Genomic DNA, 243,793 nt, shown 5'->3' with positions numbered 1-243,793 from the left:
ATATTTAAAACTTTGCCAATAAATCTTAGTTAAAATTTCCTAATGGTAAGCTTAAATTTTCATGTTTAGGAAGAAATGAGATATAATTTTATTTTCTTGCACATAAAACCCCCAGTGGCATGGTAGACAGCTTATCCTTCTCTTTCAAACTCTCAATGTTTATGGCCAGATCTCAGTTAGTTTTTGCTTAGCCAAGCCATACATATTAACTTCTATTAAACTTGACAGAGACTTTAGTTTCTTTTAACCCTTTAAAGTCATTCATTTCCTTTTATTAAAATCTTCAAAATGCAACACAATTTTCCTGCACTGTCCTACTGGAAGGAATAGAAGTACATAATTATATTCCTCTCAGTTATATGCTAGCTTTCATATGATTATTGCCTTGCCAGGTAGGAACATTTTAACCAATTTTTAATTTCCCTATTATTTATTTCTACCTATTGCTTAGTCATCTTCATAAATGTACTGCACAGTCTTTGACCTTTTAACACAATTTAACTGCAATACTTCCCAGCACTCTATTCATCCTTTCAGAATCTTCATCTCTGGTAAAGAGGTGACCTTCAATTGTGCTGTCTAATCCTCATGGCATTCTGAGTCACTGACTTAGTTTGCCCCTTAACTGATCTATAACTGATCCTCTTTGTAAAACTTTCTGTGAAACATTTTATGAAAACCAAATCCAAACTGTATGTTACTAAGGAAAAACAAAGCCACAAAGGCAAATCAACAAGGTTAAAAAAGAACAACCCAACTACTAAGGGAATTTGGAATCATACTGAAAGTCAAATTCAAGTTTCAGGACAAGCATATTTTGCTTCGGCATGAATTGTATGAACTGACTGTTTATTTGATTCTGAATTCTAAGTATAATTGTAGCATGCTCTGCTCTCTACCCCCAAAACTACTCTCGAGTTCATACACTGAGTTTGATAATAGCAATGTGAGTTTTACAAAAAATTGTGTTTAACATGTGTTTTAAATTATGTACATAATTTTCTTTTACTTTCTGGTACTCTTATTCTCTTTCCTGCCCAATTTATCCTTCTCAGTAAATAAGTCAGGAAATGCATCCATCAGTTCCTCTCATGCAGACAAGGATTTTATTACTCAACCATACCTGAAAGACTGTATCCACCAAGATTTCCAGTAATAGGCTCTACTTGTCTGCATGAAAATAACCTAGAGTATAGAGAACACTACAGTGTGGAGAACATTAGCAGAGTTCATGATTGGTAATCTCTCCTAGTTATGATACACGTTGGTGAGAAGACATACTGCTGGGGTGAGGGTAGAGTTCAATAATTCACTTATTAAGTAAGAAATAATTGATATTTAATTTGGCAAAATTTCAAGTCTGAGGGGCAGTTAATTATAAGGTATCTGGTTCACATGTTTCATGGGAAAATCTCATGGGAATAATGTTAAAATCAATGAAAGTAAAATGTTGGGAAAAACTTGCCACATTATAAACCCATTGCTATAACCATAAAATTTCAGATGTTTCTCACATTTTCTTTCTTAGGCTCAAAAAGGAGCCTAACATTTGAAATAGGGGTTTAGAAGGTTTTCTTTCCTCCTCTCTGTAAAAGTGAGAAGATACAGGAGGTCGGCAGAAACGGGACTGTTTGGCCTTCCTTCCCTCTATGATGCCACCTCCAACACAAAAAATCTAAATGGTGGCTCATCTAATAATGTCTGAATGAAAAGAATCAAAACAAGTCTGCCAGTTTAGACATTTTAATTACATTTTTTATTTCTTGCATATTTTTTCCTTTGTTTAGGGACCTGCAGTGGGAAAGGAAGTTGTGCCCCTGAGAAACAATTCTCAGAATGCACCACGATGTGTGTTGCATTTGAGGCCTCTGCTCTCATTAAGGACACCTACGAGGTTCTTCTTTGTTTTTTAAGAGCAGAATTCAGTAATAACTCAAACACTCAGGCCTCTCCCAGACATCATTTTTCTAACAGTCCAAGGGGAGCTGATTCAAGGTCAGAGGTCAGAGGCTGTGCTCCATTTGCCAGCTGGCAGTAAGCTCCAAGGACAGAGGGTGCAAGAAGCGTGACGATTCCTCAAGATGCTCATTCAAAGAGCACTGAGAGTATCCCCACAAATACCTCAGAAATACTTTTATCTGTTTGGTGGGCTGGAGAAAAGGGGATCAATTTCCTAGGGTAGCATTGCAGAGCTTCACGTGCTATGATCCCATCTCACTGAGGCCAACTTTATTTCACACTAACACAGTAAAGCTCCAGAGAGGCTAAAAAGTTTCCATTATAGATAAGCATCTGCCCTGTGACTCAGAACGGAGCAGCACTAACTAAAAGGCAAGTATCTGAAACTGCAGCTGGGGGAGAAATAGTGGCTAGTGTGAACACTCCACCCAGAATAATAAGAAAATTTCCAAACAGAGAGTGAGTTCTTTCTTCTCCCAAACTTCTTCCTCAGTTTTTGTGTGCTGGTCCCATACCACATCCAGAATTTGACCATTTTTCTTTCCCTAAATGGCTAAACTGAGATGCCGAGTGTAAGAAATGGAAAGTGACAAGATATGACCGAAGCATTGGAAATCAATCCAAACTAAATGTGCTTCTTAACTATAAGTGAACAGTTGAAAACAATCCTCTTTTATAGCCATGGAGATAAATACTCTGTTTTTATTAGGAAAAAATTGCTTTGGACTGAATAAAGTCATTTGATTAACAAGTCAAAGCAGATGGTTTATTGATGTTTCAGAAAGGAGTTTACAAGGTCTAGTGAAAAAAGAGACCCAGCTCTGAATTAACAAATTACCCTGGTATATAGGACATTGACAGTTCACTGCTAATAGATTTATGGGCTACTGCTGGGTGTTTCATCCCTATTTGGTTTATTATGATAAAATATTGGGGCATGAGTAACCTATTGCCTTATTGCAATATACTATATTGACCTTTGACCTTTATGGCCTGACAGCAAAACTATGTATTAGGCTTTTAATTTGTCTTAATCTAACAGGATCAACATCAGTGCTGTGTGGTTTATTTTGAAGAGGCTATTCAGTGTAACTAACACATGGCATGCTGGCTTGGGATTTGCTAGAACTCAGTAAGTTAGCTTTCAGAGGTTATAAAAGTCACATGTTATGACCCAGAAGTCACTTGCAAAATGGCATGTGGTTTGAATAAAGAAATCTCATTGTTCAGTACAGAAGGAAATATTGTCTTGGGAAATTTCAGAATCTTTGTATTTGAGAATGGATCTTTTAATTTCAATACATTTAAATTTTTATTTCTATAAGTAATTTTTACAAAAATCTACCTGGATATTTGATACTGTCAGTTCTCATGTTTTCCATTTCTTCCTTTATGTCTTTAAATATTTAGAACAGTTATTTTATAGTTTATAGTTTCTATCTGTTATTGAAAATTCTTGGGCATCTAATAGCACTATGTTGTGTCTATTCTACTAGGGTGGGTGGTTTTCTTTCCATAGTATCTAATTTTGGTTTATGAGCTAATTTTTTTAGCAAGGCTCTATTTGTGGGAATTCCTGGATAAGGGTATGTCCCTCCAAAATCTCTGCTTTTGTCTCTTATGGGTGCTGCAAGAATCTTTATAGCCTAGGTTGACTTTTTATATCAATTTCTCAATTTGCGAATTCCTAAAACATGCAAGCAAGGTAAATTTGATCCAACCAGAATGAGGATCCATTTGTGGCAATGGACAACTAGAGGATACTGGGTATTTCATTTTTCTCTCTCTGATCCTCTCTCATCTCTGTATCTCTCTCTTTATTCCCATCCCCTTAATCCAGAGCCCAGGGCTAGTTAAATTTTCTTGAGCTCTTACTGTCCTAATTGGAAGATTTTGTTCTCACTTTTACCCTTTACCTGGGGTGAGTTTTTAGAGGATTTCAGTTTTACATATGGGAATCTTAACTATAATTCTGTGCCTTTCACAGCTCCAAGTCCTGCATGGCAGTTAAAATCATAGACCTTTGGGTACTGAGATTGGCAAATTCCTCCAGGCAGCTATAGTGTTAATTCATATTTACTTGACTTCTTTATCATCTTAGTTTTAGGCTCCTAGGAAATAATTTTCTTTACTTTCTAATTACCTCAGTTATGTATTTAAAAATATATATTTTTAAAGTTTACCCAGAAATATTTGACAGCAGTTAACAAATCCACCAAATTGTCAGGAGTGTAGTCAGAATCTTGTTTTAGAAATGTCCCTTTTCATGTAAATAAATCAGGTAGAAGCAGGCAGGAAAATTAAGGCTCAAAAAATTTGTCCTACCAACTTTACTCACTTTATAATACATTTAATGAATGATCTGATTTACTTCATTAGCCTACATATTTTATAACTGCATGTTTTTTCTATTTAGCTTTTTTTATATATTAAAAAAAATGTATACATACTTTAACAGCTGATAATTCACTTAATTTTCACTCCTTTTCAGGTTTAACAGATGTGAAATAATGGGTGAAGCTAGACTAAGCTTTGAACAAAGAAAATTTATCCTAAAGTGTCACTAGACTTTTTTTTACAGAAATACATAAAAGATAAAGTGTACGGTACAAAACGGGCAAGTGGATGAATTGAGGGCATACAAATACCGAATGAAATTATTCTTGATGTTTGTGATTCCACTGCTTCATGTTATCAGCAATGCATGGACCAGAATGGTCATCAGTTTGAAAACAAGCATTGATAAAAAAAAATTATTCATTTCTGTAAATTCCTTTAAATTCTGAAAATGAACTGTATGCTAATAAACAATGACTTTATAATCATTCAAAGTGCATAAACATTTTTTGGGACACCCTGTATAGTCTGTTAAGGTGACACTGAAGTCCTACTATTTTGTTTTGATCACACATTGCCTGATCACACATTGCCTAATTGCAGTTGCAATGATTCAGTGCAAAAATATAAATTTAAAGCTCATCACACTATATGTTAGAATTTTTTTTAAATCCTCACCTGAGGATATGTTTTTATTGATCTTAGAGAGGAAGGGAGAGAGAGAGAAAAACATCAATGTGAGAGAGAAAAACCTTTTGGTGTATGGGATGCTCCAACTGAGCCACCTGGCAAAGGATCAGTTGCATTTTTATACACCAATAATGAACTATCAGAAAGGGAAACCAAGAAAACAATCCGAGCCCTGGCCAGCTGACTCAGTTGGCTGAAGCACTGTACTTGCACGAAAAGGTAGTTCAATTCCCCGTCTGGGCACATAACTAGGTTGTGGGTTCAGTTCCTGGTCAGGGAGTATATGGGAGGCAACTGATCGACGTTTCTCTCTCACATCAATGTTTCCCTCTCTCTCTCTCTTCCTTTATCTCTCTCTAAAATCAATAGAAACATATCCTTGGGTAAGGATTAAAAAAAGAAAAAAAATCCCATTTACAATTGCATCCAAAGGAAAAATAAAATAATATGCTTAGGAATAAATTTACAAGAATGTAAAAGATCTATACTTAGAAAATTGTAAGACACTGAAGAAAAAACCTGAAGAAGATACAAATAAGTGGAGCATATACTGTGTTCATGGATACGAAGAATTAACATCATTAAAACGTCCATACTACCCAAAGCAATCTATAGATTCAACACAACTCCTGTCATGATACCAGTGGTATATTTCACAGAACTAGAATAAATATTCCAAAAATTTATATGGAACCAAAAAAGACCTCGTCTAGCCACAGCAATCTTGAGAAAGAACAACAAAGTTTGAGGAATCACGCTACCTGATATCAAACTATACTACAAGGCCCAATAATCAAAACAGCCTGGTACTGGCTTAAAAATAGACAAATATATCAATGGAATACAATAGAGAGCCCAGAAATAAACCCACACCTTTGTGGTCAATTAATAGTTAACAAAGGAGGCAAGAACATATAATGGGGTAAAGACAGTCTATTCAATAAATGATTTGGGGAATATTGGACAGATACATGCAAAAAAATGAAACTAGACCATCTGCTTACACCATATACAAGAATAAACTCACAATGAATTAAAGACTTAAAATGTTAGACTGGAAACCATAAAAATCCTGGGGAAAAACACAGACAGTAAATCTCAGGCATTTCTTGTAGCCATGCTTTTTTCTGATGTATCTCCTTGGGCAAGGAAAACAAAAGGAAAAATAAACAAATGAGACTACATCAAACTAAAAGGCTTTTACACAGCAAAAGAAATCATTAACAAAGTAAAAAGACAACCCACTAAATGGGAGAATAAATTTGACAATGACATATGTGATAAGGGGTTAATACCCAAAATTTATAAAGAACATATAAAACTAAATACCACAAAAAACAAACAATCTGCCCTAGCTGGTGTGGCTCAGTTGGTTGAGCGTTGTCCCATGCACAAAAAGGTCACCATATTTCCGGATTCTTTTTTCTTCTTGCTCTTCTGATTGGGTGTTTTTTTGTTTCCTCATATCCCAAACTGCTGATTTGATTCTCAGTGTCCTCTACTCTACTGTTGATTCCCTGTAAATTATTCTTCATTTCAGTTCGTGTAGCCTTCATTTCAAATTGGTACTTTATTAAGTCATCGATGGTCTCACTTGTTTTCTTAAGAGTCTAATATCCTTGAGCATCCTTATAAACAAAATTCTGAACTCTGTATCTAGTAGCTTGCTTGGTTCTATTTTATTTAGTTCCTTTTCTTGAAATTTCTTCTGTTCTTTCCTTTGTGACATGTTTCTTTGCCTCTGCATTTTGGCTGCCTCCAGGTGTTTGTTTCTATGTATTAGGTAGAGCTGCTCTGTCTCCTGGAATTTGTAGAGTGGCTTTGTGTAGTAGGTGTCCTGTAGTGTCCAGTCGCTCAGCCTCCCCATTCACCTGAGCTGGGTCTTCTAGGTGCTCCTGTGTGGACTGTGTACACTGTCCTAATGTAGTTGAGTCTTGGTTGCTGTTGGCATCACTGGGAGGAATTGATCCCCTGGCCAATCAGCTGTGAGGGCTAGGTGCAACTACAGCCAAAGAGCTGCTGTGCTGGAGACACCCCTATGGAGCAGGATTTACTTCAGTGGAGCTTTGGTGTCCACCAAGTGCACCCCTTCAGTGTGTCACTCGTGGATGTGGTAGGGTTGCAATCCATCGTGGTTGAGTCTGGCCACCAGGTGCACTGTCTCTGGGGCCACCTGGGAGGTGAAAAGTCAGCCTCTGCCAGTGCTTTGCCTAGGGCCACCCAGCATGAGCTACACAGCAAATACAGTTGGCTGATACTTGTGCTCAGCTTGGAGGTGTCCAGGAGAGGCCAAGCTATGAACCAATGCAGGCTGCCACTAGTGCCAGGCCTGGGGCCACTTAACAAGCTGTATGGGGCACACTGCTACTTGAGAGATTTTAGGAAAGTCCTAAGCATGAAGCTCGAGAGGCCACTTGCATAGAAAAGCCACTGGAAATGGCCTGGATGAGCTTGCAGGTAGGGAGGGTCAGGGTCTCCGGGAACCACCAGAGCAGGGCCAAAGGTGTGAGTCAGGTGCTGGGGATTCAAATATAGTGCCTGCCTGCTGGCTCTGTGGGGAAGAGGGCTCGCCAAAGGAGCAATGGCCTCTGCCAGCTCTTCTGTCTGGGAGAAAGCTGCCCCTCCAGCTCTTGCCCCGATTTCAGGCAAGTTAGTTCCTCCCCAAATGTCCCAGGTTCCTTTCAAGCTGCTGCCCAGCGCTGGAGCTCAGAGGGAGCACATCTGAGTGAGTCCATGTGTGGGTCCTTTAAGAGGAAAGTCTGGGACTCCTGCAGACTCCACGTTCCTCAGAGACAGTCCCCGCTGGTTTTTACAGCCCAAAGATGTGGGGACTTCTCTTCCCAGCCCTGGAGCCCTGGGTGGGGGCCTGCTATGGGGCTGGGGCACCTCACTCCTCCAGGAAACCTCCACCACCATGATATCCCTCCTGGGTTTAAACCACAGCACCGGGTGTGGGCCGGTGGCCACGTCTCCGTGATCCAGCCCCGATCCACCCACGTCTCCACCCCTCCTACTGGTCTCGACGCTTCTTCAGTTCCCTGATTGTAGGGCTTCTGTTCAGCTACATTTCAGGACACTCTGAGTGATGGCTGTTCTGTATTTTGGCTGTAATTTTGATGTGGTTGTGGGAGGCAGCAGTACAGCTATTACCTACGCCATCATCTTGTTTCTCCTCCTCATCACAAAGTTTTTCAAAAAATTAATGACAAATGTGCTTATGTCTAGCCTTTTAACCTCTCTATCCTTCTGGTGTTCAGAGTTCTCCGTTTTATGAGAATTAAGGCTAGGCTGTCTAGTAATGAATAATGCAATAACCAAGCACACCACCAAGGCAACTAAAGTCTGAATTGAGGGAGAAGTATTTGTACTCTATACAACTTGCTTTTATTATAAGAAATTTGCTATACTCTATACTGAAAAGCTTTATCTCTCTACAGTGGGAAGGTTTACTGCAAGAAATAGGTGAATAATATTCTATTTAGTTCATAAAGATTTTAAGACAGCAAAATTGTGTTTGTATTGCACAGGCATTCAAGTAGCCAAGTGATAAACACAAAGTACCCTCAAAGCATGGGAAGTAATCCATAGAAATTATTTGGCCCAGTCCTCCATCCATTGTAGAATTCTCCTGTTTCTCAAAAACAAAAGATCATTTTATTGTTTAACACACTTGCCCCAACCATGTGGGAGTGTTCCTTCCTTCATCTCATGCCCTCCAAGATCTTATGCATGAAAGGAGGAGGTTGAGACAGATCTCAAATATTCCTTCTAACTTGATTCTTATGTATTTGTTGACAGTTGGAACTTATTTAGCATTAACATTATATGTGCCATTGGATTATAAATTTTTTTCAGTGCAGAAGAAATAAGCATTCTTAAACTATTAAAAAAAAGGAGGATTCATACAGATTTTTCATCCTGAGGAAAAAAATCTGAATCATCTATTATATAATACTTAATAAGTATATGTAGTCATCCATAAAAGAGGTCTCTTCATTTATTAGTTTGAGTGGCTCCTTGCCAATGGATGATAAAAATCTTGGGGTTACCTGATTTATGCTGTGACCACTGGAATACTATATTACCACAGGAATTCTGATCTGTGGATTTTGTTTGGTTTTGTGCGGGGGTTTTTTAGTTGTCATTTGCTTAGGTCTCAATTGCAACACAGTTCTCAGATGTTAACTCTCATACACGCTCTTCATTCCAAACTGCTCATGGAGGCATATTCAAGTATTTGTAAAAAAAAAAGGCTTGTAGCACTGGGATGTAGATATAACATTGGCTTAAGTCAGTTTTACCAAGTAAATAAGGGAGCCTATATGTAATTTAATATAAATGAAAATAAGAACATAGAAAAAATCAATTTGGACATTTAATTTGGGAGAACAGAGGAGGTTAAAAACAGGTAGGTAAACCCTGCTCGGAGGCTTCGTATAAGTAAGATGTCTGAGGAAGGAAGGCTCATCTACATGGGACGTGAAGTAGAATCAGCAGTTATGAATGAAAAGACTGGTAAAGATAAATACACTTGTCCTCAGCGTTCTAAAGCTTAATCATCTTTATTACTACTTCTATTTTGTCGACAGTAGGTAGGTAAGAACTTGATAGAAAATGAGTTCTTATTTCCAGATGTCATTTTTCTAGAGGTATGAAGAACAGACTATTCTATTCTTTTTCTGTGGCTTGCAACATATGTAGCCATAATCTTCAAAATCACTGTATCATAAATTCATATCTACTTTGTTATTCACTTTCACCCTTAGGCCTTTCTGACCATTTGATGACTTTCAGATCTTACTCCCTTTGAATACCTATTTGGTTTTATTGTTTTTCTCCTAATGCAGTAGTAAATTTCTATTTTGGAGGGACAGAATATCATTTTGCTATTTCCACTCCATATTTCTAAGTTCTTCGTGTACTTTATATTGTTTTGCTGGCCTACCGCTATTTGCACCACCTCCCAATTTAATATCATCTCTGAATTTCGTTAACATGTTTTTTACTCCCTCTTCTTCATCTTTAATGCAGAAACTATGTATGGAAGAACACAACACTGATCCTTGTAGTACCTAGACACATTCCCCAACTCGATATATTTCCATTTATGCTTTATCCAATACTTTTTATGGTTCTGCAGCCAGTTTTGAATCCATGTAATTCTGCTTATTTCTAGTACAATTGGAATTAATTGTGCATAGATGTCATAAGACTGCATAAAAGACTTCACTAAACTTGAAAAATTTAGTGGTATATTTTCATTTACTGATATTATATCTAAAAAAACTCACATTTTCAGAGCTTAATGTTTATAATTCTAGTGATCGATATAGACTTACTTCCTTTTAAATATTTGGACCATTATTTTCATGTTGTGAATACAAATGGCACAGTAATATTTACTTTTGAACACCCTTTTTTTAACTTTTAATTTTGGAATAATTTTAGATTTAGAGAAAACTTAGAAAGATAGCACAGTGAATTCCCTTACACACTTCCTCCCAGCTTTCCCTGATATTATCTTACAAAATCATGGTACATTTGTCAAAACTAAGAAGTTAACATTACTACAATACTACTAACTACAAACTGTCTTTCCACTACTGCTCGTTCTCTCTTCCAGGATCTAGGATACCACATTGCATTTAGTGGTCATGTCTCCTTAATCTCCAATGATTTGTGACAGTTTCTTAGTCTATCCTTGTTTTTTATTACCTTGACACTTTTGAAGAGTGCTGGTCAGATATTTTGAATAACGTTTCTCAGTTTGGGTCTGTCTGATGTTTTCTCATAAGACTGAGGTTGAGATTTTTTGGATAGACTACCATAGAAGCAAAATATCCTTATCATTGTGTCATACTGAGGGTATATAGCATCAACTTGACTTATCACACTGGTAATGTTAACTTTATTTGGTTAAGGTTTCTCCACAGTAAATTAGAAATAATCCTTTTCCACACTCTATTCCATGCACTCAGTGAGGGTTCTTGGGAGCAGGGGGCAAAAAAACTTACTCTTATTATGTATAAACCATGGATATACATACAGTATGTAAATGGATATACAGTATATATGTGGTATTAAAATTTCATCAGAAGTGGGGGCATTAGAAAAAAATGTTTATAAAGGCTTCTGCATATGCCTATGAATGGGGGGGCTGAAAAAAAGGGGAGCTGACAGTTACTGCTTTCTTCATTGGAAGCAAGTCACTAAACCTAGCCCAAGTTCAAGGGGAGGGGAATTAAGCTTTACCTCCTGGAGGAAAGAGTATCTACATATACTATTTGGAACTTTTCTGTAAGAACATTCTTTTTTTTCTTTAAGTCATCATTTTAGTCCATTTTATATCAATAGTTTGGGTATGTATTTCTGTGTTTAGATCTCCCAAGAAGTAGATGTCAAGATTAGATTAATAAAGGATTTATTAAGGGATTTACCTATGAAAGATAAAGAGAAGGGAACAATGGGAAGGCAAGAGAGCCTTCAGATTGTGATGCAGGTCTAACACCTGTAATAAAAAAAGGGAAGAAAGGAGGACTGAGTAGGAAGAATCTCAAGACTGCAACACAGTTCTAATAAAGTTTCGGTCCAGCCAATGGGGGAGAGTCCTTTGGCAAAGTATCCCATTAAAGGAGTCCTGTATCTCATTGGAAAAGACCTGAGTTACAACCCCCACCATATGTAGTCATTGCTTGGAAGGATCACATGGGAATCATGGCCTTAGCATGAACTTGGAAGTGGGTTCTAAAGGGAAGCAGCTGGGGTCATCAGTCAATTATGTTCCCTGCAGCGAGATCTAAGCAGTACATTTTCATGCTCAGTCCATACTTTTACACAGTCTTATTAAAACATCATAAATTTTTTTTGAGGGAGAGAAAAGGGGAGGGAGAGAAACATTGATGTGAGAGAGAAACATCAACCAGTTGCCTCCCATACACGCCCCAACCAGGGACCAAACCTGAAACCTAGGTACGTGCCCTGACTCGAAATCGAACCTTCAACCTTTCAGTTTACAGGATAACACTCCAGACAAGTGAGCCACGCCGGCCAGGGCCCATAAATTATTTTTGAAAGAATATTACCTAACTCTTTCCCCATTCTAGAAAGTATCTTTTTACTTTTCTAAACATAGTTTCATATAATACAATAACCAACAATTTCTTAGAAACCATAACTTTGTTTTTCCATTTACAAATACTGCTTTAACGACTTCTGACCCTAATAAATAGTGGAGTATGTTAAAATTAATAACCCTCCTGATAACGACAATTAAAAACTCGATGACTAAAATATAAATAATATTTGAAGGCATTGTAGAGCAATCAACAGCAGGTAGCAACTAAAGGGTATATGACCCTTGAAAGAAGAGATGCCAATAGATAACTACATTTTCTTACTTTTCCAGTAGATTATTTTCCAGTCTGCATAGTGCATAGGGAATAGAACTTAAGCAGAAAGTATTGGTTTTGAGGGAATAAGGGACCAGAGCTTAGAGTTTGAGGCTAACTGGAGCAGAAGGAAATTGAAAGAGAAAGTCTCCAAAAAGGAGAAGCCACTGAGGGTTGGGACGGGGTGGGGGGTGCCTCCAAAATCTGCATAATACCTCCCCTCAAATCCTTGGCTGACTCCTGAACTGTGCATGTGGATAGTGAGATCCAAGAAACCTAGAGGAAAGCAACAGTTAAGCAGAAATTTCAGCAGCTTTCCAGTGATGATGAGTGAGAGTTTGGAGGGTGAATCCCTTAGAGGTCCTGGTAAACACCTCAAACTTTCTAGAAAACCCAGAAGGGTCATACGTTAAGAGTAAGGTCCTTGCCTAAGATTAAGGGGAAAACTGAAACAGATAAATTTGAACCAAGCCTAAAACCAAACCTCTACAGAATCAAAGTAATTTAACCACCTGCCAGAGCAAAATTCAAAATACTCTTCAGAGGAATTTCTTAATCAAGAATTTCTTAAACACATTATCTACACATTATCTACAATGGTAATATGCCACTAAAAAATTACAAGATAACCTGTCAGACTGGCTACCATCAATAAATCAACAAACAACAAGTGCTGGTGAGGATGTGGGGAAAAGGGAACCCTAGTATACTGCTGGTGGAATGCAGACTGGTGCAGCCACTATGTAAAATAGTATGGAGTTTCCTCAAAAAATTAAAAAGGGAACTGCTGCTTGACCCAGTCAACCTAATTCTGGGAATACAGCTTAAGAATCCCAAAACACCAATCAGAAACAATATATGCACTCTTATGTTCATAGCAATGTTATTTACAACAGCTAAGATCTAGAAACAGCCCAAGTGCCCATCAGCAGATGAGTGGATAAAAAAAAGTTATGGCACATTTACACAATGGAATACTATGCAGTTGTGAAAAAGAAGGATTTCTTACCCTTTGCGACAGCATGGGTGGACCTGAAGAGTACTATGTTGAATGAAATAACCCAGTCAGGAAAAGACAAGTACCACATGATCTCACTCATATGTAGAATGTAATAAACAAAATAAACTGATGAACAAAATAGATCCGGAGACATAGAAGCATGGGACAGACTGAGGGATCTCAGAGCGAAGCTGGGGGTGGGGGAGTGGGTGGGGAGAGAGTAATCAAAGAAGTTATATGTTTAGCCCGGCTGGGCGTGGCTCAGTGGTTGAGCGTCGACCTAAGATCCAGGTGATTGGGGTTCGATTCCTGGTCAGGGAACATGTACAGGTTGCAGGCTCGGTCCCCAGGCGGGGGTATGCAGGAGGCGGCTGATCAATGACTCTTTCATCATTGATGTTTCTATCTCTCTCTCCCTCTCCCTTCCTCTCTCTGAAATCAATAAAGATATATTAAAAAGAAAAAGAAAAAGAAGTTATATGTTTATAAGCATAACTCATGGACACAGACATTGGTGTGGGGAAGGCCTGAGGGTGGAGTGGATGTGGGGTGGAGGGGATCAATGGGGGAAAGGGGGGGATATCTGTAATACTTTCAATAAAGATAATTTTTTTTAAGTGACACAATGAAAAACTCAGGGATAAATCTTGATTTGTCTAAGCCCATCTCTAGGTAATTCATAATCCCTTTCTCCTCGCCAGTGATCACTGAGGAGATGAAGATGTGACCCAGTTAATGAGTCATGAAGGAAAGTGTGCAGGAAGGAAGGCTTCTGAGAAAGATTTCCTTATTCTTAGAAAGAACATATATTGAGGAGATGGTGTTTTCTTTTGCTAGATGCTGTTTTGACTGGATTTGAAGACTGGAACTGTAGTGGTCATCTTTTGACCATGAGGAAACCTAGTCTAAAGACAAGGACCAATATAGTACTTTGAGGTTAGCAGAATGGAACAATGAAGATGATTTGGATCCTGATGATGACACTCAGCTGCTAAAAGAACCACCCTGGGAGCTGTCCTGTCTTGAAACTTCTTACTTGAAAATACATTTTCCAAATCTTTAAGTGATGTTGAGGTTTAATTTTTTTTAATTTTTAAATTTAAATTTAAATTACTCTCATTGTGTACTTACTAGGTATCTGGTATTGTGCTCAGTGCTGTACCTGAATTGTCTCATTTAATACATGAAATCTATGAGATAGCTACTATAATGCCCATTAACAGAAGAGGATATTTCGTCTTTCAAAGTTACACTACATTACCCACAGTCACATAGCTAATAAATGGCACAATTGAGAATTCAAACATTTTTACTTCAAAGTTAGGCTCTTAGCTACAACACCTCTTGAGATACTGTATTTTATCATTGTTATTATCAATTTTTATATCATTGTTCCACACACGCAAAAAGACTGACAACATATTATGGGTATGTACTGGGCTAATTTCCTGAAAACTGTACTCAGATAAAAAGTTTTTTAGAGGAAACAGTATCTGAGATTGTACATGAGAACAAATGCTAAGCCAAATCTACAAATAGGCTTGGTAATAGGGTTTTTTATTTGGTACATAATATCCTCACTAAATAAGTAACATACTTCACTTATTTCAGTAGCTTTAGTTTCAGAGTGGCTTAGAAAGCAGAGCAGATTGCAAAGACCTGTGTTGTGGGTTGGTGAGGTATGAATCACTTTTGTCAGGTCTACATCTGTTGGGATATTCTGGAAGGTCACCTTTAGCTAATGGGAATTCTGAAGAGCATAGCATATTCAGATTGACTGTTAATTCTAATTGCAATTAAAATATGCTTAAGGGCCTTCTTAAAAATCGCCAATTACTAAAAGTAAACAAATGTTTACTGAGTGTTTACTAAAGTACATATTACTCTGCTGGATGTAGGAGACACAAAGGAAATATGAGCTATGAAATATTAGCTATCCTCAAGCAGTATACACATTTTTTTGGGAGATGAGATTAACGCAAAATAACAAGAGCAAAATGCAAAGAAGCATATCCAAAACTTAATTATATGACAGTGAAAATAAATTCAGAAAAGAGAAAATATCTGTAATCACTTGTGAAATGTCTATCACCTTACAAGTTTCAGTAAGTTTTCATGCTATCTCATCTGAAATTCACTAAACTGCACAAAAATAGGAAAAGCAAGTAATATTTAATCAATACTTAATGACAACTACCATTAATGATAACTTCCAACCTCCAATGTATCCAACACTGTATAAAGCACGTTTCATTTTCTCTTTCACATTTTCTCCTCACAGGTATGCCATGTGGTAGGGTAGGGCCTATTGTCTCCATTTCTGAAAGCTGAAACGGAGTTGAATAAACTGCCTGAGAGTACACAACTAGTTATTCACACAGTTGGTGCTTAACACTAGCATCAAAGTTGATAATGAATTTTGCCAATACTCTGAAATACTAAATCTCCAAAACCTATATATATCTGAAGTTTAAGAAGAAAGCTCTTCCTTATTTTGTCTGAAAAAGACTGAAGCAAAACTTCATTAAATCTAACCTTACTTGAAACATCACTGAAGAAAAATTTTAAATATAGGTCAATATGAAAGAGCCAATGCTCTGTCCTCATCACACCAAATCTACCTTCACCTCAAGGGTAGTTAGGCTGGGGTTAAATGCAAGGGAAACTTTCTAGCCTCTCCTGTAGTTAGTTGTGATGAGGTGTTACAAGATAAAGGGATTTATTGCTGCACCACAACCTACCCTATCCTACTAAAAAAAAATTATGTTTTTAGAGTTATTATTTCAATAGATAATGTTAAACAGGTCATTTAAATCACCATGCTAATGTAACACAAGTCAGGTACCCTGTTTCCACTGGGCTTTTAAGTTTGCTATTACATAAATACTCTATGTTCTGGACTTTCTGCCTCACGCCGGCTCAGTCAAACCTAATAGAACTCTCCCAAAACAAGGCCAGTGCCCCAAAATTCTTCTGAGAAGGCTTTGTGTTTGAAAGATGTATCATTAATTTACAAATTCTCAGAATGCTAGAATATTCCTAATGCATAGTCTTTATGTTTTATTCTCAAAGGAAAAATTTTTTTAGAAAACCCAAATGAAATTAAAAGATAATCAGAACAAAGACAATCAAAGGGTTAATGAGAAATGTTAACTTTAGGTTAGAACAGTGATTGTCAAAACAGTAACCACATTGAATTTATTTTTATAAATAATTTTTGTTGTGGGAAAATATACATAAAACTTAAGTATATGTTTAAGTGTATGATACAGTAGCATTAAGTTATTCACAATGTTGTGCAACCATCACAACTACTTCCAGAACTTTTATATCGCCACAAACAGGAATTATGTACCCACAGTGCAACAGCTTCCCACTCACCCACACCTCCTGCCACTGTCACTAGTAACCTCCATTCAACTTACTGTCTTCATGAATCATACCACTTTTGAAATCATAAAATATTGGACTTTTGTATGTGGTTTATTTCAGTAGCATAATATTTTCAAAGTCGATCTATCTTGTAGAATATATCAAACTTTATTCCTTTTTATGGCTGAATAATATTCCCTGTATAGATACACCAGACTTTATCCATTCATACGATGGACATTTGGGTTGTTTCCACCTTTTAGAAATGGTGAATAATGCTTTCATGAACACTGGTATACAATAATCTGCGTAAGTACTTGTAAGTACATACTAAGGAGTGGAATTGTTATGTTAAACACTTTGAAGAACTGCCAAACAGTTTTTCAAAGTAGCTGTACCATTTTACAATTCCATCAGCACTGTAAGGGGGTGCTGATTTCTCTACATATTTGCCAGCACTTGTTTTTTTGTGTTTTTTTAAATAAAATAATAGCTACTTTATTTTGTATTATTTAAGAAGTTACATTACCTATGGAAAAAAAACTAATGTGGAGTTTATTTGAATTTTAAGTTTCTAAAGAGATCACTTTATTATGTATTTATAAAATAAAGTAAGTGAAATGTTTGTTATCTTTAGTATTTAGTGGGAGGTTTTCTTTCTTTTTTCTATTGAATTTATTGAGGTGACATTGGTTAATAAAATTATATAGGTTTCAGATGTACAATTCTGTAATACATCATCTGTATACTGTACTGTGTGATAACCACCCCAAGTCAAGTTTCCTTCTATCACCATTGACAACACTCCAATACTTGTTATTTCCTTTCCTTTTTTTTCTTTACTCCAGACTCTTGTTTTTTTGGTTTTTCCAAGTTTTCCTCCCACCTTCTGTTTCATGTGCTACCTCCTTCCTTTCAAGATCTCAATTTTCACCATAACTCTCTCCCTTTTCTTTGATCCCCTCCTTACGAATCTTTATTATCACAAAGTTTTTCCAATTTCTTCTTCGCCCTCTACCTTTTTCCAGGCTCTTCTCCTTACTTGCTGAATAGCTTATTCCCTCTAAACCAAATTCTCAGTGTCTATTAATGGTTTATCATCATCCCTGTCATGCAAGATTTAATCTTGAGGAATATTTTTCAATCCTCCCTCTTTCCCACTCACAATGGTCAAAGGATCTTAAATTGAGGTCTTAAACTGAAATAGATAAATAACCTAAATCAGAATCATGGGGAAAGGTTATTAAAAATGCAGATTCATGTGCTTCATCCTGGATTAACTAACTAAACAGGATTTCACAGAGTCTAGCAACCTGCTTTTTAAATAAACATCCTGTATAAGTCTTAGGCACACTATGTTTTGGGAACAAGTGCATTTTATCAAGTTTCACCTAATTCTGTAGATTTTACCTTTTCAATGTTTCTCATCCATTTCTCTCCTTTCCTATATAGCCTCTACCCTAGTTTAGGGCTGCCTGATCTCTTAGCTGGACGTAATAGGATTTCCTTGCCTCTAGGATATCTTCCACTCTAATTCATCTTATACACTGGGGTCTTATTAATCTTACTAAATCACAGCTCTGCTCATTTAATGTGACAAGAATTTATTGAGAGCATACTATATATTAGGTGCTCTAGGGCAGAAGGTTCCAAATGGGGCTGATAATCAGAATCATTAAGTGGAAGAAAACCTTTTCAAAATAGAGATTCTCTACCACTCTCCAGGCTTACTAAATTGGAATCTCCAGAGCTAGGGTGAAGAAAAGTTTTTTTGTTTTTTCCCCTCTCCCTCCCTGCCACTTGAAAAGTTTATTTTTAAAAAGTTCCTAAGGGGAGGCTGAAACTTTTGGCCAACACTAGACTGGAGCACATAAAGACTAACACATTCTTGTTTCTTTCAGAATGTATTGGGGAAGATACAAACATATGCAAATAACTACCATGTAACACATTGATTAATGCTATATTAGAAGTACCAAGTGTCATGGGAAAGATTAATTCTAACTGCATTAAACACACTTAGTAACGCACCCAGCAGGAAGAAATATTCTCTTCCTCTAATTTCCCACAATGTATTATAATTCTCTCATGGTCTCACTTCTATTTTGGATTATACTTATTTTTGTATATGTCTCATTTCCTCTATACTTTTACCAGAGAACAGTTCTTGGCCTTATCAGGGCACATAATCTGATAAGGAATTATTTTCTAAGTTCTAATTTATTTACAGGATAAAGCTGTACTTAAAAATACTAAATTATGCATAGTAATGCATTTAATAAATTATCTCAAAAGTAGAATGTCCTTGTAACTCCTGGATATATGTGGCCAAATTTATGGATTTTGATCTCAGTGTGACACTGAGTACAGTTCCTTCAACACAGTGGGTACTCAACAAAAAAGTTATGTATGAACCTAGGAGTCTGTGGAAAATGTCTTTGGATCTGCAAAAGCATACTTAATATGTCCAGTACCCACCATAAGTGGTTATAGATTCCAGATTAGACAATATGCTGGTAGTTTTTGCAAACCAATGCTCTATGAGCCAAAACCAGTCAGCCTGTTTTGTTTTGTTTGAATAGCGAATTATTGTTTTGGAGTGTGTTTCGTTTTGTTTACAGATTTCAATTTGAAAGTCTTTTGTCTGGGTAAATATTCTGATTTACCACAGACTCTACTACTCCCTATTAATCTGATTTACACATGTATGTTATCTATAGGTCTAAAGATGAAAGTTCTAATGATGACTCCCAATCATAATACTACTCCCAATCATAATACTGCTCCCAGTCATTCCTGCTTTTGAGTGTTGGCTATTGCTATAAACTGAATTGTATTCCCCCCTAAAATTCATATCCTCAACTCCTAATCCCCCAATACCTCAGAATGCAACTATATTTGGTCTTTAAAGAGGTAATTAAGTTAAAAGGAGGTCTTAAGATGCCCTGATCCAGTAGAACTGGTGTCCTTATAAGACAACATTTGAACACAGGTGTGTATGTGTACGTAGAAAAAAGACCATGTGTAGACAAAGGCAGAACATGGCCATCTACAGCCAAGGAAAGAGGTCTCAGAATGAAATCAACCCTGCCAACATCTTGATCTTGGACCTTCCAGCCTCTAGAGTCATGAGAAAATAAATTTCTTTTGCTTAAGCCACCCAGTCTGTGGTATTTTGTCATGGCAGTCCTAGCAAACTACTACAGCAACGAACTATATTTAACATTAATCTTAACTTAGGAATTTTACATCGAAATTATGTTTACCATGTTCAAGACATTCTGCCAGGTGCAGTAGGGAATACAATTCTAAGCAGCTTAGAACCCAGTATATGAGGCAAACTATATGTAAGGTACATTCGTCAACATGAATGATCTGAAACATTACAAGGCCTAAAGCTGAAATACCAAATAAAGAATATAATTCCATAGGTGCTCTGGAGGGAGAGAGGAGACTATGGGCTACATCTCAAACACTTCCCAATTTGACCTGGGTCTTAAAAGATAAGTAAGATTCAACTAAGTAGAGGAGAGGACATCTAGGTGAGAGGAATAAAGTGTACAAATTCAAATGTACGTCTGCTACGACATAGAGGGAACTTCCCCCCCTCCCAAGTACATCTAACTTAGGTGCAAGTTTTCTTTCTCAGCTCTAAAACTACTAAATATAAATGAATGACTAAATCCTTATAAAATTTAGGCACTTTTTATTCCTGCCAGATAAATAACAGTGCAACTGACTTGTTCAGTACAATAGTGACATCTAAAGGACGCTCTGGTTCATCTCTAAGGCCTGGAGGGCTTCTGCTGAGAGTTTTATTTTCAAATGGTCTAGGAAGGCAGCAAGCAGCACCTGGAACATTCTCTTTTGAAATCCTGGCCATTTTTTGATCTCTTGCCTATCTATCAAATCTCATCCCGTTACATAGCTCCACAATGCAGGCGGCCTGTGTTTTCTTAAGTGCCTCCTCTTCTGAAGAATGTATTACTCATTTCATTAATGTTTCATGCCTAAGTATTCTAATGTATTTAATTTTTTATTTAATGAAATTTCTAACCTTCAGGCTGAGGTAGTTATCAGAACGTTTCATCCAAGCTGCTGGAAAAGTGCTCATTAGCAGGGAGTTTTGAAGATGGAATTTTAAGGAAGGGCTTGACAGGGACCTAAACACATATAGATCTAAGCTTTCATAAACGCTTCCCAGCCCTAACTCTAGAGGGACAAATTCTTCTTCACAAGCAAGCAAGTTTGGCTTAAGTTTTCTTTTAGATTTCCGTGACAAGCATTTAAACAATGGCCTTTGTGGTTAAAAGATGTGTTTTAACGCGGTAAGATTTTTTAAAAGGCAACTATCTGCAGAAAGCCCTATCATTTAAACATTTTTCTTTCATAAATGCGATAGACTTAGGTGAGACCGTCATCATCATCCAACACCACACACGTGGAACCAGAGTAGCCATGATGTGCATCACCTGGTTTCAGTCATTTTGGATTAAACTGTCTTGAAGAGACAAGATACTCAGCTGAATTAGTTTCATTCTTGGCATGGTTTGGCGTCAAAGCCCCATCTTAACCGTTTACCTTCACACTTATAGGAGATTAAGAACTTAAGTCCGAGAAACTCCGAGACTATACAGAAAACTTTAACATTCAGGCCTCTGTCTGTCTATTTACCCGGTTCAGATGGAATTGGAGAGTCAGAAAAAAACAAAAACCCGACTTTTAAATTTAATCGTAACTCAAATTGCATCCAATGTTTAAAGACTAAAAAGTGTGCGCAGTGCAATGAAAAGTTCACACGGTAAAAAGTTACTTAATGTTTAAAGGTCCACATTTTCGTTTTTTGTTTTTTTTTGGAACGCGCTCCTTCTGTGACAAAGTGGACCGGAGTTACTGTTACCCTCTACGTAACGAAGGGCTGGTGTTAACACACGCTTACCTTAGGGAAACAACTTGAACTTTATAACTGGACAGGAAAATCGTTTGTTGAAGAGAAAAACAAAGAACACGGAGGCCGGCGTCTGAGCCAAACTCATGCCCGCGGTTACTCTTGAGGAAACCGCCTCAGCCCCCAAACGCTTCGTCCACCTGGCAAAGCAGCTTTTCCCGCGGAGTCTCGCCTTCCGGTCACCGCGGCCCGCCCACCCGGAAGCCGTCGTCTTGGCAACGTGTACCTCCCACCCCCCCCTTCACCACGCCCACTGCTTTGTACGTCAGGGGCTAACTGGGCTCCCATTGGTCTTTCTGTCCTTCATTGTGGCAGACGTTCGGGACCGCCAAGCTCTGGAACTCATATTTGAATCTATGGCGCGCAGGGTTCGCGAGGTGCGCAACGGAGTTGGGAGTGTTGCGGCAGCCAGGAATCTCGGTGGTGAGCGACCCTGAGGGGAGAATGACGAAAAGGGCGGCTGAAGGTGGAGGGGCGCTCAGCCAAGCCGGCCGCCTCGAGATGGGGGACTTCAGCCGGGCTGCCGCTTTGCGCCTGAGGCGGGCCCTCCTCCGTTCGTCTGCTCGCGCAGCCTCTGGGTTCTTCCCTCACGTCCATTCCCTCGCTTCTGAGGCAGCACTCCCGTCTTCCTTGTCGCCCCTGAAGGAAGGCTCCTCCTGCCGCTGTCTTCCTCCTCCTTTCACACACTGCCTCCTCGGCGTCCTTCCCGCCTCAGAAACAGCGCTCCAGCTCCGACGTGCTTACACCTCATCTAAGTACATTTTACGCCCCACGAATCCATTTCATGATTAAGTTCTGACTCCATCGCCAGCGCTCTCAGAAACGTTCTACCTGCGCTTGGCAGTGGGCAGGAATGCCTCGACCTGTGAGACGCAGCCCGGGGAGCGTCTCGCTCCGCGCCAACTGAATCCAGAACGTTCTTTATCTAGAAATCGGAAGCCGCCGTCCTGCTCTTCCCACCTGGGGCCAAGTGAAGGTCACGTGCAAAGTAGCAAATGAAAGCGCTTTAAAGCGCTAGAGAAGTGTAAGTTACTTTTGTTACAGTTGCTAACTCTGAATGATGATGATTCATATGAAAAACGAGATTATGTTGTTCTTGGTCGGACCGTATTGATACATACGTTTTATATTGGGGTTATGAGTACTGTCCAGGCCGTAAAACAGAGTCAAGCCAGTAGGTGTGTTGGAGTACAAACTCTGAGGCGTGATCTGAAACAAAAGCAGCCACTGATTGAAAAACCACCTCTTCACCTTTAGCTTCTCTGTTATGATATGACTTCCCTCCACCCCACAATGTATTTAGTATCACATTAAGAATCAGGACCATTTTCAGGAGTTTTATGGTATAAATAGACAGCTTGACTCACATCCCTTGTCTATGACTATGAAAACCCCCTATTTTCTTTACAATTGGACAATTCAACCTGATTTTTTTGTATGTCCAGCCTCTGGAACGGAGGTTCTTAACTTTTTGGAGGGTCATAATCCCCTTTAAGAAACAAGAAAAATCTTGGAGTTTTTGTGTAGAATATGACACGTAACACAAAAATTTTATGTAAATTTCAGAGAGTTTTAGAGTCCACTCTGAAGTATGGATATATGTAGGACCCCGATCCAATTCTAGAAGTTTATTTTTATTGCACTGTCTAGATCTCCAGTCTGATGTTTAAAAGAAGTGAGAGGGTACATCTTTGCCTTATTCCTGGTCTTGAGGAGAAAATATTTAGTCTCTCTCCATGAAGTATGATGAAAGTTGTAGATTTTTCATTGTTGGCCTTTATCTGGTTGAGGGAATTCCCTTTCATTCCCTATTTTGCTGAGAGTTTTTATCACTAACATGTTGAATTTTGCCAAATGGATTTTCTGCATCAGTTGAGATGATATATTTTTCTCCTTTATTCTAGTGATATGGAGAATTATATTGATTTTTAACTGTGAAATCTATTTTTTTTAATCCTCACCTGAGGATATATTTTTAAAATATATCTTTATTGATTTCAGTGAGAAGAAGGGAGAGGGAGAGAGAGAGACAGAAACATCAATGATGAGAGAGTCATTGATCGGCTGCCTCCTGCGCACCCTCTACTGGGGATCGAGCCTGCAACCTGGGCATGTGCCCTGACCGGGAATCAAACCAAGACCTCCTGGTTCCTAGGTTGATGATGCTCAACCACTGAGCCAGGCTGACTGGGCCCGAGGATATTTTTTCCATTGCTTTTCTGAGAGAGTGGGAGAGAGAGTGAGGAAAAAAACACATCAATATGAGAGAGATACATGGATTGGTTGCCTCCCGCTCGTGCTCCGAAGGCCTAGCCTGCAACCTAGGTATGTGCCCTTAGCCAGAATCAAACCCAGGACCCTTTAGTCTGCAGGCTGATGCTCTAAACACTGAGCCAAACCAGCCAGGTATGTGAAATCTATTTTTAATTGCTTGAATAAACTCTAGTTCATTATGATTTATCATTATTATATAGATGGATTGAATAAGAGTATACTTAGTTTTGTAAAAAACTGCCCAACTATCTTCCAAAGCAGCTGTACCGTTTTCCATTTCTATCAGCAATGAATGAATTCCTGTTGCTCCACATACTTGCCAGCATTTCATATTATCAGTGTTTTGAATTTTTGGCATTCTAATAGATGTGTAGTAGTATCTCATTGGTTTAACTCGCAGTTCCCTGATGCATTATGATGTTGAGCACATTCTCGAATATTTTTTTGTCATCTGTACATATTCTTTGGTGAGGTATCTGCAGATTTTTTGCCTGTTTTTTAATTGGGTTTTCTTATTTTTGTGTTTTAAGAGTTATGTTCAATAATTGTCTCTGGTTTGTTTTCACAGTTCTCTTGGGGGAAAATGCTTTTGTACTTGTGAGCCCTGAGTAAGTTCACATAATAATAACAGCCTTACATGTGGAGTCTGTCATGTCAAATAATGACCTTTCTTTGGGAATTTTGCCTAGAAAGAATTCCAGCTTATTGGACTGCCAGACTTGATTGTGGCTGTTGTTTTTCAAGACTCCTGTGGAGCAGGGGATGGTTAGATGGGCATAGGACAAATTAAAATGCCTCAGTGCTCATTGTTCTTATGGAGATCTGGTTGTTTTTCTTGAATAATCATTCCCTGGATTGCTGTAAGCTTTTGTTTAATTCTAGCTTTGTAAAAAAGTTGATTCTGAGAGTTTTTGCTAGTGTTCTCATTATTATGGAGGAGAGAATTTTCAGAGCTCTTTACTGTGAGATTTTTCAGGGATGTCCAACTGTCCTTTTAATGAACAATGACACAATTTAAAAGTAGTGCTGTGAGAGCTGGAAGATATTCCACTGCTGTAGAAGAAGACAAGAGTTCAACAAATTGATCAGGAAAAGTACTATGCTATAAACATATCATGTCAGTTTATAATTTTATAGATGCTGGATCTAAATGAGCCAAACTTTGCTCTGTAAATAACAAGTGGTTTAATCTTATCAGCATGTAAAACATAATGGTTTATATTTTTTAATTATATAAAGAATTACTACTTAAATAATAATTTAATATTCTCCTCCACGTGAAACTTTTTGCTATCTGGAATGTCTCTCGATAGAATAGGTATGTTTCTTTGTTTTCCCTCAATGTTTTATAAACAGTATAATATTTAAGACTAGTGTCAGCTTTTTTTTTTAATTTCCTGAATGTGTATAGGGACTTTTGTTTCTTTATTACTAGATTTTTTTCCCTTCTAGTTGTTGCTGTGTATAGAGTGTTATCAGGAGAAAAGAGGATTTATTTGTGAATGATAGGTTGAGTTGGCTTAATAAGCCTTGTGTAGGTCAAATTGTTTGAGGATGACCTGATAACACTGTGGAAAGATTTCATTTATATGTTTTTATTTTACTGAGTTTAATTATACATGCAGGGCAAATGGAAGGTGTGATGCAGTTGGCTTTGTGGTGTTTCATTCAATGTGATGGGCATTTTATATAAGTACCTACACTGAAAATACTGGGGAGAGGGTTTTTAAATCTGTCTGCCTTTATGAATTTTACATGAAACTACAATGTAGTTAATCATTTAAAATTCTCTATTCATTTTGCCCTACTGTATTTGATTGAGTTATATTTGAGACCTAAAGGTTAGAATGCCAGTTTGCTTTTACTAGAGCATATATTGTGAGGTCCAAAATGTTACATAGTTGTAGTTAAATCTCCTAGTTTTATATGATCTGAATTGGGGGAATGGGTGGTTGATTGGTATTTGAATAATTTTCTAACATCTGGTGTCACTCTTGTTATACTAGTAACTATGTTAGTAAGTGGAACTTAATAAAATGTAGCCCACCAACTTTTCCAAAGGTTAGACTTTTATATTGGAATTAGGTTTTTTTAACCATCTCTATTTGATGCAGATCATGTGCATAGTAAATTTGTAGCTCCAGGACAAGTAGCAGGAAAACAATTTCAAGAGTATGTGTGTCTGTTGCTGGCGGCTCCATTTAGAAGGCATTAGAAGAAAGAACTCAGAAAAGAACTGTCTTTTTTTTTAAACACCAACATGAAAGGGAATTAAAAGGGACAATAATGTTAGGAAGTGCAACTGTATTTTAATCCTAACTTCTAAAAAATAAATTTGATAAAGGCTTTGAGTGACAAAGGCCAACTAAAACTCAAACTTTCAGCAAGGATCAAATCAAGGACATGACCTTCACACCAGTTAATAAAACTTCAAAATTTATCAAGATGCCTTAGAGTTCAACTATTAATTAGTATGGTATCTATTACGATTCTTTCAATTACACAGAATATCTTGTGGAATAGTCTCTGCCTCTGATTCTTGGAAGGCCTAAGATACTCATAATTAGGAAGAGAAATGGGAGTGAAAGGGTCAGAATAAAAAGAGATACAGCAATTTTAAGAATGTTTAGAGAACTGCAGATGTAGCTGTTGGACTGAGGACATGACTGAAATAAAACAGACAAGAAGCCAAGCAACTTTTTGAGAAGAATGGTATATTTTAGCTTAGCTGATACGTCACAGTTTTTCAAAACAGTTGTACCAATTTGAACTTCCATAAATAGTGTATTAGTCAATCGGCTTGACTAATCAATCAGATAGTGTATTAGCCAGCCTTGTGCAGTTGTAGTAGTTTAATTGGCATTTCCTTGATATCTAATGAGGCTGAACATATTATGTTTTCCTTCGGATTCTTTTTTTGATAAAGTGTCTGTTCATGACTTTTGGTAGTGGTTTTGGTTGTTTGACTTGCAGTAAAGTATGTCAGGTACCCCAACCCTAACCCTAACCCAAACCCTAACACATCTCTCATTCAGCCTTAATCCCCATGGGTTTTTTACAGCCAGAACTTATGGGGACTTCTCTTTCTAGCACTGGAACCCTGGGCTGGGACCCCTCCCTCCTCAGGGGGAACCTCCACAGCCGAAATATCCCAATTTTTATCTGCCACATGTGTGTCTGAGCCCATTCCATCTCTCTCTCACACCTTCCAGTCTCCTTGTGGATTCAATTCCCTAGTTGTAGGACTTCCATTTCGCTCAATTTCAGGCAGTTCTAAATGATGGTGGTTCTATAGTTTAATTGTAATTTTGATGTGGTTGTGGGAGGAGGCAAGTACCATGTTTACCTATGTCACCATCTTGCCCAAAATCCTGTTCTGAATTATGGAAGGTTTGATTTGAGGGTTTTAAAAAAAATCTGTAAATACTTGTTTAACAATATATAATTCAGATTAAGATATTTCTCCACGTTATGGTTTTTTTCTTTCTTTTTGGGAGAGGGCTGTTCATCAGCTCAAGAGTTTTGGTTTTCATTTTCTGTGTGCTTTTATAATAACTTCATACAGTTGTTGCCTGCTGTTTTCTGATCGGTTTTGAAGGTTTTACTTTTCTTAACCAATAATAATAGTTTATATAGAAAGTGGTGAGGGAGTTAGTTATAAGGTTTCCTAGTTCAAAAGCACCCTATTCTGTTGCTGTAATGAAGTGCAGTATCTTGAATCTATGGTGCATTTGTTTTGTCGGAGAGTGACAGGCTTTGATGTCTTTCTAACTTTGTGCTTCTTTTTTATTTCTGTAGGACCATTACTTTTTCTCGTTTTCTTCTTTCTCTTTACCACCATGCATCCCAGGTGTACTACTTTTAAGTCACTCGCTGTACATTCCCCTAGAAATAGTGTTTCCACAAGACTGTCACTTCTGTTTCTTGCAATTGCAAGCCTCTTCCTTTTGAATCCACAGTAACCAGTGCTCAGATCTAACACGTCTTAGACCTATTTTTAGGATATCCCCACTTTCTGGTGCTTATATTATCTGTATTTTGTCACCCCTAAGGCCCTGCTTTCCCTCTCCTCTTTTCTGCATAGTCTGTCTCTCTCTCTCTCTCTCTCCAGCATGGGCTTCAGACATGGTTGCTGGATTTTAGTATTCATTTATCTATTTACATATATTTGAATTTTAGTTATGCTGTAGATGAGGATTATGATGGTTTTTTAATCACTTCATTTTCATTTTAAAAATTTTTTAACATTTTTTATTGAATTTTAGAGAGAGAGGATGGGAGAGAGAGAAAAAAACACTGATATGAAAGCAAAACATCGATCGACCATTTCCCTCCTGCATGCCCCCTACCAGGGATCAAGCCTGCAACCTGGGCATGTGCCCTGAATGTTAATCAACTGGCAACTTTTCAGTGCATGGGATGATGCCCAGCCAAATGAGCCACACCGGCCAGGGCTCCATTTTTATTTGTAATGTTTTGTTGAAGCTAGTGGAAACATTAGAATTTAGGTAGTTGCCCTTTTATGGGAAACTGGGATGCTCTTCTTTTTTTTTTTTTTTAACATACTTTGAACATATTAATTAAAGATATTTTAAAGTCTAGCTTTGATAACTCTAATACCTGTTTTCTTCTACTGGTCTGTTTCTTTTATTTTAAATCTGATGTAGTTTTTGTCTCCTGGTATGAAAAGGGAATGTCAGGCATTAGATATGATATTTTGAGGGTCTGGATGATATCACCTTTTCCCAAAGTGGGTTTATTTTTGCTTCTGGAAGGTAGATGGAGTAGAGATAGTTAAATTTAATCCAATCTGGGATTGAGCTGATACATTATGCCTATGTTTCATTCTTCTGACACATTTCTGGTTACCACTAGCAGTGTCCAAACTTCAGTCCCCACCCCCCACTAGTCTGTGATACTGCTAATTGCTCTGCTTAGCTTCTCAGCCTCCAAATTGAGGATTGATCGATGATTTAAGAAAACCCATGCTATAAGTGGAACATACCTCTCTGTACTTCTCTTTTGTACTTCTTGACTGCTTTGGGTATCTCTCCTACACCTTCACATAGTTGTTTTCCATATTTTACCTTGCTTATCTAGTTATTTTTATTGGGTTAGTCTCTTCTGAGATAATCTTTCATAGCCTCTCCACTGGCTTTTTAAATTTCAATTATCGTATATTTAATTTGTATAAGTATACAAATTATATAAACACTTAATTTACATGTTAAATATTTATATATTAAATCATATATATTACTAAAATATATAAATATTTCAAACATTCTAAGTAACTTATTTTTAATTTTCTGTTCTGCTAAGATATTTTTACACTTTAAAGATTATTTTAAACATATTATAGTAAACACTCGATTTTGCAGACCTTGATTTAACAGACTTCAGATTTAACGGACAAAATTTCCTGTCCATGTCATATGAGAAAATTAACCCCCTATTAATTTTTAAATGCTTTTAACCAAGGTTTGCTTATAATTAAATTAACTGGTTAATTTTTTTTTGTTATTCATTCATTGTTATTTTTAACAAATTTTATTGAATAGGCCATGTTGGAAAAAATACTATTAATTTCGCCAACATAAATAAATATTACATATCTACAACTTTAGCCTACATGTTTACTGCTTGTAAACAATGTTCATCAAATGATTAGCATGTGGTAACACCAGGAGGGTAATTGGTACTGTTGCCATGTGGCGTGACTTTCTGCAGTATTTTTAACGTGTGCCTTGGATATTCCCACGTGCACTAAGCCACGCCCCGGCTGTGTTCATTTGTTTACTGAAGGTAGCTGGTGAACGCACCTTTACCAGACCTATTCATTATAAATTTAAAATTACAGTAATACATATAGAAAACTTTTCTGTGAGATTAAACTTTTCATATGTACTTAATTTTAATTACAAAAACCTGTCTACACAAGTATAAACAGGTAAACTAATTTGTTAATTTTATAACATACGTATTCAGAAAACCTACTTTATTATATAAGAGACTTTCAGCTCTAATGGACAACCCCTCACCGAAATTCATCTGTTATACTGAGGTTTTACTGTAAACACTGTTATTATATAATCTGTGTTTGATAATTCCAAAAAGTGAAACCCTTGTAGGTTTTTGCCAGTTCTTTTTCACCATGCCTTGTTTATTTGTGTATTTAGTAGTTTGTTTCACCGGATAACATTTGTGCTTGTTGCAACCTGGCTTCTGTGGGCACTCAGTTGTATACCACTTTATGTTTATTTTTTTTAGACCCATTTAGGTGATGTGAATTTGGCACGTATAATTTCTTGAGTGCTAGGTTGTGGAAACAACTTCTTGTAGTTTAATGTTTTCCCCTGCTTTGCTCATTGACAAGACAACTTTCCTTGCAGTGTTTTAGTCCTGGACTCCTAGGTCACCTTTACTTTGAGGGTGTAGCTCTTCATGAAAGGAGAGTGTCCTGTTAGACTCTTAGGTGGTTTTGCGTTTTTTTTCTATCCTTCATTCCAAACAAGATCTGTTAGTTTAATCTCTGATTAGAATGTTTGACCAAATATCCTTAGGGCAAAAGCAGATTTAGCACTCTGTTTACCATCTCTTGAGTTGTTTCTTTAGGATTGATAATTTCTTACTATATTTATCAACTGGGATGCTTTTAAGAAGATATTTTTGTCTGTTACCTTGTATTTTTATTTGTTTTCAGTGATGGAGTTGGTGCAGATATTCTGGTTCTCTGTATTGCCTGAAACAGAACTTTCTGTTTGAATATAAAATTTGGAAAGCCATTCATAGGAACTTTCTTTTTCTCTTACCATTTTCTTTCCTCACACACACCTTTAAAATAAGACAGATTCTTCTACTTTTTAAACTTTGCTTTTAGAGAAGAGGTTTTAAAATGCATCTGGTGTTGTCTGTAAAGTTGTGTTTTACTTTTTGGTACAGGATTGTAATTTAGTATTTGTAACATTCTTTAGACTCTATGAAACTTAAATGATTTTCAGAAAGTAGAAATATAGGCTACAATCAATATATTTGGGATATTTATATAATTCTAGGAATTCTACTTAAGTCATATTTCCTTTAATAGTGGAAAATAAGTAAAAGTTTAGCATGAAAAGCAAGAATAGTCCCCCTTTTTGTTTTGTCCCACCCCTAACCTCTTCATTTCCTGAGTGGTTAGAAATTTGGTAAATTGATGGAAGTTTTTTAAGGGTTTATGTACTCATGTGATTAAGTTTTCTAAATAGTTTGAGAATTATTTTATCTTTCTTAAAGCATGAATAACCCAAAGATAAGGACTTGTTTTAAGATGATTTTTAAATAGTTGCCTTTTATGAAAGATTACCTAATCAATATTAGTTAATAAAGAGAGAGATTTTATGGTAGAGTAATACATAACTTTAATGTTCCTTTAGTGTTTGGCTTTGTAAATAAATATGAAAAGTGATCATCTCATAACATTTTTAAAAATTCACTTTCTTCTTTCCCCAGAAAGTAGCAAAGTAAATAAAACCTTTATTCTTTTCTAAATCTTCATGAATAATTTCTCACTGACCCTAGGTGAGAGGCTGTTTTCAAGGCTATCCTATGGTATCTACAAAGATGCAGTTTAGGCCTCTCTGAAAGCACTTCTAAATTACAGAAGTGAAGAGAGCTTATATTTAATCTTTGGATAATTTCAGTTGTAGACTTCAGAATGAAGCAGCTAGGGGGTAAAGTTTCCTTATTAGAAGCATAAAACCTACTGACTGTATCTTGGCCAGTGTTCCCTTTTTTCCAGTAAGTTGTCTGCTATACAGAGGTGTATAACCCTAATGGCTTGTTGTATGCCATTAAAAGGTATTGTACACTCATAAAAGAATGACATTTTGATCAATGCTGTTAAAGGAATTACTGTCTTGACACAGAAAAGCTTTCCTGCTGCAAGTTTAAAAATATGCCTTTAAAAGCTTTTTATTGAATACCTTTGCATCCCTCAGAAATGTGCCATTTTGGCATGAGGTTACTCTGAAGTATTCCACATTGTAACTGAAATGCAAAACCTCCTATTTACCTTTAGAAGTAGCAGAGCAAAACAGATATTTCCCTACCAAATAGAGCTTAAAGACATGGTAACATCTTAAACCACTGTATCTGATCTAAAAATAGAATTTTTGTAAAGAGAAAGCTGAAAACTAAATTATTCCTTTTTACTTTGTGAGATATTGATTTTTTTCATGCTGTTTTGTTTAAACTTTGTGGTTTTAATTTCCCTTTGGATTTAGGAAGTATGCTTTTCCACCCAGTTCAGAGATAGATCTTTTCTAATCACCTGGGAATTGGTTCTCTTAAATGGTGATATGTTAGATTTGGTTTTCAACTCTTTCTTGTCTTTTATTATATTTTTGATTAGGAGTTTATGAAAACCATGTCATAATAGTCTTCCAAAGCTGACAGTTGGTCTTTTACAGATTTTCTGATGTATCATTGCTATAATTTTAGCTTTATTTCATACTTTGTAAGTCTTTTGCTATCACCTAACTTCTGACTTTATACCATCTTTTTTTTCAGACTTGTGAACTGAGCATTTTAAAGTTCAATACCCTGAAAACCACAATTTCTTTAAATATGTCACTACAAATGATTATTTACTTGGTAGGTTTTAGCTTTTATACTTTTGAATTTGACATTTAATTCCAATCTAATGAACTTTTCACACATTTCAGGGTATGGGCATATTTTAGGATAGATAGCATTGATTTTTATATAGCATGTTGGCTTTATCAGTCTTGTTTTATTTATAAAAGCAGGTGTTTGGTGGTGGTGGTGGTGGCGGTGTTTATTATTCACTACCAACTAAGTACCAGGTGATTTATATATATTATTGATAAAACTAAAACGTGTCACAGTATGTGCCATATTCTATGTTAAAGTACTTTCCATGGTTCAAAAAGGTTATATAGCCCGATCGGGTGTGGCTCAGCAGTTGAACATCTACCTAGGATCCAAGAGATGGCGGTTCAGTTCCCGGTCAGGGCACATGCCTGGGTCGCGGGCTCCATCCCCCGTCAGCGGTGTGCAGGAGGCAGCCGATCAGTGACTCTCTCATCATTGATGTTTCTATCTCTCTCTCTCCCTATTCCTTCCTCTCTCTGAAATCAATAAAGATGTATAAAAAAAAAAAAAAGTTATATAACTTGGTCAAACAACAAGTTGTGGAATTGGGATTCAAACCGAGGTAGTATAACTCCCAACTATTGTGCTATTCTAACCCTTTTTATCGTATTTATTTGTTCTAGGTGGTATCATCCCCATTTTACAACAAGAAACCTGAAGCTCAGCTAGAGTAAGTACTTAAAGTAGCCCATTGACACAGAGTGAAGGAGTGACAGAGCTGGTATTTGAAACCGACTCTGACTTCAAAGTGTATTTTTTACTATATCAAACTAGTTATTTTTCCTTCATCCTTCTTATCACACCTCCTCTTAATTATCTGTGTGTATGCAAAGATGGTTTTTATTAGAAATTTTGGGATAGGGGTTTATTTCATGATATTCTCTTATGATTTGGAGAGAAGCATATTGAAAAGATTATTGGAGAACATACCAGGAAACCTGAATTCCTGTACTATCTCTGATTCTTTTGGACATAAGACATTGGGCAAATCACCTTTTGTGGGGGATTAGTTATAAAATGAGGGCATTGGAGTAGATGCTTTTAAAGGTCTCAAATTCTAGAATCTAATTTAACTCTATTTTGATTTAATGTTTACACTTGTTCTTTTTAGCACAGGTAAACTTTATCACCTGTATTTTAGCCCATTCAATATTATATTTGAGCCCTGGCTGGTCTTGCTCAGTGGTTGGAGCATTGGCCCATGGACTTAAGGGCCTCAGGTTCGATTCCAGTACCTCAGTTGCAGGCTCGATCCCCACCCTGGTTGGGGTATGTGGGGGAGGCAACCAATCGATGTGTCTCTCTCACGTCAGTGTTTCTCTCTCTCCTTTCCACACTCTGAAAAGCACTGGAAAAATGTCCTCAGGTGAGGATTAAAAAAAGAAGAAAAAAAATTTAGTGATTAAAGTTAGGGGGCAAGGAGCTCTGATTTTTATTCTTTACTTACATTATTACATCTGATGTTGAAATTCAATAATGGTACTTCCAGTAATGGGAAGAAATCCCATAGAAAGAAAAAATTAATTTTATTATAAAGACATTCTTTCTTTTAAACTATTTGGGATTTTCTTAGTTTTTATAATCAGAAAGAATAATCCTGGAAATCTGAATATTATAAAAGGAAATAAATTATTTTTAATAGAAAATGTTTTCAACAAAGAAGACAGGAATAGGTTTCTGCCACCTTCAAAGTACTTGCAAGTTCTTACCTTTATAATAATACCATTAGCAATTATAATAAAAAGTAGCATTTATTGAGAATTAAGTTTATGCTACTATGTTGTACTAAGCATTTTTATACATTACATCATTTAATACTCATGAAAACCCTATGAAGTAGGTACTGTTATTATCCCCATTTTACATACTAGGAAATAGAGAATTATGAGGTTAAGCAATTTCTCCTAAGGTTACACTGTTTATAAATGGTAAAGCTGAGATTCAAACCCTTAGAGTGCCACAGAGGTTTTCCTCATATTTATAAAATGATGCTTATGAATATGGATATGATTTAAACATGAAACCTTTTAAGAAAGAGGCCTGGGGTGAATGGCAGTTTCCAAGTTCTCAGATTTGATCACTGCCAGTTATATATTTCATTAATGTAGTTTTAAAACAAGTGAAAGCTATTGGATAATTTCATAACACCACCTATTTTCTGAAGAGTTAATAAATTTATTATAAGTTTTAGGAAAACCTTCTTTGGAGTTTGGAATGTGGATGGGTGAGTGTGTGTGTGTGTGTGTGTGTGTACACACATGCACATGCATGGATTGGTAGCTATAGAACAGGATAACTAACCATCCCAGTTTGCCTAGGCTTGGGTTTTTAGTTCATGGAACTTTCAGTGCTAAAACTAGGAATTTTGCTGTAACAGGTAAGTCAGGGCAAGTATGTATGTGTATATATACTTGTGTGTGTGTCTAAAGTAATGGTAGTGGTTGGGCTACAGGGAATTCAGATCTCGCAGAGCGTAAAACAGCCCAGAATTCAGTGCCTAGACTGATATTTGTCTGTTTTATTAGTAGAAAGCTCAGTCTCCTGTGTTTTCCCTGTTTCAGATAACCTTTTCTTGTCATCTAAGAAATTAATTTCTTTGTTGGAATCATTGCAAGTAAACTTGATAGCAAGAGTGCTGTTATTGAGGCAACTTACACAGTGATTTGCTAAGTACTGCCTCTTCATAAAAGGTGAAGCAGAAGTCGATTTATCGATCACTACCAGGATTTCAGTAACCTGTTGAACTACCTGATTTTTTCCTTCTCATAAGGCCCAGTATTTTTATGTCTCTTTATACATTAGCATTTAGTTTTCTTTAGAAACATTTTTTACATGTATTTTCACATTATATAAGCATATTTTGTATGTCTATTTGCTTTTTCCTAGAGTACAGTTGGAACTGTCTAAAAATCTATTACTAGGTTAAGCCCCATGAAATTGCCAGGATTTGACTGTTTTTGACCTACATTAATGGACATTTCATATGAGTCAACTAATAGTTAATTCAACTTTTGGTTATTTGGGAATAATTTAAATGTTAGTAGAATATTTCATTGAAACCCTGGTTAATGTAAGGGAGGAACTGACATGAACTTTGGGCTGATTACTCTATGCTGCCTTTTGCTAAAAATACATTTTAAAAGGTATAACTCATGTGGAAAAACTGAGCTATTAAAATTAGATGGGCATTTAAAAATTTATTTTAACCAAAGGTTAAGACTAAATTTAATCATTTTTCTTTCTCAGAATTTTGAACCATTATATTAATTTTAATCTATAGTGAGTTACATAAATGTTCCTTTTATAAGGAAAATGCTCTTTGCCCTGGCTGGTGTCGCTCAGTGGTTAGAGCATCGTCTGGTGCAACCAAGGATCAAACCAAGGGTTTGATTCCTAGTCAGGGCCTGTACCCAGATTACAGGTTTAGTCTTTGGTTGGGGTGGGTGTGTGAGGCAACTAATCGATGTTTCTCTCTCACATCAATGTTTCTCTCTCCCTTTCTCTTTCCCCCTCTCTCCCTCTCCCTTCTTCTCTGGAATCAATGAAAAACGTATCCTCGGGTGACGATTAAAAAAAATGTTGCTTTCATGGAATTAGATTTATATTGTTTCTGTATTATTTTTTTTAAATATGTTTTTGTTGATTTTAGAGAGAGAGGAAGGGAAAGGGAGAGAGAGAGAGAAACATCAGTGAGAGAGTAACATGGAGCCCGCAACCCAGGCATGTGCCCTGACCGGGAATTGAACCTGGGACCTCTTGGTTTATGGGTTGATGCTCAACCACTGAGCCACTGGCCAGGCAGTTGCTGTATTATTAACAGAAATAAATACTGACCAATAAGATTATTTTCTGTGCCTCTTGAACAGTTAGTCTGAAATGGGGTTTGCCTTCGTGGATAATATATGTTCCTAAAACATAGGGTGTAACTATGACTTTTTTTTAAGAAATGTAGCTAATTACTACTACCTGCCCCAGCCTCATATACTATCGTAATCTTGAGATTCTTGTGATGTATTTACGTAATTGCACATGTGAATTTTTGTCTCTTGTCTCTTTAATCCTACATTTGTATAACACTTGTCTCATAAAAAGGAAAGGTATCCCTTTATAGTTCCTAATTATGGATACAGTATATTAAACTGATGCCGAGCGGTGATTTCACATTATAAAAAAAATATGCTAATATAGAATTTTAAGTAACTAACTATAGCTTTAAGACTTTGACATCTCTTACAATGACCTGGGAGATAGATACATCTTTTCAACAGTGTTTTGAAAAATTGGAATTCATATCTGGGTCTCATTCTTTTTTCCATCTTCATCTCTTTTAAATACTTTTGGCAGTGTCTTAGTACATCTCTTCATCTGCCTCTGTCATCAATATAAAATATTTTGAGCACTTTCTATTATTGAAGTATTGTACTCAGTCTAATGTATTTTTTCACAAACTACTTTGTGACTATTAAAGAGTAATATGCATGAGTTGTGATTTTGTAGGTCTTTCAGGAATAAAGCATCATGATTATCAGGACTATTTAAAAAATACTTTCCTAAGTCTTTAGAATAGAAATAATTCTCATTTTTATAAACTATGAGATTAAAGACTTAAATATAATGTAACATGTTCCATTGCTCTAAGATGTATAATTTGAGTCTGTCCTTAAACAGTTTAGCTTGAAAAAGTAAAAAAAAAAAAAAAAAAGTAAGTGTGAAGCTGGGGTGATGATGATCAGATGGGAATTTGATACATGTAGCTTTTCTTGGAAACTAAATTCATGGGGCAGTTGACTAGAGGACATGATGTTTCTTTGATCACAAAGCTGCTTTGATCCCAGAGATTGACATATTGTAAGTGCACAACTCAATAAATTTTTTTAATCTGATGATACTATGTAGTTACTACCTTGATCAAGAAATAGAACATAACTTCTGTCATCCTGGAATCCCTCTTAGTGCTGTTTAAACTGAACATTAGGTTCTATGTACCCAGCAAAATTTCAGTTGTGTATTAAGTAGTAATCTAGATTTTAAAACAGTCTGAAGAGCAAGGCTACTTAATATTTGCACAAATTATCCAGATAGCTCTATTTTTATCTTTGGCATACCAGCTGTAACATATTAATGTTCAACTTAATTCTATAGCATTTTAAGTGTCTAGAGCTTCCTTAGTTGTCTTTGTGATTGCTGAATAAGGAGTTAGACAGTTTCTAAGTTTGATCCTGATTTTTCTGATTAACTGCATTGCCTGGACAGTGACTGACATTAAAAGCTGATTTGATTGGCCCCTTAAGTTTCTCTGTTTTGAGGAGCTGAGATTACAAAATTCATTCATATGTAGAGACTTTACCATTTAGACTGACAGTTCTGTCAAGTCAGATGGTGTGGTTATTGTGCATGCTGCAAGTGTATTGTTATTACTAGTTTTTGTTTGTTTATTTTCCTGGAAATCTAGGTGGAAGCTGTGGTCTCTAAAGGTGAAAAGTTAGAACATCAGTCTGCCATCTCCACTTGGCTTTAGTTTCTCTATGGAGCTTCCATCCATGTGTGCTGAGCTGTTCCAGTCACAACTCCAAATTCAGTGTTTTTCACTAATGTTTTGTCAAAGAAAGATCTGTCCTCTTTGGTGAGATTGAAATGACTAATAGTCTTTCAACACTATTGGCAAGTGGCTTTCATGGTCCATGGCAGATCTAATGAGCTACAGCTGCCTGCTTGGAAAATTCAGCTTTTGATTGTCTGAAAGGATCCCTGGAATATGGACCTGAGATTCTGTACACATTAAAACAACACAATCTTGACAAACTTATAAATGTGTTATAAATTGCTTTGTAAGCCATTTTGTGACAATATTCAACGGTCTCCAGTTTTAACAACAATGCTTACTTTTTGAAGAAACCTGAAAACAGAATAATATAAACTATTTGACAAAGGTAGCCTTGCATCAGGAACTGAATTTATGCTATGTTTGTTCTTCTACATGGTCAGTTACTCATTCATATTTAAGAGCAAGAAAATTATATAATAGTGCATTCCGTAGTGTGATAGTATAAATTGATTTCCTCTTCTTGGGCCATCACATTCTTTCTGCATATACAACTAGATATACCATGATATGGAAATAAATTGCATGGAAACATTTGATGGTATGATAGGCGTGTGGTTCAGTGGATGAATGCAGTATATGAACACAGTTACACCGAAGGATTTGGATTGGAACCTCAGTTATTTCTGTTATTCTGAGAATGGAGAGTGATCTCCTATAACTCTCATGGAGAAAAAGCCATTTTGTCTAAGCTCACGTGAGGGGAGCATGTTCCATCTCAAGACTGAAGGAACCCCTGTTGATGGGCTTGGATAATGATATTTTATGAATTTAACTGAATTGCTTTAATGTATCAGCTTTGGGAAGATGTTTTTTTGAAATTTGATCACTTATTCAGGAGGATGTTGGAGGCTATTTGTTGATTATTTTCATATCAACTACAAGAAAGCTTCAAGCAAAACCTTGCCTGACCTCCTGATTGCTAAGCATGACTACCTAGTGACCTCTGACAGCCAGTTTTTACTCTGCTATGGTGTTTGGATAAAGAGAATAGTATTGCTCCTGAGAATGAGCGTGCAGGTAAAAGGAAGTGCAGAGAGGTCATTTAATAACACTATACAGATCCGTGGAGTCACTGTTGGGCACCATAACAGTAATAACTATAAAACAGCAAATGAAGGTTGTCTACAAAAATGCGAACTTTCCACTTCTACAAGTAGAGACCAAAAATTCTTTGAATTTAATATGATAATCTTGATACAAGGCATGAGTCTCGCACAGGCTGCTGTGGCACAGGGAATGAGTCAGGGCCTGCAGGGAATCCACACACAGCACGGGATGAGGGCAGCAAAGTCTGCGCATCGCAAATGGGGTCAAGGTGGGGCGGTCCCTTGTCCATACTTGTTCTTTAGTAAAGAGCACTGGAGGTTAACATCAGAATCACATTCATTACTCACTCTTTGTAATAAGTGTGTTGTATATGTTGTATGTATGTATTAATTGATTAGTAAACTAAAACAAAAAAGTAAAGGTAAAGGGTGGGAAGTTGTCACTTTTCCAAGAATAGAATCTATGAAAAGCTAGAACAAGAGAAGAGCAAGGACAAAAGTAGTAGATATTAAAGAAGGATCTTCATTAAGTATTTAAGTCAGATCCTCCTATCATTGTTATCTGTTTGTGAACCAAGTTTTTTAAACAAGTTCATTGAGATAGAATTCAATACTGTCCAATTCACCCATTTAAAATGTACAATGCAATGATTTTTTGTTATTCACAGAGTTGTGCAACCATCACCATAATCCATTTTAAAACATTTTTATTGTCCCAAACGGGAACCCCACACTCATTAGCAGTCACTCCCTATTCTCCCCCATTACCCAAGCCCTAGGCAACAACTGATTTATGTGATCCAAGTTTTAAAAGTTGTTGATTTGAAATTCCCTGCTGCCTTCTAAGGACGTTTACTTCAAACCATTTGATTGATTACACAAGTACAATCAGAAAACCGTGACTATTCTCTTTGTTGAGACAAGTCTTGTAAGTCAGAGTGACATGTAACTGCATTTTTAGATATATATAATTATATATAGCTTCTTAAACATTATTTTCAAAAGATTTTTTTATCATAGATATAGATCTGTTAAATATACCTACCCCCCTCACCCCTGACTCTGATCCTTAACTTAAAGATTCAGGTAATTGATCTTGTCTGAGTCCGAGAGTTTCTGGACTAAGAGATTCTAACTCATTCTGACAGCAATCACAAGACACCAATGTATAACTCAGAAAACAAATTATTCAGTATAATATAAAACGTATTTGCCCAGGGAATTGGACACTGTATCCTCTGAACAGCACATTCTTTTCCTATAATTAACCTATAGGCAAGCCAAAATATTATTAGTAAGTTGCCTTGTACATATGGAACCAAAACAAGTAGGCTAGTTCCATAGTTCAAACATTGAGTGGCACCACTCTCTTATAATCAGGCTGCAGTAGGCAGATTAATGCTCCCCCCCCCCCCCAGTAAAAATGTCTGTGTTCTAATTACCACAACCAGTTACCTTATATAAGAAAGGGGACTTTGCAGATGTGATTAAGTTAAAGTCCTTGAGATGGGGAGATTATGGTCGATTATCTAGCTATATCTAAACTAATCACAGGTTTCCTTCTAATTGGAGAACCTTTTAGTGGTGAAAGGGAGATAGGATTATGAAAGAACGGGAAAGACAGCCGTATAAGAAGGACCCAACCCACCATTGCTGGCTTTGAAGATGATGGCAAGGGCCCCTGAACCAAGGAATGCTGGTGACCTCTAACAGCTGAAAAAGGCAAGGAAGTAGATTCTCCCCTAGAGCCTTCAGGAATGTAGCCCTGCTAACACCTTGATCTTAGACCAGTGAGACTCATGTCATATTTCTAACCTGTAAAACTATATGATAATAAACATGTGTCGTTTTAAGTCATTGATTTCATGATAATTGGTTATGGCAGCAGTAGAAAACTAATACACAAATCTAGATTTCTTACTATATGAATCTAGTCAGTGAGCCTTGGGCAAACATACCCTCTCATAGAACAGAACATGGGTTTTGCTGTGTTTGCCTCAGTGGTTCTTCTTTCTCTGTATCACAGATGCCTTTCTAAAAGCCCTTTCTGAAATGACTGATCTATTAAAACACATTTAATAAGAGCATAGGCTTGAGAGGTAGATGGGCCCGGGTTGAATTCTGGCTTTTCCGTTTTGCTGCTGGGTACTCTTGGACAGGTGACTGAGTATTCTAAGCCTTTGCTTTCATGAACAGAGTGGGAATAACAATGCCTACCCTTCAGGGATACAGGAAGGGTAAAATGAGATAATGTATGTGAAATGGCGATGCTTGATATACAGTGGCCCTAACAAATGAGAGCTCTCGTTACCATCTCGTAAAAGCTAAAAGGAGTTTGCCAATAGCATGCATTCTAGCACTTGCTCAGGTAGAAGGATGTTAAGAACTATTGGTACAAGTATTGTGTTAAGTAATTATTCTGCAGAATTCTCTTCATAGCCCTCTGGCTCCTGATATTGAGCCTTTTAACCAAAAGGCTTACTTTTGGAAACTTTAATGGGTAAGTTAAAACTACCTTTGGTTTATAGTGTAATATGTAACACCTTTTAATATTTCCTTTCTTCTAAGAGCTAATGTGAAATAGAATGCATTAAGGAAAACCTGGAATTCTGTTTCTACAATAAAAGAATTCCTAATGACTGGAATTATTTCTTCAATTTTTAAAATCCCAAATGTCTGGCAAATGGCTGACACATAATAGGCAGCAATAAATGTTTATTGAACTGAACTAAATTGAGTCTAAGCAGTTATTCTTTCACAACCTGTTTTGAATTCATCTCTTTTGTTACTACCCTAACTTAGGCTCTTATTTTTTGTGCCTTGCCCATTACAGTATTTTTTGAACTGCTCTTTTTGCTACCTTTTCCTCTTTAATTGATCTTCCACAGTACCACCAAACTAGGCAACGGCTAATGTACGTTATATCTTCTCCTATTTAGGCTTCTTTACCTTTTGTCCTAGTGCATATTGCCTAACAGCCATATTTTTAACCCATTGTTTCCCAATGTTCTATGGCATGGTACATTTAGAAAATGGTATTTGTGTAGCACTAGGGTAGCAGGCAAGCCATCTTATGGCTGGATGTTTTGGACTCCAAGGTCTGAGAGTATCACCATCCCAGTACACTTGTCACCCAATTTGGGCACACCAGTACACACTGGCACACTGATTGGGAAGCTCTGCTTAATATATCTAGCATTTGAGACTAGTTGCAATTGGAATCCATGCTATCATTTCCAGTAGATGTTTACTGAGCACTTTCTGTGTGAATGCTGAGCTCTGAGGGAAAGGAATCGAGAGCACCAGAGTTACTATTCTTCTATAAGAACCCTCAGTTCCAGGCAGACAATCTGTTTACTGGCCTCCAGATGGGCCTTTTGTATTCCTGTTATACCTGTGCTCATACCTTTGCCTTTGTTAAATAACCTGTATTTCCTTCATCATCTGTCTGAATCTTCCTACTGTCTTCTCCATGGTGCTGTCCTTAATACAGTTACAATATGGCAGTTTTATATGTTGCATTCTTTTCCATTTCATTCCATCACTAACTCATTCAGTTTGGTGCCCTCTGTAAAGCCTGGATTTTTTTCCTTATATTATCTCTTATTCACTTATTTTTTTATCTTTATTTGTCATTTTTTTTCATTTATACAGCTTCCCATTGTTCTATGATACTTATCCTACTCCCTCTCCCTACACCTTTGTATCATAAAAATTCTGAGAAATATTTGATACTATTATAATAAATATAAAATAACTGTTTTACTTTTATACTTATTGGGTAATAGCAAATGTTTTTTGAGCTCATAGTTGGACCAGACATTATTCTCATAGCTTTATGTATGTTTAATGTATTAATTTTCACAGCAGCTCTGTAAATATAAAATATTTTTATATCTCCATTTTACAAATGAGGATATTGAGGCACAGATAAGTAATTTGCCAAATGTTGTACAGCTATTAAGTATTAATGTCAAGATTGAAATATAATTAGTTAATGCAGGCAGTTTTGACACAAGAGCCCATACCAATACCCATACCGATAACTATTACATAATACTATGCTGCAAAAAATACACACACACACAAACACACACGGGGGTGGCAAAAGTAGGTTTACCGTTGTGAGTACGTGAAACACAGAATTTATTCTTGTATTATTATTTATTATTTTATTATTTATTTGTATTACAACCATAAATCTACTTTTGCCCACCTGTGTGTGTTTGTGTGTGTGTGTGTGTGTGTGTGTGTGTGTGTGTGTGTGTGTGTGTGGGCACAGACCAATAGGTACTTATATCTAATACTAAGCATTCCCACTAAGGTGAGTTAGGCTATGTTACTGGTAAAAAGAGAAGTTGTAGTCATAACGAATATGGAATTTGGAGAGTATGATGACACACAATCAGCAAGTTGTCATTGTCATAAAAATCAAAAGTTAATATTACTTATGGAACAGTACTATCCCAAGAAATGAACTGGGTACTTTACATGTATTATTCTGGAATAAAACCAGTAAAAGCAGTATCTGTTGTTGCTGAACCATTACCTTGTGGTCCTGGCTAAGCTTCTTTCCCTTTTTGTGCTTCAGCTCTATCTTCTACAACATAGATGTGTTTAATAGACATCTGTTTATACCTAAAGATGTTTTATGATGTTAGCAGTAGTATTCAGACTCTGGAAGTAACTACTACATACATACTGTTTTTTAGCTCTTAGTCTGAACATTAACCTTTAACACCACCATGTTTTCCTGTATAGCATCACACTTGTACATTGCTATGTCTTTTTTTTTTTTTCCTTTTGACACTGACAAAGAGGTTTGTTCATAGAGAACCGACTCTGAAGATGACAACTCTTCATTGTATCTCAATGGCTTAGGCTCCACATACAGTTTCTTCTCTGTCTTTAATTAAACTTGTTTTTTTCAGTGTTGTAGCTGGGAGCACTGTGTTGACACAACTCACTCGTGTACAGAACAGATTAAAATGTCAGTGTTCTAATGTTCTCATCTGTGGGAAAAAGAAAATATTTGGGATATTTTATTTATAACTTTTAAAAGACTCCTCTGTGGAGAAAGATTACGTGTAGGATGGAAAACCATTTGACAGTTAAAGGAACAGAGCTCTATTTAATATGAGTCTAACAAAAAAGGGGCAAAATATGAAAGCTTACGAAAGCTCTTTTCTAGGGATTTAGACCACATCTTTCTCTCTATTTCCTTCTTAATTTTCACTTAATTGTATCTTTTAATTCCCTAGTGTTCTGCTTAATCCTTCCAGATGCATGCAGAATATTGACAGTTTCCGCAAAAGGCAGTCAGTCATTACAGTAAATACATGTATTATATGAAAGAGGACTACTAGTCAAGGGAAATGGAGTTGGTGTATTGAGCCTTTAACCTTCAAATCATAAGTTTGAATATCTATTTCTGTAGTGGAGTCATTAATATTTGCTAGCTATTTATTGGTGAATAGGCCAGCAAATTCATCATGCCAAAGCTTGAGACCCCTTTCTGCCTATCAGACATTCACAAGGAATAAGCTATGTCAATTAACGCTAGGTACCATGCAAATTTTAGAAGTCATAGTAGAAAGATAGACTTGCTACAAATTGGTACCAGGCTTAAGAGGAGGGAAGACTTATGCAACACTTACAATGTATCTAATATTTGTGTCTATGTGTATTGATGTATTGACTGTCTAATCCTCACAGCTCTATGAGCAGGTAATATTGTCTTCATTTTACAGATGGGAAAATGAATCCTATAAATGTATAGTAACTTGCCCAAGGTAACACAGAGAATAAAGAAGCTGGATTTGGATCTGGTTCTCTAACCTATTCTATTAGAGAGTTTCTGAAAGTTTATTAACTTTTGATATAGTACAGTTTGGGAGCTTTTACTCTGCTGATATTGTTAAACCGACATGTAATAGTGAGTAAATGAAGACGATAAATATTAAAATGATGAGAAATCCCTTCTTATGTTCATGGGGTAGGTGATGGACAGGCAAAATTTCAAGATTTCTTTGGGTGTATTTTAATTGGCAAAGGAATTTTGAATTGTTCTGGTTTGCCCATATAAAGGCAAAAGGTAGCTTTCCAGAAAGGCAGACATTAGCTTTCCAAGTGCCTACCCTATACTCCTGGTTTGGGAAGTTAGCTGCCCGCTAGCAGAGCATCTGCCTTTCAGACCTTATTTAGAGATTTGCTTGATTTAAGTTGTCCCCTGGGTTAACAGCTGTGGAATCTGTATTTCTCTGGTAATTCTCCCTTCTATGTAAATTACAGATGTTCTTTAATGCCCTTTTGGGCTGCTTTTGGAAAAAGAGGAAAGATAAAGTTTTTTTCTTTTTTTCTTTTTTTTTTTTTTAAGGGATCTGTCCTAGGTTCTTAGTAGGAGGAAATAAATTTACTAAGTTTTTTCCCTTTTACTTTTCCCTTCAATTCTGAAACTACTCCCTGCAGCCCTGCTGCTGTGGGATCAATTTGTCAGCAAGGGTTATTCAAACATGAGCAGAATTTGTGTCCTCTTTGGATTAAAGTGCTAATGCCAACAATAACAATTTTTGTGTGGGAACTGGTGCTCTATACCCACCTCAGACTATAGTTGGTGGTCTGAAATTTACTCCAGATTAAAAACATGCATTTGAGGGGAAAGAGAGCCTTTTCCCAGGTTTTTTTTTTGTTTGTTTTCATTTTTAGTCTTTTCATTTTTTTTAATGTGTTGTTTTTAAATAGATATTTTAGAGGCTCATTTTTGCCTCTTGATTTGGGAGTCGGAAGGTAGAGCACTTGAAATGAGACATATAATAGAATTTTCTAAATTAACCTTTATATTGAGGTGCAACTTAAAAACAGTTAAGTAAACAAATCTGAAATGTACAGCTTAATGAATTTTTTGCATATATATAACTCACTTCTTTCTTTTCCTCTTCCATTTTATTTAACTTTTACTTTTTTATTCCCTATGGCTGGAGGGAAAAAATCACATAATCTTGAAGATTGCTCTATTTAGTTTAGATTTTAGATTTCTGGGTTTTAACTTCATTTGGACCTCTATTATTGTGTGGCAGTTCTGTGTTTCTAATTCAGCTTTCCTCTTCTATTCTCTCAGCAGTTATTTAAAACCTTTGTCACAATCATCAAGGCTTCTTTCTTACTATTTCCATATTACCTTTTAGCATGTCACCTTACCTCTTACTTCACCAAGAAAGTGGAAGCAATCAAGAGGTAATGCCCTCATCTCCTACTGACCCCCTTATTGCTCCCCTGTATTTAGAAACCTACCCTTATCTGTCCTTACTGTTTAAAGCTGTAAACATCCCCCTTCTATCTTTTTAGTGATTGACTTTATCAGTTTATTCCCTTCTTCTCCTTTAGCTTCTCTATTGACTTCTCAGTATATACAGGGTGGGGCAAAAGTAGGTTTACAGATGTTAACATGGAAAATAATACAATAATTAATAAATAATAATAGAAGAATATACTCTGTGCTTTGCATACTCACAATTAAACCTACTTTTGCCCCACCCTGTGTGTATGATTGAGACATCTCAGTTAAAACAAAAACAAAAAGCAAAAGATGATACAAAGTTTACCCTTTATCTGGAATCACCCTCTAGTTACTACCTATCCTTTTTTTAAAAGATTTACCTTTATTGTTGAAAGCGTTACAGATGTGCCCCCTTTATCACCCCATTTACCCCTCCTCCTGTACCTCAGGGTCAAATCTCTCGGTTTTCACTTCCTGACCTCTCATTTGCTCTTTCTCAACTGTAGGATAGATTTTCATCTCTCTCTGTCCACTGAAACTGCTTCTCTCCAACTCACCAGTGACTTTTGCCAAATCCAGTAAATGCCTATTAGCCCTTTTTGAAATTTTATGTCATTTTCTCTGATTTTTCTTTTTTTTCTAATCCCTCCTTAGACCCCTTTTGTGAACTGCAGTTACTCTGCCCATTCCTTAAATGTTGGAGTTTTCCAAGACTCTATTTTTATCTGACTTTACCTCTATTTTATGCGTTTTTGCATACAATGTGTTCCGCATGTGCAGGGTTTTAGTTATTGCCTGTATCTCCTATATCCTGATACTTACTAACTCTATTCCAAACGTTTCTCTTAATCTTTAGCTTTCTACATTTCTGGGATATATCTCACTTGGCCATTGTGTGTAATCTTTCTATGTGCTTCTGGATTCATCTTGCTAGTATTTGCCAAGGTTTTTTACATCTATATTAATAAGAGACATCAGTCTATATAGTTTTCTTTTCTGTGATGCCTTTGTTTAGTTTTATTATCAGGCTAATATTGGCCTCATAGAATGAGTTAGTAAGTATTCCCTGCTCTTGAATTTTGGTAGAATTCGTGAAGGCATACAATTATTTCTTTTTCAAATGTATAGTAGAATTCTTTGGTGAAATCATCTGAGCCTGGGCTTATGGGAAGTTTTTAAATTACTAATTCAATCCCCATTTGTTATAAAGGGCTACTCAGATTTTCTATTTCTTCTTGAGCCAGTTTACAAGAAGTAGTTTATGTCTTTCTAGGAATTTTTCCATTTCATCCAACTTATCTAATTTGTTTAGTATACAAATATTCATAATATTTCCTTTTTTTTTTTTTTTTTTCAATCTTATGGTCAATAGTGATGTCTCTCTTTCATTCCTGATTTTAGTAATTTAATTCTTCTCTTTTCTTTTTTTGATCAATTAGCTAACAGTTTGACAATATTGTTAATCTTTCCAAAGAACCAACTTTTTCTCTCTGCCTTTTTTCTATTTTAATTTTCACTCTAATATTTATTTTTACTGCTTGCATTAGGTCTGTTTGCCTCTTCTTTTTTCTAGTGTCTTAATGTGGGAGGTTGTTCTAGTGAGTTGAGATCTTATTAATATAGGCATTATAGCTGTAAATTTCTGTATAGCACCGCTTTAACTGTATCCCATAATTTTGCTATATTTTTTTATTTTTATTCATTTAAAAGTATTTTCTAATTTTGATTGGAAGATCATCTTTGATTAATAGGCTATTTAACTCAGTTTTTACTTTTCACATATAGTATTCCCCCCCTTATCATGGGGGATATGTTTCAAGACATCCAGTGGATGCCTGAAACTGAGGATAGTACTGAACCCTATATATATTTTGTTTTTCTCCTACATACTTTTGTTTTTTTCATACATACCTTTTCACTTAAAGGAAGTACTTTACAGCTCCTCTTTGTCATTTTTTAATCACTAGCATCACTACACTTGCACTTTGGGGCCATTATTAAGTGAAACAAGGGTTAAAGGATGCTTCACATCTTGGGAACAATGGAGTGAGATGGCGCAAGATTTCATCATGTTACTCAGAAAAATGCACAATTTAAAACTTATGAATTGTTTATTTCTGGAATTTTCCATGTAATATTTTCAGCTTATGATTGTGCATAAGTGAAAGAAGTCACAGAAAACAAAACTAGAGACAAGAGAGGACTACTGTATTTATGGATTTCCCAAATTTCCTTTTTACTGGTTTCTAATTTTAATCTACTCTGTAAATTTCAGCCATTTTAAATTAATTGAGACGTATTTTGTGGCCTAATGTATGGCCTACTCTGGGCATGCTGCATGTGCCCTTGAGAAGAATGTGTAAGCTGCTGCTGTTGGGCAGAGTGTTGCCTAGATATCTGTTAGGTCCTGGTTTTTTATAGTGTTCAGGCATTCCATTTCCTTATTGATATTCTTTGTAGTTGTTCTGAAGTGAGGTAGTGAAGGCTCCAAACACTTTTTTAAAAAAATTCAGTTTCTTCCTTCAGTTCTGTCAGTTTCTTCCAAATGTACTTTGTGGCTTTGTTGTTAGGAGCACATACGTTTATAATAGTTAAATCTTCCTGATGGGTTGACAATTTTACCATTATAAAATGTTCCTATTCATTTCTAGTAATATTTTTGTTTTGAAGCCTTTGTCTAGTATTAATATATAGCCACTCAGTTTTTTTATGGTTTCTCTCTGAAGGATGTATCTTTTTCTACCCTTTTATTTTCAACCTATTTAAAGTGTGTCTCCTGTAGAGAACATATAACTGGATCTTTTTAAAATCCAGTTTGACAGTCTCTGCATTGTCATGATTTATAATAGTACTGTTTTGTTGTTGTAAATTGTTGGTTGTGCTTCATTGCCTAAGTAAACTTCCCAAGTACAGCAATGCTCATAGACGCTTCATACTGAGTATTTTCTGAATTCCTCTTTCTTGTCCCTCTTCCAGCATTTTGAATGCTGCCGTTGCTAAAGCCATTGTGCCTCATATCCTGTAGGTTGTCTGATTAGCTAAAAAGGTAAGCTACCTAATTAGCTTTGAAACAGGAGTATTTGGCATTAGTGGTTTTTGGATCATATCCCTTTAAGTCAGTAAGTGTAGCATATGTATAAGAATTAAGCTGCCCTTTTTCCCTTTGCAGAAATCTCTCTTCTAACCTTAACAATGTTAAAGTTGGAGTTTTGGCTTTGGCATAGCCAAGAATAACTTTACATGGGTAATTAACCAGATTGAGTAACAGAGCAAAAGAACATAATTTATTTCCACACTGGTAATAATAAAACTGTTACTAATTTTGGAACTCCACATTATTTCCATAGTTGGATACGTCTTAATAAGGGGGTAGCTTCCTCTCACTAACTTCAAATCACACCAAGAAACTTGCTGTTTTGTTTTCCATAAGAAGAAACTTGGGCTACATTGTGAGAAATGATTTATCTATTAATTCAATAAATATTTTAATACATGCTAAGTGGCAGGAATTATTTTAGGGTGGCCACATGGATACATAGTAAGATGGTATGCCTGCTTTTATGGAGTTACAATATTTATATAATTTATTCCATGCAGTACTACATTGTACTAATTTCCTTTTTGTTTCTCTGGGAAGTCATTATAGAAAAAGCACTGAAATGTTTATCTAATGGGTGAGGTTAATATTGACCATCTCCCTGTCACCCAATGTGTTTCCTCAAAATTAGGAGGTCTGGTTAGCTCCAGATCTCTACACTTAGCCCCCTTCACGAACTGCTCTGTAATGTTAATATATGCCAGTTTGGATTTCTGATCATCTGTATACCCTGTTATATTTATTGCTATATATTGTTATCCTCTAGACATCCTGTGTTGTCTTATAACCTAAATTATATTGGCTCTGTAGGTAGTATGGGTTATGTGAAAAGGTAGTTCTTGGAATCAGAAGAACCCTGGGTTAGATTTTCAGCGAGGGAATAGGGCCTGTAACGCCTGTTTACAGTAATGGGAATCCCACGACTACCTCACCACACTCCGTGCTGAAGATGCTCTTATTCCTGAGGGGGTCACTAACCCTTGCATCCACTGTAGAGGTTTGAGAGGAGCAGAGAGGGAGAAGTGCCTTAAGTAGTAATAGGTTAGCCACAGAGACAAAAGAATAATCAGAGCACCTAGGAGCTAGAGGAAGCTTATGAAAGAATGGGGGAGTGAGCTTCTTGTAACAGGGACCCCTGCTGTTTTCTATTTTCAGTGTGGCAAAGCAAAGCAGGCCCCTGTGGACTCTAATACTAAAGAATGAATTATGGGCCTGAATAGTGATGTGATAGTGCTAATGATTTCATCAGTGACCATGGCCCTTCCCATTCCTCTGTGTGTGTGTGTGTGTGTGTGTGTGTGTGTGTGTGTGTGTGTGTGTGTGTGTTTGGGGCAATAACTTTTTAAAATAACTTATTTAGCTTAAAAATGTAGTTTTTCAAAAATAGTTTACTCATCATGAATTTGGCAGTGTGAAAAATGTACTATATGTATATATATATTTGTGCAATCATACTGTCATACTGAGTAAACAAATAGGTTACATTATTAATTTTTGTGTTTAGTCCCATGTACATATTGTTTTTAGCCTAGTCTTTTTCTGTCAGTCTTTTAGGCCTTTCTCAAAATAATTATATCAAAAACTGAATATTTTACTTTACTTTTCAAAATTTTTTCCTATATTTTCACCATCCTTTAATTTATTCTCTTACATTAGTTTTTATAACCTTCTAGAGTCAATCAAATTTCCTTTTCTTCACTTTACATTTTTTCCAGAAATCTAAATTTTAATCTTTTTTTTTTTTAGTTTTATTAAGTGCCTTTTATGGCAGTTACGATTTATAATCGACTCCCAGTTGTCAATGGGAGGTGTTATACCACTATTAAGGCTAAAAAACCATAATAATCAAGTGCATATTTTTTTCTAGGAATGCATTTGTTTTTCCTCCAGATCAATATCTAAGATTTAATCCGAAGTTCAGTTTTGTTTTAGAAGTGACGTTTTCATCTTCTCATACTTCCTCATCTAAAATATTCCTGAAGAGTTGATATGCTTTTCATGCTATCTCTCTACCAACTGTACTTTTATGTCATTAATGTCATTCAAGTTTAGAGTTTCACTATGGTTTTCTCAAACCTTATTTTGATTTTATATTACTAGCTTTAACATTCTCTAAGATTCTCTCATGGGATCCTTGAAGGAGACAGAATTGTAGTTTTTAAGGCAATCAAGAATCATTATTCAATCTGTTCCTGAGTGTGTGACATGAATCAGCATTTCATTGAAGACGAATGAAATATTTTAGTTTTAAGGTAAAAATCACCTCATTCTCTTGATACTCCACTAAATAACAAGCTACAAACAACCAGAGACCATGCAGGGGTGGAGTTACAATGCTGTGCTGTGCTCCACACTTACACTACACTATGCTAGGTAAAAAGTACACGGTAGGCTACTGTCCTCTATTTATGTAAACAGTTGCGTGAGAGAAATGTACCTGGAGAAGGTGAATATCCTCTAAAGAATATCTCTTCTACATATGAGTAGCCTTTGCCACTGACAGTAAATATCCACTCTGTATGCAGCCCAAAATGAAGTGAAGAATTATTAATTATCTGTAAATCTGGACTGTGATCTGGATCATTTGGGACATCAATTTATTTTTTATTCTTCTACCACTAGAATTTGGTCCTTGTACAAGTGACAGAATTTGCATTTCTGTTCATCTTGAGACTTCTAAGAAATTCCCTTTCTTTTCTATAAAGGGACAATTTAAGATCTCTCACTGAGACATCTCACATTGTTTTTTTAGTGTGTTTTTTTTAATTGAATTTATTGGGGTGACATTGGTTAATAAAAGTATATAGGTTTCAGGTGTACAATTCTATAACACATCATCTGTTATATCGTATTGTGCATTCACCACCCCAAGCCAAGTCTCCTTCCATCACCATTTATCCCCTTTGCCTTTTTTTCTTAAGGTGCATATATGCCTTTCAAATATTTGGTTGGAAACAGGAGACTGTTCCTGTCTTGCTCATCTGGGTAAAACTAATTTACTGTTTTTCCTTTTAAACTGTTAGCTCAAGTGACCTTACACACGAGTCCCAGCTGTGCATTAGCATTGCTTGGGGATGTGCTTGTATCTTTTGTCTAAAAATACCCAGCCGGTAGGATTTGTGATCCATGAAAGCTAATTGAAACAATTTCTCTTCAAGTTTTGGCAAGCGAAGCATGCATTATAAGCATTAATATCTATAAATTGAATTGTTAATGAATCTAGACACTAATAATGAATGCAATTTTGCAGGCTTAACTAGAAACACTAAAATTATCAGGATCTGGAGCAGAATTTTCAATCATTTTTGCTTATTAAATAGCAAAGCTATGCTTTTAATAAGCTAATCATTTTTATTTGACCCCATAGGAGTAGCTCAGTTGATTAGAAACAGGTTTCTAAGTGCAAAACAATGTTGTTTTTCTCTTACTGTTTTAACCACTAAGGCACTGAAATTTTAAGATGGATATTTGATATCACGGTCTGTCATCTAATCACATTTGAACATACATTTAATGCTATATGAAATATTTACTTATTCCATTTCTCCTACATTATACTGTATGTCGTGTGTGTGTGTGTCGTGTGTGTGTGTCTTGTGTGTATATTCAGTTTTTTAAATAGTCATTGTCACAATCAGTTTAAACAAATGGTCTCATTTCACATGCAAACACTTAAGAAGATTACATTATCAAGGTAATACAATTTTGAGCTTCATAGTTGCCTGATAGCGTTATTATTTTCTGAGACTTAGTAACTACTTGATATATAATTCCATTTGAGTATCATCTCCTAAAACTTTTGCTAGCCTCAGTTTTTTGTGTTTTTTTTTAAAGGCAGAATCTAGTAGATAATGTTAAACAACAATGGAATATTTTCTCCCTAGTGTTTGAGTGACTTGAGATAATCATGCACTTAGGGGCACACTTAGTGCCCTTTACCAAATAGTTCCCAATAGGCCCGAAAGAGTTAATGCACCTTTCTGTGCTGTTTAACTCAGTACCCAGGAATGACTTAAGCACTAGAAAGAGTAGAATCCTACTATTTAGGAATATGTGACATCTCTATATATATTTTCATGGAGGTGACTTAAATTAGAACTCAAAGTATCTTTTCTAATTGCTGCTTTCTCTACAAATCTTAAGGGTATTGATAGTTGTTTGGGCTTAAACTATGGAAAATTAATAAGCTGAAGTGTAGAAATTGAATCTGATAGTAAATATGGATTTTTGCTTTTAGATGTTATGGGTTAGAACTTTCGTGGGAAGGTAGAGGGAAAGGGTTGTTAGGATTTTGGGTATTTTTTTTCTCTCTTCAACATCATTGCATATTTCTGTTGAGTATGAGGTCTGAGAATCTATAATACATTTAGGAGAATGAAATGTATGACCAATGTATATCATACAGAATTTCTCAGGAATACAGTGCATATTGCATTACCATTTAAGAAATTATTTTCAGGATTTCTCAACTAGCATAGATGTGATAATTATTTAGGCATACATTTTTTTCTATAACTATCCACTTTATTTAACTAACGGTTATACCTCAATTATCTTATAAATGGCTTCATCAAAGTGGCAATCAAATAGTCTTAGAGCATTTTATATTGCTTCTCCCAAATGCTGATGATCACCACAAAGCTAAGGGGAAAAACAAACAGCAAAACAAAAATCTTCCCCAAAGAACTGTTCGGAGAACACTCATTTCTTAGTTAATAAACTTTTACTACTTTCTGGGATTTTGATCAAAATCTTAAAGTGTTTTTTATTGAATTTAGTTTTTCTTTACCTGTCGAAGACAAATTTGGGGTTGACTATGTTTTTCATATCAGTAAATCTTGATTAAATGACTCCCTGGATTACAGTTCTGCCTGGATTTGACTACCTATTTTTATTTACTTCCAAGAACGTGTAATTTAGAAACTATGTATTTATCAGTCGAAGTTCTGTTATCAAAATCTCCAGAATTGCCTAAGTAAATTGACAACCACTTGACATGGCTACTTGTAGCACAGAAATAATATGTGCTCCTGAAAATAAGAGTTTAAAACTTTTTGCCACTATCTGGTCAATTTGATGGAAATTAATTCCATAGACAAGTCTTAATAGTTAAGATCAATTTATTTTAAGTAATTATACTTAGAGCAAAGAAGGAATTCTTCTACTTTCCTTTCTCACCCAAATATTTGAAAAAATTTTCTACATCAGTTCAGGTTTTTTCAAGTTTTTACAATATCCTGGCCATGTGATAGTTACTTTACAAAATTTACTGAAAATTTCTTTGATAGTAATTTTTATTAAATTTATTGGGGTGACATTGGTTCATAGGGTCATATAGCTTTCAGGTGTACATTTCTATGATACATGACCTGTATATTGCATTGTGTGCCCTCCACCCAAAGTTTTTAAAATAAAATTTATTTTTATTTTTAATAAGAAGGAAATGTGCTGCCATTATTACAGCAATATTTGATTTTACACTAGCTCTATTTCTCAAAAATGTTTCTTTTTATATCTGTAGTATTATAAATAGAAAGACCAAAACTAAATGACATACCTCATTCCAGGGCAGAGGGATTGAAAAGATATCTCTTCTTATAAGTGCTTTAGGAAGATAGCATCCTATGAAAGAAATTAAAAGCAATAAATCAAACTTGAATATAGAATAATTCTTATTACAAACTTAATTTAAAATATTATCATCTTATCTTAAAATATATGATCATCATCTTAAAATATTCCATTCAATTAAAATAGTAGGACCTGAAGCTTTGTCATTTAAAAATGCTATTTTGTAACTCTTATTTTAAAATTACAATGTTAACAATGATTTTATACCAAATACTGAGCTATACCTAAAGGTTATGTAACCCATCTGTAGTGAATGTGTATCCCTACATTATAGAATACATTATTTATTATTTCATTCTGTTTCCACCCTCTTTTGTTTCACATATATGTTTTGGTGTTATATAATGTATTTTTTTTTCAAGCTGTCGTATTCTTTCTCTAACAAGGTAGGATATAAATCAATAGATTCAGAAGTTATAGCATTGCTTATGGAAGTTTAAGTTAATAGAACTGCCAAACAAAACAAGGTCAGTTCTGTCTTCCATATAGTCACTGTTTTTAGTTCAATAGGGGGAAAAAGGGGCATAGTGACATTAATAAGTTTTACTATATGAACTTAGGGCAGAGAATTTGACTTTTTAAGGTAAGGAACATCTATGGGTTAGTGTATCCAGAATATCTTTTCTGGAACTTTCTCTCCCCATTCATATGTTTAACACACCTCTTTATCCCAGATGTGTACTTCAGGGATAGCTAGCTATTGGCTCGAGATAGACATAGTTACCCACCCACCTAGGCAGAGTTAATATATCCAGAGATAGACACGTGGCTCATTAGTTAGGCCAATGAGAAACTTCCCTAAGAATTTTGGATTTGGGACTGAAAGACTGTGACTGAAGCTCTGAAATGTACTACTTCCTAACTCTAGACAGCCATGTTTTTCTTTATGTGGGAAAAGACTTACTGCAATGAAAGGGGATTAAGTTGGCCTGTAGAAATAGATGGAATATGAGGAAGAAAGAAAAACAACCTGTACAAGTTTCAACTATATCTTTTTGTTCTTCATTTTTTAGAATTCTTTCTTGTACTCAATAAGATACCCCAGTATTATTTTAGTAAATTCCTCATTTTGCTAAGCCAACTCAAGATAGTTTTGGGCATTCCTAACTGATATAGTTAGTTATAGGCAAGGTGAGTAGTAGGAAGTAATGTGGGTATAGAATCCATATTCTTACTCTGAACTACCTGAACCTGAGAGTCTGCCCAAATGTAGAAAGCCTTATTCCTAGAATTAAATTATGAATATATGAAAGTTGAGTAGTTAAGAGTATATAACAATTTTTATTAAAGCAGTTATTTTCCAAGCTCAGACTTTCAGATTTTTTGTTTGTTATATATTCTTACTTCAGAACCTGATGCCTATTCTTCCATAAGATATAATGAAATCAGAGATAATGATAATATTAGGCTATATTTGGTCACTTGGATTAAAAAGCCCTTGGAATAGAATGAAGTTTTTATAATATACATTGTATCATGTGACTGAATGTTAGCCAAGTCCCCAAGGACAAAGCTTTTATCACCGGCAGAGTGTAGCAGCAAGAGCTTTCGTCTTCTCTTGCAATCAGCACTTTGTGTTTAATGTTTTAAAATATTTGGCAAACACACAGAAAAAAAGATTGTAGATGTTACCTTTAATTGGACTTTAAAAATTAATATGGTCAAACAGCGTTCTGATTTTTGCCCTTTGCCATTGACCAGATGAAGAGAACCCAGAGTGCTTTTCTCAGCTCTATTTTGTTCTTAAAGAAGGTAATGGTATTAAGAAGAAATTATTTGCTCTAAATGGTACTGAGACCAGTTGCATTTTGAGGAAGTTTTGTGTTTATAATCTATGTGCAATAATATATAATGGTTTTATATATGAGAGGGATTATTCGAATAAACATTTGGAACTCATTGCTACCAACAATCTCAATTTTTTTTCCAAACAAAAATGCCAGATGCAGGAAAACTGATTCATTTGGTTTTAAGCTGCTCTCCTAAGCCCTTGCCAACTTCTAATGGTTGTGCAAATAAAACAGAAAAACAGAGACTGCAAACTAGTCTTGATAACCCACAAAGTGAAATTTTACTTTTTTTTCTTTTTTTCAGTAAATTTAAGTCAAAGCTCATATTTCTTCTAGCTTCAGAATTGGGTTGATGCCACCACAAAGTGAATAAGGGTCTTTTTGGGCAATAATGAACTTTTACTTCTCTCTGGGATTAATATTCTAAGCCACCAATTTATGCCATAGCCATTGAGAAAGTTTTTCCACCCTTTAGGGGCTCTTATGATTTCTACCAAGACAAAAGACTCTAGGAAATGAACTACTTACTTTTTTGTTTTCCTGTATATCTGAACTAGGATCCTTTGGCGGCACCAACGCAGTTTGTACAAAGATGCTCATCTGCTTGTCAAGCCCTCCACACTTAACCGAGGACTCAACTTAAACAATTCCTACCAGATTTGCATTTGGAACCTTGAACATCTGGTGGGCACAATGATAAAAATACAGAGTATGGATTCAGGCAGAACTGAGTAAAAAATCATTACTCTTTCCTTTAATAGCTATGCAACCTTGAGTAAATTACTTAACTTCTCAGTCTTTTCTCATCTATCACAAAAGGTTGTAATGAGATATTATATATGAAGGTATCTTTTTAATTTTTATTATAATAAATCAAATGATTTTTCTTTACAAAAGCTTAATTTTCATTATTAGCATGAATTCAATAGTCAATAAGCTGATACTAAAGTATTTTGAAAAATGTTAACTATAGTACCAGGCATTTTTAGTTTCCCTAACATTCCTTATTGCACCATATTTCTGTCTTCCTTGGTCATAAGCCCAGATACTAGCCCCTATTGTCCTTCCTTTTATCTTAAATTCTCATCCAAGTAATGCTCTGTGCTTGGCCTCATGATCTTTCAATGGTATTGCTTCTCAACTTTTCCACTGTGCCCTGTGGAACTTGTCCTATGAAAAAAAGTTACCTTAGGTCCTCAGCCTTTTTATAGAATTATTCTTGCACTGCCTTTACATTTGGAGCTCCCACAAGAATTTGACTACCTCGGGGTCTCTCTTGAGTGGAAACTCCTTTGTCTTCTTCATTGTACATCCACATGTCTGGAACATTGGTTGCTCAGTAGTGTTCAGGTTCCTTTTTGCTGCTTATAATCTATCACTTCACTGTCCTCTGCTAAAAATAACCTGTGACACAATTATCTTTCAGCAATATAACTGTTTTGCTTTCTTGTAGTCATCTACCAATCTTCAAGTTACTTTTCCATATTAATTGAAGGCTTGTACCAGGTTGGGAGTCTTTTTGCCTAATCTCATTTTACTTGCTGTTCTAGATGCCATCACTGGACTCAATGGAGATGCCCTGTCACATAGTTTCTTAACATCATTAGCTCCAGTTATCTTCTGTGTCTTAGTGGCTATTCCTGAAATCTCATCTGATATTGTCCAATATCTGGAGATATTGTACAGGCCAATGAATAATTTTCTACATCTGTTCCATCTCAATTCCTCCAGAGGAAGGTCTTAGCAGTTGCACTCCCACAGCATCCCAGCACCACTGACCACTTATCTTTATTGACAGCCAGCAAATCAGCGAGTAAATCAGCTCTGGAATCTCACCCTTAGAGTGTGTTTTTAGGACCACTCTGCCACCAATTCTCTTAGGTTGGGTCCCCTAGAAGCAAAGCTCAAGAAAGAGATTCTTGTTCAATGATTTGTTAAGAGAGTACTCTTCAAAAGAAAGTGAGGAAAATAAGAAAGGGCAGAGGAAGAAGTGAGGCAAAGATGTGGTTGATTTCGAAAGAAGCCTCACCTTCAGCTTGATCCCATAGGGCGCTCTGGAGAGTAAATGGTACCACAGAATTATCCCTCTTATGGCCCCCTTTGTGGGGCCAAGATGTGATGACTTGATTTTTGTAACCCTGAATTTGTTAACCAGCTGCTGTGGGTTGCCCCTATGGGGTTGACCCTTATAACCCAGATATTACTGGACAAAGAGACTCTAACTGACAGGGTAAAAGTTTATAGTTACCAATTTCAATTAGGTTCCTAGTATTCCATTGTAAGATTGCACTTACATTTTATTTAGCTAAATCCCTAATTATTATACATTTTTATTATTTCCATTTTTTTAATTGTAAACCAAAACAGAAATGAATATCTTCTCTAAATAATTGTCACATGTAATTTTTTTTTAAAGTAGCAACAAGATAATTGGCAAAATAGGAAAAAACCCTAGACTCATCAGCTTTCTACTGTGTCATACCTATACAATTTAAGGATGAAATTTGAGTTAAGTTTGGTTTAAAAGATGGAAATATGTTAAAGTTGCTGCATGGATATAGAGATAAGAAATGGAAATTAAAATAGAACAAAAACTATGCAAGGAAAATTTGAAAACTAAAAAAAGAGTACACGTTTATTCTTGTTAGGGAATAAATATAGTTTTTATATTTAGATGAATTTTCTAATCCCTTAACAAATATAAGACTTGAGTGAAAAGCAGGTGGAAGGATCCTCTTATTGATGTAAGTTTGTGAAATCAGACCTGTATGCCATACTTATGCCATAATAAGTAATTTAAGAATTTGTATACATCCATAAGTGAGAAAGAGGCAGCAGAAGATACTGTCCAAAACTTCGTAAGTTGGGGAGGGGTGGATTTAAAAAGAAGAACCACAAGAAAAGAAAGCTGTATGTAAAGCTAACCCTAGGGATTTAGGTAAAGGAAAAACCTAAGGAAAAAATGTATGCTTTCTTCCAAAATTATTGAAACCATATCACAAGATATTTATATAGGGAAAAAAACTTAGGAAAAAAAAGAACGAATTAGTATAAGGTGGAAATTGATAACTAAATTCTTCAGACATTCAGTTTTTGAAAAGTTATACATTCAGTTTTTGAAAAGTTACAGTTAATACATCTAAACTATAAGTATATATATATATATATATATATATATATATATATATATATATATATATATAGTTGTATAAACAAAAATGATACACTAGTTTCATAAAATTCACCTAAGGGAGAGAATGGGTATGCAATTGGAAAGATGTATACTGGTAACTGCTGAGGTTACTGGTAATGGCTTTTTTAAAACCTGGGTGGTGGGTACACACATGTTGTTTCTAATATTATGTTTTCAAAACACACCTTTAGAAGTCTGATATATTTCCTCATAAAAACAAAATTAAAATAGGTTTAATATAGGGAAAGAATTTTAAATAACCAATATATTAAAAAGAAATTACAGTTATAAATGTAAAGGAAGAACAAAATAGTTTTGCTCAGTTCATATGAAACATATTGAGCTTGGTTCAATTACCAATTCCAAGATACTTAAAAAAGCATTCTAAATTAATTTTTACTCATCTAATATAACAGAATATTGTCTTGGTTAATTTGTATCTAAAATTTAAACACCTCATTCCACAACAGAATTTGAAATAAGAGATCTGATAATTTTACAGCATGGACATGAGAACATCATAGTGAGGCGTTCATGATGTTCGACCACATTTATGAAAAATGGAGCATCTGTAGAAGGATAATAAATTGTCAGTAAAAACATTGCTGTTCTTCAGAGGAAGAATCATAAAGGTAATTTAGCACAAATATTTGAAAAAGGAAAACAGTGACACTGAGCATGGTTCTGTTAGTCCACCATCAGCCACCCCTAAAATAAGGAAACAAATATTAAGTGACAAGAAAGTGGTATGTTCTTAAGAATATAGCAAGACTATAAACATTAAGCAGCATTAGAGTTTAAAAAATAAACAAACTATGGAAAAACCTCATTAATGATTTATAAGAGAGGATATACATCATGTTAATTAAATTTACAGATGATACTAAATTGGATAGTGTTGACAAAACCAGTGAGGGCAGATAAAAGGGACCTAAAGTGGTTAGAAATATGGGCAGGAAATGAAATGTGATTCAACCTGGAAAAATGTAGCTAATACATCTGGGGGAAAATAATCAGAAACACAGCCATTCAATTGGCAGGATATACAGTACTTGGAAAGCAATAATACCAAGAGACTTTCAGATGATAGTGGGTAGCAAATAATATATGATCTTGTAATACAATATGAGAGTAAAGTCAGTCAATGAGATTTTAGTCTGTATATGCAAAAGCTTCACATCATATGGCTGGAAGATAAAAGTTATTTAAATGGTACTGTTGAGATCACAATGAGAATAGCAGTTAAGGGCATAACTGCCTCAAATAAGTAAATTGAGTAGCTTTCAAACTGGAAAATAAATGTATAATGGAATTCAGACTTTAACTTGTAGGAAGAGTTTAAAATAACAAAACATATAATATTTGTCCATCTCTGACTGAGTCTAGTTATGATCACATTTCACAAATATTTGAAAGATGCAAACATCATGGAAGCCAAGTCATTTTTAAAGGTAAAATAAGGGATTTATATAGTCAAGTAATGGGATAAAATTAAGCAACGGAAATTTAAGACTGAATCCGGGAAATGATTCCTGACAGTGAAATCTATTAGTCTCTGGAATGGATTCCCTAGAGAGGTGAGGGGAAGTTCCATTGCTCTAGTCATTGGACTAGATCAAGGTTTGGATGACACATTTTTTTAAAAAAAAATAGTAAAAACTAATTTGACCATTTTGCATTGGGAGAGATGTGCACAATAACGTCGTTGGGTCTCTGGGTCTCATCTAGTTGTGTTAGATGGTTTCAGACTTCTCTGACATGTTATGTCCTATCATTAAGGAACTGCAGGCTATTTTTTTAATTAATGATTTTTAAAAGACCAAATTCATATTTTCCAGCTCATGGACTTCAGTTTCCTGGATTATTATGTGTGTGTTTTTCCAAATCATAGGAATGCTAGCTAAGAAAACACCCTTCCTTTCCCTGTTGATGAGATATGGCCTTAAATATTTCAAGCCTTTTGGATCAAATCAGATGAGGTAGCTGTACTCTGAAGCCTCTCTTACACCAGTGCATTGAAAACATATTTTTGCTGCAGTTTTGCAACCACAACTATGCAATATATAAAAATTCATTCACTTCCTTTTCTAGGTTAATCCACAGAGAGATTTTTACCAGATGGTGTCCTGGAGATACTATTTACTTTTAGCAAAGCAATATAACTGAGTTTGAAAAATAGAAACTAAAGTATGCACTTCATCCCAACATTAAAACATTCTGTCAATTGTACTTTTAAATTATTTTATGCTAAAATTTGTCTATAACTTTGTTCTGTGACCCAGCTGAGCAGATTGAATGTGGAAGAAGAATTCTTTTAAATGGCAATCAGTTTTAACACAAAATGTGGTTATTCTAAGCAAAAATAAAAACAAATTAAAACTAAATTATGCACCAGACTTTAAGAGGTAAATTTTATATACATATATTTATGTTTTAAGGTACATATATACATACTGTATTTCAAATTATTAGTCATTGTTATTATCTCTGTATAAAGAAGTAAAGAAAATAGAAGCTTTTGTCCTTGAAGTACTTAACAGCTTATCTGGATAGAAATATGTAAGAAGCAAATATAGGAGATGTAGATACATATCAGTTATTTATAAAAGCATTTAGATGGAATTATGTAAATTATGTAGAATCTGACAAATAGGTTTGATTGAGTTGAGTAGAGAATCTGTTGAGGTCTAATAAGAAATGAACTGGTGGAATGAGACTACAGAGTTGGAATAGAGAGAGTATATTAAAGTTCTCCAGAGAAATAGAACCAATAGGATGGAGGATTGGGGTTGGGGGGGTACCAATCTGATCTAGTCTATATGTCATGATTATGGAGGCTGTCATATCCAAAATCTACAGAGCTGATGTTTCAGTTCAAAAGCCATCGGGAAGGAAAAGCTAATACGACAGTTTGAAGGCTGGCAGCCAGGAGAATTTTATCTTACTCGGGGGAGAGTCAGCTTTTTATTTTATTCAGATCTTCAACTGATTGGATGAAGCTCACCCACATTATGGAGGGAAATCTGCTTTACTCAGTCTACTGATTTAAATGTTAATCTCATCCAAAAATAACTCATAGAAATGCCCAGAATAATGTTTAACCAAATATCCTATGGCCCCAGTCAAGTTGACACATAAAATTAACGGTCACGCAGAGACAGAAGAATTTGAATTATTGAGAATAATTGTAAGTTTTTGTATAGGGAAATAACATAATAAAAATAGCACTTGAGGACTATACTAATAGCAGTAAATAGAAAAGGTGAGAGAAGCAGACATGATTCAAGAGAAATTGGTAGCTGTGAAACAAGAAAGAAAGAAGATCCAAAAGACATTTCTAAGGGGGGAGAGATCATGTCTTGGATGATCTGTAAGTGTAAAGAAAGGCTATTAATTTAATTTTAAAGATAGATACCAGTCTGGCTATTTAGAATTGTTAAGTAGCAGTGAGGAAATTGAGAAGATTATTTTGCTTTATTTGGTGTCCAGGGTGGTTTCTTTTGTCCACCCATGAAAACACAGTCTTGAAAAATCACAATTTTTATCTACTTTGCCCTTAAATATATTAAAAATGTTGAGGGATATATATGATCAGTTCTGATTTTGGTATAATTAGAACTTAGTATATTATAATATATCATAAATAATATACTAGTAGAAGATAATAGAAGATAAGCCATCCAAGTAGAAGTGAATTATATAAGTTACGTAAGTACAAGTGAGTTGAAAACTTCCCCTTTTTTCTTATTGACTAAGTGGTATTGCACCAAGAAAACAACTCTTCTAATGTCACAGAACTAGAGAAACTGTTTTTTAGTTTTGGGACGTTTACATATTTGTTGTTGTTATAAATAAAATTCAAAAAAGTCCCTAATCCAAGTAGGTAAGAAAAACAAACAAACATAAATTAGAGGTAAATCGTGACTTTAGAACAATTCACACTTTTAAACAACATGCCTTAAGTCTAATCACAGAGGCAGAACTCAAACTTCCATAAAAAGAATTTATATGTTTGTATAGTACTAATTCTTAGCTATTATGTCATGGTAGCCTGCTGGATAGCAGACAGTTCAACTTGCAGGCTTTTTACTTCTTTGCATTTATTCAATTATATGTGTTCTTTTTTGCTGTAACTTACAACTTCTTTTTCCCCAAACCCTGTACAGGTTCCTTAGATTCCAATATTGAAGACAGGGCAGGAGCATGAGTGTGATGGGTCTGAATTTCCACTCTGCTTCGGACAGGGCAACCTCAGATTATTTTTGCTTTATTGGGTTTCTAAAAAAAGATTTCTTTTGTCCACTCCTGAAAAAATAATTTTGAAAACCACAATTTTATTTCACTTTACTATTAAATATATTAGAGCTATTTTTGTCAAAGTTACACCTAAAAGGAAAGGCAATTAATACTATTTAATAGTATATAAAAATATAAATATATATATGTAATATTATATATTTAATAATAGGTATTTAAAGATCTATATTTAACTCTGAGGAATAGAACCCTTTTATAAACATAAAACTATGATTTCACTTTTTAAAACAGAATTATTGGGATATAATTCACATACTATGCAATTCACCCATTTAAAGTGTATAATTTAATGGTTTTGATTATTTTCACAGAGTTATGCAACCATTAACACAACCAATCTTGGGATATTTTCATCACCCCAGGAAAAATCCCCATACACATTAGCTGTCACTCCCCATTTCCCCCTAATCCTCCCAGCCCTAGGCAACCTTTAATCTATTTCTTTGTCTCTATGGATTTTTCTATTATGAACATTGCATATAAAGGAATCATATAATATATGGTCTTTTGTGACTGGCTTCTTTCACTTAACATAGTGTTTTTAAGGTTCATTCATGTTGTAGCATGAATCAGTACTTTATTCCTTTTTATTCCTGAATAATATTCATTGTGTAGATATTACCACATTTTATTTTTATGATTCTATTTTTGCACATTCAGCTTACTCTCAAATTTTTATAAACATGTCCTGTACAAAGGTTGAAGACCACTTCAAATTATGTAAAATTTTTTAGTTGATTCGGGTATAAGATGATGTGATAAAACACCATACGAGGGACTGGAAGAAGGTAAAAATAACTCTCTTAAAAATACTGTTTGATGATTACTAAAAATCTTTCTCACATTTCTGATATTCTCACTACAGCGTTCTGTGGATAAGCATCATTGTTGTTGATCACAAAGAATTAGGACTTTATGCAAGTTACCTAACCTTTCTGAGACTCAGTTTATTTACCTGAGAAACAACATGGTAATAATAGAAAAGTATAAATGAAATAATATCTGTGAAGTATCTAAACAGGACCTGAAACATAGTTATTTCACAATAAATATTCTATGATCAGAAAACTAATATATTGCCTTCCTGGATCACACTAATATGTGGCCACTAACCAACCTCATTTTAGATGCTTAGTAGCCACATGTGGCTAGTGGCTATTGTATTGGACAACACAAATATAAAGCATTCCCATCATCGTAGAAAGGCCTATTTAACAGCACTGCAGTAGGATCTTAAAATGCAGTGTTATGGATAGGACATACACATGACTACCAAATAAGGAAGAAGATTCTCAGGGAGTGTTTTAGACGGTATTGCATATGCTCAGAGTAGGTTGGGATCTCTTCCTTCTGTAATGGTCAAAACCCTGGACGAAGATGCTACTTGAAATATAGGTATACACCAAAGAAGGGGATCATATAGTAACATTCTGCATATACATACCAAAAGCACAAGGCACTTAAGTGAAATAAAGGCTTTCTAGGGGAGAGAGTAATGAAAATAACAGTAGGGAATTAGAGAAGAATAATATTATAGAAGGTTTTTCCATGTTTAAAGTGTTGTGCTTTTTTCCTGTCAACGTTGAAAGGAATCAGACTTTGAGAATAGAAATGATGTGTTAGGATGTTTGGAATGACAAAATGGTTAGAACAAAGAGGATGGATCACAGACTGGGACACTAATTCAGAAGGTGTTGCTACAGGTCAGGTTTGGACCATCAGTAGTCTGAATTATAATAATGACAGAGGAACAGAAAGGAAAACTGGAAAGAACATGAAAGAAGAACCAGAGTGAATACTTGGATTGGAGAGATTTTGATGAATGAATGAGGCTGGAGAATGAGGACAAGAGAGAAAATAAAAAGGACTGAGGTGTGGAACTGTAACAACACAGCAGCGTGGCCAGTTTAGAGTAAAATGTGATGTTCCATTTTAGAAAAAGTCTTAGAGTTGGGAATAACTGTCCCAACTACTGTCCCAAAGATGAAATTAACTCATTCTCAAAGGTAACCATCTAGTTTTAAGAGAACTAATATTATTTGAATGTCTGTTATGTAGCAGGTATGATATGGAGTGATAACATGGTTTAGCCCTTTTAATACTCATAAATAACTGTTTAATGTGGGTATATAGTAATTACCCATATTTTACAGATGAGAAATTCAAGAGAGAGGTTAGTGAGAAGGAACCTACTACATTTAGAATCTGCCTATTGTTTCATTATTGGTACAATTCTAATTGTTAAGAAAGCCTTTTTGAAGTTTGTTCCTCTGTAACTTTACCATCAATTCTGTTTCTCTTCTATGAAACTACTGAACAATGCCACGTCCGCTTCCCTCCTCCCAGCCTCTTCCCCTCAGGCCAGAAAGCTCTTCACATATTTGAGGAACTTTATGTCTTGTCTTAATCTTATCTTTTGATGACTAAGCATTCTAAGTTACTTAAACATTTCCTCATATAATCTGGGTCTTGTACCATTCATCTTCCTATTTTCCTTTTTTGGATTCACTCTAATTCATCACTGCCTCTCCTGAAAATGTGGTGCCCAGAATAAATCTCAGTGTTCCCAGAATGGTTCAACCAATCTAGGATTCAGGGCAACTGTTTTCTCTATATATACAGGCATTTTATATGTTGATGTATTAATGAATAAGGGGCATTCCAACCGAAAATTTTAGCAGGAATTTGAAAATTTAGCATTGGTGCTCATTCATTCTTGTGTTCAATTAAGTATTTATTTCATACCTACATGTATACCAGGTACTTTTTAGGTACTCAGACTAGAAACACATAGTATACCAATGGCAGAAATTTGGACACAGAATATTTTTGAATCATTTTGTCTGATAAAGGGGAGATAGGGAAAAGTGATGAGAACGAAACGCTAAGTACCTATATGAAGCAGACACAGAAGCAACACTTGGTGCACCAAATAGACCGTAATGTTTTACTTATTCATATTATTTGCTCTACCAGGAACACTGATTCTCAGGAGCCCTACTGTATCACTCCAGGTCTTATTTACTTGACTACCTTTTATTCATTCTTCAAGATAGCTTGCAAAAACCACCTCTATTAGAAAGTATTTTTTAACTACCTATATCACCTATTCGTGGGCTTTCTCTCCATCATCATTATGGCTAGAGAAGTGACCAAACTTTTTGTTCCCATAGCACCTTGTACTTACTGTTTTCATTCTTCAAAGCATATTGAGTAACAAATTTTTAGGTAATAGGAGACTACATCACATTAATTTATTTTTTTATTTTTCCAGCTTTATTGCAATATAATTGACACATAACACATTATTTTAAGTGGAAAAAAATATAACCTACAGAACAATCTACTAAGGATATATGCAAAACATAAAGCCTTTAAGAAGTAACTACTTTTTTAAAAATATGTTTTCATTGATTTTAGAGGAAGGGAGAAGGATAGAGAGAAACATCGATGAGAAACATCAATTGGCTGCTTCCTACACCACCACCCCACACACACACGCACATGGGATTGAGCCAGCAACCTGGGCTTGTACCCTGACAAGGAATTGATCTGGTTACCTCTTATTTCATGGGTTGACACTCAACAGCTGAGCCACACCAGCTGGGCAAAAAGTACTTTTTAAATGCATAATGAACTCAGCATATTTGTATGTAGTATGAAATAAAGTGCACATTAATATACTTGAATTTCATTAACATTCTATATTATAAATAACATGTATTAAAATATAAACAAACATGAAATAATACATTTAAGATGAATAATATAAAGCACTTTTGGAATGGCAGAGTAGGACCTCCAGAAATCTGCTTCTACATTAAATCAGCAAAAACTCTGGCAAAAATTGTCAAACTCAACTTTTTGAGACCTTTGGAATTTAACCAAAGACTTTCAGCAATCTGAGGAGCACTTAAGAGAAATGGCTGAATTTTGATATGAACAAATTCTGTGGTATTTTAATCTTCTTTCTTACTATAATTCTCTCCCAAGCTTCACAGTAGCCTTGAAAACCAACACCCTCAGAACCACAGTAACTGTGTAAACCAGCAGCCTTAACAGCCACTGGAAGAGGCGGATGGGTTTGGAGCTCTCCAAGAACCCTTATCCCCAGAGAATTGTCACTGTTTGACCTGTCTGACAGCTCCCTGAATAAGCTCTGTTCACACAGCTTGTCTTTATTTGACCTGATTCAGAATTTAGTCAGTAAAGAAAGCTCTGTTGCTGGGGTAATTGTTGAAAACAGGAGCAATTTTTAAATATCACAGCTGCCCAAAGAGATGATATAAGTTGGGACCAACCTAAGGGTGACTGAAGTACATAAATTGGAAATCTGAGGAATGACATGTCTATAGAAGGCCTTGAAAATCTTGAGCATACTCCTGGAAATCTAGAAGGCCACATATACATGTAGGCCCCAGAAATATCTGAGCAGACCTTAAGAGCTCATCTCTCTGTAGACTTGATACCCTGTATAAGCAGGAAGTAAAAAAGATAGTAATAGAAGAATAAAAGAACAAAAGAGTTACAAGACCTATAGAAAGCAAATAGATAAATGGGGAATGTAAATCCTATGTTACCAGTAGTAAGTACATTAAATATAAGTAGATTAAACATTCTCATCAACAGAGATTTGCGAACTAGATTAAAGAATCATCCCATCATATGATATCCACAGAAGACACACTTTAGATTCAAAGACACAAATAGGTTCCAAGTAAAGAATAGAAAAATATAGACCATAGCAAAACAGTAACCAAAATAGAGTTGAAGTGGCTATACTAACAACTGAAAAAATAGACTTTAAGACAAAAATTGTTGTAGAGCCAAATAATGACAATTTATAATAAAGTGTCAATCCATTCAGAAGATACAAAGATTATAACCATATATGCACTAATAACTGACCCCAAAATACAAAAATCAAACCTGTCAGAATTGAAGCAAGAAATAGACAATTTAAAAATAATAGCCCTGTCCGGTGTGGCTCAGTTGGTTAGAGTGTCGTCCTGCACACTGAAAGGTGGAGGCTTCAGTTCCCTGTCAGGGCTCATACCCAGGCTGCAGGTTCGATCCCTCTTTGGGGCATGTACAGGAAGCCACCGGTCGATGTTTCTCTCTCACATCAATGTTTCTTGCTCTCTCTCCAAAGTAAAATAAAGTAATAGAGACTTTATACCCCACTCTCAGTAATATACAGAACAACTAGAAACAAGATCAACAAGGAAGTGGAAGTCCTAATGATGCTACCAACTAACAAGAACTAACAGACATCTATAAAACACTCCATCGGGCCTGGCCGGGCTCAGTTGATTGGAGCCTCACCCTGTACACCAAAAGATTGCTGGTTTGATTACCAGCCAGGACACATTCCCAGGTTGCTGAGATTCCAGGCAAGTACAGGAGGCAGGCAACCGGTCGATGTTCCTCCCTCCCTCCCTCCCTCTGTCTCTCTCTCTCTCTCTGTCCCTCCCCCCCCTAAAAAATCAATAAAAATGTATCCTTGGATGAGGATTTTAAAAAAGAAAACACTCCATCCAACAACAGGTGAATACACATTCTTCTTAAGTGTACATGGAATATTCTACAGAGTAGATCATATATTAGGCCATAAAACAAGTCTCGATAAACTTAAATGACTGAAATTAAACAAAATATGTTTTCCAACTCATTGGAATGAAAATTGAAACAAGTGAAGGAAATTTGAGAAATCCAGAAATATATGTAAAATAAACAGTACACTTTTAAGTAACCAGTGAACTCAAAGGAAATTAGAAAATACTTTGAGATGAATGAAAATAAAAACAAAATAGAAAAATTTATATGAGATGCGGCTAAAGCAGTGCTTACATGGAAATTTATAGGTCTAATGCCTATATTAAAGAAGAAAATAGCTGAAATCATTCTTAAGAAGCAACAAAAAAAAGAACAAACTAAGTACAATGAAGCAGGAGAAAATAAATAATGAAGACTAGAGCAGAAATAAAAACAATAGAGAAAATCAACAAAACCAAAATTTGGTTCTTCAAAATGAGCAACAAAATTAACAAAAGTTTAGCTGGAATAAAAAAGAGAAGATAAAAAAAAAAGAGCCTAGCCAGGCATGGCTCAGCAGTTGAGCATCGACCTAGGATCCAGGCGATCGGGGTTCGAGTCCTGGTTAGGACACATGCCCAGGTTGCGGGCTGCAGCCGATCAATGACTCTCTCATCATTGATGTTTCTGTCTCTCTCTCTCCCTCTCCTTTCCTCTATCTGAAATAAATAAAGATATATTTTTTTAAAAATTATAAAAAAAAAAAAAAAATGTACAGGAAGGTAGAAGTAGTAAATAACATAAGCTTAAGCGGACATTAGGAAAGTAACCTAAAAGTCTACCAACTGATGTGTGGGAAAATAAACTGTAATATATCCATGCAGTGAAACAGTATTTGGCCATAAAAAGTAATGAGGTAGTGATACATGCTGTAACATGGATGAATCTTGAAAGCGTCATGTTAAGTAAAAAAAGCCAGTCACAAAAGGCCATATATTGTATGATTCCCTTCATATGTAGCAATGTTTTTGTTAAAGCATTCAGCTCTTTTTGATGAAAGGTGACTAGTGTTAAATATTATACTGCATTTGTATCTTTGGTAAGTGGAATAATGGCACACAGAATTACTTCTTTTGAATAGCAATGAAAGGTGGAAAGTAAAGCATTTCTATTTATTTAGCTGTCACATGCATTGCTGATATAAAGGAAAACTGAAAGAAATTCTTTTAGTGCACTGGAGTGTGAAAGTTCATAAGGTTAGAAATAATTTTCTTCCTGACTTAAACTCATAGGTAATTTTAAAAAAAGATTTAATTACAGTTGTCATTTCTGTGATTTCTATTGAGAAAACAGTAGGGAGAATACCCCAATGAATGTTCTCTCTCATTCCTGAATAATTAATATATACTTGAAACAATGACCTTGTCAGGTGACACTTAGTGGGAAGGCCAGAGAGCATCCGATTTTCAAAGTGTTTGAATTCATGCATAATAATTTCACCTTTTAAAAAATTTTAACATTTTGACTAAGTGAATCCTTTGACTTTTAGTAGTACTCTAATGCTGGCTCAAGTAAGTAATATTTGCCCTTGATGTAGTGATTGAAAAATAGAAAATGCCATTTGAGGAGCTTTACTGCTTAGGGAATCTTTAAATCTATTGGATTATGCCATTTTGTGTGTGTGTGTTAAAGTATATTTTACACATACTTTAAAAAGACTAATATAAGCAATACCCACATGCCTATTATACCAGTTAATAAATTTTTATCTTCTTGTCATGCTTGTTGCAGAATTTTTAAATAATAACAACGATTCATTATAGATGCAATTCACGTCTTCCCAAATCACATTACCTTCCTTCTTGAAGAAGTACTTTGTACCTGAAATTAGTGGATTTTATTCCTAAGAATTTTTTACATTATTATTATATACTTTTGTGTCCAAAAGTGGTATGTGATGTTATGTGGCATGGAGCTATAAATGCTGTCACCACTATGTTTGTCATTCTGCAGTTTGTTTTTACCTCAACATCCTATTTTTGAGATTTATTTTCATTCATACATTTTATATGATATTCCATTTTAAGAATATGCCCCCAATTTATCCATTCATCTCTTCATAAACATTTGGATATTTTCTTTTTGTTCATCTATTAAAAGCAATGCTACAATGAAGATTCTTGAGCATGTCTCCTTGTGCCTAGTTATATACTTAAGAATAGAATTGCTGGGTGTATGTGTATATTGAACTTTATTAGATGTTGCCAAATTGTTCTTGAAGGTGTTTGTACCAATTTACATGTCAGCCCCATTCTCAGCCATTTTATAAACACTTTATTGAAACATAATTCACATACCATAGGGCTCACCTGTATAAAGTGTATAATTCAGTGGATATTAGTATATTTACAGAATTCTACAATCACCACCAAAATATGATTTTAGATATTTTTATTTTATCACTCCCAAAGGAAACGTTGTACCTATTGGTGGTTACTCTTCATTATTCATCCTTCCATTTGCTAATGCCCCAGCCCTGTGTAACCACAAATTTACTTTCTCTTTCTATAGATTTGTCTTTTCTGAACATTTGTATATATGGCATCATACAATATGTGGTCTTTTATAACTGCCTTTTTTCACTTACCATAATATTTTTGAGATTTATCCATATTGCAGTACGTATCAATATTTCATTCCTTTTTTTTTCTGCTGCTGAATAATGTTCCACATTTTATTTACCCATGCATCATTTGATGGACATTTGTTTTTTTCCCACTTTGTGGCCATTGTGAATAATGCTGCTATGAACAGTTATGCACAAGTTTTTGTGTGAATATGTATTTTATTTATTTGGGGTATATTTTGGAATTTGGGGATATGGGTCATATGTTAACTCTGTTTAACGTTTTGAGGAACTGCCCAAAAAGGCTGCAATATTGCACAATCCCACCTTGCTAATACTGGTTATTTTCTCTCTTTTTATTATAATTATTCTAGTGGGTATGAAATGACATCTCATTGTGGTTTTGGTTTGCATTTCCTTAATGACTAATGGGCATCTTTTCACGTTTATTGATATTTCTTTATCTTTGGAGGAATTTCTATTTAAGTATTTTACCCATTTTTTAAATTGAGTTTTTGGGGTTTTTTATTATTGAATTTTATGTGTCCTTTATACATTTTGAATACATAAATCATATATGTGATTTACGAATACTTTCTCTCTTTTGTAGGTTTTCTTTTTGCCTCCTTGATGGTATCTTTTGGTATAGGGTTAATTCTTATAATTTTACATTCTATGAGAAGTACCAAGAAATAAGAGATGAACCTAATTATAGAAGGACAAAAGAAAGGCAGAGAGTTGGCATTAATGAATTCAGTCGTGTCTTTGGAAGTTTTTGGCAAGATTTCTCTAGTAGAAATTTGTAGATGAAGGATTAAACCTAAATCTTATGTCCTACCAGCATTTATTAACTCAAATATGCAGGTACTCCCAGTTAGAAAAAGAGAAGCTACAAAAGTTCTCACCCAATATTGCATAATTAAACTTAAGGATAAAGAATAATAATGACTGGGCAATATTAGTATAATAAAGGATTTTAATGTGAAAGAAATCAAGAGTTAATATAGCAGGTGTAAATATGCACCCCTACATTCATAGCAGGATTATTTACAATAGCTAATATCGGAAAACAGCCCAAGTGTCCATCAGTAGATGAATGGATAAAAAAAGCTGTGGTACATTTACACAATGGAATACTATGCAGCTGTAAAAAAGAAGGAAATCTTACCCTTTAACACAGCATGGATAAACCTGGAGAGTGTTATGCTAGTGAAGTAAGCCAGTTAGAGAAAGACAAATAGCACATGATCTCACTTATAAGTGGAATCTAAAGAACAAAATAAACTGATGAACAAAATAGGGCCAGAGGCACGGATGCATGGAACAGAATAACAGACCTCAGTGTGGTGGGGGGAAGGGAGAATTGGGGGGAGGGGACAGGAAGAGATTAACCAAAGAACATATATACATATAGGCATAACCCATGGACACACAATCGCATGGGGAAGACCTGGGGTGGGGTGGGGCTTGGGTGGAAGGGAGTTAAAAGGGAGAAAATGGGAGACATCTGTAATACAGCCAACAATTTTTAAAAAAAGATAGCAGGTGTAAGAATCAAGTGACTAAGGATGTGTGTATGCTGATGCTCTACTAGGCTGATTTTGGAGTGGAACATTGGAGGAACATGCTTTTAGTTAATTTTTAGTGATGAAATTAAGGAAGAAGGAATAGAATAAGTCTTAATGGGTTGAAACTATCTGCTGAAATGAATCTGCTCCATGCCTTTCTTCTAATTGTAGGAGATGGTTTATTGGAAATCTCAAGTTTGGACTACTCAGACTCTGTATCCCTTCCCTCTAGGGCCAGCTCAGCCCTTCATCCTGTCAAAGCAGATAAAACAGAACAGCCTGCAATTTGCTATAAAGGGGTCCTTGGGATGAAGCATTTTAATGTCCATAAAGAGTAGACAAGACCTTCATTTTTAAAGACTCCCATGGAACATTTGAAGCAGCATGGATTTGTTTTGGTGCCCTTTGCCAAAATTAATAGATTTGGGCTGCAGAGTTGGAAGAAGACTGAGTATTCATGTTTACTTACTATCCAGTAATATTTTGCTATATTTATTTTAGCCAATGTTCCCTAAAATTGACAACACATTAAGTAAATACTACTTAAATAAGAAAGAATACTAATTTTTAGACCTATATCCATTAAACATTGGTGGAATACAGTCACACCGATATTATTTTATAAATTAAAAATCAAGTGCAATCGTCTAGAGAACAGATCAGATTGATCTAACTTAACCATTGTTGTTGTGTTTGTTGTTTTAATTTTTTTCCTCTATTTATCAGTCTGGAGTTGAACTGCTTTTCTGGTTCCAAATAGCTATTACAAACAAGAGCCTTCTGATGAGGAGATGGCACCGAGGGACTGGAGTCTAGTAAAATACCAAGTGTATTATTTTTAATTCTTCTCATGCTCTGAGAACGGGCATAGCTTAAGCTTTGATAGAATGGTGCAATTTTATATTTTCCATTTGACTACTTTAAAGGGTTCATTATCTTTTAATTAAACTACAGGGGGAAGAGCAGAGATTAAAAGATGTAGTACTATAAAGGGGATGGCTTTTAGCTACTTGTACATAAGTGAAGACACCACAATAAAGCAAGGTGGAGTGTAGCAACAAGTTTTGTGCCTTGAGCCTCCTCTTGTCTGACTGGCAGTAATTTGGAGTTAATTTGTGCAGCTTCTCAATAAAGGACTTTGTGTTTTATATTCTTTGATTCTTCCTAGCACCTTTCCCCAGCTGTTCTTTTATCTTCCCTTCCATGAGGTCCAGTGCAGCTTATACAGCTAGAAGTGATAATGAAGTAAGCCAGTTTCATGAGAAGCTTGGACCAGGCTCAGTACATGGATATTTCCTATTCACCACCTGCTTGTCACTTTCCACAAAATATCTACCTCAAGTAGCACCTTCCTTGAACCTCCCACTTCCTTCTCTTACTGACAAGTGGAGGTTCACTTTCTCCTGTAGTAATTTGTAGTTTTAGCACAGGGTAAATGTATGGGTTTCTACATTTGGGAATATTACCGCCTGGTAATTGTCTTATTTTCCTTTGTCTGCATGAAGATTTTTTTCCTTTGTGTCTATTTTCCTCCCTTTGCTTTCTGCTCCCCCACATGTCCCCAAGTCCTTCAAGCCAATGAGGCTGTGGTGACACCTTCTGGGCAGTGCTGGGAGTGAATCACAGCCATAAGCTCCATGGTGGTGGAAGCATACCAAAGATCTGGTGTATACTACTAAATTTAGTTTGCTTTGTCAAAAGAACCCATGCAGCATTCTCCTTCTGCTCAGAGTTTCTAAAACTTGTTAAATATTGATGTCACTCCTTATTAATGAGCAAGGACTTTTCCTTAGCTTAATAAAAAGCCAATGGGCCTGCCTGCTTTAATCAATGTAAGGATATGGTATTTGGTTGGGCCTGAAAATGAATGTTAACAGAGGAAAAATTAATGATTGCATGTTATTAGAATATTAACACTGTACACTACTGTTTTTTACATGCTCTGATACAACAGTATTAGGTTACATGCCAGTGCTTCATAGCAGTAGGAAAATGTCCTATAAACAATCTTAATGGAACAGTGTCATCTATCATGACTGTTGGTGTAGTGTGAAGGTTTCTCCAGAGCCATTTTTGTACACCCATACCTCTCCTAAGTTTTAAAAGAACATGTAGCCCAGCCTGGCGTGGCTCAGCAGTTGAGCGTTGACCTAGGATCCAGGCGATCGAGGTTTGATTCCCAGTCAGGGCACATGCCCGGGTTGCGGGCTCGATCCCCAATGACTCATCATTGATGTTTCTGTCTGTCTGTCTGTGTCTCTCTCTCTCCTTTCCTCTCTCTGAAATCAATAAAGATATATTTAAAAAAAAACAAAACAAAAAACATGTAAAGAGTCTTCTGTGTAGCCTCTGTTGGAACCTTGCTTTTTCTGATCAGAATTCATTTCTTTCACCTCTGCTTCAAAGCTAGTTTAACTCCTGTATTAAAAGAATTTAAATTATAGCCTTTTCATATACAAACAGCACGGATATAATAAGAATTTACTGTTAACAATTTATTTTTTGCTGATCTTTGTACAGACACTGAACAGCCAAAAGCTGTAGTTTCTAAGAAAATCACTAGATAGTTCTAGCAAACCTTTTGAAGTTTGTTATTGAATAATTTCAGAGACCTCAAAAATATTTCCTCTATCTTCAACAACTGAATAGCAAAGGTAGAAGTATCGGCAACAAGGGTGACTATCTGTCAAAGTGGTTATAAAACTACCCATCTTTATAACATTACCCTTGGGGCAGTGTCAAATGGGAAAGCGATACTAAACTTAGGGGCAGGACAACTGGTACAGTTGGATATGCAGCTGTTAAAATGGAACTACGTGCCTTATCTTAGCTCTTTGCATCATTCTTTGGTCAAATATCACATGCACGATATATAATGTGTACATTTCTATTTGGTATAGAGCCCAATATTTCTATTACTACTACATGATAAAATCAGGGCAAGGACACATAGCCTTCTAAATTTAATTTGCAAATTGATGGTATAGCTGGAAAATAGGCTGAAATTACAAAAAAATGGGGAAAATGCTTTCGTGAAGTTAAAATAAAGCTAGTTTACAATACTAAGAGTATGAATGGGTAACAAAATAACATGTAGCCACTGTGGAGATGATGGTTTTATTTGAAGTGGGGGGAGGGAAGAGAAAACTAGAAGGAAGCAAAAACACAATTTGGCCTAAAATTGAATTTCTCTGATAAGACATTTCAGAAGCGGCTTGTCTTATTCACTCAGCAGCAAAATAATCATATGCGCTTTAATAATCTTTATTTTACAGGAGTGTGTTGCCAGGGTAACGGAATGTAAGCAGGGGAACAGCACCTTGCAGATCACAAAGGCAAATCTGTGAAAAGAAATTTCACTGAGTTTCTTTTTTCCTTACCAGTGTAATAACAACTCTTATTTTTCCTGCGCTATTTAATAATCTCGCATAAACATTCTTTTCTCTTTCCCTTTTCTGTATCTGTTTAAACATGGACAATAGCATAAATCTGGAATTGTCAAGCTCAGTGAGCTAAACGAAAAAACAAATGTTATATTTTTAGCATTTTTATATAATTACTTTTTATTGCTATTTTATCCCTATCTTCATCCCTCTCAACCTTATTGTTATTTCCTTCTCTCTGTAAACCAATCTGATGATGGTATTCTAAGTAAAGGGGGTTTGAGGTGAGAGTTGATATTTAACTAATAAATTTATCAAAATTTTTTAGCTAAGCTTGCCTGCATGAAGACTCTAAAGAGACAGAGATTGCAACTGAAACATCTGCCTCTTTGTAAGGCAGTACACTGAATTATAGCAAATAGAGTAACAAGCATTCAGACCAAAAGCTGCAAAAATAATGTTTTCTTTACACTCATGCACACGCAGACAAACATATATACACACATGTATACATACAAAAGGGGAAAGTGAAGAAGGAAAGGAAGCAATGTTATATTCCTTTATTTTTTCATTGGGCACTGGAACCTCAGTTCATTCTAGGAAATTGGCTGATTTGAAATTAACAAAATGAAAGTTTCCAATGCTTTTTCAAAAGAGATAGAAAAAGCAAGCAATGAGAATGTACCTACTGATCATTTGATTGGATCAAATTTATGACAAATCCATGACTTATAAATATTTGCCTGTCATTATCTATACTAAAGACCATAGGCTGTGAAAGTAAATGTAGAAACAAAGTAATACTAGGCTGTGGGACTGGCAAAAAAAATTTAAATTTAAAAAATTTTAAAGTTTAATTCATGAGATTATATATGAAAACCTATAGTCACATCATGATTAAAGATTTGACTTGTGCCAGGAATTTTAAGTTAATGTTGCCTCTTAGTTTTAACATGCCCACTGTGTACCCAAGTTGTATAGCTCACATGGTTCTTTCTCTAGGCTGTAGAACAATCAGCAACCAAAAACAGGTACTCAAAAGCCAGCTTCTGGATGGATGTCTGCCTAAATTATATTATTTCTGGATTTTAGTGAAATTTACTAAATGTAGTTTAAGTTATTATTATTATTTTCCTAGAAATTATTCTTTCATTTTAGATAAACCTGCACAAATATTTAAAATTCAAACTAATTAAAGCTTACCTTAAAAACAAATAATGGTAAAAGAGCAAGTAAAATATAAAAAGGCCAACCAAAGACTCATCAAAATGGCAAATTGTTCCATAGTGGGGAAAATGTTCCATAGTGGTACGGCTAGTGTATCTCAGATGTTCAGAAAAAAAGAAAAGGACCATGTTGAAATAGTAAGATTTCTGATGCTCCGGAAGAAATTTTAAACCCAGATGCCACAGAAGTCAAAGTTTGATTCTCATCAAGCACCCTTGAAAATTCTTGAGAGGCCATTTAAAATTTTCTCTATATTCTAAAATTGTTGATTTAAACTCAGCTCCTGGTTAATCATTCTACACAGAGTCAACTTATTGGGGCTTTCTTAGAGATAGTATCTTCTTTGATATAAAATCTCCATTTGACCTACTTAATGTTAATTATTTCTTAAGAGTTTATAAATTCCCTAAGACAATAGAGCCAAAAGGGAAGACATTTGTCTCTCCTTGGGCTGTTGTTTATATCCTAGATTCACTGTTCTGTGGAAATAATGTTAATAGTTTTGGCACAAACTAGCATGTCTATTTTCTTGAGCTGTAATTTGTCCTTGGTACATAGTGATCACCAGTAACTTCATTTTTATTTGTTATGAAGATGAGCATATGGTTGACAAATTAAAGCATGGTAGTAACTAAATATTGTTTATTTGGTGATCTTACTTTAGCTATAAAATTTTTCAAATCATCTGCTAGCGTTTGCTATTGCTTCTTTGTTTAAAAAAAAGAAACCACAATTCTTTCCCCTCACTTCCTAAATATGGTGCAGCTTTGGAACCGTGGGTAATAGGATCTTGAAACAGGACTCCCCCTCTGTTTACTTTAGCTGGAGCCCTAAAATAAAAGATTTCAAAGTAAGATATGAAAAAAAACCTCCAGTTTTTATATGAAGATGAGGGAGAAAACCAGTTATGTGATTCTAAGCTACTTAACCGTGTCAAGGATATAAAATAATTGGGAAGGTGAAAATTAAAGAAAGGATGACTTTTGGAGAGTTGGTGTGCTGAGTGTCCCATCATACCTCCAAGGGGAAGGCATAGGGATGGATGCTTCTTTCTTCATCTGAATCCAAGAGAAAGAGGCTTCAAGGATTTGACTTGGAAAGCTTAATAACTGACTCCTGCCATTTAAGAACTGCTATCTGACTTACGCCTGAAAAACCTAGAGCTTGAAATTCATTGGCCAACTGCTTTGAAGATGGAGTGATACAGAGATGGCTGTGTTGGGCAACCTACATTCTCAGTTTTTTGGGAGCAAATGCATTTGCTTAAGTGTATATCATGGGTCACAGGTAGGCCATCTGCACAACAGAGATGATACAAGGTTGTCTTAGACCCATAGACTGCCTGCAGGACCCTAGTGATCCCAACAGAGAAAAGAACTGCCATTTTCTCAGGAGCTTTAAGCAGGGAGCTTCACCCAAATCAAACCATATGCTAATGAGAGATACCCTCTTTCTCACTGCAAGCAGCCAGCCTACAGCAGGACTAAACTAGGTAATAAAAGTAGCCATAACTTTGAAATTTTTAAGTTTTTATTACTAGACTAGACTAGATGTGTTAATTGTTGAGTATTTTCAGTACCTATAAATGAACAGAAACACACACACACACATATGGCAAAACGGTGATCTTGAAAGAATAGAAGAATTGTGTGATGCTGGGAAATAATATTGAACATTTCTTTTGATCACTAGCTATCTTTTTAGACATTATTTCTACCCATTCCACTTGGCCTTATCCATACTTCAGGAAGATTTTTGACAGACTGTTTTATTCATGTGATTTTATCTCTTCTTCAAAAGCTCTTTTTTACAGCTTTTCTCAAAGTTCTTAGTAGTGACATCACAAGGAAGAAGTCTTATTTAGAAATCTGCTGAAATAATTATAAAGAGGTTTCCTGAAGATTCTCTTTAGACAGCCTGTATTTTGGCTTTTGGGTAACAGACCTTACTATCTCAGTAGTCAAATTCTTTAAAAAAGAAGAAGAAAAAGAAGAAGATGTGCTTTGCTTTTTTCTTATAGAAATGTTGCTAGCCAAAAATACTGACAGTCAAAAGTTCTGACGGTAAAAAACATTGTCAGTCAAAAATTCTTGAGAGGCCAAAGTGACTTCTCAAGAAGTCACCTGTAAGCATTGTCCAGCTCCCAATTTTAAGAATCATAAACTAAGAACTTTTGATGTGAACTTAGAAAGCAAGACAAGTACCTTCTGACATCTTATGCTTAGTTCATAAATAAAATTTTCTATAAGAAGCATTACATATTTTTATTCATATTTATAATGCTTCTCCCCTCTTTAGAGAGTAGTATAGGCTCATAAGACACTTCTTCCCCCTCACAAATTAACTTTCAGCCTGTATGTACAGGTCAGTGAGGAAGACCTGATCAATAACCCTCTTCAGATTTTAAAAACTTTTATCATTAATATTAATTAACATTTTTACAGTGTCTTCTCTGTGAATGATTTTGAAAGCATTTTCCAAAAGATAGGAGAAATACATTCCATGAACTTCAGGAATTTGCAACTTAGGAAATTATTTCTATGTTCCATTTAGATAAGAGAAACTCCCTTTGTTTAATGTCTTCAGCTTGAATTAATGTTTCTCTAGCTTTGATTTATTTTGTAGAAGGATATATCATAGACTTAGAAAAAAGGCAAAATTTTACCTTATTGCTAATATGATTGCATGAACCTTTATGATATGAACCATCTATGTATTTTATAGGTGGCTGAGATAATAAGATTGTATTTGGAAGTCTGGGTTGCAATTCAAATCTTTTGATTCTCAGTTTACTAGTTTACATACACTGGTAATGATTGTGGGTTTTTGTGACTGTTTGTTTGAAATGGTTGTTGACTTATGTAGGATCTCTTGTTGTAGTTTGAGGGTGGATTTTGGCATGACCTACTTCAATATAATTCCTATTAGTAACTCCATTGAAGTGTTAAATGATGAATCCTTTAAAATTTTTTCCTTGGATAATCCTAACTTAACCATATTATGAAAATAGAAATAGCTATCTAAGGAGGCAGGAGGGAGGGAGAGAGGGAGGGAGGGAGCGAGGGAAGGAGCGAGGGAGGGAGAGAGGGAGGGTTTGCATTAGTCTTTAGTCCTCCTGAAGAGCAGATACTTTGGGCTTTCTTTTGTCTCTAGGGATGTTATTTAAAACTGTAGTAGAAATTTTCCTGTTCAATGCAAGGATTTGTGAAGATGCTTTTTCATTTCAGGACATGTATATAAAATTCAAATATCACAACACTTAAAAGAAAAGATACAGTTTTACTCTAAAGCAGAGTGACAGCACATCTTTATTCCACCACAAAGTATCACGATGAGGGTGATTCACTACAATTGTGATAAGTCATGATAGAAATAGTATAGCTTGTCTCTAAACTTGAAGTGTATTTACACCTAAAATTTGAGACAGTGGGAATCGTCTGCAAATATTAAAAAGTGATCAGCTAATGAGTTCTCCATTGAAAGCAAAGATAACTATATATGTTAGCTAATTACAGACGGTCAAACCAAGGGATGTTTTGTAGATCATTATAGCTGAGAAGGAATATAAAAGAAGAACACACGGTATAGCACAAAGAAAATGGATTCTCGTTGTTATAATCAAGTGTTTGTTACTCTTCTTTTCTTTTCTTTTCTTCTCTACCTCCCATCTCCCTATACATCTTTCCATTTCAACAGCAGGAGTTAACACTTTTATGATTTTTTCCTCTAATCAAGCTCCGTTCTCTCTTAAGTGTACAATGAGGTGACAACCTAGTTGTACTAATGTGGTCTCACATGTGGACATTCTCTACCTGTCATGCCTATTGAGAGCCTGCTTCTTCCTTGTAAAGTCTTCTTTAGCTGGGGAAGAATTAACTCATAATCTACCTTAATTTTCACAAGCAAAGGTAAAAAGTTGGTGTGTTTTTTTTAATAAACCATCATATTTTCAACAGCTTAATTCAGGTGATTTATTTTTTTCCATCATGGTAACCCGGATTCTCCTGTCTTTTGAAATGGAAACTGTCCTAACCCCATAACCTCAACATCACTGTGAGTAAAACTCTTTCTAATTATATGCCTGTGTAGTGTGCCCATTAGCATTGCTAATCAGCCTACTGCAGTGGATTTGTATCTTCAATACTGATGTTCACAGAATGTCCACTGACATAATTGCACTTCTGCACCAGTGCTTAGATGCTAGTGATTTAAAACCACAAGTCTGAAATTCATAGTGCATACCACAGTGCATGGAAAATTTTTAAATTATGTATATAGTTTTATGTCACTAACTTGAGTTTCCATACAGGTTTATTTATCCAAAATGTTCATGGTGCCTCATGGTATGTTACACTGGATCTTTAGCTAATTTTTTTTTTAAGACTAGATCTCATTTGTTCTTTCTGTATATTTGTTTCTTCTCGGACTGAAAGGCAGTCATCTCATCTAGGGAGATTTTTCTTAATCTGTATTAAAGAGTAGCTGATGACTTTTCAAAATCACTTTCAAAAATTTTGTGTGAGATCATCATGATTGTCACAAATGAATATTTATTAAATGTCCATTGGATCTTGACATTATACTAGGTTTTATAGAGATTTTACTGAAGGTAGACAATAGTATATAATATTCAGAGAGGGGTTAAGGTATAAAAGGGAGATTTATGTGAATATAATTTTATACATATATAATAAATATGAAGAAAATTATTGCATAATTAGCTTGTGTGGATATTTTTAGCAAATATATGGTATACCCCTAATGTATGTGGATGTGGCAAAAATATAATGAAAGTGTATGTGGAGAAATTTCTATATTTACTTCTGGAAACTAAAACAAATCTTTATGTAAAATCTTCCTTAGGTCATTGAGTTATCAAGAATAAAGCAGAATGTAATACCATGAACATGGTATATTCTTCCACTTGTTTGTATCTCCCTCTCTTTTTTCAGTGTCCTGTAGTTTTCTGAGTATAGGTCTTTTACATCCTTTGTTAAGTTTATTCCTAGGTATCTTATTTTTCAGTTGCAGTGGTAAATGGGATTTTTTTTTAGTTTCACTTTCTGAGAGTTCATTATTGGAGTATAAAAATGCCATTGATTTTCAGGTATTAATTTTGTATCCTGCTACCTTGCCAAATTCATTTATTAAATCTAGTAGAACTTTGGTCAAGTCAAAGGGACAGATTATTACCCACATTTGAGGTTGGTCATCTGACTGTATGTTAAAGAAAAAGCAAATGATTCAATAAAAGTACCGAAAGCACTAGGGCATTTGTTAAGGTACTTGGGGTCTTAATATGAAGCTAACTTTGGAAACAAAGAATTTGGGAATTACTAGCATCATGGATATGGATATTAAAACTAGCAAGATAAAATTGACTGTACATAGACACTTTCTGGCTGTTGATTAAGGGCAAATAAAGCAGTAAAAGTACATTGGATGGGAATTGGATTATGATATTTAAAATAGCCTGAAAACATTAAATTTGACAAAACTAGATAGTGGCTATACAGATGTCTGATGCTGTTATTCTTTTGACAGTCTTTTAAAAAAAGGAAATAAAAATATTTTGCTAATGTACCCAGAAACCACATACAACGTATTTTAGGAATAGAAATCTTAAAGAGGGGTAGTAAAAATTATCAAGACTATTGTGAAAGAAAATAACACATTCAGTGTATGTAAAGTTAATCAGTTCATGCCTTTGTAGCTGGGTAATAAGTATGTAATTTAAACCTCTGTATGTGAGGTACAGGGTATATGGAGCCCACAGGCTGAGCCTCACATGACTACTATTTCTTCTCTTCTGCTGTTTATCTCTCTTTAGGTTCCAATATCTCTCCCTGTTCTCTTCCCTAGATGTGATGCTTTAGTCTAATGTTTTCTCCTTTCATCTGTTGATGAGAAGCAGGAAACATTCCTTTGTTTCCACTGATCTCTTTTCTAAGTCAAAGGGCACACAGGAGAGACTTAAACAAAGTCTCTTTGCCTATAAAAATCCTCAGAGGGTTTTTTCAAAAAGTGGGAGGTATCATTTTCAGGATTTTCCTATAGAATCCAGTTCTCTTTTCCCTTTTATCTCTAACCTTTCTACATAGAAAGCTCTCTTTGTTGAAGTTCACTACCAGGACAGGTATGTGTGTCAAATGTTTGTTACCTATTAAAAGAGCTACTAATTTGATAGTATATAAGCCATAAACATACACACAGAAATCCTTTGTTGATTCCTATAAGAAAGAATCAGACCCATTTAATGCAATATATTAAAAAGAATCTGATTTTACAAAGATTTTGCCTGATTCGTCTTAAAAACTGAAGGACTTTGCTAATGTATGTCATGGTTTTCCAAGCCAGCACAAGAAGGTAATAGGACAAATTTTCAATAAGCAATCATAGTTAGTTAAGCCCTATAGATTCTTTTATCACCAATAGACAGATCTGTGACATTTATGTTAGGTGGTGATAACTGCTGTAGAGAAAAATAAATCAAGGTAAAGGAGATAGAGAGTGCCAAGGGCTGGGAGTGATTGCTCTCTTATAATGGGCGATCAGGGGCGATATCCGAAATAAGAGAGGGAGGCTTGTGACTCTGGGGAAAGAATATTTCGGCTAGAGGGGGCCGTGGTTATAGGGCTTTGAAAGTAAGTATACCTGACACATTTAAGAAACCACAAGGAGACCAACGAAGGCTAGTGTGAAGGAGATGAAGAACTGTAGAAAATAAGGTCAGAGGGGTAGGGATGGGGGCGGTCAGATCAAGTAGGGTCTGGTAAGTCAAGGTAAGGACCTTGGCTTTGACTTTGAATGAGACAGGAAGCCACTAAAGGATTTTGATCAAAGGAGAGACCTGATATAACTTATGTTTTAAAAGGATCACTTTGGCTGTAGAGAAAAGAAGATGCTTATTAGTGACTCTTTATAATTTGGGGAATTTTAATGAAATAATAATGATAGTTAATATTTATGTGCTAATAAATATTAACTATACTATATTTTTCAAATGTTCATTTATTTAATCCTTACCACAACACTGTGAAAGAGGGTCATAATTATCTCCCATTTTACTAATGAGGAAAGTGAAACACAAAGAGGTTCAGTAAATCGCCCAAGGCCATACAGCCACTAAGTGACAGAGCTTGTATTCCAACCCAGGCAGTCTGACTTCATTGCCTCCACGCTTAATTAACAAAAAACGCCATACCGCCTCTTGTACTGCAGGGTGGTACTACAAGGAATGTGTGGGTGTGCATTTCTTTAAAATGTTAAAACCCACCAAGGTATATAAAACCAATGAAGTAATGAAAAGAATAGGATTGCAGTAGAAATAAATTCTGAAAGTAGTTTTAGAGGTAGAAGAGAGAACTTGTGGTAGATCATTGACTTGAGAGGGGAAAATGGCTTATAACAAATGTTAGTGCTTGGAAAGAACTTTATATTGAAGGAAGAAAATTTCTATAAATATTTAATTAAAAGGCTAACTTAAAGGATAGGAAAAGATTAAGATCTAAGTGGCAATATTTGGGCTGGGTGAAAATTGATTGCTGCCGAATAAAATTAAATTGTAATAAGATCGGCAAGTATCATAAAAAACTAAAGAACTCTAAGTTTTTTGTCACCCTATAGATGACTGATCCTCTGACACACCACAATATGTTCTGAAAGTACCTACTTCAGTAATTCTTTACCTATTTGTTTGATTGAACCAGATTTCAAGATCAGTTCCATTTGAAAAGAAAATGTTTCTAGTGGTAGTATAAGACACTTTTTTCCTGTTCAGTATTTAAACTGAGTCATCCAATTTGAGACTATTGTGTCACATTTTCCACCTTTCATTCTCCTCAAGAGGCAGGAGTCAGGAGAAACACAAGTGATGAACATTAGTGGCAGAATATGTGGTTATAAGAATCAATAAACCACAGGATGCTTCAGATTCTGAAACAGTAAAAAAAAAAAAAAAAAGTGAGGCCACTATGTGGAGTCTACAGAAAGAGTGATTGTCTAAAGCTGGTACTCAGAGTTCAAGGACCCAGCCCATAATTAAAGCTTCCCTATCCTATTATGACTCCTTTATATAGCCATCCTGAGAGAACCCATAACCTTGACTGTATCTGAATGTTTTACAGAATTAATGTTTTACAAAATAACAACGGAGTTTAGTAAAGAAATAAACACATGCTGTGTAATACTTAAATTGCAATTGCTACAGTGTTAAACAGTCTTGCATACAGATTAAAGAAAGCTTCCAGGTTCATTTTTTAAGACCGTAAACCAGTTCATTCTAATCTCTCATATCTTATGGTGACAGAAAGTATCATAACCTCCAACAAACTGTTTAGGATTTGTATTTTGAATTTTTATTTAAATTCTTTCTTGCCCAGAGTCTGATTTTTAAGTTCATTTTCATTTCTTCCGTATTTAATTGCATAACTCAGACTGATAAACCTTTATTGCCAGCCCTGTAATTGATCCTTTAATTGAACGGTACTTTGTGAACTCTAGATTAGCCAAACAGAAGATAAATCTAAGAAAACCCTAACAATCTACCGGTTTTAACATGTCTCTTGTCTTCATTTCTTCAATTCCAGCTTTTATTCACTTAAATCAAGTGGTGTTGGCTTAGATAGAGACTTCACAATAAGTAAGCTTTTAGAAATATAATTTTTAATTTTTATTGAATTTATTGGGGTGACATTGGTTAATAAAATTATATAGGTTTCAGGTGTACAATTCTATAATACATCACCTGTATCTATGGTGTGTTCACCCACCCCAAGTCAAGTCTCCTTTCATCACAATTTATCCCCCTTTACCCTCTTCTATATCCCCCAACCCGCTTTCCCTCTGGTAATATCCTTACTGTCTTCTGTGTCTGTGAGGGTTTTTTTCCTTTGCTTAATCCCTTCACCTTTTTCACCCATCCCCCAACCTGTCTCCCCTCTGACAGCTGTCAGTCCGTTCTCTTTGTCTATGAGTCTGTTTCTATTTTGTTCATTAGATTCCACATATAAGTGAAATCATATAGTACTTATCTTTATCTAACTGGCTTAAATCTAGCATAAATCTCTCCAGGTCCATCCATGCTGTCGCAAAAAGGTAAGACTTCCTTCTTTTTTATGGCTGAGTAGTATTTCATTGTGTAAATGTCCCACAGCTTTTTTACCCTCTCACCTACTGATGTGCACTTGGGCTGCTTCCAGATCTCGGCTATTGTAGATAATGCTGCAGTGAACATAGGGGTGCATAGATTCTTTTGAATTCGTGTTTTGGGATTCTTCAGATATATTCCCAGAAGTGGAATGACTGGGTCATAAGGCAGTTCCATTTTTAATATTTTTGAAGTAACTCCATGCTCCTTTCCACAGTGGCTACACCAATCTGCGTTCCCACTAACAGTGCACAAGGGATCCCTTTTCTCCACATCCTCACTAACACTTGTTTGTTGATTTATTTATTTATTTTAAAGATTTTATTGACATTTTTAGAGAGAGGAAGTGGGGGAGAGAGAGGTGGATTGGTTGCCTCTCGCACATGCGCCAACCAGGGATCAAACCCACCACCTATTGTGTATGGGATGGTGCTTCAACCAACTGAACTAGCCAGGGCTGTTTGTTGATTTATTGATGGGAGCCATTCTGACAGGTGTGAGGTGGTATCTCATTGTGGTTTTAATTTGCATTTCTCTGGTGATTAGTGACATTGAGCACCTTTTCAAATGTCTACTGGCCATCTGTACAACCTCTTTGGAGAAGTGCCTATTCAGGTCCTTTACCCATTTTTTTAATTGGATTGTTTGTTTTTTTGGTGTTGTGTGAGTTCTTTATAAATTTTGAATATTAACCCCTTATCAGATGCATCATTGGCAAATATGTTTTCCCATTCAATGGGTTGTCTTTTCAGTTTGTTGATGGTTTCCTTTGCTGTGCAGAAACTTTTTAGTTCGATATAATCCCATTTTCTTATTTTTTCTTTTGTTTCCCTTGCTTGAGGATAAAAAAATATTGCTACAACAAATGTCCACAATTTTACTGCCTGTGTTTTCTTCTAGGATTTTTGTGGTTTCAAGTCTAACACTTTTTAGTTTATTCTTGTATGTGGTATAAAAAAGTGGTCTAGTTTTGGGGGTTTTTTGCACGTATCTGCCCAATTTCCCCAACATCATCTATTGAAGAGACTGTCTTTACCCCATTGTATGTTTTTGCCTCCTTTGTCAAATATTAATTGACCATAAAGGTGTCGGTTTATTTCTGGGCTCTACTCTGTTTCATTGATCTATATGTCTGTTTTATGCCAGTACCATGGTATTTTGATTACTATGGCCTTGTTAGTATAGTTAGATATCAGGTAGCATGTTTCCTCCAACTTTGTTCTTTCTCAAGATTGCTGAGGCTGTTTGTGGTCTTTTGTTGTTGTTGTTGTTCCATATAAATTTTTGGAATATTTGTTCTAGTTCTGTCAAATATGCCATTGGTATATTGATAGGAATTACATTGAATCTGTAGATTGCTTTGGGTAGTATAGACATATTAATGATGTTAGTTTTTCCTATCCATCATCATATTATATATTCCCACTTAAAGCAGAGGATATTTTTGTGTTTCAGAAATGAGACAGAAAATATGACAGTAGATAGACAGTAAGAATGAAGGTGAACTAAGTAGTTTGAAAAGACACAGTCTTCGGTTTGAAGAGAGGAGGGATGTTGATGGGGCAAATTGAAGGAGGTCTTTCAAATATGAAAACAGTACATGTGGTTGCCCCTTGTCTCTGTTTAAGATGAGCAGCCCTTTAGTTTGCCTCTGCAAAGCTGATATTTACTGAGCACCTATTGTATGCCCAACAGTACTTTACATGTCTCAATTTATTTAATCCTCACAATTATATGAGGCCATTACCATTATTTCTTCCATTTTATAGATGAGTTACTGAATCACAGAGAATGTAAGTAGTTTGGCCAAAGTTATATACCTTGTGAGTGGTAGTACCAGGTTTCAAACTCAGACAGCCTAGCGTCAGAGCCTTAACCACTATGCTAAATCAACTCTAATATAGCAATTCTGTTATACAACAAATCTAATACTTTTTTCACACATCTTAATTTGTTGTGTATTGGAGATGAAGATAGTTACAGGTAGAGATATGCCAAGATACAGGACCTACCAGCATGTAATTTGAGCTTTCTGAGTTGGGAACTATGATACAGTGTCATATCTTTGAGAAAGAGAAGGGAATTTCATTTCACACATTCAAAAATTATCCCAATGTTAATACTGTTTTGTAATAATACAAAGTTTAGAGGCTATTTTCTAAATTTATCGTTTAAAAAAAATTTTTGGAGAACCCTACATAAAATGGAAAGGTATACACAGATGAAATTAATAGGAAATACCAACTGTGGAGGTGTCTTCTATAAATAAAATATGAGAATGAACACATTAAAGATGATCTAATTTACAACAAAATTTAAATGTTAGCAATAGTTGTGTTTGTTGGTGGGACTAGGAGTGATTTTGTACCTTCTTTCTACTTCTCTTTATTTCTATTTTTTGGTTTATTAACTTGTTTCCCCATTATAATGAAAGTTCTTTTTTAAAGCTTTGTGAATTTGAAAGAAGAAATTTAATTAAAAATGATGCCATACTACATTAAAAACCTCATTGAGGTCAGAGACTATATCTTCTACTTCTTATAACTTCCCACAATACCTATTCTTACAAATAGTAGCAGCCTAATGTATAATTATTGACCAAAAAAAACTTACTGTGGACTCTTGAATTCACTAGAGAGAGAAGTCAAATAAAATTTAGAAAATTTAGAAGAATATTCAAAAGCTTGTATATTAGAAGCAAGTATTAGTGAGTCATGAAACTTAGGGAACTTAGAGCAGAGTAAGAAAAATCCATAAGTATCAGAGCTCCCTATGCCATTATTATAAAAGTATAGCAGCTTTAATTTCCACTAAAATTTGCAGTTTGTAAAAAATATCTCTTGTGATTTCTCCAGAGACTTTAAAAATATAAAGAAGGTTACTACAAGAAAATTACAAACTGATCTTTCTCATGAACATAGATATAAAAGTTCTAAATAAAGACCAGCAAATTGAATCCAGCAACATATAGAAATTACTATAAATTATGACCAAGTGGAATTTATTCCAGGAGCACATAGGTGGTTTAACATTTCAAAATCAGTCAATGTAATTTATCATATTAACAGAAAAAAAGAGAATCACATGATCTTGGTAGTTTTTTTTAAAAAAAATCTTTCACAAACTTTCATACTTATTCATAATAAAAACTAGAAATAGAAAGGAACTTTTTTAACCTGATCAAGAGGATCTACAAAATTCACAACAAATTATTCAAAATAAGACGAAGATGCTGTTACCACTTCTGTTCAGCATTGTACTGGAGGCCCTAGCTAGTACAGTAAAGCAAGAAAATGAAATAAAAAACATGAAGTATTGGAAAACAAGAAATTAAAAATTGTCATTATTCATAAATGACATATTAATATACATGAAAAATCCAAATGAATTTACAATCTTCATGTCTTCAGGATAGGCCATATTTCTTAAATAAAACACAGAGTACTAACTACAAAGAAAAACAGACTCATTGGACTAAGTAAAAATTAAGAACTTCTGTTCATCAAAGGATGCCCTTAAAAAGATTTAAAAGGCATATCACAACCTAGAAGATATTTACAAAAACTAACCTGACAGCCCTGGCTAGTGTGACTCGGTGGTTAGAGCGTCAGCCTGGTCATCGAAGGGTTGTGGGTTTGATTCCCGGTCTAGGACACATACCTGGGTTGTAGGTTCAAGCCCTAGCCCTAGCCCTGGTCAGGGCATGATTGAGAGGCAACCAATCCATGTGTGTTTCTCACATTGAGGTCTCTCTCTCTCCCCTCTCCCTCTCTTCCTGCTTTCCTCCCACCTTCCCTCTCTTCTACTCTCTCTAAAAAATAAATTGAAAAATATATCCTCAGGTGAGGATTAAAAAAAAACAGAAAAGATAACCTGACAAATGACTTATATTCCTAATATACAAATAACTCCTACAAATCAGTAAGAAAAAGTCAGATAACCCAATAGATAGAAGACTTAAATAGATGCCTTCACAAAAGAAAATACATAAATGGCAATAAACATACAAGAAAGTGCTCTCAACCTTATTAGACATAAGGGAAATGTGTATTAAAACAAGAAGAAGCCCTGTCCAGTGTGGCTCAGTGGTTAGAGCATCAGCCTGCACACTGAATGGTCATGGGTTCGATTCCCAGTCAAGGGCACATATCTGGGTTGCAGGTTCGATCCCTGGCTCCATGCCCCATGTGGGTGGCAACCAATCAATGTGTCTCTCTCACACCTGTGTTTCTCTCTCTCTCCCCCCTTCCTCCCTTCCACTCTTTCTAAAAAGCAATGGAGAAAAGTACCCTCAGGTGAGGATTAACCAAGAAATAAAAGAAGAAGAAGAGCTAAAATGCCAAAAATTGGCAAGGAAAAAGCAATTGGAATTCTCATGCACTACTAGTTGGAGTGTAAATTGATAAAAACCATTATGCAAAACTGTTTGGCAACAACTACAAAAACAAACGTGTATATCCCACAGCACTTCTAAGTATGTACATGTTCACCAAAGACATGTTCTAGAATGTTTATTGCATGTCTTTATAATGTCCTAGTACCAGAAATAGCCCAAATGTCCTTCAATGGTAGAATGGAAGACTAAATTGTAGTGTATTCACACAGTGGAATACTTCATAGCACAGGTCTGTAAACATTTTTAATAAAGAGCCACATAGTAACTATCCTACACTTTGTATGCCCTATGAGTTTCTACCCCAGTGGCCTGTGTCATTGTAGCATGAAAGCAGCCATAGACAATACTTAAACAAATGTGCATAGCTGTATTTCCCCACACACAAAACACTTTATTTATGGACAGTAACATTTCAAATAATTTTCATATAATTTTCACATCATGAATATTATCTTTTGATTTTTTTAACCACTTAAAAATGTAAAAATTGTTTTTATCTCATAGATAATATAAAAACAGATTTGGCCCACTGGCCTTAGTTTGCTGACCTCTGCTCAGCAATAAGAATGAAAAAACACAACTACATACAGCAGTGTGAACTTTACATAATTCTGAGTGAAAAATTTAGACACAAAATAATACATGCTGGATGATTCCATTTATATAAAGTTCAGAAGTAGGCAGAATTAATCTATACTGTTTGAAGTCATGATAGAGGCTACCCGTGGGGTCGTTAGTAGTGACTGCCCAAGAATGGCTTCTGGAACACTAGGAAAACATTCTGCTGCTTACTCTGACTTCTGGTTACACAAGTGTGTGCAATTAGTGAAAATTCACAGATTACACTTTTGATTTGTGTATTTTTCAGTATATATATTCGAATAAAATACTGTATTAAAATGGGAGGCTATTATATGTTATAGAAGAAGGAAAAGAAAGAGGTATATACTACAGTATCTATGGGGGCAGGGCGGGAGATGACATAAAAGGCACAACAATCAATGGTCGATTTTTCAAAATAATCACTGAAAAAGTTTTAAATAATTATGTCAATGACAAAATTTCAAAACAAAAGAGGGCCTGTGAAGATGAAATGACGTATTATTATAAAATGGCTGAAGGTTTTAACTCCTCTTTAAACACTTTTAAAATGTTATTTCTGTTTACTTTTTTTTTTTAATATATCTTTATTGATTTCAGAGAGAGGAAAGGAGAGGGAGAGAGAGATGGAAACATCAATGATGAGAGAGTCATTGATCGAGCCCGCAACCCAGGCATGTTCCCTGACTGGGAATCGAACCCCGATCGCCTGGATCCTAGGTCGACGCTCAACTGCTGAGCCACACCCGGCCGGGCTCTGTTTACTTTTTTAATATTAAAAAGATTTGTTTTTCTTAAAGACCACAAAAGTTGGGAAGGATATCAACTAGCCTGTATCAAAATCTGGGCTGAGGACGGACAAAGATCTGCCTGAAGAAACTGGTAGCTGGAGCAAAATGCAGAGATCGAGATGACCGCTGGCTAATGGCACCAGTAGCCTGGGTCAGCTACACTCATGAGCACCAACAAGGTGCAGAGGGGACAGCAAAGCTGCTGGCCCCAATTAGGAAAATAGATGGGCTTTGTTGCTGAGGAAATTTCCAAAAGGAAAAAAATCAGGGTCATTCAACATTTCATGAAATCTCTAGCCTTTTCAGGCATCTCTGAATATAGACTGATAGTTTCCTTCTCATGTCTTTGGATCCTGCTGGTACTATAGTTATAACTATATCATAATAAGTTTCAACCATGCAGCCTTGAGAAAATAGGGCCTTTTCATTTTATGCTATAGACCTGAAAGTCAATTTTTATTTTTTATACCCAAAGAATTGAAAATTTTTTTATTCAAAAAGACATAGCATATATTTGAACTTACAGTTATTTCAGTCCCTGTGGGCCGATTCTATTGTTTCAGTGGTATTTGTAGTAGATGTAAAAACTTAATTGTGGGTTTGCTGCAGCAGACAACAGGCAGATTTAGCTGCTGGATTCCATGAAATTTTAAAATAATTTTTAAACTGAGAATGTAAAGATGGTAAAACAAGCTGTTACATAATTAGAAACCAATAAAAGAATTTTATTTTTTCATCTGTTTGTCACTGAGCTTTGGAATAAGATAAATGTGGTTTTTTAAAGCTAGAATACTATACTTGCTGAACACTCTCTTTACAGCTCCTTGGAGTATTTGCATAATGTAACATTAACTTATTTTCCATTGCTTTTGCAATTCACCTTCTTTGCAATGTTACTAAGAATTTTTTTTGCCAAATTTCTTTTGTTTAAAACCTGCTTTACGTCCTCTTGAATTGTCCCCTCATTCACAGACCAGCACATACAAACCACTCCAACCTGATTTGTGGAATTTTTTACAGTTTAAAAAAAAAAAAAAAAAAAAAAAAAGCATCGTGCTGCTATGGCTATGATACCTGGTATTATTTATGGGTTTTCATAAAAAAAAAAAAAAAGAGGGGGTGAGAAGAAAATATACAGTACTCTCTGGCCTATATCTACCTTCTCCTCCTTCTCTATTCCCCCTCTTCACAGAGGAGTTTAATTTTAAATGATAAATGTGGAAATTAGAGACCATCGAGAAAATCCAATTTGGTGAGGAGTTTTAAAAATCCCATAATAAACGCAGAGTGAAATGTATGATTTAATGCAGGGCGCCAATGGCTGCTATTATGGGCTATTAGCAAATCGGGGCTGAGAGTGAATCTTTATCACTTGGTGAGTGCGGGTTGGTCCTGCCTTTCCCTCTGCTATTGATTTGTAGCCGCTTGTCATAATGACACCGGGAAGCAATGAATGGAAGATGTGCTTTTGATAGGATTCAGGGGGGTCTTGCAGGGGGGAGAGAAAATTCAGCAAGTTTTCTATCTCTTCTGCCTGATTAGATTTTTTCTTCTTTTAAGAGCTTTCACATTCCAATAAAAATGCTAAATCAGCTCTGTACCAGAATTGTTAGGGTATAAATAGCTAGTCACATTTAAAGGAGGAAAAGATATAGAAATACCAACCAGACTATGCAACGTTAGATGAATTTGACTTTATAGAAATTGAGTTGTGTGTGTATGTGTATGTGTGCATCTGAACACATGAGGTGTTTAAAGGAGTATTAAGGCTTAATGCTGTAAGTACACTTACTATGTAAAGATACACCTGTTTTTGTAAGGATGAGATGGTTTACATCCATATATAATAGAAGGTGTTCTAGCTTTATATGAATGTCCATTTATGAAGGGTATACATTCTCTCTTTGTCTCTGTGTGTTTGTGTTTAATTTCATAAAGGACACATAGAAAGAGGTACACTTGTGCTGATGATTAAGAAAATTAAACGCCCTAAATCAAATTGGTCATAGCAGAGCTTTACTCAGAATTTTTAACAAAGGGAAATCATATGGTTTGAAAACAAAGGTACTTGTAGGGTGTTTCAAGAGGAAAAAAAAGATTTCTCTATAGAAAAATCTACATAGCATTTTCTTTAGAATGAGTTAGCCTTGGTTATGTGGAAATAGTTGGTTACAGCCTCAGTGTATTTCATTTTGCCCTTTTGAGAGGAAGCAATTGCTTTCCTTCCTGGTTCCTTTATTCCAAGATAATACAAAGCATTAGAGTTGCTGTCTTTGCATGCAGAAGTGCATGCAGGCTATGTGATATTAAAGCAGTGGATATAGCAAATGCAAGCATAGAGGGAGGAGTGCATTCAAAGGACACAACAGACCATTTTGTTAGTTATATCATGTGATAAAACCCACCTTCTCACCTGCTAAATTTATTTCTCAGACAAGTCTAGATGAGACTTTTAGTACAAAAAGCACAAGTATTTCTCCTACAGTAAGTAGAATACCACTGTTAGGTATTTGTTAAATGTTTGTAGTTATAATGCATCCCTTTATCTTTACTAGTTGAAGAATAATAAAAATCATTAAAATACACTGTTGCACTTAAGCAGGAAGCAGGTATGGAGAATAAATAACATCTGGATCCTTAAAAGCAAACTTAAATGCCACCAGGTTTTCTAGTTTATTGAAATATAACATGAAAAGATTATATAGGCCTGGTTTGTAGAATTTAAAGTCAGGGAACCTAAAAGCAGCCTTGAAAAAATCAGAACTATTAATGTAAATGTATCTCTCACATCTGTAAAATAAAAAGGACTGAGTCCTATTCTAGGTATTAACTTCACTAAAACTGTGGGGTGTGTGTGTGTGTGTGTGTGTGTGTGATTTAAAATCAAGAGTAAATAGTGAATTATATGGATGTTTATAGAGAAGTGGATCAAGAACAGATAGACTATTTATCTGCAGTTAGAACCTTGTGCAATATGAGGATTCACTTCCTGTTAGCTGTATCACCTACCTGAAAGGACCTTATGAGAGAGTGTGTACCTTTTTAAACTTTGAAAACAATGCCCTTTAACAAAGAAGTTTTCACAGGCTATGTAAACAGCTGTCAGAGTTCATACATACACACCCCATTCAAGGACTACGCCTAAACCGTGATAAATTAGAATGTTGCCATTTATTATGTATCATTTATTAAAAACTAATTAGGAACAGAAAGAGACATTTCTCCATTTTTCAGTGGGAGTTTTATTTTCTCGTATATAGTAAGTGATTATTGTTTGATCTCTATATGGCTGTTTCATTCTACAATGAATTACCTGTATTAAAGTAATAATACCATATAGCCTTTGTTCTGATGTAAAAGCATAATTAATCATTCTAAGAGCACAATGAGGTAGTAGTTTCCATATTTTATATTTATTAAGTGATTTCTAGTTATTCAGCCAAAAGTAATAGTTAAAATAGAGATGTGAAACATTTTTATTTTTCTTACCCTAAGGTTGTATAAAATATAAATGTAAGATATTGTATAAATTGGGATAAATATATATTTCATAACTTGGAAATTTTTTCTGAAATATCCATACTATTATTTGCTAGAAAATCTATGAAAAATTATAATATAGTTTATTGTTGGTTTACTATGTCCAGTAGTTAATTACTCTTTCAAAGTGACAGGGTGAACATTTTCCTCCTATTGAACATTTTGCCTGTTTGAGGCTTATAAGTAAGATATATAAACCACCAACAATTTTTCTGATTGAGATTAACTTGAATAAATACATGAAATGAGATTATAGTTTGTTTACAAAGTGCTTTCACATAACTAAGTGCTAGTATCATTGTTATGGTTGCTTTTATTATAGTTGAACAAGACAGAGATAAGTGGAAGAAGGAAAATAGCCAGGATTTATCCATATAAATAGAATAAGGAAAGGAACGGGAGAAACTTAAGACAAGAATAAATCATTGTTTTGTGTAAATAGAAGACTGAAAATATGGAAAATAAGATAGAAGGGGAATTAGAAATTCTTGGACATAAAAATATTAACAAATAACATAATAAAAATAGTACATTGAAGAAACCATCGTGATAAATGGAAATAAAGATGTTAAGCAGAATAAACCTGATGTTTTATACATCTGTTTTCTTCTTAAACTTTGTGGAGTAGCAAAAGAGCAGGATCTTTTCCAAAAGTGTTAATAGCACAGTAAAATTTCTATAAGCTCTGTATGTTGTCACACTAATAGCCTCTCATTATCAATACTCCTATGCATTTTCTGGCAAGAGTGACTGCATCTGTTTAATGGAGAAGCTGAATCACAGACGAGATCACTGATTTTGTCATGCTCATTGGTGTATCAGGAACAGAAATAGAACCCAGAGTTTTTAACTGCAAGTATCACATCCCTTTATACCCATTTCTGTCTACTGTTGTGGTTAGTTTGCTAGAGCCACTGTTCTATTTGGACGTTAGTCAAGGATTTAGATAACACAGTACTTGAAGGCCATGTCTAAGAATATTTCATCTCTAAATGTTGTCCTATTCTAGAAACATTAGTACGTTCACTTTTATTTGTGCCTCTTATATTTTTGGAATGGCATTGCTTAACATAATTTGTTTAATCACTTTTTCGTCCATTGTGCACATTTAACCTTATTTACTGTGCATAACGCAGAGTAACATACCCTTTCCCCCCAAAACACAAATTAAACAACAAAAAAAGGCAACAAAACTAATAGATGTGTGAGTTCTGACTCTTCCTTCAGTGTTCTTAATTTCCTCATTCACCAGAATATAATTTCAGAGAACTTATATTTACCCATGTTCTGGCCAAGTGTCTGATTGATCCTCACTCTAATTATTAAACGGAATAATAGCAATATATAAATATGCATACATATACAGACATACCACATACATATACATGAATTAATATGCTTATTAGTGCTTTTTAAGTATTTAGCTTTTCCTAATTTTCTCACACTCTGGTTTTAATTCATTGTGCATAGGCTCTTAAAAGTTTAGGAAAAAATTAGATCCAAGATAAAGTGGTAGTTTATGAAGTTACCTATCTCGTGGTTCAAATTTCTTGGTGAAAATACTGATTTCCTTTACTCCTTTAAATTCCTTTGTTCGAGTGTCAGAACTGTTTAAAAGGAATATATTACCATTATTTAATGCTGCCTTTTGGAATATCTTTTACAAGTCAGGTAATTTGTTTTTCTATATTCTTCCTTTTGGATTTTGATTAAAACTGAACAAAATTTTTACTGTGTCACCAGAAATAAAAAGTTCAACACAATTAAGTTTTTAAAAAAAAATTCTTAGGATACCACCAACCTGATAAGCTTTCGGAGATAGAGAGGTAGAGAGAATTTTCAGTGCTAACTTTTTTCTGAGAAAACAAACTCCTGTTTTCCTAGGTACTATGGAGCATACTAAAATTTGGAAAATTCTTTTTAAAAAACTAGACTTGAAACAAAAACAATGTTATTTTAATAATAGATGTACCTTCTTTCATAAAACTTTTTTTAAAAAACTCTTCTCGCTCTTTAATATATTGTAATAGTCTTAGCTGGCATTATGAGCCAGAAAATTGTTCTAAAACATCACTTATCTTTCTCTCTTGGCTAAGGTTCCAAAGAAAACCTGAGGCCCAACATAACCAGAACAATTTGGTGGGGGGGGATAAAAATTGATATGAGCACATTTTATTTGCAAGGCAGCACTAGAGGGCACTCTTCAGCAGGTTGCAAGATAAGGTCTTCCTTCCTGATTATCAGAATCTGACTTGGTAAGGAGGTTTGAGGAGATGGGGTGGGGGTCAGCATTTAGCCTTTTATAAGATCTGCTCTTCCCAAAGGGCTAGCAAAATCACAATCAGTTCCAGTAATACAGTACTCTATCTCTTAAAGCACATGCTTAGAATTTTCCATGAAGCGTGCATTTCTTAGAAATTAATCATCTCAGTTATGTCTCTCTTTCTATATGAATTAAAGGTGACATTTATTTTATTTTGTTTTAAAATTAAGTATTATAAGGTTGTTCCCCCATGTTTATGTTTATGTCAATATTATTTTCTACATTAGGTGAATAGAAAAAGAAAACCTATTGGTACTTCATTTCTGGAAAAAAGGAAGTACATTTTTTCTCCTCTTGATAGAATAACAGCAATAATAATCATCTGTGTGACAGTTATATTATTTTTGTTGTCATTTGTGTTAAATTCCTTAAATTATACTTTCTTCATTATACATCATCTATTATACTCATAATATTGAGTATAATACATATTCCAATCAATACATATGATGTATCTCTATATTTAGTTGGGTCTTCTTTAATTTTCCTCAGCAATCATAATTTTCAGTGTAAAAATCTTGCACTTTTTGTTAAATTTATCCTTCTTATTTCATGGATTTTGTTGCTACTGTAGATGGTAATTTTTAAGATTTCAATTTCCAAATTTTCATTTGCTACTATAGACAAATAGACTGTAACTGGTTTTGTATATTCACCTTGTATCATGTTGTCTGTGACTAAGATTGGTTTACATCTCACCTACTGCAGTTAGTTTCTCGTCCCTTCTCCTCTCCCCCCATATTATACTGTTTTCTGTTGGATTAATTGAATATTCATTTATGTCTCCATTTTATTTCCGCTACTGGCTTAATAATCATGCCACTTTTTTAGCATAGTGATTGCTATAGGGTTTATCAAACCTGTAACCTAGGTATGTGCCCTGACGGGGAATTGAAACTGCAGCCTCCTGGTGCACGGGATGAGGCTCCAAACAGTTGAGCCACCAGCCATGGCAAAATGGTATAGATTTTTTGGAAAATAACTCAGTAGTTATAAAGTTGAACACACATTTTAACAGATGACCTAGAAATCCCCATTTCTCAGTATTTATACAAAAGATGTGAAAACTTGGAAAAGGCAAAAATATAGGGACAGAAACATATCAACAGTCACCAGAAGCTGTAAGTGGGAGGAGGAGATTAATTGTATAAGGGCATGAGGAACTTTCAGGAGTGATGGAAATATGCTGTACCTTGATTGTGATGGTGGTTTCATGACTCAATACATTTGTCAAAAGTTATAGAACTGTACACTTAGGACGGCAACCTTTTACTAACTGAAGTAAGCTAGACACAGAAAGACAACTATCTCTTATATATGGAATTTTAAAAAAACATCAAGCTCATAGTAACAGAGAGTAGAGTGGTGGTTACCAGAGGCCAGGGGGTGGAGGAAAAGGGGAGATACTGATCAAAGGGTACAAACTTTGTCGTAGGATGAATAATCCTGGTGACTTAATGTACAGCATGATGACTATAGCTAATAATGTATAGAACCCGTAATATTATTACTTGAAATTTACATGTATACTGCTTGAAACTTGCTAAGAGTAGCATCCATTGATTAAACTGGTATTTTTTTAGTGGATGTCATATGCTAGGTACAGTGTAAAAACCAGGAAACACAGCAGTAAACAAAATAGACAAATTCCTGACTTTGTGTAGTTGATATCCTAGTTAGTAGAGAAGAGGGATAAATTCAATAAGTAAATCATATTTCTGTTAGCTAAGTATTCTGGAGAAAAAGAAAGCAACAAAGAATATGGAATGATACTGAGATCATGAGCATTGTCAATTTAAAATAGGGTATGAAGTGAAGGCTTCATTGAGAAGATGGCATTGAATGAGGGGAAGGGTAAACCACAATAATATCTAGTTGTATAGATAGCAGACGTGGCATATGCAAAGGCCATGAGGTAGGAGTGTGCCTGGCAAGTCTGAGGAGGCCAGCATGGGGGAGTGGCGTATAAAAGGGGGAGAGCAGTAGTACGTGAGATCATTGAGGTAAAGGAGGGCCTGATTGTACAGAGCCCTGTAAAATCTTTGTTTTTCACTGTGAATGAGGTGAGTGTAAATCTCACTGGAGGTTTTTAAGCAGAGGAATGACACAAACAGATTTCTATGACTGTTTTGCTAAAAACAATCAAATAAAAAGAAAAACTGTAGGAAGGCAAGAGTGGGAACAGGGAGACCAGTTAGAAGACGATTGCAGTAATCCAGGCAAACTCTAATAGTAGCAATGGAGATGATGAAAAGCAGCTTGTTTTCTTCCTGATAGAATAACAGGAATAATAACCATCTGTGTGACAGTTATATTGTTTCTGTTGTCATCTGTATTAAATTCCTTAAATTATACTTTCCTCAGTATACATCATCTATCAATAATTAAGACAGTTTTTAAAAGTTGTGTATGCCAGGTGTTAATTCTCTCTTAATATTTTACAAATTTTTGTGTATTTAAAATTAGTCACACACACGTTTCGTGACATCAACATTCACCAACTGTTAATCCTATACTGATGCTCACTTTACACATAGGCCATTTTGGCTGATACACTCACTCCATGGAACCTATTCACTGTTTGCAAACATTGCCTGAGGATCCATATATTTCTCTGAGGATTAACTCTATAAAACACAGCTTGTCCCTTCTTACCATGTGTACATGGGAATTATCTGCCTTAAAGCTACCGCTTTCTCTGAGACCCTATTGGGAATAAGACAGCTCCTTCTGTTTCAGTTTACAGAGAGAAACCTGATGTTAGTGGTCATTTTTCAGAAACTATAGTTTTATCCTGATACCTAATTTTTCCTAGGGACAAATAAGCAAGTACAACCTTGCCTTAAAAGATAAAATGAAGAAAACAAATGGGAAAAAAGAAAAGAAAATTGTATCTTTGGTCTTCAGTTGTCTATAGACATTTGGCTTATCTAGTTATTGACAGTTGGCTTTGAGAGCTCATGATAACCTCCAGAATTATAGTTTTAGTTCATGCTTTTTGTTTTCACAGAAGTGAATTTATATTTGTCAAATTAAGTTGAAAACCCTTAAGGCATAAGAAATTGGCTCTCAAACCTACTAATTCATTGTCTTCATTAACACATCTCCTATCATAATGAATCTTTATACCTTAGGTTCAAGATGGTAACATTACTGGTTTTTAGTCCTTTACTCATGTTGGGTTTATATATCATGACCACACAAATGAATGTTAGTCACCCTAGTGGATTGGAAATGTGGAAATACAGAAACCAAGTTCTAGTAAGTTCCTTCACAACAGTACCAAATTACAACAGCTTTTAGCTGTTATTTTCTTTAATCGATTTTATTTATAAGATGACTGGTAGAGAACTTAACATTGTGGTTTATTAATGTGTGAGTCATAAGGTAATACCACCCTAATCTTTGACCTTGATTTTTTTAAAAAGGTCCAATAGACTTTGCTTTGTTAAATTTTGCAGTGATTAAATGAACTTAACCATACTTGCTTTACCCCCATTGAAAATTAAGGAAAACTACAAGTAACATAACGTACAGTTACCATACTGAAAATACACTAGGATTCTGACTCCTTGTAATAGAAGGATTGAAGAGTGCACCATGGTGCTTTCTCTGTGTTATCAATCAAGAAAACATCCCAGTTTTCCTTTAATAACGTATTATACATCTAATACCATTTATGGGTTTAGATTGTCTAAAAATTTATGTTTTTGTTGAAGTAACAATTTCTGAAACTTTATTTTGTTATGTCAAGTAATCCTATTTTGTTTCATCTTGTGTTCTAAGTTTACTGCTTCCAAGCTCTGAAAGATTCCCCTAATCGTAGGATTTGCTAAATCAGTTTCATCCTGTTTAAAACCTTTATTATTCTCAGATTTTCAGACCATAGCATCCTAATTATTTTAAGTGTGTCTCTCATTTCTTAAAATTGTATTTTTTAAGATTCCAGATCTACATATAGAATATTGAACATTAGTGTCCCATAGTTTCATGTAAGAAGCCACTTTGTGGATTCATTCATACATAGTATGCCTTTTCAGTGGTGCCAATATTTTATTTTTAATTACAGTTTTGGCTGCTAGGACTCTTCAGGTAACACTTAGTAACCACTTAAGAAGAGTACTCATTAACATAATGGTCCATTTTTTGGCCACTAAATGTTGAATCACCTTCGTTAGTGGTGGTGGTTTTTTCACTTTTGTTTCTGACATTTTCTTTGTCTCCTCAACCTGTAGATGCAGTTCTAATAGAAGTTCTAATAGAAGTTAACGTTGAATTTTTACATTTTTACTTTAACCAATAGAGCTAATTTTCTATATGACATTTTAAATAGCATTGTAACTATATATACACTCATTTATACCTAATATACACAAAGCAAGTTGAATTTCCTTGATACCTTCCATCTTAAAAAAACTTTAGAAGGGAAAATTTCAGGGAACAGTAGCTTTTGCTGTTTCCTGGAGTGATGTGTTTTAACATATGGATATCTTTGTTTCTACTTGAAAGATAAAGTTATTCCCAACATTAACCAAGCACTTGTTTTGTTACATTCACTTACAATACCAGCTAAGTATTTGTTTTATGTTCTATATCATTTTGAGATACAAGTAGATGGAGTTTTTTTAAATTATTGTTGACTCTATTACAGGTGTCCCCCATTGCCCCCACCCCTTTGTCTCCCTCCACCTTGCCCCCCCCCCACCCTGGCCCAGGCCTTCACCACAACTAGTAGTTGTTTTTCTGTGTTGATGAGCAATGGGGAAAAGAGGGAATTTGAATACCAAAAATAGTTGTTATGCTTTCTCATGAAGAAGACTTGAAATTGTGCTCTATGAAGAAAGCATCTAATCTCTTCAAGTGGGTTTTCTCTGTGTGATAGAATTTCATAGAAATTTGGGTATTACTAATCTTAAAAACTGGTGGTGGGGTTATGATCAGGGGCATGAGTGGTTCAGTTTTTTAAAAAAAACTACATAGTGATTTAGCTTCCATACAGGCACAAAGGATTTGATCCATAATTTTATTTGACTCACAATATGTCTGCTATCCAATTTGCAGATAGCAAGTGGAACTTCAAATTCAATTATGTAAAAACCAAATGAGTGTTTAAATTTGAAGGCAGAGAATAGAAAGGAATAGAATTCCAAATTAGTATATCCAGAACACAGAGATGCTTATGACTCTCACATAGTCAAGAGAAGATGACTTCCTCTAGCATTTAAAATTATGAACACCTCTACCAGTCATTCTCATAAAGGCCAAAAAGGAATTCATCCTCCAGGGAGGAAGTTTATGAAGGGATGCCGTATCATCAGTTTATCTGCAGAAGAGCCAGTATTTCATTAATACTATCCTCTTCTCTCAAATTCTAGAATGACTTTGGATAGGCAGATTATATTCTCCATTTTTCTCAGAGAATAATTTTACTAAATTTTATCCACTTAAAGCCTTTTTCTCTCTTCACAAAACCATTTTCCAAACTGGATTGAGATAAAATTTTACGTGAGAAAATATTTGCAATTCCTAACTGGGGAGTGATTTTATGGACAGGAAGAGCTCAGATTTCTGATTTTAAAGAGAGAGAAGGCCCTCGCCGGTGTTGCTCAGTGGTTAGAGTGTCAACCTGTGCCCCAAGGGGTCATGGGTTTAATTCTCAATCAAGGGCACATACCTGGGTCACAGGTTCGATCCCCAGCCCCAGTTGGGGTGCATGCAGGAGGCAACCAATCAATGTGTCTCTCTTCCATCAATGTTTCTCTCTATCCCTCCCTCTCCTCCCCCCACCTCCCTTCCACTCTCTCTAAAAATCAATTGAAAAATATCCTTCCTTGGGTGAGGATTAACAAAACAACAAAAATTTAAGAGATAAGGAAAAGAAGATGATGCTATGGAAAGAATATTGGTCTAGGAGGTAGGAAACCCAAGTTTTAATCCTGATTCTGTTATTAACTAGCAGTGTGAACTTGGATGAATCACTTGACCACTTTAAGTCTCAGTTGCCTCCTCTCTAAACTAAGGGGATTAGATCAGGTGATCTGATCTTTAATGTGTATCATTCTGTGCAGAAGGGAGCAATATCTTTCTTTAAAAATCTATAGCCTTATTTACCTACTAAGAAAAGAAAAAGAAAATGAGGTGAGGTATATGGGTATCTACATCTAACATCTATTAATTTGGAACTGAACACCCATAAAGTCCTTGCCCAAGAGTTCTGTGTACTTTGCAAACCTTTTCCCTCTATTAGATAGTGGTAGAAGGATCAGAGTGGAACTATACATTTTGTTCACTGAAAGCCTTTAGCATATACAACAGCTTGAGTTGATGTGACATTGCTGGCTACCATGTCCTATTTTGCTAGTCTGGAAATTCATAGCTAACTTAGGGATTTTCTAAAGCATTTGCACACTCCATTCTTTATCAATCACTGACAGACTCATTGTTTTATAATGTACTTCTCAGCAAGCTGTTTGCAACTCATCGCCTGCCTTGCTTTATAGTCTATAAATATTTAATTCTTTAATAAACTGCTTATATTTAATGTAAAATGACTGATGGTATTCTCTCTTTCCTCTTTTAATAGTGCTACTATTTGCAAAACAATTCTTATTTTTTTTTCTAAATAGCAATATGTTTCATAAATGTTTGACTTTCCTTTTTCTAAGTAGCAATTTATTCTGGGAGGTTGGTAGAATGACAGGCAGGAAAACAGCCCCTTGCTCCTGGGAGTACAACATAACTCTTCCCTCACCCTCACCCCTACCAAGCTGCAAATTGATGAGGTAAAGAAGATGGACTTTGGAACTGTAGCAGAGAGCAATCACCTTTCTCTCTGCAGACCCAGTGTTCAAAACAGCCTTTAAATCTGTAGACTAAACAAATGCTTACAATAAGCAAATATGGTTCCCTCTTTGCTCAGACATCCTTTGTCTAGGGGAATCATAAAAGATAGGGGATAATATACCAACACTTTAATGTTCTCGTTTTCTTTATAACTGTGTTCTTTATTTTTGAATGTTGGCTGATTTGCTTTCTGTGTCGTGAAATGATTTTCAATATTTAATGTCTCATTTTTTAAATCATCAAGTCAGACATTTATGGAGTGCTTTTTGTGTGCCCTACACAGCTGTTAGGATGTTTTGAAGCAAGCTACTATTATTTTTCTATGATATTTTATTATGATTTATAACCCCTAAAAATTGTGAACTCCCTAAGGGGAGGGCAGAGAGGATGAATTGGGGAATGCCGGAACAAAAAATGTTTCTTCAGTGCCTACCACTAATCAACTGCATTATATCCCATGGCGCTAACTCAGTTCCAAATTTCTTTACCAAGCTGCCTTTTATTTAGCATACATTCTAAATTTTCTTCTAGAACCCAGTATATCTGGTCTGGAAAAAGCATTAGGAGAATGAAGATAGAACATTTGTTTACTAGTTTAAAAGTCTTGATTTATATTCTACTTCCACCATGTATTAGCAATTATTTTAGGCTTATCACCTAGCCTTTCTTATCTGTAACATTGGCCTAATAAAAATTACATAGTTTATATAAACACCTATAAAATAGGCCTTCAAATAATGTTAATTCTTTGTCTTAATGTTCCACTCTTACCTAAACTTCAAGAAAAAAATATAAATGAGTGAATGTTGTTCATACAAAGATGGTAGTTATTTTATATAAATAGGACCTATAATTTCAGTTGTTAATATAATAATCATGATGGATTACTTTAAGCAAGAAACACTACATTGAGGCTCCATGTTTAACTGACAGCACACATTTGTGAGGAGACTCATTAGGATCTTTTACTCTGGAGCGGAGAGATTTTTTATGCAAAACTGTGGCAGTCAAGCTTTTACCCTTGTTCTTATCCATATGATCAATCTAAGTGAGCTAATTTGCTTACACACATCACATTATTCCAGTCACGTGTTCCCTGCACACTGCTCCATTTTATATGATACTATTTCTTATTTTGTAGATATCTTTACCTTTTCTTTCATTTGGCGTTCACATCACAAATGTGCTTCCACTTTTCTCTTCCTAAAAGAAAATTGCCTGTGATGTTCTTAGTGTAACTTTTACCCTATTTAAACATCATAAATTCAAGCCTGCGTAGGTGTAATCTGAGATTCCCTAATGAGTTTCATTTTCCTTAGTTGTACTGTCTAATTTGCTTCTGAAACAGACTTTTACTTCTGCCTCTCTTCTGACTTGATCTATGATATTGGACCAGTCATTGTCTCACATCTAATTATTTCCTTTGCATGTAAATTGTATTGAAATGTTATGAAGGTCAATGAGAAAGGATAATTTTAATTATAGTAGTAACATTATTATTACTATTATCATAATTGATTGAGTTTCTAATATATACTATATATTGCTTTAGGATATGTAAATTATTTTTCCTTAATCTTACTCTATTAGATCAGAATTTCCAAGTCACAGATGAGGAAAATGAAGCATATACAGGTTAAGTAGCTTACACAAGGTCACATAGCTCATAAACTAGGATTCCAACTGAGGTCTTACTGACTCCAAAGCCTGTTCTTTCCTATATTGCCTTTTGAGAAGCTCAGCAATTTTTTTTAAGTGCTGCTTTTATAGTGTAAAATAATAGGCATAGTTTCATTTTCCATTTTAAAAGTGCCATTATTCATAGGAAAAAAGTTAGCATCAGTTCCTAGTCTTATGTTACCTTCCTTTTAAAAGATACAGTGTATGTGAAAGCGCTTTGTACATGGCAAAGTTCTAGACTAATATAAGGTATAGTTACAGTAGTAATGATCTTGAAGCACTTTCATTATAATTGAAATAATTGTCAATAATTATGGCATTTTTATCCCAAATATAGGTGTACCTTGCTCTGTGTAAGAAAAGTTTTTCTAAAAATTTGAAAGAAATTTTTTTCATTTTAAAAACATACTATTTAAAATGTATAAAAGAGCTTATTTCTGGGTGAAGCCTATAACAAGAATTAGTTGGTAAGTGACTAATTTCCTAAGTATCTGTTTTGTATCTTAAATTTTTTAGCATTGAAGTTTCTAAAGGAGGGAACTCTTAAACAATGTTGATTGACACCCATTATCTCTTGAAGTAATTGCTAAAAAGACACCAGGGGAAAGCTGCTAACTTATTTTTGAGGTCAGAAATCATCCTAATTAGAGGTACACATTACAGAATCCCTAGGTTTATGTTAATCCAAAACGTGAACTATATTATCCTTAGACTTCGAAGCCCACTAAAATATGGACAACCAGACATATTTTGTTAGAAAAATTTTAAGCCCCCATTATCTATAAATCAGTTAATATATTTCATGTATGCAGTAAGCACATATACATACATGAACAATACTCAGATTTGAAAAATATTATGAGAGGCCATATGATATTATTGTATTACTTCTCATTCACTTTCAGACAACCTAAAATCTAATTCTCTCTATTAAAATAGTATTTTTCTATTTTTTCTAAAAACTCAGTAGACATTTCTAGATCTTCTTTGGCACTTCATTCTTAATATAGGACATCCTGCACTTCATAATACTAAATTCCATGTGCTGCATTTGTTAATTGTATTAACCATTTATTTTAGCCTTTAGTAAATACTACATCTGATTTCATGAAATACATGTATTATGTATTTATCTGCCTTCACACATAAAGAAGCATGTATAAGCACTGTGATAATGAGTTAAAAGTCATGTTATTAATCCCTGAGTTGGCCATTTGGTTGCAGTCTTTTCCACGATCACAAACTACATTCCTTGCTCAAGACATAACATTCATTAATGACCATCATGTCAGTAGGGGGACGAATTTGAGTGGAAACATAATGAAAAGCATCTGAGTAAGCATAAAACTAGCGATTAGAAGTAATTGTTTAGGGTGAGTATTCTATAATTTGTGTGGCCAAATAAAGAATAGATATTTCACAATCCTGATTCAGATCCTAAAAAAAGTACAAACTCATGATATAATGATCATATGGAGTCAACTACTCAAATGCACATTTAAAGTCTTATTTTACTAAAAATAGAATTTCTGATAGATTCATGTTTTGCCTTGCTAATAATTTACATTCTCAGTAGATGGAAGAAATGATAGGGAAACTAATTATATGAACCTAATTTTGATCAAGTGAGAATTTCTCAGAGAGGTAGAAAAAATTATAACCCTGGAAGAAAGTAGTCATTTAATCTTAGAGCTTAAAATAGCCAGGAATGGTGAATATTTGACATAATCAGACATATGCCCTATGGCTACCTGTCCAGTAAGTTAGCCTCTTTAATTAAAATTAAATAAAATTAAAGATTCAGTTTTCAGTTATCCTAGCTAGTAGCTATGCTATTGGACATCACATTTCTATCGTTGCGAACAGTTCTTTTGGGTAATGTTATCCTAGACTTCAGAAAGGGAGATTATAAAATATTCAGATTATAGGTATTGTGGACATTATCTCTAAAAAAGTAGCTCAAGAAAAAAATAGGACGTCTTCCAAAATAACACTAAGATTGCACTTAACACATATCACAATTGTATTGTAATTGGTTTATTGCCTATATTACAAACCAGTCTTTAAGGCAAGAGTGTATCTATCTGTTTCACTATATCTGGTACATAGTAAATATATTGGTAGGAATTTAGTGAGTAATTGATGAATAAAATAAAGAAATTGTAGGGAAAAAAGGGAGAAGGAGAGCAATGTGATCTCATAGGGATCTGTTTGATTAGTTTTAGATAATAAATGATTGTGTATAAAAGATGTGAGGGGCATATAAGAGACAGAATTTGGAGGTTGTTTCTAGGGAAAAGGAAAACAGAGTTGAAGGATTTTAATGTTCTGTTAAGAAATTACTAAGGCGCTGGCAGGTGTGGCTCAGTTGGAGCATCGTTTCATACACCAAAAGGTTGCTGGTTCAGTTCCTGGTCAGGGCACATACCTAGGTTGTGGGTTTGATCCCCAGTCAGGGTGTGTACAAGAAGGCAACCGATTGATGTTTCTCTCTTCCTTCCCCTCTCTCTAAAATCTATAAGCATGACCCTGGCAGGAGTGCCTCAGTTGGTTGAGCATTGTCCCATGCACCCAGAGGTCACCAGTTCCCACTCAAGGCACAAGCCTGGGCTTTGGGCTCCATCTCCAGGAGAGGGTGTGTAGGAGGCAGCTGATTGATGATTTGTTCTCACATCAATCTTTCTCTCTCTCTTTCCCCCTTTCCCTCTAAAAATCAATTTAAAAATCTTAAGAAAAAAAAAATAAAGCAAAATCAATAAGCATGTCCTCGAGTGAGGATTTTTTAAAAAGAGGAAGAAGAAAAAGAAATTACTAAGGGAGAGTACGAGGGATGGGAAGGAGATAGAGAATGAGTTATTTTTCAAATTTGTTTTCTTTGTCTTCTCTGTCAATAAGAATGGCCTTCAGATAAGAAAGGGCAAGAATACCATTTGTTAGTGGAGATTGTAGCCCAAAATCAGGTAAAGAAATTAAAATAGAATAACTAATTGTTAGAATTCAAGTCCCCTATCCCAGATATATTACTTTCAAAGGTACAATGAGAATTTGCAGTTAAAGAACTAAATCTGCAGTTGAGCTTGAAGAAGTACAGATGTTTTTGAAAGACTATGAAGATTAGGACAGGTGCCAAAAGCCTGAATAAGAGGAAGAATCATTCTCAATTTTCAAATATTTGTTGGTTTTAAAATCAGTTAAAAGTGCCTGGCCGGGCGTGGCTCAGCGGTTGAGCGTCGACCTGGGATCCAGGCGATCAGGGTTCGATTCCCGGTCAGGGCACATGCCCAGGTTGTGGGCTCAATCAATGACTCTCTCATCATTGATGTTTCTATCTCTCTCTCTCCCTCTCCCTCTCCCTTCCTCTCTCTGAAATCAATAAAGCTATATTTAAATTAAAAAATTTTAAAAATCAGTTAAAAGTTATTTTTGTAGGCATTTGGAAGAGGGAAATTTGATCACTAGAAATAAAAACAGTTTCACAAAGAACAAGTGGCCTCACATCCTTTTTTGATGGCATTTTTTCATAGGGATTCTATAATCAGACTATATCTCAGACTTTCAGTTTTTCTTGCCTAGGATAAGAGGCTAAGAAACTGAACTGAAAGCTGCTGAAAGCCAAATGGAGCTTCAGCATTACAGTATTGGGAAGACAAAATCACAGTTCATTATCTGTCAAGAAAATGAGACCTAGAAGAAGAGGTGAATCAGATGTAACTCAAGCCTTACAAAGACTACAATGTAGCTTTAAATTTACTTACTCTCTTATTGAATTGAGGTGGTTGCCCTTTTTCTACCCTACCACTTCCCAGATGATAGGGTACTTTTTTTAGAGTAAGATATCACCATCCAGAGCCTCTAAAATTTTCATGCTCAATGTCTTACATTCCATACTATCCAGGAATATCAAGAAACAGGACCAGACAGATTTACTGATGTAGCTAGGTGTGCTTTTCTTTGTGTTTATCCTGTTGGGGATATCTGTGGCTTAAATGAGGATAATAAAGAAAAACATTATTTCAAAGAAGCAACAGTAAGACTGACAGCTGACTTCTCAACAGAAATAATGGGGGCCAAAAATCCAGTGGAATGACATCTTTAAAATGCTAAAAGAATAACTGCCAATCTAGAATTCTATACCCAGTGAAAATATACTTTGAAACTGAAGATGAAATAACTTTATAGACAAACAAAACAGAGAACTTAGTAGCAGTAGACCTGACTTAAAAGAAATACCAAAGGGAGTTATTTAAATAGAAAAGTGATCCCAGAAGGAAACATAGAAGTGGAGGAAGGAACAAAGAACAATGCACAAGGTATATATGGAGATAAGTCTGAATGAATCTTGACTGCCACACTAAATAAAAAAATGAAAAAATCTTGTGAGGTGTAAAATATATAAACAATAAAATTCATTTTAGCAATAACATAAAAAGTAGCAGTGGTAAACAAAATGAGAGTAATTTAAGGTTTTCTAGTATTGTCTGGGAAATGGTAAAAGTACTAATTTATAATAAATAGATTGTAGTAAGGGTTACATGGTTTAATATTTAGAGCAACGCTTAATAGTAAAATAATATATTACTAACAAGCTAATAGAAAAAATTAAATAAGAAAAATACTTAGTTAATGTTAAGGAATGCAAAAAAAGAGTAAGAACATAGAACAAATAGGAAACAAATAAGGGGATATGTATATAATTTTTTCATTTTAAATATAAATTAACTCTCCAGTTAAAAGACAGAATTGTCAGATTGGATAAAGAATAAAGTCTAAAAAAAAAAAAAATTGAAAATAACAAAATGAACTGTAATCCAATTATACCAAAATATAGCTAGAGCAACTGTATTAACATTAGACAAAGTACATTTTAAGGCAGACGATACAGGTGTATGTGCCATACTTATTAAAATGTCAGTCCAACAGAATATAATAATTCTTAATTTGTGTACATTTAATAATATAACCACAAAATATGTGAAGCTAAAACTGACAAAACTAAAAAAATATGTACACAAATTTGCATCATAGTGTAAGACTTTAACACACCTCTCTTATGGTAACCAATAAAATAAATACACAAGCAGACAAAACATTAATAAGAATGTAGGTGAATTAAACAACATAGTTATCCAATGTAACTTAGTTATATGTAGAACACTGGACCTAACAATAGCATGATTCATTCTTTTCAAGTGGACGTTTACCAGAATTGCCCAGAAAACAAATCTCAAAAATAGTCAGTAGATTTAAATCATTCAGAATAGACTATTACCATGGAGATCTGAAAAGCAATAACAAGAAACTAAAAGTAAATAACAAGATAACTAAAAGTTTTGGGAATCCCCAAAGATGTGGCATTTAAGCCGTATGCTAATAAATAACCTATAGGCCAAGAGGGAAGTACCATGTAAATTAGAAAATATTTTGAACCAAATGATAAAATATGACATGAAAACCCAGGGAGATTATATCTAAAGCTATGCTTAGAGGGAAATGTAGAGCCTTTAAGTGAATGTTTAAAAAGAAAAAGAGGCTAAAAATCAATGATATAAATATTCTTAAGAAATTAGAAATAAAATAGGAAAGGCAACAGAAAGGAAGTAGAAGGAAGAAAATGATAAGAATAGAAAATAACTAGATAGAAATCAACTGTTTAATACAGGAAATCAACAACTGCAGAGTACGCATTCTCATGCACATAAATTTCAAAATAACACTACTAGTTGGACCACAAAATAGATCCTGAGTTAAAATTATACAGAACATAGTAATAGAAATTCATAGTAATAAGATACCTAGAAATTCATAGTAATAAGAGACCTAGAAAATAACAGTATTTGGAAATTAAACAACATATTTCTAAATTCCTTGTGAATACAAATTCTCTTGTGAATACAAGAGAAATTTTTTAAATCTCAAATAAATAATAATGAATACACGTCCATAAAAGTATGTGGGATGCAACTAAAGCAGACTTTAGAGGAAAATGTATAGCTCTACACATCTATATTAGAAAAGTATAAAATTAATTACCTAAGATTTGTCGTTGTGAATCTAGATAAACGGAAGCAAATTAGACCCAAAGTAAGTGAACGAAAGGAAAATATGAAATTATAAAATTATGAGTAGAAATCAAAAGAAAATCATACAGATGTTGATTATTTGGTAAGATTAATAAAATTGATTTTTAAAAGGCTGATCAAGGCAAAAGACACCAAGTGAAAGAGGGGTTTTACTGAAATTTTAACAGACAAAAATAGGATAATAATAGGGAATTATGAACAACTTTGTTCCTATCAATTTGATAACTAAGATGAAATGGACAAATTCCTTGAAAAGCACAGCTTACCAAAATTAACCTAGGACATTGAAAATCTGAGTAGTTTTAGATCATTTTCTGAAAAATCAAATTTATAATTGAAAATTTTCCCATAGTTTCTAGGCCTGATAGCTTCACTGGTGTATTCTATCCAACATTTAAGGACAAAATAATAACAATTTTATACAAACTTTTACAGAGTATAGAGGGGAGGGACACTTATCCATTTTGTTCCATAAAGCTAGCAAGACCCTGATAATAATACCTAACAAAGTCATTTCAAGAAAAGAAAATTTATAGGCCCTGGCCGGGTAGCTCAGTCAGTTAGAATGTCATCCCAATATGCCTAGACTGTGGGTTCAATCCCAGGTCAGGGCACATACAGGAATCAACCAGTGAATAAGTGAATAAGCAGAACAACAAATCAGTGTTTCTTTTGCGCTCTCATTCTCGCTTTCAAAAATCAATGAAGAAAGAAAGAGAACATTATAGGTCAATATCTTTCATGAACATGGATTCAAAAATGTTTAACAGAATATTAGCAGGGCAATTATTGCAATATATAAACAAAATAAACACACCAATGACCAAGTGGGATTTGTCCCAAGATTGCAAGGTTGGTTTAACATATGAAAGTCAGTCATTGTAATTCACCATGCTTACAACTTTTGAGTTGTGATTGGTTTCAGAAAAAAGGGCATTTGACAAAATCTAACAACCATTCATGATTTTTATTTTAAGAGTCTCATGCTCTACCGACTGAGCTAGCCGGGCACCTCATGATTTCTATTTTAAATCATAGAAATGAGGAATAGAAGGAAACCTCATCCACTTGATAAAAGGCATCTTTTTTAGTGATGAAAGACTGAATTCTTTCTCCCCTATGTTCAGGAACAAGGTAATGATGTCTCCTAAGACTGAAAGCAAAGCAAAAGTATTTAGTCTCAGCACTCACTACTTCTGTTCAGCATTGTACTAGGTGTCCTCATCAATGCAATAAGGCAAGTCAAAGGTAAAAATGAATGGATATGATTACTGGAAATGAACGCATTAAGCTATCCCCAGATGAAATTATTGCACTTGCAGAAAATTCTAATAAAACATTTAAAAAACTAACACTTGTGTAAAAAAAAGAGGGAAAATAAATTAATATCTTACTAATATCTGGGTATAATATGCTAGTATCTGAAAAGGGATAAACAAGAAACCAGTAATGGTGATTGCCAGTTTGGGAGTGAAGTTAGAAACTCATGGCTAGAAAAGGGGAAGAAGGAAATTTTGCTTTCTATATTATTTAAATTATTACATTTGAAAATAGTTAATCCATTACCTATTCAAAACTATAATTTATTGTTTTAAAAAGCAACTGAAAGTTGGCATTACCCTGTAAATGTGGTAAATAATGAGCACCCCTCAGTTACCATAGCCCTCTACACAAATCATAGAACTCTTATCAGACTAGATATCGTGCAACGCAATCATTTCAGAATTACACATACATTTTTAAAGGAACCCTTTCATGTGTCTGTTATGAACTGCATTAATATGAGCTGTAGTTTGACTTTTGATTATTGATAATTCAGTCTATCCACCATGAATACCTATTTAATGTTTTCTTACTAGTCCTTTTAACTGCAACACTATTTAGTAGTAGCAGTAAAGATTGAATGTTATTTCCTTTTCCTTATTTCCCTAAAATACTAACCAAATCACTGAAATAATAATAATAATAATAATAATAATAATATAGCAACAATAAAATAGAACATTATTTAGTGCTTGTTATGCACAAATACTGTGCTAAATTCTTTATATGTATTGTTTCAACATTTAATAGCCATAATTCTGTCAACGGTGGAACAGATAAGAGGTTACAGGCCTGCCTGATTCAGATTCAGTCTAAATAGCCATTCTCCACATAATTATTAATTCATTGTACTCTCTAGTTTGGTATACTGTACCAGTTGAGAATCATGTAATAGTTGAAAAGTGTGAGTGTGTGTGTGTTATAAAGGAGACTCGTAAGTGGAAGTTTGGAGATTAATAGGCAAAGAGTAGCAGAATTTAAAACATGCTTATATGCTCATATATAAATAGAGACCAGTTCCTGGTCAATATTACACTATCAAGTAGTCATTTGTGCAGGTACACAGGTCAGAGCAAAACAATCTTTGTCTTTCAGTAATTTAAACAGAAATATAAAACAGTTTTAACCTTTGTTATTAAAGTAATTTGAACTATGTCCACCTGACCAAGAGAAGTAATAAAATCTCTTTATCTTTTTCTGACTGCTGTTCCTTGCTTTGGTTTTCTTTATTAATCCTTTGAGGCCCTTAGTAATATTCCAAGTATTTTTATCAGTTCTGAATTTACCCAATAGGCTCACTCACTATTTGTTCATCTCTGTTTATTGTAAACATGCAGTTATCCAAACTGGTAATTTCAACATTCTGAAAATGTTAGAAAACCACAGTATCTTTACCCCGAGAAGTAACTGGCATGAGCATTGTCAGGCCTGCTTAAACACCCGGACGATTCCATCTGCTCTTCAGCAATATATACTATGATAGCACCAAGAATTCCCTCTATCACAAATACCTGGACCTGGAGGTACTCTACTGCATCCCCAAATTAGGAGTAGCTGTGCTTTTGGCTTCCGAGCTGTTGACAGCTGGGGGGTGGGGGAGCAGGCACCAAGTTGCCGCCGCTTTCTTCAGCCTCAGACCTAAAAAGGCCTGTCTCGGTGCTCATCTTGGTAAACCCTGATAGCTCCCTGCAACAGGAAGCCCCCATCTGAGACTAATGAAGCACAGATGGTTTCTGAAAACCTCCTGTACTACAAGATATTATGCTGTAGCTTGGAATATACTCCTCTTCATATATTCTCTCTTTTCCCCTCTCTTCTATATCCGTGCCCTTGTTTAGTTTCGTTTCCATTAGAAATGCCATTTGGGCAGCAAATTTCACAAATTGGATCCATCTCGATGCTGCCATGCAAAGAAAACACATCTGTCTGACTCTTCATTTAAAATAAGGGAAAAAATGAAATAGCAAAATGCTGTAGTCGCTCTGAGCTATTTCCTAATGAACCAGTTTGTCCCACGAGCTGTAGTGAGGAGCTTCCTCTCCTCCGTGAGAACTCTTTATGCATATTAATATTATGCATGTTTTCCATGTGACTCCTTCTGACTTGCCCTCACCCCATCCTTTGAATTCATTTAAATAAAAATAATTTATGTGGACATTCCTTCAGTCAGGATTTTCTCTTCGCCTTTCTTAAAGACATCCTTAATATTTCGTTGATGCTTTCCATCCAAACTGAGTCGTTATGCTTTTGCATATCATTAGGGTTTTATAAAGAACAACAGCGACATCTGCATGTGCCGCAGCGCCAAGGAGATAGGAAAAATACCGAAAACAAACTCTGTCTGGCTCTCTGTCTCCCGAGCAGCCCCTGCCACCACCGTGGATAGGAGTAATTGTACAGTGTAATCACATCATGCCTCATCTGAATATTCATAGCCAAGACAAAGAGTTAGAGGATAAGGGAGGAGCAGGGATAATTTAAATATAAAACAGCACCTCATTTCCAAACCAGGTTGTGCCCGTTAGACTGTACACCAGGATTCGATATTAAAAGCAACACTGTTTTACAGTTTGGAAATTAGGAGAGAAGAAGATGGAGGAGAGAAAGAGATTCGGTAAAGAAAGGGTGACATTATATTCTCATTCTTGACTGAGGAAAAACAAAACAAGACAATAACAACAACAGCGACAGAATAAAAATACTTAAAATGGTATTTGAAGAGTCACTAACAGTGTCTAACCAGCTGCTGTTTTACCAGGAATGAAATAGCCTATTGAGGGAGCTTTAAAAGCTCTCAATTAATATGTTGTGCATGTATTAGACCTACAAAGAACTCACTGTATTCCTTCTCTCCCCACAAACCCCCCCAACACACACATATTCCCTAACCACCACCTTTCTCTCCTGTCAGGTACGGAAGAAAAAGATCAGAGCTACAAAATAATTGACTAATCGCTTTAAAAGTGACAACACCACTTCTCGAAAAGAAAGGACAGAAACAAACACATACAAAAAGGTGACTGTTCATTAATGAAGGGATAAATTACCGATGGCTTCTTCATTCTCTTTAGTTCACTACCCCCCAAAAGAAACCAATGTAATCCACATGTTAATATTTCTTGTCTTCGTTTTCTTTTAATAAGATGCTCTTTATTATTATTTTTTTGTGTGTGTTGGTATTTTAGAAGCCTCTGCCACTGCATTCCCCAAAGAGCCACTAGTTTCAACCCACTGGAGCTTATATTCCTTTAATTGTCTAGTGCAGGAACATTTCTGCTGTTTTTAAAAATATACCGCTCTGCAGGAATTAGAAGAGTCCAAGGTTGTATCCAACTTCAAAGGTTTCCAAGTCATAATGATTTTAGAAAAAGTAGAAGACAGATCATGGAACAAGTCCCTGTTTGAAGATAAGCATCATAGGGACCTTTTTTCTTCCCTCTCTCCCCAACTTTGTACTTCTCCTGGCTCTGAATGCCCCTCGCTAACACGGTTTAATGATATGCAAATGAAATATGCATAAAACCATTCTACTGTATGATTATTAAACACTGGAGACATTAACAGCAGAGGCTTCACTCTTTGTAATAATCCTTCCCGACCGTCCACTTTGATTTCGGAGTTATGGAAACCCATAGCAGTTGGCAGAGGGTGAGAGAGAGAAGGAAGGAAAGATGCAGGGACACATCACCCATCTCGATGCTTTTCCCACTCCAGGAGAGGTTCCCCCCCTTTGTACTGCGTTCCTATTGCTGTCTTTTGTAATCCATCCATGCAGTCGCACCAGAGCGATTAACGGAAAAAAAACCTCTTTTCTCTTAATGTTTCAAAGCTCATTAGCCAAACGATTATTCCTCATTAACAGCGAAAGCTCATTCATTAAAAGGAAGAATATGCCAAAAAGATGCCAGCGCGGCTAATCCTGAGTCCCGTACTGGGCTGTAAATCCCATACTACTTGTATATTCCATGCGAGAGGGACACGCGCCAATCCACATTTTAAAAAAAGAAAAGAAAAAGAAAACAGTTTGTGTGTTTTGTAAAATCCACAAGAGCAGCAATTAATATTCCCATTGAATGACTTTATTTTTTTGTGTGTCCCTTTTGTTTCCAGCGCCTGCCCCTGGCTCAGCGCCCGGTGCCAACAGAACACCTTTCAAGATCCACAGCAACGCAGACAACGTAAGTACCAGCCGTTTCCTGAAACCCTTTTTCAGATTTTTTTTTTTAACAACCAACTAAAACATAGACAGAGACCAGCTTCTTTTCCCTTCTTCTCCCTTGCGTTATGCCACCAGGGTTTCCTAAGTAGCACCTTCCAAATCCCTCTGCCTTCAAGTTTGTGCATGTCTGTGTGGCATGCCTCCTCCTTCACTCCCATAGTGGATCTTGTAAAAGGGCTTCAGATCGGCCCCATTCATCTCCCTGGTGATAGCAGTGAATGTAGATAAATCTCTGACTGCCTGCTTGCTGCTGGAGTATGATTTTTATTTTGTCTTCTGTGTATACCTGGGTCAAAAAGTGGGAGGTATGCACACACATACATGCACATACACACATTTCCTTTATCCCTCCTGTCTTCCTCTCTTTTTTCTCACGCATGCATACATCCCACATATGTGTGTATATGCTTAAGCATATACACCTACATGCATACCCATACCTATAACACAAAAATATATACTTATCTAAACGTTTAATTTTTCTGAAAATGTGTATTTATATACACATTCAGCCTTATGCAGGTGTCTATATGCAATCAATAAGCGCCTATCTTTTCATTTATACCCATCTATATCTCCATTTGAATATTCCCTCTCTTCTCCCAGCAGAAGCTGTGTGCACTTGCAATCCAGGATTATATGAGCGGTGTTCTTTCCTTATGATTTCTATTTGTAGACCTTTCTGCTCCCTTCTCTGCCTTCTGCCTTCTTCCGAGCTGTAGAATTGGCATCTTTCCCTGAGGTTTTCCGAACGGCAAGTGGCACTGGCCGTGGCATGCATTCAAGCCGCTTCCTATGGCATTTCTCTTCCGATGTCTGCTTTTTCTCTTTGTTTGTTGTTGACTAGGCTGAATGGTGTTTTCTTTTAAGTTAATTATAAACAAAGTCAAAAACAAGCCAACAGCTTGCCAAAAAAAAAAAAAAAAAAAATAGCCTCACACAAGCGCCTTCTGCTGCAACAGATGCCCAGATCACCCCTGGCATGGGCAAACGGGCACACGATTTTGGTGGTTGTTCATTTTTTCTGTTTGTTGCTGTATTTTTTGCTTGTTTTCCTTGTTTCTTTTTGATTTTTCAAGGAGTCCAGGATCCCGGCCTCTGCTTGGAACGGAACAGTGTCATGGCGGAGACGACGGCCTTTGTCTTGCTGGGTGTGAAAGCATCCACTGTGCTGGCTCCACTGCGGCAGAATCAAGTTTAAAGGAAAAAAGTGATTAAAGTCAGCTCTGTGCCTCTTTGGTGTGGAAGACCCCCAAACCCCAAGTAGCCGAGTCCCTGGGTCCGAGGAAGGGCTCATAGTTGGAGCAGCCTAGGCTGTAATCCTGGCACTTGCGCCTTCGGTTGCTGCTTGCTGTTCGCTCCTGGGGGTCTGGATAATCTCCCCTGGCTTTACCGCACTGCATGGCCCGCATTCAGGGCCCCCGTAACATATACCCGCTGCTGCTATCACACGAAACTGTGGCGTTGCCCCTGAATGGATGGCACTGTGCCAACTCTTCTGCCATCCGCCCTTGCAGCTTTTTTCTTTCCTCCCTCCCTCCCCTTCTTCTCCTCCTCCTCCTCCCGTCGACTTGACGTTAATTAACACACGGGTTAATTGATTTTAAAAGCCGAAGAATTACAGTTAACTTTTCCCACAGGGTACAGACGCCAGCCGCTTGGCACACTCTGCCTCCGCACTGGTGCAGGGGGGCAGGGAAAGCCCGCAGCAAAGCTAGCAACTGCTGAGGGAATGTTGCCTGTTCATTGGAGTAGAGCCGATAGAAGTCGACGTGGTACTGTCTCATCCTTACAGTGTATTTAGCCTTTCTATATTTTTTTAAAATAAAGCACAGCCCTTTCTTCTCCCTTCCTTTTTAAAAACAGGAAAACCCTTCAGAAGTTCTTATGGGGGGTTGGGGGGAGTCCCTGCCCCAGACCATTTATCTCATCCATAATATACTTTTTTCCAATAATAAGAAAATACCTGGTGGGATTTTTTTGTTTTGTTTTGTTTTGTTTTTAGTTACAAGGAGAGAAAGGCTGCCCCTTCCCTAAATATAGGCAAAGGATATTTTCTTAAAGAAAAAGTTCCAGTTTCTTTCTCTATATCTGTGTTTTGTTTTGTTTCTTTCCCTCTTGACTCAGATGGATTATTTATGGTGAAGGATTTCAACTAAAAAGTAGGTACATTGTAATTAAGAACAAAATTCATATGAAAGCTCTTTGTTTTTTTTGTTTGTATGTGTGTAGATTTTTACTTTCTGTCCCCTTCACCCCAGTCCTCTATAGGAAATGAAAGCAGTTGATACTGTAGTTGGGAAGGACATAGGCAAAGCTGGGAACTTGATGCTTTCACCTTTTTCTGCTTTCATTTTATTTCATTTTGTTTTTTAAAAGCAAGCAGCAACTGAAGCGACAAGAGGAATCCATTATGCAAATCGTGTCACTTTGCATAATGTCTCATGACTGGAATATGCAAATGAGCTGTATAATTTATGAGTACCAGTGTCTGTCTAAAAGTGTTTCACATAATTTACAAAGTGAGCCTGAGAGACATGGGGAAGGCAGCTCTTCCAACTCCATTGCCAGGAAATCTCTGTATTTTCCTACAAGTGCTCCCTAGTAATATTGTCAAGTGCTATTTAAAATAAATTAACTTTCCAAATGTTCATGAAAGATGAAGATTTTCTTCTCACTCTCTTCACCCAAATCCTTTGCCTAAAAGTTTATAAGAAACTATTAGACTCTAAAGGATTAATTTTTAGATTTAATTTGGAAAAGAAAACTTATTTGAGCCAAACTTGATATTTGTATATGGATTTCCCTTTCTAAAGCAAGGAATGTCTTAGAGAAATATAGACACCTTATCTATTTGCCTGGCTCTATGAAGGCAGAAAAATGAGATTTCTCATTTTGACTGGTTTTGTGTGTGCCCTTCTGTGTGAAACATTTTATAAATTATAGTCCCTTGGATTTACTATTAGATATGTAATATGAAAGACTGATGCATTCAATATTCTTCTGAGGGTATAATTCTGCTTTCAGAGAAATCTTCAGAAGAGGCTTCAGTTAAGTCACCAGTCGGGTTAGTTGGCCACTTCACATCTCATTTTGATAACTTATTTGAATAGATGACTCTGAACCTTTTGAGAAGTCTTAACATCTTTGCCTAAAAATTTGTAAGAAACTTTGATAATATGACCTAATCTGGCTTTATATTTTTTATTTTAGTCACAAAAAGTTCTGGGAAAGAGGTATGGTTGCCATGAAAATGTGCAATGGGAAGACCTGATCTTTGAAGGCATGTGAGAAAAGGCTTTCTGAAAAAAGTGAATGCAAGATTAATTCTGAACATTGAAGATGAATTAAACAAAAAGAGAAAGAGAGAGAGTATTTTCCATGTAGATTTTATGTTCAGTAAATCCTGAGGCAAGAAAAGATCATGGCTGCTTGGAAGGACTAAAATAAAACCAATGCGACTAAACGAGTATAGACTGGCAACAGATTGGGAGGTAAACATGAAAAAGGTAACTTATTCATTATCTGCATTTAATTGTGGGTGCTTGGTCTCTTATGTCTCTCTTAATTGTATGCACATGTACTTAATGACGTTCATACAGAAAACTATTCTTATAAAATAATTTTTGATCTTTCAGACTCACACATTGAACCATCAGATTTCTGAATCTAACCTTATGTGGCATATTCCTTCCTTTTGTGCAGTTTTATTTTCAAAAAATTAATAGCCATTTAAGAAAATAAAAATAAGAACACTCTACCCAACAAGAACAGAATACAAAATTTTTTAAAGTATACTTGGAATACCCACAAAGATAAACTACTTTCTGATTCATTCAAAAAAATCTCAACAAATCTATAAGTACTGAATTCAGACAAAATATATCCTCTAAACACAAATAAACTGAACTAGTAATCAATAACAGAAAGATAGCTGGAAAATTCCAAATTTTTGGAAATTAAACATTTCTAAATAACACATGAATTAAAGAGACAGTCGCAGGGAAATTAAAAAATATTTATTACTTTGGATCAACTCAACGGGTGCCTGTATGTCCAGTTTGCCTGAGGAAAGCATGATTTATGCCTGTTTACCTGGTATTCTATTTGGTTTAATATTTGCACAATTTAAAAATATTTTTTTAGCCCTAGCCCATTTTGCTCAGTCGTTAGAGCACCAGCCTGTGGAATGAAGAGTCTCTGGTTCAGTTCCAGTCAAGGGCATGTACCTCATTTGTAGGTTCGATCTCCACCACAGTCAGGGCATGTGTGGGAGGCAACCAATCAATGTGTGTCTCTCTCTTACATCAATGTTTCTCTCTCTCCCCCTTCCTTCCACTCTCTCGGGAAAGCAATGGAAAAAATATTCTTGTTTGAGGATTAAAAATAAAAATAAATTTTAATAAATAAAAAATATTTTTAATTGAATGAATAAAAACACAAAATTTGTACAATGCAGCTAAAAAAGTACTTATGGAGAAATAATCTTTAATGCCTTATTTTAGAAACCAAAAAAAGATTTTGAATCAATATTCTAATTGTCTTAAGATAACAAATTAAATAAGAAACAAGAAAATTAAGGAAATAATAAAGATAAGAGCATAAACCAATGAAATTGAAAACAGTGGGGAAAATCAGTATACTCAAAAGCTGGTTCTTTGCAAAAAATACAAAAACTTATAAACATCTTGCCAGACTAAATAAGAAAAAAAGTGAGAGGACACAAATTATCACAAGCAGGAGTGAAAGAGGGAACATTACTAAAGACCTGCCAGATATTAAATGGATAATAAAGGATAAGTAAATAACAACTATATCAATAAATTTGATAACCTAAATGAAATGAAAAAATTCCTTGAAAGACAAGCTACCAATATTTATTCAAGAGGAAATAACACATAGTTTTATGTCTGTTAAAGAAATTGAATTTTTAGTTAAAATAGCTTTCTATAAAGAAAACATGCAGCCCAGATGCCTTCACTGACTAGTTCTACAAACATTTAAGGAAGAAATCATGCCAATCCTAAACAGCCTCTTTTAGGAAATAGAAAAGGAAGGAACACTTTCCAACTCATTTTAGGAGGTCAGCATTACTCTGATGCCAAACCCAGACAAAGACAATGTAAGAGCAGTGACCTACTGACCAGTAACTCTCATAAACACAAAAATTCTTAACAAAATATTTGCAAATTGAGTTGAACAATATATAAAAAGAATGACCAAGTCAGGTTTATTCCAGGGATGAAAGGTTGGTTCAACATTCTAAAATCAATTTGATTCACTATATCACTAGATTTTTTAAATTGTCAGTTTAATAAATGTAGAAAAATATAAGCCACAGTCATCAAAACAGTGTGATAATGATATAAAGATAGACTTAAAGATGAGTGCAACAGAATAGATAGCCCAGATATAGACACACAACTTTTTGGCAAAGGGTCAAAGACAATCTATTGAAGAGAGTTTAGTCTTTTTCATGGTACTGGAGCCATATATTCAAAAAGCTAGAAGAAATCAGGAACATATTAAACAGATGTGGAAGATTTTTTAAAATACTCTAATTGAACTAGTAGATACTAAAACTACCCTGTCTGAGATGAAGAATGCCATGTCAGAAAAGTAGTGACAGATTAGATATTTGGAAGAAAAGATTATCAATTTATAGATACATTAATAGAAACTATCTAAAATAACATAGAAAGAAAAGTAATGAATAGAGAGCATCAGTGAGTTGTGAGACAACTTCATGTCACCTATTACATGTATAATTGAAGCCCTCGAAGGACAGATAGAAGGGAGACAAAAAGTATATTCAAAGAAATAGCTGAAATTGTTCCAAATTTTGTGAAAAGTATAAATTGACAAGTCCACCTATCTCAATGAATCCCAAGCATGAGAAACACAAAGGAAACTATACTAAGGTACATCATAATCAAATTGCTTTTACAAAATCAGTAAAAAGCAGTGTTTTAAAAGCAGTGAGAAAAGAAGACATATACAGAGGAACAAAGATGAAAATGACAGGTTTCTTATTGGAATCAATGCAAGCCCTAAGATAGTAGAGAAACATCGTTAAAAGTACTGAAAGAAAAAAAAAGTTAAACTGAAATCCTGTAAACAGCAAAAATAGCTTTCAGAAGTAAAAGTGAAATACATTTTCAACATGTACAAATGCTGAAAGAATTCATTAGCAGACCTACACTATAAAAAATGGTAAAGGAAACTTCAGACAAATGGAAAATGATGGAAAGCCTTGAAATGATAATTATGTTGGTAAATTTTTATAATTTATTAAATGTATTTAAAGGTAATTGACTAAAACAAAAATTATAAGTGTATTATTTTATAACATAAAAGTAAAATCCATGACAACAGTAGCACAAAGCTATTGAAGAAAATAGTGAAATGAGAGAATTTTCTCCTAGGGTTCTTACACCATATATTAAGTGGTATAATATCACCTGAAGGTAGACTATGATAAGTTAAAGTTGTATATTATAAACTTTGCAAAGAGCAAAAATGACACAACAGAGAGTTATAGTTAATAAGATAAATGAGAAAATGAAACTATCAAAAGTTCCCAATTAACCCAAAGCAGATAGCAAGATAATAGACTTAATGTCATCTTCAATAATCACATTAAATGTAAATGGCCTAAATACCCTAAATAAAAGGCATAGAATAGACAATTTTATAAATAACAAGGAAGTGAAGACAATCAAGTATGGAATCCAGCTGAGAACAGACCAGAGACTCCAGGAGCTCCTTCTTGCCTCTGAAAAGGCCCAATCAGTCCAACCTGGCCAGGCTCACCCCAAGCAGGAGTGCAGGACTGAAGGGAGGCAGGGCCCTCTGGCTACAGAGGTAGCCTTAATGACCGAATGATCCATCACTCTTGTTTCCTAGAGTCTTGGTTGGACGAATGAGAAGATAGTGGGAAGCTACAACCTATCTCCCTCAGGGCACCATGAACTTTGTCTTCACGGAAAGAATCACAGTTTATAGCTGTAAGTGTATGTGTTTTCTTGTTTCTCTCTTTTTAAACTCAAAACTCAATAATGATGCCTTAAAACACCTTTATTGACTGCCCATCTGTCTTGCCTCTAGTAATACCAAGTTCTCTGAGCCATCTCGGTAAATCCCTATGGGTCAGGCACCTACTGGTTACCATTTGAAACTTGCTTCCTATCATAATACTTATTTCCACCATTCTCTTGATAATTAAGTACTGCCACCTAATCTCTGCTATTCCTGGATTATATTATCTACATTTAAAGAAGGGATTCCATTTCTATCATACCATCACCTTTAAAGTTCCCACCTACAGAGAACAGTGACTATTAAGATATTCAATGATGCTGGTAAGTGAAGCATTTTCCAAGTCTTTCCAGGAAACATAGTGAGCTGGGTTTTGGTCTTATATAACATTTTCACTCCAGCATACCAACTTCTTTGAGGTTTTTATTACTTCCTGAATAGTTTATAACACCAGTTGTCCTATCTCTATTTAATGTAGGCCATTGCTCTTTTCACGTTTCCAAGAGCCATCCCATCTGTATTAAAAACTAACTACAAGGTCCCTTTCTCAGGGCATTAATTCTGAGTCATGGAAAAGTCCCCTTTATTAACTTTATATTCCATTTTCCTGGCCCAGCACCCTTAGGATCTACTCCCGAGTATATTCTGCCAGTGCCTATGGTACTTAGTAGGCAGGTACTATGACCCTGTCATTCTCTTCTATTAGCATTAAATCATTCTCCTCCCTTAGCAGGCCCAAAATTTCCCTAATGAGAAGATGCTGAGGTTTGACTAGTTACTTCTTTGGTGCCCAGGAGGTGAAGTGAAGTCAGGTTCTGAAAAAGGAAAGTATTATAAGGCACCTGCCTCATTTGAAACTTCTGTTCATAAAACAAGGTGGAATTCCCATCTTCTAAGAGGTGGTAGTGGGTCCCTTCCACAGGCCCAGAGGATTGAGGGTAATCTGGGTGTTTAAAACTCTCAGTTGCATCAGCCCTAACACCCTCATCCCAAGGCTCAGGGTCCCACTTCTCTTTTAGACTCCTATCTGGCATAGAAGACTTGAGTGGGTTGAGAATCAGCCTTCTCTTAGTGAATTTAACCTCATCATTATGATATATTTTTCTTTGTCTCTGGCAGTACTGCTTGTTTTGAAGCTTTCTTTTGTGATACTGTTAAGCATGTTTCCATAATATATCTTGTTTCACTAAAGTATAGTTTTCGGAAATGCATACTTAGGTGTTACATTTATTAGAAGTAGGTAACTAGATAATCTAAAAATTAAGGCATTGTTTTTCTCTGGGCTAAGGGTGGGGACAGTGAGCAGGGAAGACATACTAGAACATAGCACTTGAGATGTTTTTCTGTCACTATCAAGATTCTATTTTTTACCTGGATGGTAGTAACACAGGTATGTGCTTTATAATAAGCCACTAAACATATAATTATATGTGGTACACTATTACATGTTACATAGTTCACAATGAAAAAATTCGAAAGCAAAAAGAATATTCATTATGTCTGTATACAAAGAAAATTTACAAAAGATTAACCACATGCTTTGTCACAAAGGAAATCTCAATAGATGTCCAAAAAGTGATATTTGGATTATGTTTTCTCAGAACACATGACCATATTTGAAATCAACCATAAAAAGTAGTTTTTAAAACACCATGTGAATAGAATATATACTGCCAATAATGGATTATAACCCATAACATTAAATAAATATCCATGAAGCTACAATGATGTAAAAATATTAAATAAATTGTGGCAAAAGGACAGCTCTTATAGTAAAATTCCAGTAAATAAAGGTAGAAAGAATAATGGAAATAGAACATTACCATTTGGCTACTACAGAAATAATTATTGCTGGCAATAATCATTCATGGATGCTAAAATTTCTGAATGAAAGTATGACAAAAAGATCATTCTTCTTTTATCCCATCAAAGTATCTCCCCTGAAAGATATGAATTAATTACAAAGAGAAAAATAATTACTATAAAGAATCCTGGCAGATACCACCTTAACTATGTTTTCAGAGTTACCATCAACCAGCATGGGCACATCTTGACATCAGGTACTTCCTGATATGATGCTTTCTCACTGTGCCATCTTAGGTTTAGCATTACCTTGGCAAAAAGCATAATCTCAGTCTAGTACTGAGAAAATTTCAGGCATAGTCAAATTGACGGTGTTTTTTCTTCTACAAAATTACCAATCAGTATTCTTTAAAAGGGTCAAGATCATGGGAAAACAGGAAAGACTGAGAAATGGTCACAGATTGACAGAGGCTAAGGAGACTTGATGGCTAAAGGCAACCCCTTCCTCCTATACAGACTCTTCAATGAAGGATTTGTCCTTGCACGAAAACCATAATAACTACTTTTTATATCTGGTAGGAGATGCTCTGTAAATATACTAAGGGCTTCTCACATACATGAGTGCCTTTCAACACTGTGGCACAGACCCCTTTATCTGTTGCTGCCTATTCATGGATCATAAGTCTGTTTGCATGTCTTTTCCATTTAATCAGATGTGGTAATCAGCCAGCTAATGGAGGAAGGGAAAGTTTGTGCTGGAGAAACAGATGACACAGAGCTACAGCAGAGATACAGGAAATCCCTGGTGACCACGTATCACAATCAGCTTTGTTCTTCATTTATAAACAAGAACACATATCAGTAGAATATGAGGAAAATCAGCAAAATGAATATGAAAAAATAAAATGAGAAAAGTGAATTCTTGACCCCAGAGGAACAGTAGATGGTGCAAGAAATACAAAAATTTGAATAGTTTGAGCCCGGCCCACATGTCTCAGTGGTTGAGTGTTGACCTATGAACTAGGAGGTCACAGTTCAATTCCCAGTCAGGGCACATGCCCGGGTTTCAGGCTCAATCCCTAGTAGGAGGCATGCAGGAGGCAGCCAATCAGTGACTCTCTCTCATCATTGATGTTTATCTCTCCCTCTCCCTTTCTCTAAAATCAATTATATATATGTGTGTGTGTATATATTTATATACATATATACACACATATATGTATATATATACATGTGTGTGTGTATAAAACACTTTAGTTTGAATCCTTAGATTCAGAGAGAGAACACAGAAGAGGCCTCCATGCAAAGGAGAAATCAGAACAGAAAGAAATCTTAAAGGTTAAAAAGCATGATGGTCAAAACAGAAAATTCAGTAGAATTGGTAAAAATGACATGTCATGGACTGAATTAGTAATGTGAAAGGAAATCCCCATAACAGAGCAAAAAGACATAAACAGAGACAAATTGAAATGTAGATATCAATGTTGATCTCATTAGTTTCTTTTAGAGAATTCTTTTAGACTTTCTTAGTCATTTCATTTTGGAAAAGGCATCTCATACTATTTTACCACTATCACAGCAGAAGTCATAAGCTTATAAACATTAACAATATCCAAGGCGTTTAGACTGAGATATAAAGTAGCTTTTCTTAAACCACCAATTCTATGTGTTTATATTGTTCACCTTGCCTTTTTCCAAAGCTGGATGTTTGTTATTTACTTAGAAAGTAACAAAATATTTTTGTAAGACAATGAGCCCTATAGAAATGTGGGAAAATAAAGTATACCCATCCTCACTGCCTCTCTCCAGGGTAACCATTGCTGACAGCTTTCTGTATGGTCAAGACTTTCTCTGTATGTACAATGTCATATGCACAATGTTGAGAAAAAATGGGATCATATTTTTCAGCATCTTGCAGTTTTTATTCAATATTAAAGCACTGGAATATTTTCTGGTCTATGTCTACATATCTGCCTTATTGTTAACTACTGCATAGAATTCCACACTGGATACATTATAGTTCAAATAACCATTTTCCAGTTGATGAAACTGTTCACTATAACCAATAATTAAAATTATATCTTCAGCATTGGTTCACATCCATCACCCATCCTTTCTGTGTCACTTTAAATTGTTTTCTTCTTTTGATTTACTGTTTCATTTTTTAGAACACTCATTCTGATTTCTCTCCTGCCTTTCAAAGTTGTGTTTTTGGTGTATCTAGTTATTCTTCCTTCTCTAACTACTTAGTATCCTCATGTAGTTGTATTTCTTGTTATTACTTACTCTTTGAAATCTTACATTAAATTTTAAATTCAGCTAGAAATCCTTAAGTTCTAACTAACAACTAATATTTTTTAGCAGATGCTTTTCAGTAGAATTTAAGGGTGTTGGAGAATTCTATAATCTGAAGTGTCTGGCATTCTGAGACTGAGGAGAAACAGTCAAGATTAATATAGTAGCCCTGGCCATTGTGGGTCAGTGGTTAGAGTGCCAGCCCACTGACTGAAGAGTCTAGTATTCAGTTCCCAGTCAAGGACATGAACCTGGGTTGCAGGTTTGATCCCTGGTCCCTGTCAGGCACATTCAGGAGGCAACTAATTGATGTGTCTCACATGGATGTTTCTCTCTCTCTCCCCCTCTCTCTCTCCCACTCTCTCTAAAAAATCAATGGAAAAAATATCCTCCCATGAAGATTAACAAAAACAAACAAAAAAGATTAATAGAGTAGAACCCTCTTAACTGATACGTTTGGGGCCTGTAAATGGGCAGTTAACCAAAAATGTTGGTTATAGCTGGGACTAATAAAAGTGTTAGTACTTAAGCATTTTATTGCCTTTGAAACATAAAACAGTATTCATTCACCAATTCTTAGATGTAAAGTTGCTAAGGTCTTTTGACTATAGGTTACTGAGTGGTGTTCTCGATGCTCTTACCTTAATGCATGATGTATGATGTATGATTTCGTTTTGATTTCTTTGGAGATGGTAAAGACATTTTGAAACAATTTGAATACAGAATACTTATAGATGTTTACAATTATTCTTCTAAACTTTTCTAGTGTTTCATCCTCACCTAATTCATGTTAATTAGTGACTTCTATATTGCATCCTTTTAGAGCATTCAGCTTAGTTTGTTGTTGTTTATACAGGCTACAGTATTCTTTTTGCACTAATATTTTATCAGCTTGTGTATGGTTAACTAGAGTATGTAATAAAAGTAACAAGTACAATGGGCAGTAAACAGTATTGGAAACAAGCACAAATGATCTTTAGCAAGCTTCTGCTTAACTGGAGGAAGAAGTGCCTGTCCACACTACAGAATAGCTTATTAGCCATGAACCCTCAACAAGGTGTATATCAATTATGTTTCTATAGATAAAATGAAGAGTTCAGGGCAATATAGTGAGTCAGCTAAGTGGAGGTTGGTTAACATCATATCTATTGCTCATTAGCATTAAAGATCATTAGTTGAACTAGCATACTGACAGAACCAGGTGACAAGTAAGGGCAAGGGAAAGCTTATGGGCTTGGCTGTTGACACTCAAGTTATTTTCAGGGGTGTATTTCACATGTAACTATTTTTTAGCATTATTAAGGATGTTGGAGAGCAAACCCATTTTAATCTACCAGTGCCTATTGGAACATGGTTTGGGTTAAGACTGAACTGAGCCATCCAACATTGCTTATTTTGTGCTGAACTGTGAATACTAATGAAATGTCCGTTGCCTAAAACTAAGTAATATTTTATTCTCCCTTTATAAAATAGATAATGTCTGCCTGAGACAGATCTTCAATTTGCACTTCCAAAGAATTCTGAGAATTCCGCTTGGCAGAAAAATCTTAAACCAAGGAATACATTTACACTGCGCTTTCTTATTATAGTAAGTTGCTTTATACCTCTTTCTTCAGTGGTTGTGAGAAATTGCTATAAAATGCTGAGATTACCTCGGTGTGTTCCCCAAATACCCAGGTTCCTGGCTGCGCACACTGCCTAAGGGTTCAGTAAGTAGGTTAATTCTTCCTTCAGGGTTGGCCTGGGGAGTAGAGTTCCTGATGAGCTGAGTAGAACTTGCAGGAGGAAGAAAGTGGGAAGAGAAAGGCTATCTGAATGCTGAGGGAGAAAGTCACTTGTGTGCGGCGGGGGCCACAAGGCAATCTTTACTTTCTCTCTTGTATTTCATCTATTTCTGTTTTCTTGTTTATTCTTTGTTTTTCGCTTATTTTGTAATTCTATGATAGCCAAGCTCTTTCAACATCTGACAAATGACTCTGAAAACATCTTCCAGTATTTTTGTGCAGTTCTTTTAGTGGAAGTTTTACATCCTATTTCTTTTTACCTTTTCATTTATTCCATATATTCATTTATTTTACCTTTTTATGAGTAAGATAATAAAGGAAGGGAAAATCATAGAAAAGTGCAGTTTTGTTTGATTAAATAGTTTTCTGTGACATCTCTAATATTAATAATGGTGATGATCTCCATATATGCTGGTATGTTATGTACTAGCCATTTTTCTCATTTTCAGCAGCTTTACATTGTATTAAAGAAGAAACAACAGACTCCCTGAATTTAAGTACTTGACCAAAGTCATGCAGCGAGTGAGCAGAAGAGTAAGAGATAATAGCTAAGAAATAGATTCACACTCAGGCCTCTTTGACTCCTAAGCCAGAGCTTTTTCCTCTATCCCCATTTCTCAATCTGAGAATCCCAAAAGATTGGGGTGTCCCCAGATGTCATTTTTTGACAAATTTTTCATGTTTTCAACACATTTACTAAGTGCTTATATTATTAGTTGCATCCTGTTCTAGGCACTTATAGGGAATACATTATGGGGAGGGGGTGCTGCCTTAATGAGCTTACATTCTTGGGGGAGGGGAGTAGATAATAAACAGGTTAATTATGTATGTTAAAAGGTGATAATTTCCATATAAAAGAAAATTCCCTGACAATCTTAAATTGTGCTTTCAGAGGTGTGGGTGGGGTGGGTGGGCAGGAATGAATGAAAGAAGGTAAAGGGATCAGCCAAAGAACATATATGCATAACCCTCAGACACAGACAACAGTGTGGTGATGGCCAGAGGGAAGGGACGGTGGGGGCTGGGTGAAGGTGGGCAAAGGGGAAGGGGACATCTGTAATAGTGTCAACAATAAAAATAAAAAACATAAATAAATAAATAAATTGTGCTTTCATTTTATTGATTATAAATAATATCATTAATAATATTAATGCCGCCTGGCCGCCGTGTGGTTCAGTTGGTTGGAGCGTCGTCCCATGTGCTGGAAGGTTGCAGGTTCAATTCCAGTTAGGACACATACCTAGGTTTTGGTTCATTCCCCAGTCAGGGTGCATACAGGAGGCAATCGACTGATGGTTCTCCCTCATATCGATGTTTCTTCTTCATATCAGTGATTCTTTCTCTCCCTCTCTCAAATCAATTTTTTTAAAGTTAAAAATAAAATTCTATTGATGATAATTAAAGTAAAATTGGGCAAGTATTCTGATTTACGTAGGTTACATCTCTGGACATATTTATCTATATAGCTTTTTTAAAATAATATTAATGGGAGTGGCGCAGCTCAGGTAGTGACCAGGAGTCCCAGTCGGTGAGCAGTTCTACCACGCCAGGGTCTTCCAACATCACTGAGGAGAGTGGGGTTGGCAGTGGGGTCTCCCAGACCGGGAGTGCCCAGGAGGACAGCCTGCACCCCTCGCCATCCTCCTCAGGCTTCATCACTACCTCTGATGTGACCACATTGTGGGGAAATTAGGAGTTCCTGAGGCAGAAGAGTCCACTAGCAGACTGCATCTGTCACACTGAAACTTCAGCATTCCTTTTTTAAAATATAAAGTTTGCCCACATACCCAATAATAAAAATAAATCTGAAGAAAAAATAATATTAATAGCTTCCTATAGCAAAGTACTGACTTGTGATTTTGGAGCAATTATTTCTATTTGTTTTTTCTCCCATATTCTTGGCTAGTGAATGCAAAGAAATGTCATAGTGCAATCTAAAAATAAAGGTGTGAGCCTAGCAGGTGTTGCTCAGTGGTTGAGTGTCAACCCATGCACCAAGAGGTCACCGGTTCGATTCCTGGTCAGGGCACATACCTGGGTTGGGGGCTCAGTCCCAGGCTTGCAGGAGACAGTCAACCAATGTTGATATTTGTCTCTCACTGATGTTCTATCTCTCCCTCTCCCTTTCTCTCTGTAAAATCAATAAAAACATTTAAAAATGAAGGTGTGGTAGTGTTTCAAGGAGGATTCATAACATAGCATGGTAGTAAAGGCACCATGAACCCAAAAGAACATGTGTTGTAGGAGTTGGTTCCATATTGAATTTGAAACTGCCATTGTATTGCACAGAGATCCTCCTTGAAATAATTCTAGTGTTCAATACTCTTTTTAAATCCCATCAATCAGATTATTTAGTGTAGATTTAAGTAACAAGAATATTTAAATGTATCTTCAAGTAGATGTTAATGATGACACCTTATTAAAATAGGCGTTCAAAGATTGTTTATCAGCAGGGAAAGATTGGTTAAGTATAAATCTGGTCACACTTTACTATCAAACAAAACCTTTAAATTGTGAAAAAAATTAAGGTTTAACTTATATATAAAGTACAGAAATCTATAGTTTGCAGCTCAGTGAACATTAGGGCCATTTTATACAGCATACTTCTGTAAAGAGGCAGTGTCCACATTAGTAAATTTAAAAATACAGTAAATATAGAACCAGAACTAAAGAAAATCACCCTATATTAAACCCAATATTAGCAATTGAGTTTTAACAAAATTATCATTAAATTCTTTTTATTTAAATATTTTTGAATTTTTAACTTGTAGATTTGTTTTAGTTTTATAGTTATGGGAGCTTAAGAAAAATCCATTATGCCTAATTTTATGATTTTATATTTGTACATATTTAAGTAATACAACACTGAGATTCTGTGTGATTTCATTTGTAAAGGTTGGTATATTTCTTACATGTGAGAAACATTGCACTATGCAGCATTGTCTCCTTCTAAATAAAATGTATTTGAAAACATTGAGTTTACTTGAACACCTTTAATGCACCAGCCGTAACTCTTCTTGCAAAATACCAGTGGCATTTTTCACAGATGTACAAAAAAATATCCTCAAGTTTGTATGGAATCACAAGAGACCTCAAATGGTCAAAGAAATCTTGAAAAAGAAAAGGCTGGAGGCCTCAAACTTAATAATTTCTAATTATATTACAAAGCTATAGTAACTAAGAGTATGGCACTTGTGCCCAGCCAGGTGGCTCAGTTGGAGCGTCATCCTGTACACCGAAAGGTTGCGGGTTCAATTTCCGGTTGGGGCACTTAACTAAGTTGCAGGTTTGATCCCTGGTCAGGGCGAGCATGGGAGGCATCCATCAATGTTTCTTTCACATCAGTTTTTCTCTCTCCCTTCCTCCCTCTAAAATCAATGAAGACATGCTTGGTGAGGATTTAAAAAAAAAAAAAAGTATGGCATTGGCTTAAAAACAGAAACAGATCAATGGAACAGAATGTAGAACCCAGAAATAAGCCCACACAGAGGTCAACTAATCTCTGGCAGGGGTGCCTAGAACACATAAGGAGAAAGGATAGTCTTCAATAAATGGCATTGGGGAAACTAGATACCCATATGCAAAAGAATGAAATTGAACCCTTATCTTACTCCATAGACAAAAATTAGCTGGAAATAGATTAAATACTTAAACATAAGACCTGAAATCTTAAAACTCCTAGAGCAAAGAGGAAGGCCTTTTTTTTTTTTTTTTTTTAAATATATCCTTATTGATTTCAGAGAGAGGAAAGGAGAGGGAGAGAGAGAGATAGAAACATCAATGATGAGAGAGTCATTGATCAGCTGCAGCCTGCAACCTGGGCATGTGCCCTGACCGGGAATCGAACCCTGATGGCCTGGATCCTAGGTCGATGCTCAACCACTGAGCCACGCCCGGCCGGGCAGGAAGGCCTTCTTGATATTGGTGTTGGCAATGACTCTTTATGACACCAAAAGCACAGGCAACAAAAGCAAAAATAAATGAGACTACATCAAGTTGAATAGCTTCCTCACAGCAAAGAGAATAATTGTTTAACAATTAATAAATTAAAAGGCAGCCTACTAAATGGGAGACAATATTTGCATATACCTGATAAGGAGTTAATATCTAAAATACATAAGGAACAAAATTAAGACATTGTGTGTTGTACTTGCTTGTGTCCACCATTTGTACTATTTGCACACAGAGAGACTCTTGAAAGCTGCCACAGTTACTATTGGTTCTGCTAGTAAGTAGCCAAGTGGTCTCTTTTAGTTGGTGTCCAGTAGAAAATCTATTGTTTGAGTGGATTGATGTATATACAAAGTATGGTGTATATTTATATCATTCTCACTTTTAATATATGTTAGCATTATTTTAGGTTTTATGTGTTACTTGGTATGATTTGGTAGGTTATTTTGGGGGTCTGGAAACACTCAAAAGTTTTTTCTGTATAAATTAATGGTAATCACTTCACTTAATGCCATTTCAGTTTAGAAAAGTTTTCATAGGAATGTTCTACCTTCAGGCAGTGGGGAAAACCTTGTGTTTGGTTTTTCCAGCCCTTTTTGTAGAAATGGGCAAAGGATATTGAGATTAGGGACTTGGTCAAACAAACAGCAAGTCTCTACAAGTACCTATCACAGTGGGGACTGTACAAAGAAGAGAGAAGAAATTGATTGCCTGGTCCCTAACACTAGCTGGATATACAGTATATATAACAAAGCAAGGTCTTCCCTTAAAGCACTGTTACTTATCCTGGGGCAGAAAATGGGCATGGTCTTTGAAAAAAACGGGTGGCATTTCTTTTGCTCTTGGAGTAGATATTCAAAAACCAACAAAAGAGAATTGTATTAGTCACAGTAGTAGCTGAGTCTGGAAATCTTTTCAAATTTATTCTGGTACTACAGGCAGCCTTAGAAAATATTTGTGTCTGTATATGTGTGCTAGCCTCAAAGACCTGAGCCGAGTCTGTTAGTACATGAAGACTTGACTCTGAGCCAAAGTCACAAGCAAGGTGGGTAAGTGCTACTGAGCTCCTTCCATTGCAAGGTATTCAAAGGCTCATAGCTAGGTAGGCTTGCACTGGGCAGGTGGCCAGGTTCTCAGTAGAGAGCCATGTCCGATTTATTATGGCTCATTCAGTACTGAACAAGAAGTGTGGCCCTGGAATATTGCAATAGTTGCAACAAATATTGTGCTGAGGCTGCTGAGTTGTCTTTGTTTCAACAGGCGTATCTTGTGCCAGTGATATTAGTAACAGCTGAAAAGAATACATTTCCTTGGTTGGCTAAACAGAGGATGGTCACCACCAGACCTGTAAACCTAAATAAGCATCCCTAGAGGTTTTGGAGTTTAAGCAAAGTGAGCGTCCCTAGGAGAGAAGAACAAGGTAGAGGCATTTAATTTGAAAATTAAGAGGAACATAATGTTAATTTGTGTCCTAGACTGATGATAAGGAATGCAAATATGCACATATAACAAACTTGTACATACTGAAAAGTATGTACTGAACTCTGTCGGCTCCTGCATAACAAAAAATTCTAAATTAAGAGCAAGTATACTGAATAGAGGGAATATTTTATCCTGTGCTGTCAGTCTAGGAAAAATTCTAAAGTTAAAGTCTGAGCTGGATTTTGAAAAAGATGAAGACTATGAATCTTCAAAGATGAAAGAGTGGTGGTATAAAGTCAAATTCTAGGCTACCAAGGCCCCCCCCCAAAAAAAAAAAAAAGTCCGGTTCAATTTCCTTTTTGCTCTTTTTTTTTATTGCAGAGCAAATGATCATCTGTAGAAAATGTTCCCTCCCTTTTGATGATGTCCCACTCTCATCACAGTAATGAAGATGTTCTTTTAACAATATTATACCTGTGGCAGGCCAGAGAGGATGGAAGGAAAGGTAAGTCAAACTTGAAGATAACGCTCGAGTAGAGCAGTTGAAGTAGAATATCTTTTATGGAACTAAAGTTTTGGTTAACAAATTGTTGTCCAGTGATGAAGTACCTTGAGTGAAAGACTTAGGAATGGGCAGCCACTGTGGACACTTGAGCTGAAGGATAAATAGTACTGTACAAATCTTCTCAATGTTTGGTGTTGAAAAGGTCAAATGATGAAGAGAATTCCTAATAAACCATTGCAGTAATCCACACCTGGATTAGTTAAGGCCAGAGAGCTGGGGAGTGGAGACATTGGGACCTGGGAGTGGGGGTGTGGTAGGACGATGCTATTGATGGAAAAGTGAATCTCAAGGTTATTACAAAGAAACGATTAGCAGAATTTATAAATGGAGATCTAAAGAGAAGTAGGAATAAGGAAAATGATATCCAGATCGTGAGCCTGGAAACACTGAAGGTGTTGATAATTGTGGGGAAACTTCATACTACTCTGCCTGCTATTCTTAAGGAACTTCTGTTTTTCTATAAACTGCTGATTTAAACTAGATAGGGACTATTTATAGAAAATGCCAGTGAGAAAAGAAATTTATAAATATAACGTGGAAAATATAACTATCGTCAGAAGTACATGGTAACCTTTAACCCTGCCTCTTTTACCTAAATCTTCTTTAATATTGTCTTCAAGTCATTGTACCTCTTTCTCTGACTCCACAGTGCATCTCTCTTTCTCTGTCTCTCTGTCTCTGTCTCATTCAGTTAAACCTTCCCAGTGTGGATCTATTTTCTTAGCATGGTCTAGTCAATCATCAAGGAATAGGTAATCAGACAGTCTCCCCAATATGTGGCCACAAGCAGCCTTCAGTATGGGAAGATGGGATATGAGCTGGGAGAGGCTTATTTTCTAAGTTAAATACAGCTTTCTACAACTCTAATAATTAAAATCTTTTCCCTGTAATATGCACTGGTATACTTATATATGTGCATATCTATCCATTTCTTTTGTAGGATACTTAATCTAAACTTCAAAACGTATTTTTGGGCCCCTGGATAGTCATTCCATTCACTACTGACCTGCCCCCAAATTAGTTATAACCTTCATAAATTCTTAAAATCTATTTTTTTCTATATGTCCTGTATGTTTTCCATTAGTTAAATGATTCTTTTAAATTTCTCCTAAACATTGGAAATAGAAGATACTCCTATATATCCTTTATCCAGATTTGCCAGTTGTTTCATTTTCTTTACCCAAAAGGCTAGCTAGGTCCATGGGCGTGTGCATCAAGGTACTCCCTGGCATTGTAGTCAACTCACAGGGGCACCACAGATTATTTTAAATTTTTGAGAGAAACACAGTGACATCTGTTGGGCATGACCTGAACTACTACTCTTAAGTTGTCAGGACTTTCTTTTTAGCCTAGGAGAGCCTTGGAAGAAGTACTGCAACACTAAGGAAGGGCCCTATGAACTGAGAAAATTTGGGAATCTCTGCTCTGGGTATTAAAGTTATCAAATTAACATTACAATTATTTTTTGTACACAATTTATCAAAACAACTTAAATATAATACCCAAATTTTGATAAGTAATTATTAAGCAAAAAAGTAAATTTTTATCAAAAACACGTTTATTAATAAGATGCATGGGACTTTTATTTCCTCAATCCATGCATCTGTATATAAGTTCTACAGACTTGACTGAATCAATATTTACTTATGTTTTTGTTTTGCTGATGTAAGCCTTAATACAACCTGTTTACATAAGTAAATAGATGGAAATAGGAAGAGATTTATTATAGCAATGTCATTTTTCTTTGAACTCCTTTTGAGTTACTTGCCAAATATGTAAGGACAGAGTTGTCAAACTACCATACTTGTAGAAAGATTTATTGTGTAGACCTGTAATGACCAGTAGCCATTAGCCACATGTGGCTATTTAAATTTAAATTAATTAAAACTAAATAAAATTGAAAATTTAGTTTCTCAGTTTCACTAACCATATTTCAAATGCTCAAAGGCCATGTGTAGATAGCAATTACTATATTTGACAGTGTAGATATAGAATATTTCCATCATTGTAGAAAGTACTATTGAATAGTGCTGGTCTAGACATTGAAGTCATTCTCTTTCTCAACACTTACACCAGTATTTTAAGTAATTTCTGGTTTTGGTACCCAGAAGTTTTTCTACCCCAAGTAAATGCAACATAGTTTCTTATTTTAATATAATATTATCATACTGATGCATTTTTTTTAGTGGTTTGACTCTTATAGTCAACTTTGTTTTTGAGATTGTCGTTGATTTGTGTAGGTGGGTGTGTGTTTTTTCCATTTGTTTAGCTGTTGAATATTTCATTGTATGAATATACTTTGTCACACATGGATAGTTTTTTCCAGTTTGTCATTAAAACCAGTGCTGCTCTGAAATTATTGTTTGTGTCTCCCAGGGCCTATTTGCAAATTTCTCTAGGATATATACAGGAGTAGAATTCCTGGGTCATAGGATATTTCTATCTTCAACTTTACTGGATACTGCATCTTTTTTAAGTTTATAGGCCATTTGAATTTATAACTCTATGAAGCACTTAATTATGTGAACATATAATTCTATGTTCATTTTTTCAATTCTGTTTTATTTTCCTTCTTAAGTTTTAGGAATTTATTAAATATCCTAAAAATTCCATCTGTCTTTCAGCAGCTTTATATTTTAGGCATTTTCCTTGTAACCACCATGTGACAGAATTTTTAAAACTCTAGTCTGAAATCTTCGTCTTTTATTTGGTGAGCTTAGTCCATTAATTGTGATTACTAATATGTTCCTATTTCTTTCTACCATCTTACTTTGTGCTATTCTACTTTTTAAAGATTTCTTAACTTATGTTTAGAACTATCCAGATTATCTTGTACTTACCTATTCTAGTCTAAAATTAGCGTTTTCCCCATGGAGCCTAATTGCTTTCAGTGGGCAGTAGAATTTTGAAACCAAGATATGTACACTAAGTGTGTTCATGGATATTGGCATGTCACTGCATCTAGGCTCTCTCAACTGGTAGAGCTAGGAAATATGTTTTAATATTTCTGCAATACATATTTTATATGCACACATATATACACCTATTCTATATTGACTTTTCTATCAAAACTGTGCTTATCTTTATAACTCAAATCCCAGTTCAGCATCATAAGTTACATTCTAGTCTTCTCCCTTTTCATATTTGTAACTCCTTTCTTTAACAGTGAGAAATCTGGTTTTTGTTATCCTCAATATGTTTACTCATTTGTTCTAGCCTAGAATTCACAGACGTTAGTTTTAAATTGCTAACTCATATCATTCCAAAAAGTGAGCCCACTAACTGGAATTTAATATTTTATAGTTCTTTTTAGCTAATATTTGTATACAGTAAAACATACATGTCTTAAATACTATGCAATTTGATGAATGTTTCCCCTGATCATTTCAAGTTTCAGATTTATGTCTCTAAATATATATAACAGATATATATATATATATATATATATATATATATATATCTCCCAGAATTTATCATATTATCTGTAGAAAGGTTTGCCCAATATAATTGACTCCACTGTTGCCTTGTTGCCTGAACTAAAGACCTAATTTTGTTATTTTATGTAGCGGTGTTGGTTTAGATATACCCATATTTAATATATCCCTTTTTTTATTATTTGTTTTTGCTTGCCATTACTTATTGCCCCACATAACTTGTTTCTGGGATCATTTACCTTCTTCTTGAGGTATAGCCCTAAAGAATTCTTCAGTGAGGGTCAACTGTTCATAAACTCTCAGTTTTTGTCTGAAATGTCTCTATTTTAGCCTCTTCCTAAAAGATAATTTCCTCAGAATACAATTTTAGGTTGCAAATTATTTTCTCTCAGTAATTTAAATATATTCTATTTCTGGTTTCTATTTTCCATTGCTGCAGTTAAGAAGTCAGAAATGAGTGTTGTTTCTTTCATGGTAAATTGTCATTCACTTTGTTCTTAAAAATTCTACATGTTTGGTGTTTTGTAGATTCATTCTGATGAGATAAAATGTACGTGTAGATTTCTTTATGTTTATCCTGCTCAGGATAATTATACTTCCTGATTCTAAAGATTTATGTATTCCTGGAAAATTTAGTAATTATCTCCCTGAATATCTGTCTTATCTTTTTTATCACACTGAAAGCTATGAATAGATGATTATTAGATCTTATTTTTTTCACATATCATAATTTATTTCTCATATTTTCCATCTCTGTGTCTTTCTGTGCATTAATCTGGCTAATTTCTTTAGTTTTATCTTCTAGTTCACAAATTCTCTCTTCAGCTATGTCAAACCTGATGTTTTATCTGTCCATTGAATTTTAAATTTGAATTACTTCTTTTTCCATAAACAATCTAGTTGAATCGTTTGTAAAAACCTGTTTGGCCATATTTTGTATTCCCTTATAGCTGGCTTATATTTCCATTGCATCCTTTATTTCTTTACACATATTAAACATAATTTTAATATTGTGAATTATGTAATTCCAATATTTGAAATACAATTTTCTATGTCAGATTTTTCTCTTTGTAATCTCTGTTGGCTACTGATCATAGTATCTTTTTTCCTCTTGGATTTTTTGATTTTTATTTTTATTTTCTTTCATAAGATGATGTAAACTGGGAGTTTTTCTGAGTAAATTCTATGACACCAAGATTGAGTATGCATTTTTCTAGAATGGGTTTGAATTTTCTCCTGCTAAGTGCCTGGAAAGAACTATCAACCCAGGATTACTTTAATTTCTCAGCTTGGATATTTTTCAGCCCATATAGGTAGTGTAATTTCATTCCCAATACCTACATGACAGCTAACCTACAGTTATGGATTGGGTGCTCATATATCCTGGTTTGCCCAAAATAGTCCCTGTTAAAATGCCCTTTGTCTTGGTGTAATTATTAATAATTACCTTTTTCCACTCTCAAAAGATTTCCTGTTTGGATTATAAATTATGTTTCCCTATTAAGAACACTAAGATGACAGACTTTTTGTTCCTTCCAAGCATAGCCAAGGCTGAACAGAGGATTTAGTTTCTCCTATTGCTGGGCTGAATTTCTGGTTCACTCTTTCACTGAAGGTGTATCTCCCAGAATCCTGAATGTAAGGTGGAGTTTCCATTCCAGCTTCTCAAATAAGAAGCTCTACGTTTCTGGGGATTGGCAGATGCCCTTGGGGCAGCTGCCGGCTTTAGCATGTTTACCTCTCTGGATTCATGCTTCTGCTTAGTTCTTTGCCTCTAAGGGTTTTCTTTACTTTATTGTGAGCACAGTTATATATATATATATATATATATATACAAAAGGATGTTATAAATCTTTTATTCAAAATATTTAGTTGTTTGGTTGCAGGAAGGTTTTTTTTCTCCTAGAACAAAATCCCTGGGCTCCTCATAAATACTGACTTAGCTGGATGTGGTATTGGAAGAGCCGATATCTCTAGTGTTGAGGTAGTCCAGAAACGTCATAGAGCAGGTTTCCCACTTGAGAGCTGGCACGTGTTCCACTTTGTTGAAAATAGGAGGGCAATTTACTTGAAGAAAAAAATATGCCAAAAAATCCTCTTTTAATGTTTTATATTCTCCAGGTATGTACTGAGAGCACAAATTAAAGTCACTTTAGTTTTTCTAACAAAGGAAATAGACATATGCCAGTTGGAAGATAAAAGATCTATTACACCTGCATATGTACTTTATAGATGAAGAAAATGAGGCACCAAGAGGCTAAATAACTTACCCATGGCCCAATATTAGTGTGATGGAGCTGACAGTGGAAGCCACAGCCAGCCTGTCTATAATACTCATGCCCATAACCATTACCTCAGCTGCTCCTTGGCACAATTATATGCATTTTCCTATCTCATCGTCATAAAATCTATAGTCATGTGAGAAAGTACTGCTACCCCGATGCCTATGATAGCCTTCCTCGTATTTTGGATGTTGATAAATATCCAGAAGCCACTCATTAAAATATATAAAGGGTACAGAAAGATGGGGGGGAGGAAAGAATGTCACAGTTGTTATAGTTTATAAGTACTGTGGAGAAACACTGACCTTTTAATCCTATGTCATAAATGCTTCTGTTTCTCCACCCCTATTCTCATTCTGCTCCATCTGCCTGGAAGATTGTCTCCTTACCTGAAAAAGTTTTGCTTATTTTTTTAAATATATTTTTATTGGTATTAGAGAGAGAGGAGAGGGGGAGAGAGAGAGAAACACCGATCAGCTGCCTCCTGCACAGTCCCTACTGGGGATCAAGATTGCAGCCAGGCATGTGCCCTGACCTGGAATCAAAGCAGTGACCTAATTGGAATGATGCTCAACCAACTGAGCCATACTGGCCAGGGATCCTTTTACTGTAACTCAAATATTGTCTCCATTTTCTAAAAAAATCTCTTAAGAATTCCACCCTCCCCATAGGCTTTCTCAGACAGAGTTAATAACTCATCTGTATTCTCATAGCATTTTTACATATTTTTATTATGACATCTACCAATCGTATTATGTTCAACCATGTTAAATCATCATTTTTATAGATCAAAAATAATTAAACGTCAGCAACATCATATGGTTCAACCTAAATGTATTGTGTATATGTGTACCCCACTAGATTTAGGGGTACAGCCCATGTGTCATTTACTTTTTGGGTTTTTTTATTTAGTGCCTGGGCATATATGCTCAAAAATATGATTGTTGAGTTGAATGAATGCCCGTATCCCAGGGGCAGTATTTAAAAATATTAATCGCTGACATCTGCATGGACATCAGAACTGATACTTGTGTTAACTTCTAAAACTGTTTAACAGTGCCACCAAATATCACTTCAAGGAACTAAGAACTTTCTGTAGTAGCCAGTTCTATCTTTGAGCACCTCTCATCCCTAGAAAATTCTTTCTTCCATTAGACACTACAACCTGACTTCTGTCCACAGAGCCTAATTACATGCTTAAGGGCCTCAGCACAAGTCTTAGTCCTCTCCTAGGCGACAGCTTTCCAGATATTTGCATATGGCCATCATACCTGCTCCCAAGTCATTTCTCCTAAAAACAAATTATCCTTGGCTTCTTAAACTAGTTGTTATTTTACATAGTTCATATTCCCCCATAACTGTAGGATTCTTTCTCTAATTTTGTCTAGAATAACCTTGTATTCCAAGTGGGATATGACTGGAACAGAGGAGAGCAGGACTATCCCACCCTTCAACCCCATTTAGGACATGGTTTGATAGCATGTTGCACATGACAGTATGATACACCAAAGCATTTCCTGTGGTACAAAACGAAAGCATGAGCCCAGTCCTAGGGAGCCATGCTATAGGAAGGACAAGCTAGATAAATAAACTAGACCTGTGATTCTTAACCCTGCTGTGCATCAGAACTGCCTATGGAGTTTTTTAAAATATGATGCCTGATCCCCATGCCAGACCTCCTGAATATAACAGTCTAGATGTAGGACCTTTCAAACGGTTATGGGAAGCACTATAAAGTGATCAAGAATCTGTACTCTGAGGCAAGATTGCCTGAATTCAAATCTGGACTCGCCTAATTTTGTAAATTTACTCTCTGTACTTTCCCATCTCTAAAAAGTTATAACGACCTCAAAGGGCTGTTGTGAGGATTGAGTTACTCTAAGTAAAGAACCTATAATAGCTTCTCCCATTTAGTACATGCTAAGTGAATATTGTCTATTGTTATGGTCTAAGTATATTTGAATCTGTACGGCTGGTTTTCATGCACAAGCGAAGAAAGCACTGGTACAGGGCATGGTCTGACATGATGGTCACCTCTGTCAGAAGGAGCAGATTACAGATGAGTCTCCTACCTTTCTCAAGCAAGAATTACTAATTCCCTACTTTCTCATCAGTGTATCACCAGTTACCACACAGAGACTTCGTTCAGTTCTTAGGTGGTCATCAGATCATTGCTGCTGAGGCAGTGCCTCTCCCTTCCTTCCACTGCACTCACTGAATGCTCTGGGTCAGTGTTTCTCACACCTTTAGATCTTAAGAGTTATCTTATTTATTTATTTTTTATTTTTTAAATATATCTTTATTGATTTCAGAGAGAGGAAAGGAGAGGGAGAGAGAGAGAGAGATAGAAACATCAATGATGAGAAAGTCGTTGATCGAGCCCGCAACCTGGGCATGTGCCCTGACTGGGAATCGAACCCCGATTGCCTGGATCCTAGGTCGAGGCTCAACCGCTGAGCCACGCCTGGCCGGGGTAGATCTTAAGAGTTATTTTAGAAAATTGGAACATAGATTTGACAACCTTTCATATTACCAAGCAAGAACATCCAAAATTATCATCACATCTACAATCATTAGAAAACACGTTGAAACACTAAAAAAGTAGGAAGTAATCTCAGAATAAATAATAAGGCTACCATAATTTAGTTAAATTTATGGCCTCTCTCTTTGTCTCTGACTGTAGTTTATTGAATTGCATACATTTGTTAATTATAGGTGGGAAAAATTCATCATTAGTAAGCATCATCACTTTCCTTTCCTGAACACTCACTTGCAATTATAAGTATAGTATATGCATAGAGAGCCTTTAAATTTGGTAAATGCTGCTTACATCGGGGGGAAAAAGTGATTTACAGCTAAGTTTTGGCATATTTGTGTTTCTCTAGCTTTTATTTACTAAGTTGGGTTTGTTTTGATCGTTTATTGTAATAGAAAATTTATGTAGCTGTATTTTGGAATGAAAATAACATATATTTTCCTATACAAGTTTTCCTCATTTTTGCTAATGAAAATTATGCCAATTAGATACTTGGAAAGTATCTGCCAGTGGTTAATGCTAATAGAGACACCAGAGAATTCTCTCTGCTATTAATCTGTGGATAATGGAAGGTCCATTTCTTAAACACACACAGAAGAAAGAATAGAAAAAATACTGGCTATGACACCAAATGAATTGCCTTCCTCCCACACTACTGTGCCCTTATAACCTAGGGCATGTAGAGCAGGCTGGCAGGCATCGCATTACAGATTTAAAAGTGCTGGAATCTCTCAGTCCTGTAGCAGGTTGCCTGATGGATTGGTGAGTAATGTACTTGAAGAGTGCATTACTGAGCTCTAGACTAATGGCCACCTCTTGCCCATGGCCTTTATGGTAGATCACTCATTGTGCTGCCTCATCAGCTTCCTGCCAGTCTGCATCTGGCATGAGCACGGCTGTTCCAAAGCTGATTAATCCCCTACGAATGAGTCTCACTGCAGATCTCAGTGTGGATTACACAAAAGGGGGAATGTTCTGGTGCTATGGGGACAACACAACTTTTCTTTGAATTCAAGAACCCTCATTTTAGAAGATGAAATTACGTCACCAGTCAGTATATTGCTGTATATGGCAAGTCTTATTAAAATTTTAAGAAATTTCCAATAAAACAACACAATGATTGATAATTTCCAAGTTTTGAGTTCTATGAGAATAAAAAAGTCTTAGAGGGAATATCTGTAATGTAAACTTGTTAATATATCAGTCATCTAAGGAGACAGCACATCACAACATAACTGTACATTGCATTTTTATTTAGCTTTTCTCTTCCTCAGATATTTTGCTGATTCCAGAATTTTAAAAGGTAAATGGTCTATACTTTCCACCTATAAAGTAATATAGACTTTCCTTTGAAAGGCTCACAACATAATATTTACTGTAAAGATTCTTAAACATAATTTGATTGTAGAATTTTATTCAGCAGAAATGTATGACATAGCATTTGATTTAGTACAGATAATTATCTTGAATATTTAACAGAAAAAATTCTTAATTTATATATTCTCAAAGTAGAGGTCTGCACAAATTATAGATTTGCTACATTGTTATAATTAGCATATCATAGTAATCATAACATTAAGTATTTTAGGTCTGTTTGGTACTTAAATCAGCATAAGGATATCATATTTCTTCAAATTTAATTTTCTGAAATTGAGTGTGAAATAAGACAAAAGAAACAAAGTAAATAATAAAGGTCCACATGTCATTTTGGACCAAGTACAAACTATAACTGTAGGAGAATTTGGAGAACAGAGAAGTCAGTGATGACTGGAGAAATAAGAAGCATCATAGAAGAGGTGAAGGTTAAGTGGACATTTAAATACTAAAATTAGGGTCAACAATGGAGAGGGTGGGAATGAACATAAATAATAAATAAAAAGTAACAAATGACTGTCAGGATACTACTGAGCAGGTATTTTGGAAAGATAAATATACTTAATCTGTTTATGTAAGGTAAGTCAAAGTGTTTACAATATGTGAGAAAGCAGTAATTGCATTTTGAAAGATACTCATGTTATAGAGAACATTTTGAAAATAAAATATTTAAAAATACTTTCATGACATGATTTTATACAATCAATACAATCAATAAGTATAAATCAGAATGATGTTAGTATAGCACAGAAATTGTGTTAGTTTATAAGTAAGTGTTCCCACAATGTAGATATTTTGGGTTTCACCGAGTAAGAACATCTAAATGCAAAGTGTCTAACACAGTTAAAGACAACATGCTTCAGTGTTGAACATGATGTCCATTCACTTCGTGGTTTTTTTTCTTGTTTCAGTTTATACATAAGCCATTTAAACATAACTCATAACCTGAACTGGGTATGAAAACAAGAAAAATATATCTTATGAGACCCATATATATAATTACTTACAGTTCAATATATTAAGTACTGTAATGGAAATAAAGTTCTAAGTGATCATACACAAAAGAAAACCTGTCTGAAGAATCCAGAAAAGTTTCATACCAGAGTTATTGGTCTTAAATACTGAAAAGGAGTCCTCCAGAGTTTTGGAATGAGCAGGTCAGGCAGGATATTTTCACTGGCTGTAGATTCTACAGTGATAATTTTGATTGAAATCTATGATTTAGGAAAGTTCCCTCGCAGTTATAAGGCCCTGGATTGAAGTAGTAAGTGAGCACAGACAGTGAAACCCATTATTAGGTGATTGTTATAGTCTCAACTGAAGACATTAACCTGAACCTAATTTATTATGAAGGAATGTAGAAGAGTGAACCAATCTGAGAAATCTGAGTCCGTACCTATGACAATGTAGAAATGCTCTAGAATGAAAATTATTAGTAGAAAATAAGATTACAAGATTGTCTAGGACCATTTATGAAACTTAAAAATGTTTATTTTTAATTCAGTAGGTCCTGAGGATTTTTCAGAAGTTTAGAGATTAAAGTAGTGTTTTAAAAATTAGTCTTAAAGTGGCAAGGAGAACAGAATAAGGAGGAAAATAAATTTTAAAAGAAAGAGAAAGTCAGAAGGGAAAGATGTTGACATAACAGGACTTATTAAAGCTCTAGACTAGGGTGGTATAGTAGGAATGGAAAGAATAATAACGTAAGCAGTAATAGCTTTAGTAAGTTTATTCTTTTCCATTTTGTGAAGGACCGTATCATTGCCATTCAGAGGATTAATCTGAATCTGTGTCAGGTTTCATCATACTCAAAGTTACTCTGCCCTTCTAGCATTTGGTACTGTATTACCAAGTGATAACTCAATGTGCAATATGAAAATAAACCAATTTAAATGATTAAAAGCTTGATAGCATCTGGCTACAATTAGAATCCAAGCTAATAAATGAAGCCTCATAAATTCTGAAAAGCATTCCCTATTAAAAATACTTAAAATGAGAACAGAATTATGGTTTCAATAATGCAAAAAGAATAGTGTAATTAAATGCACAATTATAAAAGGCAAAAGGATCCTAATCATGATTTTCAACTACTATCGTAAGAATATTTTTCTAGATATAGTCAAACTTTCTGTAAATAAGAGCTTTCTCCAGTCTGAATATGAATCCTGGACTGTCCTAAAATAGAAAACAATAAGGCCTCTACATAAAGAGAGGCAACTTTTCCATAAAGAGCCAGATAATAAAAGCTGTGGGCTTTATGAACCATACAGTCTCTGTCACAACTACTCAACTCTGTGGTTGTAGCATGAATGTAGCTGTGGACAGTGTCACAGATTGAGCATGGCTGTACTGTGTTCCTTTATTTACAAAAAACAGGTGGTGGGCCACATTTGGCTTGTGAATCGTAGATTGCCAACCCCTGCTCCAGAGTCTGTCTGTATAGGAACATCCTGGAGACTTGACTCTTCCAGTGTGGTCTGCAGCAGTGCCCTCCAATGGAAATGTAAAGTGAGCCATGTTACAAATGAATGCGAAATTTCCTAATAGCTACATTAAAAAACAAAAACAAAAACAAAACAGGCAAAGTTAATTTTAACCATGTTTTATTTAACCCAACATATCCAGAATGTTATCCTTTCAACATATTATTAACATTAGAAATGTACTAATGAGATATTTTACATTCTCTTTTCCACACTAAGTCCTCAAAACCTGGTATGTGTCTTACACTTACAATATGTCTCTATTTGGAGCAGCCACATTTCAAGTGTGGCTATTAGCTACTATATTAGAGAGTGTGCAACTGAAGACTTTGTAGTTATCAGAGATCTAGCTGCTTCTCTTTCATCCTAGAAATTACTCCACTAGTAAGAACATTTCACACCCAGCAAGGTGTTCCCAGTACCTTCTTCTTTCCCTAGCCTCAACTTCATCAACCTCACCACTAAAAACCACCTCAAGTAATGCCTCTCGAGCTTCAATATACATAAGACTCACCTCTGCATCTCGTTAAGGTGCAGGCTCTGATTCAGTAGGTATGGGACAAAGCCTGAGATTTCTGCATTTCAAACAAGCTCCCAGGTCAATGCTAATGCTTCTGGTCCAGGGACCGTACTCTAAGGACAGAAAAGACCACCCCCAAGAGGATAGCCAAAAGTGGACCTGATGGCCTACCTTCCCCTAAGAAGCTATCAGATCTAATCTTAGCATGCCTAACATTCCTGTTCAGGTCATCCCCCGAAATGAAAGCTTCTAAGGCAGCACTGTCCAAGGAAGAAAATGCAAGTTAGATATGTATTTAAAATGATCTAGTAGCCACGTTGAAGTTTTCAAAAAGTGACATTAATTTTAATAACATTTTCTTTAACCCAATATATCTAAAATATTATTTCAACATTTAATCAATATAAAAATATTAATGAGATTTGTTCCATTCTTTTTTTCCTTAGTCTTGGTGGCCTGTTGTACAATTGATGACTCCCTCCTTTTTTAATGTCTCTTTGGTTGGTGGTGGTGGCAGTGCTGGTGGTTTCTGGTTACTCCCCTGTAACATTGGTTACTGCTTTTCAGACTCCTTTGATGCCTCCTTTTTCTCTCCCTACCTGTGTTTTAGAATGCCCCAAAGCCATCTTTGGGCCTTTTCTCTGTCTAAACTCACTCTTATGGTGATCTCATCCAATTACCTGGCTTAAAATCATATCTATATGTTTGTGATTACAAAATGTGTATCTTTTTTTTTTTTTAATATCTTCATTGATTTTAGAGAGAGGGAGAGAGGAACATCAATGATGAGAAAGTCATTGATCGGCTGCCTCCTGCACGCCCCCCATTGGGGATCGAGCCTGCAACCCAGGCATGTGCCCTGACCAGGAATCGGACCTTGATCTCCTGGATCCTAGGTCGATGCTCAACCGCTGAGCCACGCCGGCCGTCCACAAAATGTGCATCTTAATTCCAGACCTATCATCCTATGAGCCCTACCCTGTCTAGTCTTTGATATCTAACAGTCATCTCCAATTTAAGGTGGCAAAATGAAGCTTTTTATTTCATCTTCAATCTGTTCTCCCATCTTCTGCCTCTCAATTAAAGATATAACCATTCACTCTTTCATCCAGTTCCTCAACACATCCTGTAGCTCTATCTTCAAAATATCCTGAATCCCTCCACCTCACACCACCTTTACTGCTACCACCTTAAGTCCAAGACACCGTAATAATTTTTGTTTAGACTTCTCTGATAATTTACTATCTGGTTTCCTTGCTTTCATTCTGCTACCCTACCTTCACTCTTGAGTCTGTTATTTATAAAACAGCTGGTGTCATCTTAAAACATAAAAACGTAACCTTTGATTACTTCCACCATGGTTAGGATAAAATTCAGTCTTTACCGTGGAGTCTCCTTCTCCTGGCCGCTGCTTATTTCTGCCCCAACATTCTTCCCTGTTACTCCACTCCAGCCACATCGGCTCCATTAAAACTTTTAAAAATATGCCAAGCTTATTCTGGTCGCAAAGCCTTTACATTCTGTCTGGAAGACTCATTCCCGAGATCTTCAGAGGGCTTGCTCTTTTGCATCATTAAAGTCCTAGCTTGAATGTCAACTCCTAAGTAATAGATCACCCTTTGACATAAGTCTTAACACTCTCTATTCTTTTATCTGGGTTCCTTTTTCTTCACAGCACATAGAGCTATCTGAAGTCACATTTTTGTCTGTTTTCTACTTTCTTACTCCACTAGAAACTAAGTTGTGCTACTCATTAGTGTATGTCCTGCACCTCGGCCAGTGCCTGGCACACAGTGAATACCCTGTAAATGAATGTGAAAGATTTTGGGAGACAGTTTAGGCATCTGACCTAACCAGAACCAGTTGCTTAGGTTGTCTTCTAATGCTGACCTGGGCCATATCAAACCAAATTGATTTCTAAGAATACAAGGTGCTAGTACAGCCTGGCGGGCGTGGTTCAGCAGGTTAGCATTGGCCTAGAATCCAGGAGATCGTGGTTTGATTCCCGGTCAGGGCACGTGCCCGGGTTGCGGGCTTGATACCCAGCAGGGGACGTGCAAGGGGCATCCAGTCAATGACTCTCTCTTATCATTGATGTTTCTGTCTTTCTCTCTCCCTCTCCTTTCCTCTCTCTGAAATCAATGAAGATTTTTTTTTTTTTAAAAAAAAAGGTACTAGTAAAAACTAATTCCTGTCATCTTGTTCCAATGCTTGCTAGTCATTGGGATGTGTAGAAATTCTCAGCGATGCCTGCTAACCAGCTGATTTGCCTGTTTCTATCAGTAGTTACTAGCTATTAGTTTCTCCTGCCTGGTCTCCATCTAACTTGCCTTCCAAGAGCTCGCTTTTAAACCGGGAATTTTCTTTGTTTGCTTTGCCATCACCTTGCTTGGCTTTTCTTTCTTTAACAAGCACAACAGCGCGCCGCTGCATCTTCAAAGAGTAAATTAATTCCGTCCGCAAAAGGGTCAAGTGCTAGAAAGTGCATAGCCATGCAGTTTGCATGGCAGGATACAGAAGATATGATGCTAATAAGATTCTAAGATGAGAACAGCAGACTGTCTCTGGAGATTCAGATGAAGGGGTCTGTAAATTTTAAAAGAAATGGTCTCCGAAAACTAATGATGTCTGCTTTCCAATTCATTAATAATGTGGAGTGGGGAGATGGGAGTGAGATCCAGGCCATGCTTTGAAATATCAAAATGTAACGAGGAAGAAAACAGTAAGAGCGATCTCAATGGGGTCGTAAGGCTGGGAGAAGGAGGCACCGTGCAAGAAGATGCGGCGGTACTATAGGGAGGGAAGGGAATCAATCCACCCCATGTGTGTATATTTATGTGCATATAGTACTTTTATCTATACATGAGTAGATAAGAAGTTATTCTGTTAGGGAAAAAAAGCACTGCAACATTGATAAGGCTTTTGCAATTTTCATATTTAAGGTGACGCAAAGAATATCTGAAGTATTTGCAAACACACGTCCGAGCTGTCTGCCTTTCCATATTTACAAACCCTGCCCTTCACTTCTTTGCATTGCCTACAAGGGACTGAGTAACAAGAACCTCAGCCTTGTTTGTAGTTAATAGTGGGGAGAAAAAAAAACCCCTCAGGCAAAGCCTAATGAACCAAGAGCGATTCTGAGCTCTCCTCTGTAATATCTGCCCAGGCAGTGTCTTTCCAAGGGCTGCCTGGACATAGCGTGTGACCTTGCTGCTTTACATCATTAAAATTTCCCATTACTGGAATGGTGTTTGCATGGAGGAGCCCCTGTGCAGATATTATGGCTGAGTCTCTCCCGGCTGCACTTGGAGTTTGTGCTAATAGAAAATGCCTTTCTGCTTGAACAGTTCCCTCGAGCTGGGAGGTATGCAGCAGCAGGAGAGTTTAGCTTTGGCTTTTATTTTGACAAAGCTATTACATTTTGCAGATTGAGGTTATGGTCTTTTCTCCTATCTCTGTATTTTATCTGCATGATATTTTCCGATCTCCCTTTTAAACCCCCATTAGTTACGATTGAGGCTCTGAGGTGGCAGCCTGCCTTGGAGCTGTGGTATCGTCAGCTTTTCCTACAAGCCACTAAACAGATTGACGGATTCAGTAGTGTTCAGTCATATGGAACCTTTCCAGTGGTGCCAGCCTCAGGAAGGAGACACTTGTGTGCCCGATGGACACTTGCGTGTGTACTGTAGCCTCTAAGAGACCAACAACCTTAAAAGCAAAGGTGCAGCCTCATTTTTCCAGAGGTCATCGGCTCTGACCAGCTTTTTCTGGGCTTCCTTCTTCAGCAGTGGCCTGCTGCACCGTGATGTGGAGGTTGAGAGCACTGGTGGCATTTCCAAACCCCTGAGTCACCTTCAGCCTGTTTTAGGACCCTTTTGAGAAGGTGCTATTCTTTTCTTGTTTTTAATCCTCACCAGAGGATATTTTTTCCATTGCTTTTCAGAGAGAGTGAAAGGAAGAGAGGGGGAGAGAGAGAGAGAGGGAGGGAGGCATCGATTGGTTGCCTCCTGCACATGCCCCATCTGGGGCCGAGGATCGAACCTGGGACCCTTCGGTCCGTAGGGCGATGCTCTAACCATGGAGCCAAACTGGATAGGGCAAGAAGGCGCTCTCTTTGTTCTACTCTTCATAACTTTGTTTCACCCCCAATCATAGTTTACACATTTGTGCGACTCTTATGATTTTAGAGAGAAAATAAAATTACAATAATGAATGCTTTTGCCTAGAGAGATGGAAATATTTCAAAGTCCTGGTTATAGAGCAATAAACTGTTTAGAACCAACTGAAAGGGAGAGATTCCTTGGCCAGCCCTCCCAAGTTGTCTAAGCAAACCATACCCAATGGAGAGATTTCAAACCCAAAGCTAGAGCTTTCATTTCTAAAGCAAGGTGGTGTGATCGTTTCTGTCTCTGTGGCTTTTCTATTTTAAGTCAGCACAGTGAACTTTTCCCAATAAACTCTTCTGAAGCTGAGGTGGTAGCATAGCCACAAGCTTTGAGCCCTTGGTTTCACCCACCTTCCCTTGAACGTGTGGGATACGGCAGTCTGGAGTGGAGACTGTCCCAGAGAAGGGAGTGCAGAGATAAGGAATTTCTCTCCCCAGGAAATCTCATTAGCCATGCAGGGCCCCAGTCTCATTGAGGGTTTTGCTCCTCTGCTTTGTTTTCAGCTGAGTAACAGAGCCTGAAAGCTGTCTGGTGACTCACAAAAGGTCACATGGAGGGAGCGCCGGGGCCCTGGCCAGAGCCTGCTGCCTACCTGTGATTGATGTGTATTAACGCTGTCTTGAACCACTCATAACACAGCAAGAATCCTTGTTCCCTTTCCGTCAGAGCTCTTGACCGATACTTGATTTACTGTTTTGAAATCAGCTGCTCCTTCAGTCCTCTACAATAGCTTCTTTAATAGCCTGTCATGACCGTCAATGACGATTTGGGAAAGTTCACATATTTAATATAGTTTTTAAATTGACTTTGTACTATTCTCAGGTACCATGGCTTTATAAACAGTCTAATTGTTCCCTGAGTGTTTGCTGACCTAAAGAAAAGTGTTGATGAATCAGACCCTCCTCTGCTGTCTGTGAGGGGACTGAGATGTGTATTCGATATCATGGCAAATCACTGCCGAAAATTGGTCCTGTGTCCCTGAGGCTCCTTACCTCAAAAGGTGAAATAGCAGAAGTACCTGCTAGAGAAGACCAACCAGCCCTCGATGAGATTGCTTTAAAGTTAGTATTGCGAAGGGGCTGAAGTTGGATCCGGGTGTTCTAAGTGACAGTCCTCATTCCAGTAGAGAATCATCATCTATACCCACTGACTGTGTTTGTTGGTTTGGTACATGTGGCAATATGATAGTAGAGTTCAGACTGATGTCAGTAGGACTGAGAGGTTATAGTTGTATAAGTCTTAGGAAAAGTATGTGCACAGAATATATGACTTAACTGAGGCTCGGCAACAATTAAAAACAAATCTCATTTCTGATCAATTTAATTGTTTCCTTTTCATGGCATGAGCAAGACAAACTGCTCTCTGACTTTCCAACAGCCGCTTCCATAGTTTCCATATTTGTATTTAGGAATGGCTGCTGGGGTGATCTTCAGAATGCCTAACAGCTCATTTGATAGGTACAGCGACCGTTCAGAATGGGTTCACTAGCCACACAGTGAATGCTGGTGCCTCTGTACTATGCTCTTTATTCCTCTCCACCTGTACAACTTCTACCTGTCCTTCAAGGTGTGGCTTAAGTTATTTTTATATATATCTTTATTGATTTCAGAGAGAGGAAGGGAGAGGGAGAGAGAGAGAGACATCAATGATAAGAGAGAGTCATAGATCGGCTGCCTCCTACACGCCCCGACTGGGGATCTAGCCTGCAACCGGGCATGTGCCCTGACTGGGAATCGAACCGCGATCTCCTGGATCATAGGCCGATGCTCAAAATACCCAGAGATGATGTTTGAATGTGCTGTATTTGGTGTAGTGCTGATTTGAATTTTCTCTGTGGACCTAAGCTTGGTATCCAAGTAGCCTATTTTCTGTTACAGGAGCCACATGAAAAAAATGACATTTCAGCAAAGGACTGTAGCATCAAGACACTGTCACCAGTGCCTTTTCCACTGTAGGAGTTCTTTTCTCATACATTCTGCTCATTTTCCAGATGATGAGACACGTGGCTCCATTCTTATTAACCTGGAGAATTGTGGGTGAGATCTGCTGTAGCAATGTGAGAATTCTGGTTTTACCAGGACCTATGTAGAGTTGTGTATGATTCTGTGCATATTTAGTTACAGTTTCAGATTTGAGTGGCGTAGATCACTTCTCTTTAGAACAAAAAATAATAACATATTTAGATAAATTTATAGAAACTTCCCAAGTATTTGGCTTTTTGTTGAAAGTTTAATTTGATTATTTGGAACTAGGACCATATTTTTTTCCTCACAGAGATGATATCAAGAGAGTCAAGGTTTCCAGTTCACCCTACAATGACTTGTTATCACAGCCTCCAGCAAAGAAGGGGGCCTGGACTCTACTAAGAGGGTTTTAAGAAAGAAAGGTTGAGATGAATTCTCAGAGAAAGGCTGTGGGGGTGGCATCCCCAAGGCACTGGTGTTGTTCCAGGTGATAGCCAATATATTTCTTTTATAAAGCTAGGACTGCAAGGATAGTTTAACATTAGGAAACCTATTAATTTAATGTATTACAATATCAGATTAAAGTAGAAAGCCCATGTAATCATCTTAAAGGATGCCAAAAAAAACCTCCACCAATTTAACACTATTCCTGATGAAAAGCAGTCTAAACAATCCTTTTGTATAGGCTGAGAAAAAGAAATAAACACCTTATCCAATAAAGGCATATATCAGAAGTCCATAATAAACACTGAAATTAAAGGTGTTTGGTAAAGATGGCTTGCTGTACCCTACCACCAGTTCCCCTCTTCTTCCTTAGAAATACAAACCCTGATTTTTAACTAGGCTCATGGTCGCCTCTAATAAAAGCTACATTTCTCAGTTTCCCTAACCACTAGCTACAGCCATGCGACTAGATTGGCTAAGTCTGACCAATGGATATAAGCAAAAGTATTATGAGCAACTTCAAGGAACTGTCCTTGTCAACAAGGATGAATTTCAAAAGCCCACAATATCAAGTTACAAAAGGCTGCATATGTTATTATGCAAACGTTAAAAACATACAAGATAATAACAATAACCTAGAGACGCACATAAAAATATTTAAAATGTGCATCGGAGTAAAACACACCAACATCAGAATGAATGAATGGGAAGAAAAGGGGTTGATGCTTTCGCTGTATTTGTAATATTTTATTTCCTCAAAACTAATAAAAACAAAAGCAAAAGAGTTCTGAACCAAATTTGGCAGTTAACAGCTATTAAACCTGGGTTATATTAAATTAAGGTCATACTATTTTATGTGCATTTCTACGTTCATAAAATATTGCATAATTTTAAAATCTTTAGTCGTATGAAATAAAGACCTGAAACAAAAGAAAGTCAAAAGAAAACAGCAGCACTGAATGTTGAAAGAGGGACAAGTCTCAGGCACAGTGCTTTGTTCTCAGATTCCAGGATGATGGTACATATACGGGCCTCAGGGCTTGGCCTAATTGCCTTCTCCCCAAGTAAATAAGTGTCCCAACACAAAGGCTAAAGGTAGTCTCTTTGATTTGTCATATCCCAGAGATTGTTCTGATGAGGGAATCAATTCAGACGCTCTGTTACTAGCAATAGATTATTAAATGACCACAATCAGGGTAAGTTACATTTGTACCTTTATTTACGGTAGGGTTTGGTGGGGTTTGGTTTTATTGTTGTTGTTGTTTGTTTGCTGAGTTTATCTAATAGAATTAAATCAAGATAGTAGAAAATGAAAGCCTGTTCAAAACAGCATCACAAAGTAGAAAACTAAGAATAAACCTAAGAAGAAATATGCAAGACCTATCGGGAACAAAACTGTAAAAATTCACTAAAATTATTTTTAAAAATCTAAACATGGATATTCTTTCTATCTGTTCTCTAGATAAGAACACCTCGTGTTTTACCGATATTGATTCTTTCCAAATTAAACTATACCTTTAAATGAAATCCCAATAAAATGGACCTTAAGCTGATTCTCAGATTCATTTGAAATAGAATCTCTAGAATGTTTTTTTAAAAGACAATGAGAAAAAGTGATTCATATCAGATACCTAAATATATTATAAAGCTTTAATAATTGAAACAGGGTGGTATTGATTGGAAAATAAAATAATAGAACAGAATACAAGTTCAGAAACAGATTAATATATGTGAAATTTTAATACAATAAATTTTGTATTTTAAATCAGAAGTGTGAGGAAAAAATAATATACATACATATATTAGCTATATGATCATACCCTAATTGTCACATCCACAAATATAAATCCCAAGTGGATTAAAGAGCTAATATGAACAACAAATTTATAAAACTATCAGAAGAGAATATAGTAAAACATTTCTCTATTTTATGGTGAGGAAGTTCCCCTTATGCTAAAAACAGTACCCAGAAGTCAAATAAAATGTACAGGTTGGATTTCATAAAAATTGAAACAAATTGGGAGAAAATATTTGCAACATATATAATTAACAAAAAGATTAATAGTTAGACTATATAAAGAGGTCCTAAAAACCAGTAAGAAAAAATCCGATCAAACATGAGAACCAAATATGAGAAGACAAATGTAGAATAAGTAAGAAAAAGGCCAATATACATGTGAAAAGGTTCCCCATCTCATTAGTAATCAGGAAAAATGCAATTTGAAAAAAGAAAGTGAGATTTGCCACTGGTTTGTCCAACACTTGGTATTAGAAATAGCTTGAGGAGATGGATAGATACCCCCATATACCTACTACCCCTCTCTTTTACTTTTCCCCTTACTCACTCCAGTTCTTCCACACTGACCTCTTTGCTTTTCCTAGTGCACACCAGTTATCTGTCCACCTCAGTTACTTTCACTTGCTGTTCCTTCTATGAATCATCTTCCCTCAGATATCTGTGTGGCTGGCTCCAGTACTTCCTTCAGGTTTTTCTCAGAGAGTACCTTTTTAGCAAGGTACTTGTACCACCTACTTTAAATATGCAGCCAGCCCCTATGCCTCCTCTTACCTCTTGGTCCGCTTTATTTTCCTCCACGTGTTAGGTGCTGGGTAGGTAGGTGGGTACGTAAGCAGCCACTGCATAAACCTTTTATACATGAATGAAAAAATATGTCACTGGAGAGAGTGTAAATTAGTACAGATTTTCAGGACATTTTGCATTTAATTAAATACTAAAATAGATAAAATACTGGTACTCTCTGACCCCACAATTCTGCTTCATGGTATCTATTCTTAATAAATACATTTGTGCACAAAGACACAGGTACAAGGATGAGCAGGTATGCTGAGTGCAATGTTGTTTTTAGTAATAAAAAAGAAATATCTACCAACTGGGGAGAGATTAAATAATATATGGTATATTTATGCAACACAGTACTATGTAGCTGTTTTAAAAAACAAGATGGGTCGGTATGCACCCATATGGCAAGATACCCCAAGGTTATGATGTTAAATGGATAAAAGCAAGTAAAAAAAATATATATCTAAAATGTAATCTTATTGATGGAAAAATAATCCAGTATGTGTGGAGATAGAGATATATAGATAAACACATGTATGCATATAAATGTGTATAAATGCAAATTTTAAGATATAAAGGAAATACACCAAATTGTTAATACTTTATTAAATATTAAATTCTGTCTGTGCAGAGAAGCTTGGGTGTGAGAGAGCTGGTATAGGAATGTATTGTATATATTTTCATATTATTTTAGTCTTTTACAATGAGAACATATTCATGCATTACATTTTTAATTAAAAAATTGAATGTCTCCAAGGTTATTCTTTTCCAATGTCAGTCTCACTCATTTGTATCCTGAAATGCTCTCTTGGGTGGCAGTGAATGAGATGAAGTAATGGCCAGTGTGCTGGGAATTGCCTTTAGAAGAGCACTGTGCTAGGGAACATTAGTCAGCCACGTGAGCCCCCATAGAAAAAGGTTGAGAACTGTGTTCATGCTCCATTGTTTCATTTCCTCCAGCAGAATCTAGAAACAAAAGAAGCCTCATGTTGCTTTCACTGTGGTCACAATGTGTCAAAAATACAGGAGGGTTTTTGTTTGTTTATTTTGAGGGTTTTGTTTTGTTTTGTTTTTACAGTTTAGACACATTTCATACCTACAGAATAGCTCTTTCTGCTGTATTCTGAGTAATTTTAAATATGTCCCTGCTAACATCAAATACAATGAAATAAATTATAGGGCTCAGGGTACAGAAATGAGCATGCTGGCAGTCCCTTCTTTTAACTCTCATGTGAGGATCAGAAAATATAAGATAATATATAGATAGAACTCTGACTCACCTTTGCAGGATTTAAAAATATTTCCTTATATGCTTGCATCCTTAGTTGTGTTGGTTCTTTCTAACTTATACACAAGCATGTTTGTGCTAACACATGAGAATGAACACACACACACACACACACACACACACAGCCAAAACTGCCTGTCTCAATCCCAGGCTTTTTTCTGGATAAGCATTGCTTGACCTTGTGTCTCTTCTCCATCGACATCCTTTTAATGACTACCCAGGGTTACAACTCACTGACCCATAGGCCTGTGACAACCTTCTGGGACAGCTCTGTAAATCAGATCCCCCCCTTCCTCCCTTTCTGCTTGATTTGAAAGAACAGAATTGAGTTGATAGGGTCCGAGAAGGAAGCAAATTATTCCCATTCAGGTATATTAATAATGATAGAAATAACCAAAATAGTGTTACTGAGCACTAGTTTTATTGAGCATTTACTGTTTGCCAAACACTATTCTAGGCACTTTATGGGTCTCCTTTAATCTTCACAACAACTCTGTAATCCATATGCTACCATTAATATTACTATGTCCATTTCACAAAGGAGGAAAATAAACCGGAGATTAGATAACTTACTCAAAGGTCACAGAGCTTGTAAGTCATCTAAATCTGTGTCTCCACACATAGTGGGTAATTTCTCCATAAATTATGTTATGTTTTTAGATATTTTTCAGTGACTTGCTTTTTCCACTAACATCATAACATCGGGATATATTTCCATATGTGCACATGTAGACCCATCTTGTCCTTTGTAACAGCTGTATAGTATTGTGTTGAATAAATATACTATGATTTATTTAACCTCTGGCCACAACCCTCCTCTACCATCTCCCTGATGAAAACAGGCTTAACAGCCTGGGGTGTATCTCTCCATGCTTTTCTCCTTACCCATACCAACATAAAGGTATGCATACACTTACATGGGGGCGCCGTGTGTGTGTAATGTGGTGGTTACATTTACCAAAATTCCTTTCTTCAGAATTGCCTTCCCTGCATGGTTCTGAGCTAGGATTGGCCACAGTGAAATTTACATGAGATTTGGAAGGCAAAAATGAAACAGCAACGATCAGATTGGGAAGGTTGGTATAGGGTCAAGCACTGTAGCAGTTTATACACATTTTGTGGCTCCACTGGCTCACCTGTTGGCATTAGACAGTGGCGGGCCCACAGATTCACCACTTCCCACAAGATCTCCTCCTTCATCAACTCCTACTCTTGGGTCAGCTGCATGTACTTTCTTTTATATTAATTTTGGAGAATTACCATTTTATCATCTTTGGATTTCTACCCAAGAACATGAAATGTCCAGTTGTTAAGATCTTGTTTTGTGTCATTCATTAAGACTTTATAGTTTTCTTTATATAATTCTTTATAATTTTATTCCTAGTTATTTTATAGTTTCTGTCATGGTTGTGAACAAAATATTTTTCGTTTTTATTTCTAGTTCTATATTGCTAAAATACAGAAAACATTTATTTTTAACATTTATCTTTATCCTTAACGGATTATTTTGTTAATTCCATCAGTCAGAATTTAATCAAGCAGAACAACTAGCATCATGAAATGGGCCGTAATTATAGGAACAAGACTTTACATTACTGTGGGAAATATTAGGAAGTAAAAATCCACAAGGGAAGTTGAAGGATCACAAAAAAGTCACTGCCTAGCCTTCTTCAATGTGTGCTCGTGGAAATCTGGAAAGCTAGACACATGCAGGTACCAGAGGGGGAACATGAAGGGAAATCAGTGGAAACGTTTCTGGAGAGCTTGCACCTCTGCACAGCTCCCACTTCTGAGGTCTTCATCCCACTTCTGTGGTGGGCCTGGGGCTACTGTTGGTGTTGGATGTGGGGTAGGGGAAAACAATGACAAATGAGTTCACTAGGCGCCACTGCATTTGTCCCTCTTTATATCTGACTCAGATCTTCAGAGATAATGGCTACTGCTCCACTTCCACCTCCCCAGTCTCATGTGACTTTCAATTTGGCCAACTCTTACACAAAAGGGAAAGACTTCTGAAAACCATCATTCCCTTGTCATTTCTCCAACATTAGAGCAATCCAGCACACGGGTCTTAGTAGTTTCTTTTCCAATGCCTATGCATAGTTTTTACTTTTCCTGGCACCTTGCAGTCACTAGAATCTGCAAGACAGTGTTAAAATGATAATTGCTATCAGTAACCTTCCTAAATAGTTCCTGATTTTAATTAATATTGTTTTAGAATTTTGTTATTTAGAACAATGTTTTCTGTTGGTTGGAAAATCTCTTTCATCATAGTTAAATAGATTCCTCTAATTATTTATTGGGACTGACTTTTGAATTATATCAAATGTCTTTACAACATCTACTGACATAACTTTGTTTTTCCTTTTGGTTTTGGTGACATAATGAATTATGTTGATAGCTTGTTGCTAGATTTCCTGATTTTGAAGTACTCTTTTATTCCTGGACTAAACCCTTCTTGGTCATCCTGAATTATTGTGATACGTTGCTGGATTCCATTTGTTACTTTCTTATAACTTTTGCTTATATATTCAAAAATAAGATTACCCTTTGAAGATACATCTGAGTGGATTGCATTTTTCTATGACACTTCACAATGAAGATTCAATAATTTGAATAGATCACCCGAGGCATTAATAGGTGACCAGCAGGGAAAGGAAAGGAGATTCAGTGTTCAGTCTCATGACAGCTTTCCCATTGGTTGACCTCTGGGTCCTGGGATAAATTACTTACTGCACAGCTGATCTGCAGTCTCCCATGTCTTTCTCTTGAGCATGTTTATTTCATTACATCCTCATTAATGGGAAGCATCATCTGCTATGTTTTCCTATAACAGATTTAATTAGTCATTTATTTGGTGCTGAGAAGAAGGTGTTCAATATAACATGTTCTTCTAATTTACCTGAACTCAGTAGGAAATAAGCACTATTTTCTGGTAATCCCCTCAACAAAAGTAATATTTACACAATGTTAAAAACATAACTGATTCCATAATGAACCCACTAGCAATTCAAGTTTTTTCATATATGTCAGCCACAAAGATTTCAATAAGTTTGTATCAAGTTCATTCCCAGGGCCTGATGTTGTCATTCAGTAAAATAAAATAAAATAAAATCCAATCATATACTTCACATGTCCTCTAAATATGTAGATTTTCCATGTGAATTACTGAAAGAAAGCAGAGATCTATGTACACTTATAATTTGTACTGTCTGTTTGATACGGAGGGAAAGGAAAAGGTTGCTCTTTTTACTTGCCTTTGTATAGGATACAAGTAGATGTAGTCTTGTGGGGCAAATACCAGGCTTGTGCTAGGATGGCGCAGAAACAGAGCAAGGACTTTTAGGGGTCGAAGAATCCATAAAGGCAAATTGGTCTGCGCCTGCCTCAAGCTGTGGTGTTAATATTAGTAGGCAGAATGGTGTAGAAATGTGAGGTAGAAAACTATAAAGTTATATTTAAATTGCTATGCAGCTTGAAGATGAGCCCTTTTCCATTATTCCAGAATCATTACTAATAGAGGGAAGCGGAGAGACCCAAGCCCAATGAAAAGCTGTAGGAAGCTACAGAACACATGGAAATCCCAGCTGGTGAATAAAATCTATCACTTTGGCAAAACAGTGTGAGTGAAAATCTTTTAAACATGCATCAGCTGCAGGGGCTGAATATTAAGAAATACAAGATTAAGATGATTCTGGGGAGAACTGGGGTCACTCATGCTCACCCCTCTAAGAAAAGCCTGCCTATGCCATATTGAGTCACACACCATTAGGGTGATAAGGCAAGTTCAGCTGCCTGAGACACATCTTTCCTACAATGTATATATCAAAAAACACGGCAGAGATGTTATGGCTCAGCTCCCTGAATCGAGCGATCTCTAAAATGAAGATTCAATATTAAATAGTTAGTTGCTTTATTATTAGAGTTATAACAAATCTAAGTGCTAAATTCCTTTAAATATATTCTCCTTTATACCAAGCTGGCAGTACCATAAATATAATAACAGAGTTAGACTATTTAACAACTATCTATTGATTACCTACTGTGTGCAAAAGTATAAAGATAAATCAGAGGTGGACCTGGACTTCCAGGAGTAAAAGTTCATGTTCTAGAAAGAGAAATAGACATAAATAAATAACTTTAACACCAAGCCGACTGTATTAAGAATAATAATAGAGGAGGAGTAGAATTCTATCAGGGTGAGTGGGGGTAGGGGGGAGGAAAGATGAATAAAGATGATAGTTGGGAAAAGACAGTTTATATAACATTCTAGTGTGGTCTAGGAGTTCTTGTCCTGACTTGATTACTGACTAGTAGAATAACCCTCAGCAGGTCTCTGGCCTTTTGTTTTTTCATCTGTAAAATCAAGTGTTTCAAATAATTTATATGCATATATGCATAACCCTTGGACACAGACAATAGTGTCGTGAAGGCCTGGGGTGTGGGGTGGGTGTGGGTGTGGGGTAGAAGGGGTCAATTGGGAAAAGGGGGACATCTGTAATACTTTCAACAATAAAGGTAAATTTAAAAAAAAAAAGTGAACCTCTCTCAAAGTAGCATATTAGACTCTGGAGTAAGAAATGTTGCAATATAGAAAAGTACAAAGAATAATATAACAATCACATATTCCACATTAAAAAGTAAAATATTAAACATAAAGCTAAATTCTCCATGACTACCACCAGAGATGCATGAAGCCCCCCACATTCTTATCCACATTTGATATTGTCTGACATTTAAATTTCTGAAAATCTGGATTAAAATGGTATCACATTGTTATTTAACCAGTGAAAGCATTTTTTGGAGTATGCAGATTGGCCAAGCAGATTTGTTCTCCTGTGGGCTGCGTTTCCATTTCCTTTGCCATTGTCTTATTAGTGGCTTGTTGTTGTCTCCATCCGCTGAGGTACAGGAGATAGACATATATACATACTCTAGTACCAAGCCTTTATCTTTTAATTTGGGGTGGAAATATCCTCTAGTCTATCATGAATCTAGTAACCTTAAAAAAAATTTGTTTCATAGAAGTTTTGATGATTTTCAAATTTTATGGTTTAATCTTATTTAAGAAAGTCTTTCTTAACTTGAAGCAACTCTAATAGTTTGAGTTTGTTTTTTCCTTTAGGCATTTAATCCATCTGGAAAATATTGTGTGTGGACATTGAGTTAAGAAATCTATTTTTACTTTTTCTCATAGGGGTGGGCAGTTGCCCAAACCCATTTATTGAATAATCTGTTCTTTCACTCAAAGATTTGTGAAGTCACTTCCTTCAAATACGAAGTTCCCATACATGCCTGAGTCTGTCTCTAGGCTCTTTATATTAATCTATTTATCAAGATGACTCTTAATTATACATTTTTGAATCCTTAAGTAATTGATTATACTATTTAGTGAAAGAAGACTGGCTTAACAGATGGGTCTATTTCTAATATTTAATATCCAAGGATTTTCCTCCACTCTGCCCATCTGGGTATCCAGGGTCCTGGGAACTACTACTATAGAGAGATGTCCTCATGAAGTAGGCAAATTGTGGCAGAGCAAAGACTGTAGCACCAGTGAGGCATATTGGGCCCATTACCCAGGTGGCTAGGTGGCCAGCCAGCAAGTTCAAGCTAGAAACTGGACAATTTGAAGACAACATTCTGACCCAAGGGAGTTTTGGGCATTTGCGGGGTGCCCCTGTGGGATTTGCCTTTGACTTTTCCCTGGCAGCTCCTGGGCAGTGGCCCACCCTCAAACCACTCTCCTGGTTTGGGGTCTTTGGGGCGGCCTCTCTTTCTCATTTTTATTTTGTACTGCTTCCTTACTGTGTCACCCTTTTGTCTTCTCTCCAAAAGTTCTATTCTCTACTTTCACAACAGTTCTTAATGGACAGAAAAACAGTCAGAAACAGAGCCTTGAACAACCACATTTCTCCAACAGTAAACTAATTTCTCCTTCCTTGAAGACAAAGCAAAACTGCCTCATCTTCATCTCCTGGGGAGGAGGGAAAATGTTTTAACCCTTGCCTTCTGGGTGGTCTAAATCTAATTCACAAAAGAAAAGACCAAAGTAAAACAGAACTGAAATCACACAACCAAATAGTTTACATATAAAAAATAGGTTAAAAGTCATTTTCTGCTCCAAGCGGTTTAGAAATTTTTCAGTATGTGGAATGTTTGTTCTGTTGGACCTTTATAACTTGCAGTGCTAATGTGTGTGTGGAGGGGGAAATCATTTAATCCTCATGTGGAAAAAAATCACTCCACTTATACCTCTTATCCAAATCCTTTCAAACTCCTGGAGCCCACTTTTCTGAAAGGGAAAGTAACTTGGTTGGCTCCTTTTCCATTCAGCAATGCACTTCCTTGTGGTCCTTTCAAGAAAGAGATTCCTGATTGTGCTACAAGCTGGAATAAGGACGGTAAAGCTGGAATGCTAATAACAGTTATCAGATGATTGTGAAGATCATCATCCCTGAACAAGTACTCGAATAGATTCAACTCCACTGCAACATCCCAGGCATAGAAGAAAGGGTTCACACCTGCTCCCATAAGTCTACTTTGAACACAGTGTGGTAGGAGACAGTAGCCATCTAGTTGTCCAGTAGAAATTTTTCTTCATGACGAGAGCGAGGAGTGTTAAATTCAGCCTTGGAGAGAAGGATGTGAACCAAGAACCCAAGCCTGTGCCCATCACAGTGAAATGTGTGGTATTAGAAGAATATTTATAAAGAGCCTTAGAGAAGTCAGAGTTGGTGTCCCACTGCCTGTATCAGAGCTGGCCCCACGGTAGAAATCTCATACATGGGGTGAGCTCTAATTTCAGAGGATAAGAACCGGGCCTCCCATTGAGGTCTCGGTTGGAACTATCGATTACATAGTAGAACAAGATGAGATTGACAGCACTTCAGCCACCAGTATCTGAATTCTGTGTAGGAAATTTTGTGCCAATCAACTACACTGATATACCCTGTGACACTAGCATGTGTCTTGGTTTCAAATCCCCACAACTCTACCAAATTATTCATGTTGGCCTGATTTTTCTACTCTTCTTTTCCAGCATTATTTGTTTTATATGTATGTGTAGCTGCCTTAGAGATATTCTGTTACGTTTCTGGACTTGGCTTGATCAGGGGGAGTAGACAGGTTGTGGTTGGAATCTTAATAACTTGTCAAAACAGAGCATTTAAGTCCTGTTCGTGTTATTTTCTTTCCTTCCCATGGACCACCAATAGCCAGAAAGACAAATAGGGGAGGTCCCTTGGTATTTTTCCCTTGTTTGTATGATCGTAAGAGTTTTGATGAACTCACCTTTTCAAGTTATGCTGAAGCTGTTCAGGCCAGCTTCAGCTGGATGTGACTTGCTTAATGATTGGTTAAGGGCTCAAGGCATCAGAAATCAAAAAAAAAAGAAAAAAGAAAAAAAAACATCAGATCAGCATACATCATAACAGTATAATCATTCAGCATTGTATCTGGTTACACAGTGATAGAAACAGAAATATTTACTTCTGGCCACTCTGTATTACTGTTAAATCATTTATATGCTGTGAAAGGAATTGCAACCCGGCCAACGTGGCTCAGTGGTTGAGCATCAACCTATGATCCAGGAGATCCCGGTTCAACTCCTAGTCAGGGCACATGCCTGGGTTGTGGGCTTGATCCCCAGCAGGGGGCGTGCAGGAGGCAGCCGATCAATGACTCTCTCATCATTGATGTTTTTATTTCTCTGTCTCTCTCCCTTCCTCTCTCTGAAATCAATAAAAATATATTTTAAAAAAAAAAGAAAGAGAGGAATTGCAACTGTTGAGATTCAAATATCCTCTAACTGTATTCTCCAAAGGAGTTCACCACTATCCCTGGTTCATATATATATATATATATACTTTTTTTTTTCTTCAACATAGTGGGATTTTTTTGTTTTTGTTTTTGTATTTTTTTAAATTTATCTTTATTGTTGAAAATATTACAGATTTCCCCTTTTTTCCCCTTAACCCCTTCTACCCTGCCCCCACTCCCTGCCCCAGGCCTTCACCACACCATTATCTGTGTCTGGGGGTTATTCATTTATGCATGCTTTTGTTTTTTAATTTATCTTTATTGTTGAAAGTATTACAGGTGTCACTTTTTTCCCCCCATTGATCCCCTCCACCCTGCCCCCCCCATCCGCCCCAGGCCCTCCCCACACTATTGTCTGTGGCCCTGGGTTGTGCATATATGCATATAAATTCTTTGGCTAATCTCTCCCCACCCCCACCTCACTCCCACCCCTGCTTTCCCTCTGAGATTTGACAGTCTGTTCCATGCTTCTATGTCTCTAGATCTCTTTTGTTCATCAGTTTATTTCGTTCATTAGATTCCGTATATGAGTGAGATCATGTGATACTTTTTTTTCTCTGACTGGCTTATTTCGCTTAGCATAATACTCTCCAGTTCCATCCCTGCTGTCTCAAAGGGTGAGCAGTCCTTTTTTCAGATGCATAGTGTAAATGTCCCACAGCTTTTTTGATGGGCACTTGGGCTGTTTCCAGATCTTAGCTATTGTAAATAGCGCTGCTATGAACATAGGGCCGCATATATTCTTTCTGATCAGTGTTTCAGGATTCTTAGGATATATTCCTAGAAGTGGGATCGCTGGGTCAAAAGGCAGTTCCACTTTTAATTTTTTGAGGAAACTTCATACTGTTTTCCATAGTGGCTGCACCAGTCTGCATCCCCACCAGCAGTGTACCAGGGTTCCCCTTTCTTCACATCCACGCCGGCACTTGTCATTTGTTGATTTGTTGATGGTAGCCATTCTGACAGGTGTGAGGTGATACCTCATTTTTCAATTTGCATCTCTCTGATGATTAGTGACTTTAAGCATTTTTTCTTAGTCTCTTGGCCATCTGGAACAGAACAGAGCACCCAGATATCAACCCAACCCATTATGCTCAATTAATATTTGACAAAGGAGGCAGGAGCATACAATGGAATAAAGACAGTCTCTTCAATAAATGGTGTTGGGAAAATTGGACAGGTACATGCAAAAAAATGAAACTAGACCACCAACTTACACTATACACAAGAATAAACTCACAATGGATAAGAGACTTAAATGTAAGTCGTGAAACCATAAAAATCCTAGAAGAAAACATAGGAAGTAAAATCTCAGACATCTCTCGTAGCAATATGTTTGCCAATACATCTCCTAGGGCAAGGGAAACAAAGGAGAAACTAAACAAATGGGACTACATCAAAATAAAAAGCTTGTGCACAGCAAAAGAAACTGTCTCTTTCACATTTTAAACATTTTTTTTAGAGCGTGAGCTTTATTACCCATGTTTAAATTCAGCAAGCCTATTTTGTTCAGATAGATCACCATCAAGAAATGCAGTAATGTAAAATAAAGCTACTTCTGGCATTTTTATGGTGTGTGATGTATGATATAACTTGATATATTAAGTTCTTTGTAATAATTTTTAATTTTTGAAACAGCTGATTCTTTGGGGACCATTTAATACATAATTCTATAGATTTTAGTGATACCAGGTATCTTTCAAGTATCATTTTAATTGAGCTCTGGTGCTTTTTGTCCCCATCAACTGTGAATCAAACAGGAGTCTGTCAACTCCTATTGGGTGACAAATCATAAGCCAGGGAAAATTGGTTCACAAGTCATGCCTGAAGACAAAATAATATTTAATCCCTGCCTTCAAGGAGCATATGGTTTAATACGGAGAAAGAAGGTATAAAAAAACTACAAACTAAAAGTGTTATAAATTTATTAAAATGTCATGGGAATACTGAGCTACATTTACTTTGTGCTAAGCACTGTCTTTTATACTTATACCTAGTTTTGAAAAACTAAACTTTGAGATACAATCCATTGTACAGATGAGGAAAAGAGGCCTAGAGAACTTGGGTAAGGTTTATAGCTATTAAGTAATAGACCTGGGTTCAATAAGAAATACAATAAAATGATGAAAGTGCATCTTAATACTGGAAAGATTGGACCAGGAGAGATTTAAACAGGGAGTCTATTTAATGGGATATTGAAACAATCCATGGGAAATTGAGAGAGACTGAACCACAGCAGTGGCAATGGGGACAACAAGCAGTGGAAGATAGAAGGGGGCAGTATTTCTATGTGATTTTTGGAAGAATCACAAATGGGATTTAGTAACTAATTTCATAATATGGAATATAGAAAAAGTGAGTCAAAGTTGACTACAGTGTTTTGAGCTCCAATGAGTAGAAGTAAGGAAAGGGGATCTTAAGGGATTAGCCAACTTCATTGTGCACCCAGAGCACACTGTGCATTTCTCTGTTCTCAGCCCTCATATTGTACCCCTAACTACTTGTTCATGGATATCTCTCCCCCATTAATTCTGAGCTCCTTCTGCCTCATGAATTTTTATAGGCCCAGCACCCAGGACAATGACCAAGATAGTGTTAGGTGTTCCATAAGCATTCCTTTGGAATAAACTTTAAACATATTACATATAATAGAATTCCTCACTGAATAACTAAATGTGACAGTTTAGTATAAAGTTGGAAATATACAATGGATATTTTGAATGGTATCAGGACTGTCGAAGTATATTTTAATTATCAGAAAGAAACAATATTTGAAGTCTTGAGAACAGGTTAATACTTTGAATGAGAACACGAAAAAGACAGCAAATGGAGTAGAATCGTTATGTAGAATAACTGTTAACTTAAACTTGCTTGAAATTTCCCACTGTAACTTTCATAGTAACTACTGTATTACAAGGCCAGATATTCTCCATTAATGACCTCTGATTCTAATCGCTTAGTATTTCCTGTACATTTCCCCTCTTAGAAAAAGGATTACATGTTTTGGATGGCTTCTAAAGCCATTTGTTTAGAAATTCAGTAGAGTGCCTATTTAGATGTCTTTTGTTTGTATCTGAAGTATTTAGAATGTACTCATTATCCATCCCTCCTTAATGTATCGAATCATGAAAACTGACTCCAGACGTCCTTGCATATATTATTTTGATCATACAATCATTTTGTTGCTGCTCTTCAACAATCACAAAATACCTCATCTCCTTAGAGAGCTGTGAACTAAGACCATTAAAGAAAAAGAATAAAGTTATTAGCATTATAAGTACATTATTCTTATAATGTATTGTAAGAATAAACAATAGAGGACTTTGCTAGGTAAGATATGACATAGCCACCCAGTTGCATCTTATAACATAATTGGTGCATTGTAAGAAATTAGCTCTATCCATGTGTCCTGGAGTGCACATTTCTCTTCAAACTCAGAATAATGACCCCAGGATGGTTATCTTTTAAAAATATATTCTGTGTTAGAACTAGAGGAACATATTCATACCTATAGATGAAAATTTTAAAAACTTAGTAGATGAAGTAAAATCTACCTATGCAAAGAAATAATCAAATGGAAGGCAGTGGTAAGAAATTCACAGAAAGACAAAGAACATATAAATAAAAGTAGTGAAGATACAGGGGATATATTGAGAGGCGTCAAGCCACACCTAAAAATGGATCTACAGGAAATGAATAGAAGGAAAGAAGGAAAAAACTATATTTGAAGAGGCAATGACCTGCAGTTTTCCAGAATTCAAAAGTGAGTGGCCTTCACATTTAAATTGCGCTTTAAATAGTGAGCATGATAAATAAATATAAAATCGCGTCAAGCCACACCATCATGGATCTGTAGAACAGAGGATAAAAGAAGAATCTTAAAAGTTACTACCGAGAAAATAGATTACATTAAAAAGGAAAGGCAATTTAGACTTGCAACAGTTGTCTCAACAGAAATAACAAATGCCAGAATATAATGGTGTTGGGGAGAAATAATGATCAATTTAGAATTTTATTCTCAGTTATACTAACATTCAGGAAAGACAACAACACTACAGGTGCCCACCACACAACCAGAAAAGGACAAGTCGAACTTAACGTCTGTAGAAGAGTAGATCGTGCTTCCTGAAGAGCAGAGTTGCACAAATCTTGTCTTAACAGATACCAGAAATGATTATAAAGCCACATTAACCCACCCAGTGATATTTGCACAGGATCATGAGAATAGAACAGAAAGTCCTAAAACAGACCCACATGTGGAGACTTGCTGTACAGGGAAGGGTTATTAAAAATCAGTGGGAAATCATGGATGGTTACATTAATGGTGTGGGACAGTTGGTCATTTACATGGAAAATAAAATTTGATATCTACCTCATATGATACACACACAAAAAAGAAAAAGCAGAAAGATTAAAAACCTAGAAGTGGGAGGTGGGGTAAGCAAAAGCATTAAACTTTATGATGAAAATATAGGAGAATGTGGTAAGGAAGAACTTATTAATCAAAAAGCCCAGACCAGAAAAGATGTTAATAAGCTTCTCTATGGTGAAACTTGAAAAATTTCCTAATCAACAAAACATACCACAAGCTGAATTCAAAAATGAGACAGATCATTTACAATGTGCACCATTGATGTACAGTCACAATATACACAAAAAGATTCATAACCCCAATATATCCAAAAGGTGATGAACTCTTGTAGTAATAGTTAATGAATTGAGAGGACCTGGCTGAACAAGTGTATTTAAAGGAAAGTCAGAAATTATATGCTGGAGAAATAAACAACTTCTATTTTTCTGCCCACGTGAATCAAATAAAATGGACACCGGTAGCAAAGGCATCCTTGTTTTGCTCCAACAAAGAATGCCTTTTGTATCACCTCCAGTGGAAAAATAGAAACAAAATGGAAAATGGCTTTTAGAGGTGAAGATTTTAGTGTATTGCACATCGGAATCATGGAATGTAAGAAATTAGTAAAACAGGTATCAAAAGAGATGCCCAATGAATATAACATTATGCTGGTTAAATTCACCAAACTTGTAACGCCTATAAGTTTCCTAACTCCTTCCCTTCAAGTCTCCTACTTTGTTGTTTTCCTTTTGACCACATTTCTATGCTTTCGGGACAAGGGCTTGCCCTGCAGAAAAGAAAAAGCTTAGCTGAAATTGGAATGTTTAATCAAAGCTTTTCTAGACGGCATGAACCATCAGCAAACACAGAACTGGGCAAAATGAAATGCCATTCAAATGGAAACAGCTAGAGCTTGCAGATTCCCCCAACAGAGAACATGATCCCAATGCTTACTCCCTCTCATCTCTTCACCACATACCTTTTTTAGCTAAATATGAATGAAAGTTGGGTTGCTGGCAAAAGGGGATTGTGAGGGATGGGGGCTGAGTAGGGAGAAGTCACACAACATTGCTTTCTGGTTGCTGCACAGGATGCATGACATTATTTTTCAGTGACAGGATCCAGAGATAATTTGAATTTGTAGAGATGCTGCTCTCTGTGTCTTTATTTTTCTTTCTTTTTTCTTATTTTCTTTTCGCAATGGTTTTCAGTTCCTAGAAATTGGCTCATACTTCAGCCTGTAGACATGTCCCAATGTGTCATTTTTAAACCACTATGGGAGAAACAAAATGTGGTTCTGACTCTGGAAAGGAGGTTAGGGAAGAAAAAGCATATGTCAGAAGGGCCTGTAGATCTAGATGAAAAAATGAGCACGGACTGGTTTCTTTCCCAGCAGGCCGGTGTGTTGTGTCACATTTTCAGCACTGTGGTTTTATTAATTATGACTCGTGGATAGGCATTTTGTCAATTAAAAATGATGAGATAGGAGCAGTTAAGCTGGCCCAATAATATTGCTTCTAGAATGGACTCATTTCAAACAACTTCCCAAATTTTATAGCCACCCATTTGGAAATGCCACAAGAATATAAGAAATGTCAGGTCATTTAGATAGTAGCCCACCAGCTCTTCTTTCAGAGCCGTATTTAGAGAAATAAATCTATGTCGTTATTCCTGGTCTGTAATGTCCGAATGCTCATTAAAGTAGATAATAACCTTGACTCCTAAAAAGGTAGGATATTGGGTTTTTGAGGGTATTTGTTTTTTGTTCTTGTTTTTGCTCAAATGAACTTAAACTCACATTTGCTTATTTCTTAGTCAAATATACTTCACACTTACCATTTTTATCAAGCGTAGCAGGAAACAGGTTTATTTTAAAATAATGTAATGAATGGACTAGATATAGAGGTATGGGCAGGGTTAAAGGAATCAAGAAGAAATGGTGAGGTACTCAGAGACGAGTTACAGTGGAAGTCATTACCACCCACCTCTGAGCCAGAAGGGACAAAAGAAAGGATGGAGTTTACCAAAGCTCCTTGAGAGTTGAGCATAGAAGAAGGGTTGTTGGATGGGAACTTTAGCTATGATTGACCTAGCCCCTGACAGAACCAGAACAATGGGAAACAAGGATGGAGTGGGAGAGAAAAAAACGAACCAGTTCACCACCTAGCCTTGCATCTCCTGCTGGTGCCTCCAGTGCACAAGGAAGTTCAGATGATGCAGCCAGTAAAGGTCAGCCTCTCAGACACAGAGCTAGAGAAGAGCAGAGAAGGGACTGGGAGTAACCAAAGTAACCAGCACACCATCCGTAGACAGTTACATCTCTCCATTCATATACTCACATTTTAGTTCCTACCAAAGATCATCTTAAATATTATATGAGAATGCATTGGGACAGCATGGATGGACCGGGGAGTATTATGCTAAGTGAAGTAAGCCAGTCAGAGAAAGACAAGTATCACATGATCTCACTCGTATGTGGAGTCTAATGAGCAAAATAAACTGATGAACAAAATAGGTTCAGAGACATAGAAGCATGGAACAGACTGAGGGATCTCAGAGGGAAGGCAGGGGTGGGTGGGTGGGTGGGGAGAGATCAAAGAACTTAAATGTATATATGCACAACCCATGGACACAGATAGTAGTGTGGAGAAGGCCTGGGGGATTGCGGGTGCAGAGTGGCGGGGATCAGTGGGGGGGAAAGGACATCTATAGTACTTTCAACAATAAAGATAAATTTTAAAAAAGAATGTAATAAACATTCCATTTCTCATTTATTCTAAACGCTACATTTCAGCCACGCAGTATATCCCAACATCATACATCCTCACCTCCACCTACCCTTTCAACATCACTCCTACTAACAGTTTTGAACTTTATTCTCTAGGTTAATAGTTGTTTGTTTGTTTAGGAAAATAAATCTGGAGACAGTTGAATGATGAACTTAAGTGGAAAGACGTTGGTGGCAGGGAGGATATAGCTGACACTCAGAAGAGAGCGATGATGAATTCCTCACCTAAAGTGGGGTCAGACAGGATAGATGGATTCAGGAGTCACTGTGAAATAGAGTCTGTAGGATTGAGTGACAAGTTTGAAATGATGACAGAGGGAGAGGGAAGAATCGGGAATGAAGCTGATGCTCCTAATTTTAGACTTATATCATTCATCAGGATAAAGTAGATGTAGAGAAGCAGGTTTTCGTAAGAGAAGATAATGTATTTAGTCATGGGCATGTTAGATTTGAGATGTTTAAAGGAACTCTCTGAAGACAAGATCCGTGGGGAGAGTTCTGGTCACAATGGCTCTATGGGATCCTATTTTGAGCAGTCCCCCACCCTCTACACAAAAGCAACAATTAGTAATAAAAAGAAAATATGAGAGATGTATTTGCATTCATAAATGAAATAAATACCTCTAAGGCCAAGAAATGAAACAAAACCTCAAATTAGTGAGTGGTAAGAAGGGTTGAATCCATGGCTGGAGGGCTCTGGATATGGAAATGATGCCTGGGAGGCCAGCCCCTGAAGATGACGGGCACTAAAGGAGTTGTTCCTTGTGAGGAAGGGGATGGTGAACAGGAGCCAGGGTTTCAGGCGGGGCCTCCCCACAGCCCAAGTGGTAGCTGGAGGAAGAGCTGCTGCCAGGTCTTGCCAGAGGATTCAGGAGAGCAGACAGTCGCAGGACCAGAAAATAAACGAATCTTCTCAGTGGCTGGTATGGTGATGTCCCTAATATCACTGTGATACAGGGGTCCTCAACCCCAAATTTGAGTCTTGGTTTTGGACTTGGGGCCCTGAGGAGTTTTCTGAAGTTAACTATAAACTATTTGACAGGAAGGAGGATGGGAATAGAGGGAAGAAAAATGGTTAAAAACCCTCCCCTTCAGAAAACCTTGCAAGGAAAAATTCAAAAATATAAATCTATGCTAAGAAAATTAGAAATAAAAATTTGAACACAAATTAATTAGAAATAATATTTATTTAATAGCCTTGTTGGACAAAGACTTTAAAATACCACTACACACACTCAACACACACACACATTTTCCCCATAGGAAAATGTCCTTTATTACATGACATAAAACATTCATGCTTCTCCTGCTCAAGTATAAAAGGGACTCTCTTTTTCAGGAGTCTGAAGTCTGTTCAGCCTAGCAACCTGAGAATGGGCAGGGGCACATCCTGCCTGAAGGGCCCCTTGAGAAGGGTATAACTGGGGTCCTGGACTTTCTTATACTTGTCATAGTGGTTGGGTCTCTTGGGAGGAGGAATCTGCTTCTTCATCTGTTGCTCTTTCCGCCTCTGTACCTGGTAAAGGAGCCCTTGGGTCTCCATCATCACCCTGACATTGAAGTTATGGCCACCAAGGTAGCCATTTCTGGAGCCTTGATACTGGAGTGGCTGGGTTCTCCTCGGCACTCTGGAAGCCTTCCCTAGAGGATTAGTTCTGCTCCCAAGGATCCTGGGAGACAGCTGTTAGTTCCCTGCATTGCTGAGCAGGAAAACAGGTAAATGGATAAATCCCCTTACCTACTTATTGGCTGTGTGACCTTGGACAAGTTACTTAATCTCTGATGAGCCAGTTGTCTTGACTTTAAAATGGGAACACTACTATTCACCATGGCTACTACTACCTACTGGCACATAGTAGGTTTTCCACTAGAGCCTATATCATCACATTTTTCAATTTCATCAATGTTAAATTTCTCTTCTTTGAGGGAGAATTTGATAATTTTTCCATTGGTAAAATCCATTTATAGAGAAGTCTTGTAACATGGTGAGTGACTAAACTGAGTAATACCGTCTAGGGTTTTAAAAAATGAGGTGTTAAGAGTCTTGTATTTTCATATATCTTGTGTGCTGACACTGAGAGCAGTTCTATGAGAGAAATTTCAAAAATGCTTTAGCAGCGATTAGTGCTGGTGGAGTTAGTGCACAATCCTCCAAGGTGACAGCTTCGCCCTGTGGTGTGTGAATTCTGATTTCTTGTCTACAGCATGTATTTCCCCGCGTTTGTATCTGCCCTATAGGGTTATGCATACCCACTTCTTTCTTTCTCTTACCAAATATTCTTCCTAATGGATTGTAGTTTAAGGATGTGCTTTTTTTTCCCTAGCCTAGAAAAGCCACTATACCGCTAAACCCAAGGGACAGAGTCAGAGCATCCGTGTGCTCCTAGACTCAGATTCGAAAAGTGTGGGTGGAAGGAGGGGAGGTCAGAAAATAGGTTGTTATTTCCATTGCTGGCAATTTAGATTCAGAGGCATTTCATCTGCAGTCCCCTCAAGTGTTGAATTGAATAAAAGTAGTAGCAGAAACAGCAGAAAGGGTGGTTGGGGGAGGGGCTGTGAGCACTTCCAGCTAAACGCAAAGAGACAGGCAGCTTGTAAGCATGCATCCTCAGCTTGGAATAAAAGCCGCAAGAAGCCTGAGAGCCAGCCTTCACTGAAACAAGATGCTGTCGTAATGAAACAAAACACAGACTGAAATCCATGTACACTGGCAGAGTGGAATGATTACTGAGTATGTGCTCCTCGGACCAGCAGGGGCTGTGGTGTGGACAACTGCGAATGAGAGGAAGAGTAAAGCGCGGCAGCATTCACACCCTGCCTAATGTGAATGAGTCAGGGATAGACATATTTCACCGCACCTTTCCTAAGAATGAATGTGTCTATAAAAGATTTACTCCTTATTTCATATCTGCGTCAGCCTGCACTCACATTTACGTTGAGCTAGGCACTACGAATGCAGATTGTGTGCGGGAAGCTCGTTTTCCCAGACCTGATACCCCTGAATTTTATTTTTAAGTGATTTTAAGCCAGTTTTCCTTAGGAAAAAAAATGTTACAGAGAGTGGGAAGTATCATAAGCTAGCCCTCAATGATCTTTCTAACAAATAATATACCTAAAGTATACGTCTGATACAAGGAAATAAAAAATAATGCTGAAGGAAAACTAGAAATTTAAACAGGAAAAAAAAAATTGGATCAGGATTCTTTTTCATAATCCTGAGAAAAATTAGGAAAATGAAGAAAAATTAAGAAGATAAAGACTTGTAAGTTTATGAAGGACACTTTGATGTGCTTCAGGATTGTAGAGTTTCACAACACTGATCCTTTATTATACCTGATCTTCAATGTTCTATCAGTACTACTATGGCAGGGACCTTGGGAGAGTGGGTGCCTCCCATTGTACTCCCAGGAAACAAGTCTTCACCAGACACCAAATCTGCTAGCACCTTGATCTTGGACTTCCCAGCCTTCTGTGAGAAATAAATGTATGTTGTTTAAGCTACCCAGGCTATGGCACTTTGTTGTTTTAGCAGCCTGAGCAGACAACCAAAAATGTTTGACATTGCTAAAAGTCCCTGGGGGGAGGGGAGGCAAAATTACCCCTAGTTGTATCACTGACTCAAAGAATCACACATGCTGATGTCAAATTATAAGTGTAATAAGTACTTCCTACCTTAGTAAATGGCATCACCCCATGGCTGGGGCCAAAAAGCTTAGAGTCAGCCTTGACTCCTCTCTTTCTTTCACACCTACTTCTAATTTATCATTTTAATTCACCAACAAAATGTATCCTGATTCTGACTCTTCCTACCACCTCCACTAGTTCAGGCCACCATCATTTTCGCCTGATACTGTAATACCCTCCTAACAGGCATCTCTGTTCCCACTTTGCCTCCCCTACGCTTTTTTCCCCACACAGTAGCCAGAGTTGGCCTTTGATAAGGAGAATCAGATGTCATTATCAGCTCAAAATCCTTCGATGATTCCTCATCATTCTTGGCATAAAATATAAGTCCTTACATGACCTGCATGGCTCTCCATGGCCCAACATGATATAGCCCCTGGCTTACCTCTCTGAACTCTTTTCTGTGGCTCCTCTTACTCACTGCATTTCCGCTACACCAGCCTCCCTGCTCTTCCTTAAATATGCCAAGCACACTTCAATCTTTGGGCTTTATATTTGGTATTCTTTCAGCCAAGATTTTTTTTCTGTGAAAAGAACAATTTTTCTGGTCATGCACTTTACCTGTTTTTCTATTGGGTTGGTATTTTTCTTCTGAGTATTCTATTGTGATTGAAACTGTTATTTTTAAAAATATACCACAGGGAGTGCTACTGATAATCTATACTCTGGTGTGGTTTCACTTCTAACACTGGTAAGAGAGGTGACAGCAGCAGGAACAAGTGCTTGAAGTAAATGAAGCTTTAAAGGAGAAATAAAAGAGATCTCTATCCCTATGATACCTTCTGGGATGTTTTTCTTTTCTTTTTTATCACCTTGGCTTTCCTCATCCTGACCATCCTTTCAGATGGTTTGAATTTGTTGAACAACTATCATATGAATACCACTAGGACCTAGTGCCTAACCGGCCTCATCAGCTCTTCACTCAGACCTCCTTCTGATCATGGAACAGAACGTTCCTGCCACAGAACCTTTGCATTTGCTGTTTCCTGTGCATGGAATATCTCCATGGCTCACCCTCTGACTGTCTTCATGGTTGTCCTCTCTTTAGCCATAATCTCAGGGGTATCTTCCCTGACCACCTAAAACTTCAACACTACCCCACCCAAGTTTTCTGTGTTCTCTGACTTACTATTTTTTTTTCTCCTTAGCCCCTTATTATCTAATATACTAAAATCTCTTGTTACTTATCTGTACATCATTTGTTACCTCCTCTAGAGCGTAAGCTCAAGAGGGAAGGGAAATTTGTCTATTGTATTCACTGCTTTATCCCTGAGACCAAGAACAGTGTGTGGTGCATAGTTGATACAAAAACTCTTTATTGAATTATTTAATAAATCTAAGAGTGAGAGATGGAGTCTTTGGACCTTATCGTCTCATTGGAGAGAGAGAAAATGCAAGCACTCATCCATGCATAAAACAACTAAAGATATAGATGTCTAGTAATGATAGACTCCAATGGGGTCTTTTTGTTTTTGTTTTTTAAATATATCTTTATTGATTTCAGAGAGAGGACAGGAAAGGGAGAAAGAGACACACACATCAATGATGAGAGAGTCATTGACTGGCTGCCTCCCGCACGCCCCTGACTGGGGATCAAGCCCACAACCCGGGCCTGTGCCCTTACCAGGAATCGAACCGAGATCTCCTGGATCCTAGGTTGATGCTCAACCGCTGAGCCACACTCGGCCAGTCTAGACTCCAGTGTTTTAAGTAGTATATGAACAGACATGGTCATTTTGCTTTGGAATTAGGTAATGAGAAGGGAGTGACTTTGAGTTGGGTCATAAGATATTGATAAACGTGGACTGGAAGAGAGAAATCTGAAGGCTTTCTAGAAAGAAACAGTAATATAGTTGGGTTAGGTATCCAACAAATCATGCTGTTCTGATTGAAACAGAGGACCAGGTAGAAAGTAGTAAGAATTCAGTTTATGTAAGTACCTGAGTGTTTCCGTCAGGGTCCCAGCAAAAAACAGTTGTCATACTCATAGTAAGGATTCAAAGAGGGTATACGAAAGCAACCAGTTGTAAAGGTTTAGGCAGGGGTGCAGGTAATAGCAAGGGATCGTGCAGTGTCCTGGAGGTAGTAACAGAACAGGGGAGCTGTCAGCACCCCTAGGCTTGTAGGTGAGAAGGAAGAGTTGTATAGAGGACATCTTGGGAGGAGTTGTGACTTCCAATCAAAGAACACACCTGCCCTCAAATGACCTACAGAAAGGGAACAGATCTTCACCCTCCCACTGATTCCCTTTAGCTCAGCCGACTAGGAGCCAGAGGTAAAGGGAGAGCTGATACAGTGCGTAGAGGTCGGTCTCTTCGGCATAGAGCACAGCAGAGAAGAATGCATAGTAGGTCTGGAGGGGCAAGTGGGGACTGTCCAGCACACTGAGGTCTGAGTAACCCAAAAACTGTGGCTAGAAAGCCTTGAGTACACCCCTCATAGTGGTCATCATCTTTATGGTTGAGAAATGTTGCATAAAAGTTTTTTTCTTGACTATATACAAATTATAACCTTTTCGAGACTGTTTTAACCACATTTTCGTAATGAAAACATTGCTTGATCTGGCATTTGATTAGTGCAGCGCATAACACAAAATTACAGAGGTTCGAAACAGCTGAATAAAGAATTTAAAAAAAAATAGGAGTCAGAGCACCAGCCAGCAAATAGGTGACCCAATGACCAGTGAAAATCAATGAGGCAAAGTTGTTTTTTTGAAATGAGTAATGGGCTCAGTAAAAATGAACTATATTCTCTCTATTAAGGCCTCTGTCCATATTCTACCACTTTCTCTTAGCACACTTCTATTCCAGTAGTTAACTCTGTCTCTTCCTGTTTTATTTTTATTTTCTCATCTCTTCACCTATATTAAGCATTGGTATTCATCTATTTCTACTTTCTACATACCTATCTATCTGTAGAAATATAAAATAAATACTGATTATATGGTATGAAGGAGAAAAAGAGAGGCTTTGCTTTACCATAAGAAACAGACCAGACTCCTGTCATTCCCTCTAGTCCTTACCTTTAGTGGAATTCTATGGGAGATCTTGGTGGCTCTTCCTTGACAAAACCTGTTGTTACAGCTTCACTGTTATGGGACAAAAAGAAGAAAATTGGTCGCATGTACAGACAACCACTGCCTTTGGCTCCACTAACTATAGACCTTGAGCACTTGGAACAGGGTCTTTTTTTTTTTCTAGCTACACATCTACTCTGACTTAGGCAGTTGCATAAAAATTTATCTGTACTGAATGCATAATTAGGTTGTTTACAGTAGCAACTGTAAGCCTTCTCATTGTTTAGTGATTCTGAAATTAGCTACTTCCTGTTTTTAGTTTTTTAACTTCTGCAATATTATTTTATTTCTACATTAGTGCAGATCACCCTCAAATAGCCCAGGGCCATGTTGCTTCACACCATACAGTTATTTTATAATTTTCAAAATTATTTCAAAATTCTGGCTTTATCCAGGACACTATTGTGATCTTCCTAGTAGATACAGATAATTTAAGTACCCTTCAACTCCTCTTTGAGGTAAGCCATTTGCTCTGATTATTAAATTTAAATTAATTCAAAGATGTTTACTGATGCTCTATTTTGCAAGCAACAGAATGGATCCTAAGGTGAACCCTTAAGGAGCTTTTAATCTAACAATCAGAAAAATGTATTTACTATAGATAGTAAATTGGGTTAGTCAGAGCTGACACAGCAATGTGGAATTTCAAAGGCGGGAGAGATCACCAGATTCAGGATTGGATTTAAAGGGAGGGTAGGATTTCAATAGGTAGAGACCAGCTATTGGGCAAGAAAATGTAAGTGCTTTAAGCTCCTGTTGATTAATTTGTAAAACAAAAACAATATTATTATTAATTGGATGTTTGTGAGGATTAAACAAAAGAATGAACATAAAGCACTTTGAAAAGAGCACAATAAATGTTAGCTTTAAAAATAGCCCTCTCGAATTCTAGCGCAGGAATGGACTGATGGCTTTGGGGGAATGGACACTAATCAGGAGCGTGGGGTTGATGAACTGGAGACTGAGGGATACGGCTGCGGAAGAAAGCTGAGTGAGAACTCTGATTCAGCAGGCATTTATTAAATACGCTTTACTTCCTGGAAAAATAGGAGGAAATAGTATTAGAAACAATGCTGACCCTGTGGGGGCAAGGGATCTCTTTGTTTCCTGCTGTGTCCCCAATGCCTCTGAAACGGAGCGAGGCACACAGTGGTGTATGCTAACTATTTATGGAATGACCCTACCTCGTTGGCAGGTGATGAGGAAAGATCCCATAGTCCTCAGCATGAGAAAAGATACGTCTGCAGAGACGAGCAGAGGAGGAAGAAGGGAAATACTGAAATTTAAAAACCGTTACTGAGAGAGGCACAGAGAAAGGAACTGAGTGTAGTGGGTTTGCACAGTGGGTGTGGAGGCGGGCTGGAGCAGTGGAGCAGGTGGAAAACCCTGTTTGCTGGGGGAGGAGTCTGAGGGAAGGGGCTGCAAAAAGGGAAGGCAGGAAGTCACAGAAAACCGAGAAAGGGCCAAGAATACGGTGAGGAGAAATCCCTATTCCCCCAGAATTCAAGGTGTTCATACCAACACCCTGTGGGAGTAGTTCATACAAACCAAGTGCCAAGTACTTGTGTAGTATCAAGTGCTACAATTGGATTGGTACAGACCAGCAGGAAGGGACAGGCCAAAGGAAGTTCAGTGCCACTCACGTCCAGTATACGGTAGGAGCTGGACATCAGGCCACTCCCACCCAGGAATTTGCTAAAATCTGGAGGAGGGCATTGGGCTTCCCATCAAATGAGGATTAGCGGGATCAAGTCACCTGAAAATTCAATTTCAAAGCAAGGTGACTTTGGCTGCTTCGGGGGTTGTACCTGGTCACCTGCTGGCTAGTTCTGGCCTAGGAATCACCTCCCACAGAACAAGATCCTATGTCATTTTCTCCCCTCCAAATAGGTTGTGTGCCTCCACTGGGTACTCTCTCATCACCTTGATCCTGGCCTTTCTCCTGTGTTGTAATTATCTGTTTACCTTTTTGCCTCCTCATATTAGAATGAACAGTCAGGGCAGGTTAGAGTCTGAACTGATCAGCATTCATGCAGCTGGGAGGGCGCAGCTGGAGTAAAACATGTTTGCAAAGAGGACCTGTAGGCCTCTAGAGAAGGGAGTCAGAAATGCAGAATCCAGGCTCAGAGTCCACTTAGGAATAGAACAAGCAAAACAAAAGCGAGTCTTAATCAGAGGTTCCGTTGTAACATCTGGCATACTGTGGGGCCCTTCCGCATAGCCGTATTTATCTCCAGATAGCTAAAATACGGTGCTTTGGGGTCGTCCTTGGTTTGCATTTGGTTACCTACCACCATTGTTTTCTGAAATTTTCAGAAAGAAAAAAATTTTAATTTCAACAGTCACAACAGTAGAAAAATAAAATCTAAATTTCTTTCTCTGAAAAAGCTGTGTTTATTCTTAACTGTCCTAGAAAGGATGGGCATGTGCTTCACTCACACAGCCCTAACTATTTAATTCACAAAAAAGAAAAAGGAAAGCTTCTAATGGTGATAAGACAAAGCCAAGTGTCTTTGTGTTGACAACAGGGTTTGTGAGGGTATTTCTCCCCTCTCCCCTTCCCCCACGCCGTCTTTATTCTGTTGCCATCAAAGGAGGAACCAATTAGGCCAAATAATAATATTTAAAATCTGACAGCCCTCGGGAGCCTGAAAGGAAAACCTAAATCTGCCATGTGGGTACTTGAGAGCCTGTGTTCTACCCATGACCGGGGACTCCCCCCTGCCTGAAACTGCACGCAGTCCCTGTGCCTGGACTCAGCAGAGCTAATTAGAAAGAGAGCTCGGATTCTCTGCCTGTGAATGTCGCTCCTTGTATTTGTCGATGCAAGTTAGAATCCCTCTTCATGCTATGTGCGAACAAAAACAGCCTAGAACACAGTGAATAGCGTAGAATACTCAACCTGACCTTGTAACTGCCTGTACAAAGCAAGAAAGGGTCTGAGAGGGGTATTAACATATGAAGTGTTTGTGCCAAGACCTAGGACTTCAGAGACCATGTGTACAGAAGAATTAAACAACAAAAGCCATTTGAAATATTTTTGTATTTTGTTGTTGTGACTTCCCCCTGTATCCTCTTCTGTTCTCTTTTTAGCTAGGTAAAGAATTAAAATTGTTCAGCCTTTTACAAAGGAAGATAAAATCATAGTTTTTAATGTGAGCCAGATACTATGCATTGCTTTTACTGAAGTAGCCAGAGTGCAGTGTTTTGCTTTGTGTCGCAGGCAGCTCTGTGCACATGTACGTGCCTCAGGACTGAGGGGCACGTGGATTTTTTCCTGCATTGCCATCTTGTGTGTTTGTGCCCCAGCACGGCCACGCTTGAAAGTCTGTGTGTGCCTGACTGTGGCTGTGTGCAAGGGAAATAGACTCCTGTCCCATTATTCCAAGCAATTAAACTCCGACAGCACACGGATGAAGGGGAGGCCCTGATTTTCTTTTCCTCTGCAGTAGTTGCCACAGCAATCATCTTTGATCAGGGAAGAGCAGAGGAGGAGAGTCCTGAAAGTTGACATCCCTGGTATAAATATACACATTTACATACACAGGGGCAGCGCAGCTCCACAGCTTTTTACTGACGTCTCTGACCTGAAACCATTGTAGCTCCACTGACACTCCATTTAATTGAATTTTTCCCTAGCAGTGCAGGAGCCGAAGGACTTGAAAGGGGGAGGGGAGGAAAGGATGGGTAATCAAGGCCAACTCTTCTGCCTGAATGTCTAGAAATGACAGGAAAGTAATTGCTTTTGAAAAGAAAAAAAAAACCACACAACACAGAAATAGCACAATTTGTTCTATTTAGCAAGATGCTAAAAGGCGATAAAGATACAGGGCTTTTGCCCCAAACATACCAAAATCCCTACCCTGAGAATGAAACTGATTTGAATTTCTGTGCAGATGGGGATGGAATGGTATTTTTAAAAAGAAGAAGAAAGAAAATACAATCCTAAGAGAGAAAAATCCAGAGATTTCCTGGTTCAAAATGGCCAGAGACAATAGTAAGATCATTCTGAGCCCTGAGCCAAGGCACAGCCCCTTTTGTCAGCTTCAAATCAGCAAGCTGGAGGGTCGAATCAGTTTAACCTGCCTCCATGACACATGGCCCACCCGCCTGACCCCAGAGCGGCCTCATTTTTATGGATGCAGAAGCTCACAGTGTAATTCATTCCCCGGCACACCCTGCTCATTCAGTCGCCTGCTTTTGCCACAGAGGTACACTGCTTATACTCTGCTAGCTGAGCTGGTGAGATATCAGTCTGCTTCCTGCTTAATGCAGGAGTGACCCTGCCTCGCAGCTGCTAAAGAGTAATGTCCCTTACCCAGCATCAATCTGGAGGCCTAGATCAGCCATGCAAATTAGCACATGTACACAAACTCAGGGTCTTAAAGAAATCAGCCTGGACCTGGAGGAATCAGGCAGCAGGTTTAGGAAAAATAAAATCTAAAAGATATTAAATAACCTTTGCCTCCTTTGTCACCAGTTCTCCATATTTGCTTTTTTGGTCATATGTTAATGAAAGCATGAGAGCATGTGCACAGCAGGCAGCTGCTTTGCTCTTTGCTTTAGTACACGGTACAATGGAAAACAAAGCAAAAATGGCTTAATAACAGTACATTACTAGTTTATGGTACCTTTACAAAGAACTCTCACATACGTTGTTAAATTTATTTATACCTTTCAACAACTATGTGTAACAACAGTAGCAGCATCTTCTTGACCCATTATACAGGTCAGGAAACTGAGGCTCACATAGTTTAAAGAACTCATTGCTGAGGTTCAGCAAGAGGGATCTAGAACATGTTAGAGGGCCCTGCTCTGACCCCACTGTGGCTGCATCTCATCCCTTCCCATTACTTAAGGAGTCCATTGGATTAAGGAAGGGTATTCACTCATCACTTACCAGCCCTCCCCCCCTCTGGACCACACCCTACTCCCCAGCACTCTAGAATTTCAAATGGGCTTCCAAAACCTGTACAGGATTTCCCTAGGGCCATCCTTCTGTTCTATATCAACAGACCCAAGGGGTAGACAAAGGATGACTGTTTGTGGAAATGGGGAATGAATGTTGGATATGAAAGCATAATGCTCACATATGTGTGCATAAAACTATTCATAGTGAGAGGCAAAGCCAGGGTGAAAAGAGATGGATTGGAGCCTGGGGTCTGTGAGCTAACTCCCCTCACAGCCATGGTCTAAAGTCCAAGGACTCCTAACTAGAAACCTCCTCCCAGTGCTTTATCAAAATATGTATTTGTCAAAATAGGAAGCTAGAACATGTTTTATGCAACTATTTGATATGTAACTTTTAAATATTTAGACGTATAGTATGTAGATCTTCCTTTAAGCTCTCACCCCAGGTTCTGCAAAATGTTAGAGGTAGGCTGGTTGAAGTGGCCATTGGTATACATGGTAGAGATGAATGAAAATTTGGAAGAGATTATATAATCTAGATTGGCACAAATTGTTATCAGCTCTCTTTAAAGGGTCAGAAAATTTATTGGCCTTTGTAACTACAGCAGTTTTCCCAACAGTTTATTAGAGGCTGAAGTACCAATGTTTCCAATACTTAAAGGTACTAAAGATGAATCTGTTAAAGTAAACAGAATTTTATGTTTGAGAAATGTATTAGCACAGTTGTAGGTTAATTATTTGCCAAGTTCCAAAATAGCATTATATATCCAAGTGTTAGTGCCCTGAATAATAGTGAAACATTTCCTTCAGGTTGGTCGTACACGCTGGTAAAGAATACTGTAATTAGGGTATTTCAAGATGACATGCAACTGGAAAGCACACAAGAAATGATTTGGTCCACACTCCCTATTTGCTAAGGTGGCAGCCAGCTCTCCCAGTGTAAGTGACTTGACCAAGCTCACAGCTGGGTAGTGGAGGTCAAGCCTCCAGACTTACTAGGTATAACAACTATGTTTATTTTTACTTTATTAATGGTTGGGATTATCCACAAAGGCCATTAGCAGTTAACCTGTAGTTTATATATATATTTTTATTGATTTCAGAGAGAAGAACAGAGAGAGAGATAGAAACATCAATGATGAGAGCCATTGATCGGCTGCCTCCTGCGCGCCCCCTACTGGGGGTTGAGCCCACAACCCGGGCATGTGCCCTGACTGGGAATCAAACCTCGATCTCCTGGATCATAGGTGAGTGCTCAACCACTGAGCCATGCCAGCTGGGCTGTAGTTTATTCATTATTTTTCATTTTTTCATTCAGCAAATGTGCATGGTAAGTGCTAGGAGTGCAGGAGATGGACATGTTTGGCTGATGAGTTCCACTTACCCTAATTATAATGTGTGACATTAATTCCCAAGGCCCAGTAGCCTAAAATGATGCCAAGAACCTAACATGCTGGAGATTTACTTATCTTTCTGATATTTTCTTATCCTGGTCTGAGGTCTGATAGCAAAGGAAGTTTGATCTGTGTGTGTGGTTATGAATTTGTCTATGTATTTTTAATTTATTAATTAACTTATTAAATAGGGAATACATCCTTAGAATTCGGAAAGTACAAAAGGTACGCAGTGAAAATTCTCTCTGTGTGTCTCAGACCTACCTAGTACCCTTGCCCAGTGGCAGTCCATGTTATCTAATTTTTGTATTTCCTCTTAGAGATATTTTATGCATGTACAAGCAAATACATCTAGGCAAACACTCCCCTCCCCATTTTTGCACAAATAGCACACTATATACACCTTGCTCAGCACTTTTTTTTTTTTTACAATATATTAATGGTCTTTCTGGACCTCGCCTGCCATCTATTTCATTTTCCTACAATGGTTACAGAGAAGGAATTTCTATGTAGAAGAGTCCTCAGTCTTTTCTACAGCTTCATGATATCCCATTGTTGGGTAAACTATTATTTATTTAGCCATCCTCCTACTGATAGATATTTAGGTAGTTTCTAACCTTTTGCTATTACAAGGCTGCAGTGCGTACCCTTTTACATGTGCCATTTCACATGTGTGCAGTTATAGCTGTGGGATAAACTCATAGAAGTAGATTTGCTAGGTCAAAGAGTATGTGCATGTCATTTTAGTGGATCTTGGAAAATTGTATTCCATAGAGATTGTGCCAATTTCCACCCCTACCGTCAACACATAAAAAAATCTTGTTTTGCCACATTTTCACCAGTACATTGTATTATCAATAATTTTGGAGTTTTGCCAATATATTAAGTACAAATGGTATCTCGGTGAGGATTTAATTTGCATTTCTCTTACTTTGAGTGAGGTTGTGTTTTTATATGTATAAAAGTCATTTTATTTTTTTTCCTAGAAACTATTTGCCTGTTTTCCATTATGTCATTGAATTTTATACATTGATTTACAGGCCCTTTTATATATTATAAAAATCAGCAATTTGTTTGCTATATGAATTTTAAAATCTCCCAGTCTATCTCACTTTTTATTTTGATTATGATTTTTGCCAGACAAAAAAAATTGTTTTATTTTTATTGTGATGAAGCTATGAATTCTTATATTCTGACTTCTGAGTTTTGGGACATATTTAGAAAGGACTTCTCTCACTCAAATATTATTTTTTAATTTCTCATTCAATCGAGTAATTTTGTGGTTTTATTTGTACATTTTTAATTTATCTAGAATTTATTTTGATACATTTGTTGGGTGTTGTCCCAATACCATTTTTTCCTCACTGAGAAAATGTCATTTATGTTTATTCCTTCAGTTCAACTTGAATCAAAAGATTGCTTTGAATTTCTAAATGAAATCAGTATTGATTGAATTCCCACTATGTACAAGGCATAATTTCATAATGTTTTCTTTCTAACTTTCCCTTCAAGAAGAAATGGATCCAGAAGCTTCCTTTAGTAGGTGGGCGGGGGGGGGGGGGAGAAAAACTTCAACAATAACGGTTCTTGCTATCAGTGGGAACTGGTTATAGCCATATATATTCAGTGAGACAATGAACTGTTTCAGGCGACAGGCAAAGAAACCACAAATGGTCCTTTGTAGGTGTGAGTCTTCCTCTATAGCCAGGGCAGGAAAATGAAACACATGACAGGAAGGCTCTTTAAATACCATATCTATGAGCATGTGCTGCTGCTATATAAAGACAGTGGTGGTAGACCCTGTGAAAACATTCACTTGAAATAGAGCCTATGGGCTAAAAATGGGCCAGTACTAACAGATTCGAAAATAAGTAATTGTCTCTTACATGCTTCCCTTTAGTATGAGAAAGAACACCATAAAGACTGTAAACCTCAAATCCTGTATTGAAACCATCCTAGTTATACAACTATTAACAGGCGCCCATGATTTGTTATAGCCATTGACGAACCGTTCCTCCAGCCTTCATTTACTACAGTCTGGAATCGCTGACCTAACAGCCATTATCCTTCTAGCCCAGATCTACTAATTATCTGACTTTGGGAACATCGTTAGGAACTATGCCCTAGAAAAGGTTCAAATAAAAAACAAGTTGTACTCTCCATGGCACAGATTCATACTGTGCACCTGTCCGTGTGATGTATCCACATAGAATGTTAAAGAAATATTCCTGGTGGGGGAAGAAACAGGAGTAAAGCCAGTGGGTATGATTCATAGGCAGGGGAGAGAACAAAATGCAAGGAGCAAATACAGGGGTACCCACTATTAAAAAAAACATACAGAAACTGAGGGTGAACAGGAAGCAGGGGCATTTATGGCTTGATACAACCTATCTAAAGCGAGTTGAAATAGTGTGCCCCCAAAACGCATGTCCACCCAGAATCTCAAGATGTGACCTTATTTGGAAATGGGATTTTTTTCAGATGTAATTAGTTGAGAAGAGGCCATACTGGATTGGCCTGGGCCCTAAATCCGATGACTGATGTTCTCATAAGAAAGGGAGGAAGGTCATGTGAAGACAGAGGCAGATATTGGAATGATGTTGCTACAAAGTAAGGAATGGGAAGCATTGCCAGGAGCCACCAAAAGCAGGGAGGAGGCAAGGAAGGATCCTCCCCTAGAGTCTTCAGAGAGAGCGTGGCCTTCAAGCCTCCTGAATTGTGAGAAAAATAGATTTCCGTTGTTAGAAGCTACCCAGTTGGTAGCAACCTGTTGTAACAGCCCTGGGAAACTAACACAGTGCCCTACTGGAACTTAATATACACTCTAAACATAAGTTTTTCCTCTGTGTATCCCATCTGTCCCTTTTCCAAGTTATTGTGAATTAAAATATCCTCTAAGGTGGATCTTTGGGTTTTCAGGTTTACCAGACCATGTTGTGACCTGATACGCAGTATCTATAATGCCTTTAGCAATATTCTTATCTGTAAAATGCAGAGAGTAATACCTGTCTCCTTCATAAAGTTGTTATAAAAAAGATGAGTTAATGTATGCAAAAGTGCTATTTATACTAGAAAATACTATATCAATGTACACTTAATTATTATCACTGCAACTTTGTAAATAGTAAGCACAAATAGTCACTAGCCTTGACTTTCATTTTTATCAGCCTAATTTCACCCATAGCAATACTACTAATTAAAAAAATTACTTCTGATTTCCCTACATAAATTGCCTACCTTGAGAAAATTAGCAAAAGACTTTCTTTCCAAGGCTGACTTATTAGTTATAGCTTTTCTTAGTGATAGAGTATCTCATTTCCTCTCTCTTAGAAGGTAAATGGGTGTAAATGAAGATATGGAACTCAGCTTTTCATTCTTGTAAAAAGTATTGAATATTCATGTGCCAGGCACTGTGCTTGGTAATTGAGATTTGATGTTCAAAAACAAGATAACAGCCCTAGCTGGTTTTGCTCAGTGGTTAGAGCATCAGCCCTCAGACTGAAGGGCCCCCGGATTCGATTCCAGCCAAGGGCATGTACCTCTGTTGGAGGCTCGATCCCCAGCCTCGTTTGGGGTGTGTGCAGGAGGCAACCAGTCGATGTGTCTCTCTCACATCAGTGTCTCTCTCTCTCTCTCTCCCACTCTCTCTGAAAAGCAATGGAAAAAATATCCTCAGATGAGTTAAAAAAAAAACATGCACACAATAAAACCCAAGATAACAAAACAGGTAGGGTGATGGGGAGTGGCCTCTGAGGCGGGTGGTCTACAAGAAGGTGATATTTGTACTAACACCTTAAGGACAGCAAGGGCAGCCATGTAGAGATCGGGGAACAGAGCAGTCCAGGCAAAGGAGAGCACTGAGTGCCCTGCCCCCAGTTGCAGTGGGCATGTTTCTGGATCAGAAAGGTGACCCAATGACGCTGGCAGAGAGAGGCAAAGCAAGAAGTGTGCAAGGCCAGATCCTGTAGGGTGTGGCAGACTGCGGCAGATAGGTGAGGGCTTTGTTAACGTGCAATGGGAAGCCTTTGGAGGGCTTTAAGAGAAGGGGTTGCATCATCTGATATAATTTGTGAAAGATTTCCCTGGCTGCTATTGGGAGAACTGTTCCCTAAGTGTAAGAGTGGAGTCAGGCAGCCTCATTAGGAGGTTTCTGGGGGGGTAATATGATGATGGCTTAGACCAGGATGGTCTTGGGGAACTGGTGTGGACAGACTGGCACACATCTGAAAGGACAACTAGCGGGCCTTGTGGAGAGGAGGGATGTTGGGGTAAGGGAGAAAGGAAGTGGCTCAGATCACCTGGCTCTTTTCATTATAAACAGTCCTGATTGAAGCAGCCCCCCAATCACCCTGGCCAGCATGGCTCAGGGGTTAGAGCATCGGCCTGTGTGTGCACCAGAGAGTCACAGGTTCGATTCCCAGTCAAGGGCACTTCCCTGGGTTGTAGGTTCGGTCCCTGTCTCCCGTTGGAGCACATGTGGGATGCAGCCAACCAGCTAACGTGTCTCTCTCACATCCATGGTTCTCTCTCTCTCTCCTCTCTCCCCCTTCCCCCACCCATCCACTCTCTCTAGGGGTCAATGGAAAAAATATCCTCACTTCTCCAGTGAGGATTAAAGAAAAAAAAAAAGCAGCCCCACAAGTACATCAAATGTTATAAATCATTATTGTCCAAATATCTCATTTTGTTGTCTCATTTTGGCTGCTCAGAACACAACCTCCTTTGGAGGAACACAGAGAAATTCTCTATTGGACCCTGCTCTTCTTAGGGCTATGAATGGTTTTGCCACTGTCTAAACCTGCTGAGGAAGGCTAAGGGCATTTATCCTGCCCCTGGTTCTAATGTAAGATGAGAGAACTTGAATCATTTCATTTTTCTGTATCTGTCATCTGAGAAATGGGGATATTAATGCCCACTCCGCAGAGGTTTTCTGATGATAAAATGAAATAACACATGGTCTGGCAACTAGCTGAACTTCAATAAAGCGTAATGATAGTGATGATGATGAGTGTCTCACAAGACAGGGAGGTGAGTGGAACTGACCTGATTCCATCCGCTTGGAATCACTTAGTTCCATCCAAGTCTCTCCACAACCAAACACCGTTAACTGTAACTCAAGCCTGGGTCCATAAAGAAATGTCTGGGATTTGTGAAGCAGCAGTGGTTCGTCCAGCTCAGGCTGACTGGGTAATCTCTTGATGTTACTGTATTACTTATTCCTAGTTCTTTTGTGAGGCATAGGAATAATTTTTGAAACAGTAGCAAGAAAAAAAGTTTCTGATGAAATAATGAGCCTTCCTTATTTTGAGCTTTCCTTTGATGCTTGCCACCCCCTTCTTATTATGGCTCTTTGTCCACCATTGAAAAGGCCAGTGTCCTCAATTTGTGCCCAGCTGGAAAGAGAGCCCTGAGCTGAACAGTGCAAAGAAGCAAAGAAGTCACACTGAGATGGTATTTTCCTTTATGAGACAGTTCGACAATCAAAACAGAGAATGTCTTATGAGCTGACCATCAGTTTTAAATATGGAAAATACTTCCCGGCTTTGGAGCAGTCATTATGCCCTTTTTTTTTTTTTTATTTTAGATGTCACTAACAAAGCAAGTGAGAGCGCTGTCCTATATAAATAACATATTTAACATGAGGAGAGAAAAGAAAGAGATAACAGTGGCTGCTTCCTAAATCCTGATATGTACTGTGAGTCTTGCACCTTGAGTAAGAGAGATGCATTCTTGGTCCTGATGCATTCCTCTTGTCCCTCTGATTTTGATGCCTTCTTTTATGTCTTTAATCACTTTAAGTATACTTGTGTTACAGCCTCTACCATATTGTTCTATCACCTGAAGGTCTCGGAGGTCTAAATCTGCAGTTTTCTTTGCTGACTACTCTCACCCACAGTCCATCTTCCACAGGGCTTTTGCTCCAGGAATCCTGGGGGGGCTGCCTGAAGCTGTGGCCCTCCGGAGTATCTTTGGGTTTGCTTCTGCCATATCCCACAGGGATATTACTAGCCCGAGACCAAGTTTGATTTCACTTTTTCAGCTTACAGGTTTCTGAGCGTGGTAGGTAGTAAATATAAATCCCCAAACCTGTAAGGCAGAGTCACAGATTCTCAGGGGAGACGTTTTTCCTATCCCTTGGTCAAGAAAAGACAAGCATCCTTGTGACAGCAGATGGATTTTTTCCCCCTACACCATCCTTTTCAGGGTCTCATTTTTGTGTGGGGATATCAGTTCCAGCTTCCTAATTTTCGTGGGCCCTGGCATTTGAGGAGTTCTTTGTTTGCAAGCTTAGCTGTTTATTTAAAATGTGTATTCTGTTTTATTCAGAATCACTTTTTAGACATCATCTTTCTAAAAATCTGTCTTTATTTTTGAATGTATTACAGATATCCCCCTTTTTTTCCCATTGACCCCTCCTACCCCACCCCCACCCCACCCCCAGGCCTTCGCCACGCTATTGTCTGTGTCAGTGTGCATGAATATGCATATTCATATATGCGTATCAGAATAGCTTAGCATTTTTGGTGGAAGGGTTTTTGAGTTATCTACTCTACCATATGGCTGGAAATGGAGCTGTCAATTCATTCTTCATACTGTAGCCAGAGAGAACTTGTCAACATGTAAACATGATTTATTAGTTTTACTTAAAACACTTGAGTGGCTTCCCAATGGTCTCAGGATGGAAACTAAAATCCATAACCAACAAGGCCTTACCTAGTTCCCCATCCTTATGTTGCACCATCTCCCTTCTCACTTACTCACACTGAGGTTCTACTCACTCAGTGGTTCTTTCAGTTTCTAGAATATACCTCACTCCTTCTTACCATAGCAACTGTGCACATTCTGTTCCCTCTTTCTGGAACACCTCACGTTCCCCCAGTTCACTCACCACTCAGATCTCAACATAATTGTACAATGGCAGTTGTCTAGGTCAGTTTCCTCATATATTTGTATATTAGCTCAGATACGTTCTCCTTTATTATAGTTAACACAGTTGTGTTTTTACACTTATTTCTGTATTTTTAAATATATCTCTCCCCCTCTGGACTGCAAGCTCTATGAAGGCAGGTGCCACACCTATTCTTAGGCACTGTTTTTATTAGTAACACTAACTGCTACATTCACATTCACACACAAAAAAGTCCTAAAGTCTCAGTAATGTAACACCATGAAACTTTACTGCTCATGCCTCAGTCTCATGCAGTCGGGCAGCTCTCTCCACCTGAACCCAGACACCCAGATTGCAGCACCGGCGTCTTCAGCATGTCGCCGTCAAGGTCAAAGTGAAAAGGAAAGAGAGCAAAGGGTCGTGTGGGAGGTTTTTATGGTCCAGGCCAGGCATGTGTCACTTCTACCCACATATCGTTGGCCAGAACTCAGTCACAAGCCCTGTTACAAAGAGCTGGGAAGTAGAGATTACTATGGGCCCAAGAAGAGGAGGAGAAGCCAGTTGTTGGCGAGCACCCAAGTCCCTGCCACACCACTGTATTTTTACCGAAGAACAGTTCCTGCCGGTTTGGCTCAGTGGTTAGAATGTCTGCCCAAGGACTTTTAAGGGCCGCGGGTTCAATTCCAGTCAAGGGCACACACCTCTTTTGCAGCCTCTGTCCCCAGCCCAGGTCAGGGCATATGGGGGGCAACCAATCCATTGTCTCCCTCCCTCCCTCTCTCTCTCTCTCTCTCTGAAAAGCAATGGAAAAAAATATTCTTGAGTGAGGATTAAAATAATGATAATAAATAAGTAAATAAATGAACAGTTCCTGACAATAGGAAGTTCTCAGTAAGCACAGATTGAATTAAACAAATGGATGCATGGACAGATGGACGGTGGATGGATGGTTTTGTTGTCAGTGGGTAGCTCCTTGATTCAGTTAGTCTGTAAACTCTTTGAGAAGAGAAACCATATCTGTTTTGCTCATCATGAGAGAGCAGTTGGGGCACATAAGTAAAATGCTCACACAAGAATAAATGATCACCACTGCTTGGAAGTTTCATGGAGGGGGTGCACTGAGAGTGGATATTTAAGGAAGGGTATGGGAAGAAATTGGAAAAGCAGCATACGAAGTAAATTTGTGAGGCATGGAATGGATCAGGAAGTAAGCAGAAGAAAGATTAGTCTGCGTATGGCTGAGCATAGCAAGGGAAGAAATCAGTGGAGAATGGAGAAGCTTGTGGGAGTATCGCCTCACCTGGCTAGTGTCGTCTGAACACCCTGTCGGGTGAGGCGCGGGCTCCATTGTTTTCTCTTTTGATGTATCATCACCTTACACTAGGAAGCAAGGGTGCCTCTTTCGTGAAACAGCACCTTTCCCTTCCCATTTTGCCCCTTAATGTTGCAAATCAGTAAAATGTGCCCAGAAATATGTATTTGGCCAGTCAGAAGTTGGTACGACAGAAGGCATTTTGCCCCTGCCCATACGGAATGGTAAACCATACTAATTCCAGCCCCAGCTGTCAGGCCAGGATTTCGCCCTAGCCCTTTCCCAATCAATACATAGAACTGCCTAGTGCCATCGGGAGGGAGCTGTATTTTTAAAAATGAATGAAGTAGGACAGCCAAAATCTTCCCATTCTTCGTGCTCTTCTCTGCAGCTTTCTGCTTAGGGATGGGGCCCACCCTGAGAGCTGCAGATGAGCAGCATGAGAGCACCTCCCTCCTCTGCCCCGAGAAGAGGTCGGGGCTACAAAAGTAGCCAGCCCTACGTTATAGGCTTCTGAAATGCACTATCGGAGTTAGTGACAGGGGAGCCGCTCTACCTCTGGGGCTACAGCAGTGCAGTGAGCTTTAGTGGATCAATACTTTAGTCTTGTCATGCTAATTGCTCATTGGTTGACATTCATGATCCTTCCTTGCTCCTTCCCTATGTAAACTCTTTACAGCTGGAACAGCGAGATGCAAAAAATCCTGAGTCTCCATAGCCAGCTCCTGCAGAAGAGAGAGGGCCAGGCAGCTGAGGTATGGTGCTCCCCCATTTTCTTGCCCACCCCCTCTTAAAGCTTCATGTGTGTCTGCATGTGGTGATGTGATAGGGAGACGCACGAAGAAGAAATGCCTGGGGTGACTCCTGCAACACATAAATGGTGTTACCTTTTCAGAACAAAACAATATCTCCTCCCTTTCCACTCCTCCCTCTCTACCAAAAAAAAAAAAAGAAAGAAAGAAAGAAAAAGAAATAGAAGAAAGAAAGTAAAAGGAATTCAGAAAACAGAAAAAATACCCACCCCTTTCATGAGTTTGGTTGCAGCCCTTCCGTTTTGGTGAATGTGTTGCCCTCCTCCAGCTCACAATGAACATGTACCTGCACTGTCCTCTTTGCTCCCAGGCTAGGGAGCATGTCAGACCATGCTGCGCGCGCGCGTGTGTGTGTATCTGTGTGCATGGGGGGGTGATCACGCCTACCATATTGGCTTCCTGTCCCTGGAACATCAGCTTTTCCTGCTGGCTGAGGCTGTCCCCACAACTACTGTTGCCCCTGAGACCACCCCAACTCCTACCCTGTAAGTGTCAGGCCTGTGCTATGCAGGGTTTTGTTAAGCTGTTTAGTATTAATTGATTTTTTTCCATTTTTTTTTTTCTTTCTTTCCCTGGGCGGGTCAATAGCTGGATGCTTCAGGAGCAGAGGATCTATCAACTGCAGACCAAGCATAGGGAGACGCAGGCAGACCTGGAACGGGAAACCCAGCCACCTCCAGCGGCTCCGACAGTACTCGGTGGCCAGACCGTCAGCAGCAGGAAGCGTGCCAGGGGCCATGAGGCAGGAAATGACCCAATCCTTGAGGTCTGGTAAGTTACCTCACTTTTGGAAAGTGAGGCAAATGATAACCAAGTCTTTCTTTTCTTACCCAGGAGAGTCGGCAGCATTTCTGCTGACTTCAGTTAATGAGTTAAGGGTCAGAACTGGGATGTCCCCAGCGTATCTGGGAGTATGGAGGGGTCGCAAGGGAGGAATGGGAGTTGGCGGGATAGAGGAGAGCTGACCAAACTCCTCTCCTAAGGTGAGCCATTGCAGCCAAGCAGATGTCCTGGGTATCGATCCCTGCATCCTGTTATTGATTTCCTCTTGGGGCCAAGAATGGGGTGGACCTACAGAGGACAAGAGGAGAACCGACACCCTCCCAGAGGGCCATGCAGCCCTAATCGGTGATAACAGTGTTAAGTGGTCAGCCTGGAGATGAGGTTTGCTCAGATCTATTGATCTGTGCTCCCCTGGGATATAAATCCTTCTGAATTTGCTTCTGCGGATATAAATATTTATAATTAAAATTGCCTAGGTGCCTCTCACAGGCACAGGGAGAGTGGCCCATCCCAGGGTGAGGTTTGGTACCGGTCTCTTCCATCTCTCTACTCTGTACGCTCTTCTCCCTCTCTTGCATCTGTTTACACATCTCTCTGTTCTCTCTTTTGAACCCTATTTTGCTCACTCTCTGAGTGACAGACACAATGTCTCAGACTATCAGAAGCCGGGAAAAATCCATTCTTTCTGAATGCAGTCTCCAGCTGAGGAGGGAGTGCTGCTCCCCCCAGTGAAGGCTGCACAGTTTCATGTGCTTTCAGGAGCCTGGACTCGGAAAGGAATGGGCTGTTTTGGGCAGGGGTTGTTGCTTTGTTCTTGCTTTTATTGGGGCATCAGTTTGGATCCAATAACATACAGCCTTTATAGGACAAATGTTTTAACAAATGCCGAGACACTGCAGGCTCACTTGCAGTGTTAAATCCAGGAGAACAATTTGAGGGACCCCACACTCCTGTTTCTCAGTACCTCATAAATATAAGCTCAAGTGAAGTGAACAGAGCATCCCTTATCCAAGAGAATGGAAAAAGAAAGGATGCTGAGGACCTATTTGCTGGCAGAGCCCTTGAAGCCAGCCAGCAAGACCAAGACCATCAGCCAAAGCTTTGTCCACTGTAAGGACAAGCTTATAAAGGATGGAAACCATTTGGCTTTCATTTTCAGAAATTTGAGTTGTAGGAAGAATGGTCTTTGAAATCATTTGCTGTGCTCGCTAAAACTATCATCGGCTTTGGTGTCCAGGATACAAATCTATTCACCCTAAATCCATCGTCTGCTCTGGTATCCAGGATACAAGCTTTCAGTTTTAGAACTTCTGACTTTTCGCCTTGCTTCAGTGCTTACATCTTGGACAGTGCATCTTTGCATGCTGCCCTCAGGCAGGCTTCATTAATTTATAACTGATGACTACAAAATTGTTTAAGGACTTCCGGATCGTATGCTTGTCAAGCATGTATGTTATTGGGTGTATATGTACTGTCTAGGATGGGGGGAAAAGTCACTGGGTTTTGCTTCCCCTGGTTTTAGACTGTTCATTCACTGGTGCATTTGTGTGAGTTAATAAATGTATGTCTGTGTAACTCTGTGCCGGTATCTGTACTTGAGAAACAATTAGTGTAATTAGGTTAGAGTAGTGTCCCCACATCATTTCTCTACCATTTGCATTAACTGTCTTCCCAGATGCATATTAAGCTTTGCTTTTTTTTTCTTCTTTTTATTCAGAAGTGGTAGTTTTAGAACTCAAATCTAGCTCCTTTCTCTCTGTTAGCAAATGATTGAGGGTTAGAGACTATTCCAATTGGCAGTTAAGGGTCAGTATTTTGGACTTCATTTGGCTCCGATGATTTATATAGAATGAAAGCCTTAACAGGTATAATCACAATAGCCTTGACTTAAGAATGTTTCTAAGCATACTCGAGGTTGAAAACACTTCAAGCTAAAAATGGAAGACTGTTCTGGTTAGTAACTGTATGCTTCTGTGGTAATGGAGAGAATTGGAATGCAGCTCTCTTTGTTTGATTTATATGGTGACACTCAGAATGTGAAGGGTGCATTTTACTGTAGAAATAAACTTTCAACATTGACCTAGAGAATGGAAGACCCAGGCTGGTACTTAATTCCTTCTCTGCTAGGTTATAATGAAAAGCATAATTAATTTTAAAAATAGATTTTTTTTTAAGGCAGAAAAATCCTGATTGGTGTCTTTCTCCCATTGTTTGCAATATTTATCAATATTTCCTTGCATGATTCCTCTGAAGAACAGCTTATTTGGAGAAAGTGATCTAAATTTCAGAACTTAATGCACTCCATTAATTAAATGTGTTTTCTTGTGATCTTAGTGCCACTAAATCTAAATAATGCATACATAAATTCATTGCCGTCTCATGCTACTGTTCCTACAGGTCATATTTGAAAGCTTGTTGCCAGCCATAGGGAAGTGGTTTTATTATAGAATCATCTAGTCACTCAGGGTAACAAGCTTCAATGTCTTCAGTGTTGTAGGAATTTAACTCCTGTGTTTTGGATATAGTCACATGCTACATTTGTTTTTTATATTTTATACATATAGATACATTTTTCAATCCTATTTGTTTAAAACGCTTTACATTCAATGTGCAGGGGTGGGCAAAAGTAGGTTTTTAGTTGTTTGTATGGATAAAGACATGCAGGTTATGATTATTACAGTAGCTTTATTAACTAAAAAAAAGTCATGATGCAAACTATAAACCTACTTTTGCCCACCCGTGTATTTTATAATGCAAAAATAGGGATATTTCACTGTTATTTTTATAGTCATAACATAAAAATGCAATGATATTGATATTTCACTGTTTTCATATTAATAATAGATGTATTAAGTTTCATCTGAGCATCATGACATAGTCATTTAATCCTTAGTGCAAATTTACAAGTTAGAGCAAGAGTCATTATCTCCATTTTACCAATAATAAACATGTACAAGGTGACAGACTTGGGCCTATGACCTGAGGCTATGGATGCCTGATCAAGTACTCTTTCCAAAGCTACCAGTTACCCTGATTCATGTCTGGTAAAATTTCAGCATATTCTCCATGTCCGGCACTTACCACAACCATTGAAATGCCAGTAAGGCAAATGTTGGTTGATCTTAAATGATCATTACCATTCTAATCATGCAAGAAAAGGTAGCATATAGGTATTTTAGGCATCTTTCTTTGGCCTTTAACACACCACAACTGACTGCAGAGTCCAATGTCATGACAGATCGTTTTGTTAGGCTCTGAAACTTTGTGAGTTATTAATATACCTAATAAATAGATTTGCCCACCAGGAACATGTCCCTGTGGAAATATAGTGAGTATATGTTACTATATTTCACAAAATCATTGTGTATATATTTAGTCTTCATACCTACCAACATTTGCTTTAAAAAACATTATGTCTAGCCCTAGCTGGTTTCACTCAGTGGTTAAAGCATTGGCCTTCAGAGTTAAGTGTCCCAGGTTCGATTCCAGTCAAGGGCACGTACCTCAGTTTACACGCTCAATCCCTAGCCCTGGTCGAGGCATGTGCAGGAGGCAACTAATCGATGTCTCTCTCAAAAGCAGTGAAAAAAATATCCTCCAGCAAGGATTATTTTAAAAAGAAACATGTCTAATTAAAAGTATCAAATGAAGTGCTTAAAGTTAAGCATAAATTTTTTCTCTTCTGAAATAAACATAACCCTTCCCCCAATCTTCTCACTATTTCAGAGGGTCTTAACCTTTTCTGTGCTATGGACCCCATTGCCAGTCTTCCATAGACCTGAAACCTATGGACATCTCAGAATAATACTTTTAAATGTACAGAATAAAATATACAGTCATAAAGGAAACCAGTTTATATTGAAATTCAGTTATTAAAACATCAAAATCAACTAAACGCTAAAACCAGTTTCTGATGTGATCATGGAGCTACTGTAATTTTAAGGTAGCGATGAGCAGAAGGGATATTTTGAGATTACCTACAACAATATGTGATACAGATGTGTTATGAAAATACTGCTGCTGTGACTTCTATTGGCGACATTGTCACGGGTACTGTTAATATTACTGTGATTTGTTTCCTATAGTTAAAATGGGAGGAAATGCTAAAATGTTTATGTGTATTAGTGAAAATAAAGGTGTGATTCTTTTTTTACCTATCCAAGTTCACAGACCCACTGAAAACTATCCATGGACTCTTTAGGATCAGTGGATACCAGGTTAAGATCCCCTACTCTAGCTTCTTTATCATTTTTCTTTTTTAAAAATTATTTTATTTTTTAAAATATATTTTTATTTATTTCAGCGAGAGGAAGGGAGAGGGAGAGAGAGAAACATCAGGGATGAGAGAGAGTCATTGATCGGCTGCCTCCTGCACGCCCCCCCTACTGAGTGGGGATCGAGCCCGCAACCCAGGAATGTGCCCTGACTTTGAACCACAGTCTTCTGGATCTTAGGTTGATGCTCCGCCTCTGAGCCACACTAGCTGGGCTTCTTTCTCATTTTTCAAAACTCAACTGAACCATCATCTCTTCTAAAGAACTTCAACAATATTCCCCCAGGTGGAATTGCCTGCCACTCTTCTGTGCCCCAAGAGTACCCACAGCCTCTCCAATCTGTCACTTAGCACAGCACAGGGCCTGCACCAATTTGCTTGCCTGTTCCTCCTAAAGAATGTATATTCCTGAGGTCACGGGTCGTGACTTATACTCCACCACCTAGCACGGTATCTGGCACATAGCAAGTGTTCACTAGATACTGAAAAGAAGGAGGAAGGAAAATTCAAAGAATAGGGAGCCATAAATCACAGGAAATTAAAGTTAACAGAAAATTAAAGTCAGTAGCTTGAATGTTTGCTTGAGTCAAATTTTCCATCAATGGCACCTTCATATCCCAGGCACTAAAGACGGCCATGTGGACCCTGTTCTACTTCCCTTTTAGTGCAGCTCTCCATTTAGAGCCTCTTAAAGTATCATGATTTTATATTAAGGGCCTAATAATAATAATATCCCAGTCTCAGGCTGATTTCTTTTCTTCTAGGTTCTCATTAGTACAGACAGGGAAAGGGGCAGTAGGAGCATCGGGATAGAGTGCTTTCATCACATCTTGAGATTTTAGGGCTTTATCAATCAACTGAAAAAGCCAGGGAAAATGACTTTGATTCTAAGGAATATATATAAATATGTAAATTCTTTCTAAAGCTCAATGGACTTGAAAATAATTATTAAGTCTTTCTTGAGCTCTGTCATCCCATACACCAAGAGGTTGGGTTTAAGTCCCATAACAAAGGTTACGAATTCAATCCCTGGTTGGGGTATATACAGAAGGCAACCAAATAGATGTTTCTCACATCAATGCTTCTCTCCCCCCCCCCCTTCCTCTTTCTCTAAAATCAACAAAAACATATCCTTGGGTGAGAATTTTTTTTAATTGTTTAAAAAGAACATTTTCTTGAAAAACAAAACATTAGTAATAAAAGCCTCTTACATCCTCAGCACAAATGCTTTGCATAGGATAAGCATAGATGCTTATACAAAGGAAGATACACTTTCAGACATACACACGGCTTCTTAAATATTAATGTCACATAAAAATTAGCATTTATTCATGCTTATTGACTTAATTTTATATGCACCTCTTCCTTCCCAGTAATAAATACTTGCCATGTCTACCCCAATGAATGAATATTCACATATCAATGTGAGGCTGCATATTTCTCGGGTACAAGTTGATTTTGATGTACCGTGGACTCGTTTATTACAGGAGTCAGAGGATCGAGATCAAAATGGAGATAAAATTGGAAACAAATTTATAGCCATCGTATTGTCTAGTAGCTGCCTTGAGTTCAGTATTCTTGTGCAGGAGCCCATGTTGAACACGAGTCGTTGATCGAGCAGTTCAATGGTTTTCAATACACCACTATAGAATATCTTATTGAAATATACTAGTCAACCACAAATTTAGATTACAAAATTGAATCTGATTTAATATAAAGTCCTAAGACCTTGTCTTTGATAAAGCTCGTTTCCCCCCATCATGTAATAAGACATTGACCCACGTGCACTGCATATATCCTGTAAGTGGTATTTTATCAGGGTCATTAGTGAGCGTCCTTGGAGCAGAGGCCAAAATATCCTCCTGGACCTGACTCTTGCTTCAGCATTCACCTGCCTTCACCCCTCTGAAGCAGAAAGTTGAAAAAGCAGTATTTGGAGTCCTCCATTCCCAAAGGGAGTGCTGGTGGAGCAAAGAAGAAAGATTGGGCAATGACTGTGACGACAGAGAGGGAGAAGTCTCCTGCACAGGAACTGTGGGTCAGAGAATTAATATCAAAGCACCAATTTGTATTGGAGCCTCTTCGCCTCTCACTACTACACAGGTGCTTTAACCAGCTAAGCCAGTCTGCACCTCCTGAAAGGAAGTCCCTATGTAGCCTCAACTGGTATTCTTGTCTCTAGGTCTCTGAATGTCCATTACATACTGCAGTGCTCTTTAACCCGATTTATGGCTGCTTCTTCCTAATTCTATTACTCTCTTTTGTTTACTCCTCTCATTTCTGCCCTCCTTACTCTTTTGAAACAACGTTTTGAGTTAACTATTACCCTAAATTTACTGATTTGGTCTCTAATCCTCGAGCTCTTCAAGGGAAAAAATCTACCAAAATCTAAAAGATGAGGAATATTTTTAGCCAGCAGGCAAACTGATCTAGATACACATAGAGAAACATTTTCCAAGAATTTTATTGCAATAAATATAGGCATTCATAGTCGATGTGATTTTGTTAGCATTACAGCAAGAATCTACTACTTATGCAATGAAGTACATGTTTTTCCCAGGCAGGAGGGAAAATATGGCCCTGAAAACACAATTTAAACAAGCAGAACAGGAAAGGTAGCTTAAATATGCTGTACTTCATAACAAAAACTTACTTTGAAAGAAACCAAGAACTGCCAGGGCAAATAGATTTAACAGAGCATAGCTTGGAATCAAAGAGATTGCATTAAAGCAATTCGCTTACGTATTTCACAATCAGTCGAAACTATTTTCAATAATCTGCACTTCAAAGATTATTTGAAATTGTAAATATTTTCAATACAGAAAGAGGGTGTTCCCAGCAATTATTATCCAGTAAAATGTAACTTCTGTGTCTAATAATATAATGAATCAGATGTGAAGAGAGAAGAATTGAGAGGATGTGGCAGATAATGGAGCCAAGTACAGGAGGCAGCTTTGGGGATGGATAAAGGACAAATCATTCCGGACAAATGTGATCACTCTTTTAAATCACATTACGAGATTAATGGATGAAGGGAATGCACTAGAGGTAATATATATGGATTTTACTAAGGCATTTGATACACTGCTCCATGAATTTCCACTTGCAAAATTAATTCAAATTGGGTAGAATATGTGCATGGTCACATAGACTGAAAATTGGCTGAAGGGCCATAAACGAAGAGTAATGACAAATGGTGGTCCCACACATTTAGGTGGGAGACAGTGGCCAGCACATCCCTGAGAACTGATGCCCACTTTGGTATCCTATAACCACCTCACAAATGATCTGGGGAAGGGGAAAGAAATTATGAAATTCACGTGTTTTGATTTACGAGATATCACAAACCAAGATACAGTTAGAGCACAAAAAGTTAAAAATAAAAGAGAGTGAAATTAAACAGAGGTGATAATCTCTTTTCAAGACTAAAAAGAACAAAGGGTTACTAGGAAAATAGTTCTATATAATTTCCATTTTAATTGTTAAAACACTGACTGGGGCAAGTGCACTTAAAACCAGACTGTCATTAAATGAGTGGTTATTTATTCCACTAGAATCAAATATTATGCTTCTGTGTGCTCCAAATTTGAATTCATCTAAAGAATTCATAGAAATTCTGAAAGGGCAAAAATTACTGATTTATAAAGAATAATTCCACTGTGTCTTCTTAAGTGCGTAACTATTGGGGTATCAGTAATTTCCCCAAACATGTGAAAGTACTGGGTAAATAATCACTTTGAATGACTTTTGGCTTATTATAAGAATCTTTCTGATACAGATGTCCCCAAATACCACTTTGATGACTGCGAGGACAACCTTTCTGTTTTTTCTGATGTTGCTGCCATTGTTGAAACCATATAAAATTTCATTGCTTAGAAGCAGAATGAAGTCTTGAAAAATTGACTAAATAAAATTTGATTTTCCTTTTACAGAGGATAAGATCTTATTTACGAAGTCCTTTTGGATCCATCAACTCCTCCAGTCCTCTTGGCCACCCTGTGAGGTAGGTATTATCATCCCCAAATTACAGATATGGAAACAGGTTCAGAGAGGATTGATGACTTGTCCAAGACTGCATTATTAATGAATGACAGAGTTGGTACCATGTTATGGACACCTAGTCTTGGGGTCACTGCACCAAACAATACTATTTCCCATGTATATGCCATGAAAGACTGCCTCAGAAGCCATATATCAGGGTCTGCCCTTGACTACAACTGTTTATCCTGTGCTGAGTTAGATATTGTAATGGAAAGGACCTAGCATGGAATCTGGGACATGGAAGGCACTTAATGTTGCTTAGCAGCTTGTCTTCACTTTTACAATTTCTTCATTCAGCAAGCAGTTATCAGGCATCTAATGGGGCTGGCACTGTCCAGCTGTGCACATCTGTTAAGCTCAGATTTCCCAAGTTATACCACAAGCTCCCTAAGAGAAGACCCTGTATCTGCCCATTCACTGCAGTGTTCCCAACACCCCTGACTTAGGGAGAAAAGATCCAGCCTCACTTCTCCAAAGTTCCCCTGAGCTTTGGCCAGACTAAAACCTCACATGCTCACTTAGTTCCTTCACACAACATCAAATAAAATGGTCCATGAGCCCCTGCACACACTGAAAGAGTGGAAGAAAAGTCCTACTAGGAGCATGAGGAAGCTAGACAATGAATGCACTTGTCACGTTGATTTTGTTTCTCTTCCACCAAGTAACCCTGGGAGCTTGTACATCCATGATGATAACAAGTAAACCACTGTGCTAAAGTACTTGGCTACTGGGACACTCTACCAAAGTTAAGGACATACTGCTTCTGTTCCTGTCACCCAGACTCTCCATAAAAAGCCCTATAGAGGAGTAGCAAGAGCCCACTGCTTTGCAGCTCCTGGACCATGTGCTTTCCTACAAATTTGCAAGGAAATAGAGTATGGAAAGCCCAGATTATGGAAAAGCTTGGCTCTCCTTTGGGAATAGGTCAAGCTGAAGGATATGTCAAGGGACATGTAGCTCAGGTAGTGATGCAAAATGTGGAGGCTTCATGCATAAGACTATAGCCAGGGACAACTTCTGATGAGTCCACAGCCAGTTTGCATCCCCACTAAACAAAAGCAAAACATGCACAGCTGCTCAATTCCTGCCCTTAACCCAACCCTGCCTGGGAATATAATACATCACAATATTTCCACCCACAATAGAAGTAGTTATATTATCTTCAAAAATAATACCTTTGTCGTTTCCAACCCTCTTCCGCATTAGGCTTATTGCAGTTGGGTGAGTGCACCTAAAGTCTTCAGTGAAGTGTCAGGTGTAATTTAGCACTGGGAGATGAATTATGGGATTGCCCTTTAGGAAAAGGCTGGGAGCTCAGCCCTGCCTGTCAAATAGGTCCCTGCCTTATAGTGAACTCTGCAGGTGAATGAATCAGTATTTGGCATATCAGCATTTCATAGAGCCTCCATGCTAATGTCTTTTTGAAATGAAACCGAGAAAGCTGTTAACCTCAGTTAGCCAAGTGTCCCCTCTGTGACCGGGATAAATCATCAATGTAGAGGCTGAGAACTCTGTTCTTACTGCTTTGGGGATTGAGAGCCAGGGCTGTGGAGAAGCTGATGGAAGGGGCCTTCCAATTCAGGAAACTAAGTAAGGATTTTTACCTTCCCTTAAGAAGAGAAATAAATATTACTTCTGCCTGCCTCTTTTTTTAAAATGTTACTTATTGATTTTTAGAGAAAGAAGAAGGTAGAGACATCATCATTGGTTGATTTTTGTATGTGCCCTGATCAGGGGATCAAACCCGCAAACTTGGTGTATCAGGACGATGCTCTAACCAGCTGAGCTAGTTGGCCAGGGCTTTCCCTACCTCTTGAGTTAGGTGTTCTAAAATGATTTTGAATAATTTGATTCAATTAGATAGTGTACCTTATCTATCCTTTTTTTCCCAAGACTTTGATCTCTTCTTAAGTGAAGACTCCAAAATATTTATATTATATATAACTACATTATAGTATATATGTATATATGTATGTGTATATCCATACATACAGGATGGGGCAAAAGTAGGTTTATAGATGTTTGTATGGAAAATAATGCAATAATTAATAAATAATAATACAAGAATAAACTTCGTGTTTATTGTACTCACAACTGTAAACCTACTTTTGCCAGACCCTATATAAAAATACACCTATGCATGTATAAATATATATGAATAACATAATGTAAAAATACATATTATATGTATATCATATATTATTATATAAGAGATCTGTAAATATTAAGTATATGTATGAACTCACAACTGAAAACCTGGTCTTAACTGCCAGAGTAGCTATGGTCAGCCAACCGGGGGTTCTTGATCCCACTACTTCTTGAATATTTTTCCATGGTTCAAATTCAAGCAACATCCTCACATCAACCTTGTGAAGCAAGAGTCGTTATTTCTGTCTTTACATTTGAAGAAACCAGGGTACAGAAAAGTTAAGGGCGTGGTAAAGCTTAGGGTCAAACCCAGAACTTCTGTGTTCCTGAGTCAGTAGCTGCTGTGCAACCATTGGTGGCCAGGTGTGGTGCTGGAATTGTTTTCCCTGATAATCCAGTGCAAACAAAAGGCTTATGACCCAAGCTTGCAGGCTCCTTTTTTCCCTGAAGGCTCTGGACTGCTTCCTCCTCCAGCTGTCCCAAAGGGAACGTTATTTGATTACTGCATACATCGTCAGCCTGGGGTATTTACAATCAACTGTACACTTGCTTTCATTAGTTCCAGTAAATAACATGTTATTCCCCTTTTCACTTTACTTGTCTGAGCCATCTGAACTAGAAGAGGGCTAGCTGACTGACGTTAAGGCCCATGACATTGAGAGTTCCCCACCCCTGCGGTAGAGGGAATAGCCTAAGAAGTGAGAAGAACATTTTGCATGGCATACAGGAATCCTTAGCTGGAACAAAGAGTCTGGATGGGGTTGGGTGACAGACAAGCAAGTAGAAAACATTGGAGGACTAATAGAGGATTTTAAAATTAATCATAAAGAGCACAGTAAACCTTTCATGTGAAAACTGGTGTTGAGTTCAGCTGATGCCAGAAAAAATATTAGGAAGCTGTTGGCATAATCTAGTCACAAGGTGGGAGCCATGGGGTTGACTGTGAATAGGTGTCATAGTATGGTGGCTAAGAGCGTAAATGCCAAAGCAAGACTTCCTGGGTTCAAGTCTCAGTTCTACCACTTACCAGCTCCCTTGCTGGAAGACAAAGATAATAATAGTACTTACCTTGTAGAAGCATCAATTTTGCGCCTGACACATGATAAATGTTAGCTATTATTGAAATCATATTAGAGGATGAGCTTATCAAGTAAGGGAGGGAGGGAGAGTGAAATGCCCTTCGGGCAGCTTCGATGTATATTTGAAACCGTTTGTAATCTAAATTGTCATTGAAATCGCTATAAATGCATAAACTCACTGCACAAATGAGTTGAGAGGAAGGAAAAACCTAGGGCCCGGGACAGACAGAGGAGACAATAGAAAAAGCAGTCAGAGAAATAATAAGGGAATTCTGTGGGTCAACGTATTAAAACCTCAGAGAATAATAAAGTCTCACAAAACAATGGTTGCTCGGCAGGATATTGGAAACCCTGGATGGATGTCTTCTGTTCAGTTTGCTGAGTTGGTTCTCTGCTTGCTCTGGCCTAGGCGTTACCATCATTTTTGCACATGGCAGCATTTTAAATGGTATTACTGAAGTAAGAACCAATCACAATGTTGCGTAAGTGCCTCTCATCAGTAAGCATTAGAAAACTAAGTGATACATTTTTCATCCACAGGGAGTTGAGTGTACATCTCTAAATCTTCCAAGGTGACTCATTTGGCAATGACAAGAGCACATTCTTTTTCTTAGAGCACCAGATCCAGTTGGCTGGTATCAGTTTCCTTGTTTCACACTAGAGGCTGAAAACAGTAAGGAGAAAGAGCTAAGGAAGTGAAGCCATTACCGACAACCACAAAACAGCCAGCGCTGCTGTAAGTGGCCCGGCTGAGGCTGCGCGAGCGCGCGACCTGTGGTGTCATTGCTGAGGTCTGCAGGGAGTGGGAGCGCTGGCCCCTGGGCGGTCAGGGAAGGAGATGAGGAAGCCTGGACTCCAGGACAGGCCCGCTCGGGTGTGTGCGTTCAGTTTCCATTACTGCTTAGAGAAGGTGTGTGCAGAGCTCCATTTGGAGGCAGCTTGGTGAACGTACCTCTCAGTGTTTCCCCTTTAGTTAAAGCAGCAGGGTCAAGGTGCTCAGAGGGACAGAGGCCACTGGGGTGAGGATTTAAAAAAAAAAAAAAAGGAAAGCAATACAATGAGGATCTTTGCCCGGATGACAGGCATTAAGTTGGTCTATCCCAGACTGATTGGAATATGGAATCACCCTCTTTATAACCCATTTCAAAATCTCTTTCATTCATATGGCCTAGTGTAGTTACGGGCACAGACTCTGGATCCAGATTCACTTAGTTCAAATCGGAGCTCAGCTGGAAACTGGCTGTGTGACCTTGACAAGTCATTTAACTTCTCTTCAGTTCAGTGTTCTCGTTGGCAAAACGAAGCATGACCCCTGTTCCTACACCTGAGGGTCGAAGTCCCGAGCTAACATGTAGACGGGCACGTGGGTAGTTGCTGGTAGATAGTGTGAGTGAGGTGTTTGTTGTTTTTGTTATTTCAGACTCTTAAAGGTAGAGAACCTCATCTTACAGCCCTGGCACCTCCCTTCTTGCCCCCTGCCTTCGCATGGAGAGGCTTTCAGCAAGGGCTTGTTGAACGGATGAAACCGAAGAGAGAAGGAATGCGGGGAAGGGAGGGAGGGAGGGAGGGAGGGAGGGAAGGAAGGAAATTTTTATCTTTCCCCTTCATGTTGTTTCTTGGTTCTTTATTTTGTCACTGTTTTTAGGTTATTTTGAAGCGCAAAGACACTTATATCCACTCAAAAACTCTTTGAAATCGTGGTTCTAACGTAGCCTCTCCTCTACCCCGGGACCCCTTGGTTTGCATTTTCTTGCCCTTACGTGACCTGTAACCAACACTGGCCTCTCCTCACCACCTGCTCTTCCACCTGCCGCCTCTCCCAAGCCGTTAGACCTTCCTGGAGAAAGTCACATCTTTTCGATTTAAAGTACTTTTGTCAATTAGCACCCTGGCTACCACCTCAGCGAGGCCTGTTAGCAATCCTTTCATTCACGCTCTGTCATACTCCCCAAAGATACCACCTTCCCCACCCCTCAAGTTCGCAGCGCGCTCAGCCACACCTGTCTCTCAGGAACTGACCTACTCTGCTTTATTGAGATGAGGTTCTCTCACAGGAACCCCTTCAACTTCCTTCTTCCACATCCAGGTGATTTATTACCCCTCCTATTATTTCTTTGCCTATCTCAGAGGAGAAAGTGCCCTGTCTCCTTTCCAAAGCTAATTAATTCTCTCTCTCTGCCTTGATTCAAATCCATTCCTCTTCCTTCCAGAGCTGTGCTCCATCAGTTATTCCACTCTCTTTTGTTTCATTACAAGTTTCCCAAATCCTTGATTCCTTTCCTTTTGCGTATTAACATGCTCATGTATTTTTCTCTTAAAACATCGAGAACAACAAAAATTCTCTCGTGTTTCTCTTTCTTTTCATTGCCAAACCTGTCAAAAGAACAAGCTACACATATTAGCTTCTTTAACCCCTTAGTCATTTCTTTTTATATAATATTCTTTTTTTAATATGTTTTTATTGATTTTAGAGAAAGAGGAAGGGAGAGGGAGAGAGAGAGAGAGAAACATTGATGAGAGAGACATGGATCAGCTGCCTCCTGCACGCCCACCTACTGGGGATCGAGCTCGCAACCGGGGCATGTTCCCTGACCGGGAATTGAACCAGTGACCTCTTGGTTCATAGGTTGATGCTGAACCACTGAGCCACACCACCTGGGCCCTTAGTCATTTCCAAACCCTTTAAAAATGACCTCCCATACCAGTCACTTGAACTTGACCTTGTCCTCCCCAATCTCCCTGCAGCATTTTATGTCACTGATCACCATCTTTTTCATAAAATAATGTTCCTTGGCGTCCTTGACTTGGGTTGATCTTGGTTACCTTCTTGTCTCTCTAATTTGTCTTTGCCTCTTCCATCTCCCAACCATAATAAAGGTGCTTCCCCAATTTTCAACTCTTCCCTTTATGGTCGCAGAACTCCCTTGGTGATCTCAACCATTTCCAGGCCCATGACTATCCCCTCAGTCAGGTGGCCCTAAATCTTTAATTCTAGCCCAACAAATCTCATGCTACAGGCACACATTCCCAGCATTCTGCTGGACTTCTACATTTACTAAAAGCTCGACTCTTCTCAACACACTCTCCCAAACCAACTCTACCTCCTGGGTTTCCTGTCTCTGATAATAGCATCTTCATTTTCGCATCTCATCCCCAAGCCTTCAAAGTTCAAATAATTTTTATGTCTCTTTCACCTAATTAGTCTTCCAGATCCATCAATTCTACCTCTTCCATCAATTCTACCTCTGCCTCTCTCAAATTCATAGCTTCCTTTCCATAATCACTGCCACCATCCAGACCGTCACCTCTTGTCTCAGATATTATCACAATAGCCTGCTAAATGCTCCCATTTCTTCCAGTCTATTCTTCCAACTTATCTTGAATCTTCCATCACTCCCTTTCCTAATAATACTATATAGATTTCAGATAAAGACCCAAACCCCACAGTCTAGGCCCTCTTATTTTCCCAGATTCAGTTCCTACTATTGGTCTTTACACACACTGCTCTCCAGCCAGTCTTACACTTCCCACCTCTAAGTCATGTCTACTTTCTTCTTGTATTAGTTATTTAGGGCTGCCATAAAAAGCGCCACTACACGGGTGGTTTAAAACAACAGAAATTTATTCTCTCACAGATCTGGAAGCTAGAAGTTCAAAATCAAGGTGTTGGCAGGGCCATATTTTCTCTGAAGGCTCTAGGGGAAGAATCCTTTCTTGCCTCTTCTAACTTCTGGTGGTTGCTAGCAATCCTTGGTGTTCCTTTAGCTTGTAAATGCATCACTCTAATCTCTGTCTTCACATGGTCTTCTCCCATGGGTATATGTGTCCAAATTTCCCTCTTCTTAGGACAGCAGTCATTGAATTAGGGTTATCCTTAATCCAGTACAACCTCTTCTTAACTTGATTAAATCTGTAAACCCTATTTCCAAATGAAGTCATGGCCACAGCCTCTGGTGATTAGAACTTCAACATATTTTTTCAGGGAGGTGGGCGGGGGAGGGTGCAATCTGAACTCTTCTCTGCAGAGATGGATTTTTCCCTCCATCCAACTCTATCTGTCAGATCCTTCTACTGCTCCAGAGTTGGTTGATTTTCACCTCTGTCATGAAGTTGCTCATAATTCCCCTTCAGTCCCTCCCTCAAGGTAACAGTATTTTGCCCATTTTATAGCTGGCCATTTCTGCACATCTTCTGTCTACTGCTAAATTCTAAACCCTTCAAGATATAGAACACATATATCATTCATCTTTGTTTCCCTCAAAATGCCTAGCAGAGTGCCTTTTGCTCATGAACTCACCTCGTTAAATCAAATTTTAAAAATTTTCTTGTAGATATTAAATTTTGACCATTCCTATATTTTTGTTACTAAAAGTAATTTTTCACTTCCTCATTAAATCTAAATGTTGGCCAGGCCCAAAGAATTTCAGTCTAGACTTACTTTTGCACTGAAATGTTTCAACATTAATAACATCTCTCTCTCTCTTTCAAAAAAAAAAAAAAAAACCCTCTATAAATTGCTTTCTATAGGTCATTTTTCTATGCATCGATTTCTTCCTTGGATTATTTTGAAGTTAATATTGCAGGTGCTCTGAATTCTGTTGGAATCTAATCATCTGGCATTCAGAAGGTATATCAGGGAGTGGTCGAGGAGGCTGGCTCCAACCTTCCCCTTCAGCCTGAAAGGCGGTACATTGAGAACACAATTTCCTTCTGGCCGAATTTTTATGTTTTAAATATGTAAGTCATTCTTTATTGTAAGGTTGTTCTAACCATGGTATTCCCAATCCCATATTAATTTCTTTTAATTAATTTCTGATTCCTGCAGATTTTAACTTGAAAAAAAGGTGGAATAACTCACGAGTGCTCTTGTATCTTAATTAGAGTAGGTGTCTGTTCTATTTTTTCATGTAAAGTTGTTGCATCTATAAATTGGCACATGTGTGTGTGTCTGTGTGTGTATTTGTATATATATTCATGAAATGGCTGGAACCTGATTAATCTCCTAAATAGATTGAGCACATGCACAGTGAGAGCATTCAGATTCTGGGTTTTTTAGTCTAGGACACGGTTCTCTTTTTAATGCATATTTGAGACTGACAGACAGAATTACTAAGGATCAGCAGTCATGGGGAGAAAAGGAAAAACAAATGAAATGGTAGATTGAGATGGTGTTTAAGGGCCAGTTTCCCTGCATGTGTTCACTCTACAGAAAGGGTCCTAGGGGCTGTGGGGAAATAGGCGGCCTCCGGGCTGTGAGTTAATGTGGCACCTGCGCTGTTTGCATAGCAGCACAGTCCTAGGAGAGACCTGGGAAGGCTAACTTGAATTCCAATGAATATTTACAATCACACTGCTCCAGAGCCAAATGCAATCACAGTGCTCCAGTCTACAGGCTTTATGCATCAAAAGAAAATGAGAGGAGAGCAGCAAAAATGGAGTTGCCTTTGGAGAGACTTATAAACATAGATTTTACCGCTTGTGGCAGAACCAAAATACTTTATTTCTGATAGGAGCAATTTATTCTTCGGACACCTTCCATGAGAGTGGAAAGCCACCTGACTGGGTTTTGAAGTGAGAAAATCTTCAGGAGATGATTTTTAATTCCAAGCAAGAGAAAGGCATGGAAGGGATATTGCATAATTTTGATTCTGTTTTCTAACAGAAGCCCCCAGAGAGGGGTGAGAAAACCCCCAAGTCTGTTGCATACGCCCTCTTCTTTCAGTGTATTTTTATCCTGGTCTCATGGATTGTCCTTTCTTCATAGGGCAGCCCCGGGAAATGCTGCCACCATTTTGTGTCCCCGTTTGAAAGCCTTTGGGTAATTGGTTGCCAGTAATGCATGGGACCCCTCACTCATTTTTTTCTCATGAGCTGTTGATCCACGCCAAAGATCTGGAGAGAACTGGATCAGAAAAATTAGTCAGAGCTGCTTGGACCCAGTGAGGCCATTTTTAACTTTCAGAGATGCCACAGTGGATGAAATTGAATGTTTTAAAAGTGTTCCGTCAGAACCTGTTTTGTGGTTTGGCTGACTAATCTCTTGGACTATTAAGATACATATTGGATTACTATTTGCTAGTAGCCTGGATTGCTGCACTAAGCAGAAGTCCTCTCTACTACCAGCCATATTTTACCAACTTATCGGTTCATTTTCTCCCATCAAGATACTACTGTCTCCTATTCATTTACCTTCTTGGTTACCCCTCCTACCACAAATCCACACATCCTTTCACGTACCTGTCCATCAACTGCTCATATGTATCCAGGCTTGGAGCAAAGAGAGGGAACAGTCCTGTGCCTGTATTTGTGTGACTGGCCATTGGTGAATCTGAGAAAGCATGTTTTATCCTCAGATTATAGTTCCTCAGATTCTCAGTGAAATGCCACACCACTGGGGAAAAGGAGAAGCTTTAGGGTCCCTATAATCTCCACCAGCGGCCCCTGTTCTTTGTTGTAGATGAATCCTATTTTGTCAGTCATACACATGTGCTGTGCAAACACAGCTTCAGGGCACTCCTCCTTCCAGCTAGATTGCTGCCTCTAAACTCTTCTTTCAAGGACATTCTATAGCCACTATCGTTAAGTTATTTAGTAAGTCCCTACTGTATGCAAAGCAGAATATGGTCTGTGGGTGTGCAATACATGTGTAAATATTTTTTGTAAAAACCCATAGATGTAGCCCTAGCTGGTTTGGCTCAGTGGCTAGAGCATTAGCCAGCAGACTGATGGGTTCTGGGTTCGATTTCAGCCAAAGGCACATACCTCTGTTGCAAACTCAATCCCCGGCCCCCATCAGAGTGTATGTGGGAGGCAACCAATAAATGTGTCTCTCTCACATCGATGTTTCTCTCTCTCTCTCTCTCTCTTTCTGCCTTCCAACCTCTCTGAAAAGCAATGGAAAAAATATCCTCAGGTGAGGATTTAAAAAAACAAAACCCCATGGATGTAGTATTGCTAAGTGTAGGACAAAGAATCACCTTAAACTAATGTGGTTGATTAATTGGGTCTTTACTCTTATGGTCAAGGGAGTGTGACACTTCACACTCCCAGGAGGCTATGCATTTGTTCTTACTGTGCTGCTGTCACTCAGAACATTTGGATCTCCTCTTCTGTAAGTGCCCACTACAAATTTTAAAGTAGGCAAAAAGCTTATATAGACATTTTCCAAGAAGATGTACAAATGACCAACAAGCACATGAAAGGATGCTCAACATTATTAGCCTTTTTAGGGAAATGAAATAGAAAACACAATGAAATATCACTTCACACCCACTAGGATGGCCATAATTTTTCAAAAAGTGGAAAATAATAAGCATTGGATAAGATATGGAAGAATTGACACCCTCATAAGTCCCTGGTGAGAGTGTCAAATAGTGTTTTAGATGCTATGGAAAACATTTTGGTAGTTTCTCAAAAAGTTAAACATAGAATTATCATATGACCCAGCAATTCTACTCCTAGGTATAGGCTCAAAAGAATTGAAAAGAGGTGTTCAAACAAAAACTGGTATAAAAAATGTTCATATCAACACAATTAACAATATAGCCAAAAAGTAGAAACAACCAAATGTCCACCTATGAATTAATGAATAACAAAGTGTGGTATGTCCTCACAATATAGTATTACTCATCCATAAAAATGAATGGCACATGCTACAGCATAGGCGAACTTTGAAAACATTATGGTAAGAAGCCGGTTACAAAAACCACATATTATATGATTCCAGTTATATGAAGTGTCCAGAATAGGAAAATCTGTAGAAACAGAAAGTATATTATTGGATGCTTAGGGCCAGGGAGATTGGGGTGAGGGTGGGAGGGAAGAAGGGTTATGGCTAAAGTGCACAGGGTTTCTCTTCGTGGTCACGAAAGCATTTTTAAGTTACCTGTGATGATGGTTACACATATCTGTGCATATACTAAAAATCATTGAATTGTATACTTTAAATAAGTAAATTTTATGGTATGTGCATCATTTTCCAATAAATCTGTTTTATAAAAAAAGAAAAGCAATTTATAAGCCATACTAAAAAAAAAAAAAAAAAAGTATTAACTCATTACTTTATGGTCTTCCCTAAAGTTTGACTTACTTATTACAGAAGTTTGGTTCCAACAGACTTTTAGCTATTTTTAGAAATCCAATCTACTGTCAAGTGGTGACATTTGCTGACAATGATAATATTTCAAATGATAGCCAGAGGTCTTGAGAAAACTACCCAGAGAAGAGTTCCCAAATGTTTTACTTGTATCTGTGAAATAAATGGATTATCTTTTTGGATGGCTTCAGAAAGGCCAGTTCTCATTTGGAGCTATAGATTATGGTGTGTGTGTGTTTAAAGTCATACTTCACATATCTATGTATATATTGGTATATGTATATAATTTGGAAGAAGGCAGAATATACGTGTGTGTGTATATGTGTTTCGATCTTTGGTTTGTAACAGGACAAGTTTGAAGGAAATGGAAGAGATCTTTTTTTCTACTCATTCATTCAACAGACATTTATTGGGCTCCTAATATATGGTACCAAAAAATCATAAGGCACATTTTTAAGGAAAATTCCTTATCTCATTAAGTGGGGATAATCCAGACTTTTTGTAGACTCCCAAGTTAACACCAGAGGGTAGAGACCAAATAATACATGAGTGCTCAAAAGCAAACTTTGTATGATAGTAAACAGAGACTAGTGTTCCCCTGGAGAGTTATTTGGCAAATAATTTTTAAAGCTCCTAAAAGTGCCTTTGACCAGCAGAATGTCCAAAGATGATACAACTAGTTGTCTTGGCAATAACTTAGGTATGGTTGCTGTTGACCTACAAAGAGGAATCCATCTTCAGCTCTTCCCATAGTCTCAGGCCTCCCAACACTAAATACTCTAACTTTTATTAAAACGGTTTCTCTTAGTCCTATTAACTCATGACAACTGCATAATAATACAACTGGAGAGGATGTTATAGGTGTGGTGGCTTCTTGAAATCCTGCCCACTGTACTAATGATCTACAGGTAAAAGAAGTCACTTGTATATTTCTATAGAATTATTTTAGGTTTTTGTCATTTTTCCTTCTGCTAAAAATGTACTAAGTAAAGTCATAATAACTAAATAACTAATTGCCTCCCCACTGATGTTCAACTTCTATAGCAACTGAGTTCGAGTGAAAACTTGGGCAGAAAATGATTTCTGTGAACTCAAGTGAAACTCTAATGATACCACCACATAAGAGGAAAACTGTCACCATCATATAAAAAAAGTTAACGCAGAGCAGATTGATATCTAAGAGAGGCCCTTTAAACCCTGCAGGCAATGGTGTTTTCAACAGTTTGCAAGCCGACCATTTTACCTGCTATTGTTTGAATGTCAGATGTCCCCCAGAAGGACAGATAGCTTTTTTTCCCTAACCTTGAAATAGACACTCAATGAAAATAGGAATAATGACATTCACCTGTATATATCAGTCCTCGCTAATGGCTGATACATCCAAGATTTAGATCAACTTGAATCCCAAACCTACCTTCCAAAACCATTAGTTTGTGTTGATGACAGTGTGGCTTTTCTTATTTTGGGGAGGAAATTTTAGTACTTATTTGCAAAGTTAAAGTCTCCCTGGATTTCTGCCTCTGGGAAACTATAGGTCAATTACATCGCCCTTCTATGTTTATGTGTACATTTGTAAAATAGACATAGAATACACAAAATGATTCCCAGAAGTATAAAGGAACCAAGATTTGTTACAAACATACCACATGCCAGACATTATATTTGGTATTTCATTTTAATCCTCAAAATAACTGCACACAGTCAGTGAGATTCCCATTTTACAGACAAAGGGAAGTTCAGAGTCACTCAACCTGTGGCCTTTGACAAACGATGGTACAAGGATGCAAACCAAAGTGGAAAGCCAACATCCTTAGAATGCCCAAGCCCCTGCATTCCCACCCTTCCTCACCCTTCCATCTTGAATCTCATTTTTTGTTCTCTCTCTCCCTCACTCTCCTCCAACCCTGCAAGCCTGCTTCCCACCTCAGGGCCTTTGCACTGGCTGTTCCTTCCCGCCATATCTAAATCATTCATTTCCTAACCTTCTCGTGTCTTGACTCAAATGTCACCTTCTAAGGGAGGCTTCTCTTTACCACAATCCACTACGCACTCCCAATCTTTTGTACCCTGCTGTTTCCTTTCCCTGTAGCATTTTGTACCCTCTCCTGTGATCTTTATTGTATGTTCCCCCTGCTAGACTGTATGCTCCGCTTAGACATAGATGTTTGTCTGGTTCTTTGATGCTCCTTCAGCAACTAGAGCTGTGCCTCGCACATAGTAGGGTCTCATTAAGTATTTGTTGATAAATAAATGAAAGACTGATGGTCCCAAAGCCTGTTGTTTTTCCTCAGTGGCCCCAGATGTGAGCATCCAGAGATATTTTTAAATATTATTCATCTAAATCTCACCTGCTCCCCATTTTCTTCCATTTCACCCAATAGTGGAGGACAAATCCTTCCCTCGACTGTCTGACTTATGTCTATGTGGTTGAGAGTGGGAGGGGGCAGGATATTATTTGCCCTGTACCCTGGCATTTCTATTGTATGTGGAGCTGTGGGAAGATGACCTGGGGGGGGGGGGGGGGCTAGATCTGCCATCCTTCTAATTTTCCAGGAAGGAGAGTGCTAGCTCTCTCTGCTTGTTGGGTGCAACAAGCTTAGAGAGTGAGTCATGGTACTGGGCAAGCATGGAGACTAAAGGCCCCGGGGAAGGAAAGAAGCACTTTCCTCCTCTGCCCACTTGCAGTCACCTAGGCCCAAAGAAGGGGCCCGTGCTCTATTTAGCATTTGCAGTCTTGAGGGATGAAAAATAAAGCTGAACGTGGATTACATTTCTAGATGGTTAAAAATTCAGAATTCATAATGAACAGTCACAAGGCTTAATGGATTGTGTGCTTTGCTCTCCCCGCTAGATATTTGTTAAAATTCAACGTGGAACTAATTCATCTTTGAAAGCCATCTTAACTTTCTAATAACCCGTAAGCCTGTTGAAAGAAAGGCAATGAGAGAAAACAGGTTCTTATTTCACTGGTGTAGTTCTTTGTAGGTCTGAAAAGAGCTTACTTTTTTAACTTTATTTTTAAAGTTTTTTGGCCTGACTCAATATATAATAAGGAAAGGTAGATGGATACAAAACCTTGTGGCCAGTTAAATAAGTAAGTAAATAAATAAATAAATAAAGTGCAGCTATCTGTCTTCCCTGGGACACTTTTCAGTGTGTGTGTGTGCACACATGTGTTTGTGTGTATGTATATATACTGGAAGGAAATTCGTCTACTTGTTTTTTCTGAATTGTAAGACTCGTTGTAATTTTTATTTTCTTCATATGCCTCTATATTTTTCTACCATAAATGTGTATTATTTTTTGTAACTGTGATAGCAATTAATTTTGTCAATAATGTTTAGAAATTTTGCATTATTTTCTTTGAAGATCTTTAGAAGATATTCCTTATATTCATTATGTTGCTTTGGATCTATTTGTTTTTTCTAGATCCCTGCCATGGTATTAAAAGCAATAAAATTGTTTTACTAATTAAGATACTTCAAAATTTTTCTGCACTAAAAAATATATATATTTAAAACCACAAAATGTATTTATTCAACTTTTTTTTTTTTCTTCAAGAGCTAATGAGAACACACACTCACACACAAAATGCTTTTTTTAAAAAAAAACTTTGGAGAATGGATCCATAGCAAGTACTCTCTGCCCCCATCTCCCACCTCCCCATACATTTATCTACTTCCCATTTCAAAATTTCTTAGTATATTTACCAAAGGTCTGGAGGCGGCATCTAAACTACTTGTCTCCTTCACTTACAGATGGAGAAAGCAAAGACCCAGCTGAGAGAGGCACCAACTTCCTGAAATGAAGACATCTACTTTAAAGCCCGGGCTTTCAGAGAGGTAAGCCACATACCTAACCCTTCCTGGTAGATTCCAGAAAGAACATGGGTGAAACTCCTCTTGATCTATTTTTTTTTTCTTGCACAAATTTAATACTTTGATCACTTCTAACCAAAAAGCAGTATTTAAAGAAACAGCACAGGTCACTTTTATTATATTCAGCTCAGTTAGCAAGATGCTACCTTGAGTAGCTATTTAAAGGGATCACACTTCAAAAGGTAATTGACCTAAATTCTCCTTCCTGCCCTGCACTCCGGTGAGTCTTGCCCAGGTACAGCCCTCCCGTGCATCTCACACATGGGAGAGACACAGTAGTGTCCTGGGGAGCATGAGAATCTAGGGCACTGTGATTAAAACTAATTCAAACGTTATTTTAATGTCTGTGTTTGGCTGGCTAAAAATTCTCGACTTCAGTGGCACCTGAGGGCTGACTGCTGCGCTCTGTGGTGAACCGGAAGTTCATTTATAGAGAATACATTTTCAAGTGAACGCACCTGCTCAGGTCCCATCTGGTTGGGGTATGATGAAATGGAGCTCTGTATCTCCTCTTTCAAAGTATTCGTTACGATTTGAATCCTGAGCAACATTATTAAAAAACACACAACTCTAAAAGAAGTAACCGTACCTAATGTTACCCAATTTCTTTGGTTAATCTCATCAGGGACACCAGTGTAAGAACTTTTTTGGCAGATGTTCACTGATTCAGTCATATTATCTGGTTGATGTTCACATTCCAGATCCATCGCATTGCTTTGCCACAATGATGTATTTTAACTTGTAAATGTAAATGGTATCTGCTAGTAATATTCTTAGGATAACTGCTAGTAATATTCTTAGGATAACTGTGCCATCAGCTAAAGTTCTCTAGAACCTACAGGAGCACCAGTTGAAAGTTTTAAGTATCCAGCACATTTACTGGTTGTAGAAATCCTTTCAGTGTTAACTAACCATTGTTCCAAACATCTTTGGAACAAAAAGAAATCGACAAACATCTTCAATAGGTGATCTTCCTGGAGTGTTTTTGTGCCTTTCTCTTGTTATTTTAGAAAATAATATTATTGCTATCGTTTTAGAACACTTCCAGAAGCAGACTTGGCTTTAACTTCTGGCTCATTTATAAAGCCCTATGTTGCAAATCACAGCTCTCCATTTGGTACACGGAGGATGAAGTGTTAAGCTGGGAAATTTTTGTATTGCCTGAGGTTGTGTGCTAGCAAAGAGAGCCATGGGAACCAAATTTCTAACTAATATTGATACTTCTGATAGGTGTCGTTGTATTAGCAAGTGTTTTTATTTTGTGTTCCTCAAACGAAACCATAGTCATTGCTCTGTAAATTATAAAATTAAACAGGATAAAAAATGAAAAGGCATATACACTAAACCTCCAGTACATAAAGAGTGCAGAGCCTGGCCGGGCGTGGCTCAGTGATTGAGCATCGACCTAGGATCCAGGAGATTGAGGTTCGATTCCTGGTCAGGGCACATGCCCGGGTTGCTGGCTCGATCCCCAGTCGGGGGCGTGCAGGAGGCAGCCGATCAATGACCACTCTCATCATTGATGTTTCTCTCTCTCTTTCCCTCTCCCTTCCTCTCTCTGAAATCAATAAAGATATTTAATAAAATAAAATAAAAAAGAGTGCAGAAAGCAAACAAAAGATGAAATAGGAAAATAGCTAAGGGAAGGAAACACAATGAATCTCCTTGGAGCCTAAGATTATATAAATATGAGCAAAAACCCATATGAAGTCACTTAATAATGAGGTCAGGAGTGCTGAATAATTTAACATACCCTTGGATCTTGATTTGTGATTGCCCAAAACTCATATTTCACAAGCCACATTGCACCTAGGGAGCCCTGTTTCTCCCTCGAGATAATGCCCAAGTATTAATGGGCCCAATTTCGTGGAAATTACCTAATTGGCTGCCGTCACTTTAACGCAGACGTGACATTTTGGACTGTTCTGTAGTCACAAGGATAAGTTAGAAGCTTGAGCAGCAGACTCGCTCTTTGTGATAATTGTAGCTGAAGCTGGTGTTATCACCCAAGCTTATTATTTTGCAAGTTGTACATTCAGCTTTTTGTAAAAATTGTACTGTAAGGAAAAAATCTCTGAGGAGGCTTCTTTTCTCTCCTGGTTCTTCTAACGCTCCCAGATGAGGAAGACCAAACAGAAGGCTGCGTGATTCTGTTTAAGGGCACTTAACTACATACCACCTGATAAAATACCTTCGTACCGTGAATTAAACAGTCCCTTAAGTCTCCGTATGCTTAAGGTGTTGTGCTTACTCAGCTAATAAAATCACTGCTATTGAGTGACACTAGTTAAGGGCACTCTTTCTGCCTTGGGGGAATTGTATACCTGCCTCTTCATCAGGCAGGTAAATGAAGAGGGCGTGTCTGCTTCCTGCTAGCATGTCCTTGGTCTCTGTTTTGTGCCTGAGCATCCTGCCTGTGAAAAGAGTGAGCTTGGTCCTGCACAGCAGGAGGGCTTCAGACAGTGGACATCTCCCCCTTGTTAGTACTTCTTGATATTTCTGTAACACTTCATAGTTTCAGGAGGACATATCTTCCCTCCCTCCCTCCCTTCCTTCCTTCCTCCCATATGCACTGAGGAAATAAGATAATCCAGGCCCTGTGCTGGCCTCAACTGAAGATGCAAAGGTAAATGAAATGTAGTCTCGCCCTCCAGGAGCTCCCTGGTTAAGGAGAGAAAGAGCAGTAAATAATTAATTATAGTCCTGGGCATTGAGTGCTCTAACCATGTGTCCTTCAGAAAATGCCTAGAAATCAGGAAACTTCACAGAGAACAGAAGTTTGGGGCCAGATCTTGAACAATGAACAGTGTTTACAACTGAAGGAGGGGGAGTGATGAGAGGGGTTTGGGGAAGCAGTTGCCTTCAGCAGAAGGGATGGCCAGTGTGAGAACATCGAGGTATAAAACAAGTGGCTGAAATGGCAGGTGAGACCAGATCCGAAAGGACCATATGGGCCTTTGTAAAATAATAGAAAAAAAAGAAGAAAAGAAAAAAAAAAAAAAAAATATATATATATATATATATATATATATATATATATATATATGCCTCTTCCTCCAGTTCCTGCCACAGAGCTCCTAGATCCTTTGGCATTTCCCAGGCGATAGGAGGGTCTTTTGTTCTAATGAGGCAAAGACGGTGGGCTCTTGGACAATATCAGCATGGGGGCTGGTCACCAGAAAGAATAAGCTATGATGAAAAGCTTGAGACTTTCAGCCCCATCCTCTGGGAAGAGAAGACTAAGTTAATGATCGGCAATGAAGCCTCCATAAAAATCCCAAGAGTATTGGGTTTAGATCACTGCCAGGTTGGTGGACACTTGTGTGTGTCAGGAGGGTGGCACATCCCAACTCCACGTTCAGGACCTTTCCAAACCTCACCCTGTGTATCTCTTCATCTGGCTATACATCTATATTCTTTATAATATCCTTTATTACAAAATAAACCAGTAAATGTGTTTCCCTGATGGAACCCAAGGAGGAGGTCATCCGGACCTTCAGTTAGTAGCCAAGTCAAACAGAAGTTGTGGGTACCTGGGGTTGATGCCCGGAGTGGGAAGCAGTCTTATGGGAATGAGCCTTTAACCTGTGGGCTCTTTGCTAACTCTGGTTACTGTCAGAATTGAATTAAAGTGTAGGACACCCAGCTGGTTCTAGAGAATTGTTTGATGTGGAAAACCCATACATCTGGTGTCCAAAGTGTTTAAGAAGTGTTGTGAGTGTGAGTAAAGGAAAACACAGGAGAGTTTTCCTAGACAGCCTTGTCCAGGCATCTGGACAAGTCATCAGATTTCTTTGAGTAATAGGGTACATATAGCCTCTTTGACACTTCTCCATTAGTAATAATTTTACATTTATGCTATTGTCCTTTCAGCAACAGCCCATTACCATGTACTGTTAGTATATTTTTCCCAGGCACAGGGTGATATTAGCTAATGATAGCTACTGTGGCAAACTGTGGTCTCTTCTCTCAGCCAGTGAGCATCAGTGTCCCACTCTGCAAGCAGTGTTACTCAATGAGCGCTCTGCTGTGCTGTCTGGAGTTGAGTGGCTTTTGCAATGGTAGCATTTGTTCTGTCACCGTCTCTCTTTCTGCAGTTTACTTCTGGTCTGGGAAGCAGAACAAAAGGTGTGTAAGTGCTAGTGCTGGAGCAAAGAAATACAGAGTATCATGCTGGGTGTTCAAATGCAAGTGTAATAGCAACTAGAGGGAGTTTTAAGGAAATGGTGGGAGAGAGAGAGAGTAACAATCTGCAGACTGTTAGAGACCAGTTGCAGTCTGACTTTGGGCAGGGCGCCATACAGAGCAGGGCATCCTGGGAGGACTGCACCACGCCTGTGAAAACCTGGCTGGAGGGACCTTGGGATCTCCAGGAACCCAAAAGAAACAGAGTGGTCACTGCTGTGATACTGGGAACATGTCTTTGTAGGGTCCGTGCCCTCAGGATCATGCATAGCACTAATTCAGGTAGTGTACCCCTTTCCTGAAATGAGTGCACTGTCTGTACAGAAGAGGGTAAGAGGGGAATTCACGACACATTAGAGTTTAGCTCTGGAGCCAGGCTATCTGGGTTTGGAAGCCAGCTCTACCATTTACCTTGGGTATTGAACCTCACCACACCTCAGTTTCCCTATCTATAAAATGGGAGTAACAATACTTCCTACCAAAAGTGGTTGTTGTGAAAATAGAATAATACCTGTAAAGAGCTGAGAATATTGCGTGGCATCTACTAACTGCTTGAAGATGTGTTATTATTATTATTATTAATTACCACTACTGTTATTGCTATTTAGTTTTCTGTCTGGAAAATGAGGAAAATGGACTGAAAGATCCTTAAAGTCCCTCGCAGTTCTAACATTACCTCATTCGCTAATCCCTTTACCCTCCGAGACAACTATAACTGAGAGGGTCTGACTGTCCCCCACCAAGGTTACATGGGGAGTAAGGAATAAGATGGAAAACAGGAAGGGAACTCAGGCCTGCCAGCTCCTAATCCCAGACCCTTTGTGCCCTTTGACATACCCAAAACCAACCAAAGCGTCACACAACTGGGCCTCTCACTCCTTAACCTCCTGCACCCTTGGCGGTGGAAGAACCTCAGGCCACTCATTTGTTTTCTTGTATTTTGTTTTGTTTTAATCCCTTTGGTTCCTCTGCAAACCAAGAAGGGGAGTGGCAAGCCTGGGGAATGAAAGGGGGGTTGTTGCGTTGGAGGAAATAAAACTTAGCGTAGCATTAAATAACCTAAAGAATATTCCTCCCGGCATGTACAGCTCAGTCACCTGCTGTGGGTCCCCGTGCCATTAGACTGACCATCCTTTCAGTGCAAGTGGCCTGCTTTCCATCCAACACTACAGTCAGTTTGCAGAAAAGCCAGATCTTTGGCTCATCTATCCTTTGTCTGAACTACCCTTCACTCTTGTTTTATGTGTCTGGAATCCTAAATAACACTCATTCCCCCTTCTGGTGCAATTATGGCAGTTTTTCAAGGGTTCAGTGAAGGCAGAGGGAAGCAGGAAGAGGGGTAGAGGAAGAGGGGAGAGGGGACATATTCCCAGAAAACTGGCCTATCCTCTAGTGTTGATTTTGGTAAATTTCACTTCTCTATTCTTTCCTACACTTTTGAAACACACGTGTAGCAAAGACTCTGGTCTCTCACTCCTGGGAATGAAGCTTTCCTCTTTTGTTTAGTCTCTCTCTCTTTTTTGGTCTCTATTTAAATATTGGGATAATCATTACCCTTTTAACAGCTAAAATATCTGTGCAGGTTTTCTTTTTAATAAGCATTTTGCATTTGACTGGACTGACTTCATCCGAGGAGGTCAATGCGATCATTTTAATTTGCAAAATTCCTTCCTCTCTTTATTTCTCCTGCATTTGATCTTGAGCATGCATTTAATAATTTCTGATAGTTTGTGTTTCAGCATCAGCTGGGCATGCAGAATAGGCTCTTAACAGTCTCAGAATCTGATTATGACTGAAAAACCACTATTCTATAAACACTGAAAATTGGAAATTATCTCTAGAGCTGTTTGTTAACGAAGTTGAAGCCTAACCTTTAGGGCTCATTAAAATTCCACCGATGAAAACTCTCGCACCGGTCTCTCTTTCATGAATCCGTCCCTGTGTTAGGAGTACTGGTGTGTGGGAATTGGTCTGGGCCCTCCCCTTTTGCCCTCCCCTTTAATCTCTTGGTTGGGTTTAGGCAGAGATTTTTATAGCTTATAGATTTCTCTTTCTCCATACTCAGGGTATGTGTTGTGAATCCAAATAAACATGAATGTGTAACTGTTCCTGAGCCACTCGGATAAGGCTATCCCCTGAATCTGTCTTCCCTCATCTATATAGGAAGAAGTCATTAGGGGTCATTAAGAGGGGCTAAAAAGGGATATGTTTTCTGTATCTGACAGTACAAATAAATATGGACGTGGGGGAGAGAGATGACAAACCTCCAAGTATAAGGCACAGTTGGTGGGATGCAATGAGTTGTTTTAATGACTCTATCTGCCTAGTGACAGTCAGTTAAAATACAAGCATTGTTATCTAGAGATTCCCTGCATGGTGACAGTAGCCGCTCTCCTGTCCTGCTGACAGATAAGACCTTCCAAACTCTCCCAAAATGCTGCAGCATCCACGTACAGAAAAGCATTTGGGTTCACTTGGTACATTTTTGTAAAGAAAAAAAGGGGGGGGGCGGGGATGCTACCGATGGCGCATAGAATTGCTAATACTGTTGCTAAACAGATGGAAAATAATTGTTTGTGGAATTTGTGTTTTAATCTCATTAATGTATTTGGCAGGGAGATTCACCTAAGTACACAATTCAAAGCCTGCCTTTGATCTGAGCCCCTTTGGGGCATTTTCCATGACTGATAAACTGCTCCTCTGAGTTCATAGGCAAACGATGAAAATGATAAAAAGGAAAAAGAAGAGGGCCATGCACCAGCCTCCCGTTTGGGTATTTTGTCTCCTTGGAGAGTCAGACAAGCTGGTCAGGCCTGCAGTCACGCTGACAACTCAGCACACATCCCACCCAGCTGTACACCCACCCAGGGCTCCACACGAATGCCCTCATCTCTCAGCCACCCCCCCCCTTGCACACAAACACACACATGCTCCATGCAAGAATTCGCATGCTCTTATCTTTTCAAAGATTCCTGCTGCCTTTTTACATGGGCCCATTTCAATGCTTATAAAGTATTTATCAAAAATAGCCCTTAACACACATTTCACCCATCACACATTTCTTGGTTAGCATTGTAATGTGACAGGATAGAAATCAGAAGCTTTGCTTTTAATGGAAACAAATGTTCTAATTGTGAAACATTTTTTGTCTCATGTGTTCTGCTGTAAATCAGGCTGAGTTCAGCTGTAGGCAAGACCAAAGCCCCTGATACCTCGCCAGTTTCTCTCTTCCCGAAACCCAAAGGACAGAGCTAGTGTGGGAAATCTGATAGCCGTTGAAAGAAAGGGTTCTATAGATCCCCTTTTCAGAACCACAACCCCCATCTTTCCTCCTCTTGAGGTGGCTGATCGCACACCTCCCTCCACTCTTAGAATAAAGCGATCTGAGCAGGATTTAAATTCTTGGATGGATTTTTGTTTGTTTTGGGTGGATCTTTTCCTTCTCTTCCTTTCTCCTCTGCAGAACACAACTAGTGAACGATCAGATCTTTGACAGAACAAAGGTATTTTTGATGGGCTCTGTAATCTAGTGCGCTAATGCGCCCAGTCCCCTCATTGTCTTGCTGTCTGATCCCATCCCTTCTGCCAGACAGTCACTGCGGGATGAGTCACTTTTAATGTCTGATAATCAAGGTGAATTTTCAAAATGCTGCCATTTTGGAATTATGCACTGCATCCCGGCGTCAGGGAGCAGCCGGAAGGAGGCAGGAAAGGCTAAGATAGACACCTACTGCACGCTCCGGGAACTGCAGGGCTCGCCGCCGCCCTCGCCGCCCGGAGAAGGATGTGTCTGGAGGCTCTGAACCCATCGAGGCGTCCGCGATGAGAAGGGAGCTCTGTTAATTATAAATTAAAAATAACTTCTATGATAATGAAGATTATATGCACAGGAGAAAACGTCTTAGTTAAAACAGACTGGAGGGATGAAATTAAGCACCAGCCTTTTGGGGGTATGGATTCTGTACCTTCTGACTATAATAAAGGGGTGCATTAAATAACCTAATACAGGCTTACACTGGGAAAAGAATGGAAGTGAATCGGGGCTGTCTCTGTGGGTGTTGTATTGTCTGCCTTCCTTATTTAAAGCAACAGCAGCTAAGGGAGTTTATCTAGCAGATAAATACATGCAGCCTTCCTTCAGCTCGGGACACGGGGTGTTGCAGGAATCATTTCAAGGACTGAAAGCTTTTCCCCTCCATGAACAGCGAGGGAGATGTTGGAAACCCCAGGTAAACAAAAGTCAGTCAAATATTCTTGCAAGCCTCTGACTAGTCACATATACCCTGGGCAGCGTCTTCTCTAAGGTAATTAACTAAACCCACTGTTGTGTATTGTGACTCTGGAAATTTTTTTTAAAAATTTTTTTTGCATTGTGTTAAATAGTAGGGTAGTTGAAGGAAAATGACTTGAGAATAGGCTGCGACTTCCGTTTATTATTCAGAGAAGTGAATACCTATAAATAGAAGCAGGATGTTTTGACTAGGGAAATGCTGTCCTCATTACAGCTGGGAGACGCTGGGGCCATTTAAAGCTGAAGCTTCAAAGTCTTGTCCTGCTTTATAAAAGGGGGTTTTCATGGCTGTTGCAGTAGCTGGGCAGAGCCTGCGGAGCCCTCCGGGAGGGAGGAATGGCATTTCTGAGAGCGCTATTTTGTAACCAGGATGAATGCTTACATATTTCCTCTAACAGAGGTATTTAAATACCTGCACATCTTCTTTAACAGCGGTTATGTTTACAGATTATTACACCTTTTTGTTGTCCACCAAGGTTAATTAGTCCATCCTCTCATTCTCCAGCCCTGCCTTTGCCACTGCCTCACACACACACATGCACACACATGCACACACACACATACTTAATAGACTGTTGCAAAATAAGAAGAAAATATTTAGCTACCATGTTACTGTTCTCATGTATACAAAAGAAGATTAGACATATAGAGAATACTTTAGGTGAAAGTGACTCCTTAGAAATCTTTGGGTAAAACCCTAAGGGCACTGAAACTGAAGAAGTGACTTGTCCTGGGACAGTCAGGGAAGGGCAGGTTCCAGGCTGGTGTCCAGGCTTCTCACTAGCAGGCTGGCATGCTTTCCACGCAGCATGCTCTCTTCCCATTGAAAGAATCAGGTCTCTGCAGCTTGGCTAAACAGTGATTAATGCACGGATGTCACAGTGGGGGAAAAAAGAAAGAAAAACCTGAGGAAAAGATAAGAATCATATATATATATTCAACCATGATACAAAGGAATAAAATGGAAAATGGTATGAAATGAAGGAAAGCAAAATGTTAATAGAACATCTATCTAATAAAACGATCTGCCTCGTCGGGAATTCTATTAGAAGGCAGAATTGTCCTTATTTTGAAAAAAGTGGTAGAGACATTTTAGACTAGCCAAGAAAGCTAACACTGCTTACAAAAGACACTGTGCTCCATTTCTCTCTCTATTTTTTCACCTGAAATATTAGAATAATTTAGTCATAGTCAGGCATGGATTCTCGCTGTAATCACTGAGATCCTGCCTAGGCTCTATAAATTAATGACACAGGTGGAAAGTAGGGTGAACCGGCATTTCCAGAAACTAGATCCTTGGAGTGTATACAGCCTGCCTGGCTCTCTGAGGACCGGTCTACCTGGTATGACCTGATAGGTATCTTTGCATCTATGATTTCCCTTTGGCTTTGTTCTGTTTCTTGTTGGACTAATCTCTGTCTGAAATATGCTCCATATTTTTGGTCAGACACCTTCGTGGTGCTTTGAGGACTTCTAAGGTCCTGAGCATGAAACCCCTGCACCCTCAGGTACAGCCCCTATGTTAGTGTGAAACCTGATGGGTTTTCTTCACAAACACTTCATGACAGTGGGAACATTCGTGGAGGCACTAGGTGATAATAATGATAAACCAGACATTATTATAAACTGGAACATGACCTCCCAGCTCTGCTTTTCCGCCTAAAGAACCTCAAGAAAGGCTTGCACTAAGAATTACAAAGAAGAAATAAAATCCCTATACATTGAGAATGTGTTGTAGCACGATAGAGAGTTTCTTGGTAGATACAGGAAGGGATCAAAAAATTATATATTGTGTAAGAAATAGTGACAAATAAGATGGAGGGTGGAGATGTGATCAACAATAAAAAAATAATAAATTTTGCATCAGAAGAAAAAGACAATGAAAGTGTTAAAAACAAAAAAACAAATAGTGATTCCTTCAAGTATCAAAACAATTGGGCTTTCATATTCTCTTTGATCCAACTTCTTGCTTCTGGGAAAGAAAAAATTGAAGAACATACATTTGGCGGGTGAGATAAACACAGAAACACGTTTGTCTGTTTTTGCTCTGGAGAGCTATTGGGACAGTTCACGGGACTTCCGTTTCAATGACACTGCTAGGAATAGAGCTTCTTAACCTCGGAACTATTCACATTTTACACTGAATAATTCTTTGTTCCGGGGGTGGGGGGAGTCAAAAAGGAAGGGGCATGTCCTTATGTTCTGTGCATTTTAGGATGTGTAGCACCATTTCTGGCTCTGCCGCGTGGTTTCCGCTCCCTCCCTTTCTGAGAGGGACGCTGCAGGTGCCCGGTCCCCCTCCCGCCACTCTGCGCTGGACACACGGGGAAGTAACCGGCTTGGTACTTCCAAAGTGTCCGGATCTAGAGGAGCCGTCTGAGATCCAGTGCTTTAGGTTTGAAATGTGACTGGATGAGACTTTAAGGGGTCTTCTTTCAAGAGGACATGAAAGTATCGTGCATAGAAAAGGGGGAGCAAATATTTGTCACCAAAGGAACAGACTGTGGCAGGTTTATTACTCTCGTTAATTATTTGCTGTCCTTTCTTAGGATATTACACATAACCACCCCGTTTTCACTTGAATTTCAGCATCTATCCATATGGGTGACTGCCTCTTTGATGTTATAGTTGCTCATGAGACTTTCTTTTACCAGTAAAATGTGGGTAGAAGTGATAGGTACAACTTCCCAACAGAAACGTAGCCATGTTGTGGTCCCATCATCACTTCTTTCCCTCTGTCACTTTGTCCAACTAAAAGCATTTAATGGACACCACCAAATCAATTCAGAGATTTCAGCAGGAGTGATGGCCATGATTTTGATTAGGTCTTAGGTATGAGGCTTTTTAAAATTCAGCCTATTACTCAAAACATTTCTCAGTGTTATCTGTTGTTGGTTGTAAATGAAAAATTGTTGCATTTTTTCAATCCCATTTACAAACCTGCAAGGTCTTTCTTGAGCTTTGTCTTCTATTACGTCATTAAATGTAGCCAATAGAAGTTAAGTTACACTAGAAACATTCTGTTTCTTACCCTCTTCACCTAAATCCACAAACTAATTAGGTACATGATCTTCCTTCCTAGAAATGCCAGACTTAAGCAATGCAGTTTTTAAATTCAAAAACAGAGAAATAACAGAAAAAGCATGACAAAATCCAACACCATTTTATGATTAAAAAAACAGTAAACTAGAACGAAAAGGAAAATTCCTCAATGTGAAAAAGAGCATCTGCAAAATTCCAAAGCTAATATCATGCTTAGCGGTAAAAGACTAAATGCTTTCCCCTTGAGATCAGGAACTGGACAAGAGGTCCACACTCATCACTTCTATTCAACATTGTACTGGAGGTTTAGCCAGGACAACTAGGCAAGAAAAGGAAATAAAAGGCAGCTACATTGGAATGGAAAAAGTAAAATCATTCTTACCTTGAAATAATATGATCTTTTATATAGAAAACAATCAAAAACAAAAACAAAACAACTATTGCAACTAAGTAAACAAGTTCAACAGTGTTGCAGGATACAAGAATAATATACATACATCAATTGTATTGCTCTACACTAGCAATCCGAAAATGAAATTAAGAAAAAAAGTTACATTTATAATAGTATGAAACAGAATAAAATACTTAGGAATAAACTCCTGAAGGTTTAAGCCAAGTAGAGCTCATTCATTTCATTCATTATTATTTGCCTTTTTGTGGATCCCTCCAGGACTCACTCAAAATGGTTCTACTCGAATAAGAGTTTTGCTGAGTGGTTCGGGTTCAGGGACAGGGCTATTAGTAGGTGTATGTACACCTACTAGTTGGTGAAGGGTGATCATTCTAACAAAGAGTTTTTAACCTACACCCTTACAAGTGGGAGGTTTATGTGCATAGTTGACTTAAGGTGAGTTAGACCCTACATTTCCCTTTAGCAACTTCTTGAAATGATTTACCTAACACTTTGGGAGTCACTTTACCAATATAAATTGCTTTGTAGCCCTTTTTATTTTCTTATGATTCTACCTGATAGACTTATTCACTCTGTGTTCTGTGCAACATCTATACCTTGTGCAAATTCCTATTTCTGCATGTCTTCCATCATTTTGTAGTTATTTGTATACATGTCTGCCTCTGACACCAGACCATGAAAAGAAAGACAGCATTTTATTAACTTTACATCCCTGATGCTTAGAACATGTTCAGTGCACGTTTGCCATCCTGAATTCCCATTTCCATGGGACTCTTGTTTTTCACCTGCTTGAAGGCTATTTCCCTGAAACCTTTGCTCCTCCAAACTCTGCATGTCAGTCCCGTCAAGTTACAAGCTGATATTAAAATGAATACATATTCTCTCTATGCATTATATTAATTCCCTTATTTCTGAAGTTACCAGTAATCGTCATTTCGCTATTGTCCATAATGAGAAACAGTCCATGAGAGTCGCATTAAATGTCTTGTAATAGGGCTTCATGGCACAGTATGAGAACCATTTATTAGTGAACAAGATTTTTTAAGATAAATAAAAGTCTCTGTCTGTCCTTTCTTCTCACTATCCCTGCTTCATCAATATTTCTTAGCCCTTTCAACCTAAAAAAAAAAAAAATGCTGGATCTGAGAAGCTGAGATCTTCCATCTGCTGTTTAAGCATAAACTATACATGCCTTTTCAGAGAAGAGAGACAGCTGCCCTTGTACTCAGAATATGGACAGCAAGAAGCTGCATGGAGCTCATGCTTGATGGATATTTATTGTTCAATACAAGCTGAAGGAACCTGCACAGTGTTTCTATCACTGTGACTATCGGCCTATCCAATCAGACATCATGATAATTGATTGAGTTGTGGGTGGGATGGAGGGACATTCTTAATGGTTGGTTGACTGAAAAATCCATCACTAAACAATATAGTCAACATTGTAGTCACAGCTTATATAGTCTCTGATGAGAGTTTTTAATCCACACAGCTATTGTTTCTCTAGAGTTTGACATGAAGCTCTCAAGTTTGATAGACATTTTCTCCTAAAGATGGTCTCAACCCGACCTGACCAGAGATGGCAGTTTTCCAAGCCAGCCAAAATGTTTCAGCCTTTGAAAGGAAAATACATGGATGTTAATTAACAGCAAATTAATGGCTTCCCATAAGTATACGTGGTGCAACTTGAGGTGTGGTCCGCTGCCAGTGCTTGTCTCTCAACTGTTTGTTCCTGAGCCATGATTAAATAAATACAAAAATTAAGAATGAGTATTTAGAAAATTTTATAGCAGCTTGACCGTACTTGTATGTCTGGATAATCTAGTCATAAAAAATAGACCTAGTATTTTGTATTCCTTTTAAATTGTATTTTTCTGGCATTTTGTAATGTTTTATAAAAACACTTGTCCATAGTGGTTTAAAAAGAAACATGGATTTAAAAAGAGAAAAAAACAACAAAAAACACTGGTCTTTACCAAGCTTGTTTGGAAAACATTAATTAAGATGCCATGTCTCATCTCTACTTGTTTGCTGGTCTAACTTGCCTTATTCCAGTCTCCAGACTTTATTCCATTTTATACTCACTGCCATTTCCTCTGGACATTCTAAACTTAGATCATTTTCCCCTCTTTAACCTACAGATACTAGGTATGGTAAAGGCTTGAGGCACTGGCTGTACCCTTTTTTTTAAAGCCCCTGGTATTTGGGGGTTCATTGTGGCCATGTAGCTGATGAAGTCCCCTTCTAGCTACATTAACAATATATTTATCATTTGAGAGATAGATAAGTTTGTTCCTGCCCAGCCAGCATGGCTCAGCGGTTGAGCATCGGCCTAGGATCCAGGAGATCGCAGGTCAATTCCCGGTCAGGGCACATGCCCGGGTTGGGGGCTCGATCCCCAGTAGGGGGCATGCAGGAGGCAGCCGATCAATGGCTCTCTCATCATTGATGTTTCCATCTCTCTCTCCCTCTCCCTTCCTCTCTCTGAAATCAATACAAACATTTTCTTCAAAAAAGAAAAAGCAGAGTTTTCTCCTGTTGGTTGTGACGTTGGCTCCTAGAATTAGCAAGCTGGAGAAGTCCATCTTAATCCACTGTTCCTTCCAGCGTTACTAACCTTTACCTCATCTCTGCACAATCCAATAAATGTTGGTTCTCTGTGGGTATTATTCCAACTGAACTGATACATCGTTCGTTGTTATATTTCATTTGATTCTTGTGCGGAGCAGTCAACCTGTCTCCAGGAGGACTGTTTTAACTGATTATGTCTTAACCTATGAAATCATATTTTTTAAAGAACATGATTTGAAGACATTGATACCTGTTGCCATTTATGGCTTCGTTTCATCCAGATTGATTATATGGTCATGACAGGGGTGTGAGTGATGGAATGAAGAACATAGAACCAGAATCGAGGAGGCCAGGTAGGAAGTTCCTGCAGGAATCCAGGCACAAAATAATGAGGGGCTAATCTAGGATAGTGACAGCGGTGACGGAGAGGAAGGGAGGAGTGTGAGAAATGTTTAGGCATTAGGACGACAGGATTTGGTGACTAATTAGATGTGGAAGGTAAGAATGAGGGACAGTTAAGTGAGGATGACTCTGAAATTTTTGGCTTGGGGTAACTATGTAGGTAGTGACGAGAGAGAACAAGTTTGGAGAAACATGGGGAGCGATGATGTAATGGATTTAGCTTTGATCACACTGAATTTCCAATGCAACATCCAGGCCATTGGACATGAGTCTGAAACTCAGGTTTATAGATCTGGATTTTTTAAGTCACGAACGTTTAAATAATCAAAGCCATAGAGCCGAATGAGAACATAGAGAACTATAAGATTTTAAAATGTCTTGGAGCCATTTCAATTTATTCAACTTCCCCTTGAAACGTTAAGATTTTTTGATAGTTATGGTTTCTTTATCTTTTGTACAATAAAATAAGATAACCCAGTTATAACCTAATAGTTTACACATGAGCAGCATGGGACTCTATGAAGCGAAGCTGACCGGGGAGCTCAGGTGAAATGTTTCCTACACTTGGAGCTCCATGCTCGTGTCGTCCAGATGACCCGACTCCCCCTCGTCCAGCTCTCCCCACTCACAGTTAGTACAACCACACAAACATACGCATTAGGGTTTCGTGTGCATCCACCCATTGATTCAATTCAGTCATCGCATGACGCCCTAAGAGATCTCATTGAAACCCATTTGTAGATGAGAAAACGGCCTCAGAAACTCCACGGAAGGAACGTGCCTGAGAGACCATCCTTTAGCATTGAGTATCCCCAGCCATCTAGTGAGACATGCTTCTGCACAGCCCATATTTAGGGACCCACTCTGTACTGGCACCTCTGTCTGCCTCAACCTAATCAGGCACCCCCCCCCAAAAAATAGCCAAATTTTGTGGTCCAAAAACTTATTCCTTTAACTATACCCCCAAACACAAATAGCAAATACTAATGGACACAGAAGAGAGAGTTGTGTTTCAAATGAATGTCTAACCATTTTTTGCAATAAATCTTCGCAAGAGTGCACGTCAAGAGGGCTGGAAATGTTCGTCCCTCTTCATGCAGTAATCCTGCTTCTACAAAGCTATTCTGAGGAAATAGAGAGGCACTTTGAATTTTATCCATGTGTTTATTTTTTTAACAAATCTTTGTACTGAGCATCTACCAGTCCCAGACACTATGCGAGGCACTGGGAATACCACTGTCAGTAAGAAAGAGCCTCTGCCCTCTGGCAGCTCCCAGTCCAGAGCATCGGGGGGATATGTCACCTAGAGTGACAGAGAACTTGACTGGGTATCATGGGAACAGGGAAGGGGAAGATCTCAGCAGCCTGAGGTAAGGAAGGCTTCCTGGAGGAAGGATGCACAGGCTGAGTTGGCAGTAGCAGTGAGCCTTGAGAATTTGAGAGGCAAGGACATTCCAGGTGGAAGCAACAACGTAAGCAAGGGGATAGGAAAAGGCACTACATCAGGGTCCTCAGGGTCTTTCAGGAATGGACAGCTTGGAGAGGTCCCACGCCATGTTCTGGAACCTCACTTTTACTCGGTAGGTCAGGGTTCTCCAGTGTGTTCAGAGTAGCCCCATGGTCTCTCACAGAAGCTTTAGGGGCCTTTGTCAGTAGGGAGGTGGGTGAGGCTGGGAGCATTGACCTAGCATCCAGGAGATCGAGGTTCGATTCCCGGTCAGGGCACATGCCCAGGTTTTGGGCTCGATCCCCAGTGGGGGATGTGCAGGAGGCAGCCGATCAATGACTCTCTCATCACTGATGTTTCTGTCTCTCTCTCTCCTTCTCCCTTCCTCTCTCTGAAATCAATACAAACATATTTTTAAAAAATAATAAAAACACCAAATTTGAGAGGTGGGTTTTTTTTTTAGTACAGATGAAATTAGGTAGGGGCATAAAAGAAATATATTAAATCCTTTGGGCTTTAGTTACATTTTCATGGGCATTTAAAGTGGGTCCTTTGATTAGATCTTGGCTATATGGTAATAGGATAATATACCCGATGCGTCCAACCTCTGAGCACCATGCTATGCTTTCACAAAAGTTTTTCTCCTCTCATCGTCACTAAAACCTATTAGGTGAGCATTGTTACCCCTAATGTAAATCAAGGGTAGTTAAGCAACTTACAAAAGGTCTCTCACAGGATGTTGTAGCCAGACAGACCCAAATGCGTGCTTGCAAATGCCAAGAATATTGTTAGTTCCCAGAATATTGTTAGTTCAGATGTGGAATTACTTGCTCCCTTATTTGTGTGTTTTATTATTTCAACTACCTACTGTATTGGTTATATAAAAAAAAAACACAGTTTCTGTCCTCATATATTTTGTATGCTAAAAGAGAGAGGAGGTTCTTTTAAAGAAACAATTCTGAAATTAAAATTAAGAATAATACGTAATGGGGACAAATGCAGGCTTTCGGCAACATCTCTTGTATCCTTCAGTGAGAAGCAAACAAAAGACATTATTATAAAATTGCAAATGGGGGCAGAAACAGTCACTTGTCATTAATGTCAGGGTCATTTTAATGAAAATTAACCCCAGAAATGCTTGACTAGGCAGTGGAAATATCGTCATCATTTGGACCCTGACAGAACCAGGGCAGTTAAATTTTTCCTACCTGCATATTGAGCTTAAGAGAGTAAATCAGTCCAAAGCCACTGGCCATGCTAATTACTCTAATTATTATCGCAGGAAACACCAGATAATGCCTATGAGGTATCAAAAGATAGCCACAGCCCAGAATAATCTTGTAACCAAAGAATTCCCTGTGGAATGCTCAGTCACTGCTCACAAAGCCTGGGCTAGCCCAGTTGGACAATAAAGCACAAAAATATGTAGTTTGACAGGAAGAGTAGATTCCATAGCATAGGGTGTACTCTCCTGCTGGGAATGACCCTGTTGGGTGGAAATACAGCAGTGACAGGAAGACATTGGCTGGGCATCTCGCAGAGTCATTATTAGTTAGCTTAGGAACACTTTGGCCCTGAAGATGGCTCGGGGAGGGGGGGGTGACTGTCTGTGTATGGGAGTGTGTGTGTACACACACATGCACTCATGCACATGTGGCCTTCAAGTAAAAGAACAAACTGCAGTGATTTGTTTATCAGCAACCCAGCCTTATTTCTTGAAATGTCACTACTTGCCTAGCATTTATAGGCTATGTGAAGAGGATTCTGTCTAAGTAAGAGCTTCTAGGATTTTGTGAGGGGCTATCGACTTCTTAAATTCCCTACTGTCCTGAGATGAAAGAGTGACCCAAGGTGGTAAGCTTGATCTCAGAGAGAAAGTGAAAAGAAGGTGTTTTGCGCACGATCAGCACTGATTTACCATCTGTACATCATTTGAGGCATAGGGAAGGGTGCATGGCTTATCCTACTCAGACATTGCTTCTCCAGTAGATTATCTTCTAGGTAGTTAAAGAAATAACTATTGTGAAGTGCTCTAGTTCTCTGAGGAATGTTGGTATGTGGATAAATTACAGTGGATCAAAGAGCACTGAAACAGAAGTTGAAGAGATGGCCTCAGCTCCACCACTGTGTCTCCCATGTAAATTAATCTACAGGTGCCATTAATTCCCCATGACCAAGAGTAAAACTCTATGTTTATTTATATAAGTAACCCCGAGAAATGTAATAATATGTCAAAGCACTTAAATTTCACTTTAAGTAAAGTATAACAAAATGTAAGGAGTCCTTACTATGTACAAGGTATAGGTTCTATGGGAAACACAAACAAGATATGGTTCGTATCTTTAGGGAGCTTGGAATCTAGTGAGGTGACGGACCAATGCACCTATTGCAACCAGCTGAGTGGTAGCAGGCATTGTGATCATAGCTATTCAAAAGTTTATTCAGTCATTCAACAAGTATTGGCAGGTGCTGTGCAAACTCTGAAAGTAAATTACTTCTCTCTGAGGTTGGGGGAGGCAAAGTCATAAAGTTTTATGGAAATGAGTGTTTGGACTGGGCTTTGAAGATGAAATTAAAATTGTTAGCCAGAGACTAATTGAGGCGGGTGTGACAAAGGTATTGGGGGAGTAAAAGGCATGAGAAACATACAGGGTGTGCTTGAGAAATAGTGAGTAGTCTGGTTGGGAAAAAGTAAAAAAACAAAAAATGTGTAATTTGTAAAGGAAGAGGTAGTGAGAGACACGCCTGGAAAGACCACTTGTGGCTAGATTCAAGGTGGCCAAGTTGAGATGCTTGGACTTCGGTCCACAGATATCAAGCGCTCGAGGCAGAGGAATGACACGATTACAACTACGTTATGGGACAATAAGTCTGTCCGTGGAGTACAGGAGGGCAGACTGAAGGAGAAGAGACATAGTAGGAATCTTTTGCAAGCCTGGAGAGAGCGAAACTTGGGCAAAGGGGGGTTGGAATAGAGAAATAGATGTAGAACATATGGACGGTGTCGCATCCACAGAACTTGGCACCTGCTTGGACACTGGGCAAGGAGAGGACAGAATTAAAGGTGATACCTCTCAAGGGTACCTATCATCAGTCCAGCCCTTCATAAGTTTTTGAAATATAGGTTGCTTTCTTTTCAGCTTTGGATTGCTCAGTGCAATACCCCTCTTCTGCTGTCAGGGCCATGGGTGCTTACCTCCTTTCCCCCGTCAGAGTCTGTCATCTGCAAAGGGTGTGAAATCCATCCTGCCTGGTAAGAACTTACAGTGTTGCCCTTTCTAGGCATTTGCCCTTCGACAGATTTCTAAGCTTTAAGGTATAGATCAAAAGCTTTCACAGGTAATTTCTAATGTTAGCTAGTGATTTTCCTACTAATTAGGAAGCATTTCATTCTCCAGTTTTCTATGTTTCAAACTTTGCCTTGGTCCAGTCTTGTTTATTGGCATGGGCGATATTCAAAATACTGAAGAACTCCTTACAGCGCAGTTGCTGACTGGCCCATCCGGAACACCAGCCACAGACAGCTGCTAGGACCGTGTGAGAACATCCAGCTGACTACCAGCTTGGATGTTTGCATCTTCTGGGTTACTACAGCCTTACAAATAAGGATGGGCCAACAGGCCTATAGCCAAGAATTATACCCAGTCTTTTGAAAACTAGATTAAAACAGAATGAAAAATAAACTACAATCCACTGCACTATCACTGAATTCCCAAAGGCTCCTGGTGCTGGTCCACTAACTACTGATCCATAACTGTTTCCCATGCAAGGTAGGAAAGAGTTGTGAAAATTCTGTGACAGGATGCACCTCCTCAACCTTAATTTTTCTCCTGTGTGCCTGGGGGTTTTGCCCCAGTGCCTCTGAGATGCTTTGGAGGAAAGGAAGCAAAGCTGCCACCTATTCCTCACCCTACCGCATTCCACTCTTCATTCTGCAGCCCAGAGCAGCAAACTTTTCGCCCAGTGAGGCTGTATGTCATGACAGCCTGACCTGGCTCTTATTATCCAAGATGATTCACTCCCTCTTTTATTTGAAATATCCACATAATTTTAAATACCACCCATACGGCTGCAGCTGTCCCCAGAAATGGAGTTCTGATTAAATTCCTACTGCTCTTTTAAGAGCCAACTTAAATGTCACCTCGAAATAATACCTGGTGACATTTACTCAGTGCTTACTCTGAGCCAGGCACTTTGCTAAGGGGCTTCTAATGGATTTTTCTCATTTCCCCCTCAAAATAAAACTCTGAGGCAAGCACTAGTATTGTCCCCATTCTATGGATGTGGAAACTGAGGGGTTAAATAACTGATCCAAGGT

The 243,793-nt window shown here is 37.3% G+C and overlaps 2 long non-coding RNA genes across 5 annotated transcripts; both read left to right on the top strand.

Annotated features, from left to right (window-relative positions):
• The first annotated feature begins 22,427 nt into the window (after positions 1-22,427).
• LOC148091037 (uncharacterized) lies at positions 22,428-119,822 on the top strand. The gene is made up of 4 exons (XR_015716042.1): positions 22,428-22,718; positions 33,247-33,293; positions 118,553-118,657; positions 119,752-119,822. It is a non-coding gene; the product is annotated as an uncharacterized LOC148091037 (long non-coding RNA).
• A 1,675-nt stretch (positions 119,823-121,497) lies between these two features.
• LOC107524142 (uncharacterized) lies at positions 121,498-198,771 on the top strand. Of its 4 annotated transcripts, XR_015716025.1 has the most exons (6): positions 121,498-122,022; positions 123,074-123,369; positions 126,767-126,867; positions 132,470-132,584; positions 138,535-138,658; positions 198,696-198,771. It is a non-coding gene; the product is annotated as an uncharacterized LOC107524142 (long non-coding RNA). The 4 variants fall into 4 exon arrangements; XR_015716023.1 differs by having other exon boundaries at positions 121,498-123,354; XR_015716022.1 differs by having other exon boundaries at positions 121,498-123,369.
• Positions 198,772-243,793: the final 45,022 nt, after the last annotated feature.

Source organism: Miniopterus natalensis, chromosome 18 (genome assembly GCF_054644295.1).
Source record: "Miniopterus natalensis isolate mMinNat1 chromosome 18, mMinNat1.hap1, whole genome shotgun sequence".
Taxonomy (NCBI): domain Eukaryota; kingdom Metazoa; phylum Chordata; class Mammalia; order Chiroptera; family Miniopteridae; genus Miniopterus; species Miniopterus natalensis.
This window is presented reverse-complemented; position numbering and strand designations above follow the sequence as displayed.